The sequence below is a fragment of the Polypterus senegalus genome, chromosome 14, assembly GCF_016835505.1.
Source record: "Polypterus senegalus isolate Bchr_013 chromosome 14, ASM1683550v1, whole genome shotgun sequence".
Taxonomy (NCBI): domain Eukaryota; kingdom Metazoa; phylum Chordata; class Cladistia; order Polypteriformes; family Polypteridae; genus Polypterus; species Polypterus senegalus.
Genome location: NC_053167.1, coordinates 5,916,541 through 6,204,898, shown reverse-complemented (window position 1 = coordinate 6,204,898; position 288,358 = coordinate 5,916,541). Strand labels below are relative to the sequence as shown.

General features: G+C 41.0%; 1 protein-coding gene and 1 pseudogene across 6 annotated transcripts; one reads left to right on the top strand and one right to left on the bottom strand.

The window, feature by feature from the left end:
* Positions 1-94,674: 94,674 nt before the first annotated feature.
* On the top strand, positions 94,675-281,314 carry ripor3 (RIPOR family member 3). Of its 6 annotated transcripts, XM_039735348.1 has the most exons (23): positions 94,675-95,362; positions 191,357-191,459; positions 202,966-203,076; positions 208,140-208,292; positions 211,991-212,069; positions 218,161-218,184; positions 218,266-218,319; positions 218,789-218,938; positions 222,868-222,931; positions 223,099-223,142; positions 223,430-223,555; positions 230,858-231,003; positions 232,043-232,172; positions 246,573-247,133; positions 253,199-253,338; positions 255,800-255,962; positions 259,728-259,860; positions 261,579-261,740; positions 266,513-266,671; positions 271,782-271,984; positions 275,348-275,431; positions 279,942-280,032; positions 280,213-281,314. In XM_039735348.1, exons 2-23 carry the CDS (start codon positions 191,359-191,361, stop codon positions 280,311-280,313), a joined length of 2,979 nt encoding a protein of 992 aa, XP_039591282.1. In that variant the 5' UTR covers positions 94,675-95,362; positions 191,357-191,358; the 3' UTR covers positions 280,314-281,314. The 6 variants fall into 6 exon arrangements, with proteins under 6 accessions (XP_039591282.1, XP_039591284.1, XP_039591287.1 ...); XM_039735350.1 differs by lacking the exon at positions 202,966-203,076; XM_039735351.1 differs by lacking the exons at positions 94,675-95,362; positions 191,357-191,459 and adding an exon at positions 191,472-191,545.
* Positions 165,823-168,314, bottom strand: LOC120514793 (annotated as a pseudogene).
* Positions 281,315-288,358: the final 7,044 nt, after the last annotated feature.

Below are 288,358 nucleotides of genomic sequence, written 5' to 3'. Positions count from 1 at the left end.
AGAGGGATCACACTCCTCAGCCTCCCTGGAAAAATCTATTCAGGGGTCCTGGAAAGGAGGGTCCGTCAGATAGTCGAACCTCGGAACAGTGTGGTTTTTGTCCTGGTCGCAGAACGGTGGACCAGCTCTACACCCTTGGCAGGGTCCTGGAGGATGCATGGGAGTTTGCCCAACCAGTCTACATGTGTTTTGTGGACTTGGAAAAGGCGTTCGACAGTATCCCTTGGGGAATCCTGTAGGGGGTGCTCCGAGAGTATGGGGTACCGGTCCCCCTGATAAGGGCTGTTCAGTCTCCGTACAACCGGTGTCAGAGCTTGGTCTGCATTGCCGGAAGTAAGTCGAGCCCATTTCCAGTGAGAGTTGGACTCCGCCAGGGCTGCCCTTTGTCATCGATTCTGTTCATAACTTTTATGGACAGAATTTCTAGGCACAGCCAGGGCGTTGAAGGGGTCCAGTTTGGTGGGCTCAGGATTGGGTCACTGCTTTTTGCAGATAATGTTGTCCTGTTTGCTTAATCAGGCTGTGATCTTCAGCACTCTCTGGATTGGTTCGCAGCTGAGTGTGAAGCGTCTGGGATGGGAATCAGCACCTCCAAATCTAAGACCATGGTCCTCAGCCGGAAAAGGGTGGAGTGTCCTCTCAGGGTTGGGAGCGAGATACTGCCCCGAGTGGAAGAGATGAAGTATCTCAGGGTCTTGCCCACGAGTGAGGGAAGAATGGAGTGGGAGATCGATAAGCAGATCGGTGTGGTGTCCACAGTGATGCGGGCTCTGCATCAGTCTGTCATGGTGAAAAAGGAGTTGAGCCATAAGGCAAAGCTCTCAATTTACTGGCCGATCTATGTTCCTATCCTCACCTATGATCATGAGCTATAGGTAGTGACCAAAAGAGTGAGATCGCGAATACAAGCGGCTGAAATGAGTTTCCTCTACAGGGTGTCTGGGCTTTCCCTTAAAGATAGGATGAGAAGCTCAGTCATCCGGGAGGAGCTCCGAGTAGAGCCACTGCTCCTTCGCATTGAGAGGAGTCAGACGAGGTAGCTTAGGCATCTGATCAGGATGCCTCCTGGACGCCTCCCTGGTGAGGTGTTCTGGGCACATCTAACCGGGAGAAGGCCCCAGGGAAGACCCAGGATACGCTGGAGGGACTATACCTCTCGCTGGCCTGGGAACACCTCGGGATTCCCCTGGAAGAGCTAGTAGAAGTCGTCAGGGAGAGGGAAGTCTGGGCATCTCTGCTCAAGCTGCTGCCCATACGACCCAATCTCAGATAAATGGAAGAGGATGGATGGATGATGGATTATTGATTAGATTTTGCCAGGTTTTGAAAACATTTTGTACAGATCCTCTACGTGCAAATTTGACTTTTTCTAGTTTCAAATAGTATATAACATCAGTTACCCACTGACTTAGAAGAGGTGAGTTAGGAATCTTCCAATTGAGCAAGATAGGTCTATATGCCAGTAGTGTATAGGCAATGAAATTTAGCCAATGCAGCAGTTGTCTTTACCACAGTAGTTGGAGCATGTTTTCATGTTGGGTCCATTAGAGGCTGTGCTCTTTCCAATAAATGAAATATGACTGTTAAACTAGAAAATATTATACTTGCCTCTGTTTTGGACAACTGAAGTTTTACCTTAACTTGGACCATCACGTACCATGATACTTAGCTTCTTTTAGCCCCAAATAATAGTTCTTTGGCTTAAAATGAGGTCCAGAATCTAAAGAGTGGCTAAGTGCTCCCTCAGGACATAAGAACAGATAATAATTTTGTCGAAGTATAAGTCACTGTAGGCATTATGAGTAATCTGTCCACCAGACTTTGGAGCAGGTCTAGGGAACCATGTAGTCCAAAGTGCAAGACACAGGGCTGCCAGTTTCCACTGGAGACACTGCACATGGTTTTCCCTTTGCATATTCTTTGTCAAAGGATTTTGCTAGTAACCTATAGTCATATCAAATAGTTGTTAGGAAATGTGCATTGCCAATCTCTCAATAAGACCTCAACCCTGGGCACTAGGTAGGCATCAAACTGAGAAACTTGACTGACTTAGTGATACAAAGCTTGAACATCTTATGTGTCTCCAGTTCCACTTTTGCGTGGCTTCGATATAGTCTCTCAGAAATCATTACCAAGCTATGTAAGATTAAATGAATAAGTCCCAGTTTTGTATCACAGTATCTGATGTCTAGGAGTACTTGCTACATTTGGCATTGTTGAGTTAGAGTAATCTTTCCTCTGAAGCATAGCTCAAGAAACAAGCTATACTAACGCAAACAAGGAGATGTTTGGTTAACACCAGAATAGAAACTGTAGGTATTAGAACAGGAAATGACAGTACAAGTTAGAGCTAGATAAAAGTATGGGTGTTGGTCATGAAAAAACATCTGAAAAATAAGCAACAGAACCAAAACGTGAAACCAAAGATATAGTCAGTATTGAATTGAAACCAAAATTAAAGATTCTGTTCCCTAACAGTAATAAACACAAAAAAAGATGGCACTTGAGTACAAATCTTTGATGCCACGTACTGAACCTTATTATTTTAAATAATTGAATGGCAGTAACATCAGATGCACATTTACATTTACATTTATTTTCTTAGCAAACACATTTATCCAAATCAACCATAAAAGAGGTTAACAATCTTGTTTGGGAATAAGTACAACATGACAAGGTTACAAAATGGATCATCACAAGTGAAGAGGTTAGAAAAAACAAAACACAACTCACACAAGTGAGATAATAAAACCAAACTGGTTATATCAAGTAGACAGAAATCCACCAAACAAGAGAGTCTTTAAATGCTTCTTTAACACATTGAAGGGGGCAGAATTATGAATTTGGTTGGGAAGCTTGTTCCACCAACTAGGGGCTACACATAAAAAGTCTGGTTTGAAATTTGATATCACACAGAGGTGGCATCACCAAATGACTTTCAAAAACAGACCTGAATGATCGAGAAGGAACACAAGACCACACAAGAGTCTCAATATATACAGATGCAGATCCATTGACTACTTTATAGGGAGGCATCAAGGATTTGAACTTAATATGTGCCAGAACCAACATAGTGATCTGAAGAGACAAATGACATGTGTCCACCACGGCAGATTAAACACAGACATGCCATCTGCAGCGGCTTGGTGACAAATACTGTTACTCCCACCAGCAGCATCAACACCCGGTCATGGGATTGGCATGCACATCCTTCTCAGTGAACAACATAAGCACCGGAGATCTGATATTTAATTTCATCCTCCAAGCACAGTCAGATTAAATGTACAGTTCCCCCGAACATGAGCACTCCCACTACCCATAACCTCCCCCAACATACTCATACACAGTGATGAATTAAATGTAACCATAAATACTTTTCAAGATCCTGATTAACATGTTCCAGTCTGGTCATTAATTCCATGGTGTTAACAAGGAATACAATTTCACTTGTATTCAAAACTTTACGTGAAAGCAAAGTAAAAGGCAAATTGAGTTCCTGTATCAGAAATAATTAGTTTTGGAAAGATATGTAACCAGAAAAATTCACAAATAAATACATCAACCTATTTGTTTAGAATTCTGGAGCTTTTTGATAGGAATAAAATGTGTATCTTTAGAAAATCTGTCAACTACCACCAAAATTGCTGTTTAACCAAAATAAAATCTAAAGAAATTTCTGTTCATGGTCTGTTTTGAGAAGGAGTGGTTGTAAAATAGGATATCTTGAATGAGATTTATTTCTATTACAAATTTTATACAACACAATGTACTTTTTATTATCCTTTCTTAATGAGGACTACTAAACATAATGTTAATAGGTAGGTTTGACTGATTTTAATTAAATGTTGAGCAATGATTAAGTCATGTCTCCAGTAAAGGACAGCTTTTTGTAATTCTTATGAAACAAAAAAATTATCACTTCGAGGGTATATAATTAGTCTCTGAAAATTTGATTTGATGAATAGTGCTTAAAGATGATTCTAACTTGGTAAAGACTAAAAATATTTTGCGGGATATCATCTGATTCCAGCAAAAAAGTTTCAACCTCATATTAGTAAGAAAGAGATAATCAGCTTTAAGGTTTTTGTTTCTTGCCTTATACAAAATCTCAAAATTAAGACAACCTAATAATGTCAATTCTACTTCTCTTATGTTTAAACACCTTAGCAGATTTTCAATATTTACACTTGCCTCCCTTCTTCTAAGACCAATTTTATTGGTAATAATACTCATTACCCAGCATCATAATTTTGTTCTATTAATGTGGGTAGTTTAGTAAACAAGATTTCATTGTCAGGGAACTGCTGTGACAGTACTGCTCTAACACAGGCGCTAGTAGTGAGCACTTCTAATTTAAATGTTTTAACACAACCGTCATTGTAAATTCTTGATTTAGTCTTTAAAAGGCTTCTTGTACCTGCTAAGTTTAAATTTGTGTGCTAATTTTTGAATTATTGAACAGAATTCTTTAACAAATCTTTAATAATAATGGGAAAACTTTACACACATTTCTGAACTTGTTTTAAGGAATTTTCCTTGACCTTAGTTTGATCCATGCTGATATTATGCCTTGAGATGTGCTAGCCCAAGATAAAAACTTTTGATTGATGGAAATCAATTTTCTCTAATCTTACAAAGAGGTTGTTAGCATGTACTGTAATCCTAAAAATATTTCTTGCACATATTGGATGTATGAGTCAAATCTCTGGAACAAATCAAGATAAATATTAATTAAATTATTAATTTAAATAAAATATTAATGTCCAAATATAATTTACAAATTATCCAAATTTATCTTGGGTTGTTTCTCCATAGCGATGTAAATACCTAAATTAATTCATAAAACAAAAAATCTCAAAATTGTTTTATTTATAATATTAGTGTACCAAAGTTAACTCAGGAGTAATAAATTTAATAACTTCTCCCAAAAAAAGGACCAACATGAACAGAACTAAATCTCAATTTTTGTTTGAAGAGACTTTTGAGCAATTCATTTTCTGAAGTAGACTTGAACTAATAACATTCTCCTTAGACCCAGACTGAATTAAAACTGAGATATCCTGAATTTTATTTACCTTTACTAGCACCAATAAGGATTTTTAAAATTTTGAAACTACTCCGTCCCACATGTCCCTGTAAGAAACTCAGTATGTTTTTTTCTCTTTCAGTCTTGAACAAATGTTAAAAAAAATGTGATGAATCTCCACAGAAAAGACACAATCCCTTCCTCAAAACTTCCTTTAAAATCAAGAGGTAGTTTCTTTTTTCTTTACAAGTGATTGTACTCTTTCCTTATATATTTGCAAAAAATATTGTGAATGCCTCTCCACCTCCTTTAACAATGAGGCATAAGTTTTTTTTAAATCCTGTCATTCACACCACATTGTATCTGTGTCTCCCATTTTATTAGTCCAAGTTTTTATTATATAATGCAATACAATTTATTTTTGTATAGCCCAAAATCACACAGAGTGCCATAATGGGCTTTAACAGGCCCAGCCTTTTTATAGACCTCAAGCCTTGACTCTGTAAGAAGACAAGGAAAAACTCTCAAAAAAAACCCTTGTAGGGAAAAAATGGAAACAACCTTGGAAAAGGCAGTTCAAAGAGAGACCCCTTTCCAGGTAGGTTGGGAGTGCAGTGGGTGTCAAAAAAGATGGTAAATACAATACAATATATATAAATCACAAGTAATCCTCAATACAGCATAATAGTGTAATAGAAATACTGTATTATAAGTACAGAGCAGAATTCAACAGTAGATATTACATAATTTGGATTTGTTCAGAGTTCAGAGTCAAGCTGCCTCCCCCTATTGGCCATTCCACAGCTGAGTAAGCACTGGATCAGCCAATCCAATGAAAGGACCCCTCTACTTGATGATTCCTGCGATTCTCCATCAAAGATGACTTTACCTTAGGCAGGCAAAACAACTTGACAGGTGGGTAGTGGCACCAAGTGCCACATTTGAGTACTGAGAAGAGAAACAGAATAGGTGAGGGGTAGTAACAAATTATAACTATCATATTACTTATGTTTTAGTGCTAATGACCAACAACAGAGATGCAGTATGCACAGTTAATCAGCAGCTCTAGTCAGGCTATGCTAAACTGAAGTAGTGAGTCTTCGGCCGAGATTTAAAAGCTGAGACAGAAGGGGCATCTCATATAGTAGCAGGCAGAACATTCAACAGTTTAGGGATCCTGTAACTAAAAGCATAATCTCCCACTGTTATTTCATTAGTCATTGGAATCATAAGCAGATCGACATCTTGAGATCTTAATGTACTTTCTGGTTTGTGTCATGATAGGCTCAGATGAGTAAGCCGGTCCTTGGCCATTTAAAGCTTTACATGTTAAAAGGAGTATTTTGAAATCTGTCCTAAACTTAACCGGGAGCCAGTGTAAGATTTAAGTTATATGTTTGTATTTTCTTGTTCTTGTAATAATTCTTGCAGCAGCATTTTGGATCATCCAGTGAACACCGAATTAAAGCAGTCAATCCTACTAGAAATAAATACATGAATTAGTTTGTCAGAATCCCACTTATTTAAAAAACACCTTCATTTCCCAACATTTTTAAGTTGGAAGAAACATGATTTAGACAACTTTGTAATGGGCTCTTTAAATGACATATTAGAGTCAAAGATAACTCCTAGATTGTGGGCTGATTCAGTAAAATTCATGGTGATTCCAAGTGAGTTAAATGATGACAAATGATCAGCGTCATTATACCTAAAGTGTTGTTTGGTTACCACCATAAGAGAGATTTTAGGTATTAGACCAGGAGATCCTTGCACAAGTTAGAGGTTAAACTAAAATGTTTTCAAAATACAGGCTTTGGTCATAACAAATGGTCATAAAAATAAGCAACACAACCAAAACAAGAAACAAAAGACATAGTCACTTAAGACAAAACTAAAACTAAAGTTTCTTTACCCTCACAATAATAAATGCAAGTGTTCACTCAAAATCATTTGTATTTCAGTCCAAAGCTTTAATGATGTATGCTGTGCAATGCCACCTTAAATAGCATGACAATAGTGACATCACACACTCATCAACATCAGACCACTTCACCAGCAATAGTGCTGTGGTCAACAACTACATCGCTTTATTGTAAGATGTATGATAAACAAAAAGGTGCCATAATAACTTCACTAAATAATATGAAAAGTATAAAAATAATTAGTATGAATAATAATAATAAAAACGAAACATACAAAAATATAAAATAATTTACAACAGACAGTCAATCTGCCAGACCCAGGTGTCTTCAGTAAATTAACATTCCGTAGGCATTTTATTAGGCTGTAGCACAACCTAATTAACCAAACACTTCCTTACTTTTCTACTTTAAATTAGAATGACAAGTGGGAACCAAGAATATAATTCCATCCCCTTGTTTTTAACTTGTGCTACATGGTTTTACACCAGTATATCTGAGTCTGCATCTGCTGCACTTTCTCCAGATACTCCCACACCAGAGGACGCAACTGGTCCAAGTTATTGTACCACTGGGTACATCCATTTGGCAATAATGGATACAATGAGGCTATTAGAAATAAACTGGATACATTAGGATTAAAAGTCAAGACGGAGGTAAAAAGCTTAGGGGTAACTGTTGACTGTAATCTAAATTTTAAATCGCATATTCATCAGATCACTAGGACAGCATTTTTTCACTTAAGAAACATAGCTAAAGTTAGACCTCTTATATCGCTGAAAGATGCTGAGAAGTTAGTTCACGCTTTTTTTTTTCAGTCGACTAGATTACTATAATGCACTCCTCTCAGGACTACCCAAAAAAGACATAAATAATTTGCAATGAGTGCAGAATGCAGCTGCTAGAATCCTAACTAGGAAAAGAAAATCCGAGCACATCTCTCCAGTTTTGATGTCACTACACTGGTTACCTGTGTCTTTCAGAATTGACTTTAAAATTCTGCTTATGGTTTATAAAGCCTTAAATAATCTCGTTCCATCGTATATATCGGAATGTCTGACACCTTACATTCCAAATCGTAACCTCAGATCCTCAAATGAGTGTCTCCTTAGAATTCCAAGAACAAAACTTAAAAGAAGTGGTGAGGCGGCCTTCTGCTGCTATGCACCTAAAATCTGGAATAGCCTGCCAATAGGAATTCACCAGCAGGCTGATACAGTAGAGCACTTTAAAACACTGCTGAAAACACATTACTTTAACATGGCCTTTTTATAACTTCACTTTAACTTAATCCTGATACTCTGTACGTTCAATTTCCTCATAATAACTATTCATGGTGGCTCTAAAATCCGTACTGACCCCTACTCTCTCTTCTGTTTCTTTTTCCGGTTTCTTTGTGGTGGCGGCCTGCGCCACCACCACCTACTTAAACCATCATGATGCTCCAACAATGATGGATGGATTAAAAGCCAGAAGTCTACATGACCATCATCATCAAGTCCTTCCGTGAGAACCCTAAATCCAAAGAGGACTGTTTCATTTATGTTAGGTAGAATGCTCAGAGGGGACTGGCCGGTCTCATGGTCTGGAATCCCTACAGATTTTATTTTTTTATCCAGCCGTCTGGAGTTTTTTTTTTGTTTTTTCTGTCCACCCTGGCCATCGGACCTTACTTATTCTATGTTAATTAATGTTGACTTATTTTATTTTTCTTACTGTGTCTTTTATTTTTCTATTCTTTATTATGTAAAGCACTTTGAGCTACTTTTTGTATGAAAATGTGCTATATAAATAAATGTTGTTGTTGTTGTTGTTGTTGGGTATAAAGCTGGTCATGGTTATGTAGCAAAGTTTTAATTTCCAGCAAATAATCGCCTAGAATGGCCTCATATGGTGGACTAGGTTGTACCAATATTGTACAACTGGGTAACGTACAATGCACTAAGACATTGGCATGGGTATCTGTGCCTCCTGATTCTCCTGGACTAAATCTGAGATTCCTCTGAGTTTTCTCCAATATATCAATTAAAAGAAAGGGCAGCCAGTAAATACTTCCAGTACTTGTCAGTCTGCAAACAGCTGAGAGGAACCAGTTGATCTCAGTCCTTCCACGATCACCAAGATATACATACGGCTGTGAGACAAATACTCTAGCAGTCTAACTATATCCTTGGCAAATGTACTTCCTGTGGCTAGAAGAAGGCAGAATGTTCAGAAAAGGACAGTTGATAAAATGGACCACGAGATGACCTGAGGGAGAAAAATCAAATGAATGGCTAAAAAACAAAGCAAAGTTGTTAATAGAACAAAACATCAAAACCAAATTACACAAAAGAGAAGTGGAAAAAACAAGTAAGGTCCAAGCCAGAGTATCACTTTCAAAGTCTGCAAGATAATTTTGAGGTACAGTACTGAGTTTTGTCAATGTCCCAATACAAGGATATTGATTAAACAGCACTGCCAACTGTGCCACGAGGTTAGGAAGTGGCAAAGCAAATGGCAAACCCAAAAAGGTAAAGCAGCATCACCCATAAAATTTCAAAATGGCCTTGGTATAAAACAAAATAAATTAACAAAATTATACAATCTTGTAAGGAAAAAAATATATACAAAAAAAATGAAAAAAATTAACAGAGATCCTATTGACGTGGGGCAGAACTCCAAGAGGCGCTGGTACTTGAGGATCTGATTAAAGTCACACTCTAGACAAAATGTGTAGAACTGACCTCAGCATCTGTCCTAAGCCAGCAAAATTGTAGTCTGATGTGCGCCAGGGCTTTATCTGCCCTTATGTGCTTTCCTATAGTGTGGACATGTGATAAATGGTGAATGAGGTAGAGGATAAGTAGCCATGTGTGCTCTTCATTCTGGTGATTAGGTACCAAATATAATACTTTGTTTTCTAACATGAAATGGAGTCCCTGTGGTATGTCCTCACAGGAAGGATTTCTGTTTACAGAGTCCCTGTTTACAAGGATCATTGCATTTCTGGTATGTTTTAGGGAATCACTGCTCCACTGTTCTCATTTAAAGATCAAGAGCAGTTTCCTAATATGTGAAAGTGTTTTCACACTAACGCCGGGATTCTTTTTCACATTGCTTACCAGTGAGTGCGTCAGCACAGAGGGTTTTGTCACCGCATCTGCTAGTAGCGCAGATAATGCATCCCATAGAGATCTGTATTATGTTGCAATGTCCTTATTATTCTCTTCTTGGTCTAAAATACTATATGCGGAATCCACAGGCCTTTTATCTGTCCCACTACAGCTTCTAAGGCTCAACTCTTTAGCGGCACAAGGCTGGTCATGGCTCTGCAGCACAGTTTTAATTTCCAGCCAATATATAAATTAGAGTGGCCTCAAATGGAGATTTTTTTTGGTTTTGTTTTTTCTGTCCCCCCTGGCCATTGGACCTTACTTATTCTATGTTAATTAATGTTGACTTATTTTGTTTTCTTGTTGTGTCTTTTATTTTTCTATTCTTTATTATGTAAAGCACTTTGAGCTACTGTTTGTATGAAAATGTGCTATATAAATAAATGTTGTTGATATGGTGGACTAAGATGTACCAGTATTGTACAGCTGGGTAACATACTATATAATAAGACATTGGTATGGGCATCTGCCTGTGCCTCCTGATTTTCCTGGATTAAATCTGGGATTCCTCTGGGTGTCCTCCCATATACTAATAAGAAAAGAGAGAGAAGCCCTATTTGCACTAAGATGAATGGCGTTTAACACAAGTCACTAACCAAAAGTGATAATGACCATGACTGGGCTTTGTGTCTCCATAGACTAAGGAAAGCTGTTAAATTACTTTATTAATGATCTTCTGCTTGCAGAGTATAAATGGACTGTGCAGTTTTTTCCACTAACATAAACTCACAATGAGGGTTAGAAATAAACAGACACTGCACACACACAAAGTTGGTTTCCCTTTGCCCAGCCATACTCATAGCCGTATCAAAGTGGGGCAACTGGCAATTATATGGCCACCCCTCACATCAGTAAAATGTAAGTGTGTCTGGGCTGCTCAATGGCTTGTCTTGATGTTTGCACTTTTTTGCCAGGAGATCTTGGATTGAGTCTGGTGGTCTGGCTCTTCTTCTTCTTGGTTACAGGCTTCCCCTCATCCCTCTGTTCAGCCAGCATCTATCTGCATTGATCAAACAGCACTCTTAATATTTCTTTCTACTGTTTTCTGACCTAGAAAGGAAATCTGGAACAACTTCTAACAAATGCATGGCCATTACATCTCTACAGTTTGGTCCCTGGGGTGAAGTCATTTAACGATTCTCCTCACAGATCAAACATCCAGGTCTGATGAGTTTTGTAGGATAATGTTCAATTTCTGACTCTTTCAGCATGTGATACCATTGCTGATATAATGCAGCGACACATCACTTTTTTTCCCTGACAAATCATTTCTCAGGGTCATAATATACCCAAAGTGCCATTGCTGTTAAGGATGTTTTTGGGCATCCTTTTTATGTAATATTATGTTTGTTGGTATTGTTTCTTAACATGGATTCTGTCAGAACTCAGTAAAATACAATTAGAGATATTATATATTTTTTATAATGATAATATGTCTGGGCATTCAACTAAACTCAACTACTTCAGCAGTGTAACATATTGTACTTGTGGTGAAAGATGTTATATGAAATAATAATTGACTTACATCAGTGATCTGGTTCTCACATTGCACCTTGTCCTACTACCAGCTCGCTGAAATCCAAAACTGCATAAAAGGGTTAAAATGAATAGTAATGAGAGCAGTTAGTATATGTGAGTATGATAATAGAGGCAAGAGAAGTAGCTGCACCATATTCTATTGGATTTATTAAAATTAAGTAATTTAAGTACTTGGAATCAACAGTATAGAGTAATGGGGATTGTGGAAGAGAAGTGAAAAAGAGAGTGCAGGCAGGGTGGAATGGGTGGAGAAGAGTGTCAGGAGTAATTTGTGACAGAGGGGTATCAGCAAGAGTGAAAGGGAAGGTCTACAGGATGGTAGTGAGACCAGCTATGTTATATGGGTTGGAGACGGTGGCACTGACCAGAAAGCAGGAGACAGAGCTGGAGGTGGCAGAGTTAAAGATGCTAAGATTTGCACTGGGTGTGACGAGGATGGACAGGATTAAGATTTGAGGACATTAGAGGGTCAGCTCAAGTTGGACGATTGGGAGATAAAGTCAGAGAGGCGAGATTGTGTTGGTTTGGACATGTGCAGAGATGAGATGCTGGGTATATTGGGAGAAGGATGTTAAAGATTGTCCAGGAAAAAGGAAAAGAGGAAATCCTAAGAGGAGGTTTATAGATGTGGTGAGAGAGGACATGCGGATGATGAGTGTAACAGAACAAGATGTGGAGGACAGAAAGATATGGAAGAAGGTGATCTGCTGTGGCAACCACTAATAGGAGCAGCCGAAAGAGGAAGAAGATTCTATTGGATTACAATTTTAAGAATGCCAGTCACTGCATGTTTTCTCATGATGTCTCTAATACTGACCACTTAATTCTTAAAAAATTTCACTTAATCAACATGCATGAATGATTTACATAACTAGGCATTTATGTGTAAAGATTTGAGTTAAAACTGTCTGACGATACAATCAGGATTACATTTTTTGTCTGCTTTAAAGTCACATATGAAATCCTACACTGATGGCACTCTTTGATTACATTTAATGATACCCATCTGTTTACTCTCCCAAAGAACTGATTAAATAAGATGGAAGAATGGATGGGTGTAAACTACTTATCTCTAAACTCTGAAGCCAAATCTTGGTATTAAGAAATCTCCTTTATTAATTAGGATTAAGAATTAGAGTTTACAGTCAAAGCCTCATATAACAGATAGATAGATAGATAGATAGATAGATAGATAGATAGATAGATAGATAGATAGATAGATAGATAGATAGATAGATAGATAGATAGATAGTACTTTGTTTGTCCCGGGAGGGGAATATAAAAGAATTCACACACTCAATAAATAAATATTATAACAAACAACAACCAATGTACTAAAATACACATCAGAATTACTAAAAATAAACGAAAACTAATGATTTAGCTGAAGATAAAAGAGCAGTCACAGTCACAGTGAAGAACTCTAAAAGTGTATTACCGTTGGTATAAAAGATTCCCAATTGTATTTCTTGACATGCTTCTGCTGAATAATGCATCAGCTAAAACTGCTGTAGAAAACACCTTTCTTTAGATCAAGGGCACACTATGCGATTTCTTACATTTTAAGACATCAGGAGTTCAAGTGCGCTCACACTTAATTACTTATTTGTATTTCTAATCAGTCAGAGTACACTGTCCGATTGTGTGATTTTACTAACCTTATGAACACTCTTGTGTGATTTCAGGGCAAGCCATAGGGCCAGACTTTAATGATACCCACACAATTTGACACCAAAGAATGATGTTGTATTTCTCTGTATCTCAACCTTTACTGTAATATAGCTTGGTGTGAATATTTGCTTGATTAATTTGAATCTTATGTTGCTTAGGGTAATCTGTTTAAAGTACACACATGCAATGCTACCATGAATTTATAGTTGCTGGGCAATGTTCTTCAATATGTCTGATTATATTTTTCTCTAAATAAATATCACAGAGTCAATGGTTCTTTTGCCATTTTATTTTAATTTAAACTTAAATGTATTTGTATTATTAAATTGATAATTTATTCATTATTTAATTTGTTTATTTACTGATATACAGTATTTTCTTGTAATAAACAATATATCCATAACTCAGGGGTGCCCACACTTTTTCGGCTTGCGAGCTACTTTTAAAATGACCAGGACGTAACCTTTATGGCACAATAACAATTCAATACATTTATGGTCACTACAGTATTTGGATTTAATAATCGTCATGTGGGAAAAGGCTGACTCGCATAAATAAGTAGACCCAAATAATGCAGTCAATGAGTATTTGAATTCAGCCGAGTGAAAAATGGCGGCTGTCCGATTAACTGCGATTTTAGTTCCCCATCTTTTTTCTTTCTCAGATCGCTTTTTGGAAGAACGTCGGTTTCGTGGTTTTTATGAACAGTTCGAAAATGCCTCTCCACATTTTCCTTCTTTGGAATAGCAATGATAAATTGACAGATCAGACAAACGCACTTCGATTGTGACATTGTAAGAAAAAAATCCTCTTCCAATTTCACATCCAGCCCATACCCCCCAACCAATAAAAAAAACAATTTTTTTTTATTCCCTTCTTTAGCCGATATAAGTTGGGAAGCTAACTAGATCACAGCCGGAGTTTTGCAGTAGCTCGCGCGTTTGATCGTGAGAGCTGGATGACCAGTGTGTTAGAAGAGAAGAGATCGCGGACTGGCCGCCATGTATGTCAATCAAGTGGCAAATGACATAGCGAGGATATATGATAGACTAACGTTTAAAAAATTTCTTTTCGAATGCAACCTGATCTACTTGCACTATACCTTTGCGATCTACGCATCGGGCACCCCTGCCATAACTAATAATAAATTCATTATTTAAATGCCACTGTGTGAGTAAACATGTATATTAAAATAAATTACATATCTCAAAAACTATGAATACAAAAATTTTGCAAATCAGTGGGCCTGGTTGGTCCAGTGACTAAATCGAGCAAACATCAAAAAGTCCAGGTTAAATTAATACAATTTCAATGGGAGTTACAGTTGGACATAGGTCAGACTAGGGTTGCCAGGTTAGAAAATTAGAAATACGGGACACTCTTAAAATCCCTTTCTATATTACTATACAGTATACTGTATATACAAATTTACACATGCCCCCCACACACCCTGACCAATATATTATATAAAAAGTAGAGACAAGTTAAAAACATAAAGTAAGAATTTTAATGGGTTATGAGGAAAACAAAAATAAAATCATTTGAAAATTATTTAATACAAGCTAAACAAAAATCTGTAAAAGTGAAATAATTTGAAAATATTTATTTAATACAGACAACAGAGAAATATTATAATTTAATACAGGCAGTTAGAAAAAAAGTGGGCCGTGGCAGGTAGTACCAACACCCTTTGTTGACAGTCGCTGGATGTTGCAATGCTGATCCAGAACTGCACGGCAGCGCGGCCGGAGAGCAAAACGGTAAGAGTGTCGCCGTCCTCAGCCAACCAGAGCAACTGAACAAGTTACAGACAGGCAGCAAACACTCGTGTCCTCGTTACATTTGGGTTGTTTTCATCAAGAGAATCTGAGAAAAGGAAGTATAATTACTTATAAAGTTACAACTAAGTGCCGTAAGAAGATAGGAAAATATATATTTTTATTACGACATTTGAAAATGAACTAAATACGGGACATTTGGGTGTCCCTTAAACGGTCAGTATGGGACAGTGGACAAAAATATCGAATATGGGACATGTCCCTTATATAAGGGACGTCTGGCAACCCTAGGCCAGACTGTTTTTGAAAGATATGTAGATAAGTACTCGACCAAAAATAATAGTCTGGGACCTTGTAATGCCACAAGCACAATAAATCTTGTTTGCAAAAATAGGTCATTTTTTTACAAGGTAGAATATTGGAAATTCTCTCTAAATGTGTATTTCCTAGAGTGCTGTCCTCCAGGAGCTGTACACAGTGCAAAAAATGCACATTTATTTGGCAGAAATTGTAATTTTAGAGTGTGAAAATCAATTTTCATTTTGCACAGACAGACACACACACACAGACGCACAATCAGAAATCATGGTTAAATCAGATTTTGTTAATGTTCTGAACATTGTAGAATCAAAACTGAACACCAAACTTCCATTTGCATTGCAGTAAGCAAATTAATTAAGAGCAAACATTTAACAGCAAATATTTGATTTTGGGCTGCTTCGACCTCAACTAATATTAAGAACAAGGCGGGCTGCCATTTTTCAGCTCAAAATATATTTCAAACAATATCCTGAGCATGAAAAATACTTATGCCATAAGACAAATGTAACTTATTTTAGAAAAATCAATTTATTTTTTCTTCTGACTTCTTGCAGAAACGATTTGTGGTAGAGAATTTCCATTTTCAAAAATGGATTTAGCACACTTCAATCTATTAAGGTCAATGATTTCTTTGCAAGGGAGGGTGTGGGTGCAGACCAGTGTCAGTTTTAATTTCTTTATCCATTTATTTATTAATACATTTATTGTTAATGCATAAAGCTAATAATTAATCATATATAATAAATGTATTATAAGTTTAAAATTGGATTTTCAGGTCAACTTGAGCTTCCTGTTACTGTGGTGCTGTTGATAAGATCTCCTGGCAGAATGCAGTATGTGGAAAAGCAGCACTGACTGCACGTATAGGGTTTTGTTTTTATTTATTTTTTATTTTTTGGATCAGCATGTCTTTTCTTATAGGAATCTCTCTTTAAAAGTATTTTACAAGCATTGAAAATTATAAGAACGACTAAAACAGAAAAGCCTAGTGCTTGCCCAAAATTCATAAGCTACAAGGAATGAAACACTGATCATCCACAACACCAAGAGAGGTAGAATGATAATTTTGTGCCTTAAATAAACAACTTAAGACTTGACTTAAGAATGAGAAAGAGGGTTGGGACTGGGAGATGAACAAAACTGAGGGCCAGAGGCAAAGTGATAGTCAAAAAGAACTTGCAGAGGTTTGATATAGAAAAAATATAAGATAATGCTACCAAATCCAAAAAGTGCACGATCAAATGTTCTCAGCCAAAGCTGATCAAAACTCTCTAAACCAAAATAAATTTGAGCAAAGATTCATTTAAAATATATCAAAAGTTGGATGAACACAGTACATCTATGAGGCACTAATAAAATCCAACGTACGTGACAAGCAAAAACCATGAAAACTATACACATATGAACATGCCCAGGTCCAGTCTACAGAAAATGATGGGGTTTGCAATAAACAAAATGGTAACATGATAAAATCAAAACTATGATTTAAAACACGTTTTCAACCTCCTGAATGTGATTTGATTTCTGTGTTAGTACAGTTAAGCTCGAGTCAGACTCAAGGTGACGTGTGAGGGTCTGTTCTGCAGTGTTAAGACCAAATAATTCTTGGGACAGTATTCTGCTGACAAAAATATAAAATATCATATATATGATAAAATATCATAGTGCTGAAAAAAGACATGAATATTTCTCTTTTTTCTGCCACTTTGTGATAATTTCATGGTATGTCATCAGTTTTCATGAATGGGTCAGAACCTTCAGCCAAAAGCACAATGGCAAGCAAAAAGACATAAAGTCAACTTTAGAAACTGAACCGTGCTCGACAAAAGCAATAGTGATGGTGATGTGAATTGGTCATCAGACATTGACTTGACACAGATAGTGAAACCAATAAGGCAATGCATGAGCGAACCACCGTGATATGCTTAATGAATTCAGTTGTGTGGCAGTAACTGTGTGGCAAAAAGACACAATGATTGTAATCAAGTGTAAGGACAAGGAAGATGTTAGTCCCCTAAGCACTGTTCACAATGCAGCAATTGTCAATCTTCATGTCAGAGCAAATGTAGATGTCACTAAGCCTAACACTGTAGTTACTGTGGAAGCCTTCAATAACACAATGAGCAAGTCAGTCGCGCTGATCGACTACTGACATTCTACCATCTCATGCGGAAGCAACAGAGAAAAAAATAAGAAAACTGCGCAATAAAAAACACACTTAACGTGTCTCTATTGCAATGTTAGGCTGTACGTTAGTGACTGTTTCAAAACGTATGACACGAAGGACATGTACTAAATCTGCATCAGTACAGCAGTGAACACTAGACATTCCTTCACTCTGTACTTATGTTGAAGTTTTGGTATTTAAAGTTTCTGTTACACGTAATAATATTTTTTCTTGTAAACAATTCTTGATTTTTGGTGAGTAAACAGAACACTAAGATGGCTTTTTTTTGTTTTTTGTTCAGATACCAGTTTTCAAAGTAACGTGAATTCTGAATTAATACAGCAACTGATAGAGCAGAGTTAGGGCTAGTGCTGCTGAAAATTCATATTTAGAGACGCACACAATATGCAAACCTGCCTGCTCCCACATTAATAAAAACCTTTAATATCTTAAGAGGGATAAGGCAAGGATATTTTAAAATAGAGATTAAGAGGTGACTTTCAAGTCATGAAAAATGCAAAGTTCAAAACTATAAATCTTTCTTATATGTCATTGGCACCAAATGACAAAACAAATTCATCATCAAAATACTGTTGCACAAATTATGACAGCAAGAATACCATAATACAAACACTCTCAATGTTTTCAGGTTTCTGTCGAATCTTGGATATTCATGAACTTCATGACGCCAGACCTTTGTACCCTCTAGTCAGTGACATCACAGGTCATGCCCTCTAGTGGTCCTTGGCTAGCAACCAGACACAAGTCCATAATGGAAGCAACAACTCAAGTAAAGTTGGGGAGCATGCACTGGTACCGTGCGTTGCCGAACCCACTATACGACGAAACAGTGCAGAATTCTGGTTGGCAACCCCTCAGGCAGACACACTGTCCAGTCCCACCCTCCAGAAATGACCCTCTATCTGTCGCAGCCAGTTGTTACGTGGGCGACCCCTTGGCCTGGTCCATCCACTCGGGTCCCCAACAATGAGGATCTTACGAGCCAGATCACCGTTGGGGAAACGCATCGGAAATGGAAGCAACTGTGAGACAAATCTTCAAGTATTTTTAACAATTTTAACGATTGCCTTTAGTATAAAGAAAACCCTAAATATAAATTCACCATATAAAGACACAAAGAACTTTAATATAAATGGTAAACAAATTCATAAAATATTAAAGACAAAACAGAATAATAACATTTAATTGATTGAATTACATGGAACATTGACAGTATCTAACATTCACTCTGAAGACATTGTCTTAGTGTGGTCAAATAAGTATTGAATCATAAAAACATATCTGTTCAAATCAGCAGTACTATTTTTAATACAGGAGGTAATTATGGTAGACTTTTGATGGAGTGAAGTTCAGCCTCAATGGAGATAGCAGAAGCATGTGTTAATTATGAGTCCTTCTTGAACTAATACACAGGCCATTGTGGAGCTGCAAGGGTAATATGATCCACTAGATGGAGCTCTGAACTGCTGTCATGGGTCAAAAGATAGACTATCCCCTGGTCATCCTGGTGTGGAAGTATTCTGAGAGGACCAGAGGTGAAACTGGAATTACGTATGTGGTTAGGCTTATATGGACATGTTGACCATGGCAGGGACCACAGAAACTGCTGTTGAAACGAACAAAGGTTTTCTGGTGGAAGGACTGAAGGCCAGAGAGGTTGATTAATAAAGGGTTGAAGCCAGTAATCGAGAAGGTTTGATTTATTTTGGTGGGATAGGTCATAAGGTACTCTGCCAGGTTAGATGGGAGATCTTTGTGGTATGCAGACCTGGGGTGGGCAGCCACTTTTTCATTTTGCCTTTTAATGTGCTACATTACTCTTCCTTATGGTTTTTTTTTTCTTTATCACCATTAGATAAATAAAAACGTCTTATTTCGGAGTACTGTTTGGCATCCTTTGTTTCACTGTGCATTCATGTGTCACTTGTGATTGCCTCAATTGTTTACAAAGACAAGTGAGATGTTTAAATAATGTGTCTTCAAAGTTTCAAAAGGAAAAGCACCACTTATGTATATGAAAAAGAGAAGCAGCCCTAGCCCTAATCCCTGGGAGACACCAGTTTTTAAAATGACCTAGTTTTGAAAAAGTTCCCTTCGCAATAACCCTTTTCTTTCTACGTTTAAGTCAATTTTCTACCCACAATGCCTTGAATTCCCACTTGTTTCAGTTGAATTGCTAACCTTTCATTCAGTAACCTCCCTGAAGAAGGAGCCTCAGTTGCCTCGCAAGCTTACACATTGTAATTGGTTCAGTTAGCCAATAAAAGGTCTCATTTTGCTTGACTTCTCATTGCATCCATAAAGGCTAACACGGCACAACACCCTTGCACTACATTCAGTACTTATCAAAAGTCTCTCCAAAATTCTTTACATATACATTTTCATCTGCAGACTTTAAAGGGGAACCATATATAACTGAAAAACAACGTGAAAAGAAACACTTGTTTTACCAAAGTAAACAAATGAAAATTGTAAACTAATAATGATAATCTATATATATAAAAGCCAAATACCACTGACACACTCATCACAAAATCTCCCGAGCCATGAGGACTAGGGACTTGAAATTTGGAATGTAGGTTACCCTTGGCCCATAGGTGCTCACTAAGAAACGGTTTTAAAAATTTCTTATAGTTTTTTAGACCCATTTGTATGTCTGTCCGCTTTTCACAAGACAACTACTTAATGGATTTAGATCAGGTTTTTTCTATAATTTGCTTGAACATTTGCAAGTTTCCCATCGCGCTAAGTATCATAGTTGGCTTGCGGTACCGATTTATTAGTGCGAATCCGAGAGAGACTCATCGGGCTGTGGGGAGGGGGTGGGGCCCTCCTCACTCATGCATCTGCCTCGGGCCGTAACCTTGACTCCGCTTAGTTAGCGAATGAGAGAACTACTTAACGGATTTAGATGTTTTCTTTTTTATATAATTTGTTTGAACATTCCAGTTGATTCTGCGGCTTCTCTCATTGCGCTAAGAATCATAGTTCGCTTATAGGAGCAATATATTCGCGCTAATCCGAGACAGAGGCTGCCGGCCGAAGGGAGGGGAAGAGTGACGTCAGGAGTAGAGAGCTTAGCGGTAGCCTCCTCACTGTCCTGTTTCACTAATACACGGGTGAAGCCACAGGGGATGGCTAGTAATATATAATCAGATTTCACATTATTACCACTGATGAGCCATTTTAATTCAAAAGAATTCAGTTGCCTTTAAAACAGTGTTTTGCAATGATCATCAACAAAATCCAAGTCACTAGAAAAAGCAAAAACTGATCTACGGCAGGAGTGTTTTAATCTTGAGTAATGATGTATAGCATGTTTAAAATGAAGCAGCTCCTGTAACCTGTGAATGTTATTATTACTTATTATTTGACTAATGCCGTTATTCCAGGTGACTTACAACATTTGTGGCACAATTGGTGACTTTTTTTGTTTTTCCAATTGTAGCACAAGCAGGTTAAGTGATATGGTCATAGTCACACAGTTTCTGTACATCAGGGTTAGAAGTTCCAGGTCCAAATCCTTAGCCACTATGTCAGCCAATAATATTAGCATTTGGTAAAAAAAAATTCAAATATTGTATATAGAAAAGCACTTAGGTTCATAATATACATCTGATAAACATGATTAACCAACAGCCCATTATCTTATGAAATTTCCCAGGCCAACCAGGTAACACAGCTTGTCTAACTATATATATAAAATGCTGAACCTTTAAATGCCGTTAAATGCTTTGAACCTTGATCTTGGTCTTAGTTTTAAAGTTATGCCATGATATGCAAACAACACACCATGAATTGGTCATGTGGGCTATCTTCGCCAAGAAATTGGACATCATTTCCTTTTCATGCCATGGCTGAAAGGAAAATAGCAGTGATGTGGTTATGCGGCATGGCTAACAGGAAAAGAGCCATGGTGGGCTCTGCTAACAGACCAAATGATTGTCCATCCATCCATCCATTATCCAACCCTCTAAATCTTAACTACAGGGTCACGGGGGTCTGCTGGAGCTAATCCCAACCCACCGCAGGGCGCGCGCACCCACACACACCGACAAACCAAGCACACACTACAGACAATTTAAGATCACCAATGCACATAACCTGCATGTCTTTGGACTGTGGGAGTAAACCGGAGCACCCGGTGGAAACCCACGCAGACACGGGGAGAAAATGCAAACTCCACACAGGGAGAACCCGGGAAGTGAACCCAGCTCTCCTTACTGCGAGGCAGCAGCACTACCCACTGCACCACTGCGCCACCATGCCACTCCCCGAACTGATTGTTTTCATCACAAACACTAGTCATATACTTCGTGTGCAACAGAAAGTCACACGTGATCAAAGAATTGGAGGCGCAGGCTTCCTCAACAATGTAGCTACCACGCAGGCATGTGACATGACTGTCAGGAGAAGAGCAACGGTAACATTGAATGGCAGTGAAGCTCGCTTTAGTGACCTGGGCTGCTGTGTTAGATGACAGGTACATGAACCACATTTCTTCAAGTACCAGATGTTCGGGTGCTACTAGTAAGTAAAAACTAACTAAGTCTGATCAGTTGTATGAGGCAGCTTGAAACACCAGAACAAAGGCTGTTTTACAGGAATGCTTAAAAAAATAACAGTAATATTAACTTGACTAGGTCTGTTTAATAATAATAATAATAATAATAATGTAATATGTTGTAATGATGGCTACAATACCCTAGTTCAAAGAAAATTTGGAAAAGGAGAGAGAGGTTGGGACAAAATAAAGCCTCACAAGTTTGTGACATTTGAAATTTGAGTTAATTTCACTTGCCCATTAAATATTACTGTTCCCGTAAGTGTTAACCAGCTAATGTCTCTTCCATACACCGATGCAGTCACACAAAATCAAATAATTAATAGTATTTATATGGTGATTTTCAAAACTATTCTAAACACAAAGCCTGAGAGAGTGATTTTCTGACAAATCTGATTTGAAAAGTTGTACAGTTTAAAAAAAATAGCTTTATGGAGTTTGTGAGAATAACAGCATCCTGGATTGTTTTGGTTTTCACTAATTCAAATGGCAGTGATATAATAATGTTGGAATGTCTTAGTTTTGGTGTTTAGCAACATTTATTTTTCTGTTACTAGATAGAAATGGGGCGGCACAGTGGTGCAGTGCTAGCGCTGCTGCCTCGCAGTTAGGAGACCTGGGTTCGCTTTCCTGGTACTCCCTGCATGGAGTTTGCATGTTCTCCTCGTGTCTGTGTGGGTTTTCTCCGGGTGCTCCGGTTTCCTCCCACAGTTCAAAGACATGCAGGTTAGGTGGATTGGCGATTCTAAATTGGCCCTAGTGTGTGCTTGGTGTGTTTGTGTTTGTCCTGCGGTGGGTTGGCACCCTGCCCAGGATTGGTTCCTGCCCTGTGTTCGGATTCATTGGGTTGGAAAATGGATGGATGGAAGGATAAATAGAAATGTTTCTTTTAGTAAATGCACATGGTATTATTATTATTATTATTAATAATAATGATAATAATTGAGTGATAATAATTGATACCACTTACAAACATGCTGAACAAACAAGGTATTAGATTTGAAGTTGATGATAATAACAAAGTCAGCCACTTATTTTATATGGACAACTTGAAACTGTTTGCGAAGGATGAGACACAGCTTAAACAAGGTCTCACCATAGTTAAAGGTTTCAGTGACAACATCAAAATGGAGTTTGGCCTAGACAAATGTGCCATGGCTATCTTTAAAAGTGGTAAGCTTGTCAAAAGTCAAAATATCCAGATGAATGACCAGACAGTTATTAGAAATATAGACACGGATGAGACGTATAAGTACCTGGGTATAGAAGAAAGTGATGGTACTGATAACACTCAGGTGAAAGAGAAGACCAGGAAAAAACACTTACATTGAATTCATCAGATTCTCAAGACTGAGTTAAGTGCTAAAAGCAAAGTCACAGCTATTAAAACCCTAGATGCTCCAGTCGTATCATATAGTCATCATGTAGTTGACTGGCTAAGAACAGATATTGAGAAGATGGATAAAAAAAACAAGAAAGCTCTTGACTATCAGAGGTATCCATCATCTGAAGGCTTTACATCAAGAGATGAGACAGTGGTAGAGGACTTATTGAACTAAAGTCTGCATATGAATCATGCATCATGCATCAGGCCTAAGTGACTACATTAAGCTAGGTAAAGACAGGTTTAATAGGCTAGTTACAGATCATGATGCTGGCAGAGCTAAATATTCTCTCTAAAAAGAAGCCAAAAAATCAAAGAGAAATACTTTGAGGCAAGAAACCAAAGCTCAGAATATGAAACTTCAGTTAAAAAACAACTTCTGTAAAGATAAAATAGAACTGCTGAAGAGCAAGCCACTACATGGAAAATTCTTTCGAGATTTGGAAAGATCATTTGTCAACAAGCAGGCGTCTATGCAATGGCTTCACAGTTCCGGTCTAAAAGGAGAGATAAAAAGAATAAGCAGCACAGGACCAGGCACTTAACTCCAGGTACCACCAGAAGAACATCTTAAAACAGCCAGTAGATAGTCAATGTAGACTATGCAACAAGGCAGAAGAGCATATTAGTCATATTGTTGCAGGGTGTACAACACTTGCACCTACTGAATATACACAGAGACATAATAAAGCAGCCAGTTATGTACACTGGACTATGTGCAATAATCTAGGGGTACAAGTGCCAGACAAGTATTACGATATCACCATTATGTGGGATGTTCCAATAACAACAGATAGAACAGTCCATCAAATCGTCCTGATGTTGTGCTACATAATAACGAGAGGACCTGCCTGTTGATCGATATGGCCGTCCCTGGTGACTTGAACAACATGTAAAAGAAACTGAGAAGATCAGTAAATACAAGGATTTGGAAATCGAGATTGGAAGGGTGTGGAACTGTAAAAGAACTGTGCCAGTTATAGTTGGAGCATTAGGTACATTAAAGAAAGATCATGATAAAAATTTGAAGATGCTCCCAGGCCATCCATCAGCTAGTGAAGTGCAAAAGATTGCAGATATGGGCACTGCACACATCCTTAAAAAGGTGTTAGGGTAAATCACTTTGGCTTCTTGTTGTAGCCTGGATTTACCAGCTAAAACCGTAAAGACATCATGTGAGAGCAAACAAACTCTGAATAATCTTCTTATATTGTGAGCTGGAGGGCTGATCGCACCCCAAATAGATACAGACGCCCCTGGGAAAACCACAAACCCTGAAACACTGACTACCACCCTCACATTGGAAACACTGACTACCACCCTCACATTGCTCCTTATCCTTGCACTATAAAGCGTAATGCGCATAATACAAGCCTCGCGCGGTACTCCGCCGACTTATAAGCCTTGCGCAGCGCCTGTCAGTTTTGGAATTGATTGTTTGCTTTTATCTCTTTCCGCTCCTAGCGGAACTGTCATCTCTGACTTGTCATGGAGCACGTTTAAGCTCATGTGTTTGCAGTGTTTGAATAAAAATCCTTCTTGTTTCTACGACCTCCTGTGTCTCTGTGCAAATCTGTGTCCCAAGCGTGACAATATAAATCGCTACCGTGGCTGTTCGTTTGTCTGTCCAGGATTTTAAATCACCGGTAGCTGGCAAACTGTTTGACCTATTGACCTGAAATTTGGTACACATATACAACATGACCTCTATTGTCCGCTTTCAGGGTGATGATTGACCTTCAAGGTTATTCCTCTTTTTATTTTTATTTTATTGTAGAACCAACTCTCAGCAGCGGCCAGCAGGACGGCCGTGTGGCACATGCCTATGGGCACCGTTCTTATCCCTACCACCTTTGCCTTCACTTCCCCTACCTCTTCATATCGTAAATCATTCTTGAGGCAGATTGAAGACTTAAGTGCCATCTTAAGTGAAAAATTAAGGAAAACATACTAAGTAATTGCAACACAAACACTGACTTAATCAGTTTTAAAAGAAGAGCTAGGGTGGAGAAAAGAAGAGCTGCTCAGGATGCGGCAAGCGCATCAACTTCTGAGCAAACGAATGCTAAACAGAGACAGAGAAAGAGTAGAAAAACTATGAATGCTTAAGTCAAGTCTATCCACTGCACGTTATAGTGCAGTGCATCATTACTGGTAATAAAAAATACTACATTTTATTTATATAGCACCTTTCTGATTCTGAAGGTGCTTCACAGAGCCTCAGAAAGAACAGCAGGGTGTTTATAACATTGGTTACAAATAATACCTGCAAAGAACACTAAAAACAGATAAATACAGGATATACAAAGCATTATATATATAAAAAAAACAATAAACCAGAGTGAAATACTAAATTCTTTACTTAAAAGAAAAGCCTGAACAAGTAACATAATTTGGGATACAACACACACATCTGGACAGAGAGGTAAACTGAAAGAAGGGTCAGAATGTTAGGTTAAGTTAAACGCCTTCCTGATCAGATGAGTTTAAGATTATGTTTAATGAGAAGTCAAGCAAAATGATGCCTTTTTATTGGCTAACTGAACAGATTACAATTTGCAAGCTTTCAAGGCCGCTAAGGCCCCTTCTTTAGGCAAGACTGAATCAGCTGATCTAATTAATTTCAGGAGGTCATTCCAAAGTCTGGGCGCTATACAGCTGAAGGCCTTGTGTGGGGCACAACAAGATTGTCAGAATCAGAGGACCTTAGTGGGCAAACAGGAGCATAGCAATGGAACTGTTTATAAACCCTTCAGTGAAATCCACCAAAGCCAATAAAGAAATCTCTCCCACACATTAAATTCAAGCTCTGAACTGCAGTTTTTGGAGGAAATTTTAAAAGTATGCAAATAACAGGCTTTATAATTTAAATTTTACATGTTAAAAATACAATAATTAAAAAAACTGTGTGTATACAAGAAAAATTAAAAGGCACATAAATGTGCTAAAATGATCTGTGTAGTAATACCTTGTCACCCCCACATATCAACTCATCCAAAAAAATTCCTGGTAGGGCTGAGATCTAGGGACTGTGCAGGCCACTGAAACAACAAAAACTTATTGTCATGTTTCTGGAACTGCTGTATTTGGAGATGATACCTGCATGCATTATTATGCCATCGCCTGATGACCCTGATTCTATTGATTCAATAACACAATGTCTGACTTATTTCTCAGAATGGATGAACAGTAACGTTCTCAAGTTAAATAAAGAGAAAACTGAAATCTTAGTGATTGGCAATAATGGATACAATGAGGCTATTAGAAATAAACAGGATACATTAGGATTAAAAGTCAAGACGGAGGTAAAAAACTTAGGGGTAATTGTTGACTGTAATCTGAATTTTAAATCACATATTCATCAGATCACTAGGACAGCATTTTTTCACTTAAGAAACATAAGTAAAGTTAGACCTCTTATATCACTGAAAGATGCTGAGAAATTAGTTCACGCATTTGTTTTCAGTCGACTAGATTACTGTAACGCACTCCTCTCAGGACTACCCAAAAAAGACATAAATCACTTGCAATGAGTGCAGAATGCAGCTTCTAGAATCCTAACTAGGAAAAGAAAATCCGAGCACATTTCTCCAGTTTTGATGTCACTACACTGGTTACCTGTGTCATTCAGGATTGACTTTAAAATTCTGCTTATGGTTTATAAAGCCTTAAATAATCTCGCCCCATCGTATATATCGAAATGTCTGACACCTTATATTCCAAATCGTAACCTCAGATCCTCAAATGAGTGTCTCCTTAGAATTCCAAAAGCTAAATTTAAAAGAAGTGGTGAGGCGTCCTTCTGCTGCTATGCACCTAAAATCTGGAATAGCCTGCCAATAGGAATTCGCCAGGCTGATACAGTAGAGCAGTTTAAAACCCTGCTGAAAACACATTACTTTAACATGGCCTTTTTATAACTTCATTTTAATCGTAATTTAACTTAATCCTGATACTCTGTATGTTCAATTCATCATAATAACTATTCATGGTGGCTCTAAAATCCGTACTGACCCCTACTCTCTTTTCTGTTTCTTTTTCCGGTTTCTTTGTGGTGGTGGCCTGCGCCACCTCCACCTACTCAAAGCTTCATGATGCTCCAACAATGATGGACGGATTAAAAGGCAGAAGTCTACGTGACCATCATCATCATCAAGCCCTTCCGTGAGAATCCTAAATCCAAAGAGGACTGTTTCATTTATGTTAGGTAGAATGCCCAGAGGGGACTGGGCGGTCTCGTGGTCTGGAATCCCTACAGATTTTATTTTTTCTCCAGCCGTCTGGAGTTTTTTTGTTTTTTCTGCCCCCCCTGGCCATTGAACCTTACTCTTATTCGATGTTAATTAACGTTGATTTATTTTGTTTTATAATTGTGTCTTTCATTTTTCTATTCTTTAATATGTAAAGCACTTTGAGCTACTGTTTGTATGAAAATGTGCTATAGAAATAAATGTTGTTGTTGTTGTTGAAGGGGCCACACCCTTCTGTACACCAGTGTTGAATTTGGATGTGACGTGCCTGGTTGAGGCCTGTTTGTTAGCTTGCATGATTCTCACCATTCTTGTGTGACCTCTCTGATCCACAAACTGGTTTTGAACACAAGATTGCTTATCACTATAGGTTTCTGAACCTTTAAAATGGCTATGCCTAAAAAGACTATGTCAACAATTGTGTAAGAGACCACCATGCGACAACTATGAAGCCACATTCAGGGTCCACTAGTGACTGCCCATTCCAACACTCCATTGAACAATAAATGATGCTAGAAACACCAGTCTGTCTGATTTATACCACACTCCTGTATCTTGTGACATATTCTGGAATGTAGTGTGAAGATGAGAGGTGTACCTAATAAACTGGTAATTCAGAGACATTTTAAAACCCATCTTCAAAGTATTTTTAGGTTATGATGCCCTGAAGGCCCATTTAGTATTATACAGAGTTAAAAAAAAACCAAACTGCATCACCTGAAGCAAATTACTTCTTTGTGGGAGTTTAGACGGCTAGGAGAATAATATACAGTAAAAGTGTTTTCACTGCATTATTTTGCCAGTTTTACTTACAACATAAGAGTCCGTGAGACATCTTAAATGATGTCTTTATGTATTTAAAAAATAAGTAGCCTGCTCTTGCATTTAATAATGAAGCTAATGGGTACCAGGGTCCCATTGTGAAAAAAAGCTTTAAAACTTACTGAGGGTGCAAACCTTGGTGTAGCAAATGTTTTGATTGAAAGAAACATGTCTTCCACGTTTGAGAGGCCACAGACTAATTGTTGATTTATTTTAATTTATGATGAGTTGCTCTTTCTGATAACAAAAGAACTGAGGACAACATTTCTGAGTGAATAACCTCACTGATACTTGCTGATACCAACCTAGAACCTGGCTCTGTGAGGCAGGAATGACAGCTCTGCACTACCACTATGCCAATGTTAAAACATCTGTACTAAACTCATTAAACTTCAGCCACATTACGTTTAGGTGAATTGATGTTGCTAAAGTAGCCTCTGTGTGTGTGTGTGTGTGTGTGTTCACCCTTCAATGAACTGACATCCCTGTCCAGGGATTGTTTCTGTCTTGCTCTCAATGCTTGCTGGGATAGGCTCCAGCTGCCCCATGACACTGGCCTGAATAAATGGGTTCAGAAGATGGATGGATGAATGTCTAAAAAAGTCTGTTCAGTTCTCCTTACTTTATTGCATACTATGCGCCTGCCTAATATTCCCTTTCAAAGAGTTATGCAGATACAATAACCGTCCAGCAAGAGCAGCAGGCCATTTCTTTGCAAAATAACAAAATAGGTTTTTACATAGTTAAAGAATATAATTGATTGTGTGATTTTTTTAGTTATTATTGTCTAGTTGTCTATAGCAAAGGTTGGGAGCATGCGCTGGTAACGCCTTATCGCATACCATACAATGCACCACCTGGACTGGGACCCAAGTGTAGTGGGTAACACCTCAGCACCACATTGGAATGGTGTACGGTTTTTTATGGTGGCTGGAGTACCAATCCTGCCACCAACTCCCGAGTTTTCCTTGTAAGTTGAAGGACCAGCTTGCAAGGCTGGATGCAGATCAACATCATACCCAGGATGAAGCGATTGCAGGTTATGGGCCTTGTTTGTTTCACTATGCAAGGTTTAGCATGAGTCAACAGTGAAGGTGGCAACCACTGATTTTACAAAAAATTCACCACACTGTGTTTAGCTGTAATAGTTAAGGAAGAAGGCCTTTCAAAAGTACATGTTTAGAAAATGGTAATTGCTTCCTATAACAATCGAAAATTCTTTAACTGGATCAGAAAGAATTGCCTCTGGTGAATTTCTTGACCATAACAGATGTGTTAGCTCTCTGTTCCTGGATCACTCTAGGAGTGGAGTCTTCATATTTTATTTATATCCACATGGGGTTTTCCATAGCCATTCACATTACTGTAGGTTCATTGGCAAGCTCAAATGAGTTTATTTATGTTAATGTGTCCTACGATGGACTGACACCCCATCCAGTGTTAGTTCTTGCCTTGTGCTTGATGCTGTTGGAATAAGCTGCTCTGCCATGTCAAAATAAATGGGATCAGTAGATGAATAGTAATAAAAGGAGATTTCTGTAGTATTCCACCTCCTCAATTCAAGCTCACCATCCCTTCATGCTCTGCTATAGACTACTCAAGTGTTGCCATGTGAACAAATGATTTCTTAAATGTTTCTTTTAATCCGTTCTGTTTGCTTCATTCAGCTGTATCAAAAAATTCCCATGGTATCTCTGTGGTCTCCTGTTTATTTCTCTGAATCATTTTTACTTCTTACATATGTGCCTGAATTATCGAAATTTTAGTATCAAATATTTTGTCTCAAAAATTTGTAGTGTATTTTTAGTTTTGCTGTAGAATAAAAGTTTGAGTGTGAAAAAAGTTTCTTTGGCTTTTTACAGGAATGGGAGGACATTTTTCCATCTTTTAATGTTGTACGTTAAATTGACAGAAGACAATGAGAGCAAGGAATAAAAATTTGAATGAAGAGCAAGTGAATTGAGAGCTATGTTTGACATATGAAACCAGTTATTGATTGTTTTTTTTTTGTCTGTTTTGGTTTCACTGAGTTATTGTTTAAATAAAAAAAAATACATGTCATATATTTCAGTTTTGAAACTGTTATCAGATACATATTAATAAATTCATCTACACTGGCACTTGATTAAGTGGAAGGCACTCTTCTAGTGAGATCTATTTAAGAAGGAAATTCTGGTCCACAAACACAGAGTTAAAAAGAAAGTGCCATCCCATTGAAACCTTGGTGGACACGCTAGAATTTTTTCCCCGGAGACACTGCTACATGTTAAACACCTGTTTGCAGAGCTGGACACACTGGTCTAGTCCTTTTAATTTATTAAATTGAATATTCTTCTCCAAAATCAGAAAGGCACTGACTACAATGAAAACATGCACATTCCACGCAAGGAGGATCCATGATGCAGACCCTGCTCTCCTTATGGTGAGGCAACAATGCTAACACTATGCCACCATGTCACTCTTTCTTGTTATGGTCCTAACTCCAAATCATGACAAATCTTTGTTAATTTTGTTCTTAATTTATTTTATAGTTGTCTGTTTGCCCAAACGTATTTTGATTTAAAGTTTGGGTTTTCCTCCTGGTGCTCTGTCAGACCTGAAGTACAAACCACAAAACAACAAGACCAGGAAGTGAAAGTTATCAAATTCAAGAAGCGTGAATAATCAAAAGTCTGAAATCAATGACTAAATCCCAATTTTCCAAACCTGTCATGACTATACATGTATTTTGGGTTATAATGTTTTTTTTTTTATTGGAAAATCTATTTTAAGGGCTTTTGCACTCTTTCAATTTGATTTTACGAATTTTATTTTTACTTTTGTTATGCATACAGTATATGCAACATGGAAATGACATCACATGACCACAGTAGTATTACCCGTAATGTCAGTGGACATTACTATATAAATATGGTGGTGGTTCCATGTACCAACATTCCTTGATTGGATAAATTAACTAATTTTTTGCGGGTGGTATTCAAAAAGAATAGTTTTAAAATCCTCTTTTTGATCTCAGTTTCAGATTCTCGTGTTGCCCTTTTTACTTTGTTTGCCTGGTTCTTCAGTCCTTCTGGTTATGACCGCTTTCATTCTCACTGTGACTCAGGATCGTATTTCCATCTCTTGGCCATTTTTGCAGTCGGGGTCAGGTGGGATTTTCCATAACTGGTTTGCAGAGAAGTGAGAGAAAGAGTTAGTCTGGCATGGAATTACTCTCTTTCAGGCACTTTAGCTGCCTCCCATGTACACATATGTCCATCCATCCATTTTCTAACCCGCTGAATCCAAATACAGGGTCACGGGGGTCTGCTGGAGCCAATCCCAGCCAACACAGGGCCCAAGGCAGGAACCAATCCTGGGCAGGGTGCCAACCCACCGCAGGACACACACAAATACACACCAAGCACACACTAGGGCCAATTTAGAATCTCCAATCCACCTAACCTGCATGTCTTTGGATTGTGGAGTGCCCGGAGGAAACCCACGCAGACACGGGGAGAACATGCAAACTCCACGCAGGGAGGACCCGGGAAGCGAACCCGGGTCTCCTAACTGCGAGGCAGCAGCACTACCACTGCGCCATCGTGCCGCCACTGTACACATATGTGACACCATGAATTAGATAATAAACTCAAACAAACGCAGTACAAATGTCTGGTTTCTGAACTTCTCTTTTCCCTCTGACTTTGCACTATGATTACTGATTAGACTTTGGTACAGAGGTTTTCGTCTTCTCTGTTTCAGCTTGTTTTTGGTTTTGACTACATTTCATTTTCAGGTCCTCTTCCAGTCTTGGTGCAAAATAAATCAAATGATTCCAAGTTCTAGGGTTCTAATGTTTATTATCTTGTCCAATGGAATAGGCATGGTTGTGAAGAACATTCTTGGATACCTGCAAAAAATTGTTCATGCTTAATGACTTCATTGTCAGTACACTGAAACGCCTGAGAGGGTTATGTCATGAGTTTTAATTATACATTTCTAACTAGAGTTGCCACAGTTTTTAACCACAACTTTTTTGATTAATATTTTGGTTGTATTGCTAGGCACACTCCTGCTTTTTCTTTTCCATTTCTTATCAACTCTGATTTTGTCTTTCACAAAAAATACTCACTCCATCTTACTAAAAAAATCTTAATTAGAGTGTGTATTGTCCAGAATCTAATATCGTCTTAAAAACTATGTAAGACGGTGGACCCATTATACATACTGACGTAGCCAAAGTACCATCTCATCAAGGATGTCCAACTACTGTAGATAAATGTTTAGTCTAGCAGATTAAAGGAACTCTTTACAGAAGATGAAGATGCATCTTTCCTTCTGTTTTTATATTATTTTATGTGAAGATGTGACCACATTTCTTGCTTTGCCAGCACAGCATTATTACATACTCCTCTGATTACCAATAAACCAATTAATTCACTGTCAAAGCTTAAGATTTCATCTACAGTGAGACTGTAAACCTTACATGAATCAAAGCTCAGTTTCTCATTGTACCTGACTTGAAACATGTTACAAAATATTAGCATTTTTTGTGGTCAGAAACCAAATTCAGGTAAAGAATGATCTCTTTCCTTGTTCAGTCAAATCAAGTTTGGTCATGTCAGGTTACTATGTAACTCTTATTTTTTGTCATTGTCCAAGCTAGGCGACGTCAACATGGCACAAAAACAGTGCCACTTGAGTTTAGGTTGGTAACTGACTCAGTAAGATCAACTTAAAAATATTAAAAGAAAAACCATAGCATGATCTTCTAAAATACGTCTATGGGAGAAAGTTTGGATATCCGTCAATCTGAAGCTGGTAAAGTAAAAGATTGCAGAACGGTCCAGATATTCAGATCTGAAAACTTAAGTGCCATACAGCAGTCAGAAGTGTTACTGTGACCTGACACTCTCCTGGTAGTTCCCACAAAACACCCTGAAGGACACAATTCTTGCAGATGATATACTGTACATAATGAAGATGGCCTGATTAACAGCCCTGTTTAATCAATAACATTATAGCAAGCTCCATTATTGATATCCTCCACACTTTGATTGTCTATCTGGGTTTTTGTGTTCATGGCTATAATTCACTCCTGATATCTTTAGACCGGTGATTCCCAACGTGGGGCGTATGCCCCACTGAGCGGCAATTTGATTTTTTAGGGGAGCAATTCGAGAATTTAGGTAAGTTGAACAATTTATAAAATGAAAATACAGAAATTCACTTTTAAAATGATAGAAAAAAATAAACAAATAATTTTTATTTTCTAAAGAGACATTTATATACACTCACCTAAAGGATTATTAGGAACACCTGTTCAATTTCTCATTAATGCAATTATCTAATCAACCAATCACATGGCAGTTGCTTCAATGCATTTAGGGGTGTGGTCCTGGTCAAGACAATCTCCTGAACTCCAAACTGAATGTCAGAATGGGAAAGAAAGGTGATTTAAGCAATTTTGAGCATGGCATGGTTGTTGGTGCCAGACGGGCCGGTCTGAGTATTTCACAATCTGCTCAGTTACTGGGATTTTCACGCACAACCATTTCTAGGGTTTACAAAGAATGGTGTGAAAAGGGAAAAACATCTAGTAAGTGGCAGTTCTGTGGGCGAAAATGCCTTGTTGATGCTAGAGGTCAGAGGAGAATGGTCCGACTGATTCAAGCTGATAGAAGAGCAACTTTGACTGAAATAACCACTCGTTACAACCAAGGTATGCAGCAAAGCATTTGTGAAGCCACAACACGCACAACCTTGAGGCGGATGGGCTACAACAGCAGAAGACCCCACCGGGTACCATTAATCTCCACTACAAATGGGAAAAAAAGGCTACCAAAATTGGACAGTTGAAGACTGGCAAAATGTTGCCTGGTCTGATGAGTCTCTATTTCTGTTGAGACATTCAAATGGTAGAGTCAGAATTTGGCATCAACAGAATGAGAACATGGATCCATCATGCCTTGTTACCACTGTGCAGGCTGGTGGTGGTAGTGTAATGGTGTGGGGGATGTTTTCTTGGCACACTTTAGGCCCCTTAGTGCCAATTGGGCATCGTTTAAATGCCACGGGCTACCTGAGCATTGTTTCTGACCATGTCCATCCCTTCATGACCACCATGTACCCATCCTCTGATGGCTACTTCCAGCAGGATAATGCACCGTGTCACAAAGCTCGAATCATTTCAAATTGGTTTCTTGAACATGACAATGAGTTCACTGTACTAAAATGGCCCCCACAGTCACCAGATCTCAACCCAATAGAGCATCTTTGGGATGTGGTGGAACGGGAGCTTCATGCCCTGAATGTGCATCCCACAAATCTCCATCAACTGCAAGATGCTATCCTATCAATATGGGCCAACATTTCTAAAGAATGCTTTCAGCACCTTGTTGAATCAATGCCACGTAGAATTAAGGCAGTTCTGAAGACGAAAGGGGGTCAAACACCGTATTAGTATGGTGTTCCTAATAATCCTTTAGGTGAGTGTATTTATATAAACATAGAAGGAATGGTGAAGAACCCTTTAATTTATGAGTTTACAACCAGCTTGGGTTTTTCTACTTAGAAATTGTTTTTACCATTAAAATAATATGAATTGCAACAATGATTATAAAATTTTGCAATATAACAAAAATATAAAATTATCAAAATATTACAGAAAAAGCTGTCATTAAAATTATTTTATATTTCTGAATATCAGGTCTCTTATTATATGCTTTCAAAAATGTATTTGCTATATTTTCATATTACTTCATATTATATTATTGTTTTATAATTTCTTAGTGATTTCTTTGTCAGTACTTCAGCTATCCTGTGCCTCTTTTGTTTCCATGTTCTTTGGAAGCTTGTTTAGACCAAATTAATGACATTATGGGCTTCCTCCACGTGAGTAGGAGTTCACTTTTTGAATAGGTAATAATAAGTATAAGGTAAATGTTACAGTGGGGGACATCATGATTCTAGAGAGGCCTAGGTGGGCATGGCCATAAAAAGGTTGGGAACCACTGCTTTAGAGCATCAGAACACAATCAAAGACAAATGTGGTGCCTCACCATCTTGGTGATTGGCTTCCTGTCCCAGCCTGGACATGGTCTGTGTGGAGTTTGAATGCTCTTCTCAGATTTGCATGGAAGTTTCTATGGGCACTCTGGTTTGCTTATGCCAAATTGATGTGTGTATCAAGACCCTGCTGCACTGTCAGACATTTTTCCAGCAATTTATAGCCTTTATTTACATAATATTAGTGAGTCAAGGACAATCGCAGTGTGTGTCTGTAACTACCAGTTGTGTAGTATAACATCCCAAGCAACTCGCTCATGGTGGGCTGCAAATAGCCACAACAAACTTGAACGGGTTTGGTTTTGTCCTAAATCATAACGGTAGGGTCCTTAGAGAATTGACAACCAGAGTGTGCTGAGTCAGAAGAACAATGCATACAGCCACAATTAAAGAAGGAAAGCAGGTGTTTTGGACCAATAAAAAAGATACTTATCTATTCTTTCTAGCTTATTTTTTGTACCTGGACAGAATGGGAAAAGACAAAGACTGCGATTGAACTCACAATACCTGTAAAATGTTTATACAGTCACTCTCAGGCAGCATGTCAATGTTCTGTCTCAGAATGAGACAATATCTCTTATAAATTAGTAAGATCTGGAAATGAACGTAGTCAGGAAGTCAAGCCAGGATCAAAACCAAAAAATCAAAGACCTTTAGCCAACAAAGAAGATCATTAGCCAAAAGGAGTTGTAAGAATGCTAGGGGTCACTGTGGCCCCTTTCAACCCAACAGACAGACGCCCAGGTCACAGGGTAAAAGCAATGAGAAGTATTTTAATGTTTTCCTTCTCCTTAATAGTGCCCAAAGAACCACAGCAACAATAGATAGGCAATTCAACAATAATAATAATAATAATAATAATAATAATAATAATAATAATAATAATAATAATACACAACACAAACCCCTACAATTCTCTCCTCCACACCCCCCAGGAATCCCTGTTCTACTCCTCCTGACTCTGGCTCGCTTGCTGGGTCTCCAACAGTCCTTTAAATAGTCCTTGACCCGAAAGTGCCTTCGGGTCAGATGGAGAACTTGTATTTTCTTAAGCCTGGAAGCACTTTGGGCCTCTCATTCTCGTGAATTGGGAGTACTTCTGGGCTCTCACAGCTCCTCCTGGCAGCCCCCATGGTACCCAACTGGGCTGAGAAACTGCACTCCAAGTCCTAAGATGCCCTGCGGGAATCCGGGGCACCGTTACATTCCTGGGTAGCTGCTATCTAACGTTTGTGGGAAAGGCAGTGTCCTGGAAAAGCTGGCTTCCCACATCCTTCCATCTCAGGGGTGTCCCAGACCGGGATGAGCTGCCGGCCGTCCACCACAGAGTTTAAATCACAAAAATGACACCACCAAATTATGAGACTTCAGACATTATAAAGGTTTGGGGCAGCCACCTGTATATTATATCCTGGCTGCAAAAAGATTGCAAAAGTTTGAACAAATTCACACGACTGAGTCCAAAATAGAACTGATGAGGTGGAAGTAAGATGACGGCTTTAAAGGCCCAGAGAGGAAGTGACGTCACCAGAAGGGCCGTGGCATCATCAAAAGGCCTGGAGCCGAAAGTGATGTCATCAATGGCACCGGAACCTGGTGGCATTTCCTGGGAACGGTCTGCAAGGAACTGAGAAAGACAGTCAGCACACTCTGCCTCCCCCTGGTCTGATATGGTATTACCAATACTTAAACCCTTTTGCTGTCTCCTGCTCAAATGTGTGTGAGAACCGTCACACTGATTAGGCCACGTGTCACACAATCCTGGGTAGTTCTGGCATCTTTTACTGTAGCAACAGGTGATGCAGCCATGACAAAATGGCACCATCTGAAAACAAACAAAATGGCATTGCAAGAAGAAGCAAAGACTTTGCAACTTTTTGAGAACAACTGGTAATGAAGAATAAATGTAAAATTGGTTCCATGTGTCACAAATGTCAAAATAGATTAGTAAAATCTACACAGGACTTCATCCAAAAAATGAATGAAAGACACCAATGAAAACAGTCAATTCACTGTCAAAGTTTGAAAATTTGAAACTGTGCCAATAAGTGTTCGGATAGTCAGGTCATCCCCTGTAATTGCTCGTCATGTCATTGTACATCCTCAAGGTGATGAGATCCAGTAAATTCAGCTATTAAGTCTGACATGTTCTCCGAGTGTGCTACCAACTGGAGACTCCAAATTGACCTGACATCGATGAGTGTGAGTTGTGCATAATTGTGCCCCGTAAAGGATGTGTGCCATGTTCAAGGGTTAATTCACGCCTTGCATCAAATGTTGCTGGGATAGGCTCCAGTTCCAGCGACACTCAAGTGAATTAAGTACGTTTGAGAATAGCTGGGTAAATGGAGCAATATCGTATCAGCCAAGATTTCCATAGGTGACGTGCTTCCCTTCTAGTTGAGCTATACTGGTGCAAAAGCCCTGGTTCTGTTGCACAATGTCACTACCCTAGATTTTAAAATACATTTTGAAGATCATGGTTGTGCAAGGTAGATGTCTGTTTTGCCTTATTTGATCATCCTTTTTGTGTCACCTCGCTATCTCTCATACTGTATGCAGTCAGCCTGCTTTATATGGCCTGCCTGTATGAGATCTAATTGGCAGCTATGCAACCCAGCACAGGCCGCGCCACACACTTCCTCACTGCAGCACTTACCCCCCACTTCTGGCCTCCTGCCCAGACTGTCTCATCTCAGAGGCCTGCAGGATGCGCCTGACAGCCTCTCTGCTGTATGGCTTGCCTTCCTCTGAATTTGGTGGCTGGTCTTCCTCTTTCCTGTGCCTACAGTCTGAAATTAAGAAACATTTGAGTTTCATTTTAATTCAAAGACTTGCTTAACAGTATCATAATAGTGTTAATAAATAATAATGTTTCTCCCGTCAAATCCGGCACTCATGAAGAACAGATACTGCCATATGGATTGTTGGCACTGTATCAGATCAGGAGTGTGCCAGTGCAGTCTGTTCAGGTGGCAGTCAGGCATGGTGTTCCTCTCTAGTTTTCTCTGTGGAAAACTGGCTCTTGTATTTAATATGCAGAAAATGTTTGTAGTTACTGCAAGAGAAATCCTTAAAGGCAAAACAGTGGTGCCGGAGTTAATCTGTGTGGATAACACGGAGACATTTTCTTAGGGAACAAGCAAGCTTTTAAGGCTTCTGCTGGGAACTGAAGACTTCATCTGCACTGATGTCGTTTCTAAAGTCACTGGTGTAGGAAGTTAATAGGAATCCTCTTTCCCCCATTTATTGTAGGAAAAAAGTACTTGTCAGATGGAAAACTACTGCAGTTGGTATTTGTTTAAAAATAAATGTAAATGTGCAGCTTTACATGAATTCAGAATAATGGGGACTTCATATTTGTTTTTAAAAAGCGCCTTTTTGTTTCTGTTTGATATGAGACTCCTGACTGTAGCCCGTTTTTGGATGTATGGGATATCATGTTGGACATGATGTCAGGGGTTTCGCTTGTAATAAGATCATTGCTGCTGCATGCATCTGTATGATATAATTAAAGATCAAAAAAAACTCTGGTTTCAAATGTTGGCAACTAAATATCGTAATGTATCACCATATCAGTTCTGCGTAATTAATAATAGCTTTGTTAAGTTTTTGTAACCAAGAGTTTTTCACTTGTGAGGATCAGTTTTGTAACCTTGTCCTGTAATATTTGTTCCCAATCAGCCCCCCGGCAACATTGATGTTTACTCGTTTATGTTGACCTCTCTTATAAGTCAGTTTGAATTAAAGCATCCGATGAGCCAATAAACGTAAATGTAAAGAGTGGAATACCAAATATCTGACTTGTAGGAAATAAAGTGGTGTAGCTAATTATATTATTTTAAGCAGAAAGCCTAATGTTGTTATGTCAGACCACTAAAAATGGGCAGCGATGAAAGTGGAAGAACAGAGGAACTGCACCAAAATTGAAAATATAACTTAAAATAAAACCATACAAATTGAAAACCCCCCAAACCAAGTGTTAGATCTCTGAAACTGGTCCAGAGAAGAAACAAAAACTAAGAATAGAAAGTAAATCATAACAAATGGCTTATTCCTTCCTAAAACTTGCCTTAAAGATACCAACACCATTCTCTTAACTAAAAAGAGAAAAATTATAAAATGGAAGGAGGATGGCTTTACCAAAACAATTATTGATGGCGAATCGATTATTCATAAAGCTTGAATTGGTGATCTGTTTTTCTGTGTTAACCTCATATTTTTTCATACTTCTTCTCAAACTAAGGTGGTGCGAGGGTAAAATGAATCGGGATGCGCTGATCAATGTAATCGGTGTACCAGGAAATCATGCATTGACAAAAGCTCCCTTTGCTTGTAATGCAAAGTGTGATTAAATGCATTATTTTTTAACGCGTTATGGAGCACATGCATCGAAGATTCTCAGCTGTGCTTGTGCTAAGAAAAGGAAAGATTTTAAAAATAACGTAACATGATTGTCAATGTGACCTTTTGTAAGTAGTGCCTGGAGGATTCAGTGTGTAGAAACTCTAGAGACAGCGTGTGTATTAACTTGTGGATTTTTCTATGAGTATTTGGTGGCAGTCTGACGAAGTTGCTTCGGAAGACAGCGTTAGCCGCGGAGCTCAGCTCAGAGCAAAATGAGGTGGGAGGGGAGATGATGACGTGACTCCCCCACCCGCCTTAACTGTCAATCCCCCACAAACACAGTCTCGGAATTTGCATAAGCACACCCTTCACCTACACTTTTAACTTAGTTACAAAGTGATCAAAACTCTCGTTTATATCCTGCGTCCTCTCATTAAACTTTTATCCCGCATTACCTGTGGGCATGTGAAACGCCAGCGGTAGCCTGTCTATGAACTTAATTTAAAGTTTAGGTTTACACCTTGCTTTCTTTCCGAGCTGGCAACACTCATGAATATGGTAGTATATGTCACTCGCTCACTTCTTATTGTTTCGCTGCCTTCTCAATTATAAAATGCATGTTTTCTTAAGCACTTTTTGGAGGTCTTCCTGGTTTTCTACGCACTGCGTTGACAGTCAGTTCACGTGATTACGTGGGAGGCGTGATCATGTCACACGAAACTCCGCCCCCCCACGTCATTCCAGCTCAACTCCATTACAGTTAATGGAGAAAAATACCTTCCAGTTATGACCATTAGGCGTAGAATTTTGAAATGAAACCTGCCCAACTTTTGTAAGTAAGCTGTAAGGAATGAGCCTGCCAAATTTCAGCCTTCTACCTACACGGGAAGTTGGAGAATTAGTGAGTGAGTGAGTGAGTGAGTGAGTGAGTGAGTGAGGGCTTTGCCTTTTATTAGTATAGATCTATATAGTTTTGGGTTATAGAACATGCCGCAATTACAAAAGAACTCATTCCAACAAGGGAGCTAGCACCCCCTGCTGGATGCAACAGTCAAAGGGGAAAGTTAAAGAATTCAAAATGAAGCACACAAAAAGGTCTTTGTTCTTATACTTCATCACGGATAATAAACAACCCGTTATGCCAGCATTTAAGGGATCAGGTTGTTGATGTCACATTCTGTGACGTTCTAAACCATACTCCCTGACAACCAAGAAATGTCATTCTCATGATGGGACTGTTATGTTAGTGCTGTCACACACGATCGAGTAGGGAGCAGCTAAAAAACCCTAAGGGCAGCGCGAAACCACAAGGCAGGGGGTGACAACGGTGTACTAACCGATCTCTCTTTTATTTTAACAGGAAAGACGAGAAAACGCCACCATAATTTGAAGTCCCTGCCGCTTCCGGGTTCCCTTATTTTCTCCAGTCCTCCTTGATGACGTCAAGTATCCCAAGATCCCCAGTGCCCCCTTTCCCAGCTATCCCATTTTCATTCCCACCTCATAAAAGCTCTTCGTTGTCTCTCATTCAATGTCTGTGTTGCACCGTTTGTGAACTGACCGTTATAAACTTTATTCATCTACAGTATACGGGGACGGAGTCCCCAACCCTTAATCTTGTATTCTTGTGCTTCTTTTACAGTGCAAACTAGCAAAGGAAATATTGAAAAGAACCACAAGGTAAGATGTAGTCAATAGGCAGAAAAGGAGTTCAAAACTGAGAAGTCAAGAATCAAGCATGAAAACCAAAGCAGTCAAAAGTCAGTGTCAAAAATAACAAAGCAAGGGGTCAACACTGAAAAGACTTTAAAGAGAGAATAATTTGAGAATTAATAAATAATTAATATTTAAACATAAACAGAATGAATATGTTTGACAATAAAAGGATTTGTATCCACAAACTCATGATGAGGAAGTGCACAGAAGGGCAACATTTGAAATGGTTGCATTGATACCACAAAGTCATGACCTCAGAGGACACAGCCCCAGTACCGTGAAAGAAACCCCGCAAGAGAAATTAATGTGAGAGCAGGAAGATGTCCTGGCAGACAGTGAGAATGTGATGAGAACACTAGATACGTTAAAGGGAAAAGCTAGAGAATTGAAGGGAGAAGTGGAAAGGAGAAGAACAGTTAGAAATGCATATGAAAATCAAAGAGGTGATGTGGAATATTTGGATGAATAAGAGAAAAGTACATGTTAAGAGCCAGACATAACATTGAGATCCAGAAAAGGACTGAAAGGACCAGAAAGATTTGTTTCAGGGATTCCAAGTTTGGTAAAAGGCCCCCAAGAGCATTATGTGCCCTGAGCCTATCAGGATATACAAGGACTAGTAACTAGGCTTCCCAACATCCATGAGAAAACTGGAAAATGGATAAAAGCATTTGAAGAAGAAACAACAGAAAAATTACTGGCTGTGGGGGACCTGAAGGCTCTGTTGGCAAAGGTGCTGGGGACGTCTGAAATGGAGGATGTGCTGAACCACAGTGAACTGTCAAAGGCAGTGAACAGCCCACTGGGAGATGGCATGAGCTTTGATATGTTCCATCACAGAATGTGACAAAGACTGAGAAATGACTATCCAACTAAGACTGTCCCCAAATCATTGAAAGCAGAATTATTGGGAGACACATATTATCACAGGCAGCGGAAATGCGGGAAACTGGAAACAGAGGGGGACCTATTGATGACAACTGTGTTTAAAAACTCTATAATAGAGGCCATGTCACACCAACTAAAGAGCAGACAGGAGGAGGTGGTGGGGCTGTCATCCAAGTCTCACAAAGAATTCCATCACCATGTAGTCCACGCAGTGGAAAAGCACTACAAAGATGAATACCATGGCCTTTTTATAACTTCATTTTAATCTTAATTTAACTTAATCTCTTTTCTGTTTCTTTTTCCGGTTTCTTTGTGGTGGTGGCCTGCGCCACCTCCACCTACTCAAAGCTTCATGATGCTCCAACAACGATGGATGGATTTAAAGGCAGAAGTCTACGTGACCATCATCATCATCAAGCTCTTCCGTGAGAACCCTAAATCCAAAGAGGACTGTTTCATTTATGTTAGGTAGAATGCCCAGAGGGGACTGGGCGGTCTCGTGGTCTGGAATCCCTACAGATTTTATTTTTTCTCCAGCCGCCTGGAGTTTTTGTTTTTCTGCCCCCTGGCCATTGAACCTTACTCTTATTCGATGTTAATTAACGTTGATTTATTTTGTTTTATAATTGTGTCTTTCATTTTTCTATTCTTTAATATGTAAAGCACTTTGAGCTACTGTTTGTATGAAAATGTGCTATAGAAATAAATGTTGTTGTTGTTGTTGTTGTTGTACAAACTAAAAGAACGAGAGAAGGAAATCCAAAGAAAAGTGACACAACTGCAGCTGGGTCGCTCACAAACAAAAAACAAGAAAAAGACACAAGGTTTGGGTAAAGATGAAGAGCCTGAAACTAAAATAGTTGCTGAGGTCACCTCTAGAGGACTCGCCCCCTCCCCAATGCCAGTGACTCAGAGCCAACAATACCAATAATTCACGTGTATGTCCACCTCTTATCACGGAGAGATAAGAAACAGGGCCCACCTCAAAATAATCAGAGAAGAAGTTCCAGGCATCAACAAGGACCTTTTGGGGTTTGTTGGAGTTATCAACAATCGGGGTATAATAGGTGTGATTGTCCCATAAATCCTTGGCAGCAAGAGCAGGCTAATCAGGCCTTTGGAAATTGGCAGTCAGGGTCAAATGCAGGGACCTGTAAACCCTTGGGGTGGTCCCAAGCAGATTTACTAGGGATGCCAAGAGAATCCTACAGGGGAGGGTCACCTACCAGTATTGACCACAGGAGAGGATTAAGAAGCAATGCAGCAGGTTCAAGTAGAAAATAAGGAATCCTTTATGATAATGAACACTGGAGCCACTTACACTTATGTAAAGACAAATTATACAACTCACTGCCCCCCGTCTGGCAAACATTCAAAGACAGTAGGATTCATGAAGCAGGTGCAGGTAATTCCAGTGCCAGCTCCAGTACAATTGCCCATAAAAGATAATTCTGTATCACAGCCAACATTAGTATCTGAGCTGACACCAGCTAACCTGCTAGGAAGGGATGCATTGTGTAAAATGGAAATACAGATTTGGTGCTCCCCACAAAGGTTGTATGTAGACAAAACCATGTCTAAATATGCAAGTGGTTGTGGCAGGACAATGTGCTAATGTTTATTGGTTAGGCAAACTAGGAAAACTCAATGAAGAATGGGAAAAATTCATCAGGGCTCAGATACCAGAAGGTTAGACACCGAAACATGGATACCACTGCGCACTGCAATTTGACCCTGATTGTGCTCCAGAATTGGAATAGCAGGGGCAAACTCAGACTAAAGGTGTTGTAGTTAATATGAGGCCACAAAACATCATTACAGGGAGACAGGGAGCTGCCATGCAGTCGGATTTCATTCAGAAGTGGCACAAGGATTTAAGAATAGCTCACCATGTGACGTTGTTAGTAAATCAAGGTTACTGAGGCTAAGGATTTAGGATACATAATGAAAAAGGCAGAAGCATGCAAATGGGACAGCACTGAGAATCCTCTGATTTTTCATTCAAAAGACAAATCATTTCATAAGATATTATGTGCAACAGTAATGACAGGCACTCCAGAGGAAGGGAACATACCGATAGACCAGTAAATACAAATAGGTGTGCAATCACTGAGTGAAAATGCACTCGAACAAGGATGATGAATTTGTGGTCAAAACATGTCACTTATGTCAGCTTGGGGCAATCTACAAGCCCTGTGGTAACTGGCATTAAGAAACAAACTAAAGTGCCTTGGATGTCACAATCACCCTTGAAAATGGAAGCAGGCGAAAGTATAAGCGATACTATAAAGGGACTGCTTAATTAAAGCGGGGGTCCTAGCTGAGACCAAAAGCTACTGCAACACTCCTCTGTTGCCGGTGCTTAAAGCAGATCAACAGAAATGGAGACTGGCGCGGCGTGATTTGAAAGAAATAAATGAGGTAGTGCAAGACTGGCCAGCAGAGGTCCCCAATCCACACACATTGCTGACAAATGTTCCTCCAGATGGCGTTTTGCTCTCATTGATTTATGCTCAGCATTGTTAGTGTGCCATTGCCAGTGGAAGGCAGCTATTTCTTTGCATTTGCTTACAGTGGACAGCAGCACACTTACACCTGTATGCCCCAAGGTTTCACGCATTCACCTCATGTGTTCAATTGTGCTCTAAAGTCAGATTTGGATTTAAGACTGGACAGCACTCTGATCTGGTATGTTGATGATTTGTTGCTATGCTCATCCACATACGAACAATGTCATGAGGATTCTATTAAGGTCCTTAGGAAACTGGAGGAAGGAGGCCTTAGGGTGTCAAGAACAAAGCTGCAATTTTGACACAGCATAACACCCAAATACTATAGCCAGGCTCAGGCAGAATATTTGGGAGAATAATAGTGTAAGGAACAAAGCAATTGCACTTATTTAGCTGTAAGGTATTAGTAATGCACCTTTGTCACGGGCAATCATTTTTTGGGAATGATAGAATTTAGCTCAGACTGGATAGAGGACTATGCTTTCATGACAGCTCCTTTGAGGACATTGGTAAAAGTGGCAGGGCAGCAGTTGTTAATGGCACTTATAGAATGGATAGGTACTGTTGTTCATTAGCAGCATTTGAGACACTAAAGCTGACAATGCCAAGAGCACCTGCCCTAGCGAAATCAGACCATTTTTGCAGGATGTGTCTCACAGATGCGATGGCTATACTACAACTGTATTAATGCCTGAGACGTGTAGTGGCAGACGGAAACAGCCCATCGCATACTATAGCACCAAACTGGACAATGTAAGACAAGGGAATCCTCCCTACTATCAGGGCTTAGCATCCCTACTATAACCATGGGATTCCCAATAGCCAACTATACATATCCCAAAATTATGCAATTGATTGAACAAGGCAAACCCATGTTAACCCAGGCTAAGATTCTCGCTTTCATGTCATTGCTTACAGATCCAGATTTCACTCTAAAACAATGTAACACGATGTCCCTACATTAATGGATTGAAGGCCAGAAGTCCACGTGACCGTCATCATCAAGTCCTTCCATGAGAACCCTAAATACAATGAGGACTGATCATTTATGTTAGGTAGAATGCCTAGAGGGGGCTGGGTGGTCTCATGGCCTGGAACCCCTGCAGATCTTATTTTTTCTTCAGCCGTCTGGAGTTTTTTTTGTTTTTTCTGTCCTCCCTGGCCATTGGACCTTACTTTTATTCTATGTTAATTAGTGTTCTCTGATTTTAATTACTTACTTTGTCCTTTTCTCCTTCTTCTGTAAAGCTACATTATTTGTATGTACTGTGCTACAGTTAGGTCCATAAATATTTGGACAGAGACAACTTTTTTCTCATTTTGGTTCTGTACATTACCACAATGAATTTTAAATCAAGCAACTCAGATGCAGTTGAAGTGCAGACTTTCAGCTTTAATTCAGTGGGTTGAACAAAAAAATTGCATAAAAATGTGAGACAACTAAAGCATTTTTTGAACACAATCCCTTCATTTCAGGGGCTCAAAAGTAATTGGACAATTGACTCAAAGGCTATTTCATATGCAGGTGTGTTCAAGTCCGTCATTACGTAATTATCAATTAAGCAGTTAAAAGGCCTGCAATTTATTTGAGGTGTGGTGCTTGCATGTGGAAGATTTTGCTGTGAACAGACAACATGCGGTCAAAGGAGTTCTCCATGCAGATGAAACTGCATCTGAGTTGTTTCATTTCAAATTCATTGTGGTAATGTACAGAACCAAAACTAGAAAAAAGTTGTCTTTGTCCAAATATTTATGGACCTAACTGTATATAAATAAATGTTGTTGTTGTAACATAGTAAATTCAGCAAAAATGGTGCTGTTAGGATATGAAGGGCACCCACATGACTGTGTAGTTGACTCATTACCATTTACCAGTCTGTGGCCTGACTTGGAATCCACACCAATAGTCGATGCAGAACTGTCTTATTTTGTAGAAGGATCTTGTTACAAGAATTGCAAAGGAAATCATGCAGGTTTTGTAGTAGTTGAACAAAGAGTTGAGTACTTTATTGAAATAATCTCCAAATACTATCCACAACCATGCTCAGCCCAGCTGGCAGAACTTAAGACCTTGACAGGTGCCCGTGGGCTGTGAAAGGGTAGGAAAGGGAACTTTTATACATATTCTGCATATGCACATGAGGATGTCATTTGTTTGATGCAGTTTAGAAGTGGAGATGATTCAAAAAGAGCAATGGCTCGCCTATACAACATCGATTACTTCCATGATGTATATGTTATGGCCAAAACCTGAAATCAGCCAAAGCAGGAAGTGTCCGGCCAAATTGGGAAATGGCCAATGTCCAATCTTTTCCTTGATTTTGGGATTTGGAAAGCCAGTTTGCGAAATAGTATGGGCCGATCGGCCAAAGTTGGAAAACAAAAGGCATGAGCAGCGATTTGTTGCACACTTAGTAGTTCATTTGCATAGAGCATAGCCTTGGCGGCTCTTGTTCAGAAAGCAGGTACCACTTGGTTGTTTCACACGGATGCCACTTGGTCATTTCTCAGTAATTAAGATTAGGTATATAAGTAGGTTTCACATTTCTGTTATCGTTTTAGCCCTAAAATAGTGACTTAACATCAGGGACCTACCGTATTTACTCCTATACCACGCACACATTTTTTCCCGAAAATGAACATTAGAAAATCAGGTGCGCGTCATACACGAGGAAATGGTGCGAGTCATACACGAGGAATACGGTAGTTTGGTGTTGTCATTCAGCATGGATAGCAGCAAGCGTTTACGCTCCTTCGCGGCGGGAGAGATTTTGGAAGCAGAGAAGATAGGAAATCGGGCAGCAGGTCGCATGTACGATGTTTCAGAGTCATGTGTTCGAGATTGGCGACAGAAGAAAGAAAAACTTTCGTCTTGCAACATAAACAGACGGGCATTTCGCGGAAAACGTGCCCAGTTCCCACAAGTTGAAGTTGCACTCACTGATTACATTCAAGACAGGCGTTAGCTTGGATATGCACTGTCCACGGAAATGATTCAGGTGAAAGCTCGTGATATAGCGAAAGAACATGGAATACCAATCACTCAGTTCAAAGCAAGCCGCGGATGGGTAACGCTCTTCGTGAGAAGGAATAGCTTATCAATAAGACGCCGCACGAGCATTTCGCAGCGTCTACCAGATGCATATGAAGAAAAGCTACTAGATTTCCAAAAGAACATTATTCAGTTGAGGCAGCAGAAAATGTATTTAATGGGGCAAATCAGTAATGCTGATCAAACGCCAGTTTATTTTGAGAACCCCTCAAACACTACTGTTAATGTAGTCGGAGACAAGAGTGTCCCGGTATGCATGGGAGGCAGAGAGAAGCAGCGGTGTACCGTGATGTTGACAATTCTTGCAGATGGAAAGAAACTACCACCATACGTAATATTTAAAAGGAAGACCTTGCCGAAAAATGAGAAGTTTCCTCCTGGGATCATTGTCAGAGCTGAACAAAAGGGTTGGGTTGTTAGTCATGGACAGTTTTCGTGGCCATTTAACTAAAGGTGTTAAAGAAAAACTGAAAAATGGGAAAGCAGATCAAGTGGTAATTCCTAGAGGCATGGCTTTGCTCCTCCAACCTCTAGATGTCCGCATTAATCGACCGTTTAAGGCTCATGTATCTAGAAGGTACACCGATTGGGCTGCAACAGCGGTACACAAAACAACGCCAACTGGCAAAATGAAAGCCCCAACATTGGCGCAGATGTGTGGCTGGATCATTGCTGCTTGGAAGCTTATTCCAGAGGATTTGATTGTGAAAAGCTTCAAAAAGTGCAGCATATCCAACAGCATCGATGGAAGTGAAGAAGACACCTTATGGGTAAGTGAAGATGACACCGTATGGGACTTCAGTAGCGGTGGCGAATCCAGCAGCGAATCGGAAGATGATGCTTAAACTGGAATATTCTGGTGAGCAAAATAATTTTCCCCTTGCCGTTACAGTCCTTTACCGATTGTCTCTACAGTAATCCCTCGCTATATCGCGCTTTGACTTTCACGGTTTCGCTCTATCGCGGATTTTATATGAAAGCATAACTAAATATATAACGCGGATTTTTCGCTGCTTCGCGGGTTCTGCGGACAATGTGTCTTTTTACTTCCTGTACATGCTTCCTCAGTTGGTTTGCCCAGTTGATTTCATACAAGGGATGCTATTGGTGGATGACTGAGAAGCTAACCAATCAGAGCACGCAGTTAAGTTCTCCTGACTGAGAAGCTAACCAATCAGAGCATGCAGTTAAGTTCTCCTGACTGAGAAGCTAACCAATCAGAGCACGCAGTTAAGTTCCTACGTGCTGAATGCAGTGTTAACCAGGAAGTCTCGTCTCGCTCATTCAGCATCAACGTGTTTCGCTGTGTAAAGAGTTGTGCTCTTTTGTGTTTATCTTTGTGCATAGTCAAGCCCTTCATTATGGCTCCAAAACGATCTGCTACTGCTTCAGGGGCCGTGCCCAAGTGCAAATGGAAGATGTTAACGATTGCCGAAAAGGTAAACGTTTTGGATTTGTTGAAGGCTATGATTCTTTTTATTTAAAAAGTAGGAAAGGAATATAAGATCTACGGCCGCAGTGTCCTTTTAACCAGGGTGCAAAACGAGTTGTAAGTGGATGTAATAAGGCAGTAGTCTGGATGGAATCTGCTTTAGGGATTTGGATTGAAGACTGCCAGAAGAAGAACAACGGCAGTGCTACACAGTCACCTGAAGTGGCTCCTTTAGAAGAGCTGTAACGCTCTCCTTTGTTGTGCAGTAAAATAAAACTCATTGTTATCGGACAAGTCATCGTGTCATTGTTGGTGAGTAACCATAATTAATTTTCTACTTACAGTACTTAGTACATGTACGTACGTTTAGTGTCACTGTACACACACATTTACTGTATACTATTTTTGTTGCATTGTACATATTTATTGCTGGTGGCATGTCTATCGTAATGGTTGTAACATGTGATATCGGAGACACTCAATATCTTTAAAATAATATTTAGGTTTTACTGTATATAAACAGTGTGTTTATATACATAATTTCAATGAATCTTACCTAATATCTAAGAGAATACAATGGGATTATGCGGTATAACTGCAGGGAATATTTATACACAGTGTGGGAGAGTTTGTTAGGGCTTAAAATATATAAAAATAACCATAGAAACATATGGTTTCTACTTCGCGGATTTTCACCTATCGCGGGGGGGTCTGGAACGCAACCCCCATGATCGAGGAGGGATTACTGTATACGGTTCTTTCTTTTCTCATTTCACAGGGCTATTTGTGATTCCCACCTGTCGCAGCATGGTGTGACAAACACTGAATGTTCTGCAGTAGGGGTACTGCTTACAGTTAGTACAATATACTGTATCATGTGCAGAAAGAATTAAACAAGACATAATTATTCTCCATTACAGTTATTTACGTCTGTGTCTTACCTCAACCTCACTCGCTTCTTATACAATCACAATGCGTGTCTCGTACACGGGGCAAAAGATTTTTTCCCGATTTTCTTTGTAAAAATTAGCGTGCGTGTCTTACACGAGGGTGCGTGGTACAGGAGTAAATATGGTATTTTATTGATCTTAAGGTTAGTGTTTGGGCGAGGGCAAGGCCATCTCAAGTGGCGTCCACTTTCTGAACAAGACTCACCTTGAACAGTTTCTTGTGCAGAATGGAAAATTCACTTCTGAATCTGCATCTGAAATTTTTAAGCATGTTTGCACCTTGAGCGGACAGTCTTACATCAGCACATTGAATTTTGGCCAGGGAGTTCTCGCCACTTCTGAAATGGCTGGCCAAAATAGCATATACGCTGGCCATTTCTAGTAATTTGGACTTTGGCCACACCTCTCGTCCAAAATGCAAAATGGCGGCCAATTCGAGAACAGGCTGAACTTTGGGTTTTGGCCGTAACATATACAACACAATTAGCCATAATCAAGTGCCAGAAGCATAAGAAAGGTAACGCATTGATCATTAGAGGTAATAATGCGGTGGACGAATCATCCAAATAGGCCTCTAAGTGCTTCATCCCAGTATTTGTGGCTATGTTCATGAAAGAGCCATCACCCAGGTCAGAAGATATAATATGAATGCAAGAATAAGCAGGCACATATGAACAATCCATGTGGCACCAGAGAGGTGCCTCTAAAGACTTTATGGAGATCACATGACATGTCCATTGTGGCTCCTAATAGACTTTTGCACTTGATAATAATGGATGTGCATGGTTTTGACCATTGTGCAAGGAGGGAGTTATTAGAAATATTAAAAAGCAGGGGTGTTGGTCATTTTTTTAGACTATGGTGGATAATGTATTGGTAAAATGTGAAGTATGTGTGCAAAACAATGGGCATAAGGGAATTGCGACCCCAATAGTATACATTTCAGTAGCAGTAGGACCTTGTAGACACTTGGTGATAGACTATGTGGATTAAATTGATTAAAAAGGTAAATAGCAGAAGTTACATGTTGGTGGTGATAGATTGATTCTGTAGATAGGTTGTAGCGGATGCCACATGTGCTATTATTCTGTGGGCGGTTGCTGCCTCTTTGGGTGCATTACAGGGAAAAAGGATGCTGTAAATACACCTTTAAGGGGGAGGTCATAACTCGGACAGGGCGGTTGGTGTTGAAAACTTAAAAGCCGGAAAAGAAGGGGGAAAAGAGAGACATCTTGTGGCGGAGCAAAGAGAAAGACAAGGTAGCGCCAAGAAATGGATCTGCTGGAACAAGTTCTTTTTCTTTTTGGGAGACTCAGCGACACAAGGGAGACGCGTCTCTGAAGACGGACTCTTTTTTTCTTTGATTTCGCTGACGAATATCTTGGACCGGTAGGACTAAACTTTATGGTTATCGGCTCAACAGCCGGCGTATTCCGTTAGGGTTTCTCTTTGCCCTGAACAATAAGGACAGTAAACCCATTTGGACAGTCTGGGTTTTCTTATTTACGAACATCACGTGTTTAAACCAGAGAGTAGGGTTTTGATTGTTAGGTATTTATTTGTTTGTTTGTTTCTCTTTATATATGTAAAATAATATATTTGTTCTTTAGCTTCTTTATTTGGTGTCATGGCTTGTGGTTAATGCTAGCCTGGGACAGGTGGTGGGGGTCAATAAAAGGACGAGCGTTGGTCACGTTGCCCGATAGATATTGAACTGCTTTACACTAGCAGTTTTCTAATCGTGCCTTAACTCGGGGTTTAGTTGTTTGCCCCGGGGATAGCGGTACAAGGTGAAGGCTGCACCATCAGCAGATCAAGGTGTAGGAACTGTAAGTCATACCCAGGTTTGGTATACCAACAGAACTAAACTCTGACAATGGGCCAGCATTCATTCAAAAGTTGGTAAAACAGCTGTTACAACAGTTGAGAGTAAAGCAGAGGCTGGAGTGTGTGTATCATCCACAGTCACAGGGAATGGCGGAGAGAATAAATGGAACACTTTAAACGAAGCTGAATACAATTTGTGCAAGTGCTAAACTGAATTGGGTAAAAGCTTTGCCACTTGCCTTAATAAGTTATCACACTCAAGTCTAACAGAAATACAATTTAACAACGCATGAAATGCTTACGGGTCCAACCATACCAGTGCCTGCGTGGCGAGGGCTACAGAAAGGACCCCCGCCGAGTCATCTTCAGATGGAATAAAAAGCTTATATGAGACAACTTACTGCTATACATAAATCTATCTGTTTATTAGAAAATAATCGAGAATCAGAATTCCAAATCCCATAGTGCCGAGGACCAAGTGTACATCTGAGCATTTCAAAGAAGGTGGAATGAGCCTAGGAGAGAAGGTCCTTACATGGTGGCTTGAGCTACACCCACTGCTGTAAAGGGAGAAGGAGGCACCACATGGTACCATCTCAATCGTTGCATTTAGGTTCCAGGGAGACTGAGTAATGAGGCCAGGAGGCAACAAAGTGGGACCTCTGAAAGCACAAACGGGTCCCAGTTAGAGATGGAGGCAGATTCTGAGCAAAATATAGTGCCAGGGACCAGTCAAAGTCTGCCCTCTCATCTGCAGAAGGTTAAACAATCAGAAGCACGGGACAGAGATGAAGCTTCTGATGGACAGCCTGCCAGTGCACTTGCACCTAGCCTTGCCTATGAGTTGGGTGGAGAGGAAGATAGAAGGGGAGATTTCCTCATGATCATCTTCTCAGCCCTGTAATGATCCCCAATTGTAGTGGTCCTCTCAGTGATAGCCCTTTGTTCAGCAGGAGCAGCAGCTCTCATTTAACCTGGGTTACAAGCTATGACAAATCCATAAAAGGTCCATAGCAGAATGAGGGGATGCTACAAATAGTAAGTTAGTGCATTGATCCCTAAAGCACTGCCTCGGAAAGTAGGAGTCTTATTGAGTAAAATAGATAAGGGATAAATGGGACCGATAGACTGAGATGTGATAGGGCAGGTTATTAGTGCTGTGCAACTGTGATCTATGTGTTGGTTGTTTCAGGATATGGCTGGCGAACAGTTGCAGGAGAAGGATGAGGTGAATGGCCTATGGGAAGAGCTTCATCATCCAGCACCTGACTGGTTGTCCCAAGAACCCATCAAAGGACAGGAGTCTGACTATCCACAAAGGCCATGATTGGAATCCGGCAATCTATGAAGACAGCAGAGGCATACATACTCTACCTATGCCCACAGCTATAACTTGTGTTCCTCCATGGTTTGGGCTTGCTAATATGCTGCCTTGTATCGTACTTTGGAGGACACAGTCTGAGGGTTAGTGACATGGGTCAAAAGATCTGGCCATCACCCACAAGACATCCACCAGCAAACTCACTGTTTCTTGCCTTCTGAGACACTGTCAATTTGGCCTGCAGTTTAAGACATTATATTTGCTCTCAGGCCACTTTGTCAAAATATCCGTAAAACGTCCGTAATGATTGCGTATCACCTGTATGTTCAATGCTGAGCACCTTTATGGCAAGAGTAAGCAGGCTTCAAGAGGCAGGGAGTATGGCTACAGCACACTGAGCTAACTTAAATAATGTGCAGGTGTTGGCTTTGATAAGTGGTGCTCAGAGACACAAGCACAGAATTCAATGATATTCTTCTCAGAAGGGTTTCTTCATCAATTTTCACCAAATATGCCAACCCCTAGTTCCTGTCCTTCCCTGTTCTTTCTTCCCACTTTTCTCCATCTCCATCTGCAACACAGAAGGTAAAGCTAGTTGCAAACTTACAACACTGACTCTGAAAAACGTGTAAAGAACATTAGAAAAATTATCAACCTATCCATGTTTACTTATTAATATTGTGGTCGATGGAAGGATTACAGATCCACAAGTTGAAATGCTGTGGCGCCAACCCGATTGTCCCTGTTTAATCAAATAAAACTTGTAAACAAAGTATCTGCTTGATGGTGCCAAAACGAACGAAGGAAGGGTTCGCTTCATTTAAAGAATTTCTCTTAGCTTTAGTCACTGTGTGACGGCGCTCCGTCCTGCAGTGTGCTGTTGTATCGAGTGACACCTCCTTCTGGGAAACTCAGGGTATGTAGCTGGGCATCCAGAAAGGGTGGTGTCTTCTCAGCACTGTGGAGGGAACAGAAGAGGGTAAGGTTAGCACCAGTATCCCCTCTCGACCTGGCATGGTAGTCCACACCTCAGAAGAGCCTGGAGAGTGATCCATACGCGACAACATTAAATTACGTAAGTGCCCTTCATGAATCTATATCATATAGTCCTAGCATTCTATCAGAAAATTATTATTTTGGATCTTGAAATTGTATTTGGGGTTTAGAGGCCAATATTAGCTTGTATCTAGTGTTACTTATTTCATCATTTTCTATGCTTTAATTCTTCTTGCAAGCTTTTGAATATTTGAGAAGGGTGTTGCACATGGGAAAGGTACTAAATAAATTATTATTCCTTGTGATTAGTCTTATCAAGGTAAAGACTGCAGTTTCAATCACTTAAGATTTAATATAGAATAATTAGAGGCATGCTGCATCACAAAGGTGCTTTTCAGAGCATCGAAAATACAATACAGAAAATAAAAATATACAAACTGATTAGGATTGAGGTTCTCAACAGCATCGTAAGGCTAAGAAAAACTATAAGATCAATTATTAATTTACAAGCATTTTCCCAAAATCCATTGTAGCTTGTTATCCATTTTCTAACTGCTTAGGATCTCTTGAACTGTCTAACTCTTGCTCCAGCCTTACTGGCAGACAATGGTTGCCAAACAGAGCACGATAAATTCAGATCATGGAAAGGTACTGTCGTTTCTTATTCTTGTCACTTTTTGTTTGCAGTCTGCATTAGTGTCCGCTAGAGGGAGACAGTGCTCATTTCTGCTTAGCATTGAAATCTACAAATGTTAAGACTTCCCAACAAACAAGCACACAGTGGCCCCCTGTGGGCAGACCATGGGCAGTGTGGGTTTGGGAAAACCCAATCGAATACTGCACTGATCCAATGTTTGGGCGGCTACAAGGGACCACAGCAAACATGCACACAATGAATGCCCCCCCGCCATGGGCAGACCATGGAAAAAATGTGAGCTTGGAAAAATCCAATCAAATATTGTGCTGACCCAGTGAGTGGGCTGCTACAAAGGGCATCTGAGCAAAGTTCCCCAAGTGTCCCAAAATCACCCCAGCAAAAAAAAAAACTGACATTGAGTCAATGCAGGCAAACATAACGGCAGCCAACAATGGTCCATTTAAGATTTGCACATGGGGCAATTTTGGTCTATAACACGGGCAAACAGATGGTAACATGACTGTTATAATTTGTTACTAACCCTCACCTATTCTGTTTCTGTTCTCGGTACTCAAATGTGGCAACTGGTGCCACGGCCCACCTGCCAAGTTGTTTGCCTGCCTATGGTAAAGTCATCCCTGATGGAGGATCACAGGAATCATGGGAAAGAGGGGTCCATTAATCGGATTGGCTGGCCGAGCAACGTTTCAGCCGTGGCATGGCCAAATGGGGAGGCAGCTTGATGGATGAGGTCTCCAGGACTCTAAAAATATCCAAATCTTATTATGTGAAATCATCTACTGTTAAATTCTGCTCCGTGCTTCTACATTTTTTATTATTATGCTGTATTAAGGATTTGTTCTGTTCTGTGTATTGTATTGTATTGAGCCCCTTCTTTTGACTGCACTGCACGCCCAACCTACCTGGAAAGGGGTCTCTCTTTGAACTGCCTTTCCTGAGGTTTCTTCCATTTTTCCTTACAAGGTTTTTTTTTGGGAGTTTTTCCTTGTCTTCTCAGAGAGTCAAGGCTGGGGGGCTGTCAAGAGGCAGGGCCTGTTAAAGACTATTGCGGCACTTCCTGTGTGATTTTGGGCTATACAAAAATAAACTGTATTGTATGGAGGGCCCAAACCTGGTCATAAACCTGAAAGATGTCCATACCTTAATAGTCCATCCATCCATTATTTATGCCCTTTTATCCAAAGTAAGGTAGGGCACTTGGAGCACATCACAGCAAGCAAGGGACACAGACAGGAGCAGCCCCTGAACAGGACACAAGCCTATCCATCACAAGGGGAACAAACACTCACACTCACACACGCACAGCATAAGGACAATTTAGCATCACCAGGCCACAATAACCTGTGGGACGGAACCAGAGGAGACCAACATGGACACGGGGAAAACATGCAGACTCCACACAGGGAAGACCCAACATGTGAAACTGGTCTCCTTCCTGCAAGGTGGGCGGTGCCACTACTGCACCACCCTTTACTGTTCTAATTCTTAAAACTTTATTTTAGTGTTTTTTAGGTTTTTTTTTTTTAATTGCAATTAAATTATGTGTAATTAATAAAATGTATTAATAAGAAAATGTGGCTCTAAACTATTTATTCTTACAAAACACAAAATGCCTCTGCGTTTATTTTTACTAGTCCAGTTTCTTTTTTTGCAGTGTTCTAGCAATGAACACATAAACATTACCAATAATATACAAAACAAATCATGCCATTTTAGCCAATAAGAAAAGGATACTTTTTGAAGTTGTTCAAATTATTGTTTATATTTCTGCATTCAAAATCTAAAATTATCCAAAAGTTCACCGTGTTACTTACTCTGTGACAACATGAAAAGGTGAGAGACGACGGGGCATTGACAACTCTGGCCAGCGTTACCAAACCATCACTGGGCCAATGAGGGACGTACAGAAGTTGTACTGCCAGCGATGAACTCATTTTGGGCTAATAGGCGAACTTTTCTAAAGGGCCCCATGTAGCAGCCCCCACACTGGACAAGTGTGGTATTTAATTGGGTTTTCACAAGCCCACATTGCTAATGGTCTGCCCACAGGGGGGCACATTTTGTACAAATTCAGTACGCCCCTCATTGGCCCAGTGATAGTTTGGTAACGCTGGCCAATGTCATCACTGCCCCATAGTCTCTCATTTTTTAAGGTTGTCACAGTGTGACATTATGAATTGGGTTTTAGATTTTGATTGTAAAAGTATAAATAACAATTTGATGATGTCGAGTATTATTTTTTATAATGGCTAAAATTGAACAATTCTGTTTATATACAGTATTATTAATAATGTTTTTTTATGTTCAGGGTTGTTAAACTGCAAAAAAAATAAATAAATAAAAGCTGGACTACCTATAAATGCTGAGGTATGCTGTGTTTTGCAAGAATAAATAGTTTAAAGCCAACGTGTATTGTGTTTTTTTATTATTGCTTTTCCTTTTAAATTAATAAATTGTAAATATGCATAATTACACAGGATAAGAAACAGTTAAACACCAAAAAAAAGAAAGTTTCAATGAAAGGACCAGTAAGGGGTGGCGCAGTGGTAGCGCTCCTGCCTCACAGCATCCCGCCGTCAGAAAATCTTCAGCCCCTGACAATTATGGTTGAGCCCCTGGGTCCCCTGGCTCCATACTACAATAATTTTGCTTCCCCAAGCTGATCGAGTGACGTGCCTATGCTACACTCAAGCTTAACGTCGATCACATTGAAATTTCACTCTATTGTAATTAAATTTAAATAATATGTGGAAAAATACAAAACAGCTTGATCAATTTGGTGTGCGTGACAAGAGCCATGCAGACCCTGCTTGCCCATGGTGTACGTGACAAGGGTCATGAAGACCCTGCATGCCCAAAGTATGCGTGCTAAGTGCTACTTCTTGTTTTAAGGTTACTACACAAAAAACCACAAGTGTGGACTCATCCAGCCCCAAACTAAGGAAACTAACAGATGTATTCCACCTGTAGATTTCTGTCAGTGCTGATTCAGGCTAATATTTTGAAATACTTGTGTAACTAAAGTCATAAGACAAAAACCCTATAAAAATTTGGGACACCAACCCCTCGGAGCAGACGAAGGGCAGGTATCCTAGGACTGTGCTTTCTCTGTCATTTTACCTTTGCCTGGTGTGTATCAATTAAAGATTTTTACTAACTTTAATTATATCTCTCTGTCTTCAGCCACAATAAACGACACCATAGAAAAAGTGTCCACAAATATCGTATCCCATGTCGTGTCTCATGATGCGTGGAGGGTCTAATAGCTCTGAATTAAAATTACTAACAGAGTCAGCGTAGCTTTTTGCAACATCTCAGTATGTGAATCTCATGATATGAATTCAACGATCATGGTGCCTTAAAATTTGAGTCATACACGTTCTTCACGTGAATCACCTCATCTCATGCGACAGATCCTTTGAATATTTTGCATCTAAATTTGTACAAGAGGCTGAGATTTCCTCCTTGCTCATGCTCCTAAAGTTTAAAATTGGACAAAAAAGGCGACATATGTTGTTTATGCTTTCAAAAATGCCCGGACAATTCTGAAATTCAGGAATCCATCAAAATGTGAAACGTGCCTCTTCTGAATTTTACTTCTAGATTTTGGGATTTCTGATCATCTGCTTCTGTGTCAAATCTGTCCGACTCAATAAAACATCTTGGTCTTTTGCGACACCTACCTGATTTGAGCACTGCAGGGATTTCATTTTTATTTGCCGCAGTTTTAGCCTCGCGTACATTCGAATTAATGACTGTGCTTTATTGAGTAGAGGCACAGATGTGGCATGTTAAACATAAATTCAACTCTCCTGCAAGGATCCTGGAAATCCATCATTACCTTTTCTTGAAATAGATGGAATTTAACTGTGCACCACTTGGCCTTGCTAAACTGATCGACGTGGGTCATTTAAAACTTAGCTCTGCTCATGCCTGATGTGACATGATAGTCCTGCTGACCTTCAGCTCCAGTGTCCTTGGATTTAATCATGGCCAGGCTCTGGTCTGTGTGGATTTTGAATGTTCGTTCCATGTCTGCTTGGATTTTCCATCCACATAGAGCAATTAGTGACTTTAAACTGAGTGAGTAAACTTAGTGAAGAACTGGCACACTATCTGGGTTTGCCCCCAGCCTTATGCTGTCATGACAGACTCAGACCCACTTGTGAGCCTGACCTCGATTAAGCAAATATGAAAACGGATGGACAGATGTTCTGAAAGCACTTGTCTTCTCCTGATCACGTCTAGCTATATTTACTATTAAATCCTTTAATTAATAAGGCATCACTTGTTTGTCCAAGAATAGCTTGTTTATCTCCATTTCTTTATCTTGCCTGAAGAAGGGGCCTGAGTTGCCTCGAAAGCTTGCATATTGTAATCTTTTTAGTTAGCCAATAAAAGGTGTAATTTTGCTTGGCTTTTCTCTACATTCATAATGGCTAACACGGTATAACAACCTAGTACTACAGCTATAAGCAACAGAAATACATCACAGCCTATCCAGTTTTTAGTCTTGGTGAACATAACACCCTGAGGAAAAAAAAGTATTACTGTCAGGTTCTGAAGGAGCAGCAGAGGGCAGAGCTTACTTACAAATTCTCAAAGGCCCCTGCTTGTTCTTGGCAATGGACTCTTTTGTGGAAAGATTCCTAAGAAGAGACACAGATGATTTCAAGGGCACCCCCATAACAAAATAGCATGTTAAAAGAGAGCATAAAATACCAATGACATAAAAAAAACACTCATGCAGAAAAAAAAGATGTAGTATCATTAAAATTAAAATCAAGGTACATCTCAAACACCCATAATGCACAGCTAGTGAAGAAGGATGAACGTTACATCTTGCACACTTTCATACGTCCTCTTTGTTAGCCTTCATAGAATGCTTTCCCTGTATGCCTTTGCAGCATTTAATCTTTCCTCAAACCTTCATTGCCCGACTTCCTTAGTTCATTGAACACCTTCATTGCATGTCTTCATGTCTTCCTACCTTCACAGCAATGACCAGGGGCCTCATGCATAGATAGATAGATACTTTATTAATCTCAAGGGGAAATTCATAATGCTGTGCGTAAAATTCACACTAAAACATGGCGTACGGACAAAAGCAGAAATGTGTATACACACAAAAAAATCCAGATGCATAAATCTGTGCCAACTTCCACGTTTTTCTGCTCCATAAATCCCTGTCAGCATGAAAAGTAACGCACGTGCGCACACCTGTCGCCCACCCAGAATCCTCACAGAATCATGCCTATTTGAATATGCAAATCAGTATAAATAGCCCCTTATGTTTTGCATTCTATGAAAAGGCAATGGCAAAAACACGGGGAAAAAGAAGAATTTCAGCGAATACGAAGTAGAGGCAAAGAAAAAACATACGATTTGTTGGTTTAAGCGGTGATATAAACAACAAAAGGAAGTTGATCGAGTAACAGAGTGGCAGAGAAACTCGAAAGTCCAAGTTTAGAAAGTCACAAAGTGCCCAAAATAAATAAGAAGTGGTCAAATATCAAAGTCAAGTTGTAGCCCACCATCTGAGTGTTATTTGGAAGCGTATTAAAAACAAAATAGGGACACAGTTGAAAAAAAGGTCCAAATGTCAATTTTAACCTCAAAATTTCCACTTTAATCACATAGTTTTTTGTCATTAAAGTAGAACGTCATGAACTTCATCTTAAAATCATTTAATTTACTAGTTTCTCAGATCCCATCGTAACTAAAGCAGCACATTAAATGCTTTGTATTGTATTTGTTCTTCTATGTGCTTTATGTGTGTGAATCACTACTTGCTTCTTAAACGGGCTTCCTCTTACACCGACAGGACACAAAATACATTACATTCATGATATTACAGCTCTCTGAACAATTTAAATATTAAGATGTGTACTTGATATCATTTTCATGATGATAGGAATTAAATCAAGTTATTAAACATGGGGACACGGCGGTGCAGTATTAGCGATGAGCTGGCGCCCTGTCCAGAGATTGTTTCTGCCTCCTGCAAGATGCTTGCTGCGCTGTGCGCAACCGTTGATGAAATAATTTATTGCAGAAGTACTGTCTCTCTCAAATATACTAACCTCCAATTCCTGTCCTTCCTTTTCTTTCTCCAAGTAACTAATCGCCACACAATTGGCTCTGTAATAGATGTCAAGCCATCTGTAAGCTTCAAAACTTTTGTGGACCATTGAAATATTTTTATAGTACATGTTTAATTATTCCATCCATCTATCCTTCCAGTGTCGCGCCAGTCCCAGCAAGCATACAGCGTGAGGCAGGAACAATCTCTGAATGGGCGCCAGCTCGTCACTAGCACTGAGACACTGTGTCCTCACATGTTTAATTATTAACAATATACATTATTGTAATGAAATTTAAATGTATCTGTATAATGTAACAAACATACTTTACTGCTATTCATCTTAAAAATGATATCAAGAGCTCCAAGCAGATAGCACTTGGACATCTAAATCGACACAGAAGCCAGTCATCATCATCTGTAAATATGCGGTTTATAAAGTGGCTCAGGTTGTGTAATATTATAACTACAGTGCAAGTTTACAGTGAGGTGATTGTACTTATAAGTATAAACAGTTCTACCAGGAACGATAGATGGACTGATTGAGCGAGTTTAGAGCTCTTGGGATGAAACTGTTTCTGAACCAGGAGGTCCCTTCAGGAAAGGATCTGAAGCATTTGGCGTAATGTATGGAAGAATTTCAAACAGACTGTGTGCATGGCCGAGGCAGTGTGTGCTTGATGCTGTATCCCAGTAATCCAATCAGCTGCTGTAGAGCTGTGATTCCATGCTCAGATACAATGGGTTAAATACTCAGTGGTGCACTGGAAATAACAACACTAAAGCAGTGATGGTATTTGGAATAGTTTGGCCAAAATATGGTTATGGGTTGATTACAATCAGATGCCTTAAACTAATAAACAATATGCGGCTAATTTCAGTGCATTTGATAAAGACGCGTCAGGGATGTGAATCTAAAAAATAAAAGGAAACCACACAGGAACAGTAGCACTGCTTTGACACTGGGTGTCGCCAATTTGTAAAACCGAGCCTAAAACCTGCGTAAGCAAAGGATTGAGCTGGCATGAAAATGTGTGTGGCTTTACGGCATGTTTAGTTTTTATACATTGTGACGTGAGCGTGGAAACGGGCGTATGCACCATTTATTCATGAGGCCCCAGATGTTTACAATGCACATCAATATTGGCCTAAATTAGAACATTAGAAAGATTTAGATGAGAACAAGCCTTTCAGCCCAATAAACCTCACAAGTCCTATTCACTTAATTCTTCCAAAATAACCTCAAAGTCCTCCTGTCACATTACTTGTCAACTTATGTCATGTGTCTCTGGGTTTCTGTTTGAATGAAACTTCCTAATGTTTGTGCGAAATTTACCTTTAGCAAGTTTCCAACTGTGCCCCCGGGTTCTTGATGAACTCAATTTAAAATAACAGTCGCAATCCACTCTGCAAATTCCCTTACACTTCAATCATGTCTCCTCTTAATCTTCTTTTGCTTAAAATGAAAAGGCTCAGCTCTTTTAATCTTTGCTTGTAATTCATCCCCTGTAGTTCTGGAATCAGTCTATTCACACTTCTCTGCACCTTTTCTAGTGCTACTATGTCCTTTTTGTAGCCCGGAGACCAAAACTGCTCACAGTACTTCAGATGGTGCCTCACCAGTGTGTTATAAAGCTTGAGCAGAACCTCCTTGGACTTGTACTTCACACATCAGGGCGCTATATAACCTGACATTCTGTTAGCCTACTTAATGGCTTCTGAGCACTATCTGGAAGTTGATAGCATGATAGAGTCCACTACGACACCTAAATCCTTCTCACAAGCTGTACTTTCACTTTTCAGACCACCCATTGTGTATTCAAACCTAACATTTTTACTTCCTATGTGTAATTCTTTACATTTATTGACATTAAATTTCATCTGCCACAAATCTGTCCAAGTCCCAGATTCCAAATTACCTGCCAGTCAAGCTAGCTTGGTATCATCTGCAAACTTAACCAGTTTGTTACTTATATTCCTATCTAAATCATTTATATATATTACAAATAACACTGCCCCCTGCTGATCACCACTCTTAACATCGGCCAGTTCTGATGAGGTTCCTCACACCAAAACCCTCTGCTTCCTGTGTCTGAGCCAATTCAGCACCCATCTACAAACATCACCCTGAACTCCGACTTCCTTTAGCTTGATGCCCAACCTCTCATGTGGCACCTTTTTGAATCCCCCACTGCACTAATTTCTGCACATTTTGTTTCGTCTTCTCTCTACACTGCAAAAATGAAATCTAAGCAAGTGAAAAGTATTTATATCATGACATTACATCTAATTTTCTTTATTGTAACAAATTTTGACTCATCAAAAAATGTATATTTACGATTATTTAGCTCACTTTTAAATAAACCTTGTCAAGTAAATTTTGCTTACCTCATTGGCAGATTTTTTTTTTGCTAAATAAAAGAAAAACACCTCCCATTTTAACTGAAAGATGTTATATTTTATATATATTTCTGTTACACCTGTCTCACTGTCCTGTGTTAGAACCCCAGCAGGGTTGCTGTGCCTGATACACTCATGACACACTTAGTCAGCCTTTAAATTACTCACATACCAAGCAAAATTTTGCTATAAGGTTGTGAGACATGGATGCCATCTAGTGACCTGAGACAAAGACTGGACTCCTTTGGTACTTCTTCTGGTCTTTTCGATGAATCATTTAGTGCCGCTGGCTTGACTTTGTGTTGCTCATGGAGTCCCGAATGAGGCACATTACTGCCATTGTGAGGGAGTGTCAGTTATGGTACTACGGTCACTTGGCACGATTCCCTGAGGGTGATCCGGCTTGCAGGATACTCGTTATTGAGGACCCGAGTGGCTGGACCAGGCCAAGGGGATGCCCATGTAACAGCTGGTTTCGGCAGATAAAGGGACATTTCCAGAGGGTGGGACTGGACCAAGTGTCTGCTTAATGAGATGCCTACTGGTATCCTGAGCTGTTTTGTCGTGTTGTGGGTGCGGCAATGTGTTGTACCAGTGCATGTTCCCTAACCTGACCTGACCTGACAAGCAGCATCAGTCAGAATCATCAGCACATATGATGAGCAGTTTGATAGGAAAGGCCAAGTGAAATGGCCAATTATTTGGTACCTCTTCCCTTAACTGATTTTCTTTTGGCATCATCCATTTTTATATTTTCTCCTTTATACTGCAAACGGTGCAATAATGGACTGTAAAGGTGCATTTCACCAAGAGACTGACTTTGACATTGTGCCCACCATACAGTTGTGCTTGAAAGTTTATGAACCCTTTAGAATTTTCTATATTTCTGCATAAATATGACCTAAAGCATATTGAGGAAAATAATCGAATATTGCATATTTGTATGTGGCAAAAGTATGTGAACCTCTAGGATCAGCAGTTAGTTTGAAGGTGAAATTCGAGTCCGGTGTTTTCAATCAATGGGATGACAATCAGGTGTGAGTGGGCACCCTGTCTTATTTAAAGAACAGGATCTATCAAAGTCTGCTCTTCACAACACATGTTTGTGGAAGTGTATCATGGCACGAACAACGGAGATTTCTGAGGACCTCACAAAAAGAGTTGTTGATGCTCATCAGGCTGGAAAAGGTTACAAAACCATCTCTAAAGAGTATGGACTCTACCAATCCACAGTCAGACAGATTGTGTAGAAATGGAGGAAATTCAAGACCATTGTTACCCTCCCGAGGAGTGGTCGGCCAACAGAGATCACTTCAAGAGCAAGGCGTGTAATAGTCGGCGAGGTCACAAAGGACATTGGCTAATGTTCATGTTCATGAGTCCACCATCAGGAGAACACTGAACAACAATGGTGTGCATGGCAGGGTTGCAAGGAGAAAGCTACTGCTCTCCAAAAAAAACATTGCTGCTTGTCTGCAGTTTGCTAAAGATCACGTGGACAAACCAGAAGGCTATTGGAAGAATGTTTTGTGGACGGATGAGACCAAAATAGAACTTTTTGGTTTAAATGAAAAGCGTTATGTTTGGAGAAAAGAAAACACTGCATTCCAGCATAAGAACTGTATCCCATGGTGGTGGTAGTATCATAGTTTGGGCCTGTTTTGCTGCATCTGGGCCAGGATGGCTTGCCTTCATTGATGGAAAAATGAATTCTGAATTATATCACAGAATTCTAAAGGAAAATGTCAGGACATCTGTCCATGAACTGAATCTCAAGAGAAGGTGGGTCATGCAGCAAGACAACGACCCTAAACACACAAGTCGTTCTACCAAAGAATGGTTAAAGAATAAAGTTAATGTTTTGGAATGGCCAAGTCAAAGTCCTGACCTTAATCCAATCGAAATGTTGTGGAAGGACCTGAAGCAAGCAGTTAATGTGAGGAAACCCACCAACATCCCAGAGTTGAAGCTGTCCTGTACGGAGGAATGGGCTAAAATTCCTCCAAGCCGGTGTGCAGGAATGATCAAAAGTTACAGGAAACGTTTAGTTGCAGTTATTGGGGGGTCACAGCAGATACTGAAAGCAAAGGTTCACATACTTTTAGCACTCACAAATATGTAATATTCAATCATTTTCCTTAATAAATAAATGACCAAGTATAATATTTTGTCTCATTTGTTTAACTGGTTTCTCTTTATCTACTTTTAGGAAAATCTGATGATGTTTTAGGTCATATTTATGCAGAAATATAGAAAATTGTAAAGGGTTCACAAACTTTCAAGCACAACTGTATAAGGCTCTTTAATAAATAACAAAGAATTTATTAATAGGGACAAACTGTTATCACCACTTTAGCCTCTCAATATCTCAGACAATGAAGAGAGAGGCACACATTCAGGAGTTCTCCTTCTCTCTCTATTATTTTTCATCAAAACAATTGCACGACTCTTAATTCTGTGCATTTCAGGGAGGTCCGTCTGTAATTTATTTGGGATGATTGCACAGTCCTTTTCTATTTCATGCTCAGCCATTGTGTTTGGGTTTTTGTTCTGAATAATGTGCTCTTGACTGAGTCATACAAGCTGGTGGCAATTTTGTGCAGCTTGGCACAGTACCACCAATGATGTGCACTCAGGGGTGTATGCCTACTTGTGATTTGTTCTGCCATCTGGAGACGCTGACTTCAGACAGTCAAATTACAAAGGGAGTGCATGGAAATTCCAGCTCTGCTGCTAGTGTCTCCCATTGGCAGATAGATATACAGCGGATTTAGAAAATATTCCCACCCCTTCACTTATTCACAGTTTGCTAGTAATTTAAGTAAACGGGATGCACTTGAGCCAAATTTCAAGTGTCAAAGCAAAGGGTCTGATTACTCGTGCCAATGTGACATTTCATTTTTTTTAATTTTTAGTAGAAAGGGGCATGGATAAGTTCTGAATCTATGGTACCCAAGCACAGTGGCATAGAACAAAGCAAATACTTGCACTATGGTAATTAAATGAATCATTGATGCCTTCTTTTTCTGAATCCACTTATTTCAGCATGATCATGGAGTAAAAGAGCTTGTCCTGGCAGTGTCCATCTCTGGATGGGATGCCTGTTCAATGCAGGGTGCCCTCTTATCTTGATTATTTTAGATCGACCATTTAGCCCTTTTCACTCTATCATACTTTTTCTTCTGGAGTCGCAAAACAAGAGCTGCTGCAGTGTCTATCTTTGTTGAGTTTTCATAGCTTTCTGATGCATTGAAATGGACCAAAGCCATCAAAAGACACAGAGGACCAGATTAGGTTTTACACTGCGACACAATGTATGTATTTTTAAAAAAGGACACAAACAACAATAAAGAGTTGGACGCCCATCTGGGTGACCTAGTATTATTGAAAGGCTAAAATCAAAAGAAAAGTACGCAACAACTGTGGAAAGTTCATAACAGCACTAACTCAAGATGGTTGATTTTTGGGGTATGAGACCACAAGTCAGGAAAGCAGACAGACACGGAAGTGACATCAGAGATGGAGTGGCTGTCAATCTACCATTCTGTAGATTCTGTTTGTTTCCTATATTGCAGTATACTAATATCTGTTGAAACAGAGTGACCTAATGTTAAATATAAAAAAATAGGTGAGCTAAACCCGTCACCACACTAGCATAGAAAATAACAAATTTATGTTGGTAATTATAAAAGAATACTCCCATGAATAATGTACAGCCTTTATCCACTTGTGATTCCTTTGTCATGTAATGCCTTTCAACAATCCTTATTTCATTCCAAAAACTCATACTTGGAAGTGAAATGAGAGAGGTGAGATAAATGCGATCCATTGCTGGCTAATGAACGGGAAGCAGGTTAACTCATCAACGTGTTACTTCCAAATATTGTGAAAGGGCTGACCCTTAAGCTTGTAGATAGATAGATAGATAGATAGATAGATAGATAGATAGATAGATAGATAGATAGATAGATAGATAGATAGATAGATAGATAGATAGATAGATAGATAGATAGATGCTTTATTAATCCCAAGGGGCAATTCACATACTCCAGCAGCAGCATACTAATAAAAAACAATTTTAAATTAAAGAGTGATGAAAATGCAGGTATAACAGACAGTAACTTTGTATAATGTTAATGTTTACTCCCCCAGGTGGAACTGAAGAGTCACATAGTGTGGTGGATGAACAATCTCCTCAGTCTGTCAGTGGAGCAGGATGGTGACAGCAGTCTGTTGCTGAAGTTGCTCCTCTGTCTGGAGATGATCCTGTTCAGTGGATGCAGTGGATTCTCCATGATTGACAGGAGTCTGCTCAGTGCCCGTCGCTCTGCCATGGATGTCAAACTGTCCAGCTCCATGCCTACAATAGAGCCTGCCTTCCTCACCAGTTTATCCAGGCGTGAGGCGTCCTTCTTCTTTATACTGCCTACCCAGCACATCACCGCGTAGAAGAGGCCACTCGCCACAACCGTCTGAAAGAACATTTGCAGCATCTTATTGTAGATTTTGAAGGACGCCAGCCTTCTAAGGAAGTATAGTCGGCTCTGTCCTTTCTTATACAGAGCATCAGTATTGGCAGTCCAGTCCAATTTATCATCCATATTCATTTTGGAGTACTTTTGCTTTTTGTTACACTGGTAGTTTTTACTCTTTATTTATGGTGCCTTTCAAAATGATCACAGTTATTTAAAATTACTAGGGGGCTTTGCCCCATGCTCGCTTCGCTTGCCAACCCCCCAGCCTGCATTACATGCCAGCCACTTCATGTCTCTGCTGCTCGCATATGTGGAGTTTACTTTCACTAAACAACAAATCTTTTAATTCTCACGGATACGCCTCTTCATTGGGAAGAAACACTACTTTTCCCTGATGGCAATACAAATTAGACGATCTACAAGTCTCCAACTTAAAATTTTATTCCGAAAAATATATTCCGTTTGTTTGCACTAATATGATCTTTACTATCATTTTTTGGAGACTTTCGAATTTTCGTACTTCCATTACCTCTTACCTTACCTTACCTACCTCATGTGTACCGCGCCAACATTTTTGAATTCTTTACAATGTTCTACTTTGTCATCTACTCTTTGTTTTTTATTTCCAGTCCCGGGCCTGGTTAAATCTCTTGGCATAAAGTCTTGACTTACGGGACATGAAATTATCTCCCTGTAAAAGTCACGTCTCGTCCCCAGCTAAAAAGTCTCATATCTTCCCAGGTTTTTTTTAATATAATAGAGAGACATAAAGTGATCAAGAATTAAGTTGAAACCAAAATGATTTAGTTAAACTCATAAGCACACAGCCAAATAGTAAGAAAGGCACAGTGTCATAGACGGCCAGGGTCCTTGTCTGGCCAGGAAGCCTCTTCATGGATAGGACTGGGTGAGCAAGCACAGGCAGAACAGTACCTCCCCCGGGACGTTGGATGGCAGCCCCCATGGGTTGCAGTAGTACCTCGGATTTCTGCAGGGCTTCATGGGAGTTGGAGTTATCTACAGCCCTGTTGGCCAGGGGGTGCTGCAACAACTTCTGAGCCCTCTTGGGCGTTTTTTCTGCCATACCCAGATGTGCTGCTAGAAGTAGGTCAACGAGCACCTGGAGCACTTCTGGGGGTGTTATAAAAGGAGCCAGCAGCCACTACTCGGTGAGCCAGAGTCGGGAAGAGGACCACAAAGTTTAAAGAGAAGAAGAGTTTTGTGTGTTGTCATTGTGCTAGTGCTTATTGGGACTGTGTTGTGCCTGTGGCAAACGGGGAAGGCATTGCCCGCTGGGGAAGAAAATAAAATAAAACTTTTGTGTTTTATTAATGTGCCTCCTGTGTCTGTCTTTGTCAGGTTAAGCGCTGGTATAGCGCCATCAACTGTCACAACAGATATGAAGTTACCCCTACACAGGCACAGTGTGGCCCTTTCCCAGATACATTGAAGGCTCGATTACGCTCAAGATCTGAGCAGATTTTTCTCACACAGTGTGATAAAATCAAAGAACATTTTCATTAGTAATTTCACTTAAACTTGTGTTTTGCTTGAAACAGATTTTTCTACAGTTTGCATCTGTTCTACAAATTGTAACTTTACGTTGACAGTTTTTTTGGTGCCAGCCCTTTATTGTCATATTTTTCTTGATAAATATATGCATCATAACCATGCTGTTTCCTTTTATTTGGCCAATTTTCAGCTTTTGTATCTGTTGCCATTTTTTCTTATCCAAGGATAAATCAAAAAGGTAAGGCAATTTGAAAATGATGTGATAAACGCGACAGATATAGAAGCTGACACAATACAACAATTGCAATGGCTTATGGGTAGTTTGAACACACACAGTGCTGCCGTCTGCTGTTAGTCCAGTTGAGGCCAAGGTCTAATGAACATGGACATTATGCCATTGCTGAACAATGTGCTGCAGTGAGATTTCTTTGAACAAGGGGATTGAGACCTGCTGAAATTCACCGAGGGAAGTGAAAACTTGATTCACTCTTAAGCTGAAGGAATGGTGCTGGGTCTACTTTATCAATGCCTTTAAGGATTTGGAATACCTGAATTAGGTCCTCACTCAGCGTCCTCTGCTCGACACTAAACAAGTTTGTAACAATTCGTCCTGCGCGCTGACACGAGACCATTGCTACCGGTAATCTGTCCTAGGTGATGGCAGATGATAAAAGGATAGGCCAATATCACACCCCAATACATTTTTCATATACCCTTTATTCTACACGGTTCAGTCCCTTAATGGCAATACATTTATAGCCCACAAAAAACTAATAGTCAATAACTATCATCACATAACGAATATATTACATAAAATGAAAAAAAAATACAATCCCTTACACATGCACCCCCCTCCACCCTAAATAACCCTTATATTGTAGCTCCACAAATATATACATATAAATACACAATAACAATATTCCTTCCCCCAGTTCCCCTTCCAGAGATGGTAAATAAATTCACAGTTGTCCACAATTCTGCCCCACTGATGCCGGCAGGCAAAACGAGGAGTTCTGACAATTGTGGACTCCTAACTGTAATCATGTCTTCATCATAAAAGACATACAATCAGTCTTGCGCCATGATACAATACAATAAGTCCTTTGACATAGCTCACCTGAGTCCGTAGGAATTAGCGGGACCTTCAATTCCCCAATCAAAAGAATCACTTCCACCTTCTGACAAGACTGTAGGAGCTCCTGGACTTCTCACTTGGCCCATGCAGTAACTGATCTGTTTTTTATTCTCCGATTCTCTTTTTTTTCTTCCCCCTCCTCTTCTTCTTTCTCTCTTTAAAATGGCGCACACTTTATGCAAATCACTTCCCGAAAGAAAAGAGTAAAACTGGAAGTTCCACCTCTGGGGCACCGGTGTCAATCTCTGGATATAAGAAGGATACCCACAATACCCGATCGACAGCAGAAAACATATTATATACTCAGCAAAAAAAAGAAACGTCCCTTTTTCAGGACTGTGTATTTCAACAATAATGTTTTAAAAATCCAAATAACTTTACAGATCTTCATTGTAAAGGGTTTAAACAATGTTTTCCATGCATGTTCAATTAACCATAATCAATTAATTAACATGCACTTGTGGAATGGTCGTTAAGACCTTAACAGCTTACAGAAAGTAGGCATTTAAGGTCACAGTTCTAAAAACGCAGGACACTAAAGAGACTTGTCTACCGACTGTGAAAAACACCCAAAAGAAAGATGCCCAGGGTCCCTGCTCATCTGCGTGAACGTGCATTAGGCATGCTGCAGGGAGGCATGAGGACTGCTGATGTGGCTAGGGCAATAAATTGCCATGTCCGCACTGTGAGACGCCTAAGACAGCGCTACAGGGAGACAGGAAGGACAGCTGATCATCCTTGCAGTGGAAGACCACGTGTAACAACATCTGCACAGGATTAGTACATCCGAATATCACACCTGCGTGACAGGTACAGGATGGCCACAACAACTGCCCGAGTCACACCAGGAACACACAATCCCTCCATCAGTGCTCAGACTGTCCGCAATAGGCTGAGAGAGGCTGGACTGAGGGCTAGTAGGCCTGTTGTAAGGCAGGTCCTTACCAGACATCACCAGCAACAACGCCTATGGGCACAAACCCACCTTCGCTGGACCAGACAGGAGTGGCAAAAAGTGCTCTTCACTGATGAGTCACGGTTTTGTCTCACCAGGGGTGATGGACGGATTCATGTTTATCATCGAAGGAATTGAGCACGTCTGGGACCTGTTGGATCGCAGGGTGAGGGATAGGGCCATTCCCCCCAGAAATGTCCAGGAACTTGCAGGTGCCTTGGTGGAAGAGTGGGGTAACATCTCACAGCAAGAACTGACAAATCTGGTCCAGTCCATGAGGAGGAGATGCACTGCAGTACTTCAAGCAGCTGGTGGCCACACCAGATACATACTGACTGGTACTTTTGATTTTGAGCCTCCCTTCATTCAGGGACACATTGTGAAACATTTTTAGTTTATGTCTTATGGTGTTGACTCTTTTAGTGTTCATAGAAATATTTACACATTAAGTTTACTGAAAGTAAAAACAGTTGAAAGTCAGAGGACGTTTCTATTTTTGCGGAGTATATTTATGTGGCAGCGCTACAAGTTTCATTCTCTGAGTCTGTCACACTACAAAGTGTCCTTAAGTCCTGGGATGCACTTGGTTGTTCCCCTCTGCCCAGCTTCATGCATTGCTATGTATTTCTTGTAACGTGGTGACCAGAACTACACACAATTCTCCAGATGCATTCCTACTAGTGCGTTATAAAGTTTGTACATGACATACATTGATTTAAATTCAACAGTTTTTATGATATAACCTAACGTTTTATTGCTTTTTTAAACCCTTCTATTCATTACTTAATCAAAGAAAATGTCGCATCAATATAAACTCCTAAATCCTTTACAGAGCTCTCTTTCTCTGAGACAGTGTCTCCCATCTTGAATTTATAATTGATGTTTCTTTGGCCCACATGCACATTAAACTGCATTTTCCAATTTTTGTATTCTTTTTGCTGTCTCTTCAGTGTCTGCAATCCCTCCATTTTTGGTGTCACCTGCATATTTTACAAGTTTACTATCTAAACCAGAATCAATGTTATTAATATAAATCAGGGGAAGTAACGGTCCAAGGATGACCTCACTCCACGTGAAGCAATCTCCTCTTATCTGTACTCTTTGTCTCCTGCCAACCTACTAGAGATCCATTTTTGTAGGTTACCTCTGATGCCAACAGCCTCTAGTTTGGGAATTAAGCTTTGGTGTGGGACAGCAACAAAGGCTTTTTAAAAGTCTAAGAAAGTATGCCATGCACTTTGTTTTTGTCAACTATGCTTGGAGAAGCTAAAAAACTGAAACCCACAGCAGAAGAAGGGGAACGCTGTCAAAAACAGTCTTGCTGCTTCATGGCGGCTCGCATCCCCATTAAACAGCTGCAGTTTGAACATCTTCAACACCCCCCTTACAGCTCTGATCTAGCACCGTGCGGCTATCACATCTTCAGGCCATTTCAGGAGATTCTATGGGGTTACAGGTTCACGTCTCATGGTGAGGTTAAGGCAGTTTTGCAGTCTTGGATTCAGGAGAGGCCAAAAGGCTTTTCCTCATAAGGAATGAAGAAGTTGGAATAATATAAGAAGTGCAACGGCATGCAGAGAGACTATGTGGAGAATGTGGTGCAACTGTTTTGTTCATCTGTGTATTAAAATCTACGTTGCCTTTATGTTTTGATTTTCAGATTTACAGTTGTGGGGAATGACCCACGTTCTTACCTGGCTTGGATGCCCGTGAGGTGGAAGGACAGGGGGAAACAGCTTGCACAGGTCTTTGTCTCCCCCAGGATGGTAGATGATGTGCACATGGGTGCCCACAAGGCATGCTCAGTATTGCAGTCAGAGGAAAAAGCCTTGTTGGGTCCTGTGGGGTCTCCAACATCACCCAGAAGTTCTTTGGAGCTGCAGTGACATACAGCATCACTGGAATCACTCCCGGGGATTATATTAAAGAAGCTGGCTGCCTCATATCAATGAGCCAGAGTCGGGACGAAGGTAAACAACACTTGCAAGGAGGATTGAAGGAGGCAGTGACTAGTGATAGAGAATGAAAGAAAAGAATTGTGCTACACAGTGTGTTATTGTACTTGTGGCAAACGCTTGTGAGAAGAGTTTTTCCACAATAAAAGACTTTTTGCCTTTTAAACTTGTGTCTGAGCCTGCTTGTGTTGGGTGTTTGGGGAGATGGAGCGGACAGCAAAGGGTCTGAATACTTACAGAAATGAGAGATTTCAGTGTTTGATTTTTAACTGATAACGGCTAAGAAGAAGGCTAGTTGGAGCAATGTTGGGGGGCTGACTTATTCAGACCATTGCTATCCATCAATAATCACAATAAATGAAGTCTGAACGGGTGTGCAGGAGGTTGATGTCATCTCACCCTGGTCAGATCAAACACCTGTCAACAACAATGACAAAGAGATGGACCTTGTCCTTGTTGCAGGTACAGCAGAGGTGGATACGCAGTGTGTGCTGTCTTTTATTTCTGTTCTGTTTGAAGTTAGTCCTCAGCCCCATCCCATGTAAACCGGAGTTCTTTAACTGAAAAACACACAAGGAACTGCACACTAATTGATGTCACTGCTTTTCTTCTCAGTACTGCTGCACTCAGTTGTCTTGTTAGGCTGCCAAGTAATTATTGTGCCATGCTGCTTGTCCTTAATAAATGCTCCAGGGTCAAGCTTCGAAGTCCAACAGTTCTTAAATTCCAAAATTGCTTGATGTTTCTCTTTCAAGCTTTGTTTAGACGTTCCCACTGTTCCCACTTCAGTCTGTGGCCTATGGCCACTCAACAGTGGGATAGCTGATGCATCTGAATCAACAATGACTGTGCAGTTTCCCCATGGCATTTCATCTCTGAACATAATGAATTAAAAATAGCATTGCAGCCTAAAGTAAAATATGAATTCATCCATCCATCCATTTTCCAACCCGCTGAATCCGAACACAGGGTCACGGGGGGTCTGCTGCAGCCAATCCCAGTCAACACAGGGCACAAGGCAGGAACCAATCCTGGGCAGGGTGCCAACCCACCGCAGGGCACACACAAACACACCCACACACCAAGCACATACCAGGGCCAATTTAGAATCGCCAATCCACCTAACTGGCATGTCTTTGGACTGTGGGAGGAAACCGGAGCGCCCGGAGGAAACCCACGCAGACACGGAGAGAACATGCAAACTCCACGCAGGGAGGACCCAGGAAGAGAATCAGGGTCTCCTAACTGAAAGACAGCAGCGCTACCCACTGTGCCACTGTGCCGCCAAAATATGAATTCAGTAACCAGTAATAATAAAGAATCCTGTACAATTAGTTTAGCTGAGCTTCAGTATAAGAGTGTGTTCAGATCCTGTTCTTGAGTACTGCATCTCATTCCTGTTTCTTGAAGCCTGCTGTGTCTGATGGCGTTCATTGCAGATACCAAACCGTGCGGCAGATTTGGGCTGTAAGTACTGTGAGAGAATAATGTCCTAATACAGCTATTGTGCATGAAGCACATTGATATGCTTTCCATATTAAATAGCATTTATCTTAAACCTAGCATAAAGGGTTAAGCAAACTTATTAGGAAGTGAAATGAAGGACGTGTGAGCAACAAGTAGATAAAATGCCCAAGGTGGTTCAAGAAATTGTCTGATGTCATGTTCTTTCATGTACCCAGCAAGTCTTAACAGTTGTCACGCACATCGTTTCTATAAAAGGACTAGCAAAATACCCGTGCTTTGCAGCGGAGAAGAAGTGTGTTAAAAAAGTTATGAAAAAGAAAAGGAAACATTTTAAAAATAATGTAACATGATTGTCAATGTACAGTGGGATGCAAAAGTTTGGGCAACCTTGTTAATAGTCATTATTTTCCTCTATAAACCGTTGGTTGTTACGATAAAAAATGTCAGTTAAATATATCATATAGGAGACACACACAGTGATATTTGAGAAGGGAAATGAAGTTTATTGGATTTACAGAAAGTGTGCAATAATTGTTCAAATAAAATCAGGCAGGTGCATACATTTGGGCACCACAAAAAATAAATGAAATCAATATTTAGTAGATCCGCCTTTTGCAGAAATTACAGCCTCTAAACGCTTCCTGTAGGTTCCAATGAGAGTCTGGATTGTGGTTGAAGGTATTCTGGACCATTCCTCTTTACAAAACATCTCTAGTTCATTCAGGTTTGATGGCTTCCGAGCATGGACAGCTCTCTTTAACTCACACCACAGATTTTCAATTATATTCAGGTCTGGGGACTGAGATGGCCATTCCAGAACGTTGTACTTGTTCCTCTGCATGAATGCCTTAGTGGATTTTGAGCAGTGTTTCGGGCTGTTGTCTTGTTGAAAGATCCAGCCCCGGCGCAGCTTCAGCTTTGTCACTGATTCCTGGACATTGGTCTCCAGAATCTGCTGATACTGAGTGGAATCCATGCGTCCCTCAACTTTGACAAGATTCCCAGTCCCTGCACTGGCCACACAGCCCCACAGCATGATGGAACCACCACCATATTTTACTGTAGGTAGCAGGTGTTTTTCTTGGAATGCTGTGTTCTTTTTCCTCCATGCATAACGCCCCTTGTTATGCCCAAATAACTCAATTTTAGTTTCATCAGTCCACAGCACCTTATTCCAAAATGAAGCTGGCTTGTCCAAATGTGCTTGAGCAGACCTCAAGCGGCTCTGTTTGTGCTGTGGGCGGAGAAAAGGCTTCCTCTGCATCACTCTCGCATACAGCATCTCCTTGTGTAAAGTGCACCGAATGGTTGAACGATGCACAGTGACTCCATCTGCTGCAAGATGATGTTGTAGGTCTTTGGTGCTGGTCTGTGGGTTGACTCTGACTGTTCTCACCATTCGTCGCTTCTGTCGATCCGAAATCTTTCTTGGTCTGCCACTTCGAGCCTTAACTTGAACTGAGCCTGTGGTCTTCCATTTCCTCAATATGTTCCTAACTGTGGAAACGGACAGCTTAAATCTCTGGGACAGCTTTCTGTATCCTTCCCCTAAACCATGATGGTGAACAATCTTTGTCTTCAGGTCATTTGAGAGTTGTTTTGTGACCCCCATGTTGCTACTCTTCAGAGAACATTAAAGGAGGAGGGAAACGTACAATTGACCCCCTTAAATACTCTTTCTCATTATAGGATTCACCTGTGTATGTAGGTCAGGGGTCACTGAGCTTACCAAGCCAATTTAAGTTCCAATAATTAGTTCTAAAAGTTTTGGAATCAATAAAATGACAACGGTGCCCAAATTTATGCACCTGCCTGATTTTGTTTGAACAATCAGGCATGATGAACAGCTGAGGAAAGTAAGGGAGCGAGTGAGGAGGCACATGAGCGCGGGATGGCGTTAATGTACAGTATTTAGGCAGGGAGCCAACCACGTGATAGGTGCATGGACAGCGGCCGTGCGGATAAAGGAAGGGGGACCGGGGACAGCCCTTGTGCATCTCTGCCATGAACTAAATCGTCTGTTAACAGATATAAGGAATTAAACCCCCAAAAGGAGACGTCAGTTCCGAAAGTTCCTTATGGCATAGTGGTGAGAACTGCCAAAAAGATGTTATTTTCGAAAGTTTGTTACGGTATGTTATGGTTTTCAACCATATTAAAAAAGAGTAAAACATAATCTTTTAAAAGTAATTTTCATGTTGCAGAGATTGTGACAGATAGAGGGCGCTATCGTCCTCTTGAACCCTCAAAAAGTACATCAGACACCAAGGTAAAAGTCCAATAGTTGACTTTATTAATAATTAACAGAGCACAAATCACCCTCTTCTCCACAATACTCATATAAATAAACAATTCTCCAATACAATAAACCAAGCCACCACTCCCAGACACTTTGCCACCCTTCCAGCCAGCTCAGCACCATATTCTAGTGTTTCTCAGAGTCCTTTATAGTGCTTGAAGTGTTTTGAACCTTTAGTCCACGTGACCTCATATCACTTTCGGGTCAGATAAAAGATCTTGTTCATCCCGGAAGTACATCACTTCCGCTGTCGTTTTGCCTATGACGTACTTCCGGGTTATAGGGCACATATGACTCTCTGGGCCTCCCTCCAGCATCCTCTGTCGGCCCCAGTGGTATCCAGCAGGGCTGTAGAGGAAAACACCATTGTCCATGATTACCTGCTGCTATCCGGGGCACCTCCATGCTGCAGAGAGAGCTCCATCTGGCGGCCTGGGGGTATTGGCCGGGATGACAAGCCGGCCATCGACCACAAGATATTCATTGATAATATGATTTCGTTCTGTTTGGCTTTGAAATTAACATGCAAATACATTTTAAACTTACACTTTTACTGTAAAACAATTTTTTGAATTAAATGTATACTATATTCTTGTCTAGTTGTTGCTTATAAATAATTATATGTGAAAAATTATTGCTGTTTCTGTATATATCAATAAATCTATGCAAATTTTATCTTAATTTTTCTCTATATGTCATTCTAATTTTCTATTTAAATAGGTTAACATATTCAGATATGTTGAGGGCGGCAAATTGAAGCAGCACCCTGCCCCGCCCCGAGTGGCACGAACTCGAGCTATGCCACTGAGCACTCGTGCCACACAATGGGTATACACTTGTTACGTGTTTTAGCTTGACATCATTTAAACACCGGCTGCAGCAATCTTCATCCTCACTTACGTTGCACTGTCTTGCTTTTACAACTCTGATAAAGTTTGGCTGATTTGAAATGACGGCATTCCTAAGACGCTGATTCAGCTTGACCTTACTCATGGAAATTAGCGTGCTCGTTTTAATGACATTCATATGACAGAACCTTGACTCACAGGTTTAAGTGGATCCACACATTGTCAAAGCTAGCAAGGCCAGTTCTCCCACAGCCATAGCTGGGCAGTGATGTTGATAAAATTGAATAATCCAAAGGTCCACTGCACCTTCAGACCACAAAGACTGCTTTAATAGAACAAACTACTGCACATCAACTGCAGTATTTCCATTGTAGTGAGCTTTTGTCAATACACTGCAGTACTTCCTTAGCTTTGGTGGGGAATTTTGACTCAGGATTGAGGGGAAAAAGATCAATCAAAGATCTCAATAGGAATATGGAAACCTTGAAATGTCTCTGCAATGTTCTCTTTCACTTTTTGGAGAAAGTCTATCATGACAGGTGCTATGTGTGCTCTTGATGATGTGCTCAAGAATACTCAAAGCCGTAAGAAGTGCTGAAACTTTCATTGTCATTAGGTCAGATGTGAAATTCTCTAGCCTTGTCTTTAATATGGCCCACCAAGTTGCCAACAGACTTCTCCTGCCCCTTGTAATTGTAGATTCAATGAATTCAAATGTTGCAGGTTGGATAATGGATGGATGGATGAAGTGTTTGAAAATGTCACACAGAAAGCAAACAACTGCCATAAATTGGTTGTCCAGCTTGTGCTACAAGAAATGCGGTATCCCTTCATTTTTATACTTGTGCAGGAAAGACAATTTCCCCACAGAGTTCACAGAAATAATTTACGATCTTTCCTTTGACCATTGGAATGTTCCACTGACATGTCAGTCAGCAGCTGGTGAAAGAAGCAAAACTGCAGGCTGGAGGTTGAGCAATGAGTCACTTATGATGACCTCTTGCCTGTAACTCTCTCTCTCTCTTTACTGCCATCATTCATGTTGAGTATGGAAGTGTAGTGAGGGGCAGCAGTGCTGAAGAGACAGCAAAGGAGACAGTCTACCACACAGTGGTATATAGAAGTCAGACATTCGCTTGGTCACCAAGGTAAGAGGAGTTCCCTTCAGCTCAACTAGATAAACTAGAGCTTTATGAGTCTGGACCCCAAATCCACAACCAGCAACGGGGCAGCACACTGAAAGATTCTAACTGGTGACATTAGTAGGTTTAACTGGAGTTGTAAATGGTGACATTTATAGGACTATCTGGAATTCTAATGGTTGGCTGACATCATAGATTAGTCTGGTATTCTAACTGGTGACACCTGTAAGTTTATCTTGGGTTCTATCTAACCAGTGACATTTATAGGTTTGTCTGGTATTCTAACTGGTGGCATTTGTAGGTGCGTCTGGAATTCTAAATGGTGACATTAATAGGTTTATCTGGGATTCTATTAGGTGACATTTTTTGGTACACTATTAATCCATGAGGAGAAATTGTCTGTTCACATGACCTCTGGGGTTCAGAGTGCAGGTTGAGCCATTGTATAGCACCCCTGGTTAAGGGCCTTGCTCAAGGACTCAACTGGTGGTGGCATTTGTCAGTTTTTCTGGCATTCTAACCAATGATATCTGTAGGTTGATCTGGTATTCTAACCTGCGACATTTGTAAGTTTGTCTGGTATTGTATCCATTGCAGGTTTTTGTAGGATTCTTTTAACCAATGACATTAGTATTTTGTCTAGGATTCTAACCGTTGATATTTATAGGTTTGTCTAGTATTCTAACTGGTGATGTTTGTAGGATTGTCTGGAATTGCTTGCTTGCTTACTTGGGGAAAGTGTATACTCAAAGACCCCACATTCACGGCAGGCTTGTTTGTGAGCGAACGTGAAATGGGCATGAGTGGGAATCTGTGTATTTTCCCATGGTAAGTCAGTTTGATAGCTATGTACTGTCAAAGCTTTGCACATGAATAAGTCTCAGCACTTACTTTTCTATTTTAACTTACTTTGCTTGCCCACCCCCGGGTTTGGTTAACCGGATATACAATTTAAAGAGATTGTTATTTTCATGGGAATTGTTACATACTCTTTCGATTCTATGTTGCATCACTTCTTCGTGATCATAAATATACACCTGACGGAATTGTGGTTTGCTCAAAATTAAACTTGTTGTTGCTTTAATTGTTGCGGGAACACAGATTCTCATAGCGTATGATCCATTATTGTGTACATCTACATTTTCAGCTTTGAATGATGCGATCGCGAAAAGTTTATTATAGACTCGGATATTTTGCCTGTATTGTTTGTGGATTTCACTTTCACCAAATAACATATCTTTTAATTCTCGCGGTTACGCCTCTTCATTGGGAGGCAACACTACTTTTCCCTAATGGCAACATGAATTAGATGATCTACAAGTCTCCGACTTAAACTTTAAAGCCTTACAATATCTACATACTTCTGACATATCACCTATTTCCATATATTCAATCTCTTTTTGCTGTTCTGTTATTTCACAGAGTAATATTTCTGTTTGTTTGTACTCATTTGATCTTTACTTTCTTTTTTTTGATACTTTACTAGAATTTTTTCTACTTTCAAATTCTTTAACTTGCTCTGCATGTGTATCACGTCAATGTTTTTTTGAACCTTTCGAATTCCACTACTTTCATAATCTCTAAACTGCTCTGCATGTGTATCATGCCAACGAATTTGAACGTCTTTATGAAGTCTTGGAACATATAAAATTTTCAAGAACTGGGAGCACCTGAAGTGTGTCTGACAAAAGCATTCCAACAACTGAGAGGTTAGACATCCGTGATCTTGTTATAAATTGTTTGTAAGTAGGGCATGACATGCAAAAGTCACCGTCTCACTGGTGTGGCTTCCAAAGGTTTTAAGGTCTAGTCTTGCGGGACGTCAAAGTGTCTTTCTGAGAAGATCACATCTCAACCCAAGATTTTTTTATTATAATAGAGAGATATTATTTTTTTTTACTGCAAATGCAGCCATCCACCCATTTTCAAACTTTTTTAAACCAATTTCTGGACACAGAATCGAGTGCCTAATAAGAGAAAATCAGGCACAAGGCAGAATCAACCCAAAACAGGGCACTCCCTCTCCCACATGCAGCCGATACAAAGTCAATGGTTAAGACGTGGGAGGAAAACTGTAGTCCTCAGAGAAAAGCTCATTCAGACATGAAAGAACCTACAATCTTCATACAGATAGTGACCTTACAAGCATCAGAAGTCAGGATATTGGATCAGTAAGGGTAATCTAAATTCCTCTCACATGCCAAAAATGTGTGTTAGGACAATCAATGATTCTAAACTGGCCTTTGGTCCTGATCAGAAGACTGCACTAGGCAGCGTCAAACCATCTGTCAATGAGCTGAAGCTCATATGTTTTTGAGTTAAACTGCAAGACAATGACGAGAAACAAACAGGCAAATCCAATAATGACCAAACAAAGACATTTAAAGCACATGAGAAGTCCATCCTAATGTTACTGAACTGAAGCGGTGGGCCAAAATGTGCCCATGGCAATGTAGCATACGTGTTGGGAATTACAGTAAGCTAAAGGTGATGTCACCAGCTCTTCTTCTTTCAGCAGCTCCCATTTAGGGTTCGTCACAGCAGATCATTCATCTCTGTTTATCCCTGCCTTTGACATCATTTTCTGCCATGCAGATTGCCTTCATGTTCTCCCTCACTACATCCATAAACCTCCTCTTTGGCCTTCCCTCTTTTCCTCTTGCCTGGTGGTTCCATCCTCAGCATTCTTTTCCTGATGTACCCCTGTTTTGTCTTGGTATACATACATATTTTATAAGAGTAATATATTACTCTACTTTCCCTTTTTGTATTATTAATATGTAGCCTTTGTCATTTACATTTTACATTTATAACCTCAGGCAATTAGGTATAGTAAAAGACAAGCAGGAGTTAAGTTACAACTTAAATGATGTATTTTTGATAATATTAATAAAAAATAACAATATGCAAAGTACATTTGAATATTGGCAACCATACAACCTGATAAATGGTGATATGTAGTTTCAGGCAACACACACACTTGTTAGTTACTTAAAATGTCTCTAGTTAAAGCATCATTTTGTGGTCAGCTTTCTTCAGAACAGGCCGCACGCCTGTGTCAATATGGCTGTCGAGCTGTGGTCTTCATTGTGTTGTCCTTTTCAGTGTGGTATGTGAGATGGTCTTTCATCAGTTTGGTAAGAGAGAGAGTGAGGTTAAGCAGGCAAATTTATAGATTTTCTGTCCAACCCCTACAGCCAATATTTATCAACTTGCATGCAAAATTTCACATCACAACACCCCATATCCTCTGCAAGTGCCCAGACCATCTCAATCTAGCATCTCTCTCTTGGTCACCATACTGTGGTACCTGTGTTGTCCCTCTAATATACTCAATCTTAATCCTGTCTACCTTTTGTTAATCTGATCTAAAATCTTAGCATCTTCATCTCTGCCATTTCCAGCTCTGCCTCGTGTCTCTTCGTCAATGCCACCATCTCTAAACCATTCCACATAGCTGGTCTCACTACCATTTTATAGACCTCTCTTTCACTCTTGAAGGTACTCCTCTATCACAAATCACTCCTGTTGCTCTTCTCTACCCAATACTCTTCTTCACCCCCATTCCGTACTCCCCGTTGCTTTGGACTGTTGAACCCAAGTATTTAAATTTGTCTGCCTTCACCACTTCTGCTCCATGCAGTCACACCCTTCCACCACCTTCCCTCTCATTCACACACATGTAATCTTGTCTTACTCCTGCTCATTCTTATTCCCCTTCTATTCAGTACGTACCTCCAGGTTCATCCCAACCTGCATTTTACTCTCACTACAGATCACAATGTCATCTGCAAATATCACAGTCCACGGAGACTCCTGTCTGACCCATCTGTCAACCTGTCCATCACCATTGCAAACAGGAAAGGGCTCAGAGACGATCCTTGAACTTGGCTGTCATTCCTACCGCACACATCAGTGCAGTCACACTGTCCTCATATATATCTTGTACCACTTTCACATATTTTTCTGTTACTCCCAACTTCTACATACAGTACCACAACTCCTCTCTTGGCACCCTTTCATATGCTTTTGTATATGCATTACTCTATATTGCATCTGTAATATTCTTTCATGGCATGAAACCATATTGCTGCTTACAGATTGCTATCTCTTCTCTCAGCTAGCATCCATCACTCTTTCCCATCATATCTTCATGGAGTGGCTCAGCTCTACACATCTCCATTATTCTTGAAAATTGGAACGGATATACTTCTTTACCATGCCTCAGCCATCTTCTCTCTTTTCAAGATTTTGTTAAACAATCTAGTTGGAAACATCTCACCTAAACATCCCCATGCTTTCACTGAAATATTTCCCAGGCCAACTGATTTTCCACTTTTCATCCTCTTCATAGCTTCCCTCACCTCAGCCTTGCTAATCACTGTTACTCTGTGATTTACTATCTTCACCTTATCTAACCTACACTCTCTTCCCATTTTCTGTATTCTTAAGTTCTTCAAAGTACTCTTTCCACCTTTTCAACATAATCTCCCTGCTTTTTAACAAATTTCCATCTGAATCCTTCATCACCCTGACCTGCAGCACATACTTCCGTGCTTGGTCCCTCTGTCTGGCCAATCAGTACAATTGCTTTTTTCCTTCTTTTGTGTCCAGCTTCTCATATAGCTTGACATACACCTTTTTAGCCTTTGCCATATCTCTCTTCACCTTGCATCACATCTCTTTGTACCTTTCTTCTTTTGTCAACTCTCTGGTTATCTCAATTCTTTTCATCTTACTTCTTCCTCTTCATGCTTTCCTGTACTTCCTCATTCTATACCCAAGTCTCTTTGTCACCAAGTACCTTCCTACTCTCTCCCTTACCACTTCAGCTATGGTGTTTCAGCCATCTATTATGTCATCACCACAACTCAGAACCAGTCTCACTTCCTCTCCGAATTTCACACAATAGTCTAAATCTTTCAGCTTCCACCACCTGATCCTTGATTTCATTCCTACTCTCTTCCTTTTTTCCACCTGGAAATTCAACCTGCATACCACCAATCAGTGCTGTTTAGCTTCACTATCCCCTGCCACCACCTTACAGTCAGTAATCTCTTACACATTGCTTCTCCTACATAGGACGTAGCCCACCTGTGTGCACTTTCCTTCACTCTTATATGCCACCCTGTGTTCCTCCTTCTTCTTAAAATATATATTAAAAAAAAGGTCGATGGCACCGATTACAGATTCTAAAGGTCAACTAGTTTTTTCTACAGCAATATTAGATTTTGGATGACTTCACTTTTGGAATGAATGAATTGACCGGAACAGTGAATAATGATTGACCCTGCTGCTTCACCATTTAGGTATGTGGGTTCAACATCCAACACTTGTTGTACGAAGTTTAATCTAAATTTGGTTGCATGTGTGTGATTGGACCCACTGGTAAAGTGATGTCCGGTCCAGGGTTGTTTCAAGCTTAGCACTTATTACTGCTGGGTCTGATCAGCAAAATAACAGCCTAAAAAAATTAAGGATAAATTCACTAAAAAGTGAACAAAAACAAAACTTAATGTTATTTGTTCATTCAGGTCTATCCCATTTGCCTGTCATTAGGATTTGGATGGACATCTGAAAAATGTTACAATATGCAAACATTCAGAAAATCCAAAACCGACAAAATACTTTATCACGGAATCATCTATTAAAGCAATGCTTGGAGCTGCTTCCAAGAAGTGATCTCATTAAGTAGTGGTTCATCCAGGGACAGACTGACTCAAAGCTAACTGTTCGGACTTCTACTTCCCCACTGGCTTGGAAGGACGCAGGGTTAGGGGTTAGTCAGACAGGACCACACATCATTAGATTGCTGTGTTAATGGCTCTTCAAATTGTAGGGCACTGACACTTTGTTCTTTTCAGCTGATTGACAAGATGACTGTATTTGTGTCCTTTGTCATCCATCAACTAATGCAGAGACACCTCATGGACCAATCCCTATGAAAAAATAATTTGACTCTCATCTGACCTAACACTGGTCATTTGTTTGTTTTCTTTGTGTTTTCTTTTCCCCTGCAGTGAATTCTTTTTCCTCATAATTGCTGTGATTATCTTCTTCTTCTTCTTCTTTCAGCTGCTCCCGTTAGGGGTCACCACAGCGGATCATCTTCTTGCATATCTTTCTGTCCTCTGCATCTTGCTCTGTTACACCCATCACCTGCATGTCCTCTCTCACCACATCCATAAACCTTCGCTTAGGCCTTCCTCTTTTCCTCTTCCCTGTCAGCTCTATCCTTAGCATCCTTTTCCCAATATACCAAACATCTCTCCTCAGCACATGTCCAAACCAACGCAATCTCGCCTCTCCGACTTTGTATCCCAACTATCCAACTTGAGCTGACCCTCTAATGTCCTCATTTCTAATCCTATCCATCCTTGTCACACCCAGTGCAAATCTTAGCATCTTTAACTCTGCCACCTCCAGCTCTGTCTCCTGCTTTCTGGTCAGTGCCACCGTCTCCAACCCATATAACATAGATGGTCTCACTACCGTCCTGTAGACCTTCCCTTTCACTCTTGCTGATACCCATCTGTCACAAATTACTCCTGACACTCTTCTCCACCCATTCCACCCTGTCTGCACTCTGTTTTTCACCACTCTTCCACAGTCCCCATTACTCTGTACTGTTGATCCCAAGTATTTAAACTCATCCACCTTCGCCAACTCTACTCCCTGCATCCTCACCATTCCACTGACCTCCCTCTCATTTACACACATGTATTCTGTCTTGTTCCTACTGACCTTCATTCCTCTCCTCTCTAGATTATATCTCCACCTCTCCAGGGTCTTCTCAACCTGCTCCCTACTATCACTACAGATCACAATGTCGTCAGCAAACATCATAGTCCACGGGGACTCCTGTCTAATCTCGTCTGTCAACCTGTCCATCACCATTGCAAATAAGAAAGGGCTCAGAGCCAATCCCTGATATAATCCCACTTCCAACTTGAATTCATCCGTCACTCCTACTGCAGACCTCACCACTGTCACACTTCCCTCGTACATATCCTGTACAACTCTTACGTACTTCTCTCCAACTCCTGACTTCCTCATACAATACCACAGCTCCTCTCGAGGCACACTGTCAAATGCTTTCTCCAGGTCCACAAAGACGCAATGCAACTCCTTCTGGCCTTCTCTAAACTTCTCCATCAACATCCTTAGACCAAACATTGCATCTGTGGCGCTCTTTCTTGGCATGAAACCCTACTGCAGCTCACTAATCATCACCTCACTCCTTAACCTGGCTTCCACTACTCTTTCCCGTAACTTCATGCTGTGGCTCATCAATTTTATTCCCCTGTAGTTACTGCAGTCCTGCACATTCCCCTTATTCTTAAATATCGGCACCAGTACACTTCTTCTCCACTCCTCAGGCATCCTCTCACTTTCCAAGATTCCATTAAACAATCTGGTTAAAAACTCAACTGCCATCTCTCCTCAACACCTCCATGTTTCCATAGTTATTGCTGTGATTATAAGTTATTTTATAAATTGTTTTATGGTTACCCTTGATCTATTTAAATTAGGTATACATCTTATTGTTATTTGTTTGAGATATAAAATCCAAATATTTAATCAGTTTTCCATTTAAGCACAATATCAAAAGCTTAGAACTATTATCATTTCATTGCAACGCCATCTATAACTTGCTATGGGTACCACTATTTCAGAAGCTATGCATCAGGCATTTCATTTGCAATCTTTCCCAAAATTCCCTGGGAAGAATGATTTGCATGACGCCTTCGATGCAACCATATTTAGGTTGGCATGGAGATTGATTCCGTATCCAACTTCTCATTGCATGCTTTGAATTCTTCGTGCCTGGTATTTCAAATTTAGTTTCTTTCATTTGGTTTATGAATCTGGTTAGCAGTTCCATTTTTGATGACCTGATCAGTTTCTTTTCTGGCTTTGACCTTGGTTTGCTTTGATTATGTCTTTCTCCTGGTTCTAACATCACTGCCTCTTACAAAGTCAGTATAGGAATCACTGCCTAAGACCTTGATGAGGCAATGAAATATGAAATGAAAATTGATTTCTAGAAAAGAAAATTCAGACCTGCTACTTGCAAAGGTGAGTTACCATCTTAGAAACAAATATTTGTCAAAGGTGCAGGGAGCAGCAAATCATAAGAATATGTTTATTTCAGGAACAACTAGAGTAGACAATCATCTTTATTGTGTCGAGGAGATACAAGGGTAGGGAAACAAAATCAGAAGAACAAAATTGGAGTGAAATGTACTGTAGCCTAATGTTGTTACTGAGAAGCTTAAACACAATCAGCAAAAACAAATTTGGAACCAAAGAACGTAGAGTAGTTTCTAAATTTGGAACCAAAATATTGAGGTTTGGTTAGGTTTTACAAGTAATTATTTGTGATGCCATGTGGCATGCAGCCCTGGACTTTACTACATAGCAACCTTAAAGCAACCTAGATGCTAGCCTTGCGGGGCCAGAAGAGAATTTCAAATGAGAATAAATGACTGGGGGAACTCGTTAAAAAGTGTGTAGAGAATAGCGGAAAAATCCTGCGCTGCATAGGCCACACCCACAGGGCTTCTCCCTAAAACACTCGCCCTCAATTCCTCCAGTCTGTGCATTTTAAACCACAGCCAAAAGAAGTGGAACAAAAGAATTTGACACTGAGAGAAAATTAAAAGCTAAAATTGCTGTTATCCATTTATGAGCTCAGTGCGTCACTATATGACATAAGAACGGTAAAGAGTTTAGATTAAGCATTGTGGACTATAGATGTGCAACTTGTTAAAACGATGCGGCTATTTTGTCATGGCATGTTTACATTTTCAATTAGACATGAATATTAAATTTTGTCATTTAGGCGTGCAGTCAGAAGGTGGATGTTGCACAACCTCATCTGTGCATCCACTGGTGTCTTTAGGCAGATTTGTTGATTTGGGTGTTTTGAGCACTGAAATCTGCATCTCCTGTGGCTCCTCATTATCAGCTCTCTTAACTGCAGTCCTTTTGATGGGGTGTGACGCATCAAATGCAAATCCGTGCAGTTCATTTTTTCACAAGCATAGCTGTCATTTCTTTCAAACTCACATCAAATCCTACACTGTCGTCGTACAACAGAGAGCACAATTGGCACCTGCGACAATGTATCATTCATGTCAACCATTTATTGATGCAGTCGAATGCCAATGTATACTCTGATGTTGAAAAGCTTTTCCCTTGCATCCAGTTATGTTTATTTTTAAAACATGCAATGTGCTAGGGTTAGACTAATAGGATGTCTTTTCGACTATGGACAGTTCATCGTAAACAGAAGCTTGTTTTCAGTTGGACCAGGTTAATGAGAGCACCTCTCTCAAATCCCTGCACCTACATTGAGCGTCGCCTTCTTGAGGTGTTAGATTGATTTAGAAATGTGACCCTCAGTGAGCTGTCTAATTGTTCCCACCCAGTTTTAAGAAAATTTCATTCATGGTTATCTCCAGGTGTATATATTATTTGTCTGGTTTCTGCCAGACTACCTAGATTCAAACTCATAGAAAATCATAACAAGAGCAAAATACAACACAATTAAAATGGCTAAATGAATAAAAATAAATCATAAAAATTGATTGAAAATGATAGTGAAGACCAAAGGAGTGCATTAACAAGTGCAAATCATGTTAATCTTCCCCACAGAGATCCTTCCCAAGCTTACCTTGGGCTATGTGTCGACTCGCGCAGGTATCTGAGGACAGAATGGCACTACTCTTTCTGCTCTCATTGACAATGTTTATCGTCATGAAGTTTCCAGCTTCTACTCTAATTGTGGTTTCTTTCTGAATATCTCCAGATGAGAGGTAGTTTCACTACCATGCCTGTATCTCACTGTCACTTTTTTCTGCATGCATTTATCTCATATAGTGTAAAACACCACAAAGTAACGCGGTTATGATGGATGGATGGATGGATGGATGGATGGATGGATGGAGGATGGATGGATACTTACTTTATTAATCCTAAGGGGAAATTTTGTATAAGAAGTTAAGAAGGTTTTATGTACATCTACATCAATGTACGTATACAGTCAATCTATGGATGTAAATTTTGTGGAAATTCCTTGTTAAAAAGGCAAGGATTTGAATTCCAAGAAAATTATTCCAAAATTTCTTAAGGGAAAAGTTATACTCCATTACTTTTAACAATTCATTTATTTTATGCACTTTTTGGATGTGTTAGTATTGTTATCCTGTAGCAGTGTTACCATAGAGAGTGATGGTGCGAGGAGCCTCATCAGAACTGGCTGATGTTAAGAGTGGTGTTCCACAGGGGTCAGTGTTAGGGCCGCTGCTATTTTTAATATATATAAATGATTTAGATAGGAATATAAATAACAAGCTGGTTAAGTTTGCAGATGATACCAAGATAGGTGGATTAGCAGATAATTTGGAATCCGTTATATCATTACATGACTTGGATAGCATACAGGCTTGGGCAGATTTGTGGCAGATGAAATTTAATGTCAGTAAATGTAAAGTATTACACATAGGAAGTAAAAATGTGAGGCTTGAATACACAATGGGCGGTCGTAAAATCGAGAGTACACTTTATGAGAAGGATTTAGGCATCATAATGGACTCTAAGCTACGACTTCCCGACAGTGTTCAGAAGCCATTAAGAAGGCAAACAGAATGTCAGGTTATATAGCACGATGTTCAAGGAGGTTATACTCATCTTGAGTTCTGTGTGCAGTTTTGGTCTCCAGGCTACAAAAAGGACATAGCAGCACAAGAGAAGGTCCAGAGAAGAGCGACTAGGCTGATTCCAGGTCTACAGGGGTTGAATTATGAGGAAAGATTAAAAGAACTGAGCCTTTACAGTTTAAGATAAAGAAGATTAAGAGGTGACATGATTGAAGAGTTTATAATTATGAAGGGAATTAGTCCAGTGGATCGAGACTTGTATTTTAAAATGAGCTCATCAAGAACACAGGGACACAGTTGGAAACTTGTTAAGGGTAAATTTCACACAGACATTAGGAAGTTTTTCTTTACACAAAGAACGATAGACACTTGGAATGAGAGACCAAGTAGTGTGGTAAACAGTTAGACATTAGGGACTCTTAAAAGTCGACTTGATGTGTTTTTGGAAGAAAAAAGTTATATACGACTGGCAAGCTTTGTTGGGCTGAATGGCTTGTTCTTGTCTAGATTGTTCTAATGTTTGTTCTAATGTTCTACCTGACAGGAACTTCAGTTCCCAGCAGGCTCCAGGGTCACTGTGTCCCCTTACATCTTTTGCCTTCTGTGATGTGCCTACAAAGGTGCAAAATTTAAAATAAAGTTGAGATTTGGAGTCATGAACATGTCAAAAAGGAGTTGAGGCCTACAAAAAGTGCCACAAAAAGTGAGGTTTACAAGTGCTGATACAGGGTCATCAATGAACTTAAAATGGCAAAACTGGGTCATGGGAAAAGGTTGAGAAATACAAGTATAAGGAAAAGTGGTGCCAGAGCTATGTGGAGCAGCACTGATCAAAACAAACGTTAAGAGTCCTCCAAGAGTCAGAAAACATATCAGACCCTATGTAAAATAATTATAATAACAGAATATTACTGTGGTTGGTTTTGGCAATTTCTAGAACATTATTAACCTTTTATTTTCCTATGGTCCTTGGCCATAAGTACAAATCACCTTAAGTTGGTTGGCCGTAAATCGGCTGATGACTGTGCTTAGACCCTTCACTGACAAATGACTATATTCTTGATTTCTCTTTCTGAAAACCTGTCACTTCCTGGCAATTTATAACAACTTTAAAAGATACATTGGACTCACTGGGAACAAACGTCATGACAGTTCCAAACCAAACTCAAACTCACTCATAAATTACCCTAAATTAGAAGTACACTAGAACCAAGAAACAATCATCATCCATTGAGCCAACTGTTAATGTAAAATAATGATGGAAAATGTAAGTTAGGACTTGTTTCATAAACTAACAGTTACACATAGGTGATACACTCAAATACTGCATATGGCAATCGTTTTGACATTTCCGAAAAGTCTTATGAGCAAAGTTAAAAGAACACGAGCGAGCCTGAAGTTCTTAAGGGAAAACATGGGAAGAATAGTCTGGACAGAGCTGAAGTCAAAACACAGAGAACTTTGATTTTCTGGAAAAAAGGTCTTCCCTTCATTGAAAGTGGAAACTATCAGGAACACATTAGAAATCTGTATTCTTTATTTTGGAATGTTATTCTTTTTTATCCTACTCCCATGTTTTTCATTTAATGGCCATGAACACATTGCAATGCCAGGTAATGTGGCACACATTTGTGCAGCAGTTTACATATCAAAAGAAGACGGAGAGAAAAAAACATTTGAACATTAAAGCCAAACCATTCCTGCAGCTCGTGATTAGTGATGAACGAACCGTGCGGAATTGACTTTGCTGCAAGTTGGTGAAATCACAGAAATTAGAACTTTGTAGAACTCTTAACGAAATGCAGTGAAGTCAATGGGGAAGGAGGAGCAGAACTGATTTAATTGGATTATAATGGTGCAATGGTCTTAAGCATCCCTGACGGCTAGGGAAGTGTCTGCCAACTATGCTGGACTGGTTTTTGTGGCCAAACATGTGATCTGTCCTGTGAGCAAGCACCACTAATCACTGAGCCTCAAACAACAAAAAATGCAGGTGGAAGAAATACCACAAGCAAAATGAAACAAATAGCCACAAACTAGCAAGAAGTAAATAAATTAAACAGAAGATCATTGCACTCACAGTATGCCAATCTTGGGGCACACATTGCAGTGCTACAAAGTCGCAGCTCCAGATGCACCTGGAACGTCTTGTTAGCTTCCAATATCTATGTGCAGATGCTTTGTACTTTTTTCTTCCATCAAGAAGGAAGGAACACCTTGTAAATAGTATTTCTTCCGCTAATATTATTATTATTATTATTTCACAAGGTCTTCTATGCTTTTTACACATGGTTTGGGCTTTAGGGTTTGGGTTTGTGGCATTATGCATGTATAATTAGCCATGTGACGTTCCTGCTGTGAGGGCACAGGGATCAGTGTTATGTATCCAGTGGCAGTACTCATAATATTCTTTCTCATTATGCACAGATCATCTACTCATCTACGGAAGCCGAGAGAGGACATGCATTATCGTTATTTTTTTTTATTGTCTCTTCGAGATAACAGACTAATTTTATCAAGATGTCAAGAAAACGAAAATCTGTCTTCTTGAGATAACGGAATAATTTTATCATGATCTCGAGAAAACAAAACTTAATCTTCACTTGTGGCATCCGACTTGCTTAGACTGTGACATCTATACAGCTGAAGCCTTGCTAACCGCCTTCTTAAATGACGGACACTAACGTTATTGTTTTCTAAACATATTTCAGCCTGCGTCAGCCCTTGATTGAACAAAAATGTGATGTGCTGATCAATACAATTCTGCTCTTCTGCCATTTCAAACAGGACGTGGCTTCAATAAGCAAAACATTAAACGTTAAATACAATTATTTCATAATTTTGGGAAAACAAGATCTTTTGTTTTATAGAGATCTCAATAAAATTATCCTGTTATCTTGAGAAAACAAAGTTCGTTTTCTCAAACCTTCACTCTTGGTATCCGGCTTGCTTAGACTGTGACATCTATACAGCTGAAGCCTTGCTAACCGTCTTCTTAAATGACGGACACTAACGTTATTGTTTTCTAAACATATTTCAGCCTGCGTCAGCCCTTGATTGAACAAAAATGTGATGTGCTGATCAATACAATTCTGCTCTTCTGCCATTTCAAACAGGACGTGGCTTCAATAAGCAAAACATTAAACGTTAAATACAATTATTTCATAATTTTGAGAAAACAAGATGTTTTGTTTTATAGAGATCTAAATAAAATTATTCCGTTATCTTGAGAAAACAAAGTTTGTTTTCTCAAGTTCTCAATAAAATTAGTCTGTTTTCTCGAGGAAACAATTTAAAAAAATAACGATATTGCACGTCCTCTCTCGGCTTCCGTTCTCCTCATATGAAAATACTGTTAAGGTTTTTCTTTTTTTTAAACACATGCAAGGCAGAAATCCTTTGGAGTACTAATCGGGTCGGAACATCTCATATGTATGAAGCAGACCAGCAATGATCTCATAGTATGTATGTGTGAAAGTTCTGCACAGGATTGCCACAGTATGGTAATTCATATTGACCTCACAAAGCATTATGGGGAACTGGGAAGCAAATGTTCACCTAGGCCATCTGCACTGCTAATTTCTAGGAAAATATTCCTTAATACAGAGTGTATTCTAATTGTATTTATAGACAGTAGATTACTCTTTACTCAAAGAACACTATCCTAAGGCAAGCTACAGTACAAAGTGTCCGTGTGGAGTTCAGGATATTCTACTTTTCCTCGCACATCCCAACAATAACTGGAGGCTCAAAGATGACCCCCATATGAGTGTGTAAAGTGCGTAATTAAGATATGAGTGTGCCACACAATAGACTGGTTCCTTCCTAGCACCCAACGTTACCAGTCCAGCCTACATTAAGTGGGTTTGAAAATGGAAGAACAAACTGGTTTGACAGCATCAAGATACCAAAGTGCGATCATTCAAATCCGTAGACTGTTCTGCTTTTGTAATTACATTGTTGTGATGATCCTTGAGGGGACATTAGCTCAGCAGCTTGAACTCTAAATGACTCCAGTGAGTTAATGTGTCCTGCTGCCCTGTCCACTCTTGGTTAATGGCTTGCACCTAATGCTGCACGGTTAGCTTCAGATCCCTTCTGCCCCAGATGCAGGTCCATTTTGGCTTCTCCTGGATATGAAAGAACATTGGGGTACACCACCAAGGGGGTGCCCTCTCCATATTGATAGCGGCCTCTTTGATGTCACTGATTCGTGAAGGTCAGGGCTCTGCAGGCTTACCCGATACCCTCAGTAGAGTGCAACACTTTTCAGGACACTCAAGCCGGCCCACCACCCTTCCCCCCCACCTTCCCCCTACCATGCTTCAGAGAGGCTCATTCACAGGGCTCACAGATGTTCAGATGGGACAGCCGAGGCGCGAATATCTGAAGCCTTGAGCTGCGTCAGGGTCCCGTCTATTCTGGGCTGTAAACTAATAGTGGAGTCAGGCACAAGGCTCACGACAGATCCACTCTCACACGTCGCAGGGATTCACAGCCCCTCTGTTGTTGAGCGGAGGGGATATTTAAAAAAAAAAGAAAAAAATCTGTTTATGATTACACAGAAGGAATTTTTTTTTCTTCTCTTGTTTCAGCAAGGCCACAAGTAAACATTTTAGCAAGACAAACTGCGTTGCGGAGCGCGTAGTTCAGGGCCGCCCTTCAGACCCTGTGTGGAGTCCTAATTAAAGAGCTGAACTTTCCCAGTATTGGAGCCAGGAAGAGGGGTGGCTTTGTGCAGAAAGGCAGGCTTGGACCGGCGCTACAGGAACGCAGCGAGCCTCCACAGCCTCCTCAGCCAGCCAGCTGTCGTGCCCTGCTTCTTCTGCCTTTTCTTGGAACTGTCCATCCTTTTTTTTTTGTTTTTGCTATTTTTTTTTTTTTGTTTTCATCACAGAACTGCAGCGGTGAGATATGTGCCTATCAGCAGGGTGCACATTGCTGTCCTGTGTGGCTGTCACACGCTTGGATCGACGAGGGGTGTGGAGTGACTGAGGCACCACCACAGTAGAGCGCAGAGGAAGACAGCACAGCAAACAGGGTGGCAGGACACCTCAGACACAGGTGAGTACGCCGACCTGCATGCTCATTGGGGTTAATGGATCATCTCTGTTACTGTGCTGGAGGACATGGGGGACCGAATTTGTTCATTAAGAAGGACGCACGTTCACTTAATCAGACCTTGCTTGAGGTCAAAGAAAATGACATGTCTGATTGTGAATCATGAAGTGAAATACACAGACAGGTAGGCAAGTGGGTCAGTGAGAAATTGTTCATTGTGGCAAAGCCGAAAGTGGGTGGGCAGGCTTCTTTGTAGGCAGTGGATGGGTAGCTGAGCTAGTAGGTGCCTGGATATTTCTAGTCATGGCCGTTGAAAATTGGCAATTAGATACACCGGCGAATGGACATTTAGGTTTGGTGGGTGGACATTATCGTTTCAAGCTGGAGGCTAGAGAGTTGCACAGACTGACTTAAAGGTAGGCATCGGATGGATGGAAATGAGGGCTGACTGGAAGAGGGTTCTGTTCTGGAAGTTTGGTGTTTGAAAAATTGGACAGTTAAACACATGGAAGGATGGACATTTGAGCTGAAGGGTAGATGGGAGTCTTTTCAGGCAGGATGAGTAGATGCAGACAGTCTTTTCAAGGCTGGCAGAAAGTGGTTGGAATTTAAATGACTGGGCAAGTGGGCCGACTGTGCACTGGGTATTTGCTCAGACAGGTGGCTGGAGACGTGGATGGATGAATGGATGGATGGCCATTTGAGCTGATGGGCAGGTAGATAATCTAACGCTTTGGCTGGAAAGTTAGGAATTGGGTATTTGGATGGATGGATGGACATTTTGACTGGGTGAATGTTTATCGTTTAGGAAGGGAATGCAATTGTATGGAAAACAAATACAGTAGCTGTCAGTCCTCATGAGAGAATAATTCTGTCATAAGAAGTTGTTTTGCAGACGCACATAAATCAGAGGCAGACACTCCAAAAGTAATACATTAATATATCGCTTGAGATTGTCAACATATGGATTTAATTGCTTATTACTTAAGGAAGTGCATTTTTTTTCGCTGCTTTGGTATTTAAGATTTTAATTAGTAGGTAATAGTTTTATCTCATTTCCTTGTTTAATATGTCACCATTTTGTACAGTTTATGTAATTTATATTCACCTTCATGTATACAGTAAATTCATTGTAACTCTGCGGTGCATGGTGGCACATTGGTTAGTGATGAGGTCTTAGGTAAGATGCAAATACCATTTTACAAATTATTAATGCCATTCTTAGTCAGTTCTCTGTCTGTATGGGATCTCCACGTCATTTGTATGTCTAAGTCCTCCAGCGTCTTCCCATGTGTCACCGGCGTGCGACTTGGGTGCGTTAGTGAGTGTAAACTGGCCCCGTGCGAATGAGTGCGGCCAGTGATAGGCTTGTGTCATATTCAGCCAGCTGCTGCTATAGGAGGTGCTCCAGATCCCCTGCAATGGGAAATTAGACTTGAAAAATGAATACATTGATGCCACAAATGTCAGACTAAACAGGCAGACTGGCAGCAGCAGTTTGTGAGCACCCTTTTGACACTTTCCAGCTCTAATCACTTTGCACATTGCTATCTTTACCATGGAATCTTCCATGAATTCTGGTCCCTATATTATTTATTTATTTATTTACAATGACTCAAGACTCTTGAAAATCTGACCCTCTTAATTCTTAAAGAATATTTTAAGCAAACTGTGTTTTATTTTTTTTTTTTTTGCTGATTACTTATTTCCATTCATTTCCTAACCCACATACCTAATGATGAATCATCCAACCCTGGAATGGTGCTGACATCAACCAAAGGAGCTTGGGAAGGAACAGTTGGTACATTTACAGTACATGCGCTTTAATAACCCGATTTTTCATAGAAACCAAAACTGTCCTGTACTTTATACACTTACTTCAGTTACAGAAACCAGAGATTGTTGGTCTCTGAGAAACCAATTTAAGACACGACGATTTCTCCACGCGCAACTCGGTCATGTAAACCCTTAACTGGATTGCGGTTGTGGCTGTAGTAGTGTGCACATGTCCAGTGTGCTTAGTTAGACTGCGCAAGTCTGTTGCACTGTGTCAGCTTAACCATGCTGGCGGCCACTTATGTCATTATAAACATTTGAACATTGCGAGTGGCAGCAATGAGAAAAGAATGGGTAACAGTAAATCCATGTAATTTTGGAGTGATATCAAAACCACTGCAATGCTAAACCTCATGAAGGGATTTCATATTTTGACCTGTGTTGGCTGAGATTGGCTCCAGCAGACCCTCGTGACCCTGTAGTTAGGATATAGCGGATTGGATAATGGACTTATTAGATGAAAGCAACGTAGCTGTACAAAGATACATTACCAGCGACAAGTGCCCAGTCGATCATAGTATTCCTTTTCCTAACAGAAATAATCTATTTTGATATTTAGATTAGATTAAATTGTCTCCAAAAGGGAAATTCAAATTTTACAGAAGCTCTAATATATATAATACAGAGTGACACAGAAAAACGGGAACTTTAGAAAAACCCAATAAAAACAGAAGAAATCCAACAAAAAAAATTTATTGACAGCAATCAAACCACTACAACTTGCCTTTTAAGAGACAGCAATCCGAATTATCAATGTCTGAACATTACGTCCTGTAGATGGCGTCCTCCTGTACGTATGCATTCTTCCAATCAGCTGTTGAGGTTCCCCATTGATCGCTGCAACATCTCAGCTGGGATACCACGAATTTCGTCTTGAATTCTTTGTTTAAGTTCATTCAGTGTCCTTGGCCGAGTCGTGTAGACCCAACTCCTAAGGTAGCCCCACAAGAAAAAATCACAAACGGACAAATCCGGTGATCTTCAGGGCCAGGGAATGTCACCGAATCTTGAGATGACACGGTTACCGAACAATTCTCGCACAGCTGCCATTGATTGCCTTGCAATTGATTACTAAACTACTAAATGGTGAGATTGTTTAGAGCTCAAGGTCCGTGTTCCGCAGTGCTGCCACCTGTACATGGCTGCCACTACGCTTTTCGAAAGTTCCTGTTTATCTGTTTCACCCTGTATTATATATATTATATATATAGACTAGCTGTGTAAGCCCATGCTGTAATAAACCTGGGCTCCTAGAAACGATTGACATTGTCAAAAAAAAAATTGAAATGCAGAGTTGGAGGTTTCATTTTGCTGATGTGCTCACCCCTTTTGTCTACCAGCAGCTAAGCGAGTTTCTGTCTTGTTTGTCTATTCTTGGCGGTCTCACTTTCTTTCAGCTTCATGCTGTAGCCACGTACTTTGTTCTTCTTCCGACTCGTTAACTTAGGGCCACCTTGCCGGCCCTTTGAGCTTCATGCTAGATCATGCTCATGATAGACAGACACACACATTTCCACACATAAACATTTATATATAAGACTAGCTGTGAAAGTCTGTGCTGTGAAAAGCCCGGGGTCCTGGAAACTATTGAAATTGTCAGAAAAAAAAAACATATAGAGATGTCACATAATTGAAAGGAACTACTCTGGGCATCTCTCTCCTAGCAGGATTCATTTTGCTGACATGCTCTCCATACTTGTGTTATTAGTGACTAAGCAAGTTTTCTGTTTCCTCGGAGGTGGAGTCCTTCTCCTGAGTGTATATATATAGCTATACTAATAAAAGGCAAAGCCCTCACTGACTCACTGACTCACTCACTCATTCACTCACTCACTCACTCACTCACTCACTCACTCACTCATCACTAATTCTCCAACTTCCCATGTAGGTAGAAGGCTGAAATTTGGCAGGCTCATTCCTTACGGCTTACTTACAAAAGTTGGGCAGGTTTCATTTCGAAATTCTATGCGTAATGGTCATAACTGGAAGGTATTTTTTCGTCCATATACTATAATAGACTTCTGCTCGATGCCCGTGGGAGGCGGAGTTACGCCTCCCACATAATTTAGTGCCTGCCCATATAAGGCCGTCCGTCAGCGGCAATCCAATAGAAACACTCCCGCTAAATATTCACGGGTGAAGGACTGTGCTTATGCAGAGGAAGATGAGATGGTCAGGGTGGTGTTTGGCACAAACTCAGCGAAACTGCGAGAGAAACTTTTAAGTGCCGGGTCTTAGCTAACATTAAATACAGCCGTGGACATCGCACGAGATGGCACCAGCACAGCTGGGAACCTTTGATGCATGTACACCGAGTGGCTCACGTGAAATGACGCAGTGCACAGATAAAAGGCAACAGTTCCAAAGAGTGCTGAACAAAAACCGAATTACACAATTGAGAAGGCAGCAAAAAAATAAGAAGCGTGTCACACATACAAGCATATTCATAAGTGCAGCTACTGCGGAAACAAAGCACATGGTGGAAAAAGTCAATGTCCTGCTAAACGAAGACAGTGTGAAAAAAAACCTGTGCATGGAGTGTGTCACATCTCAGATAAAGAGGAAGACAAGCTGTTTATTGATGCAGTAAGAAACGAATCGATGAATGAAACCTGTTATCTTTACAACGATTGACAAACACGGAATGTAACTTGAACACAACACATCGTACAAATACGAACCTGATTGAAAGAAATAATGATAATCAAATCCTTGATGACAGCAACACTCATAACACTCACAAAACAATTACTGTATATTGACAATCATGTTACGTTATTTTTAAAATGTTCCCTTTTTCATAACTTCTTTAACACACTACTTCTCTGCTGCAAATGTATATATATATATATATACCCAGATCTACATATTCTCAAATAGACAAACCTTCGCCTCTAGCACCGATGTTCGAGGTTCGATTCCCGAGAGGGGGTGCACTGTATGCAGTATGTACCCCTGATGACCCCAAAATTAGGGTGAAACACGTGTCACGTACTCTTTGCATTATTTCACAGTAAAACTATTTCAATATATATATATACACACACATACATATACTGTATATCAGCGCTTCCCAATTCATTTTACCCTCGCATCCCCTTGGTTTGAGACGTATGAAAAAATATGTGGTTAACGCAGAAAGACAGATCACCAATTGAAGCTTTATGAATAATGGATACTTTATTCGCCATCAATGATTGTTTTGGTAAAGCCATACTCAGTGTATTCATTAGATGAACGGTAAAAAAGTAAGAGCGAGGGGAGGGTGACTTATTGAGGCACGCAGGCAAAACCACAATAGCACGCGAGCTCGATGTAGTGCGCGTCAACTCGATCTGAATTGCGTGATCACATTCGAAAAAATATATCTTTTCAAGTTCTATTTAGTCGACACAAATATCTTTGGTTGGAATGTAAGGCGAATTTACTCTTTACATTTCTATGGTGAAGAAAAATGTATGCAATGATGCCTACATTTAACTCACATTCCTACTAAAGATATTTCTGTCGACTAAATAAAAATTCCTTCTATTTAAAATTTAAATAGAACTTGAACAGATACGATAGTTCATAATATCCACGCAGACTTGCACGTAAGAGCGGGAGTCATCCGTTTTAACAAGCAGCGTATTGCACTGATACGAAATAGCCTGCCCATTTAATTATTTATAAATGGATAAATAAATTAAGATTTTGTACAAATAATATTTTTCTTCCTTGATGGATTCTGGCACCCCCAGCAATAGTTGCTCGCACCCCAAAGAGTGTATGTGTGTGTGTATGTGTGTGTATATATATATATATATATATATATGTGTGTGTGTATGTAGATATGTACAGTATATATATATGTATATATGTATATATATGTGGATGTATGTGTATTTATGTATATATATATATGTATATATGTTTGCGTGTATATATATATATATATGTTGTGAACCCGGCCCGGACACAGACAGGCGGACATGTTGTTAAAACACCATCACACGTTTATTTACACAATATTACAATTACTGGTCACAAAGACCCCCAGTTCAAAGGTCACTCAGACCTAGTCACGTGCACAAACACCCCAAACACAGTCCTGGCCTCACAATGCCTTGTCTTCGGGCCGCCTCCACAGCTCCTCTGTGCTTCGTCCTTCCACCTCCCAACTCCAGCCTCGAATGAATGGAGACGGCCCCTTTTATATGGTTCCCGGATGAGCACCAGGTGTTCCCGGCATTCTTCCTCTAGCCACGCCCCAGCGTGGCGGAAGTGCCGGCTGTCCTCCCGGCTGCTCTCGGGGCGCCGTCATAAATCTTCCTTGGGCATTGGGGCACTTCCTGGCGGTGACCACGGGCCCCTGCAGGGTGGAGCTTCCATGCCCTGTACCCGTGGCCCCCAATGCAACCCGGAAGGCAACCCCCACGTGATCCAGGGTGGGTGGAGATCCACATCCGGTCCTTCATGTCGTCCCGGCCGGGTCATGGCCCCTGGCATCCATGACAATGTGTATATGTGTATATGTATATATGTATGGATATGTATATATATATGTTTATATGTGTGTGTATGTATATATATATGTATTTGTGTGTATATATCTGTGTGTATGTATGTATGTGTGCATGTATATGTATGTGTGTATATGTAGATATGTATATATATGTATGTATGTGTGTGTATATATATATATATATATATATATGACAACAACACTCATATCAATGACAAAACAATTACATTGACAATCATGTTACGTTATTTTCAAAATGTTTCCTTTTCTTTTTCATTACTCCTTTAACACACTACTTCTCTGCTGCGAAGCGCGGGTATTTTGCTAGTATATATATATATTTAAAAAATCAAGCAACACCCCCCCAAACACACATAAGAACTTGTCCCTTGGAAAATAGAGAGCTGCTATTGTCAATATGGGGGTTGTAGGTGGCAGTAAAACAAGGTCAGGTTTACATTAAAAGGCATTAACATTTGAATTCTGTAGAACAGGTCCAGCTGGTAGTGTCCACAAATGTAGCATACTGATTAAAAACTGATTCCTTGTCTGAATGTGCGTGTACCAGTGCTTGCTTCCCAATCTGACCTGACCTTGTCAACAGCATTCAGAATAATTCATCATTAAGATGTTAGTACAGAGTGAATCATTTCTGTTACTGAGTAAGCCAGGATGATGTAAGTTATTTTCTTGGGCAGTAAGCATTTCAATGTCGGAATCACATTTTTTGTTTTAATTGTACTGAGCTCCCTTTTCCACTACTGCGCATTTGCAGAAATCTCCAGTCCCCCTCCTGCTTTTTCCACTCAGTTTGATGAAACTCATCCAGCATTAAAATAATGTCTGAAATAAGAGGTTTAAGGCAGTTCTGTGCAGTACCCAAATGTCATAGTACCTGAACTCACCATAACTTACTATGAGATACAACAGACAGTACCACTTGTATACATGAAATTGAACATTTCTCATTATATGGAGTCAGGCCAGGTCTGAATCCCTTCCACAATACCTATATCCTTGTTCTGGATCTTTGCCTCATCTATCCCCAGATGAGCTTATAACTTTTATTATTGCTTCAGATCTTTATCTCTTCCTTCCTCAGACGACCTTGAAACTTTCTTTCTTGCTCTGGATATTCACCATTTATATCTTTGAATGGGCAGCTCCTCTGATAGGCGCCGAAGATTGCAGTGCTTCCAGCTGAGTGCAGTAATACGTCACATATCCCACTTCCTCTTAGTCTCTCATATTCTCAGTATTTTGTAAGAGTACAGATGCAAAGGCAAAAATTGTTAAGTTGAACTTTGGTAGGGCTAATTTTGAGCAGATGCGACAAAGTCTAAGTAGAATAGACTGGGATAAGCTTTTAAATGTGGAGACAGTCGAGGAGCAGTGGAACAGGTTTAAAAATGTTTTATATGCAATTCAGGGCAGATAAATACATAAATTTGGAATTAATAGGAAACTACAAAAAAAACTCCACGGTGGATTAATAAAGATTTAAAAAAGAAGTTGCAAAGGAAAAAACTGCTTTATAAGGCATATAAGTAAGACTAATGACTGTAAAGTAAATTGTAGAGTGTATGAGAACATGAGGGCAACCATTAAGAAGGATATCAGAGAGGCTAAAAGACAGTTGGAGAGGAATATAGCCGATAAGGCGAAAGAAGACCCTAAGAGATTCTTTCAGTATTTTAGTAGTAAAAGAACAGTCAAGGAGGAGGTCAAGTTCATCAGGAATAGTAAAGGGGAATTAAAAGATACAGACAGTGAAATAGAGGATGCCCTAAACTTACATTTTTCTGAGGTGTTTACAAGTGAGCAAGTGGATAACCTGACAGAGGTAAATGCAACTACTAAGGAGGTACTGAGGGATTTGGAAATTGTAGAGGGAGAAGTGCTGCTCAGATTAAATAAGATGAAATCAAACAAATCACCAGGACCAGATATTATTTATCCTTGTGTTCTTAAGGAGGCTAGTGAGTACAGATATAAACCCTTGACACATATTTTTAGGAAGTCACTGCGCACTGGAGAGATTCTGAAGGACTGGAAAATGGCAAATATCTTCCCATTATATAAAAAGGGTGACAGGGCAGATCCAAGCAACTATAGGCCAGTAAGCTTAACATGCATCACAGGAAAATTAATGGAAGGAATTATTAAGGATAAGATTGAGCAACACCTAGCAAGGACAGGAGTTATTCTGAACAGTCAGCATGGGGTCAGAAGAGGGAGGTCGTGTTTTACTAACATGTTGGAATTCTATGAGGTTGCAATAAAAGCATACAATCAAAGTGGAGCTTATGATATTATTTATCTGGATTTTCAGAGAGCATTTGATAAAGTGCCACATGAAAGGTTGGGCATCAAATTAAAAGAAGTGGAAGTTCAGGGTGATGTTTTTAGATTGGTGCAGAATTGGCTCAGACACAGGAAACAGAGGGTGATGGTGCGAGGAGCCTCATCAGAACTGGCCGATGTTATGAGTGGTGACCAGAAGGGGTCAGTGTTGGGGCTCTGCTATTGTTAATATATATAAATGATTTAGATAGGATTATAAGTAACAAGCTGGTTAAGTTTGCAGATGATACCAAGATAGGTGGATTAGCAGATAATTTGGAATCTGTTATATCATTACAGAAGGACTTGGATAGCAAACAGGCTTGGGCAGATTTGTGGCAGATGAAATTTAATGTCAGTAAATGTAAAGTATTACACATCCATCCATCCTCTTCCGCTTATCCGAGGTCGGGTCGCGGGGGCAGCAGCTTAAGCAGAGAGGCCCAGACTTCCTTCTCCCCAGCCACTTCTTCCAGCTCTTCCGGAGAATCCCAATGTTCCCAGGCCAGCCGGGAGACATAGTCCCTCCAGCGTGTCCTGGGTCTTCCCCGGGCCTCCTCCGGTTGGGCGTGCCGAACACCTCACCAGGGAGGCGTCCAGGAGGCATCCTGATCAGATGCCGAGCCACCTCATCTGACTCCTCTCGATACGGAGGAGCATCGGCTCTACTCTGAGTCCCTCCCGGATGACTGAGCTTCTCACCCTATCTTTAAGGGAAAGCCCAGACACCCTGCGGAGGAAACTCATTTCAGCCGCTTGTATTCGCGATCTCGTTCTTTCGGTCACTACCCATAGCTCATGACCATAGGTGAGGGTAGGACGTAGATCGACTGGTAAATTGAGAGCTTTGCCTTACGGCTCAGCTCCTTTTCACCACGACAGACCGATGCAGAGCCTGCATCACTGCGGACGCCGCACTGATCCGCCTGTCGATCTCACGATCCATTCTTCCCTCACTCGTGAACAAGACCCGAGATACTTGAACTCCTCCACTTGGGGCAGGATCTCTCCCCAACCCTGAGAGGGCACTCCACCCTTTTCCGCTGAGGACCATGTCTCGGATTTGGAGGTGCTGATTCTCATCCCAGCCGCTTCACACTCAGCTGCGAACCGATCCAGAGAGCTGAAGATCACGGCCTGATGAAGCAAACAGGACAACATCATCTGCAAAAGCAGTGACCCAATCCTGAGTCCACCAAACCGGACCCCTTCAACACCCTGGCTGCGCCTAGAAATTCTGTCCATAAAAGTTATGAACAGAATGGTGACAAAGGGCAGCCCTGGCGGAGTCCAACTCTCACTGGAAGCGGGCTCGACTTACTGCGGCAATGCGGACCAAGCTCTGACACGGTTGTACAGAGACCGAACAGCTCTTATCAGGGGTCCGGTACCCCATACTCCCGGAGCACCCCCACAGGATTCCCGAGGGACACGGTCGAATGCCTTTTCCAAGTCCACAAAACACATGTAGACTGGTTGGGCAAACTCCCATGCACCCTCAGGACTCTGCTAAGGGTGAAGAGCTGGTCCACTGTTCACACCAGGGAAAACCACACTGTTCCTCCTGAATCCGAGGTTCACTATCCACGGACCCTCCTCTCCAGAACCCCGAATAGACTTTTCCAGGGAGGCTGAGGAGTGTGATCCCTCTATAGTTGGAACACACCCTCCGGTCCCCTTTTAAAGAGGGGACCACCACCCCGGTCTGCCAATCCAGAGGCACTGTCCCGATGTCCATGCGATGTTGCAGAGGCGTGTCAACCAAAACAGGCCTACAACATCCAGAGCCTTAAGGAACTCACGGCGTATCTCATCCACCCCGGGCCCTGCCACCAAGGAGTTTTTGACCACCTCGGTGACTTCAGTCCCAGAGATGGGAGAGCCCACCTCAGAGTCCCCAGGCTCTGCTTCCTCATTGGAAGGCATGTTAGTGGGATTGAGGAGGTCTTGAAGTACTCCCCCACCGACCCAACGCCCCGAAGTCGAGGTCAGCAGCGCACCATCCCCACCATATACGGTGTTGACACTGCACTGCTTCCCCTCCTGAGACGCCGGACGGTGGACCAGAATCTCCTCGAAGCCGTCCAAAAGTCGTTCTCCATGGCCTCTCCAAACTCCTCCCATGCCCGAGTTTTGCCTCAGCAACAACGAAGCCGTTCGCTTGGCCTGCGGTACCTATCAGCTGCCTCCAGAGACCCACAGGACAAAAAGTCCTATAGGACTCCTTCTTCAGCTTGACGGCATCCCTCACGCGGTGTCCACCAACGGGTTGGGGATTGCCGCCGACAGGCACCGACCACCTTGGCCACAGCTCCGGTCAGCCCCTCAACAATAGAGGCACGGAACATGGCCCATTGGACTCAATGTCCCCACCTCTCTCGGGACGTGGTCGAAGTTCTGCCGAAGGTGGGAGTTAAAGCTACTGTTCCCAGCAGACCCTCACAACACGTTTGGGCCTACCAGGTCTGACCGGCATCTTCCCCCACCATCGAAGCCAACTCACCACCAGGTGGTGATCAGTTGACAGCTCCGCCCCTCTCTTCACCCGAAGTGTCCAAGACATATGGCCGCAAGTCCGACGACACACCACAAAGTCGATCATCGACCTGAGGCCTAGGGTGTCCTGGTGCCAAGTGCACATATGAACACCCCTATGCTTGAACATGGTGTTCGTTATGGACAATCCGTGTCGAGCACAGAAGTCCAATAACAAAACACCGCTCGGGTTCAGATCGGGGGGGCCATTCCTCCCAATCACGCCCTTCCAGGTCTCACTGTCATTGCCCACGTGAGCATTGAAGTCTCCCAGCAAAACGAGGGAATCCCCAGAAGGTATGCCCTCTAGCAACCCCTCCAGAGACTCCAAATAGGGTGGATACTCCAAACTGCTGTTCGGCGCATATGCACAAACAACAGTCAGGACCCTTCCCCCCACCCGAAGGCAGAGGGAGGCCACCCTCTCGTCCACCGGGGTAAACCCCAATGCACAGGCTCCAAAGTTGGGGGGCAATAAGTATGCCCACACCTGCTCGGCACCTCTCACAAGGGGCAACTCCAAAGTGGTAGAGAGTCCAGCCCCTCTCAAGGAGATTGGTTCCAGAGTCCAAGCTATGCGTCGAGGTGAGTCCGACTATATCTAGCCGGAACCTCTCGACCTCGCACTAGCTCAGGCTCCTTCCCCTTCAGAGAGGTGACATTCCACATCCCAAGAGCCAGTTTCTGTAGCCGAGGATCAGACCGCCAAGGTCCCCGCTTCGGCCACCACCCAACTCACACTGCACCCAACCTCCTTGGCCCCTCCTACAGGTGGTGAGCCCATGGGAAGAAGTATTACACATAGGAAGTAAAAATATTAGGTTTGAATACAAAATGGGCGGTCGGAAAATCAAGAGTACACCTTATGAGAAGGATTTATGAGTCATAGTGGACTCTAAGCTATCGACTTCCCGACAGTGTTCAGAAGCCTTTAAGAAGGCTAACAGAATATTAGATTATATAGCACGTTGTGCGGAGTACAAGTTACAAGAGGTTCTGCTTAACCTTTATAATGTACTGGTGAGGCCTCATCTTGAGTACTGTGTGCAGTTTTGGTCTCCAGGATACAAAAAGGACATAGCAGCACTAGAAAAGGTCCAGAGAAGAGCGACTAGGCTGATTCCAGGACTACAGGGGTTGAATTATGAGGAAAGATTAAAAGAGCTGAGCCGATACGGTATAAACAAAAGAAGATTAAGAGGTGACATGATTGGTGTTTAAAATTATGAAGGGAATTAGTCCAGTGGATCGAGACTGTTATTTTAAAATGAGTTCATCAAGAACACGGGGTCACAGTTGGAAACTTGTTAAGGGTAAATTTCACACAAACATTAGGAAGTTTTTCTTTACACAAAGAACGATAGACACTTGGAATAAGATACCAAGTAGTGTGGTAAACAGTAAGACGTTAGGGACTTTCAAAACTCAACTTGATGTTTTCTTGGAGGAAACAAATGGATAGGACTGGCGAGCTTTGTTGGGCTGAATGGCCTGTTCTCATCTAGAGTGTTCTAATGTTCTAATCAACCAGTAAGATTCTAATGTTCTAATGTTCTCAGATTTTACAGATGTAGGCAACAATTAGATCTTTTATGCTAACCGTGTAACATTTCTCAAGTATGAAGCTTGTCTGAGTGCATGGGACTGTGTGGACAGCAGCATCTCTTCAATTTACTTTAAAAATTCATTCAAAAATGTATAGTAACCAGCCAGAGGGCAAATCTTAACATTAATAACTTTAAAATCATTAATAATTGTACAAAACAAATTGAAAAAAGAGAGAGGCCACAGCATAGTGTGATGCCTAGAAATATAGAATAAAATATTTCAGAAATCTCCACATTTAGGCTGATTAGCAGAATGTACATTGCTAAGCTCAGTAGTACAATCTTAGGAGGCACGGAATCCATGCTTGTTTTCGGATTCACAGTGGCCAGTGATGACATTTAATTCATATAGGCACAGTTTAATGGCTTTTTAAGATTTTGTCAAGAGAGAAGTCTATAGGTGGTCTTATTCATGTATACAGGCTCATTCCTTAGCCATGTTACTCGCCGTATCCTGGTTTTGTGTATGTTTGTAAATGCACTCATTGATCAGGTTCCATCAGTATGTGTCACATTCCATTCATGGACCTGCTTAATTTAAATGTCAAAGATTCCTTTAAAGGTAAACCCTGTGGTACAACTGGCCAGATCTGACCACAACTTGATCCACTGTACTCCCACCACAAGCCTTTTATTAGATGGCAACCACTGTCTTATCATTGGCCAAGCCAAAAGGTCTTGTGTGTGTTTGGGTAATAATATTTATATATTTTTCTTGAGTTTTTTGTTTAAAGTATTATCTATATCTAGTTCAGGGTCATGGTCAAAGGGGGAGAATATGACAATATTTTACAAATAAAGCAGAATTTGAAACTTTGATTATCATGATGTTCTCAAAGCAGATATGCTAATGGAGTTAATTTTATAAATCTGTTACTTTAGAAGAGCCAGTAGCATTTGAAGTTTATGCTTCCACGTGTCCACTATCTGAGACTATTTCGCTTGAGCTGAGTAGCAAACATTTGCAGCAACATCCACTTCTTCAGTAGAGATAAAGACAAATATTAACAAACTACAACACTGGCCTTGTTTTCAGAACAACTTATACATCTTCTTGTCCTTCAAAATAATCCCCCTATTTGAAGCAGAACCACAAATTATTGGGCAGTTCTCATTTTTAGTAACAATCTGACTAACGTGTACCTGATTTTCCAGTTACTTTAAATTTACGTTCTTTTCCACCTTAAACAGAAAGCCAGTTATTTACAGTATTTCTTGTTTCTACTTTTAGGTAAGCTGGAAGTATTTTTTGAAATATATGATTCATGTGACATAAAGGTATTTTAATGCTGCAGCTTTTCTCCCCCTTTGCAGAGTAAAAGTCTGTTTGCGGTCCCATAAATTGTAAAACACGCACACACACACACACTCCGTTCCGCTTGGTTACCTCCTTACCGATTCGACCTTTTAATTCATTTTACAATCCATACGACGGCCCTTCAAATACTGTCGGTCCACATGTTCCCCAGGTGAACTGCTAGAGCTCCCGCTGTGCAGCACTCATAGCCGGTGAACCAAGTCTGGCATACGACAGACTAAAGGCACATAACTCATGCTTTCGAGAAGAATGCGATCCAACAGGATGCTTAATGGTCCTGAAAAGATCCACGGCTGCACTTGCAGTCCGCTTTAGCCACAAATAATTAGCACCAGTTAGCTTGATAAATCATTTCTTTAGCTTGTTTCATTAGTCTGCGTCTTGCTTTACAGCTCCCAAGGTTTCAGTGCTTTGGGTTTGAAAAACTGCAAAAACAAAGATCAGCGGCAAAAAAAAAAGCCAGGCAGGGTCCAGAAGTGGTGCCCCTTGGGTTCACACTGGGGTTACGGCTTATCCACATCTATATTTCTTGTTCTTAAGTGTATAAACAGACTCATTTTTCCATCCAAACCACTGGTGCAGATGAACAAATGGGATCATCAACACCTATAATTATGGAATCCTAAGCAAAAGTGTATTTCCTTAACTGAACCTAACAGATGACCCCATCTAGATAGCTGGAACTGGTCACTCAACAGCTGTCTTCAGTCCTAAACAATTGTCAGCTGCCCTCATTGTCTGAGAAGTTCCTAAGCAATCACGTCCAGTCAGTCCTTTGTCTGTTATCTAACTGGTTTCTGACTTCTGTACAGTGGCATCATTAGAAATTGATGGTCTATAATGCAGAAAAATGAATTAGATCCCCCATGGGAAAATTAAATTAAATCCAATTAATAAAAAGACCAAAAACATTGAGATATGTCAAGCACACGAACTACATAATAGTCCTAATTAAGTTATATTGAGTTGTCAGAATGATAACATCGTCAACCTTCTTATTCCAAGTTCATTTTTTGCGAGGAAACAACCCTGCAGTCATCATGAGCCCTTCAGCCCCATGGGCCCTAGTGCAACCAACCCAGCTCCACTGCCTATAGCTACCCCACAAGTTCTTCTGAATCTAAACCAGCAGCATTTGTCTATTTGCTGGCTTTGTTTTTATCCACTCTTTTCTAACACCATCACACCTTGCCTTCTCTTCAGCTTTACACAACTTGCCTCTCTGCTTTTTGTGGATCACATATCACTGCACCTCCAGGACTTTGTCTAGCTGTTTTCTTTGGTTCAGGAAAAATCTGCACCAGCAGCATTCGTCTAACAACTTCTTTTGATTTCCAAACATCTTGCATCTATGAAGGTTGTTTAAGTATGGTAAATAAAAAGCAAGTTAAACACTGTTTTTTTTGAAAAAAAAAAATTGCTTCAAACATCTATAGAACAAAAACAATGTGTCTCTTCTGGCTGAAATTTGGCCTGACCTAGTTTGAAGAGTGACACTTGCTAGCTGTGACATCACCAAATGACCTGTGGCGCCATCTCATAGAAATTTAACAAACTTATCAAACAACCTCCGTAATAAGGATTGTGTAGCTGCTCTGTCATTTCGACACAACGCTTGTCTCATTAGTACTTACACAACTGCCATCTGTGGCTACTACACAATATGTCCCAGCGACACTTTTCTTACTCTGGTTCTAAGCAATCTGTATCAGCTTGTCAGACGCCTCCACGTGTCTTTTGCACAGTTTGCACCAGCAATCCTTGTTTAATGTCACTCTTCAGTTCTATGGAATTGAAAGCAGCATATTTGTCGTAAGTGTTCTCTTCTTCTCTTCAACACACTAGGAAGGTCTGCAGGATTGACAGTCTTAGTTGATCATCAAATTTGCTTCTATTTCTTTCCGTAATTTGCACCACCAATGCTACTCTCTTCTGTTTTACACAGTTAGCAGCAGCAATGCTTGTCTGGTTGCACTTTTAACTTTGTGTTCAGATGGTACCATGAAAACTGGCTGACCTGTTCTCCTTTGTCCCTGTAGTCGTTACCCATACTGCTTGGGCAAGTGTTCCTAATGGTGCCACCTACACAGAGCTCAGCTTTTCCTCTGATCTCACAGTGGATAAACATGGATTTGGCAATTAAATGGCATACAAAAATTTGACAGGGATAATCAACTAAGACTGTCAGTCCTGCAGGTCTTCCTGGTGTGTTTATTCAGGTATTGGCCATCCAAGCAGGACCACACTAGCAGAACATCACACACATTTAAGCAACATATGGTAGATTCAACCTTGCATTGCCTATTTCCTCACCTGTCTGCATAGACAACTTCACTCCCTACTCCTCTTCTGATGTCTTATCAGATCAGTTGGGAAGAGAGCAGGAAAAGGCCTAAATTGGCAAGGTAGTAAGACCTGAAGGCTCTTTGAGGCCTGTCAACACTTCTACAGCAATTCTTTGAATTTACGGAGAGTACCATAACTGTGAAAGACATCCTACTTTGCCCCAGTGCCTAAATGTGTGCCCCCCACAACCTCTCACATCACATATCATATAGAGATTGGTCTTGAAAAATTAGGGACCTGTGGTCAAAGACCACCTCCATCCCTCATTGCTCTAATACTATTCACATATAGGGATAGATGATGCTCTAGTTTACATGCTCCACAGAATCTGTTTCCACCTAGACAAAGCTGGCAGTATGGTCAGTAACACTTCACTTAGAGGATGCGTTCAAGGCGGTTCAGGTAGATGCTTACTCACATACAGTAGTGCCTTGGATTATGGACCATTTTACTTACAGGTGATTTGTTTGTTGGAGATGTCCATCAGCAATACTGACATGTCTCCTTCTGCTCATCCTGCACGCAACTGATTTTAAACACAACTCCAATTCCTATTTCCTCAGATGACTCCTCTCTTATAGTCTGTATCAGCAATGGAGATGAGGAGGCATATAGAACACTGGCAAGTGTCTTGGCCTTGCAATGTAGGGAAAGTCACCTCCAATTGAACATGACTAAGACAAAGGAGTTGGTGGTGGGCTTTTGGTGTGCCAGGGAGCCTAATACGCAGGAGGTGGAGGTGGTGCAAGCTTATAAACACCTAGGGGTCCATCTGAGCAGCGGACTGGATTGGGCGAACTTCCTGTACGTATAAAATGGCCAGAGCAGGATGTGCATTTAATGTGTGTGACAAGCTGTTGGGAATGATCTACAAGGCCAAAGTGGCCAGTGTATTGTTCTACAGTACGGGCAATAACAGCAGCTCAGGAGGATGCCAGATGTCTGAATATTCTGATCAGCAAGACTGGCAAGATCTTGTCTTGTCTTGAGGTGAGTAGTTCCCATGCACACTGATTCCTGCCAAGCACCGCTCTGACCGGGTCTTGGTATACGCCAGGCCTTGTACATGCTTGAGGGGAGCCTGACGGCAGCTGGCTGTTTGCTTTGGGAGGCAAATCAGTGCACAAGCCAGAATCCACATTTTTAAAGCCTCACTAATGAAGTTGTTGCACATTACAAACCCTTTTTATGAGTCCTCCAGGTGCAGGAGGCTCCTGCTGTTGGTACTTTGATATTAATATGCACACAAAGAGCACATTCTTTACACAAGTGTTGCTACAAAAGTTAGTGCTTCCCCAGATGACAAGCTGCCGCCCCACCTGCAGAAATCTGTAATGTGTCTGCATGAAGGTCATAATACAGGCAGGCAGTATGATGTAGCTGCTGAGGTCCTGGACTTTAAACCACAAAGCTGCCAGATTAGGTCCATCTGAGCTTTGCTTGAGTTAGTTGACTTAGCCAGCCATTCCAATTGTTAAAAAAATGGGAAAATACTGTACTTTTAATGTCTTCCAGTCTCATCAATCATCTGGGATAAACAAGCCAAAAATGATGTTCACAATGGTTGTCTCCCGGCTCCCGAGCCCTGCGTTTGAGCCTCGCTTCTTCTGCTGTCTGTATGCGGCCGTACTTTACTTGTTAGCTCCAAACACTGGCATGCTTTTGTGGCGTGAGTAAATGTGGGTGTGTGCATAAGCATCATCTGTTGCGGATTGGCGCTCTGTCCAGGGTTGGATGTTGCCCGAGGCCACCAGGAGACATGAACCCTATCTCTAATGCTTAGCCCCTGGATCAAATAACAACAAAGGAAATGTCATGTCGAAGCTATCCCAAAAAAATCAACCATAAAGTTACACATCCAAGCATCAGGGAAGTAAACCTTGAGAGGAAGCCAGTCTCACGCTGGGTCAGTTATCATCACCCCTTAGCTGAGCAGACACACTTTTTGGATGTGGGAGAAAATTTGCAGTTTACTACTATTATTATTATTATTATTTTGGTAACACTTTAGATTAGGTACTCCAAAAATGTATCACTTACTAATTTACTCTTACGTACAGTAACATGACTTTAACAAAGGCTTCTTTTGGTCCTCAAAACACTTACAGAGCATCAGTAAAGTGTTTATTCACATCTGCAATGTGACTCCCTGTTTAAACTTTGGAGTGGTGGTCTGAGGTGGCTTAACTGAGACACGTTTCTCTTGATATTCCATATTCAGTATTTGTAATGGTGATGGACAGGTTGACAGATGAGATTAGACAGGAGTCCCCGTGGACTGTGATGTTTGCTGATGACACTGTGATCTGTAGCGATAGTAGGGAGCAGGTTGAGGAGACCCTGGAGAGGTGGAGATATGATCTAGAGAGGAGAGGAATGTAGGTCAGTAGGAACAAGACAGAATATATTTGTTTAAATGAGAGGGAGGTCAGTGGAATGGTGAGGATGCAGGGAGTAGAGTTGGTGAAGGTGGATGAGTTTAAATACTTGGGATCAACAGTACAGAGTAATGGGGATTATAGAAGAGAAGTGAAGAAGAGAGTGCAGGCAGGGTGGAATGGGTGGAGAAGAATGTCAGGAGTATCAGACGGGTATCAGCAAGAGTGAAAGGGAAGGTCTACAGGACGGTAGTGAGAACAGCTATGTTATATGGTTTGGAGACGGTGGCACTGACCACAAAGCAGGAGACAGAGCTGGAGGTGGCAGAGTTAAAGTTGTTAAGATTTGCATTGGGCGTGACGAGGATGAACAAGATAAGAAATGAGGACATTAGAGGGTCAGCTCAAGTTTAACGGTTGGAAGACAAAGTCAGAGAGGCGAGATTGCGTTGGTTTGGACATGCGCAGAGGAGAGATGCTGGGTATATTGGGAGAGGGATGTTAAGGATAGAGCTGCTAGAATAGAGGAAGGCCTAAGAGATGGTTTATGGATGTGGTGAGAGAGGACATGCAGGTGATGGGTGTGACAGAACAAGATGCAGAGGACAGAAAGATATGGAAGAAGATGATCTGCTGTGGTGACCCCTAACGGGAGCAGACAAAAGAAGAAGTGTAAGGCCTGTGAATCCTTCATATGAACAACTCATTTGACTATCACGTCAATGTACCATACTGCACAGAGATGAATAATCAATCTACAGATGTTTTTTAAGAGTTATGAAGACCACAAGAAGCCTTTGTTAAGATCCTGTTACATAAAAGTAAATGCAAAACCTAAACTAAAGGGTTACCGTTATTCTTTATCCAAGGCAGCTCACAACATGTGAAACTGAACTGGTTCATGTCTGTTGTTATTTCAATTGGAGGTGAAGTGACTTGCTTGTGGTCACACAGTGTCACACAGTAGCAGCATTTGAACCCATATCCTCAAGGTTTGAAGCCCAGAGCCTTAACCACCATGCATGATCACACAGAAGCTTATTTATGCATTTAGCCCTTTGACAGATTACTAGAGGGACCCTCACTCACACTTGACGTTCACCTCTGAGACAATCCTGGAGAAGCTTAGGCTGTGTACTAAAACCACAAAACACTTGAATCTCTGTTTTTGTCTGACGCTCACCAAAACTCATTTGGCTCTTCCATTATTCCTATTCCTATCACTTTAATGTTTTTTTTTCTGGGCTGAGTTACCAGGATGAAGATGTCCAGCCTCTTGTCACTTTAGTCTGCATGGTGGAGTAAACTTGTGTAGTAATACAGCGACAAACTGCCACCAAATTCAGTTATAATAAGCTGGAGAAAGCTGCCTTGTTAGACTGGTCACTTTTGAGTGCTTATTTAAAGAGTTGTTGCTTTTTTTACTTTTTTAGGTTTATTTTCAGCTCTTTAATTGAAGTCAGTGATTTATATATTTAAATTTTACCTTGGCTGCTAAACCTCCCATTTCACTCGACACATCCTGCTCTTGGACACCAAGAATAAAGTGCTGCTGCTTGCTTTGGCTTTATTCTCATGCAGATCTGCCACCTACATAAAGCCACAGTCCCTTCTCAGTGGTGTCATCCATTGCACTACCAGCCTAGCAGCTAAAGTTTTGGACTGGAAAACACAAGGCTGTCAGTTCAGTTCACTTGTTAAAAGTATTGACACAGCTCTGAGCTCTGAAACTGCTCCAAAATCACTAATGTCTTCAAATCTTGGCGTGAAATAGCAACTCGACAAGAACACATTACAATTCCTTCACACACTAATGAATAAAATGAACGGGAGAAAATGATGATTAAGAGCGGCCAAAACAAACCATATTATAAAATGAAGAGAACCGTGGGCCAACCTGCAGCTCTGCTCCATTTTCTTACCTGCCTATCCAGTTCTGGATCATGAGAACACTGGAGTTAAACTGGATGGGGTGCCAGTCCATCACATTCTGAAGGCTTATAAACCTCCCAGGCCTGACGTGACTGTAGTAGTGGCACAGAGAGAAACAAGACATTATGTCTAAACCTTTATTAAGCATATTTCAACTGTAAGATGGGAGAAATTCATGATGACTGAAACAATGCAAATGTGACTCCAGTTTAAAAGAAGGAAATCAAAACGGATCCTGGAAAAAAAAGCATTAGTTCTGTACCATGCAAAATTATGAAAACCATCGTATAAAAAAAAAACTGAAAAATTCCTGTATGATAGCAGCACAGTAAATAACAGCAGGAATGGATGTATGAGAGGAAGGTCCTGCCAAACTATTGTGTTGAGTAGAAACTTCTTCTTCCTCCTCTTCATCTTTTCCCACTTCTATGTGCTTGATCAGCCTTCTCCAAACAGCTCGGGCCTGTTTCTCTTCACCAGTTAAGTCCTTTTCCTTCAGATCCTCTTTTACTTTATCCACCCACCTCCAGTTTGGCTTTCTCTACTTTCTCTTCCCCTGGACTTCCATTCCCATCACTCTTTTGTTTCTCCTCATTACATTTCCATTCCACTTCAACCTACTTTCATGTACTTAGATATTTCTCCCACTTTTCTTGTCTCATTTCTTATTCTGTCCCTTTTTGTATCTCCGCACATCCATCTCAGCCTTCTCATTTCTGCCACATCTAACTTCTTCTCCTGTGCGCCCTTTACTGTCCATGTCTCGGCTCCAGACCTCATTGCTAGTCTTACCACTGTCTTTAAAACCTTACCTTTAACCTTCTCCTTAAGTCGTCAATCACACAGTACTTCTGATACCTTCTTCTAATTGTTCCACAGTTCACAGTCTAGTTGTGGAGATGTCCATTTCAGCTAGGTGACTCGGTAGATAACTCCAGATTCCCATGGTTCTTTTTGTGAAGGCTTCATTTTTAAATCCACTTCCCTTTAATTTCCTCTGCTGTCCTTGAGTATGTTTACATTTAGTTTAAATAATTGTGCTCAATCTGACATAACAATGCCGTTGAGGATTTTGAAGATGAGAATTAGGTCTTCATGGCCTCCTCTGCTTGAGACTAAGCAGGTTTAGTCCTCTGAGTCTGTCAGAGTACCACATGTCCCCTCTGCACAGCTTCAAGTGCTGCTTTGTCTTCCTTGTTGTGCGTGACCAGAGCTATGCAGGATACTCACTTGGGAATTATTTAGTTTGACCATTACGCCCCTTGATTCGGAGTCAAGTTTTTATAATATAACCAAATATTTTATTTGCCTTTGAAATGCTGCTGTGCATTGTGCGGATGACGAGAATGTTGCGTCAACATAAACCACAAATCCTTGTCAGAAGTCGCTTTCTGTAACTTGGTGTCTCCCATATTAGACTTATAATTTGGGCTTCTTTTTCGTACAAGTAGTACATCAAACATTTCTACATTAAAAGGCATTTTTCAAAGTTTTCACGCAGTTTTGAAAACTAGAAATGTTTTGCTGTACCCTCAGGTTTTTAATATTCCTCCAGTTTTAGCGTAGCGTGTAAGCTTACCAGACTTACTAAATAATGTCATTAATATAAATTGCAAAAAGTAGCAGTTCAGGGAAAGACCCCCCAAGAGACTCCACAGGGCACTAAATGCAGCATTCCCGTCTTGTCTGTCCCACCAATCAACCAACTTAAAATCCATCTTTTTATGTTCTTACTGATGCCAACCTTCAGTGATCAAATACTTTTGGAGACCCTTAAGTCAATTCTGCCGTAAGCTTTCTTCTTGTCTACTTCTGGTTTTCTGCCAAAGGAGATGAACACCTGATGCAGTCTTTGTATTGAGAGAGCTCATAGAGAAGCATCGAGCAAAACAGAAAGGTTTGCATATGGAATTTACTGATTTGGAGAAGGTTTATGATGGATATGTATGACGGAGTGAGGACTCGGTTTAAAGGCAGTGCTTGGGGAAGAGATGTGATAGATGGTGGCCAGCACCATTACCCAGCTTGGATGCCTCCGAGATGGAAGGACAGTTGGAAAGGACTTCCGGGGGATGCTTTCTATTCCCCAAACTGTTACATGATAGCCCCCTTGGGTTGCGGCGCCATCTCAGATTCCTGCAGGGCTGTGTGGGAATTACTGTTTGCCAGCACAGCCCTGTTGGGATCCATGGATGCCACAAGGGTGAGCTGTGGGACCTGCAGGAGCTGTTGAGCCCTAGTTTGTGCCTCAGCTGCACCTGGGAGCAATTCCAGATCTCCTTAAGGAACCACTTGGAGTTTCTCCAAGGTATGGCTTAAAAAGGAGCCGGCCGCCTCCCAAGAGGAGTCGGAGTGGGAAGATAACGCTAATGAGACTTGCCTGTGAAGGAGAGAAGGCTCGGGAGGAAAAGGAAGGAGTTTCACTGTACTTGTGACTTGTTGGTACCATTCCTTTGAGACTGCTTTGGGTGTCTGGCTGCCTTTCTATAAATACTGAGCTGGTGTAGTTGCCTATTTGTGTCGGATTGGAGCGGCAGGTGCACCCCTGGGTCTTCACAGAGACAAGATCCCAGTTAGAGGAGGTCTGCATCAGGGATCTTCTTTAAGTTCTTAACTCTTTGATCTAGTTATGATTGTGTTGAGTCATGGGATACAAGACAAAACCCCATGGTGCAGAGTTGTGAAACACCAGAAAACATACAGTGGAGATGAAGTTGGAAGAATGGAGAAGGCCTTTGGAAGATAAAGTATTAAAGTTAAATAGGAAGTAGACAGAATATATGAGGTTTAATGATAATCACGTTTCAGAAGTTGGCCTGCAAGGAGAGCCACTGAAAAGAGTGGAGACATTTAAATATCTAGGATCAGTGGTAGCCCAAGATGAAAAAATCAGATGCCGCAATAACCCATAGAGTGTAGTGTGGATGGAAAGAAAAACACAAATATCCTGTAAAAAGTGCACCCATCCCATTGTTCCCCTCAGGGTCCTTCTCTCAAATACAGATTCATATTATTAACCGACACCTGTTCTCAAGCTACACCGTACGTCCTCCTGCTCACCCAGCTTATTCTCCCTTTCCACTTCCCCGATTGGCTTTTATAAGTTCTCCCAGCAATCAGCTGACAAAGGACCTGGACACTCATCCCCTGTCGCGCGTCTCGTGCACCTTTACACCTGGGAGCTATCCACACGCGTGCGCTCACCTAATCACCAGATGGCGCTAGCTCTCACCCACGCACACCTCCCGACACCCGCACTGGTCCTCCTCAACCATGCCTCCTCAGCGAACAACAAAAGTAACAAAACAAAAACCATCCCAAAAACAAACACAGCCCTCAAAGACCCATCGCCGGGTCCCATCCTGCTGCCTCGAAGACCCCGAGGACACAGACAAGCGGCCGCCGATTCAACACCATCCAAAATCCCTCCAAGACCACCACCCAGCGACCGCCAACACCGCCCCACACCCCCTCACGAGCACTGGAAAGGACGCAGGTATGTGCCATTTCTCAAAGTTTAATTATAATACCAAGGATGGACAAGGCACAGTTAATTATATTCATTAGGACATTTCTGGGAGGAACCAGAAACTGTCCCGCCTGAAGCTGAGAAGGCCTTATAAATACCTACATTGTGTTGAAGGGAGTTGCATCTTCACATGCTCCTGTACCTGTTCACTCAGGCAAGTGTTGCTCTGGGTATAAAATTAAACAGCAAGCAAGGTTTGTGCTGGTGCCACATCTAGGGTTCCCAAAGGCCCTGAAATATATAAGCAGGATAGAAATGTCAGGATGGATAATTATTTGTGTAGTTTGTGACTTGTTTATGCACTACAAAACTTCTTAAACATGCCAATATAGTGAGAAGTCAAGCAAAATGACACCTTTTATCGGCTAACTAAAAAGATTACTACAATATGCAAGCTTTCGAGGAGGCATCTCAGGCCTCTTCTTCTGGCAAGATGTAATACAGAACCTGGAGTTCCCTGTGTTTATATGGACACTAGGACATATACAACATTGGAAAGCCTTTAAGTGAGACCTCTTAAATGTAAAAAATTAATAGACCTCTTCAGGCTAAGATTCATTAAGCAAGAGAGGAGAACAATGTATAGGCAAGATCTTTCAATGAGATAACAGTCCTACAAAGTCTTGAAGTTTTTGATGAGTTTTTCAACACAATGTGGATCTGTAGTCAGCCTGAGAGATGCAAACAGTCCTCATAACTGGCCATAAAACTCTTGTCTCTATTCAAACCATCATGTTGTAACATAAAGGTGTCATTTGGCCTGACTTCTCACTACATTCATAATGGCTAACACGGTACAACACCCTAATACTACTTAAACATGTAAAAATAGGCCAAGTCATCTCTGGAAATTCATTGTTCAGCAATCAAAGCTGAATTGAAATTCTTTAATAAAACTCTGTGCTCCTCTATCCATCCATCCATCCATCCATCCATCCATCCTTTTCCGCTTACCCAAGATTGGGTTGCGGGGGGAACAGCTTGAGCAGAGATGCCCAGACTTCCCTCTCCCTGGCTGAGTTCTGAGGCATTCCCAGGCCAGCCGAGAAATATAGTCCCTCCATCGTGTCCTGGGACTTCCCCGGGGGGCCTCCTCCAGGTTGGATGTGCCTGGAACACCTCGCCAGGGAGGCTTCCAGGAGGCATCCTGATCAGATGCCCGAGCCACCTCATCTGACTCCTCTTGAATGACTGAGCTTCTCATCCTGTCTTTAAGGGAAAGCCCAGACACCCTGCGGAGGAAACTCATTTCAGCTGCTTGTATTCACAATCTCGTTCTTTCGGTCACTACCCATAGCTCATGACCATTGGTGAGGGTAGAAACATTGCTTGACTGGTTAATTGAGAGCTTTTCCTTCATCTCCTTTTTCACGACGACAGACCGATGCAGAGCCAGCATCATTGCAGATGCTGCACCAATCCGCCTGTCGATCTCACGTTCCATTCTTCCCTCACTCGTGAACAAGACCCCGAGATACTTGAACTCCTCCACTTGGGGCAGGATCTTGCGCCCAACCCTGAGAGGGCACTCCACCCTTTTCCGGCTAAGGACCATGGTCTCGGATTTGGAGGTGCTGATTCCCATCCCAGCCACTTCACACTCAGCTACAAACAAATTCAGAGAGAGACAAACATCATGGCCTGATAAAGCAAACAGGACAACATCATCTGCAAAAAGCAGTGACCCAATCCTGAGTCCACCAAACTGGACCCCCTCAATGCCCTTGCTGCACCTAGAAATTCTGTCCATAAAAGTTATGAACAGAATCAGTGACAAAGGGCAGCCCTGGTGGAGTCCAACTCTCACTGGAAACGGGCTCGACTTACTGCCGGCAATGTGGACCAAGCTGTGACACCAGTTGTACAGGGACCAAACAGCCCATATCAGGGATCTCTCAGCTGTAAGTATTCGAAATAAAGACTGGAAATCAAATCATTGTGAAAACCCCTCGTTGAACGAAACTACAGACCTACAGGCCCAGACTACATGAAGGAGCACCAAACATCAGAGAGAATAAAAATCAAAGCCACTGACAGCTTGATGTCTGACAGATTTATCGTCTCGCAACCTGAAACAGGGAAAGCATCAGAGTTCTTCTATCACACGTGGAGTCCATGTCTGATCAAACTGGAAAAAGAAAAAAAAGACGGCTATATGTCATCAAAATAATGGTAGACCCCAATGACACCCCCCACCCAGGCTGCTACTCTGGGTTTCAGGAAGATTACACAAAACATCTGTGATTTAAATATCCTCCCCGGTGGCGCACAGGTAGTGCTGCTGCTTTGCAGTAAGGAGATTGTGGGTTTGCTTCCTGGGTCCTCCCTGTGTGGAGAGCGCTTTGAGTGGTGAGAAACGAGCTATATAAATGTAAAGAATTATTAAATAATTAATTAGGAAAATAGGGCTGCACATTGTGAAAAACGGTCATTCTAATCAGGACGTGGGATGAAATAACCTACACTGACAATGGGAGAACATGTAAACTCTACAAAGGCAGTGATCGGGCTGACTGGAGCTATTTATGTAGCAGGACTAACCACCGTGCCACTCCACAGATGCCTGTTATGCCACCACAACAGTCTCAATATAATCATTCATCCATTTTACAAACCTGCTTAACCTGAGTAACGTCACAGGGGAACTGGAGCCAGTTCTAGCAAACATCGGGTATAAGACAAGAACAATCTGTGGACCGGACGACACCCGCACATTAACAGACACATCAGGGGCCAATTTATCCAACTAACCTGCATGTTTATGAACTCAGGGAGGAAACATGCAGATGGCACAAAGAGGGGACCCCAAACTGTGCCACCACGCTACCCTCAATATAATTCACGAGGGAGAGAACTTCATGGCAGTTCTACCATATTGCTAAACTCAAAGTTGAACCTTCATGCTCCAAAGAAGAAAGAAGGGGATACGAGTGAAGTATGCCTACCCATCCATTTTCACAATCTGCTTTTTCCAGAATGGCAAGACTATTCACATCCACTTTCTAAGCTGCTCATGCGGTTCAGAGTTGTGGGTAGTGTGGGCCTCTCTTGTCAGTAATGGGTACCAACCCTGACGTGACAATCGCCAGGCTGGAATTTGTATGCAGAATCCTGGAGCTGCACCACAAGCACGCCTTAAACATGCCAATGAGTTTGAATGCTGTGCCCAGCCATTGCATGCACAGTGTCTGAATGTTCTCCACAAGCTTGTGTGGCTCCTATTCTTTTCCTGCCACATTCACACTTGGGTATCATTGCTATTACTTGGCTGATGCCATTATCCAAGGCAAGGTGTAATGTTTGAGACACAATCAGTTCTATTTCTTCTTTTGTTGTTCACAATTGGAGCACAGGCAGGTGAAATGACTTGCTCGTGGTCACACAGTGTCAGCAGCAGGATTGGAATCCATAGCCTCAGGGTTTAAAGTCCACTCACTATGTGACACACTCTGTTAGAGTTGGCACTTGTAAACTGGCCCAAATCAAGTGACTGTGTGCAGATGGGACCTCTGGGGTTGTACGGCAGCAGCACTACCCAGTGTGCCACAAAATCATCAGACAGTTATGTTGCACCACCTTACCAGTTTTATTGTCCCAATTATCAATCATTCAGATAAAAGCATGACATTCATTCCTCATTCACTGCTTTGAAGATCCTCATGAGCGGCCAATAATGTTCATTCATTTATGGCAGGAGATGGAAGGTACTCGAGGAACTGAACAGACAGTGAGTTCGCCTTTAGATACCTTTATGAAAGGATTAAAGAGAGCAAGCAAGCGAGTGAAGGAACAAGCGTGAGGGGGCGGAGAAAGTGCCCAGACGAGCAGGCCCAGCTGCGATTACCCCCAAACGTGCACCCCCACCAACATCTGGTAATCCTTTCCAACACTTAGACGAGTCAGGCAGAGGTGTCGTGTTGCCTGGAGTTGTGTTTCAGACAAAGCTACAAAAAAAAAAAACAAAGGATGACTTAAGTTTCATTTTTCTTCATGCTTAATTCCAACAATTATAAAAAACAAAAACAAAAGGCAAACAATAAACAGACAGAAAACAAAAAAAAAAAATCAAAGCCCAAATGTCAAGTGTTAACCAATTTGTGATCTCCCAGACGACTCGTCATTTTCCAAAAGTAGCCGACGTCTCATGGTCCTTATAAAAGGTCCAGCAGCCAGACTAGCCCTCTCTGAAGTAGATCATCACCAGACATTTCAGATAGAAGTAGACAGCCAGGAGGATGGCCATTCCACTGCTCAGTCCCTGAGGTGGCCTCTTAGCAGGGGGGCTCCTAGGCTGTAAAGGAGGACCTATGTAAACGTGTCAGGAATTGAACGTGACCTGTAGCCTGGCTGGTGGCCATCAAGGTAGTCAAAAGGAGAAAAACTGCTGGCTCGCTAGGCTCCAAGAAAACGCAGAATTAATTTGGAATGAGACGGGATTGCGGATTTACGAGAGCCAACTGAACTCCCAGCACACCCAACTAAATCTGAAGAAACCAGTGAATCATTCAGCACATTGTCTAGTGTGTCGATTCCAGACTTGAAAAACGGTGGCCTAAAACTCATTACTTTTAAAAATTTTACATTCAAAGTAACTTACAAATAAATAAACATTTTTCAGATGATCATTCCATACACAATGGTTGCTTGCTTAGATAACAGAATGATTCTTCCAAAAATCTCATGTAGACCTTGTCTAAAACACATCAACTACATACCTGCCAAATCGGCCCCTAATTCTTGTGCAGATATGCAGTTCCTGTTAAATTCCACTAGGTATCCTCAAGTTCTCTAAATGGAGTAATTTCACTGGATCAGCTTAATCATTATGGAAACATAACATTCCACATTCTTCAGATCTGCTTCCCCAGTTCAGTGTGGCAGGGTTGGCCCAGTGCCTATTGCCTACGGGCACACTTGAGTATAAGGCATGAGCCTACCATGGACATTGGTCACTCAAGCACATACCCACACTCACACTGCACCGGCATTAGTGATAACAGTTAGGTGGACTTGTGTGTCTTTGAGCTGTGAAAGGAAAACTGAAGTGCCAGGAGACACGAACGCCGACTTCAGGAGAATATACACATTTAACCAGGTGAAATAAATTAGGTCTGACAAAACCCTAAACCTAACCCTAACTTCTTTGTTCACTAAATTCCTTCAACAAGTCAGCCTTAGATAGGCCTTTTTCACCTAAGGATGATCTTGCTTGCTCTTCTTTATTTGGCTGCTATTGCTGTTCTGTCTTTTTGAACAAATTGTACAGATCTGCTCCAGCAGTGGTGTAACTAGAGGAGTGGTTTCCAACCCCAGGACTGAGGATTCCTATGGCTGCCAGGTTTTGTTCCAACAAGTTTCACAATTACTGACTCATTTTCCCTCTAATTGACCCCATTGTTTAATTTAGAAATATTCATGTTTTTGCCATAGTTTCTTAACTCTCTTTTGTCATTTTTTTTCTACTAATTCACCCTTTTCTGTGAAGTTTGCTTCCTTAATTGTATCCTAACAATGACAAAATAACAAATGGCATAGACAGGTAACACAGGTGTCCTATATGAAGTTGAGAAATTTGACACATGAGAGGAGATCATTCAGGCCATCAGGCTCATTTGTTTAGCTAAGAGCTAAGCTGTCCTAATATCTCATCCAGACACTTTCTGCTTCAACTGCATGTCTCAGTAATTTGTTTCAGATTCCAACAACTCTTTGCGTAAAAAAGTGCTGTCTGGCTTCAGTCCTAAAGGCAACTCTCCTTAAATTTCACCAAATGCTAAAATGCTGCAGTTAGCACAGGGTTAGACCTGTTAGGGTGGTCACTACTAAAAAACAGAATTCCTGGAAGAGCAGAATGAAGACCATAATATTGATGATGATGACAAAAAGCTTAGAAACCATAATATGAATCACTTACTTATACGCAAACCTTTTTAATGATTTAGTTTTGAATATTTTGTTAAAATATGAAATGCTATGGGTTTTCCCATCGTGACTGGAACTTCGATCTTGGTCTTAATCAACAGCTTATGAAGTGACACGTGTAACACAACCAAAGAATCATAGGAACGGGCTACCTCACTCATGCGTGCAATTGGGCTTCTGATCCTTCTCATGCCAAACGGCGACGCAGCCATGTGCAGTGACCTATGCTCACAGGGAAACACATTGCACAGGCCGACTAACCATTTTAAGCGTAAACTCGAAGTGCAGCAGAAAGTCATAACACAACCAAAGAACTGGAGGTGTGGGCTTCCTCTGTCACATTATTGGGCTTCAGGTCATGCAAGAGCCGGCGTGGACATGAGACACGGTTACCAAGAAAAAAACAAGCGTGCAGCCACACAAGCATGTCTGTCAGGAGCAGCACCGTGGTGACACTGGCTGGCAGTCGAGAACATTGTAGCAGCCTTAGTAGAGTGATCCAGGGTACTATGCTTCCTAAGAGAACTGAAGGTCCGAGTGTTACAAGTTTAATTATATAAGGAACCATGCTTTTGTCATACGTGCCAAGGGTTTTAATGGCTCCTCTATTCCTTTAGTACATAAAACTTAGTTTTGGCAAATTCAGTCAGTGAAGACTTCAAATTCAAAGCCTTGGAGCCAGGCTGACTTTGTGCTTAAGGTTCACTAAAGCCCTGAGACCTAGTTTTTGAATAAAAAGCAGTTTTAAACATTTTCTAAATAAAAAACTAGGGGGCTCTGCCCCCTACTCACTTTGCTCACCAACCCCTGGGCGGGCGCTATGCACTAGCTACTTCACGGCTCTGCCGCTCGCGGATGGGGAAGCGGATGTACAATTTAAACAGATTGTCATTTTCTTGGGAATTATTACATATGCATAATGGAATTAAATATTTTACATTACAGTGAGTAATTAACCATAGTAAAAAATAGTAAAATGTAATAAATTGAAAGAAAATTATGTTTCATGTTGCATTAGAGGTATTTGTTGCGTTATACAAACTTTTTGTCAATATTGCATTGAATTTTGATTCCGTGTTTGGACTTACATCGTGACAATGCAATGTATAACTGCCCGTGAGTGAATATCGTTTCTTTCTCTCTAATACATAAACTGACTTTTTCGAATGTTTGTCCCTGTGATTTATTAATTTTTATAGCAAAAGTTATTCTAACGGGAAACTGTAAACATTATAATGTGAATGGCATATCAAGATGTCCTTTGGTGTCAAATGTTATCCACAAAAGATGTACTACATTACCTTTCTTGTCGCCAGTTACATGTTAGAATTGTTCATCCAGATTCTAATACAACTAATCTTGTCCTATCGCATAGTCCATCACTCATACATAAATTACACAATAACATTACGATACATCTTTCTTTCAACAGTAATTCGGCTGGTGGAAGACTAAATGGTGTTAATGGTTGTAGATATTTTACGGGATATTGTAAGTTGATGTTTTCATCTTATGCGCCATCACCACCAACTCTTTCAGCATAGACTATTGATACGCATTTAACCAATTTAAATTGGTTGAAGGTCAACCGGTCAACAATTTTCACGTTAATTTGTTTGGCCTCATCGTTTCTCAGTGCTAGGATTTCCTGTGTACTCATTTCTTCTGTTGATAACCCTTCAGGATGAAATTCTTTAATAAGATTTTGACATAATACGTCATCTTTTATTGGGAACTTAAAGTGAGGAAAACGTAAAAATTTATAAGAGCTGAGAGAGCAGGAACTGTGTCTGATAAAATCATTCACCCAAATGAGAGTTGAGAAGACCGTGGGTGTGGGCCCTTAACCTGGAAATGGTTGAGAGGAGGGTGGGAAAAAAATCTCTTGGCAATAGTCTTTTAAAAAAAAAAGCTTGTTTTAAATATTTTGCTAATAAAATATTAGATTTTAAAGGAACCACATTTTTGTTATTTTCTTCAGGGGTTTTAAAAGTTTCCCCCTCCTTTTAGTGCATAAAATTCAGATTTGGCATCGTCAGTCGGTGAGCCTGCTTCTCAAGTTTGGGGCTAGGCTCATTTTGTGTCTAGGCCTCAGGTGAACTTTGGTGCCTAAGTTTTGAATAATGGCTTGATTTTTGAGTTTTGTGAACCAGCAAATCCTAACAAAAGGAAAAGACTATTAAGAACCAAATATTTCTACATTTCTTGTGCGTGTAAATCTCACACTAGAGAAAACGACCAGCTAATCAAACGATGAGATCAATTAGAAGGAAAATGACTCACTTGGTTGTGAAACTGGCTGGAACAAAAGGCTCCAGACACAGGGATCCCACAGGACTGAACTTGGAAACCACTAGAGTGTTATTATTATAGTAACATATTTGCATCTTTCTATATGATATAGATTTTGTTTCTAAGAATAAGACTCTTTTTAAAAATCTCTGCAGTTCAGTGTTGGCCTTATAACTAGCATTTCTCTAAACAGTACTTGGCACATGAGAGTCACATAAGTTAAAAATGTTACATTCCAATGACTCACGGCAAATGTTTTAAATATATACGTAGTATGCAAAAAACAACACTAGAACAGTAAGGTCAAAAGGTGTCAACAACAGAGTTCTAAAACTGAATATAGAAAAAACACACAGTTCACCTGCTACTCACAGTTGCTATTAACACACTTAGTCTAAAGTGTCTAATCGTCACACACCTCCCTGTCAGCAGTAATATGTCCACAGCAATGGATATGATTGTTGGTCATCTCTGACACTTCTTTGGTGCATACAGGTAAGAGAGCAGCCATTTTAACATTGCTATAAAATGTCCATAATTAACCAGGTCAGTTCAACTTAACTCCATGTCATATTAGATGACTTTCAATCATAGCCTTAATTTATGTAATCTTAGCGAGCTGGAGACAGTTGAATGTGAGCTCCTGTGAAACCGGTCACCTAATGTGACATACAGTCCAAATAGTCTGCAACTTGCTTCGATAAAATTGAACAGGTTTCATTTGGCCTTTTGTGGTAGAGATAGACTCTGGGTATATGAGAGCTGACAGCTAATGAATGATCTTCTGGAAATGCAATTTGTATAATTCTGTACTCTGCCGGTACAATTCCTCCTCTCACAGTGAACACGATGAACAACGGGAGAGGCTCACACTGATGACGTAACATAACACAAGACAAAGAAAGGATTTGTGAAGCTGTTAAATGTTTGGCACCCAAGCAAGCAACAGTAATAATGGAACAAAATTATAAAAAAACTAGGCTGACCCGCCTTTTAAGGTGACCAACTTTTAAGTTGACCACTTCTTAAGGCAATTCAATATGTAGATCAATTTGATATTTTATACAAACTCATTAATTTGGTTATATTGCATTTAAGCGGTATTACTTTAATACTCGTAGTTTCTGTTATTTTTGTGATGAAATTTAAACTTTTTTTCTATATTGAGGTCGCCCTTTTGAACCCCCCTGATATTTACTACGCGGTGAGGCATTTGTACTCCATCAACATTAATTATTTCCAGAGACATCATTTTGTCTATTTTTCCAGCGCATCGCGCACAAAAGCAAGGGAATGATGGGAGCACCAGAACTCTGCTCACATCATGTCGCTTCGTACCGCAAGCTGCAAGTAGTAAGTCTGTGATAAGCGGAATACCGCTACGCTTTGCACTCACGGGACGGAAGGACAATCCCGACCGCTTTTATATAGTAAGAAAGAAGAAGAAGATATCGCATAGTCTGGAGTAGAAAATCATCGTTTACCTGGAAAAAGCGAAACTACAAATCCCATTGTGCATTGCAAAATGGACGGGGCGTGTGTGAAACTCACGTGACAGAAGGACAATCCCAACCGCTTTTATATAGAAGGATAATTTACAAAAAAAATGGAAATCTACACAATATGCTGAGAATGGTGGTAAAAAAGGATCTAAAGCAAACAATATGACTTAAGGGATTTATTATACAGTACTATACATACAGTTCATCTTACATCCAGATTGACTTATGACTGGTCTGTCAGAACTAAACATGGTTGTAAGATGAAGACTAAATGTACTTAGAAAAAGTGGTATTTCAGAAGCCAATTGTTATACCTACTGTAGGGTAAAACTAGTATAGATAAAATCTGGCCAGCTGACCTGAGAGAATAGAGGAGGCTGTGATGAGAGGCTAGTCTTGCTGGGGATGGAATGGGGCCGATTTATACCTAAACACTGGAATGATGCAGGAAGTTGTCCTATCCTATTGTTCCTGGAGGCACAGCAAGGAAGCCAGATGAACATAAAAACAGGGCAAACGAGAAAATGGTCATGCTCTCTGTTTACGCCACTCCATCCAAGGGCCATGCCAAATCATGTTGGACGAGAGACGAATCAATATTTCCAAGACAGAAATCCACCTAGTAGCTTAAGCAAGATGAACTCATAATTGCCCATATTTTTATTATTTTTCCAGCACTTACATTTCTGCTTTGCTTAGATATGAGCGTATCTGTCTACTACACAATAACATGCTAAGGTCTGTGTGTGTGTTGCGCCCTGCAGAGCAATTGAATTAGTAAATTTGGCTTTGGTGTAATTGGTCAGCTTGGGTTTGGTGACGTGATCAAAAGAGCAAGTGCAAGTTTGAAACACATGAGGAAGAGAAAAGGCTTAGAAGGTATGCTGAGAGCCGCCTTCAAAGATGAAAAGTATAAAACCAGAAAGAAGACGAGAAAGACGCCTCAAAAAAAATTACAATGTGAAAAACAGACTTTAAGGGAAAGTGTTTAAGACAAGAAGAGCCGATCAAGAGAGGTACCGAGGAAAGGTGCTAAAGGTATATGAAGGGCAAGAGATGTACGATTTTTAAAAAGTTGCTCTATAAAATGGCTAGTTATCTACAGTATATGACTAAATACCTGTTCTGGTGCTCTGTCTAACTGCCTGAGATTACAGAAGGGAGAAGTGATAATAAACTACAGTACCTGAGCGCGTGGTGAGAGTTGGGATTTGGAGTATTCTGATAAAGTCTACAAAATAAAGAGTATAAAGGGGAGAATAGGATCACCTAGGACATTACCACAACAAAGCAAATACAGTTAGGTCCATAAATATTTGGACAGAGACGACTTTTTTCTAATTTTGGTTCTGTACATTGCCATAACCAATTTTAAATGAAACAAGTCAGATGCAGTTGAAGTGCAGACTTTCAGCTTTAATTCAGTGGGTTGAACAAAACGATTACATAAAAATGTGAGGCAACTAAAGTATTTTTTAACACAATCCCTTTATTTCAGGGGCTCAAAAGTAATTGGACAAATTAAATAACTGGAAATAAAATGTTCATTTCTAATACTTGGTTGAAAACCCTTTGCTGGCAATGCCAGCCTGAAGTCTTGAACTCCTGGACATCACCAGATGCTGGGTTTCCTCCTTTTTAATGCTCTGCCAGGCCTTTACTGCAGCGGCTTTCAGTTGCTGTTTGTTTGTGGGCCTTTCTGTCGAAGTTTAGTCTTCAACAAGTGAAATGCACGCTCAGTTGGGTTAAGATCAGGCGACTGACTTGGCCATTCAAGAATTTTCCACTTCATTGCTTTAATAAACTCCTGGGTTGCTTTGGCTGTATGTTTTGGGTCATTGTCCATCTGTATCATGAAACGCCCGCCGCCCAATCAATTTGACTACGTTTAGCTGGATTTGAGCAGACAGTATGTCTCTGAACACCTCAGAATTAATTTGGCTGCTTCTGTCCTGTGTCACATCATCAATAAACACTAGTGTCCCAGTGCCACTGGCAGCCATGCACACCCAAGCCATCACACTGCCTCCACCGTGTTTTGCAGATGATGTGGTGTGCTTTGGATAATGAGCTGTTCCACGCCTTCTCCATACTTTTTTCTTGCCATCATTCTGGTTGAGGTTGATCTTGGTTTCATCTGTCCAAAGAATGTTTTTCCAGAACTGTGTTGGCTTTTTTAGATGTTCTTTAGCAAAGTCCAATCTAGCCTTTCTATTCTTGAGGCTTATGAGTGGCTTGCACCTTGCAGTGCACCCTCTGTATTTACTTTCATGCAGTCTTCTCTTTATGGTAGACTTGGATATCGATACGCTGACCCCCTGGAGAGTGTTGGTCACTTGGTGGGCTGTTGTGAAGGGGTTTCTCTTCACCATGGAAATGATTCTGCGATCATCCACCACTGTTGTCTCCATGGACGTCCAGGTCTTTTTGCGTTGCTGAGCTCACCAGTGCTTGCTTTCTTTCTCAGGATGCACCAAACTGTAGATTTTGCCACTCGTAATATTGTAGCAATTTCTCGGATGGGTCTTTTCTGTTTTCGCAGCTTAAGGACGGCTTCTTTCACCTGCATGGAGAGCTCCTTTGACTGCATGTTGTCTGTTCAAAGCAAAATCTTCCACATGCAAGCACCACACCTCAAATCAACTCCAGGCCTTTTATCTCCTTAATTGATAATGACATACTTTTAGGAATAGATTCATTGACATTCTACGCAGATCATAAGTCAATAAAAATAATTTCACATTTTCCACTACATTTGCTAGTTGGTCCATTTGTCAAGATTTTGTGATAAAAAGGGGTATGGTGGGTAGTGAACACCTAGCAGGATCCTTTTAAGATAACACATTTCAAAGTCGGAAATACAGATTGGTGTTGATTGAAAGAAGAATGCATTTATGAAGAAGCAATGTGCAGGTAGTGTTTGATTAGGGGGGTATGGTGGGCAACTAGTCTTCTATAATTTAATATTCCCAAAGCTTCTTTAGTGTTTGACGTGAAAGCACAGCTCACTAACTAGGAACAGGGTCGGCTCTACCATAGAGATGAACTAGGCAGTTGTCTGTTAAAGTTTTCTGGGGGTGGCATTTTGTCAACCATTACTGAATTAGCATATACAAGCAAGTCAATGTGGGCCAACCCTGTCCTCTTCATTGTAATATCTGTGATACATTGAACAGGGACCTTACAGCAATTACCTTCAAGACTCCATAGTTTGGATGCAACAATTTCAATTTGACCAAAGACAACCAGGACACTGGAGCCAGCACTGATATCGAAAACCCATGCCAGGTCTTTTTTAGCCTGTGGCTCTACAAGTTAAAAGCTCTATTCACATTTTGTTAACATCAGACAACAAAAGAAGAGTTGCTGACCACTTTGCTCCTCTACCTACCTGAAAGTAACCCATTTTACATAGAATGGAAGAAGATCCATCCATTATCCAACCCTCTATATCCTAATTACAGGGTCACGGGGTCTGCTGGAGCCAATCCCAGCTAACACATGGCACCAGCCCAACGTAGGGCATGCACACACACACTCACCACATGCACCTAACCTGCATGTCTTTGGATTGTGGGAGGAAACCAGAGCACACCCACGCAGACAACATGCAAACTCCACACAGGGAGGACCCGGGAAGCGAACTCTGGTCTCCTAACTACAAGGCTGTAGCGCTACCCGAAGAAATGTAAGGGCAAAGATAGCAAAGCCAAATGAAATGACGTTGAAGACCAGGTAGCCCCATTTAATGCTCCACCATTCATTAACTGAAATTTAAATCCATCGGGGTGTTATCTTCAACATAAATAATAGCAACACCTAGAGGCTTTATTTTTACATTTTGCTCTAGAAGTCTGCAGTCTTACATCATGTCAGGCAGGAATGACTCCAACTGTTGCCTTAAATGTCCCATAAAACCCCCCTCCCAGGGCATTGCTCGCTGAATTACTAAGATGAGAATTCGGAGGCCAACCCCAAAGGTCAGTAAATCTTGAAAGGCTGCAGGATCTAGCAAAATGATGTTTTTTTTCTGCTAATTATTTTAAAAGATGTGAGGAAAGCAAGTCTGAAACACTGGCAAGTGGGCACCGTGAACGCAAATAGGCTCAGCTGGTGGAAGTTGGCGGGAGCTGCAGGACTCCTCTTCTGTACAACTTTGCTCCATTGCTCCACACAGCTTATCAAGCAGCCCAGCTGCAAAGGCTTGCCTGACAGCACGTGCAATGAACCCGAATCCTGCTGTTTTGTTATTCTTAGACAAACTCAACCCCGGCCTATCTGAGCCTCACATACACCCGCCTCAGCTCTGCCTTCATGAGATAACGTCAGGGAGCCACTGTCTGGAGATACCAGAAAGCAAGGGGACAAGACTCAAAAACTTGTCAGACCTCATGTTTAGGGAGATGTATAAAGTGTGCAGCAAAGAAAATAAACGAATAAATAAAAGCTGGAGTGGCGCAGTGGGAGCGCTGCTGTCTCGCAGTAAGGAGACCTGAGTTCGCTTCCCAGGTCCTGCCTGCGTGGAGTTTGCATGTTCTCCCCATATCTGCGTGGGTTTCCTCCCACAGTCCAAAGACATGCAGGTTAGGTGGATTGGTGATCCGTGTGTGTGCCCTGTGGTAGGCTGGCGCCCTGCCCCATGATTTGTTCCTGTGTTGGCTGGGATTGGCTCCAGCAGACCCCCATGACCCTGTGTTAGGATATAGCAATTTGGGTAATGAATGACTGACTTAATACATTTACAGGTTTAAAACTGTTGGCTGTGCAATAAAATAAATAATGTAGGGACAAAGGAACCGTAAAAGATGAGGCTGCACACTGCTAAACAACGAGAAAGAAATCATTCTAAGCTGGCACATAACACGGGCAGGATGGGTTCTCAACCGGCCTGTCATTATAAAGGAAGTGGTCACTTATTAGCTGAGATGAACCGCCATTTGCCCCCCAGAACAGCCAAACTTTTTCTGATTCATGGACGTGGAGGCAGAGCACAGGAATACAGGCCTCTTCCAGCTTTGCATTATTCCAGAGGTGTCATAAACAAACTGGTGATGCATGTCAACTGTAAATGAAGATCCGATGACTGAGGAGACCTTCATTCAAATGATCCCATGTTCATGACTGGAGTCTTATCCTAGTGAAAACGTCTATGCCTCTTTGTAGTGATTCTTTTCACATCACTACACTGGTGTCCATGTTAAGTTCAGCCCCTTGATGCTTGTAGTCAATGGCTCAGCACCCACAGCATAAATAAGGAGACACTTGTGAGGTCCTGTGCTCCTTCTCAACAACTCAGGCCTGCTCGTGAATGGCTGGTGATGCCACCTCTATGTGATATCAGATCCCAATCCAGACTCTTTGTGTGTGTATCTCCTAGCTGGTGCAACAAGCTTCCCACCTCCATTTGAAATTATGACTCCATCAATGTGTATAAGAAGACTCTCTTGTTTGGTGAATTTCTGTCTAGTGATCAGTTAGGTTCAGTAAACTAGGATTTGTAGTTTGCTTATGTTTTTTCACTTGTGGTGATTCATTTTGTACCCTTGTCCTGTAACACTGGCCCCCAAACAGACTGATGTTACATGATTACGTTGACCTCTTTTGCAAGTCACTTTGGATAAAAGTGTGTGCTGACCAGATAATTGTAAATATATTTCCAAACTAAGTTTAAGTATCCTGTGGCATTCACACAGTGCTCAGCTTGCATCAAGTCGCCCATTATGAACCATGTAACCCCACACCATCACCACCACCGCCCAGCAGTGCTGACACACTGAGTTTTGGACACAGTCTCCTCCATTCATCAGTGTCCATCAGCAGGAATTGAGACTCGCCAATCCAGCAGTAATCGTCCAAATCCAATGATGTCGAGTGTCTGTGATCTTCAGTGTGTTGGGTCTTGTTGCTTACTATCAGGTCTTTGGCTGCCATAATCCCCTGGAGACAAAGCACAATGAGCTGTACATTCTCAGAGGCCTCATTTGGCACTACTGTTACTTGAAAGCTTAGCACAGGTCATGTCAACCTTTGTTGTCCGCTTTCTGACTGCTGGACTGCCAATGACTTGACGTGTCAGGATGTGTAAGTCTTTCAAACCATTTCGGCACGTTTTCAAAGATTTTATTTTTCCGTCTTTGGATTCCTTGTAATTCATTTTGTTTATATGTATATGATCTAATAACATCTCACTAGTTTCCAGAGTTTTTTTTCTGCTGTGCATATTCCAGTTAGTGCTGTGGCAGTGGACGTGGAGTTGTAGGTGCACCCTGACTGAACTTGAAAATGAAAAAGAAAAAGTTAATCTGGCAAAACAATGAAAGTATTCATTTTAAGTATTTCAGGTTAGCGACTGAAAAATCTCAAAATTTTTGGTTTACTTCTTGTGATGGACGGCTGGCAACTCAACCCGGCCGGGACGTCCCGAGAATGAAAGGATGGGGGAAGGCAGTTACTTTTGGACACTGCCTCCCCCAAGATGCTAGATGGCAGCTAACCTGGAGTATAGCAGTGCCCCGGATTCCCACAGGGCAACCTGGGACTTGGAGTTCACTGTCTCAGCCCTGTTGGGTGCTGTGGGTGTTGCCAGGGGGTGCTATGGAAGGACCAGGGGAGTTGTGCTTCCCTTATAGCCCGGTCAAGTCATAAGGACGGAAATACAGAAGTACTTCTGGGCTGATGAAAAATTTGAACTCTCCATCTGACCTGGAAGTGCTAGCAAATTACGTTGGAGGAAGAACAGAAGCACTTCCAGGTCAAGAACCATATAAAGGACTGCTGAAGACCCAGCAAGCGGGCCAGAGTCAGGAAGAGGTGGACAATGCTTGCTGGGAGCTGTGGAGGAGAAATAGAAAAGTGTTGTGCTTGTTATTTACCTGTTAATTTGTGGCTGTGGTGCTTAGGGAACTGTTTTCAAGAAAATACTTGTTGGTGCTTTTAACTTGTGTCCTGAGTGTCTTGTCTGTTGGGTTTAAAGGGGCAACAGTGACCTCTAGTGCCCACACTCTTAAAGGAATACTCTGGCCAAAAAAATGATGTTTTTATATGTTATTTTACCCCATGCAGTTTGTACTGATGGCCAAAAAAAAATGCATGTCATGTTGTCAAGCAGAATGGCGATAACGAAATTTCAGCTACAATAGGATTCTATGGTGAACAGAGCAGGACAACAACAGCAAACGATATCAAAAATATCCATCAAAAAATCTCACATAATCCACATCAATCAATCAATCAATCAATCAACATTTATTTATATAGCACATATTCATACAAAAAAATGTAGCTCAAAGTGCTTTACAAAATGAATAGAAAAATAGAAGACACAATAAAAAATAAACATAAGTCAACATTAATTAACATAGAATAAGTAAGGTCCGATGGCCAGGGTGGACAGAAAAACAAAAAACTCCAAAAGCTGGAGAAAAAAAATAAAATCTGTAGGGGTTCCAGACCACGAGACCGCCCAGTCCCCTCTGGGCAATCTACCTAACATAAATCAAACAGTCCTCTTTGTATTTAGGGTTTTCATGGAAGGACCTGATGATGATGGTCACGTAGACTTCTGGCTTCTGTCAAGTCATCCAGGTTTATGCTCACAATGCCCCAAACACACGTATTATTACTTAAATGTTGTTAAATAAAATTCATTCTTGTGAACAAAAATGGAATGTGCCCAGATGTGAAAGAACATGAACTGAAGGCCCACCTCCCCTCCTCATTCATTGGTCAGGAGCCCAGCTTAGCAGAAGCTTTTTCATTGGCTAACATTGTTCTCCGTGTAATATCAAGAAAAAGTGTGCAGTGAGAAGCGTGTAAAACTAAAGATTAAAAGTTAAACAAAAGGGAGTGAAGATATTATCAGGAGTAGAACGTGCCTCATATTTGTGCATATCTGAGATGATTTAACCAGCAGAAGGTCAATCCACACGTGTAGTTTTGCTGACTGCCATCAAATGATTCCAAGGTACTCCAGCTTAGAATCTTATATATAAACGTCTACACGTGGAAGTGTGTGTGTCCGTCCAGCCTGGAAGTGAGAAGTGGAGTCGGGGTAAGGACTTCGCCTCCGAGGAAACATAAAACTCGCTTAGCCGCTAATAACACAAGCGAGGCGAGCACATCGGCAAAACGAAACCTACGAAGAAAGACAAAATCACTTAGCCACTAACATCGGCAAAACACTTTCCCTTTTACTTTTCCTCCCGCTGCTAATACGCAAGCAATGCAAGCACGTCGGCAAAACGAAACCTTTGAAGAAACACAAAGTCGCTTAGCTGCTAATATCGGCAAAACGGTATCCTTTTCATTTTTCCTTTGCTGATGCACAAGAGATGCAAGCACGTCGGCAAAATGAATCCTCCTAGGAGAGAGACGCCCAGAGTAGTTCCTTTCAATTACCTGACATCTCTACATTTCAATTTTTGTTCTGACAATTTAAATAGTTTCTAGGACTCCAGGCTTTTTATAGCACGGGCTTACACAGTTAGTATAACATAAAGGTAAAGATGGGAGGCAATTCATACAATGTGTTTGAGAGTTGGGGCAGCTCTGCTGTGAAACTTTCACATTAAGAAAAAGGCAAACAAAAAGACGAGAACAAAGCTCAAAGGTTTGAATGGCCTAAGCTGGATGGCACAAGGTATCATATCAGACTTGTGTAGAACGCAAGGTAGGAAGGAGCTCCATCTCCTGTCTTCTCTGATTCTTTAATAAATTACCTGTTCTGCTGGTTTGTGAGCTTTTTATATTGTATGTTCTGGAAGAGATGGAACTTATGGAGAATTGAAGGAAATGACCTCAGTCGGCTTCTGAGTGTTCTCCAGGACTGCAGAGGAACTGGGAGAAGGCATTAGCAACGGTGCCCCGGTTGGTGTGGAGTGGCACTGCTTACCTTATTAGGGATGTGAAGGTGACCCCTAAACACTGGTGTCTGACAAAATGTTTTATATTGTTTGTTTCATCCAACATTAGTCACCATTGTCCCTGTTTATAATCTCTGTTCTACATGAAAGCAGGAGATCAAGAATATGGGATAAGTAACATAAAAAGATGTCATGTTTGGGTGGAGTATTACATTAATGAAAGTTTGTTTCATTGATCAACACACACTTGCCTTTTGCTTTCAGTTTTTGGTCTACCACTTGAAAAAACAAAACTAGGTATGTGTATTTTTCCAAAAAGACGTGCCTGTCAGTTATACAGGTTTAAGTATAAAACCTTGGTAAGCTCGCTACCCCATTGGCACATCATGCTATGTTCAAAGCCACTATCATCTTGCCCTTTATCCCTCACACATATAACATCTGTTGTTCTTGGCCTACTTACCTCAGACAGCACATAAGATCGTGTGGTCATTGACATAGGACCCCATTAAGCCCGCTCAGTTCATTCACAGTGACGCCCCTGCCAAAACTCTTCAGCACTCTGAGGTTTAATAGAATTTGCCACGCATATCTGAGCGGGTGGCACAGACTGAGACAGTGATTCTCCCTAACGGAATCTATGCTTCAGCGTACCGCTCATCAGAAATGCGTCTAAATCATCGAGCCTGGCTACACAGCACCCCTAATTCACTCCATGCATGTCTAGTCTTTGGAGAGCCTCGACGCCTTCCTGTCGGCTCTGCCGTGCTGCTCAAAGTGACCAGAAACACGCACAAGACATCTGAACACAATTTCAGTAAGGATGACAACAAAAACAAAGCCTACAATGGTAGCAGAGGCAATGAACGCTTTCTCTTTTCATGTTTAATCTTATTACAAAAAAAGATTTGCCAGCCCATGGAAAGCCCCAGTGTTCTTAAAAAAAAATAAATAAAAACGGCTGAAGTTCTTATGCTTTCCAATTAATTCTGGTGATGGCTTAAAGGCTCGATTCATTTTGCTGTCAGCGGAACAGAAGGGAATGCAATAGTTGTTCTGCAGCATCATTGATGGCACTTTGCCAGGCACTTTAAGGCCTCCTGTGGGAGCGCTGCAGTTGGTGTTAAAGTTCATTCCAGCCGGAATCTTCTCCTGGGATCAATGATTTCACTGCAGAGATAGAGAGCGTCAAACAAAGAGCGAGAAGGCCAAACTGCTCCAATGCTACCTCAGTTCCCCAGATGTGGCTTTGGCATGTGCACATTTACAGCTAGGCTGCCCATTCCCCCATCCTTTGGGCACATTCCTATGCCAGGGACACCCCAGTGGCCACCATGCATCTTATTAAGCAGCTAGTGTGTCTTATAAACTGCTATGTAAGCCTTGAAACTAAATTTAAAATCCATGTTTAAACAGAATCTGCCCAGAACATCGTGGTATTCAAGTTCATAGAATGGGGTGAAGATCAGAAGTTCTGTGTAAGAGGATCCTCAAAATGCAGGGCCCAGCCTGATTCTGCCATAGTCCATATCTTGTCCATCATACAGGCCTGTTTAAAGTCTCCTTTTCCCTTTAGTATGAGCCTCTGGGCCAATGATGTGGATTCCATGCTTGTGCCCATCTGTCAGCTCCAAAAGACTCTCATAAGAACAGACAAGTTCTGTGAAAGAGACGCTAGTTCTCAGAGATTCAGGCCACTTCTCTCTTGTCCGTGTTGAGCCCAGGACCTTGTATACCTGTCAGCCAGCCTCTTCAAAGTTAAGTGACTACCTTTTGGAAATACACCACCTTAGAATAACTGTAAAGTAGATCAAGTATGGGCCCCATGTTGGGGAGTTCTGTGGACAACGTATCTCCCTCCAAGGGCAACCATTTGAATGAGATACGTACATTGGGACACGTGAGTCCGTGTCATGCACCCCAAAACACGAGGCTGACTCTCAGTACTTGAGCAAAACCAGCTTTATTCAGCTTGAAACAGGAACAGCACGGTTATTATTGTAGTGGGATCTGCCACTCTTCCTATACACAGACACAACAATCAGGAAGGGTCGTGGCCAGGTTAGAGGCCAAGTAATCCTGTTTCCTGTATTTATAATGTTCCTTGAATCACACATCAATGGCAGGTGCTTATAGCGCAACCGCCATCGGCTCGGTTTTGCTTTTAAGATGACCCGCTGCAGTGCTGGGAGCCTGCAGTTGCCCCGGCAATGGATAAGCTGTCTTCCACAGACGCGGCGATTGCGCTTCGGGACACACTTCTGTATGTCATCCCGTTGGGGGGAGTCCCGAAAGAGCTTAGAAACCTTACAACATAATGATCTTTCATTCCTACAGTATATGAAACCCACTTATTCCAGCACATGTTCTGGGCCAATGATGTGGATTCCATGATTGTGCCCATCTGTCAGCTCCAAATGACCCTCACAAGAACAGACAAGTTCTGTGAGTAAGTGAATAGTTCTCAGAGTTTCACTTCTCTCTTGTCCGTGTTGAGCCCAGCACCTTGTATACCTGTCAGCCAGCCTCTTCAAAGCTAAGTGACTACCTTTTGGAAATACACCACCTTAGAATAACTGTAAAGTAGATCAAGTATGGGCCCCATGTTGGGGAGTTCTGTGGACAACATATCTCCCTCCAAGGGCGACCATTTGAATGAGATACGTACATTGTGACATGTGAGTCCCTGTCTTGCACCCCAAAACATGAGGCTGAGTCTCAGTACTTTAGCAAAACCAGCTTTATTCAGCTTGAAGCAGGAACAGCATGGTTATTTATTGTAGCATGATCTCCTATGCACAGACACAACAATCAGGAAGGGTTGTGGCTAGGTTAGTGGCCAAGTAATCCTGTACCCTACATTTATAAGGTTCCTTGCATCACCCATTGATGGCAGGTGCTTATAGCTTATAGTAACTCGGATTTGCTTTTAAGACGAGCTACTGCAGCTGGGAGCCTGCGGTTACCCCGGCAATAGATAAGCTGTCTTCCACAGATGCGGCAATCGCGTTTCAGGACACTCTTCTGTATGTCGTCCCGTTGGGGGGAGTCCCAAAAGAGCTTAGAAACCTTACAACATGTGCTTCGGGACACACTTCTGTATGTCGTCCCGTTGAGGGAAGTCCCAAAAGAGTTTAGAAACCTTACAACATAATGATCATTCATTCCTATATGAAGGCCACTTATTCCAGCACATATTCATCTGACTTGCTCTGGGAACCTCATGTGCAAGGCAGGAGCAAATGCTGAACAGGCCTCATATACACACTTGTGCACACAGGGCTAGTTTGAAGTCACCTGTCTTTAGAATGTGGGAGGAAAACTGTGAAGTGCTTGAAGAAAAACCCTAGACAGACATGGGGAAAACCTGAAAAGTTCACAACCGCTCTAACTGCTACACCACTCCAGGAGATGCTGCTGTGAGCCTCTGCAGACGTGCTAGTAAGTTCTGGAAGGTTCTGGAGTTTTGTAAGCAATTTAAACAAGTAACAATGGGTACATGCATTAACATCAGTACTGAAATACTGAAGTACTGTATGAAAATGTGTGAAGTGGGCAGCACATGGCACAACGTTAAATGGTCCAGGAACCTCGGTTCAGACCTGGACAATCCACATGGATGTTCTCCCTGTGTCCTTGTGAGCTGTCTGAAGGTGTTCCCCAAAGACCTGGATACACCTGTCCTCTATAAAACGCACTTAACTCACGTCAGGGTCTTAGGGGCCAAATCACTGTGTGCAACATAGGAACCAACCCTGGACATGGGAACCATAGCATTACAGGCCCAAAGACCTGAATGTGAGGCTTATTGCCAGTCTGAACTTACTTGCTGTGCGTGTTTGGGTCTTTGTCTTGAGCCTGATGCTCCTGGGATACATGTGTAATGGAATAAGTGAGTTCTTAGAAAAAGGGAATGTGGTAACTCTTAAGAAAAGGTGCTTTAAAACTACGGGCTTGTTATTGGGTCTCTACTGGTCACATATATACGGTACATGTAACATCAAACAAGGCCTTTGTGAATGTCTTGTGATTGATGTTGTGTTCACACCCTGCAAAGTCAGAGGTCCGAATCAGACAATTCGCACGACACAAAGCTACCTGAAGCTGAGCTGTATAAATTACAACCAGCAAGAAATACCATTTTTGTGGTCGAATTGCATTTACATAAAAAAATAAGAAATTTGTCGAATGAGAGTAGACCATTAAGCCCATCGAGTGCTTTTGTTTGGCTAACAGCTAAGCCATCCTAATCTCTCCTCCAGATTCTTCTTAAAGGTGGTCAAGATTTCTGCTTCAACTCCGTGTCTCGTTAGTTTGTTCCAGAGTCCCATGACTCTTTGCGTAAAGAAGAGGTTCCTGGCTTCAGTTTTAAATGCACTTCCCCTTGAAGACACATTTAATACCGTTAGTTTGCTCTTTATTTTCACAAAAAATATAACATTTTTTTGCTTTTTTTGCAAACCAAATAACAAGTTACTCCTCCATTTCCAACAGGAAATTCTTATGAATGCACTGAGATGGAAAGGTGAAACATTAGAAGTTGCAGCTCCAGACGCTCTAATAGAACGTGAATGCAGCCATAAGCCTTCTGCAGGTAGCTCCTGTTTTAGATAGATAGATAGATAGATAGATAGATAGATAGATAGATAGATAGATAGATAGATAGATAGATAGATAGATAGATAGATAGATAGATAGATAGATAGATAGATAGATAGATAGATAGATAGATAGATAGATAGATAGATAGATAGATACTTTATTAATCCCAAGGGGAAATTCACATAATCCAGCAGCAGTATACTGATACAAAGAAACAATATTAAATTAAATAGTAATAAAAATGAAAAGAATTAAAAGTGCTGTCACTGGCGCGCTGAAAGTCCTATTAAGGCAAAACAATACCTTTGATATGCCTCACAGTTAGGAGACCTGGGTTCGCTTCCTCATGTTTAGGGAGATGTATAAAGTGGACAGGAAAGAAAATAAACGAATAAATAAATTAAAGCTGGGGTGGTGCAGTGGTAGTGCTGCTGCCTGGCAGTAAGGAGACCTGGGTTCGCTTCCCGGGTCCTCTCTGTGTGGAGTTTGCATGTTCTCCCCGTGTCCACGTGAGTTTCCTCCCACAGTCCAAAGACATGCAGCTTAGGGGCATTGGCGATCCTAAATTGTCCCTAGTGTGTGCTGGGTGTGTGCCCTGAGGTGGGCTGGTGCCCTGCCCAGGGTTTGTTTCCTGCCTTGCACCCTGTGATTGCTGGGATTGGCTCCAGCAGACCCTGTAGTTAGGATATAGTGGGTTTAATAATGGCTGGATGAATACCTTTGATAAGGTCTCCTCATAAAGTAGCCATAATTGAAAAGTGTTCCCAGAAACATTCTTAACTCTTCCTAACTATGATGACTTTTTAAAAGTGGTAGGTAGATGTTGCACATGCTCTTCTGGTTTGGTTGGATTTTCCTCCTGGTGCTCCATTTTTCCCTCCCATATCCATTTCAGAACATCAGAACATTAGAACATTCAGCTCAACAAAGTTCATCATTCCTAGCCACTTATTTCTTCCAAAAAACATCAAGTTGAGTTTTGAAAGTCCTTAAAGTCTTACTGTCTAACACACTACTTGGTCACTTATTCCAAGTATCTATCGTTCTTTGTGTAAGGAAAAACGTCCTTATGTTTGTACAAAATTTACCCTTAACAAGCTTCAGATTGTGTCCCTGTGTTCTTGATAAGCTCATTTTAAAATAACAGTGTCCACCCACTGAACTAATTCCCTTCATAATTTAAACACTTCAGTCAGGTCAGCTTTTAATATTCCTTTGTTTAAACTGTAAAGGCTCAGCTCTTATAATCTTTCCTCATAACTCATCCCCTGTAGTCCTTTATTCAGCCTAGTCGCTCTTCTTTGGTCTTTTTCTAGTGCTGCTATGTCCTTTTTGCAGCCTGGAGACCAAAACTGCACACAGAACTCCAGTGATAGCTCTAAACAGGTCTCATGTTAAATGCGTGCTGGTGGGAGTGCGCCCAGCTTGATGAATATATGGATGGATTCATGGGTGGTTAAAGATGAGATCAGTTCAAAAAATAATTACACTTTATTATGTGTTACACTCATAAACTACGCTCAGTGTGGAAGTGCTATATGTACTGACACATCAAGTCATTGGCAGTCCAGCGATCAGAAAGGTTGACAGGACCTATGCCTATCTGCATCCGTCAAAGCAGAGACAAATGAGGCCTGTCAGAATGTAGAGCTCATTGTACTTTGTCTCCAATGCAGTATGGAAGTCCAACCAGGTTCCAGATCTGACAGCAAGCAACAAGAACTAACAGAGTAAAGATCACAGGCACTGGTGAGTCTTCTGTACCACCATACGTGCTTACTAGGCTCCTGATATGCAAGTGTGCCAGCTGAAGATGGACCTCTCAAGCCTATCAGAAGACCCACTGGATCTGATGAAATCTGATGTCACATATTTTATCAAATCAGCATGAAGGGTGCATCACGTCCCTAAAATGAGTGGAGTTGTGCCCGTGCCACAGTCGTCATGCTTCCATAGTTAGCTATTCCTCATCAAAATCTCAAGGCTCATTCCTTCAATTTGCTGATGGAAGTCTTGATAGGACTTGAGCACCTTTGGGACAGAGAGTCCCAGAACCTCACCCACTCCCTATCCAAGACAACAACGGCCCTTCAGCATGTCAGACTGGTCCCAGTTTCTTTAAAAAAGGCTCTCAATAATTTGATTCTCACATCATGTGGAAGCACTGAAGCTCCTCAAATTGTACCCTTGTGTTGAAACAGTTTGGCCTCTAAATTGCAGCCTAGATTTTGGCAGAGATGTTTGCTTCTCATATCCTGGGTCCAGCCCACCATCATAAAATGCCGACCACTCTTTTCATGCCACATTCTATGCAGCTTTACAGCACCCACAAATGTTCACAACAGTTGGCAAGGGTGGCATTGCAATTTAAAAAGGCCCTGTAATGAAACCCTTGTTTTGCGTCCCCCCTCCGCCCAGCTCGACGCCTCCACTGAGCCGTGTTGCTAGCATCTTCCATAAATTCAGCATGGAAGGATGAATTTGAAATACAGACGAGCTTCATTAAAGCCAGGCTGAGTTGCCACAGAAAGGCCCAGAATCAGCCCCCAAATCCCCCAGTGCCCATATTTCCAGAACATACATAAACCCCCCTTGGCTTCTTTCTGGTTTACCTCACTGAGGGCCACTAAAGACAGAAAGCCTGCTCTGTTTAACCTTGCCTCAGCTCCATAATTAAAACCATTGTGTCTGTTTCCTCTTGGGCACTGTACCTCTTAAACAAAAAATACAGAATTCTCATTTTTCTATTAAAAAGGGACCCCTGCCAAACATTTTTGTAAAGAATCAGGCTGGCTTTGGAGCACTTGGGTCAATACCGGGCACTTTTGCTGTACTTTTTCTGTACCGGCTAGTTAGTAAAGTGTGTGATGGGAATCATCATATTTGTGACACAGGCCAGCCTTCTGTGTGTGGTGTGGCTTGAGCACCATAAGGTGGGCTTCTCCAACTCTTTCTGGTGTAAATCTTTACAAAAATGGAGAATATGTGGAAAAATTCACTCCTTTTGCGAATGACTCTCTCCTATTTATACATTTTGCATGTTTCAAAATTGTCAATAACAAGCAATCAGATCCTGGACTGATGCACTCGGAGGGAGGGAATTGCTTAAACATGCAGTTCAGGCTCTTTAAGAAATATTGAACAAGGGATCGAAAAAAATGGATGGATGGCTGATGTTCTCTGCTCTTGTCATACCACCGTTAACTCATTCAGGGCAGACGTCGACTCTTGTTGAAATTCAGTGCTGGAGGACGGTAAACTGTCAGCTGTAAACTGTGATAAAAACTCGCCTTTACATTTTAGTTCATCTCTCTGTGCTAGAAAGAAAGTGGATTTGACCCCGACTCCCTCCATGTTCATAAGCGGCTCAACTGTGGAGGTTGTCAATAGCACCAAATTCACCTGGCAGAGAACCTCACCTGGTCCCACAACACCAGCTCTTTAGCCAAGAAAGCCCAGCAGCGGCTCTACTTCCTGCGTAGGCTGAGGAAAGCCCATCTTCCACCTGCTACTCTAACATCATTCTACAGAGGAACCATAGAGAGCATCCTGAGCAACTGCATCCCTGCCTGGTTTGGAAATTGCACGGTCAGGGATTGCAAAGCCCTACAACAGATAGTGAAGACAGCTGAGAAGATCATCAGTGTCTCTCTCCCCTCCATCATGAACATTTACACCACACGCTGCACCCGCAAAGCCACCAGCATTGTGAATAATCCAACACACCCTTCACATTCACTGTTTACACTCCTGCCATTGGGAAAAAGGTACTGAAGCATTCGAGCCCTCACCACCAGATTGTGTAACAGTTTCTTCACCCAAAAAGTCAGACTCCTGAACACTCATGGACCGGTCTGATATCTGATATATGTGTTCTGTTCTGCAGTGTTGCACATGTTTGCACAGTTGCACCTTGTTATACACTGCCTGGCCAAAAAAAAAAGTCACCACCTGGATTTAACTAAGCAAATAGGTACGAGCCTCCTATTGGATAAATACTGCATGGGCGATTATCGTTCAGCTGGCAGCATGTTATTTAACCCCAACTGGTCAATTAGTTGCTTCTCATTTCTTAAACAACCATGTTGAAAGACACATCTTATGGTCGTGGTAAAGATGCTAGTCTGTTTGAGAAGGGTAAAATCATTGGCATGCATCAAGCAGAGAAAACATTTAAGGAGATTGCAGAAACTACTAAAATTGGGTTAAGAACTGTCCAACGCATTATTTAAAACTGGAAGGATAGTGGGGACCCATCGTCTTCAAGTATGAAATGCGGCCGGAAAAAAATCCTGAATGATCGTGATTGGCGATCACTTAAATGTTTGGTGAAATCAAATTGAAGAAAAACAACAGTGGAACTCAGGTCTATGTTTAATCGTGAAAGTAAGAGCACTTCCACACTCACAATGCGAAGGGAACTCAAGGGATTAGGACTGAATAGCTGTGTAGCCGTAAGAAAACCACTAATCAGTGAGGCAAGCTGGAAAAAAAAGGCTTAAATTTGCTAGGGAGCATAAAGATTGGACTCTGGAGCAATGCAAGAAGGTCATGTGGTCTGATGAGTCCAGATTTACCCTGTTCCAGAGTGATGGGCGCATCAGGGTAAGAAGAGAGGCAGATGAAGTGATGCACCCATCATGCCTAGTGCCTACTGTACAAGCCTGTGGGGGCAGTGCTATGATCTGGGGTTGCTGCAGTTGGTCAGGTCTAGAGGTTCAGCAACAGTATGTGCTCCAAGAATAAGGTCAGCTGACTACCTGAATATACTGAATGACCAGGTTATTCCAAGATGACAATGCCAGGATTCATCGGGCTCAAATTGTGAAAGAGTGGCTCAGGGAGCATGAGACATCATTTTCACACATGGATTGGCCACCACAGAGTCCAGACCTTAACCCCATTGAGAATCTTTGGGATGTGCTGGAGAAGGCTTTGCACAGCGGTCAGACTCTACCATCATCAATGCAAGATCTTGGTGAAAAATTAATGCAACAATGGATGGAACTAATTCTTGTGACATTGCAGAAGCTTATCGAAACAGCGCCACAGCGAATGTGTGCCGTAAACAAAGCTAAAGGCGGTCCAACGAAATATTAGAGTGTGTGATCTTTTTTTTTGGTGCCGACTTTTTTTTGGCCAGGCAGTGTATATTATATGTCTTTAATGTTATGTGTCGTGGATTCTTCATTGTCATGTGTTCTTATGTAGCACCATGGTCCTGGAGGAACGTTGTTTCGTTTCACTGTATGCTGTAATACTGTATATGGATGAAATGACAATAAATACTCTTGAAGTCTTGAAATAGCGAAGAGCAAACAACCTATATGACATCGACATCCACCGAGAGATCGAAGTGAAAGAGCAAAGCAAAATATTCCATGGACGAAGTATCATTGATGAATCGGACTCTGATTTTGATGCAAGTGATCTGGAGATGGTGATTGAAAACACAAGCGAGGCGAGCACGTTGGCAAAACGAAACCTCAGAAGAAAGAGAAAGTCACTTGGCCGCTAACATCGGCAAAACGATATCCCATTTACGTTTTCTCCCGCCGCTAGCGCACAAGCAAAGCAAGCAGATCGGCAAAATGAATCCTCCTAGGAGAGAGATGCCCAGAGTAGTTCCTTTCAATTACCTGACATCTCTACATTTCAGTTTTTTTTCTGGCTTTTTCAGTAGTTTCTAGGACCCCGGGCTTTTTACAGCACAGGCTTACACAGCTTGTATGTATATCTATTTTATTAATATATCTTAATAATATTGATTATTATTGTTGACAATAAATACCCTAATTGTTAATGCACAGAACCATAAGGGTTAACATACATCCTGTTGCACACAGTGAATGATCAGACTGAGCTGGACATTATGAGGTGACATCTGGTGTTGAATCTGAATTACAGAAAAATACTTGGCACTTTAAACTTTGTTCAAAATAAAAATCAAAAGTTTCTCAGACCTAACACGAATAAACACATCATACATCGTGAAGCAGGGGTCACCAACTCCGGTCCTGGAGGACCACCGTGGCTGCAGGTTTTCATTCTCAGCCTTTTCTTAATTAGTGAGTGCCCTGTGTTTGCTGCTAATTAACTGCTTTTGAATTCATTTTAGTTGAACATTTTAAAGATTTGTTCCCCTGAATTTCTTCATCATTCCTCTGAATTGCTTCATTTCTTTCATTAAGTAACACCCAAACAGAAATGAAATGTGAAGTGTGTGAGCCGACAGAAGACCAACTAAGTCAGGGCCTCAAACTCCAACCAGCTGCTTAATTAGGCGCTGATTCTCGTTAATTAAACCCGTTCTTTAATTCAATGGCTTGTTGCCGTTCTCGTGGTGCATTAGCAGACATTTGTGAAATTTTTGAATTTCTCTTTTCTAAGACCGCTGTTCAAATGTTTTGTGGACCTGAGCAGATCAGCATTCCTGAGACCTTCATCTTTTCTTATTCTCAGATATTGTATTCACTCCCGCACCCAAAACATTTCATTTCGTTAGAAGTGACGAAAATCACGTAATCGAAACCGTCCACTCTAAACTTCATTGCCACATTTAATTCGTCATGCATTCTATTTAAAACCATAAAAACTTGTCGTCTAAATGACAAGACATGTTTTAAATCAGGCGATTTACAACCTAAAGGAATGTACCGAATGTTCGATACCAGATGCCCATGCCGCTCCAACTCCTTTGCTATAGTTTCATTTTTGAGAAGGGGCGGCGCATTCGAAATTGTTACTCTACGGGACGGGCTGGCTAAAGGGGAAACCTGTACAAAGGAGCCATTAATAACCACCCCCTTCTCAACTACTGTGGGAACTAAATCCACAGAGCTCAAAAAAACCACGATATTCCCGCTCATTCGTGAAGCTGACTTAATATTTTCACATCCGACCACTTCACCTACCGCCAAAGCCCCCACCTCTAAAGGGACAAACTCCTCTGAAATAAGTTTAATCCCATGGCGGCGGCTCAGACGCTCAAGATTAGCAGCCATTGCGGCTGCCGTGGCCTAAGCCACTCAGTACAAAAACAAGTGTAGCTGTTTACACCAAAGAAAAGATAGAAATAAGAAACTAGAAAATTAGAAGAAAAAAGAAATCACCACACTCACCTCACAGCGTCCACCACCTGAGCAGATCAGCATTCCTGAGACCTTCATCTTTTCTTATTCTCAGATATTGTATGATGGACACCAGTTGTTTTGGTTCATTTTGTATCTCATTGTTTGGCAGCTAATTAAGTAAAAAGAAACAATTAAACAGGTCCAAATCTTGAAGAGCAAGTCAATTCAAATGAATTCAATGAAGTTAATTATAGCAGCAAAATCAGGTCACTCATTAAGAAAAGGGTTAGAATGAAAACCTGCAGCCAGGACCGGAGTTGGTGACCCCTGTCGTGCAGGACAGGTGGATCGACTATGTGTTTCAGTATGTTATACCAGTACACTTGCGGTGCAATTATATCCTTGGCTAGATGGGAATCAATTTTAGCATCCATTATTCCAAGTGATGAATGAGTTAGCGCTGCATTACTTTGTTCGTTTTTAGATAACCAATTAGAAATGTTTTACCAGTTACCGTATTCTGAACTGAATGTAGTGCCTTTTTAAGAGGTACCAGCATCAGCTGATCGGTGCCCAGCTGATCGTGGTGCTGAACATGGTCATGTAGCTGATACACCTACAGCAACGTTCCCCTGGGAGGACCATCACTTATGATGGATGATAAGAGGTACAAACCAGATTGCGACTGCCACCGCTGCCCACCTGCGGCACGAAGATAGCCAGGCAGCCGGCCCACCGCACATTCCTGCTGGCCTTTGAGTTGCCCTCATACAGCCACTGCTGCCAGAGACACCAAATGGGCACCGACACGTGCCTCAGCATGCAGCAACAGACGTTTTATGTTGATTTATATATGAAACCATTGTCTTGTGTTGTTTTCAGAAAACTGAATTTTTTGGAAAAAAATATTCAGCCCTCAAATAGTTAATGAACAGCTGTACTGTAGGAGCTCTCGTAAGACATGTTGAGATTCCAATTCCAGTGAGATATATGTGATCAGGTGAAATGGCATGTGTGTTTAAGCAGTACTCTGATCATCAGCCTTTGCTCATCCGTTTTCCTCTTCCTGTGTTCATTTCGAGACACAGACTTGAACAGACAGCTAGGAATTTTACAAGAGGAGACTTCAACAGAAGGCGTGCCAAGTTCACCTACCAGTAGTCAAGCCTATCATTCACTAACGCAAAGTACTTATCAAAAATCAAAGTCAAAAAACCTTGATGGAGTCAGCAGTTTGAATATTGTCGTTATTACTTGGTTGACGCCTTTATCCACATTTGAGCTACTACTGGTTACTTCTCAGAAGATGAAGTCTGTAAAACAAAAACATAGCAAAGGAACAATTTAATAATACAGTACCTTATCTGCTGGATTGAGGCGCCCAACTCCAATCAGGCAGCCAGTCTGGTGTAATGGTTAAGGCTTTGGACTTCACACCATGACGCTGTGGGCCCAAATTCCACTACTGGCCCTGTGTGACCATGAACTTCAAGTCCAAAAGAACCGTAACCATTTGTAGCTCAAATGTAGATAAAGGCGTCAACCAAGTAATAACGACAATATTCAAACTGCTGACTCCATCAAGGTGTTTAAGGAGCATCCGAAGACTCCTCTGTTTGGTGAACTTGTTTTACTGATGATGGCTCTGATAGGTTCAGTGCCACATGGATTGGATGGGCATCCTGGCTAAGGGAGAGGAAGGAGACAGACCCAGGAGAGATGGCAAGAAGGGATGGACGGACAGCCCATCAGTTGTGAAAGACGCAGCAGGGGATGTGTTACTCTCCCAGGACATGAGAGGGAAACAGCTCTCTGTATTGGCGCCCGTTTAGGAACCAGCAGGGAATGCTGGGAGATGTAGTCCAGCAACACAACCCTGCTGGGGACCATGGGTGCTGCAAGGGGTGCTGTCAGGAGATGCGCTCCCCAATTTATAGTCCTTCTGCATGACCCAGAAGTACTCCCATCGTGCAGTGGCTCTGGCACCGGAAGTACTCCTGGGTCCTGCACATCCTTGTCCAGGCAGGTTGGAACTGGGAGGACATGGAGCAACCCTCAACTGGAGGAGGGCAGTGCGGTGTGAAGAAGAGAGGTGATTGCACAGAGAGAAAGGATACTTGTGCTTGTGCTTTTGTGACTTTGTTACTTTACTCTAACCGATTAGAAATGTTTTACCAGTCTCTGTGTCCTGATCTAAATGTAGTGCCTTTTAAAGAGAACACGGAGCCAGTTGTTGGCGAGTACACCCAGCATTCTCTCACTTGAATCTTTGTATTTTTTCATTTGCCGATAAAAGTGATCGCTAGTTAAGCTCTGGCTTACAGGCCCATATTTACTACCAGAGGCAAAAAGTGGCCAATGTTTAGTCTGGGTTTGCTAAGGCTGAAGGGGTCCCTAACACTCATCTGTTGACCCTTCTGCTGGAGCTGAGGAGTAGCTGACCGCCACCTGCCCTTCAACTTGATGGTGTGCTGCTTGTTTGCTCTCAGTCTTGTGTCATTTTAGCTGGCTCTAATGCTTCAGATGGAGGGACACCACAAACTGAATCCATGAGTTAAGGCTCCTTGTCATTGATGAGACAACATGGACACAAACCGTCACATGGCCTCTCGTTTGTTCTATCATTCTTTTCATTCTTTTAATGCAGATAATATGTAGAAATGATAAATTAACTGACCTCTTTTCATCTGACATACAGTAGTTGGAACACAAACATAAATATTGCTTGACTATTTAAGAAAAAAAAAGTTTTAACGTTTAAGCAGGCAATACTTAGAATGTTACAATAGATAGATAGATAGATAGACATGTGAAAGGCACTATATGATAGATAGACAGATAGATAGACAGATAGATAGATAGAAATGAAACACACCATAAGATAGATAGAGAGATAGAGAGATAGATAGATAGAAAAGACACTACATGAGATAGATAGATAGATAGAAAAGACACTATATGAGATAGATAGAGAGATAGAGAGATAGATAGATAGAAAAAACACTACATGAGATAGATAGATAGATAAATAGATAGATAGATAGATAGATAGATAGATAGATAGATAGATAGATAGATAGAGAGATATGAAAGACACTATATGAGATAGATAGATAGATAGATAGATAGATAGATAGATAGATAGATAGATAGATAGATAGATAGATAGATAGATAGATAGATATGAAAGGCACTATATGAGATAGATAGATACTTTATTAATCCCAAGGGGAAATACTGATGTGTTGTAATGGGGGTCTACTCGGGTTGTGCCTGCATATGTATAAATCCGGCCCTGCCTGCAACACGTGTTCCTAGACAGTCCCCCAGACTGATGCTGACTCGATTATGTTCACCTGTTTTTGTAAGTTGCTTTGGATAAAAGCATCCTCTAAGTAAAAGCTTTGGACTTCAAAGCCTGAAGTTGAGGGTTCAAATCCCAGCCCTGACCCTGAGCAAGTCACTTCACCCACCTGAGCTCCAACTGGAAAAAGAAAAGAAATGTAACCAATTGTATCTCAAAATTTGTAAGTTGCTTTGGATAAAGGCGTCAAACAAGTAAATAAATGTAAAACGTAACACACAGTTTTTTTTTCCAATTTCAAATAATATGGAAGTGTTCACACTGACCTTTATATAGTATTGGGGGGTGAGGAGGCAGAGTGAGTCCCAAAACAGTTGTCTGCCAACTTGGCAAACCCAATTTATTTATTTATTTTAACATTTTATTGAATTTATTAAAATCAAATAACATTCCATACAAGCAAGTCAAATTCTACAAAATTAGGTTAAAGTCAAATCAACCTCCACCCATGAGAAAGAGAACTAGACCATGTGAACGCTAGGGGAGTCTGTTGCCCCGTTGAACCCACCAGACAGACGTCCCAGACACACGTGTAAAAGCACAAGAAGATTCTTTTAATATTTTCTTCAATAATAGTGCGCAAAGCACCGCACACTCCACAATTTTTTTTAATAATAAAGCATACAATAATCAACAATAATTAACAACCCTCCACTCCCAGCAGCTCCATCCTCTACCACCCAACTCCGGCTCGATCTGCTGGGGTTTCCCACAGTCCTTTATAGTCCATGACCCGGAAGTATTCCGTCTCCAGGTCAAACGCCTTCTTCAGGTGTCCCGGAAATACTGCGGGTTTCCGTCCTCATGACTCCTAAGTACTTCCGGGTTAACGTCACCGTAATAGGTTCTTGGTGTGCTCCCCCTGGCGGCACCCACAGCACCCAACAGGGCTGAAGAACCGGACTCCATGTCCCATGCTGCCCTGGGGTGCTGCCATCTAACGTCTCGGGAGATGTAGTGCCCTAAAAAGGCTGTTTCTCTTAGTTAAGGGACATCCCGGCCAGACTGAAATACTGGCCATCCATCACAACCAATAGAGTAAAACTTTAATAGTAGGAAAAATAAGTAAGTAAATAAATAAAAAAAATAAAATAAATAAATAAATAAATAAATACAATGAAAAAGGAAAGAGAATCCGCTTCCTCAATTTAAATGAACCCAATTTATTTTAAAGAAAAACAACAGGTTGGTGCCTAACGACAAAGCAGCCAGTGGTCTTTTCTTGCCCTCCAGCAGCATTCTCTGTTGTTTTCAGGTCTGGAGTCATGCCTTGCAGTTCGGGCTCTCAACACCTTGAGAGGACGTCTCTCTTTTACATTGGCCGAACCTGAGGGGGCGGGGCCTCTCCGGCTCTGTTGCCCTCAAGGGGCAGTTTCTTGATATTGTGAGGGAAAAAGAAGACAAGACTGTTTGCAACAACACCCCCTGTCATCCAGGGGTGGTACTATACACCTTAGATCAGCCTAGAAGGCGATCCTCTGGTGCTCATGGGTGACAATAGTCAAGTCGATGACATCACACACAACACATGCCGTGAAATTTTGGCAAGAATTATAATGGAAATTACCAACTTAAAAGCCAGAAAAACAAAGTGATGTCTTTAACCACAAAATACATGCTAGGATTCCTTGGCTATCAAAACTGTAGAATAGACACATAAATAGTCAAAAACACTTCTGGGAAGCACAAAAAGAAATGTAAGAATGACACCAGTCAACACTACCCATCTTGGGCTAGGCCTGCATATTGGAGAACAGCCATTGTGAGTCTGGCCACTGCCTTGGACGCCCCCTCTTTTAATGTCCCACATGCAGGATTTTCTTGGCAACACCTTCTGCTTGCAATTGCCATGCATCCGGAATTACTGAGCAGTTGTTAGCTTGTTAGGTTGAACTCTACCCTCTTTCTATTGTTTGTTTGAGTCCCTAAGAGATTATGCGAACTAGTGACGCAATTATTGAACTAGAGACCTCTATGTGAAAGTCACAAAATGACTTGTAGGAGGGGAAATAATAGACGCACAATAAACACATGAAAATGTTGTTCATTGATAAATATATTTCAAAGGATTTTATTAGATGGGTGCAATATTGTTGTAATTCAGCCAGGGCTCTTTCTGGCTGCAAATGTGTTGATTCCTTTCTTTATGTTAACAGTGGTGGTCATCTAATTTCCATGAACTGTGGACACCAGGGGTGCTTCAACTCCCCCAAACACCCAGCACAAGCAGGCTCAGACACGGGTTAAAAGGCTAAAGTGTCTTTTATTGTGGGAAACTCTTTAAAGCAAGCATTTCCCACCACAGGTACAAGTACAATAAGCACAATACAACACACGGAAACTCTTTCCTTCCTTTTCTGTGTCTTTCACTGCCTTCTCCACTCCTCCTCACAAGTGTGGTCTTCCTCCTCCTCCCAACTCTGACTCCCTGATTTTTAGGTAGGCAGCTCCTTTGATCTAATCTCTACGACACCTCCAAAGCACTTATGGGTGAAACTGGACTTCCCAGGCCTGCAGCTCCTCCTGGTGGCTCCCACATGACCCAACAAGGCTGTCCCCCGGGACTGCAATAACTACAATGCTTTATGGATATCCATGTAGGGGTCCGAGCCTGAGCTCGCTGCCATCTAGCACCCTGAGGCAGACAAAGCCCTGTGTAAGTTGTCTTCCCTTGTCTTTCCATCCCAAGGGCTGTCCCTCACAGGATGTATGCTCCGTGTGTTTTGTGGGTGGTCCTCCACAAGGCAGGGCCTCCTGTTCATCACCGTCAAGGGACTGCCCTCAGCCCCTATACAGGTTGAGGGAAGCCCCCAGTCCCCTTGTGTTCGTGGTGTGGTGAGATCTCTTGAGTCTATTAAGTGCTTATTGTGATTTCTTCATATTTGAAACCCTTGTTCTGTTTTTGTCTTTAGCTTCTGGAACGCATATTTGGACATTGTTGGCCTGTTTTGAAGGAATTGCCTTCTGTACCTTTGAGCTCCTTGGAGCTATTTATGTTTAACAGAGTTTTATGCTAAAATAAATCTTTTATTAATATTGATTCTTCATTGGGCTCTTTTTAAACTAGCCAGGGTTTGATGGTAGTTCTCCCTCTAGTGGACATTATTGAGATTTTTGTGACTTTCTTGCTTAGCTCCTAGTTTTTTTGAGTATGGGCCATGCAGGGCTGTGACTGACCATTGTATTTAATGGGAATGATTTGCAAAGTGTCTTGCAATGAGCCGTTTAAGCAATCGACATTGCTCCTGTGCTATCAGTGCTCGATTCTCCCCCGATCTGAAGATCATTATGGACTGGCTCTCGAAGACACTAAGAAAGGCAAAGATTGGGTTGTGAGAAAAAAATTTAAGAAACACTGCTTTTGCTCATAACAAAAAGATTACATTATTTTGTTTTGTATTTGTATTTCTTTCTTGAACTAATTTTGTGTATAAAACGCACAATAATTTTGTAGTTGCTGAATTCATTTTCAGTGTTTAATTTTTTGATTTGAAGAAGTGACTTGAAATAATTTGTACTTTTTTTCTATTCCATCTTGGTTTTTATAAATGCTGCCATTGTGTGGAATGGTTGCTAAGTGTTGCTATGTAATTAGCGTTATAAGTGTGTCACTTGACATCATCAATACGATGGCATACAAGATCACTCCAGATGTCTGGCTCATGCAAGATTTGTATGACAATTGTGAAATGTGGGCTTTTTGCTTTTCTTTGTTCTTTCTGGTGTGGCCTGCAGGGAGCGCTCCAGCTCCCCTAACCCAGACAGCGCAACACACAGGCTGTAGCAGTGCTACTATTAGTTAAAACTGCATCTCCCAGCAGTCCCTGCAGGGGCTGTTGGGGTCAAAGGTGGTCAGAGGGGCTTAAAAGGAGGGCAGCTGTCCAAAAGGGAAAAAAAAAAGTGTTTTTTGTTGTTGTATTTTGTGTTCCGTTTACCTGTCGGACTGCCTTCTTTTGATTAAGCCGTATTTTGTCTTTGAGTCCTGGATTGTTTCGTTGTTGGGGTCTGGATCATTGATAGTGGAAAAGGAGCGCTCCTGAACCGTCCATCCGTCTTCACCCTTACAGTGTCCACCGGTAGGACTGTTTTTTTTATTTCCTTTCAGCGTGCAGATCTCTGGACTCACTATCGTCATCTTTCATTGCATCCGGTGTTGTTTCCATGGAATTTGCTGTGTGGAGTTGTTTGTGTTTATATGTTTAATGTAATATCACTGTAGAAGTACAGGGAGGTATTATTGTTTTCATTTATATTATTTAATTTCATTATATTCTTTGACTGTTGTTAGTTCCCAGTGTGCTTTATTTTGTCTCTGTTTGTGAGTGTGTGCGGGTCGGGCCAAGACTGGGAGCGTCCCTGGGATCTCCTCAAAAAATAAATTAATCACCGTCATATTGACGGTGTGAATATGACCGCTACAAGGCTTTTATTAAGCTGTGGGAAACTCTTCTTTAAGCGTTTTCCACAATTCAGCCACAATACGCAGAACAAAGCACAAATAAAGCAAGCACAAAGCACTCTTCTCTGCTTCTTCATCTCTTTCTATCTGCTTCCAGTCCTCCTCAAGCAAATTTCGTCTTCTCCCTCCTGACTCTGGCTCCTTTTATATAATTCTTGGCAGTACCTCCAGTGTCCTGAAGCACTTCTGGGCAAGGTGGGAGCCTGATGACATAGGGTTCAGGAGTCCCTGTAGCACCCCCTGGTGACACGACCGGGACCCAACAGGGCTGAGCCACCAAACTCCAACTCCCAGTATGCCCTGTGGGAATTTAATCAGCCGCAGCAACCCTGGGGCTTGCCACCTAGTGACCCAGGGGGAGATGCTGTCCTTAGCACATGTCTCTCCCCAGGTCCTTCCACTTTGAAAGGTACCAGCCGTCCCCCACACTGGCTATAGACAATTTAGGTTTGGTTTGGTTTAGGTTTATTTGTCATATATAGGTTAACACAGGGTCAACATACAATGAAATGTGTATGACGAGAAAAACAAGTCACTCAGCCTAGATCCAATAAAGCTAAACAATAATTAAAAACAATTCAAAAAATAATTAAAAATTACAAGTTAAAAATAGACTAGCTATATAAAATAAAATGTGTACATTTTAAAAGAAATTATAGAGCAATAAGAGTTGAATGAGCAGCAAGCACAAATGACAGTTATGGCACAGATAATGTTTTATAAGTACAGATGTATATTCCATAAAGTGCAGATGCATATTCCAGTCAGTATTCCGAGTGTATGCAGGTACAGTTTGTGTGTGAGTAGTGCAATGTAGGTGTGATGTAAGTGTATGTAAGTGTTCAGGTGTTGCTGTTGAGGAGTCGAATGGCCTGGGGGTAAAAACTGTTCTTAAGTCTTGTAGTCCGAGCAGCCAGACTCCCTGTATCGTCTGCCAGATGGTAACAAGGAGAACAGATGGCGTGCTGGATGGCTGTGGTCTTTTATGATGCTGCTTGTCTTACACAAGCACCAATGGAGGTAAATGTCTTCAATGGCAGGGAGACTCTTGCCCGTGATGTGCTCTGCTGCCTTCACCACTCTCTGTAGTGATTTTCGGCTGCTGGCAGAGCAGCTCCCATACCAGACGGTAATGCAGCCCGTCAGCAGACTCTCGACCACACTCCTGTAAAAGTTTGAGGTGATGCTGGCATTCATGCCAAACTTCCTCAGCCTCCTCAGGAAGTAGAGCTGCTGGCGAGCTTTCTTAACCACAGTGTCTATGTGAAGGGTCCACGAGAGATCCTCGGTGATGTTTACTCTGAGGAACTTGAAGCTGGTAACCCTTTCAACTTCTACGCCGCTGATGTAGATGGTGTTCTCTGCCTTGCTGTTTCCGACAGTCCATGATCATCTCCTTGGTTTTACTGACGTTAAGAGACATGTTGTTATCCAGGCACCAATTACTTAGTGGCAGCACCTCCTCTCTGTAGGCTGTCTCATCGTTGTCAGTGATAAGGCCTATGATGGTTGTGTCTTCTGCAAACTTGATGATGGCGTTTGTGCCGTGTTTTGCAACACAGTCGTGGGTGAACAAGGAATACAAGAGGGGGCTAAGCACACAGCCCTGCGGCGCTCCTGTGTTTAAAATGAGTGATGAGGGCGTGTGTTTGCCAACTCTCACCACCTGGGGCCCGTTTGTGAGGAAAGAGAAAATCCATCTGCAGATGGTCGTCCCCAACCCAAGGTCGTCAAGCTTCAAGGTGAGTTTTGAGGGAATGATGGTGTTGAATGCCGAGCTGTAATCTATGAACAGCATTCTTACAAATGTATTTCCTCTTTCCAGGTGGGTGAGGGCAGTGTTTATTGTTAGCGCAATGACATCCCCTGTAGATCTGTGACATTTGCCTAAAATTTAGGCTTTTGTTTAATAATTTTTCAAAAGATCGCTCCGTCTTCTCGTTAACAACTCGGTTAGGTTTTTGAAGCCCGCCTGTTCTTGTGGTCCCTTTTTCATAACAAATATATGTCAGCTTCTGTCCTTTCCTTTTGCCATGGATATGAATGTGTTCCAGCATCAGATGTCATGCTTTTTAAAAACGCGCTATATAAAACTGGATATTTCACACTAAAGTTTTATTTCCATAGTAGGGGATGCTATCAACTTACAAGCAGGCACTGCTTTACTCCAAAGTAAAAAAAAAAAAAAAAGTTTAAAAGAGGGCCCCTTTGAAGTAGAAGAGAACATGAAATAAAAATCATGCAGGCATCCCCTTCAGTTATCAAGACCACTTAGTATGGAGGCCTGCCAGTTCAGGAGTGGGCCTGCAGAATTCATTCCGACTGAAGCACTGCTGTCTGCAATCAGGTGAAGACACACAGCAGCCCGCCCAGTGTCCCGATGGACCTTCTCCACACAGCCGAGAAGCAAGAATAAATCACAAAGTAGTAAAGGGGAAACTCTCATTTTTCACAAGACCCTGGAGACATGTCAGACTCTTCGTTTCTATAGAATGAACATGTAGAGCGTAAATCACCCTGCACCGGCAGAGCGTTATCTCGGCATACCCACATGCTGACACTTCCTGTTGAAACAAATGCAAAACTATTTTGTCAGTCTGTTTTGGATTAACAGGGAACAGAATTCTTTCACAAATTATGGGCATGAAACAACACCCTGCAAAAGGGCCTTTTGGGAAATCCCACGCCTGCATGGTTCATCTCCATGGCATGTGTCCTACATTTTTAAACATGGCTGTAAAAAATAAATAAATAAAGCCACAGAAAGTCGTATTTTCCAGGCAAAGGTTAAAGACTGAACTTTCCCCTTGAAGGCCTGATGTTGTCCTATCAGTCCACAAGTGACGTCACAGAGGTCAGCCATTTTTCCATCACACGCAAGTCTATAATAATGCAAAAAGCAGTAGCTTAATGGCCAGATGTTAGACACAAGCTTGGTAGTTTTTGGGATGAGGAAAAAAATTCTAATTACACTGCTGGGCAAATTCCTTGTTTGTCTTTTCTGCGTCCTTATGCTTCTTGTCCAGTTCAAGGCTTTTAATGTGTGAAGAACTGAACTCGGTGACTCGGCAGTAAGTCTCAGGCGGACTTGAGTGCTCAGTTCAAGTTGATGGCACGGTGGTCAGCACTGCTGTCTCACATCATCATTGAGCTGGGTTCAGTTTCGACAGCTGGTGGCTGTCCGTATGGAATGTGCACATTCACCATCAGAATTTTCTTCCAACCGACATACGGCTTACGTTGGTTCATGGCATGAATAAGGTACTGTGACAATCTGCCATCTTGTCCAGGGTTTGTTCAAAAATAAATGGTCTAAATTGAAGTTGCTTTTTATATATACAGTAGATACAAAAAGTATTTAGACCCCTTCACTTTCTTCGCTTCACTTATTGTGACAATGGAAAAAGTTGCCATCTTTGCTTTGTGACTTCCCCCACAAATAACCTCTCGTTCCATGGGTGAAGAGTGAAAGCTTTAGATTCGTCAGAAAGTTCGATGGACCCTAACGTTTTAGGGTCCCTTCATACCAAAACCATTGATATCTCGATGATTGGTGTGTGTCACAGTTTCTTGAGGATGGTCTAGAGCTAAACTAGAAACTTAAGCCTGTCATGAGATGACGAAGTGCTGATTCGTTTTTGAGCCAAATTGTGCAAGCGAAAGAGGAACTCTAGAGGAACCCTCAAATACTGTAATTCTGTAATTATGAAATTTTCCTGTCAATTGTTATCATAATGACCTGTTTTATGATCAGAAAGATCAGCATCAGAGCGGTAAATAATTACTGAAATGTTATAGAATAGTTCAGGTAACTCGATTCCTAGGGCTCAACGCCTACTGACACTCACGTCTGAATTTTTTCCCTCAAGGTACTCTCAATAACCCATATTGACAAATGGAAAACATGTTTTCAGAAAGATTTACAAATTTATTCAAACTCAAAAACAAATCTCTCATTCGTATAAGTATTTAGACCCGACAATTTTTAGGTCTCTTCACAGATGTCTGGACCACTCAACATCACTCAGAGACTTGTCCAAAAACCACTTCAGCACTGACTTGGCTGTATGCTTTGCATTGTTGTCACGCTGAAGGGTGAACCGTCACCCCAGTCCAAGATCGTGTGCACTCTCAGGGGGTTTTCATCAAGGACCTCTCTGTATTTGCTTCCCTCAATTCTTTTTTTTAACATTTTATTGGATTTATTAAAATCAAATAACATTCCACACAAGCAAGTCAAATTCTACAAAACTAAGTTTGAATCAAATCAACCGCCAACCAAGCTTCCCTCAATTCTGTCCCGTTTCCCTGCCCCTGCCACTGAGAAGCCCCCCCCATAGAATGTGGCAACCACCTTGCTTTAACTGTATGGATGGTATTAGTCGGTGATGAGCAGTGCCTGGTCTTCACTAGACATCGTGCTTAGACTTCTGCCCAAAGAGTTCCGTTTTTTTGTCACATCAGACAAGAGAATCCTTTACCTCAAGCTCTTCAGAGTCATTTATATGACTTCTACACAAAAGTAGCTTCTTTTTAGCCACTCCACCGTAAACGCCTGACTGATGGAGTGGTGCAGAGATGTTGTCCTTCTTCTTTTGGATTAGCTTAACTTTAGGAAGAGTCCTGGTGGTTACAAACGTCTTCCATTTCACAAGTATTGAGGTCACTATGCTCCTGGAAACACCTCAGAGCTTTAGAAATGATTTTACAGCCTTGTCCTGATCAACGCCTCACCACCATTTTATTGTGATGGCCTACAGAGAGTTCCTTGGACTGTATGTCTTGTTTTTTTCCTGTCAGGCAGTGTGAATTGTAGGACCTCATTTACACATGTACACATGTACCTTTATAAGCGATGGCAAATTGAAGTTGCTTTTTATATGTACAATAGATTCAAAAAGTATTTAGACCCCTTCACTTTTTTCACTTCACTTTTTGTGATGTAGATTTCAATTTAAATGGAAAACGTTGCCATCTTTGCTTTGCTACTTCCACCACAAATAACCTGTCGTCTATGGGTCAAGAGTAAAAGCTTTAGATTCGTCAAAAATTTTGAACATTGATCTAATCAGTAATATTTTGAAATGAGTTTATAAAGCACAGAGAATTTGTTGATTTAGGTATTTTTACAAGCCTTAAATTTTACACCGTTTGGCTTGCTCTCTCTCTCAAGGGTGGGGATCGATCTGTTCTTAGCATAATTCTTTTTTTTGTAAAAACTTGATTGCTATGTATTGATTGTAATAAAATTAATAAATAAATAAAAAAAAAAAAAAAAAATTTGAACATTTTAGGGTCCCCTGATACCAAACACATGGATATCTCGATGATTGGTGTGTCTGTGTGTGTGTGTCAGTGTGACTGATGAAGTGTTGTAGAGATGTTTGTCCTTCCATCTTTTGGATTAGATTAACTCTAGGAAGAGTCCTGGTGGTTACAAACTTCTTCCATTTCACAAGTATTGAGGTCACTATGCTCCTGGAAACACCTCAAAGCTTTAGAAATGGGTTTATAGCCTTGACCTGATCAACGCCTCACCAACATTTTATTGTGGAGGCCTACAGAGAGTTCCATGGACTGTATGTCTTGTTTTTATTCCTGACAGGCAGTGTAAATTGTGGGACCTCATTTACACACGTACACATGTGCCTTTATAAACGACGGCCAATCGATTGGTGGACTCCAATCACAGTCGGGAAACATCTCAAGGAGAATTAAACAAAAACTGGATGCACCTGACCACAATTTAGAGTGTCAAGGGCCAGAATACTTATAGCAATGAGAGATTTCACCTTTTGATTTTTAATACATTTGCAGATTTTACTGAAAACCTGTTTTACTTTGTCATTATGGGTTATTTGAGTGTAGATTGATGAAACCTACTTCAAATGAAATCTACAACACAGTAAACTGTGCAGAATGTGAAGGGTCTATTTCCTGAATCCACAGTAAATTTATGACACAATTACTGTTGCACTTGAAGCAAATAAACAATGTGACCACGTCTGCAGAACTGGACATTTCCAAAGGTAATCATTAACTACAATAAGATTCCAAATTGTACCACAAATACGGTGTGAAAGACTTGATGGGAGATGAAGCCTGCTGGTACCTGAAGCAGTCTTTGGAAGTATAAAAGTTTATATGGAGTCTCAACAAAGAACTTTTATTTGAACTTGAAGACTTTGCCGTTTGAACTTCCTTCTTTTGGATTAGAATAAGTAAACTTTATTAATCCTAAGGGGTGAAATTCAGATGCACGCAGCAGCAGAAACGTAAAAAATTCATAAGAGAGATAAAACAGCCAATCAATCACAATCAATCAATCAACCAATCAATCAGAGTATGTTAGGAGGCAGCATTGAATTGCTTGATAGCAGTGGGCAGAAAAGAATGGTGGAATGAGCCTGTGGCTAAAAGTTCTCCAAGACAGCGATTCCTGGAGAGGATTGAGGGGATTTTTCATGATGCCGTCCAATTTTGCCATCATCCTCTTTTCCACAAGTGTCTAGGGGTCTCCTTGTGATGGAGCAGGCTTTCCTGATAAGTTTATTCAGGTATTGTTCTTCTTTTGAGGTCAGGTTGTTTCACCAGGAGACTGCGGTGCTGAACTCCACACTGGCTACTACGGACTGATTAATCATTTCAAGCAGCTTACTGCACACATCAACAGACCTGAGTCTCCTTAGCCAGTCCAGTTGCTCTGGCCCTTCTTGCCACTGTGTTGCCAGATCAGTCCAGTTTGGTGTTTATATGGAACCCCAGCTATTTGTAGCTCTACACCCCTTCCACGTCCCCCCCTGGATGGTGACCGGTCTCAGGCTCCTTGGCACTCCTAAAGTCCATCACCAGCTCTTTTATTTTGCTGATGTTGATCTGCAAGTTGTTGTCCCTGCACCACAAGACAAAGTTCTCCACATCCTTCCTGTACTCTTGAGTCATCTCCATTATTAATACAACCTATGATGAAGGCGTCATCTCAGAATTTCTGTAGGTGGCAAGCGCTGGTATTGAACAGTACATGAAAGGGAAGGAAGGGAGACAGGACAGTTTTCCTTGAGGTGCTCCAGTATTACACGCCACCATTTCTGACACACAGTCCCTCAGTCACATACAGTACAGTATGTAGTGAAATAGTGCAGATGATTACAACATGAACACAATCTGGCATTAATGAAGTAATGAAAAATAAAAAAGACCAAAACCAGGACATCAAAATGCTACAATGGTCGCACCCTGCGCCTGTGAAGAGCGCCATACAAAAGTGAACTGAATAGAACTGAATGAACCAGACAGCAGCAGTTTGCCAATCAATTCATTAGAAAGAGTGAACTGGTGACTGTTGATCCTGTCTTTCAAGAAAGTGCCGACAGATTGTTACTTTACATTAAGGTGTCTGGAACGTAAAGTCATCAAATAATGAAGTGGGATGAGCAAAGTGTGTTATGATTCAACTCAAGAGCTCTTAGATTTCTGTTCTTATGATATATCAATAGTTCTTATTTTTTCCTGTTCTGAATAACATTATCTTCAGAGAAACTTACAGTGATACTGTTTGCTTTATATACTGTACTTTGATTTTCTAGCCTTGTTGCTAAGATTCTCAATGGTTTGTATCCCAGCAAGATCCAAGATTGCGGATAATTTCTCCAAGCTTTTCGCATTGTGCCATCTTATTTTCTTTACTGATTTTGGGTTATGATTTTAGTTTTGTGCCTCTTTGACTTTGATTTTTGAAATATATTTGTCATTTTGGTTATTGATTGTCCGCCTCTGACTGTGCGTGCCATTGGTTTACAGTTCATCTGTTAATCCTTCACAAACTTTGGACTGTTATTCTTTTATAAGGTGGCCACCTCAGAAGACTCTGTCAACAGTTGTAACAAAATTTAGTTTCCGAATGTATACACACAGACTTTAAAATCCAAAAAGTGAAAAAAAAACAAAATTGAGAACCCCCTTCTCTGCAAGTTAAAACAAATAAATACAGGTCAAATTCCATTACAACAAAGTGCCTAAAAATATTTTGTAGTAATGAGATTCTGTATTTGTCCTAACTTTTTGATTCTCATTTTGAATGAAGATGGAATTATTTTGACTTCTGTGTTCATGATGAGGCTTTATGTTGGCTGTAATGATAAATTAAATTAGAACATGATTGCATTCTTATATATAATAAATTCCTATATGATTTATTTATTGAATGAAAGGAAAACGTGTAAATTTTAATGCAACAGGAAATAGGCAATGAACAAATCCAGCAGATAAGTAACAGCATATATTCATATGAATTTTAATAATATTGTAGTGGTCCGGTGTCGCTAAGACTTACACCGTCGGAGAGACAGTGATTTATTTATTTTTTTAGTGGAGATTCCAGAGACGCTCCCAGCCTTGGCCCGACCCGCACGCACTCACAAACAGACAAAAACAAAGCAAACCTGTAATCAAACAGCAAATAAAGAATGTATTAACACTAAAAATGAAACAACGATACCGCCCCTGTTGCCCTTACGGCGCTCATACATTAAATACAACAAAGCAAAATCCACACACAATGAAGTCCATGAAAAACGGCAACAGATGAAATGTAACAATGAAGGAAAATAGTCCAGCGATCCGCACATCAAATAGCAATGTAAAGATAGTCCTGGGTGGACGGATTCAGGAGCGCTCCTTTCTTTGCAGGGTGTCCATAAATCCCCAGACAGTCCTCAAGTGACAGGCAGACGGCAGACAATCCAGACCCCAACCAAGAAATGATCCAGGACAAAATGAAATAAGCACTGGAAACCAGACAGGACCTCAAAACACAAATTACTTAATACCTTTTTAGTCACCGGCCCCTTTGTAAAAGCCACGCTGGCCTCTTTTGACCCCTGCACCCTCAGCAGAAGACCAATCAGAGCCACTGCAGGGACTGCTGGGAATAGCAGTTTTAATACCCAGCAGCACTGCTACAATATTAATGTTATTCATGACAATATAAATTTAAAAAAGAAAAAAATACAGTTATCGAGTAAATGAGATGCATACTCTGCATTATCATTTTATTTTATAAGAAAATCAGTAATCTTGGGCTGCAGTTTTTTTTTATAAAACTCTCCAACAAACCATTTTCCGCCTGCTTTCGCAGATTAAAAACCACCTCATTTGCTCCCTCTGAGCAAGAAAGATCATTTTTGACCTTCAGAAATCCAGCCAAAGCTTGAGCAGCAGCCGTTTTGTCTTCGCTAATTGGTCCTTCTTCGTCACTGCAATCACTTGAGCTCTCTTCCTCAGGCTGGCACTGAGAAGAAACACTTTCCAGAATTTCAGAGTCGGTGAGCTCTGTGGAAACATGGAGATCATTTTCAGCATCCACAAAGTCCTGAAAGCTCATCTGCTCACGGAGAAACTCAGCCCACTTTTCAACAACTGAAGTCCAGAGATCGGTAATAGTAGAATCTTGCGACATCTCTAGATCCTCACCTAATAAGTCAGCATCAGAAGCTGAGGTAAGGATGCCACTTTTTTTTACCAACACTTCGCTATTGTGCTTTCTTTAACTTGTGTCCAGGCATTTTCAGTCATTTCAATAGCTTCTTTCACGTAAATTTTCATCTCCTCCTCCAAGTTATGCAGACGAGAGTTTTTCTCAGCATTTCCTTGCGATAATACACTTTCAGGGTGCGAATGATGCCCAAATCTATGCAATTGGGTGGAAGGAACTCAACACGAACATTATCTAAATGTGGAAGCATGATGTGGGCAGCACAGTTATCAATCAGAAGCAGAATCTTTCTTTTCTTCTTCTTCATATCCTTGTCAAGTTTTCACAGCCAGTTTCCCAAAATGTCTTGAGTCATCCAAGCTCACTGGTTTGCTTTATACTCGCAGGGAAGGAATGTAACACACTTAAAACAGCGAGGATTGTTCGACTTGCCAGTGATGAGAGGAATAACTTTGTGGCTGCCAGCTGAATTGCAACAAAGTAGAGCTGTCAACCTTTGTTTAGATTTTTTTCCTCCTCAGCATGGATCACCTTTGAGTGTTAAAGTGTGACGCGGAAGCAGCTGGTAGAAGGCTCTAGTCTCATCAGCAATGTAAATTTCTTCAGGCTCATAAACTGAAATGATTTTCCAAACGTCACCTGCATGCCATTCGATTGCTTTTTCAGTTGGAACTGCAGATTCTTCTCTACAGTTTGCTTTGGCTGCAAATCTGAAACCATCCCGAAAGCAAATTAGCCAACCCCAGCTGTCAGTAAAATCTTCGTGGCGCAAGGAGATTGACAGTGACTTTGCTTTTCCTTGAATGAGTGGCCCACTAATAGGAATGTTTCTTGAACAAGCATCACTGAACCACATAAAAACTGCTTTTTCGACGTCTTCAAATGTCGCAGTTCGCATACGTTTGCGCTGAAGTCCAAGATTTTTCTTCTATTTTTGCTCTGTCTTTCAAAAAATTTGATGGTGTCGATAGTCGAAACTCTGAATTCACTGGCTACGTCTTTTTTCTTTTTGCCAGAGCCACAAAAATCTTGTTTTTTTTCTAATGTGAACTGTTGTCATTTTTTCATGTCTGCTATTTCTATAGGAGGGTCACAATGAGTTAAATTCCAATGAATGTTTTTCAAATGTTGACTAGCAATCAGCAAAAGGTATCACTGAAAGCCACAGAAAACAAACACAGCAAAAAAAAAAGTAGGAGGAAAGTTTGAAGAAAGAGAAAAATGTACAATGTTTCTGTTCGGGGATCGTTGTGCACAACTGAACTGCAACCACAGAACTAACTGCTCTGCGGATGATTCATTCAGGCATTTCAAGGTCTTTTGGGTATTTTGTTGTAATGCAGCATTTCTCAACCTTTAAGTATTTGCGACCCGAGTTTTCATAACAGTTTTAATCGCGCCCCCCTAACGTTTTTTTGAAAGGAGCCCACTAATACCAATTTCTTCTTTTTTAATTAACGATATATCATAGATTCATATTTTATTATACCTACTTAACGTTTATCGACATTTATCTAACTCTATATTTATTTTGTTAGTATCAGAATGTAGTTTAAATTAATTTGTTTTGGTTTCAATAGATGTATTTTTCATATTTATGATTCTTGTTTTCTTTTTTTCACATGTTTGCACCCCCTAGGGGGGCCTGCCCCACAGTTTGAGAACCACTGGTTGTAATGAAAGTATTTGCTGAATGTATTTTGCAGTAACGACATTTTTACAGACAATCTCTTATGGGGAAACTGTCGGGCCATAAAAATACTTCATTGTAATAAAAATTTTGTTGTAACGAAATTAACTATGAAACTAACTATGAAATATATTAGTCAAATAATGAAAAAGAATTACACAATATAACCAAAGCCAGGTATGCAAAGGCCCTCCCTGGTTCCCAGACAGTGATAATAAATGACAGCACTAACAACTAACAATAAATACTTACAATAATGTCATAAACAGTCCAGTATTGCAGGAGCAGTTAATGGTGGGTGTGTATTTGGAACACCCTGCGAACAGCTTTCTGAAAGCAATGAAAAGTTTTATCCTACCGGGTTCCTAACGCGGTGTGGGTTTAGAGGTGATTGGAAACAGTCCCTCAGATGAAGACGTATCCAGTCAGCACAAACTCACATGGACAGGCAGGCACAGGACACCACATAATCTTTAATCTAAGGAGCTCAAGATGTAATCCAAATGTGTGTATGAGGCTTATTGACAAACAGACAGATGATCACACCTCCTTGGCGTCTTTTAGGCTCCTTTTTAAAGGGCCTGCCTGTTCAATCTTCAAGCAGTCCAATAGCGTTATTCTCCTGGTGCCTTTGGGAGATGTAGGACATTTTAAGCAGCGCTGCTACAATCAGATTTGCATATTTCAGTTTGTAGTGAAACAATTCGCTTACGATACACACACGATTGTAGAGCAAATGTCAGAAATGCAAACTCAATCAATTCAGCACAATGCCACTTGGCAGACTGATTAACAAGACTGTAGGCATAGGACCCAAACAGGATAGTTGATGATAACACCCTACTCCTCTGCTATTGACTGGTTCCAGGAATTTTCAAGGACCTCCCACTGCAGCTTGCAGAATGGGGCGTGGCTAAACATGGGTAAAGTTAAAGGTTTAAACTCTGCCCAAACTCTGCCCATAACTGTTTTGTCTTGGTAGAGTAATATACCAATAATAATATATATATATATATATATATATATATATATATAATAAAAGAGTAATATACCTTTTGTATTATTAATAAGTAGCCTTTGTCAGAATGCCTAATCTCACAGACTTACCACTGTTTATAAGGTATTATAGTATATAACTTATCCCCACCTTCCCTTCTATATCTATAACCTCAGGCAATTAGGTATAGTAAAGACAAACAGGAGTTAAGTTACAATTTAAACACTGTATTATTGGTAATATTCATAAATAATAACAATATGCAAAGTACATTTGAATATTGGCAACCATACAACCTGATTAAATGGTGATGTGTAGTTTCAGGCGGCACACAGACTTGTAGTTATTTAAAATGTCTCCAGTTAAGGCATCATTTGTGCTCAGTTTTCAGCCACATGTCTGTTCAATATGTCTGAAGCCGAGCTGTCCTGTCTATTGTGTTGTCCTTCCAGTTCATGGTGTGATGGTCTTCTTCATCAGATCAGTAAGAGAGAGAGTGTGAGGTTAAACAAGTAAATGTATAGATTCTCTGTCCAACCTGTAGAGCCAATAGGATGTCATGGTACTTAAAAGCTTTTGATACAAGCCACTTCCAAACAGCCATACCTCAGACCAATGGGGAAATACAACATCTTAACACCTGCCATCCCCCCAAAACCATTTGCTGAGCTAATGTTTGCCAGTTAGGCAACCTGGCTTTTTGTGGGGAATGAGAGAGCGACTCTAGCAGAGAAACATTTGTGTCAAGAACTTCCCCCAGCTCTGTCGTAAAATTCAAAGAGACTCAGTCATAAAGGGAGGGTAAACATGAATGCTTCTCACTAAAGTAACACTAAATTACATTGCTTTGCCTAAATTACAAATAAAGACATACAAAATATTTATCAAGTTATTTGCAAAATCTCACATCACAACAATAACCCACAGGTGTTATGCCCCATTCTCCATGCTGGTAGCGACAGTTGTCAGCCTACAGTGACTGTAAGGGCGATAGACCTGGCCATTTTATGGTTAAGATTAAGGTTGTGAGAGGATGATGTATCTTAAATAATGATGACTGTTGATTAAACCAAGTTATATGAATGTACAATTTTCAGAATTTGTTCACAGGTCACACTTTATGAATTACAGCTGGAGTTTAGGCAAGCCTCTTTTTTTGCTTGCTGCAGTGTGGGCCTTCTCTGAATTTTTGAATTAATGTCAAATGACGCAAAAGACACCACAAAAAGGTTTGGGGCAGCCATGCTGTATACTTGAAAATTGGTTTAAAAAAAACAAAACAAAATTTGAGCTATAGGTCTTTACAGACTTGAGTCCAAAATAGAGCTGAAGTAACAGACAAAACATGGCATTTTTATAGTAGAGGAAATTGACATCATCAGAACAGGAGCCGGAGGTGATGTCATTGAGCCCAGGTGTAATTTCCCATAGTTGGTCTGCAGAGGAAAAAGAGGAAGAGATCAGTGCACTCTGCCACCCCCTGGTCCAGCATGGAATTACCCTCTTTGAGCCCTTTAGCTGCCTCCCATGCGCACTTGTGTTACAATACCTAGCAAATAAGGAAAAATGCTACAGTTTATACATGCTTTGCATTCAATAATAAAACTCAAAACACACCTTTTTTGTACCCAGGAGTACAATTAGTGCCAGGGCAAAGCCCGATGGAAGTACATCCGGGTCAGTCGAAAGTCTGATAAAGTAAAAGGTGTAACTCCCTGCAGCATCCTCTGGTGGCATCCACAGATCCCAGCAGGGCTGCCCCCACTGTTTTACAGTTCCCAGCATTCCTTGTGAGTGAGTATCAAAGCCTTGGAATGCTGCCACCTAGTCAGTAGGGGGAGCACAAAGCTTTAAAATGGAGCCTCCCCTGATCTCTTTATTACATTGATCTCCTGGCCGGTTAAGGGAATGAGACCAATCCCGGCTAGGACACCAGCTCATGCGGACTGTCCTTTGCAAGAGCTACAAATTTATAACCACCAACTTGATCTCTGTTTAAAATCCTCACTCAACCAACCAATAGGACAATACCAATCACTGTCATGAATCAAGTGCACTCTACTAACAAAGAGGGTGCAGGCCTTTAAAGACATTCATTGGCAAGGCCTACCTCAGGAAGCCTAACTTCAAATCCATGGGCTAGCTTTGCCCTACACAGGCCTAAAAGGAGCCCTAGCTGTCAAAGTTCCAAGCACCTCTTTAATGTCTTAAAATCTATTAAATGCACAAACATACCCTTCTAGGAAAAGAAACTGTAAAACCTTTGGCTAAGCAAGACAAGTCTCAGAGAAGAATATCAATAAATGTGACTATTAATTGGTATAAATGTGAGAAGCACAAACAGTGGTAATAATGCAAAAAATTAGGCAAACCCACAAAACACAGGGAAATATGAAGAACACATAATAGATAGAAGTGCATACATAATACATAAATAATACTTTACACAAGCCAGGGAACACCCCCTGACAATCACCAGGTCTAAATGTCCTGGAAAGGGCAGCCAGAGTAGGGACCCAAAGTCCTTTCCACTGCAGCTGTGTTCAGCTTCGGAGACTTAGCTGCTTTCATTTTCATGAGGGTTCCCCAAACTTTAGGTTTGGGCCCAAAAGACTCACTCAGGGGTCCATGTAGTCCTTTGACCAGACCTTTCTTGTGCTGAACTACAGTATATCTTTCAGTGGGGAGTATTTAAAGTGAAAGAGTAAGGCTCCAAGATATGACACCATATCTAGCTTCTAAACATAGTGATGGCATGCTGTCATCACCTTAGAACATTAGAACAATCTAGAATAGAACCTGCCGTTCAGCCCAACAAAGCTCGCCAGTCCTATCCCGATATACATCTCTGTAGCCTTACTCAGCAGTGAAGTCCATGGAATGGACAGACCGGGGTAGAGAGCAGGCACAGCGCATTATCCTACACAGAGCATTAGATGACAGCCACCCTAGGTTGCAGTGGTGCCTCAGATTCTTACAGGGCAGCATGTGACATGAAGTTCTTCAACTTAGCCCTGTTGAATTCTGTGGGTGCCGCTATGGGGTGCTGCAGAGACTGGGGAGCACTACTTCATGGGGTTTGCTCCTCACCCAGAAGTGTTTTTGAACGTTGTGGTTGAAGATCAAAGGAGCTGTCTGTCTCAGAAGGATGAGCCAGAGTTGGGTGGAAGGTGTACAAAGCTTATGTGGAGGAGTCAGTGACAGAACAGAAGAAGACAAAGAGTTACTATATTGTACTATGCTTATTGTACTTGTGGCTATGGTGGTGGAAAACGCTTATTGAGAAGAGTTTTTCCCACAATAAAAGACTATTTGTGCTTTTACCTTGTGTCCTTGCCTGTGTTGGGGGTGTTTGGGGAGCTGGAGCACCCTCTGGTGTCTACAATATACAGAAATCCATCCATCCATCCATTATTCAACCCACTATATCCTAACTAAAGGGTCACGTGGGTGTGCTGGAGCCAATCCCAGCCAACACAGGGCGCAAGGCAGGTAAACAAACCCCGGGCAAGGTGCCAGCCCACCGCAGGGTGCACACACACACACACATCCACACACCAAGGACAATTGAGAATAGCCAATGCCCCTAACCTGCATGTCTTTGGACTGTGGGAGGAAACCCATGCAGACATGGGGAGAACATGCAAACTCCACGCAGGGAAGACCCGGGCGCTACCCACTGTGCCACCCCATATACAGAAGTGGGTTTGATAAATATAAAATGAATGACGGAAAGACAGCCCTGTGAGTAGAGTGACCAATGGTGTCAAACGCAGCAATTAAATCTAACAACATAATAATTGTAGCACCTTGTCCTTAAGAAGAAATTAGGTTGTCATTGCCAAATGAAGTTACGGTCATTATTGTGCTGTGAGGAGTGCAAATGCCAAACATCTACTCAGTAAACATACTTTACAGTAAAGGGTTACATTAAGATAATTTTGAGGAAACAAAACCCAAATAAATCTCTTCTCAAATCCATTTTACAACATTTCTGTTCAAAGCCAGTCGTGGCATCACAATGTAAAACATGTGGGTGGCCATCTGAATTTCCTTAAAACAATTACAGTCTGGTCTGTTTGTTTCTGTTCCACAATATGAAGGGAGGGGGGTCTGTACAGCAAGCCAACCGTCTCTTTATAAAAGTGCATGTCGCCTGTTCACAGGACGCTGGCTGCACTGGCATCTGCTCTCACCAGCTCACATGGTCATTGAAGTATTGAGCATACTGAGAAGCAGATCATATACAGTAAACTCATTCTTGAAATTATTTTACTCGTTTCGCTGTCTGCCTCACTGTCTGACTTGTACATCTGGAAGAGTGACACATTCCAGTTAAGAATCATTAGCCTTTGAGAGATAATCATCCTGACAGGCAACTTCATAAAGCACCATTCAAAATGAAAAGCAGACGGAGCTCTACGAAAGCCCGCAACTCAAAAAACACAAATCACAGCCAGTGATATCAAACCTTCAGTCAGGATGGAGGGCAAAATTAAATGTCAGGAATGGCTATGATTGGAAAGTTACAAATTTGTGGCCTAATTGACCAACATATTTAGTCCACAGAACAATTTCGACTTTAATTGCACAGCAAGATCACAAGAGAGTTTTGCCATTTTAATGTTATATATTGTTAGGGACGGCCGGGAGGCCTTGAGAATGGAAGGATGGAGGAAGGCAGCTGCTTTTGGACATTGCTTCCCCCAAGATGCTAGATGGCAACTCCTCTGGAGTATAGTGGTGCCCTAGTTTCTCACAGGGCATCCTGGGACCTGGAGTTTGCTATTTCAGCCCTGTTAGGTGCCGTGGGTGCCACCATGGGCTGCTGTTGAAGGACGGGGGCATGGGGTGTGGGGCTGATTAAAGAACTTCTCAGATTGACCAGGAAGTGCTGACAAGTCACATGGACAGAAGAGCAGAAGCACTTCCGGGTCAGACCCAGCAAGTGAGTCAGAGTCAGGAGGAGGTTGAAGCTTGCTGGGAGGTGTGGAGGAGAAAGAGAAAGAGAATTGTGTTTAATATTATTGTGCTACTTGATTGTTTACTGGTGGCTGTGATGCTTAGGGGCACTATACAAGAAGAAAAAGAATTAAAATACTTCTTGGTGCTTTTAACTGGTGTCCTGAGTGTCTGTCTGTTGGGTTTAAAGGGGCAACAGTGACCTCTAGCATCCACAATAGAAAAATGAGTTATGTGTTGAAGTTGATGGATGTCTATTATAATGGATGAAAGAAAGGATAACTAATGAGACAGTCTTATCACTACTGAAAATACCGTATATACTCGTGTTTAAGTTCTCCCAAGTCGGTGCTTGATTTTACCGTATCATTTCTGGTATTTTATAATGTCAGTCGTATAAGTCGAAAGAAGAAAACTTATGCTGTTGGTCCAAGAGATTATGATATGCTAACGCTCACCTGAGAGAGTAACCACAGAGCACACAGCCTTTTGTTTCTATGTATCGTGCCTACGTGACCACACAGTAATACCCGTAACATTCTGAAGCGACATTTGCACTATTTTGTGTTTTTTGTATCTCACACCCTCATACACTTTAATCGTAAGAGCATCCCTTACTTATGATGAAGCGTTCAATCAGAAAAGAATATGAAGCTGGTTTTAAATTAAAAGTTGTTGAAGTGGCGAAAGAAATTGGTAACTGCACTGCTTCAACAAAATTAGATGTGTCTGAGAAGCTGGTGAGAGATTGGAGAAGGCAAGAAGTGTCGCATTTGGGTGTATAATTCAGGGTCTGATTTTATGATCCATTTTTCGGGTACGCGAGTATATATGGTAGAAGCAAGAATTACTGAAGAAGAAATGCAACAGAATAGATGAAAAAGAGTTCTAAAATATGTTTTTGGTGTTGTATAGGCCAGGGTGTATCTGGAATGGAGTGGGGCCTCGTTCCTAGTCCGTCATGTACCCTGCCATTCCCCTCAGGCCCGTGCTATTGGTATCTAATACATACTGTGCGCTCATCACAAGATGAGGGCAAAAACAACCTAACATGAGGACGATCAGATAGTGGCATTGCCTGTTTATCTTGAGCTGCCCTTGGTTTAGTTCTTTGTAGTGTAGAGTTTGTTCTTAGAGCGACATCATGCCACATTGGTTAGTGCTGCTGCCACCTCGATGAAACGCTCTGAGTTTGTGTCAGTCTGTCATCCTTATGGAGTTTGCACATCACGGCCATATACGTATCTGTGTGAGTTCTCCTATGGGTATTATGGCTGTACTCCTACATATACCCACAAGAATGTGTATGTGAGATTGCACAGCCACTCCTCATGCCTATTTTATCTACACAGGAATTTCGTCAAAAAGAAGTGAACAGAGCAAAATAAAGTTACAAGCTGCCATGGTCTGGCTTTCTTTAATTGTTATTCATGTGAGAAGGTTGAAAAGGAAACAAATGAGGGGCCTTCTGAGATGGGGAAGGATTGCACTAAATGGCTTCATATAAATCAGCGGTTCTCAAAACTGTGGGGCACACCCCCCTAGGGGGGCACTCAAGCTGTACAAGGGGGCATCAGAATAAATGAACAAGACATCAAAATACATTTTTTATAGTTTTATGTCAAATTTTAATTTGCAAGCAAATAATCACAACAAATGCATTATAACTAAAATTAAAATAAAACTTTTCCAAGGCACAGATCTAATGACTAACTGACGAGCGGCGTCGCTGCTGCTGCTTTTATAGTCGCGTATTTTACAACCAGAAAGTTCGAGACGTATCTGTTGTGAACATTTGGTTAACAGTAGATCAGGTGATAATGCAGCGCGACTGCACCACATTGTCAGTGTAGCCAATATTGCCAAATTGAGTTCAATATTTTACTGTGTATTCGGTTATTTTCATGATACAACTAACAGCAGTATAATATTTGTTGGACGAAAATACGTTCGTCTCGCACAGATTGACTTCATCGGTGTCCTCGTTTACGAGATTTTTAAAAATTAAAACATATTTGTTTCTTTACATAAAAAAATAATTAAATAAGAATAAATAATTTATTCTTTGTTTTTGGGATTAGAATTACTACCAAAAACCACACAAGGCATTTTAACAGTTATTAAAGCACTTTAAAAAAAATGAATTGCAAATATTTAATCGAAGTTAGCTGAACACATGCAAATCTTATGGAAGAAAAAGTGATAGGATACCGCGACACCGCACGAGTATCGTGCCTTTGTTAATTGTATCGTGGGTTATTCTCATCTATCTTATATTATGCAGGGGGCGCAGAATTGTTCCAGGTAGAAAAGGGGGTACATGAAATATGAAAGTTTGAGAACCGCTGATATAAATAATCACATTAAGTCAGGTCAGGTTGGCGAGCATGCACTGGTACAGCACATTGCCTCACCCACCACACAATGAAACAGCTCAGGATTCAGGCTGGCAAACCCCCCAGGCAGACCCACCCCCGGAAATGACCCTTTATCTGCCACAGCCAGGTGTTACATGGGTGTCCCCTTTGGCCTGGTCCAGCCACTCAGGCCCTCAAAAATGATGATCTTGTGTGGCGGATCACCCTCGGGGAATCACATTACATGGCCGTGGTGCCGTAACTGACGCTCCATTCCAATGCAGTTAATGTACCTCATTCGGGACTCCATGAGCAACTGGTCATCCGACACAAAGTCAAACCAGCAGTACCCAAGGGTTCACTGAACAGACACAGCACCAAAGAAGTCCAGTCTTCATCTCAGGTCACTGGATAGTGTCCATGTCTCAAAACCATATAGTAAGACAGGGAGCACCAGGACTCTAAAGACTCAAACCTTTGTTGTTTTACCAGGAATGGCATTGTGGGCAAATTCATAAAGAAACATTAAAAAAATGTGCAACATGAACAACATGGAAGACCTCTAAGAAAAAAAAAAGAGAGGTTTTATGATGTGGAGAAGAGAGCAGGACTGGACTGAATTGTGAAGACATAATCTAATCTGTCTTCACGGCTAATATCTTACAGTCCTGGTTTCAGTCACTTCTCTGTTTTTTTCTTGAGGTCTTTTTGTTAAAAAGAAGAACAAATCTTCACATAATATTCCAGAAATGCTAAAGACAAACTTCTCTGTTTGTAACTCGGCGCCCTATCAGACCTTTAAATAGCTTGTGCACACTGACCATTCGTGGACTGTAATTGGTCTACTAGGACCCAAAGTCCCTCTCATAAAATGCACTTTCTAGCTCCAAGCCCCCAGTGTGTAATTATATTTAATGCCTTTAGTTCCTAAGGGAAAGACTTTCATATTTATTTACATTAACCTGTGTTTGCCAAGTATTTATTTGCCCATGTTTGAATTATTACTGACTTTCAGTCATCTGCAGATTTAACTTGACTGCTTATTCATACCATTTACATGCAGTATTTTTAAAATATTGAACCTCAGACGACCTTAACTAATTCTCAACAGCCATCATAATGCCCTTTCTTTACTAATGCCAGTTCATTTGTGCTTGGAAACCCAGCTGGGGGACTCTGAAAATGCCACATAAAATCGCAGATCTGGCAAATGAGGCCCCTGTGGCCACTGTGACCACTGTGCCACCTTACACGCTGATCTAACTGTTGCTCAGTATTTAGAATAAAGGATTTTATGATTACTTCCCTGTAATGGAAGGGTTTGGAAAATGGAAAGATGAATGGATGGATGTTCTCACACTCTTTGATCCTAGGAACTATAATGTCATAGGGTAGGTGTGTGTGACTATAGTAGTGCCATACTGAAGTACAGCTTTGCCTGGCCTTACTCTTCACAAAGCGAAGGATGCAGTGGTTTAGGTAGCCACATGTAGGGCAGCACGCACATGAAGCACACTTGACGCTTTATTCTCCATACTTTAAACCTTTCATTCACTTTCTAAACCCACTTACTCATTTCACAGTTATGTGAGCCTATCTTGCCAGCATTGAACACAATGAAGAACTCAGAACTAGATGGTGAGCTGGACCGCTGAACGTCACGGTCACACACCTACGCCAAGCTTTTTTACCGTTGTGAACTAACTTAATCACACATGGTTTTAGGATGTGCCAGAAGAAACGTCCAGGTGAACACAGGGAGTTCATGCCAGCTCCACACCGGCAGCCATCAGACAGAAATTTGAACCCGAGATTAAAATGCCACTCTGCCATCCTCACTTATAACCCTTCATGTTCAAATGGAAATCTACCTGCCACAGGAAACTGATTTCTGCATTTCTAGGGACTTCTGACACACTTTACAGCCATTGAAGCTTAACTGAATGATAGGCCATGTTTCATGCGATTCTACATATCTATCAACCACTTGCATTAACACAAATTTAAAAAGAGAACATTAAAATGGAACATTCCACAATAACGCTTAGTCTAGTCACTCCCTAATGTGGCTGCGCACAGTAACGTGACACTTGTGTTTGGACTTTGTCTGCTTGGGCTGAGAGGGGCATGTTGTTTGTTCAAGTCTCGTGAGTTGTCCTTCTTCTCTTCACTGGCATCCTGTTCGCTGCAGGATTGAGTTTAAAATGGTACTTTCAGTTTTTACGTCCCTGGATGGTTTAGCCCCCTTCTATCTTACTGACGTCTTGCAGCCTTACTCTTCTTCCCGGTTATCGAGGTCCTCTGAGCAGACGTTATTGGTCGTGCTGACTTCCAGACTTGAGCTTAGAGGGGACTGTGCTTTTGCAGTAGCTGCCTCTAAGCCTTGGAATAGTCGGGTATCCTTCAATAAGGGTGCGTAAATAAAGGCGAACTTCAAAAGGGCGACCTTAATTGGGCGCAGCAAATAAAGGCAAACGCAACAAAATTATTACAGAAAATTTATTAGATAAAGGCAATGATTGAACGTATAAAATTATCTACGAACGCCTTTATTCGCCGCGCTCAATTGAGGTCGCCCTTTTGAAGCTCGCCTTTTCGTGCGCGCCCATATTGAATAGAGCCGAATAGTCGAACTTTATATATTAGGTCAGCACCAAGTATGGTTTTTGCTTTGTGAGGGAGCGTCAGTTACGGTACTGAGGCCATGTGGCGCGTTTCCCCGAGGGTCATCAAGCTCATAGGATCTTCATTATCGAGCACCCAAATGGCTGGACCAGGCCAAGGGGTCACCCACGTAACACCTGGCTGTGGCAGATAGAGGGTCATTTCCGGAGGGTGGGACTGGACTGCGTGTTTGCCCCGGTGGGGGTTGCCAACCGGGATACCCAGCTGTTTTGTCATATAGTGGGTGCGGCAACACACTGTACCGGTGCATGCTCCCCAACTTGACTTGACTTGACCAACTATGGTCACTTTTACATCTCACCTGAAAGCCTATCCTTTTGACTTAGCTTTGTAAACTTGTATGTTATATTATTTTTGGTGTATTTTTTAAGCGATTTAGTGATTATTGATACAATTTCTTGCACTAGGAATTTGTCATTTCTCGCATAACCCAACTTACTCTTCAGCGAGTTTTGGAATCAGAGAGCAAGGTCAGCTACGTATTTGTGCAGCACCCCGATAAGCAATTGCTGGTTTGCTCAAGGGCTCAACAGAGTAGCATTCCTTCTGTCACTGCCAGGATTTGAACCGGCAACCCTCAGGTTACCAACCCAAATTTATTGTGGCACCAGGGTGCACCAGCTCTCCAAACCTGACACAGACAGGCGGCGGGCACAAGTTCAGCACAACACATTTTTTTGTTTCCTTGTGGGAAATGCTTCCTTTTCATTTCCCAGCTGCACAGCACAGTTACGAGCACCAAGCACTTTGTCTTTTCTTCTTTCTCTCTCTGTATCTCCTCCTCCAGCCAGCTTCATCTTCTAACTACCAACTCTGGTTCTCAGAACAGTGGCAGCTGGTTCCATTTTATCCTGCACCTGGGAGCACTTCTGGTGCCAGTTAGCATGGTTCTGAAGCACTTCTGGGTGAGGCGGAAACCCAACATATTAGCATCCCCTGCCGGCAAACACGGAACCCAGCAGGGCTGTGATGCACTTCAACCGCCATGAAGTCCTGTGAGAATCCGTCGTGCTGCAGCAAACCGGGAGGTAGTGCCCTGTGCATATTTTTTCCCAGGGCTGTGCCACTACATAGGTGTTCATGCCAGGTAAGGGTCCACCACAATATACTGTATATACTTTATGTATTTGGTGTACTTATGGAAGCTGTTCTGCGCTTGGCCGACTTCTGTTGTTTTTAAATGTACTCTGTAAATAAAATTGACTTGACTTGTTTGAGTGTTGGTGAGCTGGCAAACATTAATGGCAACTTTGTTCGCAACCCCTTGGCTACGTCCCAGGACATCTACCATTTATTTGAAGTGGCATGCACCTCAGACTACAATACTTTTCATTTCTTTTTGTTTGTTAGCTCCATTTTAAAGATTTTGTTGCTTAGTTCATACTGTATAACATAAATGGTGACTCATGCCAATTCTATTTTCTCATTTTATTTTCCAACCGGTAGAACTCAATAATCCATTTTGTGTGATTAAATAATTCATCATTGTGCTATGATTATTATAACTTTTTTTTGCGTTTTACACATTTTTCTATATGTTTTCTTCATGTTTTACAGGTCAAAGGAATACAGTTGTCGCATTTATTTTTGCATGTGAAGTGATTGTGACTCTGTTACTTTTCCCATGATGCCATTTTCTGTTTTTATGGGTGTTGCCATTTTGTGATTTGTGTAATGTGGGTTTCCAGGCCGTCGTGGGGCCTTGGGCTCATATCGGACACTTGTGCTTTGTTTGTGACTACTCTTTACAATCGAATCACTTATCTTTTCTGGCTAACAACTTTCCGTTCTGTTCTGTGAGTTTTATTTTTGAATTCCCATTTTTTGACAATTGGCAGATTGGTTTTGATGCGCGCTTTGTTTTGACCACATTTCATTCACCTTCTACCTACCTCTGTGTTGTCAGAACAATTTGCCTTTCAAGCCTTCAAGATTCAGGTTCACGGAGCTCTTCTTTGGCTTCGATATGCCAGAACTGAACTGCTCAGTGGCACAGTGGGGGCCCCCGGCCTGCTACCCATCAGGGCTCTCTTTGTGTTAAGTTTAAATTGTGGCGGCGCCACATGAATGCAGACGACTTATTGTGTTTTCTGCCGAGTCACGTCTTTCATAGCCTTGTCCCGTTTATGTAGCCTCTAGTACGTCTGTGTAAATTTTGTCCCCTGGAAAAAAAGGGGGAAGGAGAACGTTGCAGGTCCCCTCAAGGCAATTTTCCTGTCCACCCATCAAGTTTATTTCCTATAAAAAAAAGAGGAGAAAAGGAGGAAAGAAAAAATAACAGAACACAACACAGAAACGCATCAAGAAACCTGGTTGTCACGCACATTTCCACAGCTTGCTGCTCTCAATGCCGGACTTGTAACAATCTCGCCATTTTCACAAAAATCCCTGGGTTCAGTAGTTACAGGACACGCCGAGGACCTTATTGTGAGATTGTTTCTTTTTATTTTGGGAAAGGAGCAAACATGAAGCATAATCCACCAGAACACAAGTGGTGGCTTACACGTGATGTGAAATGAGTCTGGTGATTTTCTTACTTAATATTAACTGACAGGAAGATGCAAGCAGAATTAATGCACATAAATTCTTTCAGACAGGACTAAACACCTTTCTTATTGTGTCAATGGCACAAATTTCACTGAAAGTGAAATGCAATTTATGCCAATTGAAATACTGTGTTTCACTGTAATTCAAGGTGACATGACACATTGTACTCATCACTAGTTATTTTATTAAAACACTTAATGGTGGCAACATGTATGTGGCCAAATTAACAAGAAATATAGCCAGATTGCCTCATTTCTTAGTTTTTAGGTTGGACGATCATTCAAAAACCTCAGGCCTCAAGCACCACAGTCCACCATCCCACTCACCTTCCAAATTCTCTCCTGCTCTCTCCACAAACAATTTGACAAAAGCTTAGTAGAATAGGGATCTCTGCCTAAACTTCAAAATCATCGTCTAAGCACACAATAATAATCTCTTTTGTAAACGTGCTTAGTCCATTACAGAGTTGTAGGGCATGACAGAGGGAGTGCCAGTCCATCACAGGACACACTAACACACAAACAGACCAATCTACTCACCAATCGGCCCGAAGTGTGCTTTTGTGGCATGTGGGAGGAAAGCCGTGTACCTGGAGGTTTCCTTCCCTGACTTATACACAGTAACCGAGCTGGGATTAGAGCCCAGGTGTCTTGAAATATGAGGTGAGACACAAAAATGACCAGACTGGGCTTGGGGTTTTCCTGGAAAACCGTCTGTAGGTCAGCCGAACGTGAGTCATAGAACTATATCTGTAATTAACTTAGTATAATTTCCCCCTACACGCCCTCTCAAACCGCCAACCGGCTAGGTATTTCCTGTGAAGAGCCCAGTCAGTATTTGCATAACAATCACTACACAAGCTGCAGCTACAATGTTGGGTGAAAAAATCGAACAGCAAATCAACATCAAATTTCTCACGAAATTGAACAAAACAGCCACTGAAAATGATCAAAACAATGTATGGTGATAACAGTTTGTCTCGCACACAAGTTTTTGAGTGGCACAAATGTTTCAAGGAGGACAAGAAAATGTGGAAGACGTTCAACGCCCAGGTCGAGAAAGGGGGTGGGTGCTTCACCAAAACAATGCTCCCACGCACAATGCTTTTTCTGTAAAGCAATTTTTGACTGACAAAAACATTCCTGTCCTCGATCATGCTCCCTATTCGCCCAATTTAGCTCCCGGTGATTTTTACTTGTTCCTAAAAATCAAAAGTGACCTGAAGGGAATACATTTTTCTTCAATGGAAATGGCTAACCTGTTGAGGAGCCTCAAGCAAGAAGACTTCCAGCACTGTTTCAATCAATGGAAGTTACGTATGGAGCGATGTAGAGATCGGGAGGGGGAGTATATAGAATGTGATAATATTTAGAATGCTGTAATTCATCAATAAGTATATTTTTTTGTCTCACCTTGTATCAAGCAGTACCATTCACCACGCTGCCACTACACTAACATGGGTTCTCCAATCACCACTTTAACACCATCCATAGATTCCTCTCTGATTCCCCCCAGCTGTCAGATTAACTCCACACATGGAAAATGATGGAAAGAAAAACTTCAAAGTAATCATCATCTACATCAACCTGGCACGATCAAATCCCCAAGCACCTCTTTAACAATCTGGCGCCTGGCAATAACCGAGCAGATCAACTGTGATGTTGGAGCGAGCTGTTTTGTGGGAGCAGGTACAGCAAATCCAATTTTAAAAGCAGGTACAGCGCTTACCCTAAAGGGCCTGTGCAAGTCTCTGAGGTATAAATTAAAATCCAGACTCGGTCTTGCCAATCCTGCTATTCCAATTAAGTGAGTCCCGGTGGCTCAGTCCAGTCGTTTCTCGTATCCTTGTCTGGGGAGGGCCAAAGGAGAGTGAAGCTCATCATTCTACACTTTCTGACAGGTTGCAGCTCCTAATAAGAAAGCAGAAGGAAATGAAAAAGCTGGAAAGAAAACAGATGCTGAAGCCAATAAACAACAGCTTGTTGGCTGCTCCGGGAAATCGGGAGTGCATCTTCTGCTACAATGGTATCCCAAAACAAACGACAGCCAGAGGTTGCATACCTTTCCCTCTTCCTTAAAATAAAATGTTTTTTACCCCTCTGTGCATGGCTGAAATTCAAGTTCACAAAATTTCCCCAATAACAGAAACCATCAAGGATGAGGTCCCTCACATTTTGGACTTTTCACACAAATGTGTCACTACAAGTTTCGCATTTCTCAAATCTGCGGTCTATTGAGATTTCTAAGACTCTTTTGTTGTAAGGCTTGTTTTATCATAAGTCATGAGTTTGTGACCCAAGTTTAATGTGTAAGCCAATAATCTTAATGTTTTCCAGTCCAGCACAGTTAGTGGTTGTATGGCTGTTAGGGCTTATTGCGTAGACATGAGTTCTGTGTTGGAATCTCATTTTTGGTATTCCCCAATTGAATGCTTTCCATTCCTCTACCACTACTCTAAATTAGCCCTTAACAAAGCTCCAACATCAAATTAGATTACTTCTTTTCCAGCGCCGAGACGATGACTGTCACTACTGAGAAGTCTTTCAGGACACTGCTTCTCTCAGCTTCATGGCCTCACATGGAGAGACAGGCTGTTAATAATAATAATAACAATAACTAGGGGGCTCTGCCCCCTGCTCGCTTCACTCGGCAACCCCTGTGTCGGCCCTACGCGCTACTCATTTTCTGGATCTGCCGCTTGCGACGAATCGTGCTGTGCTTTTGGATAAATACGAATATCAACTCTGTCTTTGACATCTCCGTCTTTTGAAACTATTAGCGCTGACAATTTGTCACACGTTGGTTTATTATATATGCGAGCGTGATCTTTCGGAATCGTATAGAAATCCAAGAAAACTTCTTTGTCTGCGTTTCTCAGATAAATTTAGTATAAAGTGTGATACTTTTGGACATATGGATTTGGATCCATTATTGGCTGTAGAATTTCTAATACGTCTGATCATTTAACTCTTTCGATTCTATGTTACATCATTTCTCCGTGACCATAAATATACAGTAAACCTGACTGAATTGTGGTTTCTTTGAAATTAAATTTGTAGTAGCTTTAATTGTTGCGTGAACACAGATTCTCATAGCATATGGTCCCGAATCATGTAAATCTATGTTTCGAGCATTGAATGGTATGAACGTGAACAGATTATTGTAGATTCTGATATTTTGCCTGTAGTGTTTGTGGATTTCATTTTCAACAAATAACAAATCTTTTATTTCTCGTGGATACGCCTCTTCTTTGGAAGAAGCACTACTTTTCCCTGATGGCAACATGAATTATTAGACGATCTACAAGTCTCCGACTTAAACTTTAAAGCCATCTGTCATATCACCTATGTCCATATATTCGATCTCTTTTCGCTGTTCCGTTATTTCACTGAGTAATAATTTCCATTTGTTAGCGCTATTGCGATCTTTACTATCAGTGTTTTGAGAGTTTTCAATTTTAGTACTTTCATAATCTCTAACCTGCTCTGCATGTGTATTGCGCCAACGTTTTTGAGCCTCTTTCCGATGTTCTACTTTGTCTTCTACTCTTTGACTTTTATTTCCGCCCCCGCTTGGACCTGTTAGGTTTTCAATACCACTTGGTCCAGGCTGATTATAACTCTCCTTATTTTCCGAATTTGCACTTAGATTATATTGTTCTTTTTTTAATTCTTTTCTCTCCAAAGCTTTTGGGTCTCTTTTCGACGTGCTGCCCTTTCTTCTTCGCTTAGTTGTTGACGTTTCATCTAGAATGTATAAAATTATTGTCTAGAAAAGGACTACATCGAAGGAAACGAATAGATTGTATATCTTGTATTAAAATGAGGAAAATGTAAAAATTTATAAGAGCTGAGAGCACAGGAACTGTGTCTGAAAATAGCATTCACACTATTGAGAGGTGAGTGGGCCATGGGCATGGTTAAATCTCTCAGCACAAAGTCTCATCTCGCAGGACTTAAAATTATCTCCCTGAAAAAGCCTCGACTTGTCCCAGGATTTTTTTATATAATAGAGAGATAAATTAATTTTATTAACCTGCAGCCCCTAAGTCAGTAAGGGGCAGTTTATCGAGCTGAGCTAAAGGAAGTGTTCCACTACTTCATTAGGCTTCTATCTACAAGAATGTCTTCAATACAGCAGCCACTCTGTATTTGGCTCTCTGGCTACATGTGCCCCTATGATGAATGGGGGATTTGCTGCTATAGGAAATGCTCCTTTATCTGAACACTTGTAAAAGATTCAGGGATCGATTCAGGACATGTTGGAAAGAGTATGTGTCCCAGATAGTCAGGAAGCATCTAGGAATTCTCTACCTTTCTGACCATGGATTTACTGGGCAACCCAAGTGAATGTGTTGTTACCATGACCCTCACTGAGATAAAAATGGAATAAAAACAATACTGAATTATGATGATGTTGACAAAGTTATGGTAAGGCTTTCTGCTAGCTCCATACAAGAATGCTATGAAGAGCATCTCTTGTATTTGAGACCACCCAGCCCCCTCTGGGCATTCTACCTAACATAAATGATCAGTCCTCATTGTATTTTGGGTTCCCAATGGAAGGATTTGATGATGACGGTCACATGGACTTCTGGTCTTTAATCTATCAATGTAGGAACATCATGGTGCTTTGAATAGTTGGTGGTGGCACAGGTTGCCACGACAGAAAACCGGAAAAAAAGAACAGAAGAGAGAGTAGTACGGATTTTGGAGCCACCATGAATAGTAATGATAATTAATTGAATATACAGAGCATCAGGATTAAACTAAAGTGAAGTTATGAGAAAGCCATGTTAAAGTAATGTGTTTTTAGTAGCTTCTTAAAGTGCTCCACCGTATCAGCCTGGCGATTTCCTATTGGCAGGCTATTCCAGATTTTAGATGCAGAACAGCAGAAGGCCGCCTGCCTCACCACTTCTTTTAAGTTTAGCTCTTGGAATTCTAAGCAGACACTCATTTGAAGATCTAAGGTTACGATTTGGAGTGTAAGGTGTCAGACACTCTGATATATAAGATGGAGCAGATTATTTAAGGCTTTGTAAGCCATAAGCAGTATTTTAAAGTCAATTCTGAATGACACAGGTAACCAGTGTAGTGACATCAAAACTGGAGAGATGTGCTTCCTAGTTAGGATTCTAGCAGCTGCATTCTGCACTCGTTGCAAATGATTGATGTCTTTTTTTGGGTGGTCCTGAGAGGAGTGCGTTACAGTAATCTAGCCGACTGAAAACAGAAGCGTGAACTAATTTCTCAGCATCTTTCAATGATATAAGAGGTCTATCCATCCATCCATTATCCAACCCGCTATATCCTAACTACAGGGTCACGGGGGTCTGCTGGAGCCAATCCCAGCCAATATAGGGCGCAAGGCAGGAAACATTAGAAATAATATTAGAAATAGTATTATTTCTAATATCATTAATTTTTTGATTGAAAAAAATGAGAAGTTAAGCAGCCAATGATCATATTATGGATGAGTTTAACACTTACAATAAAATAAAGATGCTTGAAAAACTCCAAGAAGAGTTGGGGAATGACCCTGTATAATGTCCGTCAGACACAATGAAAAAAAATAGCAAAATATGGATGAAAAAGCAAGAGCATTTGACAGTTTGGTAATGGTTACATAGAGTTTATATAGAAAATAGTGGCAGGAAATGACATCAAAAGCAGACAGACGGAAGTGATGTCATCACTGAGGGCCGGAAAGCAACATCATCATGGAGGGCTGGATGTGATGTCATAAATAACAGCACCGGAAGTGACATCACCAATGGAATTCGGAGATGGGATCATTGGATAGTAGCCATTTTGGGGAACCGGAAGTATTGTGGGTGGGAGAGGCATTAGTACATACAATTAACCCTTCATCTCTTGTAATATCACTCACCTTAGGGCTTTTCGAGTGCCTCCTAAGCGCATGTATGTGACACACTGTTCTTCATTATTGCAGTAGGGACACACTAGGATGCAACTAACGATCTGGGGAAACCTCGTTCTTCATATTTATTTTAAATATTTGGAAAGGAAGTGTACCACAGTGGCAGACTTCCCATTGGCCTTGCTATTCTCCCATTGAAAGGGTGCAGAAGATTCAGGGAGTGAGGCTTGTGATCCTCACCGCTGTTCCTTCTTATTCTCTCTCTCTGTCTCTTGAAGAAGTTATGTCTCCTCTTCACCTCCCAGGTAATTTTTGAAACTGTAATGTCCTTCTTCTTACACTGTCAGTAGTGTAACCTCGTATTTGTGACATGAATCCAGCACTAACGCAAGGGCATTTCTTGATTTTAGAAGCTGAACAACTGAAAGGTACAGATCAGGGGACAGGTGGCTCTAGAGCTGTGTGCAAGCCCACTTTTGAATCCCACTCCCAGACACTCTGTCTGCTTAGCCTGCACACTTTGATTTGGCCAGGGAGCCAACAAAACAAGCATATCCCAGCAAGCCACAGGTAGCTGTTTTTAAAAGTCTGCCACTTTTGTCACAGTTAAGAGAGCTCAGCTCTTTTTCATTCAAATCTAAAACCAGTGAAAATCTGCTCCCGATCTCTTATTGTCCTGTCATTTTTTATTGTAATAGTCTGGTTGGTTTTGATTGCACATCAACTGACTCCATTTTCTCCATATGCTCAGAGTATCTAGCACTTGGAAATGACATCATACCACTAACAGTATCAGGTTCAGATTCTGAATGCGTAAACAATGGGAATATTTCTGATGTAATAGTTTTTTTTCTTTATATCCAAAGCAACTGTAGTGTTGTTGTCTTATTGTCATCCCGCATTGTTCCTGTGATCTTAGTACAGCCTGCCTGTTCCCAGCTGTATGAAAATGAACAGGTCCAATGATCAGTACTTCTGTGTTGAGGCTCATGGTTCCTCAAACATATCTCTAGTGGCGTCTTTGCATGAACGGACCGTTTAATTATTTACTCTTCTTACTGGGAAAGCAGAATCCAGTAATCAGTAGGAACAGTTAATGTAATCGGTGCTTTAAAACCTACCTACAGAAATTTCATTTAGATGCCACTACCAAGACAGAAAGTTCAGCAGGTCCATTCTGCTACTCAAGGGGTACTGGCTGTCCAAGTAACGTGCTGACTTGGTCATTGAGCTCAAGCTCTTATTGTTTGCATCAAACACCTCTCAGAGGGCCACACAATCAAACAGTGGATAGCAGCTCTGCTTCACTGCTCCAGCATCCTAGGTTTGAATCCCATGCCCAGATGTTGTTCCTCTGTCTGTGGAGGTTCAACCTGTGGGTCTTCCTCTCTGAAAATATTATTGTGATTTTCGGTGGGATGAGTGTGAGTGTAGGTGTGCTTGTAAGTAAGCCCTGCATGGTGTAACACAAGTCTGTGTTGTATTAGCGAGTGTGCGGGGTTTTCTTTCCTTATAGTGCTGCTCAGATTCACGAGTGTAGGTGTGTGCAGGAGCGACTATGCCTAATGGGGGACTGGACTAAACAGATATTCACGTGCAGACAAAGCTTAGCACAGCCATCCTTCATTAGCAGCTCCATGGGTCAGTTAGTGTAACATCTACACTCAAAAGTTCTGAGCCCAAAGGGAGGGGACATCAAAAAACAATGGCTGGAATAAAATCTAGATGAGAGAATGTAACCAGTCAAGGGGAGAGAATGAATCAGTCTTGTAGATCTCCAGGGAACTAGCAAGGAGTCCTGTTCCAGGAGATGTCGATCGAGTCTGCTGATTGTTTGGGACCATCAAAGGAGGTTGTGGACTAAAGGGGGTTCACCGCAGTGACCCGTGGATATGGCAGTGAGTGAATGACAGAGAGAGAGGGGAAAGGTCGCTGAAGGCACTGGTGGAGCTGATCGGGAGAAGGAGCCAAGAAAACCAAGTCTATTGGCATCTCATACCTCTTGACTGATTTTACAGTAAAGAGCAAAAGGGATTATGGGCTCTGTGGGCTCCACACTGTGACTGGCGGAGGTGGCAACGAGAAAAGCTCTAGAGAACCCAACAGGTACAGATGGAGGTGGCTGGGAGGGGGAGCTGGGACATCCATTGATTTCACAGAAAGAGCAAAGGAGATGAGAGGGGAATACTGGAGGACAAAAAACTAAGAGGGATTTTAACCAGGGGATTCAATTATTTATGGACTTTTGAATTACTTTTACGTAAATAGATTTATTTTTTATGAAAGATTTTTAACTGCTTGTTGGTTTCTATTGCGTAATAAACACGCACTTTGGCACATTTTACACCTTACCTTACCTGCTCTAGTCCACGCTCAGTTCATGGACCCGAGATGGCGCCCATGGCTGTGGCACTGGAGCATCACAGAATGAGGATGGATGTTGATTCCTGTTAGGATCCATTTATGTTAATCGGCTTGGAGGTGCTTATGTGCGTGCATTATATATTTACTAGTACATAAAGTTTGTGGTTCTGTTTTATCCTGTCAGAAGAGTTACAGCACACTGAGGCTGAAGTGCGCTCTACAAAAACAAGCTGAACTGAGTTCTTTTGAGATCCTGCGGTCCTGCACCAGCAGCTCAGAGTCTGTCTGAGTTACAAGTCAGCTTTGCCAGCTCGCCTTTTGTTCTCGGGCATCTTTCTGATATCAGCCAAGAAACCCTAGCTGTGAAAAGAAATCATTCATTTTGAGAGGTAGAAGTGGTGTGGGACAAACGTTAGAACTAATGTTTCAATAGAGCAGAAGATGACTGCCACTGTGCCGTGATGGATGAGTGTTTTTAAAAAGTGAGCATGATGATTTGAGATGACTGCTGGTCTCAGTTAGAGAGCTCAACAAAGTGCAACTCCAGCACCTTCATGTTTAAAATGTGCCTTTGCTCTGCATCCCTGACTCCTTGCTTTGCCCTCTAATTTCTTAGGCATGTCAGTCAAGCTGCACTTCTCCATCCCAGTGGAGGGCGCCGGAGTCAATCGGAGTCGCTCCTTTGCTGGCTTCAGTGGAGTCCACAGCAGGAGGGCACAGTAAGTCAATCAGTTGGCAGTGGCGTGTGTAGCCTGCCATAGTGATATCCTCTAATCCTGGTCTTGCAAAGTGAGGACCTTAACAGGTAAAGTAATCAAGGCCCAGATTAATTTAAATGAATGCTAAAATAACACAACTGCTTGCACACTCTGATACTGGAGGCTTTGACAGAATCGGTGGAATCTTACTCTTTTAAAATAATCCAACCTTTTATCTGTCTGATTAACTAATCCTAATACCAAAATGGCTACCAGAAAGTCAGTGACTTTAGAAATGATGGCTGACATTTCTTAAACACACAAAGGTAGGTGACACACAGAGGAAACAGAAAAGTATAAAAGTACAGAACAGAAAAAGGAACTGAGCTCTCCTGCCCAGGTCTAAGTTTCAACCAGTTGTGCCCACTTGCCCACACTAAAGGACTCCCTACTTGCCGTCCGTCTCCCTCTCTGTTTCTCTTTTCACCCTGGCCTACATACCTTCACTTATATCGTAGTTGCTAGTCTCATTTTGGGTCATGTGAAATGTCACAGGTGACCTGTTTTAGTTTGCGGGGTCATCAGGCTGTAATTTCCCCAGCAGCCCCTGCTCTGCTCCCATTCCCTTAAAGAAGATGCCATTTGTGGTCAGTGTGCTGCCATATAAAGGGATGCAGGCAGATGATGCCAGCAGCATTCCCTTACCCTCACACTCACTCAGATGTGCTGGTTAGGGGCTAAGTGCTGCTACCTCTTGGCCGGGGTTGGTCGTCTTTAATCTCACCGAATGTCCTTGGCTTCACTCACTCTTTCACGCCATCATGTCAGTCCCTTCTGGGATGCTCAGTACATTCTGCAGGTCTTATCTCATTCTGTTGCTTTAATTTAAGTGTATTTCTTTTGTTTTTAGTTTTTTGTGTTGTTATTTAAATATAATTTGTGTATACTATGTTAATAATTCTGTTTTTGGCTTTCTTTTGCCTTTGTATTTTGACAACTTTCTAATTTTCTTTGTCATATTGTTTCTTTGAAGTGTTTTTTTCCCCTCTGCTATGCTCTCTGTATGTAGAACCTAAGGAGGCAGGGTCACCTGATCATGAACTTAGGGTGCTGGCCGCAGCAGAACGTAAGGCGAAGCTTTAGAGTGCTCTAATAGCGGTGGTCATTGTTCTTGATTTGCTTTGTTTTTAGGTGCATTCGCATGTCTGTCTGTACGTCTGACAGCCCACATGAAACAACCCCCTCTCCATTTTGGCACATTTAGTATTGCAAGACATTTGCGGAGGCAGTTCAATTTTCATAATGGAATCGTGAACAGATTGTGTTAAGTTAAAATTTAATAATTTCCCATTGAAAAGCATTGGCGAATTTGAGAACTTGTCTATCCTAAAGCAGAGAAACGTTCTGTGTGACTTCAACTACGAGTTCATTTACTGTTTCAGTCGTTGCTTGAACGTGTTTATTTTGTATATTTTCCTCTTTTACTTGTTTGACAGCTGCTCAGATACCCAATGCAAGCGAGTCAAACTCTGGAAATAAATGGAAGGGGAAAGCATATATTTAAGTATGAGTAAGAATGAAAGACTGAACGATGTTATCTACCGATTTTTATTATAAAAAAAACAATGTTAACAACCTGCAGCTAAATGGTGTTTGAACTGAATTGATTGACTAATTGAATGAGTGAATGGTGTTTAATTAATAACATGAGAAAGGTGAAGCTGTCCTAACTGATATAAACACAGGACGAGTTTAAATATGGACACGGGTGGGAAGCTTCAGTGGCTTAAGTCCCTGATCTCTGACACCCAGCAGCCCCTAATCTTCCAGTCCTAGAAATATACACGAGTAATCGTGCCCAGCCACGTGTACCATTCATATTCCTGTTATACAATATATCAGTTCCTCTCCAAGTTCTTATTTGTTTATAACATTTTAATGAACTGCTGTGTTTTAACGAACATCAATAGTTAGATGGGGAACTTACTTCAGTTACTTTTCTTCTTTCATAGGGTAATATATGTACTGAATTTATACACGTTTTGGTAATTTTGTATTAATACATTTTTTTCATTTGCTAACTATTGGATGCTACTCGTTTGGGTATACTTTCAAAAATGTCAAGTTTAAGAAAATTGGAGGACAATTAGTAACAGACCCTCCATAACTAACACATTTTTTAAAATTTTAACTTGAATTTGACTCTGCTGTGTATGAATGTCATCTCCTTTGTAAAGTGCTGTTAAAAAGCATACATTTAATGTAGCCTCCTAACACCTAACCATTACTTCGATTACTTCTGAGTATAACTCATTGTTAACAAAATATTTAATAATAATGTAATAACTGACTCTTGGATGAACTCAGGTGCCCAATGCACCTGAATGTAAGGCCATGCGTATATCGTCTAACTTGTTTATTCACCGGATTCTCTGTCTTTTGATCTACATTCACTTTTAATAATAATAATAATAATAATAATAATGATGATAATATTGATGATGGCGATGATAATGAATTGTATTTATATATTTTATTTAAATAAACAAGAGAAATAAAAGGTTTGAGACCAGAAAATGAAAACAAGTCAAAGAGCAAAGCAAAAGTCTTCACCAAAAGGACAGAGAGATCAAATATAACAAAACTAAAATCGATAATCAAACTCGTAATTGAAAAAGACATGTAGGGAAATCGAAACCAGAACTAATAGTTTTTTTGGATAACACAATACGGATTGTGCTGGTATATAATGTATCACACACAAACATACCCCCGGTAAACCAGGGTGAGCATCTTGATAACCAATTCACAATATAGCTGTATGTTTCAAAAAAACAAAACAGTGACACGATAAATATGGTACAAAATAGAAACTAAAATACTTGTTTTCTTAGAGACAGAAAATACTTAGAGAATCACAGGCCAAAAAGCACGTCATAGAAAAGGTCCCAATTCTACAAGAAAAAACGTGAAGTCTGGAACTTTCACTTAGTAAGAGTGGCATTCACAACATCGATAAGGTGCTGTTTCCAGGTTGGTGCTTCATGGATTGGATTTATTTGCTTTTTGGTTTCCTAATTTGCTCTTTTTGTTCTTTTCTTGCTTTATCCATTTTTGAATTCTTTCTTGTAACAAATTATGTATATATATAGATATAGATATAGATAGATATATGTATATATATATATATATATATATATATATATATATACAGGTATATATAGATATATATATAAACTGCTCAAAAAATTAAAGGAACACTTTGAAAACACATCAGATCTCAATGGGAAAAAGAAATCCTCCTGGATATCTATACTGATATAGACTGGGTAATGTGTTAGGAACGAAAGGATGCCACATCGCTTGATGGAAATGAAAACGATCAACCTACAGAGCCCTGAATTCAAAGACGCCCCAAAAATCAGAGTGAAAAATTATGTGGCAGGCTAGTCCATTTTGCCAAAATTTAATTGCAGCAAACCCAAATTGTACGCAGCACTTTGTATGGCCCCTGTGTTCTTGTATACATGCCTGACAACATCGGTGCATGCTTCTAATGAGATGACAGATGGTGTTGTGGGGATCTCCTCCCAGATCTGGACCAGGGCATCACTGAGCTCCTGGACAGTCTGAGGTGCAACCTGGTGGCATTGGATGGACCAAAACATAATGTCCCAGAGGTGTTCTATTGGATTTAGGTCAGGAAAGTGTGGTGGCCAGTCAATGGTATCAATTCCTTCATCCTCCAGGAACTGCCTGCATACTCTCACCACATGAGGCCAGGAATTGTCGTGCACCAGGAGCCACTGTACCAGCATAGGGTCTGACAATGGGTCCAAGGATTTCATCCTGATACCTAATGGCAGCCAAGGTGCCTTTGTCAAGCTTGTAGTGGTCTGTGTGACCTCCATGGATATGCCTCCCCAGACAATCATTAACCCACCACCAAACTGCTCATGCTGAATGATGTCACAGGCAGCATAATGTTCTCCATGGCTTCTCCAGACCCTTTCACTTCTGTCACATGCTCAGGGTGAACCTGCTCTCATCTGTAAAAGCACAGGGCACCAGTGGTGCATCTGCCAATTCTGGTATTCTATGGCGAATGCCAATGAGCTGCATGCTGCTGGGCAGTGAGCTCAGGGCCCATTAGAGGACATGGGGCCCTTGGGTCACCCTCATGAAGTCTTTCTGGTTGTTTGGTCAGAGACATTCACACCAGTGGCCTGCTGGAGGTCATTTTGTAGGTCTCTGGCAGTGCTCATCCTGTTCCTCCTTGCCCAAAGGAGCAGATACTGGTCCTGCTGATGGGTTATGGACCTTCTATGGCCCTCTCCAGCTCTCCTAGAGTAACTGCTTGTCTCCTAGAATCTCCTCCATGCCCTTGAGACTGTGCAGGGAGACACAGCAAACCTTCTGGCAATGACACGTATTGATGTGCCATCCTGGAGAAGTTGGACTACCTGTGCAACCTCTGTAGGGTCCAGGTATCACCTCATGCTACCAGTAGTGACACTGACTGTAGCCAAATGCAAAACTAGTGAAGAAACAGTCAGAAAAGATGAGGAGGGAAAAATGTCAGTGGCCTCCACCTGTTAAACCATTCCTGTTTTGGGGGTCACCTCATTGTTGCCCCTCTAGTGCATCTGTTGTTAATTTCATTAACACCACAGCAGCTGAAACTGATTAACAACCCCCTCTGCTACTTAACTGACCAGATTAATATCCCATAAGTTTCATTGACTTTATGCTATACTCTGATTAAAAAGTGTTCCTTTAATTCTTTTGAGCAGTATATATATACTGTATATATATATATACATTAGCAAAATACCCGCGCTTTGCAGCGGAGAAGTAGTGTGTTGAAGAAGTAATGAAAAAGAAAAGGAAACATTTTGAAAATAACGTAACATGATTGTCAATGTAATCAATGTAATTGTTTTGTGACTACCTGTTGAAGCTCATCGAGAGAATGCCAAGAGTGTGCAAAGCAGTAATCAGAGCAAAGGGTGGCTATTTTGAAGAAACTAGAATATAAAACATGTTTTCAGTTATTTCACCATTTTTTGTTAAGTACATAACTCCACATGTGTTCATTCATAGTTTTGATGCCTTCAGTGAGAATCTACCAATGTAAATGGTCATGAAAATAAAGAAAACACATTGAATGAGGAGGTGTGTCCAAACTTTTGGCCAGTACTATATATATATATATATATATATATATATATATATATATATATATATATATATATATATATATATATATATATATATATATAGCAATACTGCCTTAAAATTTCTATTAAGAAGAAAATTAAACCTTTTTAAACTGAGGGAAAATATGCCAATAATTATTTGTTAAGGATCTCTTTGTATACCCCATTGTGAGTTCAGCCCTCCGGTTGTAACATGACCAAGCTGTGCGCTGAGCTTACTCTTGAGCATGCAACGTACAGTTGCTCCTTTGGGCAAGGAGGAACAGGATGAGCACTGTCAAAACCTACAAAATGACGTCCAGCAGGCAGGCCACTGGTGTGCATGTCAAACAATCAGACACAGACTTCATGAGGGTGGCCTGAGAGCCCGATGTCCTCTAGTCGGCCCTGTGCTCACTGCCCGTCTGGCACCGTGGACCTTGATTGTCATTTGCCATAGAATACCAGAATTGGCAGGTCCACCACTGGCACCCTGTGCTTTTCACAGATGAGAGCAGGTTCACTCTGAGCACATGTGACAGACGTGAAGAGTCTGGAGAGGCCGTGGAAAATGTTATGCTGCCTGTAACATCATTCAGCATGACCAGTTTGGTGGTGGGTCAGTGATGGTCTGGGGAGGCATATCCATGGAGGGACGCACAGAACTCTACAAGTTAGACAACTGCACCTTGACTGCCATTAGGTATTGGGATGAAATCCTTGGACCCATTGTCAAACACTATGCTGGTGCAGTGGCTCCTGGGATCCTCCTGGTGCACGACAATGCCCGGCCTCATGTGGCGAGCGTATGCAGGCAGTTCCTGGAGGAGGAAGGAATTGATACCATTGACTGGCACCCACACTCACTTGTCTGACCTCAATCCAATAGAACACCTCTGGGTGTGACATTGTTTTGGTCTATCCGACATCGCCAGGTTGCACCTTAGACTGTCCAGGAGCTCAGTGATGCCCTAGTCCAGATCTGGGAGGAGATCCCCCAGGACACCATCCGTCGTCTCATTAGGAGCATGCCGAACACCCCCGACGTTGTCAGGCATGCATACAAGCACGTGGGGGCCATACAAACTACAGAGTACGATTTGGAGCTGCTGCAATGAAATTTCATCAAAATGGACTAGCCTGCCTGCCTGCCGGCCGCATCATTTCTTTCACTTAGATTTTTGGGGTGTCTTAGAATTCAGCCCTCTGTAGGTTGATCATTTTCATTTCCATCAAACGATGTGGCATCCTTTTGTTCCTAACACATTACCCAGTCTATATCAATAGAGAGATCCAGCAGGATTTTTTTTTCCCATTGAGATCTGATGGGTTTTCAAAGTGTTCCTTAAATTTGTTTGAGCAGTTTATATATATATACTCAGCAAAAAAAGAAACATTCCCTTTTTCAGGACTGTGTATTTCAACAATAATGTTTTAAAAATCCAAATAACTTTACAGATCTTCATTGTAAAGGGTTTAAACAATGCTTTCCATGCATGTTCAATTAACCATAATCAATTAATTAACATGCACCTGTGGAATGGTCGTTAAGACCTTAACAGCTTACAGAAAGTAGGCATTTAAGGTCACAGTTCTAAAAACGCAGGACACTAAAGAGACTTGTCTACCGACTGTGAAAGATGCCCAGGGTCCCTGCTCATCTGCGTGAACGTGCATTAGGCATGCAGCAGGGAGGCATGAGGACTGCTAAATAAATTGCCATGTCCGCACTGTGAGACGCCTAAGACAGCGCTACAGGGAGACAGGAAGGACAACTGATCATCCTCGCAGTGGAAGACCACGTGTAACAACACCTGCACAGGATCGGTACATCCGAATATCACACCTGCGTGACAGGTACAGGATGGCCACAACAACTGCCCGAGTCACACCAGGAACACACAATCCCTCCATCAGTGCTCAGACTGTCCGCAATAGGCTGAGAGAGGCTGGACTGAGGGCTTGTAGGCCTGTTGTAAGGCAGGTCCTTACCAGACATCACCAGCAACAACGCCGCCTATGGGCACAAACCCACCTTCGCTGGACCAGACAGGAGTGGCAAAAAGTGCTCTTCACTGATGAGTCACGGTTTTGTCTCACCAGGGGTGATGGACGGATTCGTGTTTATCGTCGAAGGAATTGAGCACGTCTGGGACCTGTTGGATCGCAGGGTGAGGGCTAGGGCCATTCCCCCCAGAAATGTCCAGGAACTTGCAGGTGCCTTGGTGGAAGAGTGGGGTAACATCTCACAGCAAGAACTGACAAATCTGGTCCAGTCCATGAGGAGGAGATGCACTGCAGTACTTCAAGCAGCTGGTGGCCACACCAGATACCGACTGGTACTTTTGATTTTGAGCCTCCCTTCATTCAGGGACACATTGTGAAACATTTTTAGTTTATGTCTTATGGTGTTCACTCTTTTAGTGTTCATACAAATATTTACACATTAAGTTTACTGAAAGTAAAAACAGTTGAAAGTCAGAGGACGTTTCTTTTTTTGCTTAGTATATATATAAAAACAAAGATCTTGCTTTGCTTTATGTCAGATCAGAGGTTTTATGGTTTTCTTCTTCTCCGTGTTTTTGACCATTTATAGAGTTTTATTTTTGGCCTGTGTGGGCCTGAAGCCTGTCTTTTGAGTTTGCCACCAAGCTGCCTGAGTTAAAGCCAATCCAATGGGCACCGACCTGAAAAAAGAGCAGATCTGGCCTCTCAGGTTGAGATTTTAAAGGACTGCTGCCTTGTTTGTGCTTCTTGGTGACAGATGTGACAACAATAGCCCCGTTCCTCTGTTTTCTTGTTCCTCATGCAGAACTGCACTTCCATTGCTAATGTGGCCCTTCTCCCTGTCCTGTGCCACTCTGGTCTTTCTTTTCTTCTGGAGAAGCCCTCCTATGAACAGTACATACCGTGCTCCATTACTTCTGTGTGCTCTGTATCCTTGCGTGACAGTGCCATTGACCCAGATGTTAAAGAAACAGGATAGGACAAGCATATTTATTTTACTTGAAGTAAACACCAAACATAAATGGAATTTAGGCGCCTGTTATTGGCGAGTACAGCAGAGAGAGATTCAGCCTCCACCTCCCCAAACACACACATTTCACAAACAACAAAGTTGCACGCTTAGCCCTTCTGGAATCGTCACTCGGCCAAACAGTTTCAGCGAGAATCAGTCGAGTATTTTGATCTGAAGGAGTTTCGGGCATCTGCTTAGGGAAAACAGAGGAGAAGATTAAAACTAAAGGGGAAAATGAGAAACATGACACTATGGTGGTCGAGACTTCGTTAGGTGTGTGTCATAGCATTTGTTGTAATACGGTGGACTCAGAAAGTATTCCCACCCCTTCATTTCCTGCACACTTTATTGTGTTATAGTTTACCCTTAAAGACAGGTATGCACATTTATTTAAAGTTAAAAACAAATCTGTAATTTTGCTGTATGCTGCTATATTTCACTATGGTGACCTTCCCATCCATTGTTTGCTATTTGCAGAATTACAGCCACAGTGATGGTGATTTTAATCTTAATACACTGCAACGGTACTGATGTGGTTTCAAGTGTGACTTTGAAATGATTTGTGAAGCCCTGTGCTGCCTTGGCTGCTGTCATCTTTATGTTGTTGATCACAGGGATGCCAGAATGGCAGCTGTGGTATGATGGTATTGAGGATTGTCCCAGCAGAACTGGTAAGGGGTTGTTGTTGTAGTCACAAGACCACAGCAAACAGAAGAATACAGACCACCAATAGAAATTAGTGAATGTAGAGTTAATTTGGTTGGAAGAGCATTCTTGGCATTGAGGAAAGAAAGAAGGAGACAGGCAGGGAGATAATATCAAACCTGCTTAATCCGGTTCAGGGCTGTGGGGTCTGCTGCCTATCCTAGTCACATCAGGAACAAGGTAGGAATCATAGGAACAGACCACCGCATGCACTCCCACCAGGACTATTCTGAATCTGTAAAAGTATACCACCAGTCCAAACCAAAGGTACAAATGGATGTATGCCACCAGTCCAGTTAAGTCTGAAGGGGTCAGTAAACTGTTGAATTTTAAACCATAAGGGTGCCCATTCAATTCCTACCTCTTAGTATTGTCTGACTCTGCGCAAGCCGTTGCTCCAATTGTAAAATCCATCCATCCATCCATCCATTGTCCAACCCACTATATCCTAACTACAGGGTCATGGGGGTCTGCTGGAGCCAATCCCAGCCAACACAGGGCGCAAGGCAGGAAACAAACCCCGGGCAGGGCGCCAGCCCACCGCAGAATTGTGAAACCATATGTATAAAATACGGGAAGGATTAATGCTCTTGTAAGCATCCTTAGATAAATGTGTTAGCCAAATATCTTTAAATATAATCCGCTACCGTGGCTGTCCGTTTGTCTGTCCAGGATTTTAAATCACCTGTAGCTCACAAACCGTGGATCTGAAATTTGGTACACATCTACTATGTGACGTCTTCTGTCCACTTTCGGGGTGATGATTGACCTCCAAGGTTATTCCTCTTTTTATTTTTATTTTATTTTATTGCAGAATCAACTCTCGGCAGCCATCAGCATGCATACGGGCGTCGTTCTCATCCCTACCACCTTCACCATCACGTCCCCTACCTCTTCATATCTTAAATCATTCTTGAGGCAGATTGAAGTGCCATCTTAAGTGAAAAATGAAGGAAAACGTACAAAGTAAATGCAACGCAAACACTGACTTAATCGGTTTTAATGCGAAAAGACGCCGACGAAAAAAGAGAAGCGGGCCGCTAGGGTGGAGAAGCAAGCGCATCAACCTCTGAGCAAATGAATGCTAAACGTACAGAGAAAGAGGATGAGAACTAGGAATATTCAAGTCAAGTGGATTCACTGCACGTTATTGTGCAGTGCGCCGTTACTGGTATTATAATAATAACAATAGATATTTAATATAGCAACATGCCATAGATAGGAGGGTGGCATGAGACCGACTGTGAAATAATGGAAGCCACCAGGGTGCAGCAAACACGTAAAAATAAAGAGAGGCCCAGAAGGAGCTGCCTGATGACCGTGGTCTACCATCTTGGGTTAGAAAGCTGCGCCAAGTCTTTGCCCGTGAGAGTTTACACCCACATCCCCAAAAACATAATGCCAGGCTAATGCCAACTGTTTCTGTGTGAGGGCAGGTGCACACATTCATCGGCCTTGCAAACAAAGGAAACCTCATCCATGGTTGGTTTCTTCTTTATCCCAATGTTGCCAGGATAGTTTTCAGCCCCCCTTTAAACCTGAACTGGATTTGAAAACGCTATTATTATTTTATATACCCCAGAATTTAGGGACAGCAGCCCATTGACTCTGGTACAAAGCCAGTATTACTCCCACAGACAAATGAATGTCAGCAAGTGTGTCTAACAAGTGACAGATAACATCCTGCTGCATTAACCTGCACTTATGATGGCAGAGAGCATGGGAGTCCTCTGAGTTACAGGCAAGGGGGTACGACCAGGTGTTGCACAGTGACCTGGCACCTTCTTTTGAGCCTGACAGTGAATCACAGTGCTGTGAACACAACAATACAACAACAACAACGACTTACACGACTCCGGAGAACTCTGAACTGAAAGGGAGTGAAACGTCTGGACGGAACGTCAGGCCTATGGGGTGGGCGAAGCTGGGAAAGTGAGTGCAGTTCAGCTAACAATTTGAATTAAAACATTAAAGCGTTTTAGATAAAGGCTGCTTTGAATTTATTTACAAAACAGCTGGAAATCCACTGTAAGTTTACATTGCAATCACAAAAAGATGGATAGACACACATTAGGCCTCACTACAAAGTTGGGATTCTGTGTCTCCCCAAATATCCATCCATCATTTCTGGAATTAAAACAATGTTTTCTCTAAACACGATGGCCGGGTTGAAGCATTACAGGCCTCACAGAAAGTGGGACTTGAGTCACTTCTTCATGCCGCTTTTACTAACAATACAATAACAACTTATTTTCTCTATAGTGCTCTTCACCGGGAGCAGATGTAGAACAATGTGAAGAATTCTCAGTTAAAATACAAGATGATACTAATTACTAAATACAGAACTGTCACACATGTAAAAGATTTTTTAAAACACACAATGAACAAGGTAGACACTCGTTCAGTATAAATGGAAGCTAACAATATCTGCCCGTTGGCCAGTTGACAACAGAGGAGACTAAAATTGTAAAAGAGAAAGTCAAATATATATATAAATAAAGTCATGGTCCTGGAGAGCTCGGCCAACTGGTCAACTACCTCTGCCTGGGTGTTCTATAGTGGAGGTCCAATCTGATGAGAGAGTCTTTCCATCTGATGATTCCAGGGCTCCTTTATCCAAGATGACTTTTCCATACGCAGAAGATCAGCCAGGAAGTAGAGCAGCGGCACTGAGCGCCACATCAAGACACAGAGAAGAGAAGCAGCAGAGAGGAGGGTTAGTTGTATCAGTTTATAAATATCATACTACTTATATTGTAGTACTAATGACTAACAGCACAGCTGATCAGCAGCTCTAGTCAGGGTATGCTGAACTGAAGTAGTTAGTCTTCAGCCAGGATTTAAAAGCTGAGACCAAAAGGGTATCCCTTCTATTAGAAGGCAGGTCATTCCAGAGCTGTTATCTTTACTGTAATTTTATTTTCACATTGAGTATTTCTTGCCTGTAAGTATGCAGTGGAAATGTAGTGACAGTTTGATAGCAGGGTGGCACACTCAGTCACATCTCCATGAGCGTGGATTTCAATCCCAGTCATGGCCCATGTGTCCAGATAACAAATGGAGTGTCGTGTGTGTGTGTGTGTGGAAGCTGTCCCTGGAATGGCATCCCAACCTGGACTTACTCTATACCATATGATCTGGCTTCCCATGATCCTCTATTGGAAAAGTGTCTCAGGATGGATAGTTGTATTATTGGCTTTCATACACCAAATTTTTAAATGTTACATTTATTTAAGTTTACACTTCATATGAATCTTCAACAGTCATAGGATCGAGTCAGACTTGCTCGAAAGCATTTTGTGATGTCTTTCCTTTTGGTTTTGTTCATCTTTAGGACCTTTGGCTCTGCTGGTGCTAAAATTCTGCACTGACTGACAGACAGACACAAAGCTGAATGGAGATCATTAATAAATATACAGTAGATATGCTCAGTTATATAAGATATAGTACATACGCTAAGATCTGGGCTACACCGTGTCCATCAAAATGAATGTACGTGCTGCCAGTATGTAACATGTGATGTGTGTCAGATCGGTGGTATTGTTGGGTTTTAGAATCAATAGAATCCCCCGTACCCTGATGTGCAGCCCCCAGTCTTGGAGAGCCAAGCGCCAGCTCTAACATGGCAAAAAAAAAAACCTCCAAGGGGACTAGACAGCGGTGTAACTAGGTGGGGCTGGGTGGCACATTTTTTGGGGGTGTCATTATTGGCCAAAAGCCTCAGTACAATTTGTGTGTAAGCAGCAGGGTTCAGAAAAATATCACTTGTGAATGAAAAAAAGTCAAATTCTCTGATTTTTATCCACAAATGCTTCAAAAATAATTTTCAGACTCTCCTTCTGTGATGGCATCAGACACAACAGTTGAAATTTATGAGAGGGAATAACAAAAATAAACATAAATATTACATCAATAATAATTTCTAGGAAGATAAAAAAGTAATTTCCATCCATCCATCCATTCCCCAACCCGCAGAATCCGAACACATGGTCACGGGGGTCTGCTGAAGCCAATCCCAGCCAACATAGGGCACAAGGCAAGAACCAATCCTGGGCAGGGTGCCAACCCACCGCAGAAAAAGTAATTTACAATTTAGAATTTTGTTTCGTTATCAACCCGAATGCGTTCTTGCTCTGCTCAGAAAACATCCCCACCTATCACTTGAACGCTACACTGGTTCTGGTTTTCGCAGCGTAATTAAATTAAACTAGTAATTAGAACACTGCTTATCCATGCGTCTATACTATATTTTTGTATAGTTAATGCTTATAAATAATTATATGTGAAAAATTATTGCTGTTTCTCTATATATGAATAAATCTATGCAATATGTATATTATTTTTTCTCTATACGTCATTTTCTTTTTCTATTTAATAAGTTAACATATTCAGATATGTTGGAGGGCAGCAAATTGAAGCAGTGCCCTGTCCTGAGCGGCATTAACTTGAGCTACGCCACTGGGACTAGAGGCATTGACAGAATGGGGGAATAAGCCCCTCATATGTGTAAATGCTAGCAAAGCCCCTGTGCCAGATCGAGAAATAAGATAAACTCCCTTACAAAAATACTGGAGAACTTGCAGCTTAAGAATACAAGAAAAATGTAATATTAAATACTTACAGGGATAAAAAAAAACAATTTTCCCAGCACTTATCATGTCATAGAACAACTATCCTGCTTAGAACCAATAAAAAAATGGAAAATATGCTTGAGAGGTCAGCTACAATATCAGCTCTCTCAGACTCTGCTTAATTACACAACAGCTGCATGAGGGGCAGCACAGTTTTAAATTACAACTTGGACACATTAGTGACATGGTGGCACAGTAATTAGCGTAGCGGCCTTACAGCTCCTGGCTTCTAGTTGTCCATGCGGCACAGGTACGCACCGGTGGGATGATTCTCCTCTGACATTCCAAAGATGTCCTTATCAGTTTAGTCAGCAAAGCTAAATTGGCCTTGCATGTGGGTGTCGTGTCTGCGTGGTGGACTGACCCCAACAGCTAGAGTCTCACCTAGGGCTGACGGGATGGGCTTCCACTCCCCTGAACCTGAATCGAAACAAGTGGGTTAGAAAATGAAAGGATTTGTGCAAACAGCACTTTTTGCAGTTTTCATGGCTTCCACTCTAGTCTGAGCCACTGCATACATTTCAGACGCTTGACTACAAAATAACATTTGTTGTTATAAAGATACTTTGGTTACAAAAGAGGGGGCCATGAAGGGTTAGGGTTAGGGTTAGGGTTGGGTTTGGATATTCCTCTCAAGTTAACTCTATTTGTGACTCTGTGATCTTACAACCAAGCAGACAGTATCAACACTTACAAAACACCATTGAACATATTGTCTTAATTCTAACTGTCAGTTAAGGTCGGCGTTTCCAGCTTTCTCGCGTCATGTATTAGGCATTCATTTCTCTTGTGTGATTAAAGTATAAGCAGCTTCCATTGCAAACAGAAGCTCTACCAACTGACACCCCAGAGATACTGTGTCAGCTTGACTGCACTTCTTGAATAGTTGTACTGTGAGGGACGGCCAGGACCCTTACCCGGCTGGGAGGCCTCCGTATTGGAAGGACTGGTGGAGAGAGCGAGCACACGGCATTATCTCCCCCAGATCTCTACCAAGCGTCAAGGTCTCCAACAGGGCTTCATCGGCATTGGAGTTCTTTGATTCAGACCTGCGGGGCCCCAGCCTTACCTAGAAGTGCTTCCGGGTTAAGCCTTCGGGACACCAGAGGTACTTCCGGCCATTACTTAAAAGGAGCTGTCTGCCACTACTCCGGGAGCCAGAGTCAGGAGCAAGGTGACGAAGCTTGCTGAAGGAGGAGGAGTTGAGGCGGACAGAGAGAAAGAGAGAAGAAGAGACAGAGACGGAGAAGAGAACGGCATTGCTGTGGGCTGTTTTGTGCTTTATATGGGGAGAATTTCTCAGAGCCAAATGCAAGCCTTGTGTCTCTCTCTGTGTCTGGTTTGGGGAGCTGGTGCGCCCCCTGCAGGCCACAGTACATTATATAAAATAGCGCTCTTATACAGTATGTAAACACTTGAATTGGGTTAACTAGCTTCTAAAACAGATAGATATTTAAAGGTGCCAGAGAAGTCGATCAGAATCCAAGACCGCAACATCTACTGAGCTACAGCAGATCGGCTTATAATCAAGTAACTGTAGACCTCCAAGTTGAAATTATAAGTGATTTATTGTAAAAAATACAAACACTATGCCCAGCTAACACAACACCTGGGCTTCCAGTTGTTTCCTAAGTGAATACCACCTTGCTTTGGGGTGGCCTTTGTCATCCTGACCTCACGTAAGACCTCCAAGGCTTTCCCCACCCTACATTCGTAGGTCTGGGCCACCAAGAGGTCATGTCATCTAATGTGTCCTGTGCTCACATTATTGAGAAAGATTAGATATGGCAAGCAAACTGACAAATAATGAAGTTACACATTGGCTCTAGGAAGGCACCTTCTGATGGCGACAGTGCAAGTGCAGATCTCAGATACTCAATGTCCTTGATCCTGTAAGCTACGCTCAGTGGCTACTTTATTAGGCACAACCAAATAGAACCCCATTTTGCCTCCATAACAGCCTGAGTAATCCAGGTGTGGACTCAGCTAAGTGCTGGGAATATTCCTCAGGAGTTCCGATCCGCATTGACTCAGTCCTGCTCAAGTCCAGGTCCTTTAGATCACGCATCTAGTCTATTCTAATATTCAGCAAACAACATCTCGACCATGTGTGCCTCATCTGTATATTGTATTTCAGGTGCAGGATTGGCTGTTTGGTTAACTATCATGCAGACCCCTGAGTGTATGCTTCAGGTCTTGAGGGTGCTAGGCCAGCAAACGCTATTTTTAGGTATCCCGGTCAGCTACTTGTGATGATAATGGTGTCGAGCACACAGAGGAACCTTTGCGTGGCCATGATAGTGTGTGTGTGTGTGTGTGTGCACCCCGGTCACTTTCTGCTCCCTGCTGAGGAGGGTCTCCCTGTGTGGAACATCTGCTCCCAGCACGCCCACGGCTCTCATTCTAGACTCCACATTTTACATTTAATGGTTACTCTGAACTCTATTTGCAGAGCATCTTCCAAAAAAGCAATCTCGGACTCGGCCTAATTAGAGGCTTGGCAGCCTGTGTGCCCACGGAGATGCAATAAACAGACTATAGTGGTGTGTCTGATCCCAGCCTTGCATTTGTACACAAGGCACGAGAAAATCATTTCTAAATGGAGTGATGGGGCAGATGAGACACACCATTGTTTTAGAGATGTTTGGGGATATTTAAGGCAGCTGTCTCGTCTCTTCAAATCAAAATTATAGTAATTTCAGGCCTGAATCACATCCACCACAAGATAAATGACAGCACAGCGGCTTTGTCTGGATAGATTGAGGACTGAAGGGCAGTGCTGGTCACACCTATATGATTTAGCACAAATTACTGGATCCAGCCTCCAAGCCAGCCATACACCACATACGCTAGGTGTCTGAGTCAAAGTCGAAAGTCATACAATCAGTTGGTGCAGCAGAAGGACGAGTTCTGCCACTAATAGGCCACCCAGGCTTCACCTTCCTGATTTCACAAGAGTTACTGAGGAAGACATTGGGTGCAACCCCACTCTATTTCATCATTTACTGATATTTTCAACATCTCAGGCATCACTCTCGTGTCTCCCACTCTTCCATCTCTGCCATGTTGTGTTGTCCTGATGTACCTTCTCTATCCTCATTGGTCCTTCTCTTACCCGCCACCTCCTCTTCAATCTGTTTTATTGCAGGTCCTACTCCGTCAACAGGAGCTCTGTGAGGTCCAAAGTGTCCCTGCAGAAGTCCCCAAGGATGCAGTCCGGCTCCAGTAAGGCAGCACTGGCCCGGGACCATCAGCCACAGCAAGTGGAGAGGATATTCAAGGCTTTACAGAAGGGCCTAAAGTAAGTTAATGTGCAGTGTGTGGTGATAAGGTTCTGATATGTGCAAAAGGGCCTACACTCGTGTGCAGAGGGGTACACAAGACGACTCAAGAAAGAGCAAACACACAAGAGCAGCATTTGCAAGCGTCGACATTCATGGATTGAAGTGTACACATACAAAGAGTCACATGCAAACCTGATAGATAGATAGATGTGAAAGGCACTATATAATAGATAGATAGATAGATAGATCGATAGATAGATAGAAAAGGCACTATACAGTATAATAGATAGATAGATAAAAAGGCACTATATAATAGATAGATAGATAGACAGATAGATATGTAGATCGATAGATAGATAGAAAAGGCACTATACAGTATAATAGATAGATAGATAGAAAAGGCACTATACAGTATAATAGATAGATAGATAGATAGATAGATAGATAGATAGATAGATAGATAGATAGATAGATAGATAGATAGATAGATAGATAGATAGATAGCTCTATGTTCCTACATGCATACTCTGGGTTATTTGACGCGGTATTTTCATGTGTATTCACAGTCATTTGCTAATACACACACGTGTACAGTTCATACACGAGGACATACTGTAAATGTGCAGTATGCAGGCTGATGTGTGTGTAGCTCCATTACTGAGTATTTTCAATTTTTATTTTTTTCTCATTTCTTACTCCACTGGCACTCTCTCTCTATGGATATGTTTGCACGCTCTATCTTTGGATGAACATTTTCTCAGAATTTGCACTCATAAGCAGGAAATGAAAAAGCAAGAGGCTTAAAAGAATTATTTATGCAAAGACAATTTGAGAACATAACGAGAGGGACACTGAGAGCAAAGATCGTCTCTTCCGGCATGACAGAGGCATTCCAGAGACAGCAGCTCATCTGGAGATTCTTGGCAGCACATCATGTGTGGACCCTAAGATGGCGTGAGGAGGCACAGCATGTCACAAAGATCACAGGATAAACATTCTTTGTCCTGGGACTGCTTAACAGTATCAGTAAGCAGCTCACCATGAGGGAGTATTTGTAGAAGGGGAAATAAAAGTAAGCAAAAGTGCATTGTGGGTCGGTATGGGTTGGGGGTGGGGGGCAAGTGAGTGCAGCAGCACAGTGGCTGTGGCATGTGACTGGGCACACTGGAAGTGAGGCACTGCGTGTATCCATAGTGCTTGGCATATGGGCCAAGCCAGGGATCTTTTTCTGCTGCTTTCACCGGCCCAAAATGACACACTTCCTCAATTCAAGGACCAGAATCGCACATTTCATTGAATCAAGGACTGTTTTCCCCTCTACTTTATAGAAGGCAGGAGGGTCGGACTCGATGTGCCATGATCATTAGAACATTGCCTTCTCTTTTAAATTCAGAAGTGTCTGGTAAAGCATGTATCCATAAGATGACAAGAAGTAACAGTAGCAGCAGATTAAATGGAAATGCTATTTACACTTTTTTTAAGTTGTGTGTTTATAAGAATTACATTGGAATGCTTTGAAATCTCTTCAGTTTTTTTACCTGTGCCCCCTGACTCTCCAGTATGAGAAAACCCTAACGTACTGTGACATCCCGCTCCACTTGCCTTGATGTCTAGTTATGCAAGATGTTAAGCTTTTTGGGTTTCCTTCCTATTTTAGTCCCCCTAGACCTTAAAACTCTGATTTGTAGTCCATTTTGTAGACCGTATTTCATACAGTAAATGACACCCTGATGATAAAGAGTAACCCACTAGGTGTCTTCAACAAAAATGATCAGAAGGACTTGAAGTTGTGTATGGCACATCAACCAACCCCAGGGGTCCACCCAAGCTTTTCACAAAGTTTTGACAAAAATGGGCAATGGTAATACAGGCGTGTGGAGTGTCGTTTTATGCAATTTCGAGGTTTCTGACCATAAATATGATAATATTTTTGATATTTGATTCTTTAGTGGTAGCCCTAGCCCTCTAAGAGCCACTCCTAGCATATTAGAAATGACCAAAATTATACATAACCATGAGGGTTATCGTTTCAGTCTGTTTCAAGGTCTGTGATTATGAATATGAGGTGAGACACAAAAATAACCAGACTGGGCTTGGGGCTTTCCTGGGAAACCGTCTGGAGGTCGGCCGAATGTGAATCCTAGAACTACATCCCATCCTACACACCCTCTCAAACTGCCGACCGGCTAGGAATATCCTGTGAATAACCCAGTCAGTATTCGCACAACAATCGCTACACGAGTTGCCGCGATAATGTCGGGTGAAAAAAGCAAACAGCGAGACAAGACAAGACAATGCTCCCGCGCACAATGCTTTTTCCTTAAGCAGGTTTTGACTGACAAAAACATTCCTGTCCTTGATCCTCCTCCCTATTTGCCCGATTTAGCTCTCTGTGATTTTTACTTGTTCCTGAAAATCAAACAGTGGATGACGTGAAGACAGAAACAGCAAGCCTGTTGATAAGCCTCAAGCAAGAAGACTTCCAGCACTGTTTCAACCAATGGAAGATACGTATGGAGCGGTGTAGAGATCGGGAAGGGGAGTATAGAGGAGGTGACCATTGTGGCAAGCGGCTGGAAGTGGAACCCAACCGGGACGCCCAGAAGAACCGGAGGAGGGCTTACGCCTCCTCCCAACTGTGAGCGCGTGGCCTGGTGGCTTTGGGGACCACGGGTACGGAGTACGGAAACTCAACCCTGTAGGGGCATGTGGTCACCGGCAGGGGGCGCCCGGATGCCTGAGGAGCCCTGGCTCATAGCACTTCCGCCACACCCGGAAGTGCTGGGGGGGAAAGAAGACCAGCGACACCCAGAGTGCTTCTGAGTGCGTGGCTGGTACTTCCGCCACACTGGGGAGTGCTGGCAGAAGCTTATCGGGAGGCACCTGGAGCTTGTGAATAAAAGGGGCCGCCTCCCTCCATTCGATAGCTTGAGTCGGATGGAAGATGGACGAGGTCTGGAGGAGGAGGCAAGGAGGTGGCCTGAAGGAAGAAGGCATTGTGTTGTGGCCTGGACTTTTGGGGGTCTGTGCACTTGTAAATATGGAGAATAAAGGTGTTGTGGGTGACATTGACGTTTCCGCCTGTCTGTGTCCGGGTCGGCTACCACACCATGTTTAGAATGCTGTAATTCATCATTAAATGTTTCTTTTTTTTTTACCAATCTGGCTATTTTTGTGTCTCACCTCGTCTAATGTTATTTTTGAGTTTTACTAGGAGTACAGCCCACTATGGACCTCCATCATTATATTACAAATGTCTTTTACAATTAAGAATATTTAGATTTAAACATTTTAATGGAAGCACACATTTTAATATCTGATTCTGCTGTTCTTGTTTACTATGAAATGGTACCCCTTGAATTAACTCCTTACATTTGTTATGAACAGCCCAGATTACTGTGGCTTACACTACTTCAGACTGTTCTTCATTTCTTTTCCCTACAATTTTCATACAAAACACAGCAGCCCTTGGCCCCGCTCTCTGTTTACAGAACTCAAGATGAATTTCCGGTGTATATTGTCAGTAAACACTCACACAGAAATGCCAGTCAGTGGCTGCAAAGATGGAGTTGGTTATCTGCTCAAGACTCCTCACTTTAAACATGAACATTTTTCTTTTTTTCTTTATGAATTCTACAGTTGACTATTTCATGGATGAAGTAATGAGTTTCATGGCTCTAAATCCATCTTTTGTATTATCTCTTTTCCTGTCTAGTGAGTACCTGGAAGCCCACCAGATGGAATTGGACTTCCTCGCTTCCCAGCAGAAAGACACCAGAAGGAATTCCAGACTGGTAAGACCAAAATGAGGAAATCAAAAACTGTCATGAAAAACCTGCCCACTGCTCTTGAATCAAAATGACAAAATAAGGTTCTGTGATGGATTGGTTCCCTGTCTAGGGTTGGTCCCTGTCACATGCGGCCCCCATGGCCCTGAATCTACACATTTGAAAGGCAAGGCCCTCACTGACTCCTCACTAATTCTCCCACTTTCCATATCGGTGGGAAGCTGACATTTCGCGTGCTCATTCTTTGCAGTGTACTTACAAAAATTAGGTATGTTTCATGTCCTATTGCAACACCCAGAGGGGGGGAAATAGGTGTACCCCCTAAACTGTATATATAGATAGGGGAACCCCCTCGTCACTATGTCTGCGACTTTCAATATACGTAGGAAGCCCAAATTTCCCATGCTCATCCTTTACACTGTACTTACAAACATTAAGTATGCTTCATTTCACACCGTGCCCCGTAACGAACCTTTGAAAATAACGTCTTCTTTTTGGTGGTTCTCACCATTATGCCGTAAGGAACTTTCAGAACTGACCTCTCCTTTTGGCTGTTTCATTCCTTATTTCCGTTAACAGAAGATTTATTTCACGACAGAGACGCCATCCCCGGTCCCCCTTCCTTTTTCCGCACGGCTGCTGTCCGCACACGTACCACATGGTTAGCTCCCTGCCTGTACACATTAACGATGTCCCGCACTCATGTGCCTCCTCACTTGCTTTCTTACTTTCCTCAGCTGTTCATTGTGCTCCCTGCTCCCTTCTTCTTTAGTCCACCGCTTCAAGCCTGTTATTGTTCGCTTTGCGTCACGTCTTCCTGCCTTTTCATTTAGTTTCTTCACACTCTTAATCCTCCGTGCAGGCCTCCACATACTCTACTTTTGATGGTCGGCGCACCAGTTATGTTACTACCAATCAAAACTTTGTAATGGCACCAGGCTTCAGATGAAATCTTTGCACAAGATTCTCATTGAGGTACTGTAACTGTCTTCACTGGAACTGGCTCAGGGGAGACCGGATTTATTCCTCACATCCCTCTCATACCCTCTGACCTCCCATTCGAATCCAAACGCCAATAAATAAGTCACAGAACCAGACTCTAAAACAGGTCAGCATTGACTTGACACAAGATGCCAACTGTATGTTGCATGCTCAAGAGTAAGCTCAGCAGACAGCGTGGTCATTTTACACCCCAAGGGCGTCGTTTACAAAGAGATCCTTACATCCTAAAAATGTACATTTCTCATACACAACATTTACAATCATAAATGAAACTTTTTACAATCCTCAAATTCACTCTCAATACTAAAATAAGCCTACAACAATTACATTGATAATCATGTTACGTTATTTTTAAAATGTTTCCTTTTCTTTTTCATAACTTCTTTAACACACTACTTCTCGGGATTTTGCTAATTGAGTATAAAACTGAAGGCCTGAATGGAAAGGCAAACGTTAAGAAAGACTTTCTGAAGTTCCCTTTCCACTTATTGACTTCTTTCGGGTCAGGCAGTGCCAAAGCCTATCATGTCAAGTACAAGCACTGGCCATTACAGGACCCACGCGGGCAGCCACCTTCAATCTCTCAAACTGGGCCAATTGTTGTATAGGAAAGTTTTCACTTAATTAAATAAACATATTTGTACTAAAGCGGTTTCTTTTTGCAGCTATGATTGATCTGGTTCTGGTGTTTCAGAAGCGCGTTGTAGGCACCTGCGTTCATTGTTTAAATCTATTCGGTCTCGTTTTTGTTTTTCTATGGCTGTGTCGTTAGCTAGAAGTCATTTGCTGACAGCGGTGGATTCGCGTGCTGAAGTGACCATGGTGCCGAATTCGGGCTTGGAGGGCTACATTACTAAACGAAGGTGGTATATGCGGTGGTTTGGGCGGTCGCGTTCGGGAGGCAGTGGTAGTGTGTACGGCTTGCTTGTGGCCTCTGGCATCTGTGCATATATACAACCTGGCGTGCACGCTTTACCTCAAGTTTAGTTTACAGGTTGTGTTGTGTTGTTCGGGCACCACCTACTGACTCTGGGAAGCCACTGGGTTTGACTTTCGGGTGCTGAGGCGCAGTGCGCATGCGATTTCGGTGCGTCTGGCATCCGTGCATATACAGTGCATCCTGAAAGTATTCACAGCGCATCACTGTTTCCACATTTTGTTATGTTACAGCCTTATTCCAAAATGGATTAAATTCATTTTTTTCCTCAGAATTCTACACACAACACCCCATAATGACAATGTGAAAAAAGTTTATTTGATATTTTTGCAAATTTATTAAAAATAAAAAAATTGAGAAAGCACATGTACATAAGTATTCACAGCCTTTGCCATGAAGCTCAAAATTGAGCTCAGGTGCATCCTGTTTCCCCTGATCATCCTTGAGATGTTTCTGCAGCTTCATTGGAGTCCACCTGTGGTAAAGTCAGTTGATTGGACATGATTTGGAAAGGCACACACCTGTCTATAGAAGGTCCCACAGTTGACAGTTCATGTCAGAGCACAAACCAAGCATGAAGTCAAAGGAATTGTCTGTAGACCTCCGAGACAGGATTGTCTCGAGGCACAAATCTGGGGAAGGTTACAGAAAAACTGCTGCTTTGAAGGTCCCAATGAGCACAGTGGCCTCCATCATCCGTAAGTGGAAGAAGTTCGAAACCACCAAGACTCTTCCTAGAGCTGGCCAGCCATCTAAACTGAGCGATCAGGGGAGAAGGGCCTTAGTCAGGGAGGTGACCAAGAACCCAATGGTCACTCTGTCAGAACTCCAGAGGTCATCTGTGGAGTGAGGAGAACCTTCCAGAAGGACAACCATCTCTGCAGCAATTCACCAATCAGGCCTGTATGGTCGAGTGGCCAGATGGAAGCCGCTCCTTAGTAAAAGGCACATGGCAGCCCGCCTGGAGTTTGCCAAAAGGCACCTGAAGGACTCTTAGACCATGAGAAACAAAATTCTCTGGTCTGATGAGACAAAGATTAAACTCTTTGGTGTGAATGCCAGGTGTCACGTTTGGAGGAAACCAGGCACCGCTCATCACCAGGCCAATACCATCCCTACAGTGAAGCATGATGGTGGCAGCATCATGCTGTGGGGATGTTTTTCAGTGGCAGGAACTGGGAGACTAGTCAGGATAAAGGGAAAGATGACTGCAGCAATGTACAGAGACATCCTGGATGAAAACCTGCTCCAGAGCGCTCTTGACCTTGGACTGGGGTGACGGTTCATCTTTCAGCAGGACAACGACCCTGCCAAGATATCAAAGGAGTGGCACATCTCTGGAGAGATCTTAAAATGGCTGTGCACCGACGCTTCCCATCCAACCTGATGGAGCTTGAGAGGTGCTGCAAAGAGGAATGGGTGAAACTGGCCAAGGATAGGTGTGCCAAGCTTGTGGCATCATATTTAAAAAAGACTTGAGGCTGTAATTGCTGCCAAAGGTGCATCGACAAAGTATTTAGCAAAGGCCGTGAATACTTATGTACATGTGCTTTCTCAGTTTATTTATTTTTAATAAATTTGCTAAAACCTCAAGTAAACTTTTTTCACATTGTCATTATGGGGTGTTGTGTGTAGAATTCTGAGGAAAAAAAATATTTAATTCATTTTGGAATAAGGCTGTAACATAAAAAAATGTGGAAAAAGTGATGTGCTGTGAATACTTTCCGGATGCACTGTATACAGCCTTCGTTTAGTAATATAGATTAACAAAAGTCCTGTGTGCGTATTGTAAATGAGTGGACGCTAGAGATTGCTGTTGCCCCGTGAAACCCAACAGACAGATGTTCGTGACACACTTGTAAAAGTACCAAATATAATTGAATTATTTTCTCAAATAAAGCGCACAAAGCACCACAATTCTCCAAAACAATAATCAATAATCACAATAACACAATCCTCCACTCCCAGCAGTGCAGAGCACTCCGTTACACACCCTCCCAACTCTGGCTCAGCTTGCCAGGTCTTTTATAGTCCTTTATATAGTCCTTGACCTGGAAGATGAAGACTTATATTTTTCTTCAGCCTGGAAGTACTTCTGTTCTTCCATCCCTGTGACTTGGGAGTACTTCCGGGCTATAGGGAAAATAAAAATCCCTGCGTCTCCCTGCGGCATCTCACGATGGCACCCACGGCACCCAGCAGGGCTGTGAAGCTGAACTCCATCTCCCATGATGCTCTGCGGGAATCCAGGGCACCACCATGCTTCAGGGAAGACGCCATCTATTGGCCTGGATGTGTCAGCCGGGATGAGCAGCTGGCCATCCATCGCAGTATGTATGGAGCAAGTCATGCTCAACGACAGCCACTAGATGGTGCATGCATGCAGTTCTACGAGGCTGGCACCTAACTTCTTACTACGAAAGACCTGTGAGCAGCAAACACCGCCACACAACAATGATGCTGGGCTAATGACACCAAAGAAGAGACACAATGTTGTAACGAATGCTGCGGCTCGACAACGTGCAAGTGAAATGGCAATAGAGGGGCAAGGCTTGAAGTTTTCATTAAAATCATTGTCTATCTGGAGATATTTTCTCGAGACAAAGATTAATAGGACTCGGCTAAGAGATGGCTTCACCAGTGTCTTATGAAAGCCAGGGAGGCAGTGAGCACGGGTGGATCCACGTCCTCTGCACCCTTAAGAGTTAGCTGACGCCTCTCCAAGTTCATGAATATAGTAAAGCTGCTAGAGGGTCTTCAGGTTGTTATTTTCTCCCAAAGACCACACACAGCTAGTATTTACATATACAGTGTTTATATACCCATCAGCCCCAAGTAAAAAGAAACTGTTGATAAATGAAGGGAATAAAACTGATTATCGCTTTATAGTGGTAGCTGTCAAGAGTTGGGATTAGGCAGCAAGTGGACAGTCAGTTCTTGATGGTGATGTGTTAGAAGCAGGAAAAATGGACAAGCATTAGGATCTGAGCAACTCTGACACAAACCAGACTGTGATGGCTAGACGACTGAGTCAGAGCATCTCCAAAACAGCAGGTCATGGGGGATATGGTGTGCAGTGGTTTATTACCTACCAAAAGTAGTCCAAGGAAGGACAACTGGTGAACTAGAAGCAGGCTAATGGATGCCCAAGGCTCATGGGGAGAGAAGGCCAGCCTGTCTGTTGCTTTGTCACAGAAGAGCACAAATTGCATAAAAATGTAATTCTGGCCGTCCAAGAAAGGTGTCAGGACACACAGAGGGAATGTGGGCCTGCATTTACAATGGACATGTGAGAAGACGGTGGCGTAGTCTGATGAGTTAGGTTGCTTTTAGATCATGTGGACGACCAGGTGCATGTGCGTCGTTTGCCTGGGGAAGAGATGGCAGCAGGATGCACTGTGGGAAGACTTGCTAATGGAGGCAGTGTGATGGTCTGGGCAATGTTATGCTGGCAAACCCTGATGTTACTTTAACACATACCACCTACCTAAAGATGAAGGGGATACACCCCTTCATGGCAGTGCTATTTCAGCACCCTGACACTCTGCAAAAGATTTGAGGAACATGACAAATATCTCAAGGTGTTGGCTTGGTCTCTCATTCCAAGTGAGCATCTTGTTCTTGAAAAGCAAGTCCGATCCATGGAGGCCCCACATCAAAACTTCCAGGACTTCAATGATCTGCTGCTAATTTTCTTGGTGCAGATACCACAGGCATACCTTCAGAGGTCTTGTGGATGTCTTTGTCTCGACAGGTTTGGAGCTGCTTTGGCATTACGAGGGGGACCTACACGAAATTAGCCCAGTGGTTTTCATTTTGTGGCCAATCGATGTATATGTTACATTATAAGCACAAGCAGATTAAGTATCACTCCATGGCTCAGTTTGGGAGTCAGAGGTGAAGGAGAACTGGCAGCCTTGTGGTGTGAGATCATCACCTGTCTTTACCCCATGAACAAACCCATAATGCCCTGCAGCTCCAGGGTCTCACAGTGCATTTTTTACACATTTTGTTCTGATTAGCAACTGGAATTAAAACCAAGATAATGTCTGCCTCCTATCGGTATGTGCTTGCAAGGCAAATGAAAGGCAGAAGGCCAGTGTGCGATCACAAGCACCTCAGATTCACTCATTGTTGATCCTTTGTCTCTCTCTGCAGGCTTTTCTCTACGACTTGGAAAAGGTATGCATTCTTCCTTCTTTTTTGTTTCACAGAAATGACCTGACCTTGTGGCTCAGGATGCCTTTTTTTAATCTTATATAGCAAACAAGGGCAGCTGAGAGGTATATCCGGAGGCTGGAGTTTCACATTAGTAAGGTAAGGCCCTGGCGGGCTCGACTGCGTTTTTACGTCATATATTGTAACCCGACACCTGAGAACATAGAAAGCTCTGTGCCACTCAAGTAGTCCTCACCGGTTTATTTGTATAGGGTGGTCCAGATCTAATTATGCAGATCCAGATCGTCTGGATGACTTTGATTTACTATGCGGCAATGATTCCAGTTCAGCGCGAAGACGATTCTTCATGTCGTCAGTTTGCACACTTCTCGATGGTCCGGGATTTTTCGGGTGATTTTCTATGTAATGAACTTATTAAGTTATAGCGTAGTGAAAATTGCATAATTAGATCTGGACCACCCTATAGTATTCATAAGCAACAGTGATACAGGAAGCACCAATGTTACTATTGGACAATCAGAGCTGCAAGCATAAAGACACAGCATACAGCATACTAGACGCCATTGTTTTTCCCATTATGAAATGACCGTCTTTCCTCTCATTTTAGATCGAGGAGCTTTACGAGTCATATTGCATTCACTGGCGCCTCTGTGATGGGGCTCAGAATATGAAGAAAGCCTTCTCAATGCTACCATCTACCAAGGCGTCACGGGAGAGTCTCCTGGAGCTCAGCAGGAACTACAAGGAGTGTATGGAGGTATACATGACCCTATCATAGGTGGGTGACATTGTGGCAACTAACACAGGAGCATGCCAGGATTTCCAGGCTAGGAAGTCTCAGGGTTCTCTATTGAAAGTATTCACTCTTGTTCAAACTCTTCATCATTACAAACAACATTAATCAGAGCCTTCCATGTTATTTATGATTGAAATCAATATGTCACTCAGTCATTGACTGGCATGCTGACATCATCAGGGGCACTCAAACTCAAATGGGATAAACCAGCTCTACAATGGGCAGCCCCAGCTTGACTATCTCTCACCTCCAATGAAAATCTAAATGCTGCTTGCCATAAGAAAATAAAGCAAAAAATGGGCTTTGCTCATTAGGGTAACAATGTTATAATATTATGAGCTATGCTACCCATTTAAGATGGGTTGAAATCTATCACCGTAGACTTTGGCATTGACATTTGCAGTTCACCACGCAACACATGTGTCTCTGTTGCATGCCATTTGGGATAAAACCCACAAAAGCAACATTAATGTTTGCAATGCACCATCTGTTGGAATGACCAATGCAATGCATTTAATTACTGAAAATGTTTGTGATGCTCCATCTTTTGGAATGACAGAGACATCGCAACTGGACGGACACAGAGATACACAGACACAGAAACACTTGTCCATAACTTACTAGGGTGGCATGGTGGTGCAGTGGTGAGTAGTGCCGCCTCATGGATCCAGTGCACTAGGTTTGAGTCCAATGCCTGTATGGTGTTTGCATGTTCTCCCTGTGTCTATGCAGGTCCTTCGTCTGGGTAGTCTGGTTTTCATTCCACATCCCCCCCAAAGATGTGCTGGTAAAGTTGATTGGCTGTTCCCAATTCACCCTTGTGAATGAGTGGGCCCAGTGATGGTCTTGCCTTGTACCCGTTGTTTCCAGGACATGCTATTGCATTCCGAATCTGGTTAGGAAATGCTGCATAGATGTCATTCTCTAACTTACTAATACCCATCAAAATAAGTTAATAGCCCATCCATCTATCGATCCATTATCCAACCCGCTATATCCTAACTACAGGGTTACGGGGGTCTGCTGGAGCCAATCTGGGTGCCAGCCCACCGCAGACTTTATAATCTATATTTGTTATTACCATTGCAGAGCAGTGTCATTTCGAGGTTATCCTGGAATGCATTGGCGGAGGAACACTCACAAAACCATGCTTACTGAAGTTGGCCAAGAAATTAACAAAGTAAAAGAACACGGTAGAAGAAAAAGAAGAAGAAAACAACAACAACAACAACAACAAATAATTCCATTCATTTAGTGAGCACACTTATTAAACGTTTAGCCTTGCGTGTGCCGCAGCACCAGTGGCATAAGAGGAGGCATACCTGAAGTGGGCAACATAGGACATGCCCACACTCATGAATGCTGGATGAATTTACAGTTTTAAATAATAAAGCTCATTCATGATAAAGCTTACCTTACTCTTAACATTCCATTAGAAAGACATGGAAAGCCAGATGACCAAATATTTGGGCTATAAGCTGTAAGACTGCTGGCTTCGTACCCGTCAGTGTGACCCTGAGTGCGTCACATCAACACGGTTACACACAATAAGCGACTTGTTAAGAGGCTCTGACACAGCTCAGTAAACATGAAGCTGCATTCAATACATTTATTACTATTATTAAATTATGGTGGAAAGGGCATAGATGAAATAAATTCCTGTTTGCGTTCAACTTAGAAAACATGTGCTCCATGTAGGAAGCTGTAAATGACTCCGCACTTGTGTATGAAGACGCTATATAAAACGAAATGTGTCCAAACTGTGGTGTTGCACATATCTACAGCCATATGAAAAAGTTTGGGAACCCCTCTCAGCCTGCATAATAATTTACGTCCAACAAAAAAGATAAAAGTGGTATATCTTTCATTTCCTAGGAACATCTGAGTACTGGGGTGTTTTCCAAACAAAGATTTTTAGTGAAGCAGTGTTTAGTTGTATGAAATTAAATCAAATGTGAAAAACTGGCTGTGCAAAAATTTGGGTCCCCTTGTCATTTTGCTGATTTGAATGCCTGTCACTGCTCAAAACTGATTACTTGTAACACCAAAATGGTTGGATGAGCTTGTTAAGCCTTGGACTTCATAGACAGGAGTGTCCAATCATGAGTGCTAAAAGGTATTTAAGGTGGTCAACTGCGAGTTGTGCTTCCCTTCGACTCTCCTCTGAAGAGTGACAGACAGCATGGGATCCTCAAAGCAACTCTCATAAGATCTGAAAACAAAGACTTTTCAGTCTCATGGTTTAGGGAAAGGCTACAAAAAGCGATCTCAGAGGTTTAAACTGTCAGTTTCAACTGTAAGGAATGGAATCAGGAAATGGAAGGCCACAGGCACAGTTGCTGTTAAACCCAGCAGGTCTGGCAGGCCAAGAAAAATACAGGAGCGGCATATGAGCAGGATTGTGAGAATGGTTACAGACAACCCACAGATCACCTCTAAAGACCTGCAAGAACATCAGCTGCAGGTGGTGTATCTGTACATCGTTCTACAATTCAGCGCAATTTGCACAAAGAATATCTGTATGGCAGGGTGATGAGAAAGAAGCCCTTTCTGCACTCACGTCACAAACAGAGTCGCTTGTTGTATGCAAATGCTCATTTAGATAAGCCAGATTCATTTTGGAACAAAGTGCTTTGGACTGATGAGACAAAAATTGAGTTATTTGGTCATAACAAAAAGCGCTTTACATGGCGGAAGAAGAACACCACATTCCTGCTACTTACTGTCAAGTTTGGTGGAGGTTCCATCATGCTGTGGGGCGGTGTGGCTAGTTCAGGGACTGGGGCCCTTGTTAAAGTTGAGGGTTGGATGAATTCAACCCAATATCAACAAATTCTTCAGGATAATGTTCAAGCGTCAGTCACAAAGTTGAAGTAACGCAGGAGTTGGATATTCCAACAAGACAATGACCAAAAACACAGTTCAAAATCTACAAAGGCATTCATGCAGAGGGAGAAGTACAATGTTCTGGAATGGCCATCACAGTCCCCTGACTTGAATATCATCGAAAATTTATGGGATGATTTGAAGCAGGCTGTCCAGCAGCCATCAAATTTAACTGAACTGGAGAGATTTTGTATGGAAGAATGGTCAAAAATACCTCCATCCAGAATCCAGACCCTCACCAAAGAAGTATTGATGTTGGGTGCCCAAATTTATGCACCTGTCTAATTTCGTTATGATGCATATTGCATATTTTCTGTTAATCCAATAAACTTAATGTCACTGCTGAAATATGACTGTCTCCATAAGGCATGTCATATATTAAAAGGAAGTTACCACTTTGAAAGCTCAGCCAATGATAAACAAAAATCCAAAGAATTAAGAGGGGTTCCCAAACTTTTTCATATGACTGTAAAATCAACATCTGCCTGCATTTGTCAGGTCTGCTTTACACGTGTTTGGGACGCGGGAGCCAACCCTGGATGAGGAGCCAGCCCATCACAGGCTCTGCACTCCCTCATGCAGCCAGTTAACTGGACATGCTCGTCTTTGGGATGGGAGAGGAAAACTCACAGACATGGAGGAGGTGTGCAAATTCCATTCAGATTGGGACCGGGCCAGGATTTGATCCAAGGACTCCAGAGATTTGAGTCAGCAGTGCTGATCCAAGTCTCTCCATTAGTGTCATCGCTGACTGATATTGAAAGCCTGTGGTGTTGGTACTCAGCACAGCGTGAGCCCTCATCCATTACTTTCTATGGTGCTCTGATGTCACGGTTGCGTGGTGACACACAGCGGCATCAGTTGCTATTCAGAATTCCTTCTTACTACGCCCACACAGGCCTGTATACCAGTAGGCAACATGCATGTTCCACAGCGGGTACAGTGTGCCACTTTTCACCCTTGAAGGCACAGACTCACTTATTCCGCTTTTCCTTGTTTTTCAGGACATGTGCTTAATTGAAGGAGCCCTTGAAATCCTCCTAGGCGAGCTACACGTCAGCATGAAAGGTAAACTCCAATGAGATGGATGAGGTGACTTCTGAGTTGGAGATGCGGGGCTGCTGGGGAGTGTTGGGTCTGCATGTTTCCAGGCCTGTGAAGTTTGGTGACAGGAGATGTTCATTAGAGGTCAGTGAACAGTGCCCATTTATTCAATGCTGCTGTATCTTTTTCAGGACTGATTGGCTTCGCCCGACTGTGTCCCGGAGATCAGTATGAGGTACGTTGGTCCAAGACAAGTTCAGACCACTGTTCTTAGGTGCATATCCATTATTACTGCAAAGCGGCAAAGAAAGGTTGAAATCTCCCTGAGCGGCCATGAAGAATGAAGCATTGACTCTGGAAGTCTCACAAAGTCTCCTTTGTCTACAAACTTGGATGCTACCCCCAAGTAGAGGCCGTGACTTTTAAGAATCTACTGGCTTAATCATATGCTGCACCTTGAAATGAAGGGCAAACAAATGGCTGCTGCCAAAAAATGAGTGACTCAGGTTTCTTCTTTTGAAGGTTTTAATCAGACTTGGCCGCCAGAGATGGAAGCTGAGGGGAAAAATTCAGACAGATAACCGTCAGACGTGGGACACCGAACGGATGATCTTTCTGCCTCACATCCATGAAAATTTTGAAATCAAGGTACGGTAATTAGAAAGAGACGGCAAAGCCAGGGGCTTGCGAGCAGAACAGAAGGACTGGCCCGGTCTGTAAACACAGAAGGGTCCGATGTCATGTTTACTCTGCCAGGAATTTGCATATTCAGAGACATGCCAGCTGGGTGCCTCTTGATTGCACACAGATGCTCCACTCGTGTTTCCCTGTGATCTTGTGCCCAGATGTGCTTTGAACAAGCCAAACATGCACCAGGGACGCGGGCGCAGAACCGACAAGCAAGTTTATTTATTTGTGTAAAACAATGTCCAAAAATTGAAGTGAATGCATTCTATAACAGCAACACGTAAACAGTGAGCAGTGTGATCACACTGGGCTCTCGTAGCACCCCATTAACGTCCTCCACACTCCGGTGGGCTAATACGCCAGTTTTGTGTTCTAATCGGAGATGGTGTCAAACTTGATGACGGCAGTTACTAAACTCATCACCAGACAATGTCAGGTTACATGACTGGATATCACTTGGTACGTCGAATTAGACGACTCTGAGGTGACGTTTTAGCACGGCTTGACAGCCAATAACGTGCTGCTTGATTGTATAAATGTTATCCAGGAATGGGGTATTCAGCCACAATCTCAACCCTATTTTTTTTTTTTTTATTGATTTTTATTGTAATCACACAACATTGCATACAAATAGATACATTTTTATAAAAATAGGATCGAAAACAAATCAACCCCCACCCCTGAAAAGGAGAGCATGGCCAGCAGAGTAAAACTAAAAGCTAGTAAAAATAAGCAAATACAGTAGACCCTTGACTTACGAACTCAATTCGTTCGCGAGGGCTGGTTGTAACTCAAGTTGGTTGTAAGTCAAGACTATTTTTCCCATAATAATGGAAATACCCATAATGCGCTCCGAACCTCCCACAGCAACACTTACTTAATCTTTTCATAATAAAAAGGGTTGTATGATGCGCATAATTTACCAAAACACCAATAATTTTTCTAATGTACTAACCAAAAAGTTATAAAAAGTGCCTAGCCTACCAGAAACAACAATTTCATTCTGTACTCACCATTTAATTTGACATCTTTGGGCTGCAGGAAGGGAGGAGGAGGAGAATGAAACGGAAGGTGGTTATTGTTTAGAAGGAGCCTCCTTATGCAAATCTTTTCTTTGTAAAATTGTCGAGATGGTGGATTTCGACATGCCGTACATATTAGCGAGATCAGTCACATGAACACCACTCTCATATTTCCGCACAATTTCCTTCTTCGTTTCGATTGTGATCGCTGTTTCTCAAGTTAATAATGACAGTAGTCGAGCACTCAGTTCAAAGCTGGTCGTGCTGTAAACTGCTGTAATAATACACTCCAAAGCAAGCTGGTGCTGACTCAGCCTGATGACATCATGATATGCTGCGCCAGCCCGCTATACAATACAATACAATACAATACAGTTTATTTTTGTATAGCCCAAAATCACACAGGAAGTGCCGCAATGGGCTTTAACAGGCCCTGCCTTTTGACAGCCCCCAGCCTTGACTCTCTGAGAAGACAAGGAAAAACTCCCAATAAAAACCTTGTAGGGAAAAATGGAAGAAACATCGGGAAAGGCAGTTCAAAGAGAGACCCCTTTCCAGGTAGGTTGGGCGTGCAGTGGGTGTCAAAAGAAGGAGGTCAATATGATACAATACACAGAACAGAACATTTCCTTAAGACAGCATAATAATAAAAATTTTAGAAGTACGGTTTAACAGTAGATGATTTGACATAATTAGGTTTGGATATTTTTAGAGTCCTGGAGACCTCATCCATCTAGCTGCCTCCCCATTTGGCCATGCCACGGCTGAAACGTTGCTCCGATGAAAGGACCCCTCTTTCCCATGATTCCTGTGATCCTCCATCAGGGATGACTTTACCATAGGCAGGCAAACAACTTGGCAGGTGGGCCGTTGCACCAATGGCCACATTTGGGTACCGAGAAAAGAAACAGAATAGGTGAGGGTTAGTATTCAAATATAATTATCATGTTACTTATGTTATAGTGCTAATGACTAACAACAGAGATGCAGTCTGTACAGTTAATCAGCAGCTCTAGTCAGGATATGCTAAACTGAAGTAGTGAGTCTTCAGCCGGGATTTAAAGGCTGAGACTGAAGGGGCATCTCTTATAGAAGCAGGAAGACCATTCCACAGTTCAGGGGCCCTGCTAACATCCCTTAACAATCGCTTTCTTTACCTTCGTTACTTTCCTTAGCAATTATGCATCTTGCTTGCCATGGTCTTAGTGAATTATATATATAGATAAATCACTGCACTGACCGAAATTCCGTCCACAAACACATGTATCTGAGCTCCGACTGACGCTTACGAATGCTCTCCTCTGTTTGTTTACAATCGCACAAGCGGATACACGTCACCGCATTCAGGTCGTAACGCAAGATGTTGGTCGTAAATCAAAACAAAAATTTTGGTCGTAAATCGTTGTTTGCATGTCAGACCGGTCGTATGTCAAAGGTCGACTGTAGATGAATTAATAAGTGAATAAAGATAAATGGAGAAGAAAAAGAAACAGGGAGAGAATCTGCTTCCTCAGTGCTTTAAAAGCTTATTTTAAAATATTATTGATCAGATCCTGCCAGGTTTTCAAAAAGTTCTGCATAGACCCTCTAAGTGAGAATTAGATTTTTTCCAATTTCAAATAATATATAACATCAGTCATGAACTTACTTAAAAGAAGAGAGTTAGGATTCTTCCAATTTAGCAAGATAAGTCTACGTGCCAATAGTGTAGTAAAGGCGATCACAGTTTGTTTGTCCTTCTCCACTTTAAGCCCCTCTGTGAGCCCACCAAACACAGCTGTTAGTGGATTAGGAGGGATTGGGCCACCAAGGCTGTCTGAAAGGCATTTAAAGATTTTGGTCCAGAATGATGTTAATTTGGTGCAGGCCTAAAACATGTGGCCCAGTGAGGATGGAACCCGATTGCAATGTTCACAGGTTGGATTTTGCCCTGAAAACATTTTGGATGATTTTAAACGAGACAGATGTGCTCGATAAATAATGGTGAGTTGGATAATTCTATGGTTTGCACATATGGACCTCAAGAGAATTCTCTGCATTGCTACCTTCCACTCCTTTTCTGAGATGTTGAGTGAGAGATCATTTTCTCACTGTACTCCTGGATCTTTGAAAGGAAGGGACTGTAAAATAGTTTTATATATTATAGAAATGCTGTCTGAGTCCCCAAGACTGATCAACAGAGGAAGGTGGGAGATGAAGGAAATTTAGGCAGATTCTGTTTAACAACCTAATAAGGTGGTCCTTATTGTCGCTGGTGCTGCTTTATGGGCATTGTACTTGCAGATGAGCAGTGGTTCTCAAGTCGCACACACGCTCAGAGCTCATCTCTGTGACAAAGAGGCGAGTCACAGAATGATTGGACTGATCAGACTACACGACCGGTGTTCAAAAGCACATGACACAACTGCCTCTAACTCTCTAAGATTATATAAATGAAGTTGGCAACAGAAAACTGGAACTCGTGTAAAGTGAAGAGTGTAGCCAACAGGTTTTCCCTGAGAAGGCTTTTCTGTTACATGGGATCATTGAAAAGCATCTCTGAAACCAATATACCAGTGGTTCTCAACCTGTGGGGTGGGGTGCGAAGTAACAAAAAGGGGGACGTGAAGATGTGAAAAAAAGAAAACAAGAATCAAAAATATGAAAAAAACATCTGTTGAAACCAAAACAAATTAACTAAACTACATTCTGATACTGGAACAATAAATATAGAGTTAGATAAATGTCGATAAAAGTTAAGTAGGTATAATAAAATATCCATCTACATTTCAAAAAATGTTATGGGGGCGCAATTAAAACTGTTATTAAAACTCGGGTTGCAAACACTTAAAGATTGAGAAATGCTGCAATATAAAATACCGTAAAATGCACAGAAAAATATTTGCTGTTTTAGAGACATAATGAGAAAGAAAATAATAGGCTCTAATGGTCACATGTTAAAATAACTCCATCGTTCCACCTTTATGGCACATGCGTAGTAACAAAAATCGATCACTGGTCTACAAAAAAATTTTTTTTTGTTTGCTACTGGGAACTTCAGAGCATCTCTATATTAAGTTTTTTACACTGATTTCATATATGAAATCGGAATTAAGCTAGCACGTCAGGTTTTTGAAATACACATCATTGATATTTTGACACTTTTGAATATCAATATAATGTATCAACATGATATCTAAAGTTTAGACTCTGTTCCACCAATATTGTTTTGATGTTTATTCTGAAAAAAAAACGGAAGGCGATACCAGAGACACATTAAAGTATATTTATGTCAATTTACCTCAATATAAAAGTGAGGTCAGCGTGCCCAAAAATGTTGGAGGCACTCGCTTTTGTGCTTCTACTGCACATCCGTCTCTCTTTGCAAGAACCAACAGTAGTCACCCATCATGCTCGGAGTGAATTTTCAACGATATCAGTTTTCCATCACCTTTATATCTTGATGAAATCTTTCCCCGTGCTAATATCTGATATTGCTTAGATTTGGTGGAAAAAAGTCGAGAATGTAAAAAATGCATCTTCAGTGACATTCTGGCTCCCGTAAGCTAACATACTTTCAGCATATTCTCCACAAGCTCAGTATAATTCTCTGCTCTGTGACAGTCAAGAAAATTCTGGAACACCGCAACGAATGAGGGTACTCATTTCCTTTTGAACTCATCATCAAGCATCAGTTCACAGATTTCAGGGCCAACAACAACACCTTCCTTCATTTTGGCTCCACTTTTTTCGGAACCAAACTTATTTCTTAAATGCTGAAACGCATCACCTTTACTGTCCAGTCACCCTAGTTGTCCAAGACCTGGAACATCATAACTAAAAAATGAAACGTGCTGGACAAAATTTGGATTTACAGATTTGGAGTCAGCAAGTGAAATTTGTTAAAGTACAGATGAAAGAATCCCAGAAGCAAAATGCTTGTTGACCAGTGAATTGTTTCTTCTTCTATAGAGAATGCCTCGGGCATCTAATGACGTATTTTTGACAGTTTATTCACGCTTGAGAATTGTACTTGTAATTTTCAGAAGCAAGTGAAACTTTCAGAAGCACAAGTATATTTTTTAGAAGCAAACACAATTTTCAGAAACTCCAGCGTAACTTTCAGAAGAAAGGTAAATTTGACTTAAATTATTACGAGCTGTTTTACTCCATATTTTACTACATATGATTTAATGAGATGCCGGCCATGACCTGTGCACACCAGTCTGGCTTTGTCTCTATTGTCCACACATCACTCTGGGCACCTGCCATTGATCTCGATTTATACACTGTGGAAGACAGCCCGGACACAACCCAGACAGACACTGGCAAGTTCTTAAAACACACATTTATTAAAGACATGGTCCTCAAACACAATGTCCCCGCACACGCACAGTGCTCCAGCACCAAGCATCCTTTTTATCAGTCCTTTCTGGGCCGTTTTTCCTCCTCAATCCCAAGCGTTGCCTTCTTCTGCCCGACTCCAGCTCTCTGATAGCAGGAAGGCAGTCCCCTTTTATCCCCACCCGGACATGATCTAGGTGCCTCCGGCAGCACTTCCTGGAGTGGCGGAAAGGCTGCAGAACCACCTGGAAGTAGTCCGGGTGACCATGGAATTCCTCTCGCCAGCACTTCCAGTGCTGGTTTCCAGGGCTCTAGGATTCTCCAGGAGCCCCATGGCGGTGACCATGGGCCCCAATAGGGTTGAGCTTCCAAGCTCAGTTCCCGTGATCCCCATACTAACTAGGGAGGCTGCCCTCCAGTGGTCCAGGAGAGGTATAGTCCCTCTCCAAGTCCTTCCAGGTGTCCCGGCTAGGTATGGCGCCCAGCCGTCTGCCACAACACGCAGGGCTGACAGGCATAAATGCACCAATATGATGGCATTTAAAATGAACTGTAAATATATATAAATGATGATCTTTGATATTTATACATTCTTGCGCTCGTTCTAGAGAGCTTGTTCAGAACGGTTATATATTTATGATGTTTTTTTGAAGAATACAGAATGTGAACCTGAGGTCTGTTTTTGTGTTTTGTGTCTCCTGAGAAAGTTGGATTTTCACGTACACCACGGGCGCTGCTGAACTAAGAGTATTGTGCTATTGAAACCGGTCTCAGAATTCCCCAGGATGCACTTTTTAATGACATCAATTGAGCGATTGTATAAAGTTCACTTCCAATAATTCCTGGGTATCCAAGCTTGACGGATAGCAACGCTGTAATTAGCAACAAACTAAAACTTTTCCTCTGAATTCCTGCTCTTGAATCTTCTCTTGTTTTTGACATTGTGTTTTGATGGCATTTTTGGCTCTTGACGAAAGGATCTTTCTGATTCCCACTTTAGAACTTGGCCCATCTTTTTTTGCATCTTCTAGTTACTTTCATTTTTTTGACTTTTTCCGCTTTGTAGACAGAACAATGTAAACCAGGTAACATTTTGGGCACTTTGGATAACGAATACCACTGTGAAGAGTTACTGTACAGTATATGGCCGTGTCTATTTACTATGGTGGAGAGGAAAATATCTGAAATGAGAAATACTTTACAGTACATGAAGAAGGTGGCATGCTGGCATATAGTTAATGCTGGTGCACAGCCACTTCACAGCTTTGGGCTCAAAAGCCAGCCCAGCAGCTGCCTTGTTTGCATATTCTCCATGTCTGTGTGGGTACTCCAGCGTTTGTCCCAAATCCCAAACACACTTGTGACGACTCCAAGTTGGTTCATTGTGTAAGTTGTAGAGGAGTGTGTCCTTCAATGGGCTGGTGAACCCTCCAGGAATGAGGCTGCTGGGTTAGATTCTAACTCCCCAAAAGTGCTTTAATTGACTCAGCAGGGTAGGCATATACTACCCCAGCTCTATCACGGGCTCCACAATGCCTTAGGGCTGATATCATAGCTGTCCATCTCTGCAAGTGCTCGGTATTATCAGAGCCATGCTTTTCATTACATTGAGTGGCATGTGATATGCAGTCGTCCTTGTGATTCCCACTCCAGAGTTGAAAACAAGCTGAAGTGTCTAATGTTAGAAAAGTATAGCAGTCAGGCATGAACCAGCTTTTCATTTTTCTGAGCAGGGGGTCCTCCCAAAGAGGTGCTCTGGCAGGTGTACCCCTTCTCCATGTTCATGTTAACTTGTACAGCAGGGAACTGAGTTGTCTCCAAGACTTTGATTTCTTGTAGCTTAGCTACAAGACACTTTCACAACCATTCCAGTGTAGAGCTGTAGTGGTTTATGATCTCTGGTTTTGTGTTTTTACAGGTGACAGAACTCAGGGGCCTCAGCACCATTCTTGTTGGTGAAGTGACATGCGAGAGTGTGGATTTCTTCTCTGCCCGAAATCAGATCATGGTTGTGGACATTACAGAACTGGGGACCATCAAGTTACAGCTGGAACTTGTGTGGAAGTGAGTTCAAAGTGGACTGGCAGACCTCCTTCACCTCAGCCAGCTGTTCCTTAAGTCCTCCTCTTCAGGCTTATCTTCAGACATGCTTGGTTTCCTATCTCGCTTTTTACTTGCACAAAGCACTTCCTGCATGACTTGCAGGGAAAATTCATGTGCTTGTGTGGCACTCAGTTCTTTGAAAATTAAATGCAGCCTGTGGTTCAGAGAATGGGCTCACAAAAGCAACTGGTGCTACAGCCTTAGGGGCGACGCTCTGGCGGGGCGCAGCCACCTTTAAGGGGGCTTTCATTTCAGACATCAAGATGATTGTCAACTGATAATAATAAAAGCAAATGTATTTAGTAGTTTATTACTTGGTTAAAAGAATTGTTATGTCATTTAATTTTTTAAATAACTGTAAAACACAGTTTACATAAAAAAATATAAAGATAAAGCAGATACTAAAATACTTAAAATACTTAAAGATACTTAAGATACTTAAAATGAACTAAAATATAAAACAATAGTAATACTTTATTTATATTCCTGTTTTAATGAACTGAATGAAGCTCAAAATTATTTACTAAATAATTTATGTTTAGAAAGATATAATAATAAAATTAATGGCAGATATTAGAAATAATTTAAATGATTACAATGATAATAATAATAGTAATAATAATAATAATAATAATAATAATCATCATCATGTTGGATGGAAAATCTAAAGAAGGCTTGCATTAAAGCAAATATGTTTATCTGACAAATTGGATGAAATGGCTATAAATAATGGATGCATATATTTTAAAAATAAAGGTATAAAGGCAAATGTATACATCATAATAATAATAATAATAATAATAATAATAATAATAATATTATTGATGCATTTTAGTTACAAGAAATGATGGACAGATTACAGCTGTCACACCCATCTCTACATCTGCAGAGGTTTCTGCCTGTCCTTGTGTGTCACTCGATTTATGTATTGATGTTTATTTATTTATTTATTTATTTATTGATGTTTATTTATTTATTTATTTATTTATCGTTTCCTCAGCCCATTTGACTTTGGAGAGACTGACCTACTGAGCAGCTCGGCCAGCAGGCTCTCAATATCCAGCAGAAAGGGATCACTGTACAACTGGACCCCACCCAGTACACCCAGTTTCAGAGAGAAATACTTCATTGTAAGTATTGATAATAACAGTAACAGGTACAGTAGGTTTCATAGAGAAGTGTAGCTATAAGTGCTTTACAAATTACAATGGAAAGAAAGCCTCTTATAAGATTAGATTAAATTAGATTTACAATTACAATTGCTCTGTCTGATTTTAAATTTTGTATTTTAGTTTTGTTTATAATGTGTGTTTCTTCTATTGTTTGGTGTCCTTGACTGTTTAGAAAGGCATCTATGAATAAATAAAACGTATTATTATTATTATTATTATTGTTAGATTAGAGTAGATTAGGGAAAATGTAGATGCATACAACAGCAGACTCACAAATAACTAAAACTTAATCAAGTAATACACCAATAAATCAATCGATAAATAAATAGATACAAGTACAGTCAGTCAGTCATTATCCAACCCGCTATATCCTAACACAGGGTCACGGGGGTCTGCTGAAGTCAATCCTACCCAACCCAGGGTGCAAAGCAGGAACAAATTTCTGGCAGCCCACCGCAGGATACAAGTACAATACCGGTCAAATGCTTTAGGACACCTCAGTTTTTCTTCACATTTATTCAGTTGAAATGCAATGAATGGCCTAAAATGGTGAAAACGTAAGCAGTAGACTGCCAGAGGTTTAAATTTAAAGTTTAAGTTAGCAAAAACTGAAATTTCAAAATTTACAAATGGGCCTTCTTCAGGGAGCAACTAATATTTTAGAGCCGGCAGATGTTCTGCAGCAATTAAAGGAAATGAAGCCTTGCAAGTTGAAGCAAACAGTTTGCACAGGTGTCCCAACTTCTATCGATTACTTAAAAACTCTCTCTGTCTTATAGCAGTGGTGGTGTGGGGACAGTTTTGCAGGCTACTGGAACAAGAGGAAGACAGAAGTAGCAATTAGTGACTGGTAAAATTAAATATGAATAATCAGAATCCTCTCAAAGCTGTTCCATGCCTGCCACTGTGAATGTGCGATGATGAAGTGACAGTGCAAGTTAATCATTTGAATGTTCTGGATTCTGTTATAGTTTAGAAACTCCAGCCTACTGGCAGGGGCTGCTTGATTTTTAATGGTCAAATGACTTCAGATACCTTAATACATCATGCAGCAGCAATTTATTTTACAGGAGTGATTGACTGTACAGTGAGAAATTGTGTTAGTGGTACGTCAACCATTGATTTTTGGGAAAAATTAACACTTTACTGCTTAATATAACAAGCAGAAAAGGATGGTGTATTGAGTTGTGCGTACTCCTCAGAGGAGCAGAATCCCAGATCTGAGTGATGCACCCGGTGGTGGTGTGTGTGGAGCTTACGTGTTCTCATCATGTCTGTGTGGGGTTCCTGTCTGGTCCACTGGTTTGCAGACTGGCTTTGTGTTGATGTGTAATTGAACCTCATGATGGTCTGGTGCCAGGATGGGCTCATTTTAGCAGGTACGTAAAGCAAACAGAAAACATTTAAAAGTGCCATTCAGTGTTGGACTTGAAAATGAACGGATAACTTGCACGCTGTCGGAATATTAAGACATCTGGTATACTCAAAGTAGGCTAAACCTGGCCTTTACCTGTACTAATATTTGACAGATCTATTCAAGCACCTTTTCATTTTCTAGCACACTGTCACACTTTTGTTCTCATGGGCACCAGTATGTGTGCTTGACTTGACACAGGCCAGCTACACCAGACTTTTCCATGATGAAACACAGAACATCACCTTTTGTTTGCTACACACTGTTGACGCAGGAGATACATATATGTGTGTCCCTACATCTGTGCAGCCAATGTTAAGCAATGGCGGTCTTTTTTACATAATCTCTCCTCTTCTGTATTTATATGCTTCCCCTTGGCCATATTATTCGTAGCTTTGGACTGGGTTATCATTTTTATGCAGATGATACTCAACTCTTATTTCAATGTTAAAAGTGCAACTTCATCAGAGCTTTCTCAGCTCACAACTTACCTCAGTGAAATTAAAACCTGGATTGAGCAGAACTCTTTAAAATTATAGTGCAACAAAACTGGCCTCCTGCAAATTGGGACTAAAATGCAACTTAATAAAATGAGCTCCTTCCCAGTCCATCTTGGCGGTGATCTCATCAGACCTGCATCTACTGCAAAGAATCTTGGTGTCATTTTTGATTCCTCCCTTTCTTATTCCACCCACATAAATCACATTAAGAAACTTTCTTACTTTCACCTCTGTAACAAATCCCGTGTTCGCTCCTTCATCTCCTTTTCTAATGCTGAGAAACTTGTCCCTGCTTTTATCACATCCCGTATCGATTATTGTAATTCCCTACTGGCAGGTGCCCCTTCTAATCTTATATCACAGCTCCAGCTTATTCAAAACTCGGCTGCAAGAGTCCTTATTCAAACCAGCAGCAGTGAGCACATCACACCCATCCTGCTCCGTCTTCACTTGCTCCCTGTGTCTTACCGAATCGAATATAAAATCCTACTAATAACCTACAAAGCCTTAAACAACCTCACGCCAAACAACATCAGTGACCTTCTCCATCACTATGTGCCTGCCTGCTCACTAAGATCCTCCGATTCTGGCAATCTTGTTGTGCACCACACTGATCTACACTCCATGGGTGACAGCAGGGCCTTCAGCTGTATAGCGCCCAGACTCTGGAGTGACCTACCGAAATTAATCAGGTCAGCTGACTCCATGAATTCTTTTAAAAAACAACTCAAAACTCATCTGTTCTGGAAGGCTTTTAGCTCTACTTGACTTTATTACCCTTCTCTCAGTTTACCTCCATGTCAAGACGCTCATGTAACCTGTGTGTGTGTGTGCGAGACCATCAATTATGTTGTCTGTTAGGCTTTCTCTAAATTTACTATCTTACTCTTCTTTATTTATTTATCTGGTATGTACAATGCTATACAGTGTATACCCTGCTGTTCTTTCTTAAATTCTGTGAAGTGCCTTGAGCATGGGAAAGGCGCTATATAAATAAAATGTATTATTATTATTATTATAATCTCAGTCCCCTTAACAAAAAGTAAGGCACACTGTGTTGTATATTTGAGTGAGAAGGCAGAGCGAGTCCCAAAATAGTTTGTGTGCCAACTAGGCAAACCCTGTACAACTTCAAACAAATAAAAAAGAGCTTACCAGGCACACAGTGTAGCAAGTAATCAACACTGGCAATGGCCTGGCATCGCCCTCTAGTGGTGTTTTCAGGTAACTACGGGTCTGCAGTCATTTCTGTCAGTCGGGTTCTCAGGTCCAAATGACATGCCACCTACGAGGGACTTCTCCACGTTATATTATATCAGAAGAGGCAGGGCTCCTCTGGCCCCATTTCCCCCAGTGGGTAGTTTCTCAGCACTGTGAAGGGAAAAGGGAGGCAAGACTGTTAGTGACAGTAGCCCCTCTCATACCTCAGATGAGCCTGACCCTCTGTCACAATCTGCCCAGTTTCTCATGGTGGATGGCACAGTTGTATGCACGGTCTGTAAGTTCTCTGGTGTATCCAGGGGCAGATTTACTATGAAACTAATAAAGTTTAAGTTTCAGGCACTTCTAATCCTGGAGTGACTTTAGTCCACATTGCTTAAACATTTTGGGTGTCTACTGCTTGTGTTTTAAAATGTCTTCTTTATCTTCTTCTTTCAGCTGCTCCCATTAGGAGTAGCCACAACGGATCATCTTCTTCCATATCTTTGTATTCTCTACATCCTCTCTCAGTACATCCATAAACCTCCTCTTAGGCCTTCCTCTTTTCCTCTTGTCTTGTAGTTCTATCCTTAACATCCTCCTCCCATTATACCCAGCATCTCTCCTCTGCACATGTCCAAACCAATGCAATTTCGCCTCTGACTTTGTCTCCAAACCTTCCAACTTGAGCTGACCCTCTAATGTCCTCATTTCTAATCCTGTTCATCCTCGTCACACCCAATGCAAATCTTAACATCTTTAACTCTGCCACCTCCAGCTCTGTCTGCTGCTTTCTGGTCAGTGCCACCGTCTCCAACCCATATAACATAGCTGGTCTCACTGCCATCACTTCCTTTTCCCTGGCAGCTCTGTCCTTAACATCCTAACTCCAGTTCCTTCAAAACAATAAAATACTTTATATAGTTACGCAACATGTCTGCAGCTTCATAACCATTTAGACAAAAGCCTCTTTGGAATATCCACTTCATTTTATTTTTTACAATAAGCACTATCTCAAAGGATTATAAACTTACAGTTGTTTAAAATATTTGAGAAAGTGTGGATACAAATATCCTCAGAGTAAGTGGTGTGGAATTGAATCTGTGATTGTAGGCTTTACAATCCAGCATCATCGCCATTGATTGAATCCATGAACTCATCTTCTGCCCAGTTTCTCATGGTGGATGGCACAGTTGTATGCACTGTCTGTAACTTCTCTGGCATATCCAGGGGCAGATTTACTATGAAACTAATAAAGTTTAACTTTCAAGCACTTCTAATCCCCAAACATTTTGGATGTCTACTGCTTTTGTTTTAAAATATCTTCTTTATCTTCTTCTTTCGGCTGCCTCCGTTAGGGGTCACCACAGAGGATCATCTTCTTCCATATCTTTCTGTCCTCTACATCTCGCTCTGTCACACTCATCACCTGCATGTCCTCTCTCACCACATCCATAAACCTTCGCTTAGGCCTTCCTCTTTTCCTCTTCCCTGACAGCTCTATCCTTAGCATCCTTCTCCCATTATACCCAGCATCTCTCCTCTGCACATGTCCAAACCAATCTTGCCTCTCTGACTTTGTCTCCCAACCATCTGTCATGTATGCGTGGCAATTGTAAGCAAACAGTTTTTAAAACAAATCTCTCAAATTGCGTAAAAGAAGCGACTTCAGCTCGTGCTGTGTTTTTCTTTGCAGCTTTGAAGTCACAGTGGTCACATCCTTATATCCTTCCATTATCAAACCTGCTTACTCCACTTCCGAACTGCTTTTCTGGCAGTAATGGACACACGGCAAGGGCCAATAAATACAGTCCTGTTGAAGACAGCACAAAAGCACAGGCGGCCCTGACCACTTTAAGAACTGCTCGCTGTCACCTTGAGGTCTGCGTCAGGGCCAAAAGAAGCACTGACATCTTAATGAAATGCCCTTCTTTAATTGTGCTTCGTTTTTATCTCGTGTCTGTTCAAAGGTAAATCACCTGCCTGTTTTGAATGAGTTTGGAGTGGAGCAGGGTGCTGTGGTGCTGACGGATTTGAGACTCATTCACAATCTCCATCCAAAGTGCTTCACCTCTTCATCTATCCAACCATCCATTTTCTAACCCGCTGAATCCGAACACAGGGGTCTGCTGGAGCCAATCCCAGCCAACATAGGGCACAAGGCAGGAACCAATCCTGGGCAGGGTGCCAACCCAGCGCAGGACACACACAAACACACCCACACACCAAGCACACACTAGGGCCAATTTAGAATCGCCAATCCACCTAACCTGCACGTCTTTGGATTGTGGGAGGAAACCGGAGCGCCCGGAGGAAACCCACGCAGACACGGGGAGAACATGCAAACTCCACGCAGGGAGGACCCAGGAAGCGAACCCGGGTCTCCTAACTGCAAGGCAGCAGCACTACCACTGCGACACCGTGCCGCCCTTCACCTCTTCATGTCCTCCTTTTATCCATTAGCCAGTTTCAGGCTGGCTGGTGGTCAGGGCCTATTTGTGAATACCTTGGAGGAACCTTTTAGGAAGGTGTTTTGTAGTGGTAGGGTCCTAGGATGACCCCATTCCCCCTTTATAGTCCCCCACATCCCATACTCTTATCACAGTGTCAGGACTGACCACTTTTGTAGGTCAATACTTACGCCTTTCTTTTATATCTGTAACCACAGACAGTTAGACAGAGTACCAGAACAGGCAGGAGGGGAAGTTGCCCTTTCATTAAGCATTACTTGAATAGAAAGTGCCATTAAGAGAAGCCAAAAAAACACCATATAACCTGGCACTGCTTGTTGTTTAGTCTTCATAAGACTACCAATTTCTTGCATTCCCTGATGTGTCAGCAATAACTCATTACCTTGGAAGTCGGATGTTGGAGCTGCAAATGACGTCACACCCGAGTTGAACGTGTTACATTAAAACCTTTGGAAAACCAGTATGGTTGTGTCCAGGTATAAAGTGGCAGTGGATAACAAGCATAATGTAGCATTTTGTGCATTCAAACACAGTAGCAAGATAGAAGTTGAACAGTACTGCACATAATGTGACTATCTTGACAATTGCAATCCTAAAGATACATCAGGGACAGAAAAGATACTGAAACATCCACAGTGTTTGGAGAGTCTCTTCTGCATGCCACAAAAAACAAGGGTGCCTGCTAGGGATTATGGGGGATGTGTCTTCCCATATAGTGAGATTTTCCCTGCGGAGAAAATTTAGCAATGTACAAAATGGTTCATTTCAGTGTGTCGTTTTCTGGAAAATATGCAGCAAATTCACATTTCTAAATAAGTGCACTCCCTGGTGATGTGAACAACAGACATCCTAAGAACTGTTTTTACGGGTGGGGGACAGGTCACAAGCATTACCTAACTGCAGAAAAATAAAATGCACGTAAGCACAGAAAAGTGAAAGAGGCTTTAGGGAGCGATTGTCCTCATTTTCTACTCCTCAAAAAATAAAAAAAAAAACTTAAAATGCCCAAAAACCATTTTTCAGTTTCATAATTACAAAATCTCTCTATTATAAAAAAAAAATCTTGGAAGGAGACGAGACGTGATTGTCTCAGAGAAACACTTTCACATCTCGTGAGACGAGTCTTCGTGCCAAGCGATTTAACCACGCTGAGTTCGGCAGCACTGCGAGACAAGAGCTTATGCAAAGAGATTTGGAAAAGTCCTGCTTGGTTATGTCAGACACACTTCTTGTAAAGATAAAGAAACGATATTCACTCACGGGGCAGTTATACGTTGCGTTGACACGATGTAATTCCAAACACAGAATCAAAATTCAATATGATATTGATGAAAAGGTAAAAGTGAAAAGAGATCGAATATATGGACATAAGTGATATGGCAGAAGTGCGCTGCACGAGATGTAGATCACGTGGCGCAGCAGCAGCACCAATCCAGCAGCTGATTGAGCAAAGAGGAGGTAAAAAACAACGGTATGTGTTTCCCATTGTATCACCGTTTAAGAGGGGGTGTTGGAGGAGCGACCACATCTCCTTGGAGTGCTTTCAGCACCCCTCTTCACAACGCAAACGGCAGAGATGTGAAGTGGTTGGCGCGTAGCACAGGCGGGGGTTGGTGGGCAAGCAAAGCGAGCAGGGGGCAAAGCCCCCTAGTCTTCTATAAAATGAATGTTAGTGTCCATTTGGTAAAACCTGCCTGTTTTGCTCATCGCTCCAGACTAACATTTGTTTTTAGGACTTTGGAGCGGCGAGACAGCAATGCTAACCACTGTGTCACCTCACTTCCCACTTGAGACCCTCATTAAGTTCGAGGGTCTGGAAACTGTTTTAAGTCAGAAGTTAAATCCAGTTAAATGACACACTACTTTAAAAGCTGGTGCATAGCATCTTTCATACTGAACGCCATCTCCAACCATTTTCATGTCATGTATGGTGTGGACTTTAGGGAGCACTCAAGAACCCAATGAATGAACAGAGAAGCCAAAGCAATAATGAAAAAGGGACTGGTGACTCTTTCTATAAAGCCAGTAGATGGATTGGGAGAGCATGAGGGGGTCATGAGGTCGCTGGAAAGGGGTGTGTGGCGCTCCTGATATCTATGCAAAAGGACGAAGGTCCAAGTCTTTAGAGTCCTGGTGCTCACTCCTGTGAGACATGTACGCTATCCAGTGACCTGAGACAAAGACTGGACTCCTTTGGTGCTGTGTCCCGTCGGTGAATCCCTGGGTACTGCTGGTTTGACTTTGTGTTGAATGAGGCACATTACCTGCATTGTGAGGGAGCGTCAGTTATGACACAACAGCCTTGTGGCGAGATTCCCTGAGGGTGATCCGGCTCACAGGATCTTCATTGTTGAGGACCTGAGTGACTGGACCAGGCCAAGGGGATGCCACATTAACACATGGCTGCAGCAGATAGATGGTCATTTCCTGAGGGTGAGTCTGGACTGGGGATGCCAACCAGGATCCTAAGCTGTTTTGTCGTGTGGTGGGTGCCCTGACCTGACCTGACTCTTCTAACAAGCAGATATTTCAAGGCAGTCAAAAGTTGCACAAAAAAGAAGGTAAAATAACAAAAATCTGAAACCTGCAGGAAGTTATTGACTGACCTGTGATGTAGCCGGTCAACTTACCTCCTGTCACACACTTCTCTCTTTCTGACTTCTTCCTTCCTGCCTTCCTTCTTGTCATTTGGTAAAGCTCTTGTCTAACTGTCACCTCCCAACTCCTAAGGTTTTGTGAACTGGTCAGAAGAGCCTTTGTGCCTGGGACGATGATTACTTGTGGGTTACTCAGAGCCCATTCAAAAGCCCTAGTTGGCCCTTTGAGGAGCTCCCTTTAGTGGCCTGACATGTCACTGAATATTGTCTATGCCACCATCATATACTGGGGAATACCAGATTGGTTGTTTGCTCCAATAACCTTACAAGAGTGGCAAATAGTGCCCTCTTGTGGTCATGGAAATGCAAGCCTTTTTAACTTTGCCGAGCCAAGTCTGGAGAACATGAATAATGTTGTTAACTCCAGTTCCTTCAAAACAATAAAATACTTTATATAGTTAAGCAACATGTCTGCAGCTTCATAACCATTTAGACAAAAGCCTCTTTGGAATATCTACTTCATTTTATTTTTTACAATAAGCACTATCTCAAAGGATTATAAACTTACGGTTGTTTAAAATATTTGAGAAAGTGTGGATACAAATATCCTCAGAGTAAGTGGTGTGGAATTGAATCTGTGATTGTAGGCTTTACAATCCAGCATCATCGCCATTGATTGAATCCATGAACTCATCTTCTGCCCAGTTTCTAATGGTGGATGGCACAGTTGTATGCACGGTCTGTAACTTCTCTGGCGTATCCAGGGGCAGATTTACTATGAAACTAATAAAGTTTAAGTTTCAAGCACTTCTAATCCCCAAAAGTGACTTTAGTCCACATTGCTTAAACATTTTGGATGTCTACTGCTTTTGTTTTAAAATATCTTCTTTATCTTCTTCTTTCGGCTGCTCCCGTTAGGGGTTGCCACTGCGGATCATCTTCTTCCATATCTTTCTGTCCTCTGCATCTTGCTCTGTCACACCCATCACCTGCATGTTCTCTCTCACCACATCCATAAACCTTCGCTTAGGCCTTCCTCTTTTCCTCTTCCCTGACAGCTCTATCCTTAGCATCCTTCTCCCATTATACCCAGCATCTCTCCTCTCTACATGTCCAAACCAACTCAATCTCACCTCTCTGACTTGGTCTCCCAACCATCCACCTTGAGCTGACCCTCTAATGTCCTCATTTCTAATCCTGTCCATCCTCATCACACCCAATGCAAATCTTAGCATCTTTAACTCTGCCACCTCTAGCTCTGTCTCCTGTTTTTAGTCAGTGCCACCGTCTCCAACCCATATAACATAGCTGGTCTCACTACCGTCCTGTAGACCTTCCCTTTCACTCTTGCTGATACCCGTCTGTCACAAATTACTCCTGACACTCTTCTCCACCCATTCCACCCTGCCAGCACTCTCTTCTTCACCTCTCTTCCACAATCCCCATTACTCTGTACTGTTGATCCCAAGTATTTAAACTCATCCACCTTTGCCAACTCTACTCCCTGCATCCTCACCATTCCACTGACCTCCCTTTCATTTACTTGTGTTTTTAAAATAAAAAAAAAAAAATATATATATATATATATATATATATATATATATATATATATATAATGTAGTGTAAATCAATACAAAATAATAGTTAAAATAAAAATCAAAGGTTATTAAAATATCACAAAAAAAAACTTGATTGTTAAGTTTGTTAAATTTTAGAATCGCCAAGTCACCTAACCTGCATGTCTTTGGACTGTGGGAGGAAACCCACGCAGACACCGGGAGAACATGCAGACTCCCACACCATTATATATATATATATATATATATATATATATATATATATATATATATATATATATATATATATATATATATATATATATAGTAAATAAATACACCAGAAATAAATTTGCACCTATAAGTTGGTGCTGATCTAATATAAAAAGGTTGACTATTCCAAGGCATAGGGGCAGCTACTGCAAAAGCACAGTCCCCTCTAAGCTTAAGTGTGGAAGTCGGCATGATCAATAACGTCTGGTCAGAGGACATCAATGACTGTGAAATAAAGTAAGGGCGCAAGATGCCAGTAAGGGGATAAACCATTCAGGATCTTAAGAACAAACTACCATTTTAAACTCAATCCTGTACCGAACAGGAAGCCAGTGAAGAGATATACCTGTTTGATGCCTGGCAGCAAACAAGAGCAGCGTCTGGGGGCGGCAAGTGGGGCGACTGCCCCAGGCCCTGCGCCTAAGGGGGTCCCACTTTTGATGTCTGCGTGTAATGTTTGAGTGGATTTGTCAAGCTATATTCTCCAATTATATTTTGATAAAGTCTGCGTGTTATCTTGCAAACATTTAGCTGAATGCTGCAATGAGAAAATCTGGTGTATGTTAAAATTATTTTTATTAAATTCGCACGCAAGTATATACAGTCCATACATACCAGTAACAGCATTTGACGTAACCAGACCCATGTGGGATTGGTCAGCCCTAGGGTTAGGGTACATCTCTAAGGCCACCTCTGGCAGCAGCATTCTGGACTAACTGAAGACAAGAAAAGGATGACCAATTAACCACATTTTCATAAAAAATTGTAGCTGTAGGTGTTTTACAGGAAATAAAAAATATAATTAGAAAGAAAAAGTAAAATCTACTTATACAATAAAACACTAAGGTCAAAATTGCTGGTCCTCCTGAGCAATCTGATGGATTTAGTTACTTCATGCCCACATTTTGTGTGAAACGCTAACTCGATTTTCGCGTGCTCTTTGTGTCCATCATGTCACAGCCATGCAGTCTTCAGGCACCTTGTGAACGACTTCTTCAATGTTGGTATTGCATTGTTGGTAGAGCCCTGAGAATCCTTGGTAGCTGCCACTCGCTCAGAGTGATGTGCCATAAGGCTAGATAGATAGATAGATAGATAAGGCACTATATAATTAATTGATAGATAGATAGATAGATAGATAGATAGTCACTATATAATTAATTTATAGATAGATAGTCACTATATAATTAATTGATAGATAGATAGATAGTCACTATATAATTAATTGATAGATAGATAGATAGTCACTATATAATTAATTGATAGATAGATAGATAGATAGATAGTCACTATATAATTAATTGAAAGATAGATAGATAGATAGATAGTCACTATATAATTAATTGAAAGATAGATAGATAGATAGTCACTATATAATTAATTGATAGATAGATAGATAGATAGTCAGATAGATAGATAGTCACTATATAATTAATTGATAGATAGATAGATAGATAGTCACTATATAATTAATTTATAGATAGATAGATAGTCACTATATAATTAATTTATAGATAGATAGATAGATAGTCACTATATAATTAATTGAAAGATAGATAGATAGATAGATAGATAGATAGATAGATAGATAGTCACTATATAATTAATTTATAGATAGATAGATAGATAGATAGATAGATAGATAGATAGATAGATAGATAGATAGATAGATAGTCACTATATGATAGATAGATAGATAGTCACTATATAATTAATTGAAAGATAGATAGATAGATAGATAGTCACTATATAATTAATTGATAGATAGATAGAAGGCTGTCATAGCCATCGTCTTAATGCGACCATTACTCATTATAAAGGAGCCTTAGCATGGGGTCTCTATCCATTAGGCCGTCCATATACAACAAGTGCAGCAGGGTCACGCAGAATGCAGTTTTATTTATTAACAAAATTGTGGGAACTTTTTAATTAAAATGTGTACACAAATTAACTAATTTGGGAGAACATTTTAATGAAAATGTGCACATGAATTAACTAAATTGAGGCAATGTGTTTTAATGAAAACAGTCCCACGATTTAGTTGACTCATGTGCCTGCACTCTACGTTGCCCTGCTGAGCTTGTTGCTGCTTGTGTTATTTTTTCTGACCCATATTCTATCCGGGGCTCCGTAGTCACCCCTCTGGTGCTCCCTTTGTTCTATTAAAAGTTTTAGCAAGTAGGAATTTTAATCAGGGACCAGAAGAAGAAGAAGAAGTAGAAATATAAGCCAGAAAACAGGCTAAAGCTGCTAATCAGAAAAGGCATGTGGTCTTACATCTAACCAACAATAAAACCCTAAACCCGTAGTCGTTATATAAAAGCAAAGTCTGTACCAGGAACACTACAAACAAAATTACAAAGCTTTTACTTGGGGTTTATTTTCTGAATCTCAACTAACTTAGAAATGCATGGCACTGACTCTTTATGCCATTGTGATGTTGATGTCGGAAAGCTTTGAATGTCTGACAGATATTCCCTAGCAACACAACAGCAACCATACCAAAACAAATCTCTCTATATAAAATGCAACGTCTGTCTGTATGTCTGTCTGCTTTTCACGAGACAACTACTTTACGGATTTAGATCGAGTTTTTTCCGATAATTTGCTTGAACATTCCGGTTGATTTTGCGACTTCTCTCATCATGCTAAGAATCATAGTTTGCTTGCGGTACCGATTTATTTGAGCAAATCCGAGAAAGTCGCAGCGGGCCGAGGGTAGGGGCCCTCCTCACTCATGCCCCAGCCTTGGGGTGTATCTTACATCTGTTTAGCTAGCGAACGAGAGAACTACTTCACGGATTTAGATCAGGTTTTTTTCTATAATTTGCCTGAACATTCTCTCATCGCGCTAAGAATCATAGTTCGCTTTCAGGAGTGATATATTTGCACTAATCCGAGACAGCGGGTGCAGGCCTAGGTGAGGGGGGAGCGTGACATCTGCATTAGGGAGTTGTTCTACCTGTGCATTTTGTAGCGTACCTTACCTCAGCTAGCGATACCTTTTTGTTTATTCATTTTTAAAGTTTCTCCTGTTTCACTACTATGCAGGCGGAGCTGCGGGGAATGGCTAGTTATTAATATATTGAACAGTTATTATAAAAGTAAAGTTGAATAAATTGGACTCTGCAGCTGCATGAATTAAAGGTAAACTACCACTTCCGGTTAGTGGAAACAGCCCAAAAATTGATAGAAATCTACATTTTGTACCTAATATTTAGACACAAAATTTGGTTGACCCAAGTGAAAGCGTACTCAAGTTATCGTGTTTACATACACACACACAAACACACACACACATGCACACAAACAGACATAATTCCAAAAATGGTATTTTTGGACTCGGGGAGGTCTAAAAACATCGAGATTCATCAAAATCTCAAAATGGATTTTTTGGAGGATTCCAATACTTTCTCTATAGTTCGTATACAAGAAAGTCAGGGAGGTCTAAAACACTGAGATTCATCAAATTCTTGACATTGAACTTTTGGACGATTACAATACTTTCTCCAGACTTCGTATATGAGGAAGTAAAAACTAATGCTAGAAGTGCCCCATGAAACCATAATAACATCTACCTGCAGTGAGAAAAATCTTTTTTAACTTGAGGCGAAAACTGGTATAATAAAATAATCATAACACTCTCTCCATGAGAAGAGTACTCACATTACAGCAATTCCCTAATGTAAGATAAATATTTTATTAAGATAAGCAGTCCAGTTCCAAGTACTGTATATCTGCGCATCTCTGGGACTTAGGAAATCTCCCTAGGATCAACTCGAGTCTTAGGGGGTTTTTGTTTTTAACAAGTATGTCCAGTTGTTACAATGTCGAATACTCAAATGAACCTTTGCACAGCTTAGAGTTTTTCCTCCATCTCTGACCAGATGTGAACTTCCTTCTCTCCTTCTGGCTTCCCGTTTTTCTGTCTGGTGCACTGTCATGAAAATGGATGGAGTTGGCTTGGTTTTATCGGTTCTTGACCTTCCTGGGTGTTTCTGTTACCTGATGACCATCCTGGCCATGTCAGTTCCTTCAGATTTCCATCCTGGTCATGACCAACTTAGTTCCTTCAGGTTTCTGTTGCCCACCACAAAAAACAGGAGAACATGTTTGCTTTGTCATGTAGGTGAGCTCTGTTGAGGAATTGTTTCCTGTTGTAGTCCAGTGGTTAAAGCATTGGACTGTTAGACAGAAGGCTTCCAGCTCAAATCTCACCTTTCACTGAGAAAGTCACATAATTGTGTGTTCCTCTTGCAAAATTGGCCATACGGTAATTACAGTTTTGATGTTTTATCAAGAAATTAAATGTATTCTCTCTCTCTCTCTCTCCCTTTCTTTTTAAAGTCTGTTGTTCAACAGCTCCATGACCCAGATGGATCCTTTCCTCTAACTCCCCGTGACACAAGAGGAATCTCAATCCTGGATTACCTAGCAGACAGTCCACAAGAATCACTCTCTCCCATCTTCCTCAAACACAGAAAGAATTTTGAGACTTCCAGTCAAACTGTTTTCTCCCCCAACAGCAGAGATGAACCGCAGGCAAATGGCACTGGATGGCAAACACGACTCTCATCTGGGGGCTGGTCGGAAGACTCCTTATCCAAGGAGGAAAGCCAGTCTGATATCCTGTTACCTCAGCAGCGGTACGGCACACCTGATATTCTAAAAGAAAATGGTCTGAAGGCTGATGGCTACACCTCTAGTGGTCAAATCTCCACAAAACAGCTAAAATTAGAAGAAGGAACAGACAAAGGCAAAAACAGCCGAGACACACAGGATAAGAGCGGGCACAGCCTTTCTGGGCTGCTACAAGATGTGTTCGAAGCTCTGAAAAGCCTGCAGAAGGAGGACAGGACACTGAAGCGTTTGGAAAAGCAGACTCTGTACTTCAGAGACATTTTGAAGGTGGGCTCTCCTACTGCTTTAAGTCACCTTGCTTGCTTGTCACTTTCTCTCTGCCCATACAGAGATCTCTTGGACAGCGGTGAGAATGTAAAAGCTGCCTACTGTACATACATATAGTCTCCAATGCAGCACCCTTAGGCACTCACACTGAAATCAGCTAATATGGTGGCACATAACATACATCTCCTTCAGCCAATGGTGAGACGACTCATTGCCTTTATTGATGCCCACCCTCTCTATTTTCATTCCATCCTCAGGCTCTTCTCTATGCCAGCTGAGGTCCCTTTGGCCAGTATCTCTTACTTTTCATGTCTAACATTTAGCTTCTTTTCTCAGGAACACCAGCATTTTCTGATGTTTGCTCCCTGCTCACAGCTCTCTTCTCCTCATTCACAATTAAATCAGAATTCTTATTAATGTTAATTCTCTCATTAAAGGATCAAAAAAGAACATGAGAAGTTTGCCAAATGAGAGGAGACACTAACTACATTCATTTGTTTAGCTAATAGCTAAGCTATCTCAATATCCCATCCAAAATGTGAATTTCCCTTTGGGATTAATAAAGTATCTATCTATCTATCTATCTATCTATCTATCTATCTATCTATCTATCTATCTATCTATCTATCTATCTATCTATCTCATGTAGTGTCTATCTATCTATCTATCTATCTATCTATCTATCTATCTATCTATCTATCTATCTATCTATCTATCTATCTATCATATAGTGCCTTTATCTATCTATCTATCTGTCTGTCTGTCTGTCTATCTATCTATCTATCTATCTATCTATCTATCTATCTATCTATCTATCTGTCTAAATTGGTCATAAAGGTTGTTAAGGTTTCTGCTTGAACTACATGTCTTGGTATTTTGTTCCAGATTCCCACAACTCTTTGAGTAAAGAAGTGCTTAATTGTTTCAGTCCTAAGTGTTCTTCCTCTTAATTTCCACTGCTGTCCACAAGTCAGTGACTCACTATTTATTTGGAAAAAAAATCGCCCTTTGAGAAGTTTGAAGGCCTGGATTAGGTCTTGAACAAATTAAAAAAACGAACAATAAATTATAAAGTATGACATACCCTATAGCATATTGTATACTGTAGCAGTCTATAAAATCCAACATTGAGCAGCGTGCATTGCCAAAGGGTGACATTCATCTCTCTTGATGGTAGTGAATTCCAGCTATTCAGGCTTTGACATCAAGACAATGACCTTCTGAATTTGGTGGTCTTCGTTTTATTCCTTAGTATCATTGACCAAACTGTAGAAATGCCCACATTGGCTAAAATTTCATAATACAACAGAATTTTTGTTTAATTGTGATTTATAGGAAATATTTGTGCTATTTGGAATAACAACAAGATTGATGTAAAAACGTTGCTGCAACTTACACACTGCTCAAAAAAAATGAAGGGAACACGTAATCATCACAGTCTAACACCAAGCCAATTAAGCTTCAGGAATATCAATCTGTCCAGTTAGGGAGCATAAGCGATTGTGAATCAACTTCACCTACTTTGGTGCAAATGAACTTGACAACTGGAGAGCCAACTCCAAGACAGCTGCAAAATGGGAATGGTTTTGCAGGTGGTGGCCACAGGCAGTTGCTCTCTCCATATCCTTGCTGACTGACTTTTCTCTAGTTTTACATTTTGCTAGTGTCCTTGTCACTACTGGGTGCATGAGGCGACATGAACCTGCAGCTGATTCAGGTTGCACAGGTAGTCCAACTCCTCCAGGATGGAATATCCACATATGCTGTCACAAGAAGGCTTGCTGTGTCTTCTTGTGATATCAGGTGATGGGCCATTACACAAGGAGAGCTTGACAGGGCTGTAGAAGGGCTTTAACCCAGCAGCAGAACTGGTATCTGCACTACCAGAACCTCTAGCTGGCTACTGGTGTGCATGTCTCTGACCAAACTGTCAGACACCATGAGAGTGCCATGAGGCCCCGACATCCTCTAGTGGGACTTGTCCTCACAGCCCATCATCGTGCAGCTTGATTGGCGGAGAATACCACAATTGTCAGCTCCGCCATTGGCGCCCCATTCTTTTCTCAGATGAGAGCAGGTTCACACTGAGCACATGTGACAGACATGAAAGAATCTGGGGACACTGTGGTGACCGTTATGCAGCCTGCACCATCGTCCAGCCTGACCGATTTGGCAGTGGGTCAGTGATGGTCTGAGTTCTTGGAGGGTCACACAGGCCTCCACGTGCTAGGCACTCTGACTGCCATTAGGTACTGGGATGAAATCCTCAGAGCCATTTTCAGATATTATGCTGGTGCAGTGGGCCCCGGATCCCTCATAGTGCAGGGTAATGACTGTCCTCATGTGGCCAGAGAGTGTAAGGAGCTCCTAGATGATGAAGGCATTGGACTCCATTGACTGGCTCGTGCATTCCCCAGATCAATTGAGAACCTCTGGGATGTTATGTATCGGTGCATCCAACTCTGCCAAGTAGCGCCATATACCTTCGAGGAGCTCACTGATGCCCTGATCCAGGTCCAGGATGTTGCCGGGAGTGCATACAGACAAGTGAGGGCCATACATACATGAGGTGGAGTGGTGGCTCTGAGGCTAGGGATCTGCACTGGGAATCAGAAGGTTGCCGGTTTGAATCCCGTAAATGCCAATAGGGACTCTGCTCTGTTGGGCCTTTGAGCAAGGCCCTTAACCTGCAATTGCTGAGCTGTTTGAGTAGTGACAAAAGCGCTATATAAATGCAAAGAATTATTATTAGACACATTATGAGAAATTCACGCAATTTTGATCAGCCTGTGATTTCAATTTTTAAGCTTGATTTTGGGTGTGATGTTGAATCCAGGCCTCAATGGGAGGGTGATTTTGGTTTCCATTGACTGTTGTCAACGAAATAGACAGTATTGCTCAGTAAAGATTTTTCACTTGAATATTTCATTGATTGAGATCCGATGTGTGAATTAAGTGCCCCCTTCATTTTTCGAGCAGTGTATTTGTAGTGCTCCTTTTTCATGAAAAAATCTTAACAATAGTAAGTAGCATAGCAAACACAGATATGGCAAAGTAAAACTAAACGATCAGCGTGTCTACATGAGGGCCGAAAGTTTTTCTCTCTTTGATTTAGTGTAAGCACGTGCTACTAACACTAAGGGGGAAATGTATGATACTATAGATATCATGCTCGAAATACCAAAGGGACGACTGATGTATCGTAAGACTTACTGCACGTTCATAACACCGAAGGGGAAAACATCCTCTGCCCCTGCTGTTTCAAACGACAGACTGAATGCTCGAAACACCAAGAGATAGTCCCCTAGAATTCATTGCTTTTATATAAATATAAAATGAAGTTCCGCACACATACTGTAACATCCAGGGTAAAAAGCTGTACAATGTACTCCTTCATAATATGCATGACCGCAACATTAACAACTTTGCGTACGAGTATCGCTGTGTTAAATTGAGTCATCTGGAATTTCTACTTCCATTGTCTATGCAGTGACTTTAGTGGGCTTTTTTGGAGGAAGTGAACCTGAACCAGTGTTGTATTTGAGCTCACCTTTGTTTTCGTGTTTAATTAAGGACAAAGTAAGTCCTTTAATTATATTGTTTCTCTCTTTTTATCCACTTTAAATACATAACTTTAACTCATACATTATTATTACTGTTTTTTTAAACCTTGAAACAAATTTTTACTACAACATGAAATACTTGATTAGACTGTGGATTTTGTAGAGAAGGAAGTTAATTTAATACGCGTATTACTTTTGGTCTTAATTTTGCCGGTTACTTATTTAGAAATCTATCTTATTTTCTGTATCATTCATATCTTCCATTTTGAGTGTGCCACACTAATGACACCATTGGGCCAGCCTACTGGACATTACTTGCAAATGTAACAAATGTGATCTTCGATAAGAGCAAGTTCTATCTGTGTAAATTATTCAGACTTTGTTTCGAGGAAAAGGCTAAATATTAAAAAAATATATTTTCTTAAGCTCTAAATTGCTAACCGAATTTTAGGAGTGGGTTTAATCCATTTGTTAGCTTTGTCTATGCCCTTATGAGATGATGAAGCATTGCTACAGTGCTTTCCTGTTATCGAGTAGGAGTTTTTCTGGCAAATCTTCTTAAATCTCTGGTGTTCAGAAACAAACATTTGCTCTGCTAATTTCTTCTTTTGACTGCTCCCGTTAGGGGTCACCACAGCGGATCATCTTTTTCGATATCCTTCTGTCCTCTGCATCTTGTTCTGTCACACCCATCACCTGTATGTTCTCTCTCACCACATCCATAAACCTTCTCTTAGGCCTTCCTCTTTTCCTCTTCCCTGGCAGCTCTATCCTTAGCATCCTTCTCCCAATATACCCAACATCTCTCCTCTGCACATGTCCAAACCAACACAATCTCACCTCTCTGACTTTGTCTTCCAACTGTCCAACTTGAGCAGACCCTCTAACGTCCTCATTTCTAATCCTGTCCATCCTCGTCACACCAACTGCAAATCTTAGCATCATTAACTCACCTCTAGCTCTGTCTCCTGTTTTTAGGTCAATTGCATCGTCTCCAACCCATATAACATAGCTGGTCTCACTACCATCCTGTAGACCTTCCCTTTCACTCTTACTGATACCCGTCTGTCACAAATTACTCCTCACACTCTTCTCCCCCAATTCCACCCTGCCTGCACTCTCTTTTTCACCTCTCTTCCACAATCCCTGTTACTCTGAATTGTTGATCCCAAACATTTGATCTGCTAACATTTGGCCATTTTAAGAACCAGTCTATACAGTCACAGCACACATGGTCATGGCTTGTTAGGATCACATCTGACATTCGTGTAGTTTATTTTGTCTTTTTACTGATTATTAATTTTCCAATTTCTTTTTGAAAGAGGTAATCATTTATGTCATAATATCATTGCATTGCTGTTTTATGTGGTTGTTTTTGTGGGTGCATCCATGTAGTAGTTTGAACCTACAAGACCTGTTGCCGGCCATGTGCTTCTGCAGCTTTTGGACATGTGACACTACGTCACATACACTAGGGAATCTTCAGACATTAGACTTTATGTTGTAATGACTTGTAAATAAACAACGCTTTTCAGTTTGCCATTTTGTGTTTTGGCTACAGATTCTGGTTAGCATTGTGATTTTAATAAAAAGGATTGTTCGACATCTCATGAAGGAGACCCCTGCATGCTTATGATTTCTTTTGCCTGTCCCACTTAAGGCAGACAACAATTTGTCTCCAAAAAACTTCAGTCTACTTTGAACATTTAAAACTGATCCTAGTAAGACTTGCATATTTGTATACATTGTGGTCACACAGCCCAGGAATGGCACAGACATACATGAGACGTCACCATGTTGTTTCTCAGGACTTCCCTCATTGCCTATTAGTAATGCCCCTCTGCCTCTTTGTGTTTTTATTTTAGTAGACTTTAATGCATAAACGTTATTTATAACAGAACAACTGTCCCCTGACTGCTACTGATAATTAGCTGTTTTTTTTATTAGAATCCATCATTATTACTTACATTGAAATTGTATTACTAAAGCAGCTGCCACCTTCTTGTTAGAACAGTGGTTCTCAGGGGACTGCGAAGCGGTTTCAGTGGGACCATGAGAAATGATTGCAAATTTATACTATTTATATTTTTATAATTATTAACCTTTACCATCTGAAGGGAAGTAATGATGATATGATAAATGATATGAGAGTTGCACTGGCCAAAACAAAGCCAAACATAGAAGAACTAGTTAAGGCAAAGCTGATGCATCCATCCCATTAAAAATGTATAACTAAGCTGTACGTAATATTTTCTGAATAAATAATTGTCAAAAAATGTTTTATTCACAGCAGCCTGTACCTATGCAGTGCTGCACAGTGGGTATGTGACACCCTTCTGCAAAGTATTTGGCACCCCCAATTTTCTTGAAATAATATTGATTTTTTTTAATTTTTAATAAAAGGGTCCACAGGCCATCGAACAATTTTTAACAACAAACATCTAGCGAGTGCCATAAGAGTTCAAGGATTTGTCCAATAATGGCTGTTAACCTTTCCAACAGAGCACCCTCTATGTGCACCAGACGTCATCCACAGAGACTCTGGCAGTCGAAGAGGTCCTAGAAAGCTTTGACTTCTTGGCATCCGATTTTAATGCTGATGAGATGTCCTGTCATGGGAGTGTAAGAGTTCGAGACCCCAGGTGAGAGTTCAAATGAATGTGCTGCTGAGTAGAAATAAATACTTGGTAGTAAGGGTGGGCTGTATTAACTTCTAGCATGACATTTGGGTAGCAATCCAAGCAGGAAAATTCTTGTGTTTCATTTCACTGCCTCTTCTTCAGCTTCATTAACTCTTTATCTTTATGGTCTTTGATGCATCCTCCAAAGTCTTCTCAGAACCACATCCAACCTATCTTACTTGTCCCAGCCATTTTGCTGTGCTCGCCCTTTACTCTTCCAGCCCTCGTAGTTAGCAGAAATACGCCCAGTTCAGAAATCCTACCTTAACTCTCAGTTTGTTATTCCCAACAATTTACAAAGGCTTCTCCTTTCATTAGCACTTTATATTTAGGGCTTATTTTAAGGAATTACTGATACGGATTGTCTTTTTCTCTACATGTTTTATTTTGGGACTTTGTTCCTGTGTTCTCAGAGAGTCGAGGCTGGGGGGCTGTCAAAAAAGGGCCCACTGAGACATTCATTGTGTATATTTGTGTGACCTGACATTTGCGCGATAGACATACAGTATGTGCGCCGACAAAATAGCGCCGACAAAATCGCGAAAGTTTCATTAAATATGAATTACTAGTTTAAAGCATATATAATAATGTTTATTTTAGAAGTCAATATTATGAGACGTGGCATGCCATCAGCATGGCACGTAGGTAGTCCTTAAGATCACGCCCTGCATATGTAGGAAGAATTGCAGCAAGACGTCTTGATAGTTGAGCGTATTTAGACTTGCTGGCTGCCTGACTGCTGGTAATTCCGCTTTGTGTACGACGCGTTATGCCAACCCTCGACTGAGTTATTTGTTCGCGGCATGCCATCAGCACTTATAACAGTTATAACCTAGCACATAATGTGTAAATAATGCGCACGTACGCGTCCCACTCTCTTGCGATTTAGTGGGCGCGCATTTGTCGAAAACCAGTTAGCGGGTTTGTCGGCGCTCATTTGTCCGTCGTGGTTTTGTCAGGGTGCATATGTCTATCGTGCCTTTGTCGGTGAACCGTGTATTTGGGCTATACAAGAAATGCATGGCTGTTGTCGTTGATGTGAAACTCAGTTCATTGATTTCTCAGTAATTTGTGATTTCCAAGAAGTCTGCATGAACAAAAGTAAAAATGTGTGAGGCCAAAGGTCCAAATAGCCTTATAGAAGAAGTGTTGGTGTTCATGTGTGTGAAGCTGGAAGAAGGAATCATCCGGGGACCAGGCCAAGTACTGTAATTAAAATTTTAAGAATGTAAGGGTTAGACATTTTGATTAAATCTGAAAAGTATCAAAAGATGGAGGTTGCCAAAATTAACAAATTATAATTCTAAAGAAGTTAGACGACAAGAGCAGAAAATCTGAAAGGTTTTGTAAAAATTTGTAATGTGCTAAAGTACAGTAAATGAAGCTATGAAACAACAGATACATATTATTCACATCCATTAACAGTAAGAATGAGAATGATCATGACGGATTATATTTCAGCTGTAAACAGAAAAAATTGAGAATAACACAAACGTGAGAGAAATAAAACATAACAATATTGTCACAAGAGCTGAGACAGGAGAGACACCACACAGGATGAGATGTTTAAGCCACCAACAAAATGGCATATTTGTTGTTTTTCTAAGACTAGTCAGATTTCCCTAGTACATCTAAGCAAACTTTCCCGCCGCTAAGAGTTATGTGGAATCCCAGCAAAACAACAAATGCGCAGCCAGATACCACAAGTCACGACTCACCTTGTCTTACCCCTTCGTCACCTTCAGCCACTATGCCAGGTCACATGCTAAAAGAAACAAGCTCAAGGTAAGCAGAGTGCATGTATTAAAGGTGAGCAGGTCTGTCACAAGTAGAATACGTTAGTTCACCACACATGAGTACAGGACTTGAACTGTGTATGTTGCACGTGGTCATCTCTCACAGACCTTGTAGCAAGACACTTACTGTTAACACCAAATCACAAAAGCCATGAATCCTTGGGTGATTCTGAGACAAAGAGCTCAAGCTACTAACAAACCAAAACCTCTTTGGACTTGGTTGGTTGTAGCCAATTACTGTAGATGCAACTCCCAGAATCCCCTGTCCTTTGACTCCCAATATTGGACAGACTGCTACTGACCATCCTTATGACCAAGAGAATCTCAATAAAATGTTTGTGGACACATAAGCTGCTTATCTCCTGTGTTGTACTGTATGTATCATGGTGGCTGCTACCTTACCCACCTCACACATTCTTGTCTTATAATGTTTTCTTTGGTTGAAATAACATAAAATAACATTTTACTTTTGTGTGATTTGTCTTTCCCAGTTTCTTTAGTTTTCCACCCTTGCTTATACTCCAAGACAGCAGATTCCCACCCGGTTTCATAATCTTCCAACAATGCACATAATTGTACCTTTTGTTCTGCTTCGCAATGGCATGATGTTCTTGGCTCTCTTGTAGGAGTGGAGCTCTCCAGGCTGGCACTCTTAGAAGCCTCCAACTTGGCTCAAAAGATTCGAAATCTGCCCCAAGTAAGACAGAAAGTGTATCATTGACTACAGGCAACGAAAGTTTAGACGTGGCGCTCGTGTGTCATCTGTGGGTTTGTAAAGTTCTTTTACAGGTAAGTGTGATGATGCATTTTCAAGGCTGTTCATTCATTCATCATCTGAACCGGCTTACACCAATGTGTCAGATATTTACATGTGTACATACTTCATATATGAGACGTATAGTTTGGTACAGACTGGCACTTCTCCGCATCTCACTCTAATTTAAGTTTCAGAACTTTGGGATCTCATATATGAGTAATCATAAACACTGTCATGAAGCTAACTCAAGGACTGATGATAGTGCAGGTGTTGTACTGAGCGATGATACTGAAGAGATAGGCAAGACTTAGGAAAAGGCTTTCTAACTACTGGTTAGTCTTCATTACAGTCGTCAGTTTTAGTCACCGGCTTTGACTAGGGAACATTTAGTTAAAAATGGAGCCCGAACAGGCTTGTGGTGGCTCTTCAGCTTTCATACATTGCAATACAAGTGTTGTACAAGTCGCATTGAGTGATCATCTGTTGTTAAGTTGTTAGGTGAGGAGAGCCTGCGACTCATTGTAGCTCTAATTTTTAAACATAACATTTGTCAAAGAAGTACTTGATGGTGAGTTAAAATCTGCTCAGGTCTTGAGGTAAAACTGTTGGCTGCTTTAAACCAGGATGTAGAGCAGCAGGTGTTAGTGAAATATTAAATCATTGTAATGTGCAGATAATGAGGCCATAAGGGTCTTTCAGCGTAATGTACTGGGAATCCCTTTCTCTTCCATTCATTTCATGATAAGAGACTTTAATTATTATTTTTCCTTTCATGGTTAACCTACAAGTACCATAAGCGGTAGAACTGAGCAGGAGTAACAGAGGTGCAGCCTGCTCTCCAGGCGCTTTACAATGTGCTTGTACTGGGGATTTGTTTGCCCATCAGGAGCAGCTCCTCGAGGAGCAAATGAAAAAATATACAAAACATGCACATTGTAATGATCTCTTTCAAGGTGAATTTGAAGTTGTAAATTAATCTGTACTTGATCAGTCATATATATTTAGATACATCTCTCAATGCTCCTGTGCGCTCAATCAGTGATGTTACGTTGGGTCATGAGGTGTTTCGGTCCTTCAACATCAGAAGCTTTCTCCCAGGGGACCCAGCATGGCTTGTCCTCAGGTGGCATTTGCTTGACCCCATGGGTCCTCCCTGTTCTGATGTCACTATTACGATGTAATAGATATTCAGACAGCTAAGCTCCTCCCTTTATCAATATAGCGACTTGGAGACCGGCTTGAAACAAGGTGTACAAATCTCCAGTTTACTAGAAAAGAGCAGGTGTGAAACTACAAAGTAAAGAAACATAGTTTTCAGCACACAGATAACAAAATAGTACGGTAACAGTTTTTAAACTATAAGTAGCAATACAGAACAGTAAAATATTCACAAATATAAACTTCCCGGCGCTGCACAAGAAGGATAAACTTCACTGAATGTGTTTCTGAAGATCCACCATTTACATTGGGAACGCCTCACTGTAAGGCAGCTCAGGAAGGACAAATATCACAAAGCAAGCATATTTTGAGCATGTCAGTTTACAAAAACTGAAATTATTCATTTTGCCTATTTTTACAAATGTGACACACCCCATGTTGCTCTTGATGGCTCCTCTCCTACTCTGTCTGAAGATGCCAAGTGTACTGAACAAACTGCTCAGAATGTTTCTCTATTTAGACAAAGATTAGCTCAATGATAATTGAACTCCCCTGACAAATTTCCTTGATGAATATGTGGCTAAATTACAACAAAATTGGTCTACTAGAAGATGAATTGTTTCTTGTGAACAAACAGACAGAGAGACAAACATGGGAACCACAGCAGGTGCTTTTCTGCACCTAAAAAGGAAGCAGGGCATAAAGGATTCAGACAGTGCACTTCATAACACAGAACTCCATTTAGACAGATAGATGGACAGATGTAAAAGGCTCAATATGATAGATCTCCCGACTAGACTCATTTGCAACACTAAGAAGGGGAAGCTTTCAGAAGTCCACCTGGATTGCTCCTGCTGCTGTCTGTTGAATTCCTTCTGGTGTTGGAGCTGCTGGATCAGTGTTATCCCGTAATGACCTTTAAATCCTTTTTACCACCAAATGTTATCTGTCTTTCTATTACAAAACAAAATTTTGAGACAAGACTATTGCCAAGAGATTTTTTAAAGTCCTGCCCCCCTCTCAACCATTTACGGTTAACGCCCCATGCCCACGGTCCTCTCACCTCTCATTTGTGTGAATGCTTTTGACAGACACAGTTCCTGCGCTCTGAGCTCTTATAAGTTTTTATGTTTTCCTCACTTTAAGTTCCCAATAAAAGAAGACTTATTTTGTTCAAATCTTATTGAAGAATTTAATCCTGAAGGATTATCAACAGAAGAAATGAGTACACGGGCAATCCTAGCACCGATAAACAATGAAGTCAAACAAAATTAACACAAATATTGTCAATCGGTTACAAATTGGTTAAATGCGTATCAATAGACTGTGCTGAAACAGTTGGTGGCGCACATGAAAACATCAACTTACAATATCCTATAGAATATCTACAACTGTTAACACCATCCGGTCTTCCACCGGCTGAATTACTGTTGTGTAATTTATGTATGAGTGATGGGCTATACAACAGGTCAAGATTAGTCGTATTCAAAATTGGTCGAACAATACTGACAATTTTAACAGGCAACAACAAAGGTAACGCAGTACATCTTCCGTAGATAACATTAGACACCAAAGGAAATTTTTGTGATATGCCATTTGTATTAAAACGTTTACAGTTTCCCATTAGAATAGCTTTTACTATGGCAATTAATAAATCACAGGGACAAGCATTCAAAAAAGTCAGTTTATTTATTAGAGAGAAAGAACCGATCGTCACAATGTAACTCCAAACACGGAATCGAAATTCAATGCGATATTGATGACAATTTTATTCCAAATGCTGTTTTACAGTAAAAGTGCAAGTTTAAAAAGTATTTGCGTGTTAATTTCAAAGCCAAATAGAACGAAAACGTATAACGCAAAGAATACCTGTAATGCAACATGAAACATAATTTTCTTTCAATTTTTTATGTTTTACCATTTTTTATTATGGTTAATTACTCGCTGTAATGTAAAATAGTTAGGTCTATTATGCATATGTAACAATAACCCATGAAAATAGCAATCTGTTTAAATTGTGCATCCGCGTCCCCATATGCCAGTGGCAGAGCCGTGAAGTGGCAAGCATGTAGTGCCCATCCAGAGTTTAGCAAGGGAAGTGAGCAGGGGGCAGAGCCCCTTAGTCTTTTAAAGGAACTTCTTGATGGATCTCAAGATCCCAGGGGTCTTATGTGGAAACTCTTTATTGCCACCTAATTTACCGCTTTATTGCCTGCCAGTACCTCTTAGCTCTCCTTCAACATGGGCCCCCTCGATTTAGGTACCCTTCATATTTATAGCACTGTTTTGCTCACATTGCTATACAGAGGGTCTCTCTATTTGCCAGTGTGGGTTTCAAGTACTTGTGTTGTGCCACCTTAGTGCCACTTCTGCCTCAAATAATGCCTTGAGATCTATATATACCACCATGATACACACACTTTGGTGTGAAAATGGCATATAAAGCCCTTTTATAATATTTAACTATACTGAATATTTTAACACAATCCAGTTTAACAGGGGTAGCAAAATGGCCTGTGAGTAAACTGTGATGAAGTAGCAAGTGCTGCTATGAAGTCTCCATTTTTTCAGGTGTTGACCAGGAAAAACTGGATGACAGACTCAGCAGATCTTTTTTACATTTTCTCTCCTCTATTAAGCACCTCAAGAGCTCAGACTCCAAACTGGTCCAAGATGTTCTCCTGGAGGAACTTTCTTTACAAGCGGATGTACTGCAGAAGATAAGCAGGCTGTCGATGGACACAACTGAGAATGGCTACTTTGCAAAGGAAGGTACATTGGCACCATAAGGCACACAGCTGTTTTGTGTTAATGAACATTTTATTTTCAGTATCAGTGCACCAGTGCCCACCTGCAAATGTAGTGCCCAGTTAGGCTATCACATCTAGAGGAAGAAAAGTCGTAAAAGAAATAAAATACGTCAGCTGGGCCTCATACATTTATGGGCTCCATTACTCGCTTCATTCAGAACAATCTAAGTAGGACAGATCTGTGTCGTACTGTCTGTAGTCTGACATCGCCACCTGCTGACAAGAGAGTATGGTTACAAGTAGAGTCGTGATAATGTTACCGACCAGGCCAGTGTGGTCTGAATATCCAAAACAGACTGAAAACCTCCAAACCTTGTGGGCTTTTGCATTGATTTATAAAGATGCACAGATGAAGACTTACTTGTGACAGCGTAGAAATCACATGATTTTTCCCAGCAGCCTCTTACAATTGGAGCCACATGTTATTAACAAAATATTTATTTTTTGTTCATGTGGTCAGAAGGAGTTGAAATCTTCAAAAAACGTCAGAATTAGCATAAGCCACTCCATTCCAGGGTGTTCATAAGAAATGTAATGATTTATTTCATTAGATAAGAATAGTTGATTCATAGTTTTTAAATATTAACACAGGTGCTTCAATTTAAATGTTTAAAGTCTAAATATTCTTAATTGTAATAGAAATGTGTCATTTTCTACCCTCCGATGGAAGTCCATATTACGGCATTTATATATTATCATATGAAGTTGGGCTTTTGACAATGATGCCATACAAAGAAGCTCTGGATGCTTGCAAAACACGATGGTGTACCATTTTGGTGTAAACTGCCATGTGAGAGTGATCAGTTTTGCGTTTCCTTTATGTTACTTCATTGTTCTTTATCGCTCGCTTTGAGCTTGGCTCAAAGAGATTGTTAAATGATGCACTTAAGAGCTGGTAATCCACCTGAAGCAAAGCATGTTCGGGCCCGGCCAGTACTTGGATGGGAGACCAACCAGGAAAAGCTTGGATTGCTGCTGTGGTGAGACCAGCAAAGGGTGCTTACCCAGTGGTCTGAATGTGGATCCTAATGCCTCAGTACAGTGATGAGGTTCAAAATAAGACGTAAAATCGAGATCCTGACTCTCTGTAGTCATAAAATATCCCTGAGCATTCTTCATAAACAGCAGGGTATATCCCGATATCCTGGATAAATTGCCCTCCGTGGCCTAGTTGTACCAGCCCCCCTAATAATCCCCTGTTTCTAATTAGTTATTTCGCCTCTTACCACTTCACTACCTAACAGCTAATGTGTGGTGGGGTGTACTGGCGCAAAAATGGCTGCCGTTGCATCATCCCGATGGAAGCTGCAGATTGTTGGTGGATGAAGTGGCTCCCTACTCACCGTGTAAAGTACTTTGAGTAGTGAGAAAAGCACTATATAAATGTAAAGAATTATTATTATTAATAATTACTGCTGTCCTAACTATGGTTGCCTGCTCTTTTTTGTAACCTTTTTTTTCTGGATCAGATGGCTTACAGTACTGATCTGGGTCTGATATTGTCGATCAAAGGATCCTCACCAAATCACAGAAAGCGTTGGCTTACACGTTAATATCATTGTACGCAGGAATCATTCTGTCTTTCCAGCTCAAATTCAAGGGGTTCAGTTTTAAGTTTTATTACTTAGCCTTGGCCATCACTGACCTGCTTCTTGTTCTTGTTTTTCTTCTTCTTCCTAGTCATCCCAAAGTCACAGCACCTGAAACCACTGCTTGCCTTGTGGGATGAATGCGCTGGATCCACAGCTGTCTTCCACTGCTCAACAGAGAAGCTGCTAAAACAACTAAAGAAGCACTTCATCCATAAAGTGAAAGCCAAAGAGCCGGGGCAAGCTGATAAAGGTGATTAGGAGTAACAGTGCTAGGAAGATCACCGTTTTCATCTTTTTTAAAATATTCTGGATAAAATGATGCACTTCCTTCTTGTTGGGTTTGTTTAACTTCTGAGATTGTGAAACTCAGGCGGCACGGTGGCACAGTGGGTAGTGCTGCTGCCTTGCAGTTAGGAGACCCGGGTTTGCTTCCCAGGTCCACCCTGCGTGGAATTTGCATGTTCTCCCCATGTTTGTGTGGGTTTCCTCCAGGTGCTCTGGTTTCCTCCCACAGTCCAAAGACATGGAGGTTAGGTGCATTGGCGATTCTAAATTGTCGCTTGAGTGTGTGTGTGTGCCCTGTGGTGGGCTGGCGCCCTGCCCGGGGTATGTTTCCTGTGTTGGCTGGGATTGGCTCCAGCACACTCCCATGACCCTGTAGTTAGGATATAGCGGGTTGGAAAATGGATGGATTGTGAAACTCTTGTCAACATGGGTGAAGCCATTTGAAGACATGTCTCTAATGTGACTGTCACACCAGATCAGTTTTTCTCACTGCGGTTAATGTGTGCAATATCAAGTCATCCCTTGGTAATAATAATAATCATTGATTATATTTATATACCTGTAGTACTTTTCTCACTACTCAAAGAGCTTTACATAGACAGAGAGGAACCATTTTAACCACCATCAATGTGTAGCACCCACCTGGATAATGCGATGGCAGCCATTATCATGCCACTACACTCAATACACATTAGCTATTAGGCAGCGAAGGAGTGATAAAGATAAAAAATTAGAGACAGGGGATGATTAGGGGGCCAGAATGGACAAGGCCGTGGTGGACAATTTAGCCAGGACATTGGGATAAACCCTACTCTTTTTGAAAGATGACTAGGGATCTTTAATGACCACAGAGAGTCAGGGTAGCACATTTAGTCACTGCAACCTCTATTTTCTGTCCCCATGGTGTGTATCTCCAGACAGGTCTCCATAAGACACTCACCAGATTCACATATCTCACAGCACACATGCATAAGCCTTGCGATAGACAAACTGACAGACAGACATCCTGTCTTGTAGCGCTTGTCGCTGGCTCACTTACTCCTCAAGGCTGCAAGGAATTCAATGGGACTGGAAAGAAAAAATATTTCCATTATTCGCCACATGATATACACTCATATTAAAAAAACAAATGCTGTAACCTTGTTACACATTGTAATTTATTAATGCTCAACATATTTACGTAGTTATTTGTGAGCACTAACACCACATATATTATTTTCTTGATAAATGCTTATTTAAATATATAACAGCTGAGAATGCAGAATATCTAGTTATATTTTACCATTCATTAAATATTTAGTAAATCTGTATGCATTAAAGCAAACCTCACATGATAATATACGACAATACAAAATGTACATGAATACATATGGTAGCAGAATGCAACATAAATCATGCATAAAGTTAACGTATTTTCTGGGTCAGATTAAGACCTTTAGAGGCCCTAAGCACTTAAAAGATTTTGGTGACCCCATATATATCTAATTCAAAATATAAAGAATAATAAGCCGTAACAGAAAAACTTTATTTTTGAAAATGTCAAATCTATCGATTGTACTGCATGTGTGTACAGTAATAAGGGAAATCTTTGTGTGTAAATTCAAAATACATGGCATAAAAAATATTTATTTTGTTTGTATATAAAATGATACAAATTGTCATATAAAATGCCTAATGGTACTATGCTATGTATTATTGTACATGCCATAAAATTAGCATACATCTATACTAATAAAAGGCAAAGCCCTCACTGACTGACTGACTCACTGATTCATCACTAATTCTCCAACTTCCCATGAAGGTAGAAGACTGGCAGGCTCATTCCTTACAGGTTACTTACAAAAGTTAAGCAGGTTTCATTCCAAAATTCTACGCGTAACGGTCATAACTGAATCCTACTTACGTACATATATACGGCCAGAGCCTGCAGCTCAGTCGCCATGTGAGGCGGAGTTGCATTCCCCATTCACACGCCTCCCACGTAATTGACTGCCTGCCCATATAAGGCCGTCTGTCAGCAGCAATCCAAACTGTGAGAAAACAGTAAAAAGGAGGCGTGTCAGACGTTGTGGTACATTTTCTGATGCAGCTACCGAAAACAACTTTGTGACACTGCCGCCAAATACTCGCAGAAAAATCCACAAGTTAATAGAGACGCTGCTGCAAAATATTCACAGGCAAATCCACAAGTTAATACTTAGATACTTAGTTAAACATCTTAGATTCATGAGTAGCAATCTGGGTAGTGAACACTTCGATGAATGAAACCTGTTATCTTTACAACGGTTGACAAACACGGAATGTAACTTGAACACAACACGTCCTCCAAATATGAACCTGATTGAAGGAAATAATGATAATCAAATCCTTGATGACAGCAACACTCATAACAGTCACAAAACAATTACATTGACAATCATGTTACGTTATTTTTAAAATGTTTCCTTTTCTTTTTCATAACTTCTTTAACACACTACTTCTCCACTGCCAAGCGCGAGTATTTTGCTAGTGTACAATAATTATCATACATCTGGCAACGCTGCACTGCACTCATTCTCAGTGGACGACTGAATGGGACAGCAGAAATGACCAAGAATGATCACATGAGCCTTAGTGGACCGTGTGGCAATCTCCAGATTCTAATTTCATTGTATTCCCAAGATTAATATATATCTTTAACCTGCATTGTTACGATTTAATTATTATTTTTATTATTATCTATACTAATAAAAGACAAAGCCCTCACTGACTCACTCACTGACTCACTCACTCACTGACTCACTCACTCACTCACTGACTCATCACTAATTCTCCAACTTCCCGTGTGGGTGGAAGGCTGAAATTTGGCAGGCTCATTCTTTACAGCTTCCTTACAAAAGTTGGGCAAGTTTCATTTCGAAATTCTATGCATAATGGTCATAACTGGAACGTATTTTTCTCCATATACTGTAATGGAGTTCAGTTTGATGGCCGTGGGGGGCAGAGTTGCGTGTCGGGTCATCATGACTCCTACGTAAGTACGTAGAGAACAAGGAAGACCTCCATAGACCGCTGAATAAAAAACGCCATTTCACAATTGAGAAGGCAGAAAAAGATTATGAACCGAGTAATGCATACAAGCATATTCATAAGTGCAGCTACTGCGGAAACAAAGCACGGCGTGAACCGTAAGTTTACATTAAGTTTATAGACACACTCCCGCTGCCGTTTGTCATGCCTACCACGAATGACGGTATTCGCGAGATACAAGTTTTCTGAGAAGACACAAGGTATAAACGAGACTTTGGATCACTTTGTAACGGAGTAAAAATTGCTGTAGCAAGAAACTGAACGAAACGTTAATGTTTTACTTTTAATAACTTATAGACTACATTTTATTTTTTTCCCTTGCACTCAGTGAGCGAGGCCAATGGGTGATCAGTTATACTGTAATATATACAGTATATATCTACGTATATATGTATATATATATGTGTATGTATATATGTGTATATATATATATATATTTGTGTATATGTATGTATGTATATATATATATATATGTATGTATATATGTATGTATGTATGTATGTATATATGTATGTATGTATATTTACACTCAAACCGATTATGACAGCTGCAATCCAAGCTGTGAACACTAAAAAGGAGGCGTGTCAGACGTCGTGGTACATTTTCTGATGCAGCTACCTAAAACAACTTCGTGACGCTGCCGCCAAATACACAAAACAATTACTTTGACAATCATGTTACATTATTTTTAAAATGTTTCCTTTTCTTTCTCTTTTTTCTTTAACACACTACTTCTCTGCTGTGAAGCGCGGGTATTTTGCTAGTTATATATATATATATGTAATATTTTAAATTAATGTGGGATACCCTTTTTTTGGAACGTGGCAATTTTGCACCATATGGCCCATGGTAAATCCGGCAATGAAGAATTTCTTTGGTGCCCCCTTCCCTTGATGCCCTAAGCATGTACTTATTTTTGCTTAACGGTTAATCCAGCACTGCATATACTTATGGTATATAAAAGCAGGAAAAATAATCACACATATTAATCCACTCGTCAATTTTGGAACCTGCTTAATCCAAAGTAAGATTGTGGCAATCGTCAGCATCAGCTTTCTGGACAGGCACTTAGCTGCTAGTCACACTTATGGACACACTCACATTTGCTCATGTGAGGCCAGTGGTCATTTCTGAGATAACACTAGGTTTGATTGAGAACAGAGGATGAGCTGGACGGGGAGTTCAGCAATGCCATCAAGACAGGGGCTTTCTATGCCTTGATGGATCAAAGACAAACTCAGATGTGTATTGTCTTCAGAAACACTGTCAATAAAGTTTGTTTTTATGTCTTATGTTTCAGCTGGCCCAGTCTCAGTTTCTATATAATGAGACTTCATGTTTGCCAGATTTTAAAGATGTTTAACCATAGAGAGATGTATTTATGCATTTCATTATTATAAGGTTTAGCCCTTTACTCACATATTATTATGTTGCCAGTTTAACTATTTAATGATATGCAAAAATAAATTCAGCATTGGTATGTGATTTATATTATATAAAATACAATAGACTTTAAGGTTAGTACTCATGCTGTACTGCCCAATTTGCAAAATGATTTTGGTGGACTAAGCAAGCTTTTGAAATGTCCTCTTCATGTTAGTACTTTTTTGTAACAATGGCTGATTTCCAGAGCTAATTACATTATATCTATATCTTCCATTAATGCAGTGTTCAAAATGCTCCTCGAACAAATGCTGACATGCTGCAGGAGAGTCCCATCAGCCACCTACTCAGAGGGTGTGATAAGCATCTTCCAGTTCTTCAGCTACTTAAATGAAAGCAGCGGTGTCGATTTTGGAGAACATCTGGCCCAACTCTCTAGAGAAGGTGTGTAGCTTTTCTTGGATTCTCACACACAAATGTCTGTAAGTATTTTAAAGAGAAACAATAGTTCAAAGGTGACTGATGAAGTTACATTTCTTGTGACAAAAGCTTGCAGAACTCATCAGATGGCAAAAAGACAGTTTTCTTAAAAGTTCTTTCTTCATTAAAAGCATGTACATTAATAGGGCCGTATGTCCAGATTCATTAATGACGGGTGAGGTGTCAGATAAAGTAAGTAAAAATGTAAAATTCTCATAGGCAAAGACAGCGCTGTTCAATTATATACACAATATAAAAAAACATTCATAGAAGAAACAGTGATATAATCAAATAAGTGGACAGTAAAGATACACAGAATTAAAGAACAATAAGACTCACATAAACACTCTAAACAGGTATGTCATAAGGTGATCTTTGAATGTCTCAGTGGAATGAGCCTGATGTTAGACCAGGAGGAGATTACTCCGTAACCTCGGAAGAAAAGGCTGAAAAGCACGATCACCACATAGCTTCAGCCCAGTGCGTGATACAGAAAGGAGACCCTGTCTAATGGATCTAAGAGCTTGACCTGCAATGTAATGACACACCAGGGGCCTCATGTATAAACGGTGCGTACGCACAAAAATGTTGCGTAAGAACGTTTCCACGTTCAAATCATGATGTATAAAACCTAAACTTGGTTTAACTAATAGTTTAATGCATCTGATTGTAATTAACCTGTAACAATATAATGGTCCACAGAATGGTCAAACTATTCCAAATACCATAGCTGCTTTAGCGTTGTTACTCTCACTGCACCTCGGATCCCACATCGGATCATCTTTTTCCATATTACTCTCACTGCACCACTTGGAGTATTTATATCACTGTATCTGAGTAAGAATCACAGCTCTACAGCAGCTGATCGGAAAAAGAATTATCATAGTATACAGCATCAAGCACACGTTGCCTCAGCCATGCTGTCTATTGAACTGCTCTCACACAGCAAATTCTTCAAAGCCTTTCCTGTACGGACCTCGCGGTTCAGAAACAGTTTCATCCCAAGTACTATAAAAGCACTTAATCAGTCCATCATGTGCTCCTTGTAGAACTGTTTGTACTTATAAGTACAATTACCTAACTGTAAACTTGCACTACAGTTATAATATTGCACAACCTGAGCCACTTTATAAAGCGAGTATTTACATATGATGACGATATCATTTTTCAGGTGAACATGTGAGGACACATGTTAAGGAAATCACTGCACACTGGAGAGATTCCGAAGGACTGGAAAATGGCAAATATCATCCCATTATATAAAAAGGGTGACAGGGCAGATCCAAGCAACTATAGGCCTGTAAGCTTAACATGCATCACAGGAAAATTAATGGAATGAATTATTAAGGATAAGATTCAGCAACACCTAGCAATGACAGGAGTTATTCTGAACAGTCAGCATGGGTTCAGAAGAGGGAGGTCGTGTTTTACTAACATGTTGGAATTCTATGAGGAGGCAACAAAAGGATACAATCAAATTGGAGCAGATGATATTATTTATCTGGACTTTCAGAAAGCATTTGATAAGATGCCACATGAAAGGTTGGGCATCAAATTAAAAGAAGTGGGAGTTCAGGGCGATGTTTTTAGATGGGTGCAGAATTGGCTCAGACACAGGAAGCAGAGGGTGATGGTGCGAGGAACCTCATCAGAACTGGCCGATGTTATGAGTGGTGACCAGCAGGGGGCAGTGCTGGGGGGCCGCTGCTATTTTTAATATATAGAAATGAGTTAGATAGGAATATAAGTAACAAGCTGGTTAAGTTTGCAGATGATACCAAGATAGGTGGATTAGCAGATGATTTGGAATCCGTTATATCATTACATAAGGACTTGGATAGCATACAGGCTTGGGCAGATTTGTGGCAGATGAAATTAATGTCAGTAAATGTAAAGTATTACACATAGGAAGTAAAAATGTTAGGTTTGAATACACAATGGGCGGTCAGAAAATCGAGAGTCGAGAGAACACCTTATGAGAAGGATTTAGGAGTCATAGTGGACTCTAAGCTATCAACTTCCCAACAGCGTTCAGAAGCCATTAAGAAAGCTAACAGAATGTTAGGTTATATAGCACGATCTGAGGAGTACAAGTCCAAGGAGGTTCTGCTCAACCTTTAAAATGCACTGGTGAGGCCTCATCTTGAGAGAGAGAGAGAGAGAGAGAGAGAGAGAGAGAGAGAGAGAGAGAGAGAGAGAGAGATAGATAGATAGATAGATAGATAGATAGATAGATAGATAGATAGATAGATAGATAGATAGATAGATAGATAGATAGATAGATAGATAGATAGATAGATAGATAGATAGATAGATAGATACTTTATTAATCCTAGATACTTTATTAATCCCAAGGGAAAATTCACATAATCCAGCAGCAGTATACTGATACAAAGAAACAATATTAAATTAAATAGTAATAAAAATGAAAAAAATTAAAATAAAATTAATGTTAGCATTTACTCCCCTGGGTGGAATTGAAGAGTCGCATAGTGTGGGGGAGGAACGATCTCCTCAGTCTGTCAGTGAAGCTACTCCTCTGCCTGGAGATGACACTGTTAAGTGGATGCAGTGGATTATTCATGATTGACAGGAGTTTGCTTAGTGCCCGTCGCTCTGTCCAACTTTAATCCTACAATAGAGCCTGCCTTCTTAACAAGTTTGTCCAGGCGTGAGGCGTCTTTCATCTTTATGCTGCCACCCCAGCACACCACCGCGTAGAAGAGGGCACTCGCCACAACTGTCTGGTAGAACATCTGCAGCATCTTACTGCAGACGTTGAAGGATGCCAACCTTCTCAGAAAGTATAGTCTGTGTGCAGTTTTGGTCTCCAGGCTACAAAAAGGACATAGCAGCACTAAAAAAGGTCCAGAGAAGAGTGACTAGGCTGATTCCAGGACTACAGGGGTCAAATTATGAGGAAAGATTAAAAGAGCTGAGCCTTTACAGTTTAAGCAAAAGAAGATTAAGAGGTGACATGATTGAAGTGTTTAAAATTATGAAGAGAATTAGTACAGTGGATCAAGACTTGTATTTTAAAATGAGTTCATCAAGAACACGGGGACACAGTTGGAAACTTGTTAAGGGTAAATTTTGAACGAACATTAGGAAGTTTTTCTTTACACAAAGAACGATAGACACTTGGAATAAGATACCAAGTAGTGTGGTAGACAGTAAGACATTAGGGACTTTCAAAACTCGACTTGATGTTTTCTTGGAGGAAACAAGCGGATAGGACTGGCGAGCTTTGTTGGGCTGAATGGCCTGTTCTCGTCTAGAGTGTTCTAATGTATACCGATAATTCTAATTCTAATGTATACCGACACGGTTGCGCAGTGCTAGCGAGGAGCTGGTGCTGCGTTCACAAATTGTTCCTGCCTCACGCTGTATTCTTGCTGGTCTTGGCGCGACACTGGAAGTATAGATGGATAGAATAATTTAACATGTACTACAAAGATATTTCAATGTTCCTTAAAAGTTTTGAAGAATCGTCGTTGTAAGCTTACAGATGGCTTAACGTCTATTACAGAGCTGATTGTGTGGCGACTGGGTATTTGGAGAAAGAAAAGTAAGGACAGGAATTGGAGGTTAGTACGTGTGAGAGAGACAGTACTGCTGCAATAAAGTATTTCACTGAAGGTCGCGCACGGCGCAGCAAGCATCTTGCGTGAGACAGGAACAATCACTGCGCCACCGTGTTCCCATATTTAATAACATGCTTTAACTCCTATCATCATGAAAATTATATCACGCATACATCTCAGTATTTTAATTATTCAGAGAGCTATAATATCACAAATGTATTGGATTCTGTGTTCTGTCAGAGAAAGAGAGCCAGTTTAAGAAGCAAGTAGTGATTCACACACATAGAAGATCAAATGCAAAACAAAGCATTTAACATGTTACTTTTGTTATGATGGGATTGAGACACTAACAAATTAAATGATTTTAAGATTAAGTTCATTGGTTCTGCTTTGATGACAAAATAAACTACGTGATTAAAGTGGAAATTTAGAGATTAAAGTTGACATTTCATGCTTTTTCCCCACTGTGTGCCTTTTTTTTCTGTACCCTAATAAGCTTTCATATGACACTCAGACGGTGGGCTACGACTCGCCTTTTCACGGTGACTTTGATATCTGACAGCTTCTTTTTTATTTCAGGCACTGTGAACTTGAGTTTTCAAGTTTCTCCGACACACTATGTCACTCGATCAACTTCCTTTTGTTGTTTATACCACTGTTTAAAACAAATAGTATGTTTTTCTTTGCCTCTACTTGGTATTCGCTGAAATTCTTCTATTTTCCCTCTTGCTTTTCCCATTGTCTTTTCACAGAAGGCTGAGCTTAAGGGCTATCTATATTAATTTGCATATTAAAAGAGGCGTAATTCTGGGAGGAGTTGAGGCGGGACAGTAGGAGCGTGCACGAGCATTACTTTTCATGCTGATTTATGTAGTGGAAGAACGTGGAAGTTGGCTTTCACACAGATTTATGCATCTAGATTTTTTTGTGCGTACGAACATTTCCGCTTTTTTCCGTACGCCATGTTATAGTGTGAGTTCTACGCACGGTGTTATACATGAGGCCCCGGTCATTATAAATATTTGGTTATGTTTTTCTAACATTAATAATTAAACTTTTTAGAAAACTTTTAGTATGTTATCTGGATGTCTACATTGTTAGAATACATTTATTGTCAATCATCTACATTTCACTTGCAACAACTCTAAGTTCATCCAAGTTAAACTGTTTAATGTGACTGGTTGAGGGGCTGCCCAAGAAATGTCTGAGTATAGCATAGGAATGCTACCTGAACCCACAGTAAACACACCATAAACTTTTTAATGCCAATAAGACTCTTACAATTAAGGATAAGTTACAATATGTGCTCTATAAAAGATGACCAAAGATAACACTGGAAGAGAGGTGCTCATTTAGATTATCATGTCAAACAACCTTTGAGATCAGACTGCCATTTACAGGACAGAGAATGACAAATCTGCTTTTATATCAAAATTATAAAGGCACATACATAACAATCTAATGAGCATTTGCTATTTTGATGCATCCAGTGCAGCTCCTGGAAGCTCTGGGAAGCCCAAAGAGACGTAAGGCCCTTAAGAAGCTGAAGGGGAAGAGAATCACTCAGCTGCAGCCACTCGCTCACACCTTGAAACTTCTGGCTGCTCTTCAGGTCGACGGGAACCACAAAGTTGCCAAAGCAGCCCGTTCATGCCTAGCTAGAGGCTCAAGAATCCGGACCTTCAAAGCAAAGGTATACAATCTGCCTGAACATGGGGGCCATTTTATGGGGAAAAGAATTTATTTCAGACAGCTGTGTAACTATTTCCTGTAATTACAATCTTTGCAAAATTAAGTACTTTTGGGGCATTCATGTTTGTATTCAAATTCAGTAGATATATCTATATGGTGGTGCAGTGGTAGTGCTGCTGCCTCAAAACAAGGAGACCAGGGTTCAAGTCCTGACATGGAGTTTACATCTTTTCCCTATGTCCACATGGGTTTCCTCTGTGTGTTACAGTTTCCTCCTGCAGTCCAAAGACAAGCTGACTGGTTGGATTGGCATTGTTAAATTGGTGCTAGGGTGTGTGTTCAGCCTGCAATGGGCTGACATCCCATCCAGAGATGGGTCTGGCCTTGCACTCTATGCTTGCTGGTATAGGCTTTGGATAAAGAAGGTTAAGAAAATGTGTATCTGCTTTTCACATTTCTCAGTGCTGTGTCTTAAGAGACCTGGTTACTGTCTGTGTGGAATCCAAACATTCTCTCCATGTCTGTATTGTTTTCTTCCCTGTATCTCCCAAATTGGTGACTTTAATTTGGCCCTGTATAAAAGTGTGGGTGCATGTGCATAGGGTGAGCTGACATCCAAGCTGGGATAAAGGGGAGACTCTGGCTCCTTGGAGCCACTTCACTTTTTATACATTTTGTTATTTTGTAGCCTTGTGTTTAAATCATTTACATTGACATTTTTTCTCCACATCAAGCAATATTCAATATCCTAGAATGGCAAAGCGAAAACAGTAATGTATACATTTTTGCAAACGTATTGAAAATAAAAAACTGAAATATCACTTTAACGCAAGTGTTGAGACTCGTTACTCAGTTCTTCATAGAAGCACCTTTGGCATTGATCACAACCTGAAGTCATCTAGGGTCTGACACGAGAGGCTTTATACATCAGGATTTGGGGTGCTCAGGATGCTCTGTCACGTTGGATGGAAACTGTCAGTGGACATCTCTCCGGGGGTGTTCGATTGGGTTAAAGTCTGGGTTGTGACTGGGACACTCAAGCGCATTCCCTGAGCTGTCCCTAAGCCATGTTTTTTTGTTTTTGCTTTGTACTTAGGGTCATTGTCCTGTTGCAAGGGGAACCTGTGGCCCAGTCTGAGGTCCAGAGCACTTTTTTAGCAGGTTTCCATTAAGGTTATTTTTGTACTTTACTCTGTTCATCTTTTTTCAACCCTGCTTTTAAAAAACAGTCCCAGAGAATGATGCTTCCAAAACCATGTTTCATCATTGGAATGGTATTGAACATGTGTTGAGCGGTGCCTGATTTCATCTGGCATGATGCTAATCTTAGTTTCATCAGAACAGAGAACCTGAAAATTGTTTTTGCAAACTCCAAGTGGGATTTCTTGTCTCTTTTACCGAGGAGAAGCTTCTGTCTGGCCATTCTGCCATAAAGCCCAGATCAGTTGAGTGTTGCACTGGTGGTTGTCCTTCTGGTAGTTTCTTCCATGTCCTCACAGGTTCTCAGGAGCTCAGCCAGAGTGACCATTGGCTTTTTGGTTACCTCTCTTACCTAAGCTCTTCTCCCACAATTGCTCAGTTTGAAAGGATGGCCAGCTGCAGGAAGAGCTGTAGTTATTCCAGACTTACTACATTTAAGAATTCTCTTGGGAACCTTCAGTGCTGTAGAAACATTTTGTAACCTTCCTCAACACAATCCTGCCTGTAAGGCAGTGTTTCACAACATTTTCCTATGATGGCTCCCTTTTTGTAACCAAAAACAACCTAAGGCACACCACTATTCTACTAACCACAAACATATTATGTATCTCACACACACATTCAACTGTCTGAAATGGATGGACTATCAGAGAAGCTGTAGCTCCAAGATCACCGGTCACAGACATGGCACTCAGTGAGCACTTTGGTGGCATCTTGCAGTGAGTTTGTCTCTTTGCCTGCCACTCTTTGTCTCAGAGGCACCTCATATGCCCTCTCTTCACTAGTTTTGTATGACTCACTGGTGAACACACACCTAGGCAGATAGATTCTAGCAGCCAGTAGATGTATCCAAGGTGCTCTAAGGCTGTGTCTGCAACTGCTTAAATGCCAGCTTCTTCAGGTAATCCTGTCCTCCTCAGATAAGTCTTGACCACCAGAAGAAAAATAATATATATATATATATATATATATATATATATATATATATATATATGTATATTGTAACAAAGGCGCTAAATAGATGCCTGACCCGACACATATGGACACGGAGGCACGTGTAAAATAAATAAACTGTTTATTTTTCTTCATTTAGAGGGCACGTCTTCCTCGTGTCCCCCAGCCACAACACAGTCCCCAAAGCACCACCAAACAACCACACACTTTCTTCTTCTTTACCACCACTCCTCCTCCTAGCTTCGTCCACCTTCCACCCAACTCTGTCCACTGAGTGGTGGTCGCCAGCTCCTTTTATTGGGTACCCGGAAGTGCTCCAGGTGTTTGATTGCCGACATCCGGCTGCACTTCCGGGTGTGGCGAAACCAGTGCCCGAAAGGGGCCAGCAGCTCCCGCTGCAGCACCCCCTGGCGGCGCCTGCGGAACCCAACAGGGCTGCACCAAACTCCAACTCCCATGAAGCTCTGCGGGAGTCTGAGGCACCTCTGCCACCCAGGGAGGCTGCCATCTGGCGTCCAGGGGGAGATATTGTCTTTTCCATGCTTGCTCTCCTGGAACATATGCTGCAGGGGCTTCCCAGCTGGTCATGGGCCCCGGCCATCCGTCACAATATATATATACCTGTGTATGTATACCTGTATAATTTTTTTTAAATAAATTTGTAAACATTTCTAAAATCCTGTTTTTGTTTTGTCATTCTGGGGTGTTGAGCGTTGCTTGTTAAGAGAAAAAATGAATTGAAATGACTTTAGCACAAAGCTGCAACATAACAAAATGTAAAAAAAGTGAAGGGAGCTGAATGCTTTCTGAATCCCCTGTATATGTTGTCTCAGGTCCTCTAAAGTGCACTCTGCTGTCCTAAATGTCCAGACTCTAAGCTGCCCGTGTGTAACTGTAGGGTTGTCTCCTGGATACCCTTTCAAATTATATCAGAATTATATGAGAATATTTGTGACACACACACTCACAACAAGCCTCCTGTGCCCCTTTATGAAGTGAGATTTCTGAAAGACCACCAAAGCCTAGTTTTAAATTCATCCCCATTCCCCAGGACACCCCTAGATGGCTATTTGATATTTGCAGGGAAGCAGACCATTGACAGCTTTTTCCAGCTGGCTTATTTACCACCTTGTATCAATGATTTGTCTGCACTTGATCCCTGGGTACATCAACAATTACACAGAAGAATACACTTCTTCTCTTTTCACAGGCATCGGTTTTTTACACAGAGGTTTTGAAAGACAAAGACATGAGAGTGCAGCTGGCGGCTTGCTGGGCCCTGAAGCATCTCAAAGTAAGTAGCTCTATTTGTAAAATAAACCTGGGGAGAAACCTCCAATAAAGAAGCTGGTAAATGTGCACTTTGCATAACATTTAGGTGGGTTTGTGGAATGTAAAGGCATTGTAGCCTCAATGGACTGAGTTTAGTAGATTGGTTCTAGAACCTTCTGAAACCATTTGAGGGTTGAGGTGGCCAAGGTTTATTTCTAAGTCATTAGGATTCTGCAAAAGGCTGAAAACAGAACTAGACAGGACTCTAATCCATAACATAGACCAGTTCCACTCACTCCTACATCTCCTAGCGGCCCCAGCTGTATAACACTATTGTCGACCACTACATCAGAATGCTTACCTAAACTATATTTGCTGTTGTTATGTCATAAAGTGATGCAACAGATAAAATGACAGAAAGATATTGTAGCAGACAGACAGACGAACTTCTCAGTCATGTAGAGCTCAGTAGCTGCGGTGGCCTGCATGTTTGTCTGTCTGTTTGTCTCCACTTTCACAGCGCTATTCATTAAGCTTCAGTTACCTTGTGCTGCTGAGCTCCTGAATTAATAACATCAATTTGTCAAGTCTTTTGTTCAGTATATTTTGCTGTTTCCCTGATACCCTGGTGATGGTTTAAAATGCACGGACTGGAGGAACAGGGGATGGATGTTTCAGGAAGAAGCCTTGTGGGATTAGCCTTTGCAGTGTAGGATTTCAGTACACCATTTAACAGGATATCACATCTGGCCCCTGGAGAGTAGCCAGTGACAGCAACTTTCTACCCACACACGCAGTCTGATGGTGTTTCATTAATGTGTATCAGATGGTCTGTTTCCAGTCAGTAGCAGCTATTGAAGGAAAAAAAAAACAGGAAAATCTCTCTATTATAAAAAAAAATCCTGGAAAGGAAAAGCAGTGCGACGATATGTGATCTTCTCGGAAGTTCTCGGAAGACATTTGAAAGACGTGGAACATGAGATTCTTGCAAGACACAGCCTGCTTACAAAAGATATCATATAAAAGCACACCCATAAAAAACACTCAGTCGAGTAAAAGCACGTAGCACAAACAGACCCTGTGCTTTCAGCACATATAAAGCGTATAAGGACAATACGGAGAATAGACACCCAAAGGTGTTGCAGAGAAAAAAAGGCAGATAAGAGATTATGAAAGCAGTGGAATTCGAAAGGCACAAACAATCGATGGCACGATACACATGCAGAGAAAGGTACAGAATATGAAAGCAGTAAAATTTGAAAGTATTGTAGCATCCCAGCCAGGTTGAAGCCTTTTGGGTTTTAAGTGACTATTAGGTCCGATTGAGGGAGGGTGGATTACAGCATGGAAGACTGATAGCGGGGTATTAATTGATGGGGTAAGGGGGGACGAGACCCGGGGGAGGAGGGGTTGGAGAGGGTGCTAGAAAGTTGTGTTTGGGGTTACAAAGTCGGCGATTGTTCAAGTAAACCTTTTGTGACACTTTATCACGTCAGTCGCTACAGTATGAAAGACAAGATAGTAAAGAGCGCATTACCGCAAACAAAATGTGATTAATGATCAGAACCAGGTGTAACTGAAAAAATAGCAGGACAAATCGAGGTCAGAAATAAAAGGCAAAGAGTAGACAACAAATCCATTTCGCATTCGCATCATTCAATGCACAAAACATGGATTTACACAATAATGGACCATACGCTATGAGAATCGGTGGTCCCGCAACTGTTAAAGCAACGACAAGTTTAATTTAAAAAAAAACACAATTTGGTCAGGTGTATATTTATGATCACAGAGAAGCAATGCAAATTTTAACAGGGGAAAAGAAAGGTAATGTTTTATTCCGCGAATAACATTACACACCAAAGGAGATCGTGATATGCCATTCATATTAAAATGTTTACAGTTTACCGTGAGAATAGCTTTTGCTATGACAATCAATAAATCACAGGGACAAACATTAGAAAAAGTCGGCTTATTTATTAGAGAAACAGAAACAATATTCACTCACGGGCAGTTATATGTGTCTCCAAAAATATTGTTTTTACTGAAGCTTTAAAGTAAAAGTGCAAATAATGAAATTGAAACAATTCCAAAGAAAAAAAAAAAACACAGGGGTTGGCGAGTGAAGCGAGCAGGGGGCAGAGCCCCCAGTATATAAAATATAGAAGTTGATGTAACTTATGTCAAGATAAAATTGATACAGCAAACTAATTCGTAGCCGAAGTCGCAAAGAACGTTTCTTTGTTTTAAGACAGATGAGTTCATAAATTCGTCAATGTTTTTCAATGGGAGATTTTGAAATTTTATAACTGTGCACAGTGCAATCTGTTTGACATACAGTGCATCCAGAAAGTATTCACAGCACATCACTTTTTCCACATTTTGTTATGTTACAGCCTTATTCCAAAATGGATTAAATTCATTTTTTTTCCTCAGAATTGTACACACAACACCCCATAATGACAATGTGAAAAAAGTTTATTTGAGGTTTTTGCAAATTTATTAAAAATAAAAAAACTGAGAAATCACATGTACATAAGTATTCACAGCCTTTGCTCAATACTTTGTCGATGCACCTTTGGCAGCAATTACAGCCTCAAGTCTTTTTGAATATGATGTCAAAAGCTTGGCACACCTATCCTTGGCCAGTTTGGCCCATTCCTCTTTGCAGCACCTCTCAAGCTCCATCAGGGTGGATGGGAAGCGTCGGTGCACAGCCATTTTAAGATCTCTCCAGAGATGTTCAATCGGATTCAAGTCTGGGCTCTGGCTGGGCACTCAAGGACATTCACAGAGTTGTCCTGAAGCCTCTCCTTTGATATCTTGGCTGTGTGCTTAGGGTCGTTGTCCTGCTGAAAGATGAACCGTCGCCCCAGTCTGAGGTCAAGAGCGCTCTGGAGCAGGTTTTCATCCAGGATGTCTCTGTACATTGCTGCAGTCATCTTTCCCTTTATCCTGACTAGTCTCCCAGTTCCTGCTGCTGAAAAACATCCCCACAGCATGATGCTGCCACCACCATGCTTCACTGTAGGGATGGTATTGGCCTGGTGATGAGCGGTGCCTGGTTTCCTCCAAACGTGACGCCTGGCATTCACACCAAAGAGTTCAATCTTTGTCTCATCAGACCAGAGAATTTTGTTTCTCATGGTCTAAGAGTCCTTCAGGTGCCTTTTGGCAAACTCCAGGCGAGCTGCCATGTGCCTTTTACTAAGGAGTGGCTTCTGTGTGGCCACTCTACCATACAGGCCTGATTGGTGGATTGCTGCAGAGATGGTTGTCCTTCTGGAAGGTTCTCCTCTCTCCACAGAGGACCTCTGGAGCTCTGACAGAGTGACCATTGGGTTCTTGGTCACCTCCCTAACTAAGGCCCTTCTCTCCCGATCGTTCAGTTTAGATGGCTGGCCAGCTCTAAGAAGAGTCCTGGTGGTTTTGAACTTCTTCCACTTACAGATGATGGAGGCCACTGTGCTCATTGGGACCTTCAAAGCAGCAGAAATTTTTCTGTAACCTTCCCCAGATTTGTGCCTCGAGACAATCCTGTCTCGGAGGTCTACAGACAATTCCTTTGACTTCATTCTTGGTTTGTGCTCTGACATGAACTGTCAACTGTGGGACCTTATATAGACAGGTGTGTGTCTTTCCAAATCATGTCCAATCAACTGAATTTACCACAGGTGGACTCCAATGAAGCTGCAGAAACATCTCAAGGATGATCAGGAGAAACAGGATGCACCTGAGCTCAAGTTTGAGCTTCATGGCAAAGGCTGTGAATACTTATGTACTGTACATGTGCTTTCTCAATTTTTTCATTTTTAACAAATTTGCAAAAATCTCAAGTAAACTTTTTTCACGTTGTCATTATGGGGTGTTGTGTGTAGAATTCTGAGGAAAAAAAATGAATTTAATCCATTTTGGAATAAGGCTGTAAAATAACAAAATGTGGAAAAAGTGATGCGCTGTGAATACTTTCCGGATGCACTTTATTTAAACCAAATTGAACTTCCACATTTCATCAAAATTACGGGGGGGGGCCAAGTTGTATCATGTGGACACACAGACAGACAGCAGACATTGGCTATCACAATGGATGCTTCACGCATTATATGTGAATGCACCTAAAAAGGGAATGACCATGGGCCTCTTTAATAAATGTGACTGCCATCTGGAAGCCGATACAAAGCACTTTTTACTGAGACCTGTCTTTGCAATAGTCGAGTGCGTTTTGTTATTAAAGTAAACAGAGAAGTGTTTTAAAGATGCTTAAGAAACAAAAAAAAAAAGAGCAGGACAGAGAGATGAACCACTTATACTTTGGATCATCAAGGCTGTCACCACTCAGGTGCTACACTTTGCGTGTAAACTTTCTCAAAGTCACAGAGGAAAACTGGTAACAAAACTTTAAGCAGATATTTTCATCAGTTTAACAAAAATAACTAAATTTAAAAATTCAAAATATTTGAAGGCTCCTTCTCTCCCTTGTAGTGTGCTTAAGCATTCCACCTAATTAACATGAACCCCTTCCTCTCTCACAGGCTGTGGATAGCCTTGATCAGATTGTAACATTGTGGCATTCAGAAGATGAAGACCTCCGTGGTGCTGCCAGAGAGACAGTACTTTCATTCGGTAAGTTTGTCCTTTGATACAGAATCAGGGAAGGGCCTGTGCCTTCAAAGAAACCCAAAGGCAGCAGCCATTGAACCTTCCTCACTTAGAGAGCTGGGGTGTGTTCTACCAAACAGATAATCTAAATCAGTTTTACGCACCTTTCTAAAAACTAAACCTGCAATTTTGTTTTTGTTTTAGGCAAAAAAGGACAAGTGGCTTTTTTGAGAATGGATAAGATTTGCTGTGAGCTACAAGAGGAGCCCTTCAGAAATGCAGACACTGAAATCACCATTCTGTGAGTGCTCACCGAAGACCCACCCTGCTCCAAACTCAGAGCTAAAATGACAGTAATGTATCCTGCTGGGAATTAATATTTGTCAACAGGCCTGGACCAGTGGCAGCATATGTTACTGGAGGCATATGTGTGGCATCATCAAAGAACAATTACAGTCATTAATGAACTGCTATTATTTTATTATCATCTGTACAAAGTCCGGGTTTACCGATTTTATGTTGCCAGAGAATGTTACTCTCCACTGACCATCCTAAGACTGGAAATACTTTGGATTGAGCACAAGAGACTCTAGGATTGACTTCTTGGGCAAGCTTGGTCGCTTAAAGCAATGGATTCTTAATAAACGGCTTGTGCGTGTGCACAGATTGTTGGGGGCTTTCTTTTCCACAACCACTTTAGTGAGCCGTAAGCTACTGATGATTGTTATGGGAACCAAAAACAGATGAAACCATTAGATTGATAGTAGCAATGAGAAAATGCCAGCATTAAGTTAAAATGTTACAATATATGATATACATATTCAGTTTTCTTATTACAAAATCTATATTTATAATTATATCGTTCATGGGTCTACTTTTCAACATGAGCAACTCTTTTGTTTGAAAAGTTTAAAAATTTATTTTTTTAAATGTATTATAGTTAAGCATAACATTTTATTGTCAGACAACATGCTGATTGTATTTGATTGGTTTCATTTGCGTTTCAAATTTTTATTTAAACTTTAAAATGTATTGCTAAGGTCATGTAAATAAGTGCATATCAGAGTCAACCTAAATAAAATGTACATTGGGGACAGGCTGGGATGGGAGAAAGTTGTATTGGGGCTTTCAAATGATTTTGTTGATTTTTTACTTACATTTCCTCTCTCCTGTTTTTTGCATAAATCTCATTATGGCAGTTGGAGCTTTTACCTTTATACACTCAAATTAATTAAAGGAATACTCCACCCTGTGTTACTTATCCCATCTTTTTTGTATTGATGACCAATAAAAATTTTGAATGGAACAATGTTTCTGCTAGAAATATTGACGACCAACATTGGACAATTGCAAACATATCAAAAATGTCAATTAAAGAATTTAACATTTCAAGACATTAAGTCATATGCTCATAACATCAAACACTTATATTATTGTTAAAATACTATTAAATAAAACACTTCTCATTTAGCAGCATTATAATAACTACAGAGTTTACATGAGCAAAATTTAATGTGCTTAAATGTGAACGAGCATTTGATTTGTAAATGTGCCTCCTGTCTTTACATTTATATTCCTATACTTTTCTGTCAAACTTCAGGATTTTCAGAGATAAACTGACTTAAAAAGGTGGGTTGGGAATCATCCAGTTGAGCAAGATAATTCTACGAGCTAGTAGTGAGGTAAAGGCAATTATAATCAATTTGTCCTTCTCCGCTTTAACTCCATCCGGGAGCCCACTAAACACGGCTGTTAATGGGTTAGGAGGGATTGTGACACCAAGGCGGTCTGAGAGGAATTCAAAGATTTTGATCCAGAATGATGTTAATTTGGTGCACACCCAAAACATGTGGCCCAGTGAGGCCAATGCTAGATTACAATGTTCACAGGTTGAACCTTGCCCTGGATACAATTTGGGCAATTTTAAACTAGATACATGTGCTCGACAATAGATTTCGAGTTGAATGATTGAATGCTTTGCACATATGGAGTTAGCGTGTATTCTGTGCATGGGTGCCTTCCACTCCTTTTTGAGAAATTAAGTGAAAGATCCTGTCCCCATTATACCCTGGGATCTTTGAAAAGAAGGGACTTTAAAATGTTTTCATATATTATTGAGATGTTTTCTTTAAGACTGATCAATATTTCTTTCAGAATAGAAATATGTGGGAGGTGAGGAAAACTGAGCAGGTTCCTCTTAGCAAAGTTTCTGATTTGAAAGTAGTGGAAAAAGTGTGTAGATGGGAAGTTAAATTTGAAGCGTAATTGTTCATAAGGTGCAGATACATTATCTATATACAAATCTCTAATTGTTTTAAATCTGGACATTTGAAATAATGTTGTTAATGCAAACAGAGACTTCTGGGCTGGCATAAAGTAGTTTTATCCATTCACATATGTTTGGGTCAAACCCAAATTTGTGCATTGTGATGAATAGGTAGTCCCATTCAACCATGCCAAATGCTTTTTCTGAGTCCAAAGGTAATAAAATGTCGTGTGTTAGATTTTATGTATGAGTATAGAAGATTAGAAGCTAAGTGTCTGCCTTTAATAAATCTGGTTTGGTCTTATGATATTACAGAAGAAACTTTCTCAGTCCTTCTAGTTAGATCTTTGGAGAATATCGTAGCATCATTATTTAGAAGTGAAATTGGTGTATAAGTGCACACTGTAGTAAGTCCTTATTGTTCTTTGAAAAGACAGTAATTAATGCTTGAGTTTAAGGTAGAGTTTTGTTGTTTCTAGCTTCTATAAATGTTTCTAATAATAATGTAGCTGACTAATTGGAAACATTTTAAATAAAATTCCACTGGGTAGCCATCATGGCCTGCTACTTTCTCACTTTGGAGTGAGTTTATAGAGTCCAGTAATTCTGACAGTGTCAGAAGTTTACTTAGTTCCTCTGCACTAACAGTATCTAGCTGTGGTATTTGTAATGTATCAAAAAACTCATTAGATTGTGTCTTATCTTCTTTAAACTGAGTAGACTATAAGGACTTACAGTACTCTCTAAATGTGTGGATTATATTTTCATGCTCAATGATTTCATTCTGTGCTGGCAATTTCTGTTACCGTGTTTCAAACTTACTGCTTGTGAGTCTGTTGAGCTAAGATCTTATTAGCCTTTTCTCCGTGCTCATAGTAATGTCACGATTTAAACATGATCTGTTCCATTTCTTTTGCTGTCAAAGAGGTAAAATTCTGATTGTGGAACCTGTCTTTGCCTATAAAATACCTCATTTGGACTCCTGGCATATTCTTGATCTATGCAGGTGATTTCTCAGATTAACTCTTGACACCTTCTTGGTTTTCAGTTTAACTTTGTGGAAGAGATATGAAATAATCCATCCTCTTAAAAAAGCCTTCAGAGTTTCCCAGAGTATTCCTGCACAGATCTCTGATAATACATTTGTCTCTAAAAAGTAATCAATTTCCTCGGAGAAGAATTCTGAACAATTCTCATCAGCTAATCACTGGGGGTTCATACTCCAGCTACAAAACGAGTGTGTAGGGTGTAGCTATTTAGACTCCGTGATAAGAGGGGTGTGGTTGGAGATAATAGCGTCATATTTGCAAGATATGATAGTGGGCAAAAAATGATTATCTATAAAGAAATAGTCCATTCCTGAGTAGATGTGATGAACCGATGAAAAGAAGGAATATGGATTTAAAAATCTCCATAGGTCTGATAAATTATGATCAATTGGGTATATATTGTGTAATTATATTTACAGTAATAGATGTTATCATTTTAGTTGAAGACCGATCGAGATCTGGATTTAAAACACAAAGTCTCCAGCCATAAACATTTTATGAGTGTTAGGAACTGATGCAGAATACTCAAATTTTCATGTATTTTTTATTAATACTTGTTTGGATTTTTTAAAGGTTTGCATCAAATTTATTGCTTAAACATACTTCCTGATGATTTTTGACATTAACAATACACAAGGCATCATCTTAAAAGTCTTATTGTGCTAATATTGGTATTGTCTAGAAGTATTATAATGACCAAAGCAAGAAGCACAGTATAGTGATAACTTCAGCAGGTCTCATTTGTTTTTTCTCAATTTCTTTCTCAAGTGCCTGAACAGAATACGGGTGCCTTTTGAAAAAGCTCTCATTGAAAATATCTATGTAAAACTTACTATACAAGTATGTAAAATGCTCCAAAATTGTAAAACTATCACTACTACAGTATATTATCTGTCAGTACATGCAAAATATGAATTAGGCCAGATACATTCCATCAAAATTTTAAAAGATCACCTGGCTGGAAGTAGTATATTTCTATTTTGGTTCACTATAACAATGGCTGCATTCTAACATTTTTCTTTATTACTGAATGTGGTGTATGGCATATTATGTTGCCTATTGTACATTATGTGTAGCAGCTGAGAGATCCAAAAAGAATGCTGCTGGTGTACATTTACTGGTATACAATATACACAAGAATCACAGGATCAGGGGAAAGGAATGAAGACAGCAAATTGCTTTCAGTACCAAGAGCATTGCAGGCAAGATATCTATCCAACACATCCACAGCAGATTCAGAAAGTATTCAGATTCCTTCACTATCTAGATTTAATTTTACATTGATAAATATTCCATGTTTGCCTATTAATCTACACTTAATAACCTATAATTACAAAGTGAAAACATGTTTTCAGAAAGGTTTACAAATTTATTAAAAATCAAAAGCTGAAATCTTGGATTTATATAAGTATTCAGGCCGTTAATTTAGTATTATGTAGAAGCCTCTTTGGCAGCAGTTACAGCTTTGAGTCTTCTTTGGTAAGTATCTTCCACTTTTCCTAGCAGATCCTCTAAAGCTCCATTAGATTGTATGGGAAGCACCTGTAAACTGCCATCTTCAGGTCTCTCTGCAGATGTTCCATGGGGTTAAAGTCTGGACTTTGACAGTGACACTCAAGGATAGTCAGAGACTTGTCCTAAAGCAATTCCAGTGTTGTCTTGGCTGTGTCCCTGAAGGACGTCTCAGTATTTGACTTAATTCACCCAGCCACTGAGAAGCACCCCCTTAGCATGATACTGCCATCACCATACTTCACTTTAGGGATAGTATTGAGATGGTGATGAGCACTGCCTGGTGTTCACCAGCCATAGTGTTTGGAGTTCTGCTTAATGAGTTCAGTTTCTAGCTCATCAGACGAGAAAATATTTTCTCCTCATGCTCTGTGAGTCCTTTAAAAACAGTTTAGCAAGCTCTAAGTAGGTTTTAGCCATTCTACCATAAACACCTGATTGATGGTGTTCTGCTGAGATGGCCATCCTTCTGACAGGTTCTCCCATCTCAGCAGAGAACCTCTGAAGCTGTGGTAGGGTGGCTAATGGTTTTTTGGTTACCTACTTGCCTGGTTAGTCAGCTTGGCCAGATATTCAACTTTAGGAAGAATCCTGGTGGTTTCAAATCTCTTTCATAATTACTGCAGCCACTGTACTCCTGAAAATGCCCAAAGCTTTATAAATGGTTTTATACCCTTGTCCTGATCTATGCCTCAACTTAATTTGATCACGGAGGTCTAATAGAGTTCCATGGACTGCATGACTTGGTTTTTGTTCTGACATGCATTGGGAATTGTGGGACCTTAATTCAATTTGCCACAGACTGTGTCTCTGACGACGCTACTATCGTGGGCTGCATCAGGAGTGGGCAGGAGGAGGAGTATAGGAACCTAATCAAGGACTTTGTTAAATGGTGCGACTCAAACCACCTACAACAGAATCAAAAAAAAAAAAGAAGCTGGTGGTGGATTTTAGGAGACCCAGGCCCCTCCTGGACACCATAATTATCAGAGGGGTAAAACGTTAAAATTATACAAAGTTATTGTCTGTCTGTTTTACCTGCATTTTTATCAATCTTTAATTTAATATTGTTTTTTATCAGTTTGCTGCTACTGGAGTATGTGAATTTCCCCTTGGGATTAGTAAAGTATCTATCTATCTATCTATCTATCTATCTATCTATCTATCTATCTATCTATCTATCTATCTATCTATCTATCTATCTCATATAGTGCCTTTCATATCTATCTATCTATCTATCTATCTATCTATCTATCTATCTATCTATCTATCTATCTATCTATCTGACTAGTTCTAGACACATATCAAGGAGAATGTAAGCAAACAGGATGCAAGTGATCACAATTTGAAGTGCCACAGCAAATGGACTGAATACATATATGAATAAGAGATTTCAGGTTTTAATTTTTAATAAATGTGTAAATACACTATGTGGTGTTGAGTTATTCAGTGTACAGTAGACTGATCCATTGATCCATTTCAAATAAAGTCTACAACACAATAAAGTTTGCAGAAAGTGAAGGGGCCTGAATACTTTTCAAATTCACAGTAAATATCAAGAAAAACACTTTTATAAATGTGTTTTATTTCCTTTCAGTTGTGTTGTAGTCACTGCCTGAATTAAACAGTGCATTCCACAAATACACCTGACTACCGTTTATCATTTAATCAAACACAATACCGAAATGAATGATAAAGTAGTGCCAGAATGTATTAGGAAAAACAAATAATTAAAATATTAAAACAAAATGCACACAATTACAAGCTTAGGTAACAATAATGAAATTACAGTATATAAACAACACTCAATCATCTCTCCATTCTTGTATTTAACTATAAATTTTGCATGCACAATGAAAACCAATTATACTGAAGAATGAAGTTATATTCACAAACAAAAAAACTCTTACTTGTTTATGAGGACAATTTGGTGTCTTCCTAATTGGGGAATTTCAATTGTTATGCCTCTCCACGGACTTAGTGCCACTAGAAGAAGACTGAAGGCTGAATATTCTGAATCCTTTGATCCTCTTTGACTGCCTCTGAGGTTGTAGATAAACGTTGAACATTGTCACGTCTATCTTTTTTTGTCCAATAGCTCCTTTCTCCTTTTTCTTTTTTCTCCACTACTGTTCCCCCGATTCACCTACCATTCCATGCACTCTCCCATGGAAGCCTCATTAATTCAAACCTATTGGTAAAAACTTTTTCCTAGCTGACATTAATACAATACAAGTGCATTTGAATTATAAACATTTAAACCAGCTAATATACTGTAATAACTTGCAGGCATGAAGTTATAATTTATGCAGCAGTGTCATAATATTTTAACAGAAAAAAGTTACAAAAAATTATAAGCAGGAATAAAAAATGTGCTGTTGGGTTGCACATAGCACTTGAGTGGAGTGCATCGATAATAAAGCTGCTCCCTTCTGTTTTTGTTCTCTCTTACCTCACATACTCTTTGAACCTTTGCCATGAATTGTAATAATTCCCAACTACAGTATGTATCATTTTTGCTTCTATTCTGAATATTGATATTTTTTCGTTATGTTATTTATTTTATAATTGTGATGGTGACGTCACCATAACACCATTTTAGACTAAGTGCTGCCGCTGTTCTCACGCTTTGTGTATAGCAAGGATGACAGTATCTAACCATATGATTGTATTATAGTTCAGGATTTGTATACATTTTTATGCACTTATTCTGTATACTTTTTGTTTTTTTAATTCATATTGAGGTTTTGAAACAATCAGAATTCATTCCTGCTTACTAAACATTTTTTTTTATTAGTTTTTAAGGCGTTAATATTTTTCACTCCGACTTTTGTCACTTTGTTTGTTTTTGCTACGTGTGCCACCATCTTGTTGGTTGGTCTCCCAGGGAAACAACTTGAGAAGCACAATTTGCGACATCAGAGACGCAACTTCATAAAGGTCAGTCCCTAAGGTTTCTATGTCATCCATGATTAGAGCAAAAACAAGTTACTGTTTTAGTTTGGCATGTGCTTTGTTTATTTACTAACTCAAACCAAAACAGTTTAATTTTTATTAAAGGACCAGCAGATACACAAACTTGGCAAACTAGCCAAGGTCAAAACTGACATTCACCAGATCTATCAAAGAAACCAAATAAAGTATAACAATGAAAGTTCTTAGTCAACAGCAAAAGATTGGAGAACTAGGAATAGAAAAATAAAGGTTTTGAAAGTCACAAAAGAAGACAACTTTGTTATCTGTAAACTTGGATATAAAATGGCCTTTAAGAGAACCCTTTAACTTCTCACCAACTGATGCTTTAGTTCCCTCACATTTTTATGCAATCGTTTTGTTCACCCCAATGATGTTAAAGCTGAAAGTCTGCACTTCAACTGCATCTGAGTTGTTTCATTTAAAATTCATTGTAGTAATGTACAGAACCAAAATTAGAAAAAAGTTGTCTCTGTCCAAATATTTATGGACCTAATTGTATTTGAATATTCAATTCAATATAAACAGTCCCTTCCATTCAGTGTTTTGC

Coding starts and splice junctions, on each gene's coding strand:
- ripor3 (XM_039735348.1), top strand. CDS start 191,359: ATGTCAGTCAAGCTGCACTTCTCCATCCCAGTGGAGGGCGCCGGAGTC. Junction 203,077..208,139: donor GAGAAGCAGCAGAGAGGAGG/GTTAGTTGTATC, acceptor GTTTTATTGCAG/GTCCTACTCCGTCAACAGGA. Junction 259,861..261,578: donor TGGCTACTTTGCAAAGGAAG/GTACATTGGCAC, acceptor TCTTCTTCCTAG/TCATCCCAAAGTCACAGCAC.